General features: G+C 33.4%; 1 protein-coding gene across 2 annotated transcripts; it reads left to right on the forward strand.

The window, feature by feature from the left end:
• The first annotated feature begins 16785 nt into the window (after window positions 1-16785).
• On the forward strand, window positions 16786-243199 carry zfh2 (Zn finger homeodomain 2). Of its 2 annotated transcripts, XM_089633337.1 has the most exons (6): window positions 16786-17234; window positions 102752-105620; window positions 111765-114751; window positions 117469-120619; window positions 201814-201872; window positions 236945-237069. In XM_089633337.1, the coding sequence occupies exons 2-6, from the start codon at window positions 102785-102787 to the stop codon at window positions 236945-236947; spliced, it is 9036 nt and encodes a 3011-aa protein (XP_089489463.1). In that variant the 5' UTR covers window positions 16786-17234; window positions 102752-102784; the 3' UTR covers window positions 236948-237069. The 2 variants fall into 2 exon arrangements, with proteins under 2 accessions (XP_089489463.1, XP_089489462.1); XM_089633336.1 differs by lacking the exon at window positions 201814-201872 and having other exon boundaries at window positions 236945-243199.
• Window positions 243200-274200: the final 31001 nt, after the last annotated feature.

Raw genomic sequence — 274200 nt, forward strand, 5'->3', positions numbered from 1 at the left:
AAGTTCTGCGAGTATTTTTAATTATTGTGACAGCAGCTGTTTCGACTTCAATTCATCAGACGAACGCCGAAAATGCATTTACAATAATAAAAATAAAACTAGCAGAACTAAATAATGAAATTATAAAATTTACATTATTAATTATTAGATTTACTTTAAATAATGTTTATTGTATTGAATCTTCGTTGGCTCTATTTACAGTCCTTGTATAGTATTATCTTCTCTCACTGTGAAACTGTGATAAGTAGGCTTATAGTATACTGTACTTGTACTTGTACCTTTTATTTTAATAATTGTTTATGAATATCAATTATCTTTTAATTAAACTTTCTTCTGACATTTTTGGATTTTTTCAGTGTACATTATGACACATCGAATAAACGACAGTTACTTTAAAATTAAGATATTTTTTAATGGAATTTTCTTAAATGTGAATACCGCACAAGGTTCCCAATTGCTTTCAACCATCTAGAGCCAGTGAGACTATGGTATACCCAATTGGGTATGTTGTGAGGCTAAAGGTAGTGAGGAGGGGAAGGATATGATAAAGAGGATGGTGGGAAAGTACCTGGCTATTTATTCAGATCTGGTCATCTAACACGAATAAAGCCATTTCAAGCAACGTTCCAATTCTTAATGGTGGTCTTACACCAAGGCGATATATTAATTTATATGAATAAATTGTGAAAAAAAAACAATTAATTAAATAAAATTTACTTGCGTACGTCGGGATTTGAACCCGCGACCTTCGGCTTGCTAGTCGAGAGCCTTACCCTTCAACCACGTAGGCCGTCAAAATTTACCTGTTATATTATTGTTATGCATTACATTTATGAAAAGCAAGAAAATAAACCAAAAAAACCTTTGGTAATATCTTCATCGCAGTTCTGTTAAATCTGAAAACATTTAGTTGTTTAACGAAATACTTCAATCTACCTTGATTCACATGTTATCTTTGATCTTTGGGGTGTTATCTCTAATTATTTTATCTGACGCCATCATTTTGCCTTCGTTTATCCCCTTTTACGTTCCTTTGTTAATTCCCACCTGTGTTGAGTTAATGGATAAGTACAAGGCATTAAGTACATGGGTAATTCGAGCAAGTGTAATTATATTAATTACATTTCCTAAGACAATGTTGTATTGTTAGCGGGTAATTACAGGATGTGTTTATTCACGGATGCTCCGAGGCATGGCCTAATGGCGTGCGTGTCATTGTTAAAGAAATGTATCACTTGTTCGCGTCCGTGTAATGAAATTAATATAAATACACCCATTTGCTCGTGTAATTGACGTGTATGATCATTACGTTTCACTACTAAATTTCATTTTAATTTACGCGACAGCTCGAAACAACAAAGCTCACATTCAATTATCTGTTATTAGACGCTACGATTCTCAGTGACTGCTTCTTGGGAAACATACGCGTCGCTTAAGATTACCATTCTTTTCTAATCTGGCGGTAAAATATTTACAGAGTGCTTTTACTAGTTTAATGACGATTTGATGATTAAAGGCTGTCATAACGTGGTTATTTGGGGATTCATCCTCGTACAAGCAAATTTCTTATCTTCTCAACAGTGAATTCGTACATACACAAAAAAGATTTTAGCGGGTTTGATATCTGAGTAGCGCAATTTTTTTCCATAAATTAGTATCATGTGACCAACGTCATATCTGTATATATAGTATATTGTCAATTAAAAAAACAGATGAGATAAGAAACATCGACAAATAAATACATTGTAATATTAGGTAGATGCAAAAGTATTTTTTTTCTTACGAAAAAAAGTAATAATATAAAATTAATAAAAATAAAGTTTGATCAGCACTTCTGATATTGACGACAAATAAAAATGGTTTATTGTAAAGAGTATTGAGATAAGTAGCGAAATATTGAAAAAATATTAAATCTTTTTTTCACCTATTTTATTTTTGACCGTTATCGGTCAGCGTATTATGGCCATTTTCGTGCTGGTACAATTATTCCAGAAACTATTGTTTTTTAACACAACATTTGGGGAAAGGGTTGTTAAATTTTATTAAAATAATATTGATTTTTCCATCTTCGTTGCTATGTCGTATTTCACAGCAGACATAAATCACAATATTTTGTTTATTACCAGCAGGCATTATTACATAGGTTTTTATAGATTAATTTACTATTCATTTTGGGGAATATCTTACTTAAATTGTGTTTCCCCATTTACAGTTATCAGACAGGTGTCTGTTGCTATTATTATCATATTCATGGTAACAGGGGATATTTTTATTGATATTTGCATTGCGTTAGACTTCAAAAGATACATATTTTATTTGCAGTAAAAATTGTGTTATAGATATATTAGTGAGTTTATTAACTTCACATGCCTAGATTATAATCTTAATAACCACAAGAAAGACATTCTAAATAACAAATAAGATAAGAAGATTTTTACTTACCTCTCAAAGCATATTTTTTCACAATTTTTATTGAGAAATAAAATCATAATTATCCTGAAGCACGCGTGAATGACATTGATAAATGAATAAATTTCTCACAAGCATAAGTCAAACCAGCATAGAGGTATAATACTATTATTAATTAGCACCACACCTTGTAACTTGGCGATATAATGAATACCCGCACCCATCTGACAACACTTCCCCATCAAGCAGCCACTTGCAATAATTCGCTTGAACCGACAACCAGCTACTTGTCTCCTGTCTACTTGTTTCAAGCTTTAAACACAGAGGAGCCCAATCGAGACAATTTCCCGGTGTCGCCGGGTAATCCTGGTAGTCGGTGCTGCGCCGTTAACTCTGGGGGAAGCGAGTCACAAAGGGAGCCAACAGGTGGCGGTAGTGTCTACCAATTAACTTTGCAATTAAGCCTTCGCCTCTCCTTAATTACTAAAGCGTAGCACTTCCGGGAAACTGAGCGCTACGGTGGCTACGAAACGCGCTACAGTGAAATCGTGAAGACGTGTTTTGAGATTTTACGGTTTGGACAAATAACTTCTCTTTCATATTCGAATTACGGAAATTATGTTTACATCAAAAAATAATATCAACTCTGGTCTTTAGCGATCGAATTTTTCCAAAAGATCGGAAAAAACCAATCATTAGGTCAAAGTCACAACGTTTTTTGTTCTTTGAAAACAAAAACATTGTGGCCCTGCCCCAATGTTTCATGTTTGCACAAACATTCGGTTCAATGTTTGTGGTATTATTTTCTCTGAAGACCCGCTTGATTTTTAAATTCGCAATGAATATATCTTATTTTTTTATCAAAGGCGAGTTTAGTATTAAAAATGCAAAAACACCGCTTATTACCGTTTTACACGTTTTGAAATAATAATTGCAATATAATTTTATATCAAAAGTGTTAAGTGAAGTTGAATTGATTTTTAACAACCGTCATAAATTTCGAAGTGTTTGTTTTATTTCTCACGAGGGATTTTTTGTGAATATCGCACAAGAGTCCCAACTGGTCCTGACTATTAGAAGTCAGTCGGACTATGGCGTCGCCATTCGGGGTATGTTGTGAGGCCGAAGAAAGTGAGGAACAGAAGGAGAAGGGGGAGAGAAAGGACGTGAAAAAGTTTTTTCAATTTTTTTAAATTTAGTGTTGGGTTTTCATTATAATGATTTTTTTTACCATCTTCAGACTTGTCAGTCACCAGACAACAACCTGAAGACGGTCATGATAGACCAAAACCCATAACGACCAAAAATAAAAATAAATGGATAAAAGTTTAAAATCATTCCAATATATCATGGGAAATAGTTGTTGGACACTGATTAATTAAATACTTACTCGAATTTATCTATTGATTATTTTTGTTACAATTACTTACTTTTTAATAATTAACTAATATTTTTAAACAGCAAAAATAATTATTGAAGACAATATTAGCGATTCCTTAACTAAAATCTGAAACGGAAAAATCAGAAAAAGATACGGTCACATCTAGGACTCGAACCCAGGACCCTTGCTTTGCCGGGGCACCGCTCTACCAACTGAGCTAATGGGACCCTGGTTCCTTTGGTCATATTCAATTGTATCATAACAGCTATAATTGGCTTCAATAATTAAATATTACAATTTGAGGTATAACTCAGTAAGTTATTCCAAAAAATAAATAGTAAAATTAATGATTTCTCAAACTTTTATGTTCGATTTTATGTTTGTTTATGAAAAATATCTAATATTTTTAATGAATTAATTAAAGAAAATATGTATTTTTCACCACCCTGTCTTTCTGGAGGTTTTCACCGTAGCCTGCTGCTAATTTAAGTATCGTATTACAAACGGGGTTTGCGCTTAATTTCTATTAGCCTGGAAGGTGGGAGGCAAATTTATCAGAGATTCGCCGGTCTCATTTAATTAAGGCAGGGCGTTAAGGCGGATTTATCATCACCTGGCCTGTTTACTCCTTCGCTGTGTACTCACCCCTGTAGCTAGTAGCTAGTAGCTAGTACCTACCTCTCCTCGGCAGTTGTTGATCAACTCGCTGGTGGATTTCTAATTGAAATTAAGCGATCTTATGAAAGCAATTCTTGTAGCTTTTAATTGAACACATTTGTGAATTACCTTTATTTTGTTTGCATTGTTTTCCGGTAAACTAAATAAATGCTCTTTTGTTAATATGTACTGTAATTTCCCAATACATTTCTCAATAAATATTCGAATTTGTTAGGTCAATAAGGTAATGATAAATTGAAATACACATTTAACCATTGTAAGAGGATCTGAAATACACGCTGAAGAGATAATATAATATATTATAGTTGTTTCTTTTGTAGTTTTAGTACACGGATAAAGGTCAAATTTTCCTTTACACGGAGAAATCTAACTGATGTAAAATATTGCTACTTTTTAAAAAATCTTGTCAAATTGGACTGCTGTACCTACTTAAACGAATGACTTGACAGGTTTCCTAACAAACTGTCGATAAAACACGAATATAATGTTGGGATGTATGAACACGTGTTCATAAAAATTATAATATTGTAATAATTTCATTATATTTATCAGGAAAAGGACATCTGCATGAACACGTGTTCTGAAATATTCTGAATTGACTATTTGAACTACTACTGAATATTTTATTAGGAAATGGATTGCAATTGCGTTTTTAATAGGATTCCTAAAATCAGCCATACTTCGTATTTAGAAATTATTTCTTGAACAGACACTGTCGACCTATATTGGGCCTAGGGTTCAGACTATCTTTGTTAATTGAATACCTACTTCAATTATCTTTTATTTTGGTACAACATTTCTAGAAACTTTTTGTTCAGTGGAAAGCTAATATAGTTTTATTTTAATTAATAAAAAAAACAAAAACATTTTGTTTTATTTAATTTATACGTCAAACCACAAAGTGCTGTACCAAAAGACCAGAAAGCTTTCTACCAAAATATATTTTTATTTTATTTAACTGTGGGTATTCTGAATTAATCGTGTTTTTTTTGTTACAGGTAAGAAGATAAACCGCACACCTACTTGAATTACTGCCAAACCAACAATCAGTCTAGGTAAGTACTTACTACATATACATACCTACAAATGACGTAATACGGACAGATAGCTTTTCAATGAACAAATATATTTTTTGTTTGCATTTTAACTCCCATAAGCATTGCCCTTTTGCGACATTTACTACAGAAGACGAACTCTTCGCGTGTTATGCGTAATTACCGATTTAGATTTTCTATTAAACATTAAATTATTTTTGAATCAGATAATTAATATAAGTAAGACAAAACCATGAAAAAAATAAATATCACATTTATTTTACGCTTGATTCAAAGCAAGATTCACATCCAAATCATAAGGTATATATCTAATGACATACAAAACAAAGAACTCGACCAGCCATGCGTATTTGAACTTTTAGATTCCCGCCAAAGAGAACTGACCTTTAGTCGAGGGTGATTTTTTCGCAAACAGTTTCTTCTATCTATCGCTAGATGTCAGAGAGGGAGGAAGAAAGTTTGCATCTTGGCTCTGGGGTGGCATGTGTGATAGGGTGGGAAAAGATTGGACACGTGTGTGTGGAAAAATGGTTCGTGTCCAAGATAAAAAATACTTCGGTTACTCGACGCCCACGGCAGCACTTTCCGGGAAACTTATTGCGAAATTTCCTTTGATTTCCTCATAAATATTTTAGTTTATAACAAAGAGCTTGGAATGTAGGAATTACAGTATTACCTACACATTTTAACCGCGTGCTTGTGTTGAGCTTTTTCACTTATTTTATAGGCGCTTTCAGGCATTATATTAAAGACTTTATAACTGTTATAAGAATATCGTAAAATAAATATCAAAAAAGAAAATCTATTATGAAAGACATCCAAAATAAACACTGTGAACGTTCATAAGAACAATATTCTTACATTTGTTTACCTACTACTATGACCTATTTGTAACGTGTAGGTATTTATTTACTTGTCGTATTTTATATAAGTACATAGTTATCTATGTCTAGTATAATCCTTATATATGTATTATTTTTTAAAACATTTATTATAAATCATTCGCGTGTTTTCGTAATTTAAGTTGAATTTTTTTATGTTTTCTCCTAATTTTATTTCTTCTGGTAGTTTGTCAAATATTTTCATTGCACCGTACATCAACGAATTTTGTTTCGTGTTTTTTTCAGGAGAGTCTTATTTCATTTTTTATTTTCTTCTCATGTGTGTTTACGCTGCAGATTTTCAAATATTCTCAGAAATTCAATTGATTAAATATAGAGTATCGAAGTAAATAACTTGTTTAAATGACAAGATATTTAACTTCTTCGACATTTCCTTGATTTTCTTACATATATCTTTACTATAATTATCGTAGCTTTATAATGTGGTATTGTCATTTGTTTCATTAATCTATCGTTGGCTAAGAATAGAGTGCTATAACATTAATTATCATATGGTGCAATGATTGCGTTGTGAACATTTTCCTAGAAACTTCTGAATCTCCTTATTCTTCCCAACAGCGATAAATCTTTTTTTGCGTGTTAAAAGTGTGGAAAAAATCAGTTTGGAGTCTAATATGAGTCGTAAATATTTAAATTAAAATAAATCTTTCAAAGTAAAATTCACCGTCTATCAATTTTTTTTTTCTCGATGTCACTCGTTTTCCAACATTCGGAAATTTTGTTTTATTTATGTCCAATTTTAGTTTATTTTTTCTTCAGCCATATTAATATGTTGTTTAGGTTTTCATTTGATTGATTAATTATGACTTCATAATCTTCTCCTGTTATGTATATCAACTCGTCACCTGCCAGTAATCTAATTATATGTATATATTTATTAATACATTTATTATAGCTTTATTGAATATTATAAATAGTACAGATCCACACAGAAATAGTTTTAGGTGAACAGTGATAAATATTGTTTATTTTTTAAAAATCAGCTATACAATGCTATGATGCCAAAGCAAGGATGTACTAAAAGATTTGTGGTATTTCTGGAATATTTAGAAATATAAAGCACACTCATTGCTTGTAACTATGGATGTACAACAAAACCCAACCAAGATCTTATTGGTGATATATTGAAAACAATAAAATGGTTGCCCGAAAGTCAATCAGAAAAAATTAAAGTACCTACCTATTCAAAACATCTTTCTAATCCTTTGGATAGAAGCAGTGGCTGTCTTTAGCTAAATAAAATATATTCACACAACACATCAAAAAATCGGCATTCAATAACCAGTTTTTTCTCCAAGTAGGTACAAAATACGCCATGCATATTCAATATTTACTTTACCGGATTTAACAAATCTTCTTTATTATTTGCATTTATTACAGAAAGGGCAGTTCTAATGGGTATACCAAAACCCACAATGAATAGCATTCAACGCTCAGCAAACAAACAAAAAAGCACTTCCACAGTTGACCGATTCACTTGTTAGCACAAAGCGAAAATGCATCCCGTCCGAAAATTCTCCAAGGGTGGTCTATTTTTTCAGGGGCTGTAGAACCTGTTGAGTGCCAGAACGCCGCTTATATAGATCTAAAATTTGAAAAAACGCTATATTACACATTGAAACGGAAGAAGAAATGGGATGGTTTTAAAGTGATCGCAAAAAAAAACGGGACCGGTACAAAATACTAACAGGTTATTCTTTATATTGGTAGACTTTTATAATATGTAATTGTGTTTGCGCTTCCTTCTCCTTATTGAAACAATGCTTTCTTATCTATCATAATTGTGGCTAACTGATCGATTCAATTCAATGTAGTGCCGAAAAAATCTATGTAAAGCAAGGAGAGGTAGTGCAATCATTGAGGTAAGTAGGTATATATCTTAATGGGTGTGACGTCCCAAAGTAAGAACATATTTATTTTTCTCAGCTAAGAAAATCTAACGCACAGTGGTGAATAATACAATGTACGATAGATACGACTATGATTTTAGATTTTCATCACCAAAAGTATTATCGTGATCATTTTTTAGGTATTATGCTGTGTTACAATTCCTCATTCTTTAGCCAATGTTTCGAACAGTATCACGGTTTCTGCCCTGATCTGCGATCTGTCCCGATGAAAACATGCCCTGATGTTGATGAAGCCCTGAAGTTAACAGTATAACGCTATCCAAAAAGTTGGATAAAAGGGGAGTAAGCGCAACACGGCATAATAACCCAAAAATTAAACACGATAAAATATATTGATAACCCATTGATAGTTTATTTTGTGATTTTTTTTTACCTCTTCAACGTATCTTTAAGGATACTATAAAAAAATTTGGGAGATTATACGGTTTTTTTTTAAATATAATAAAACATTACGTGATAGCACATTCAATTTTAACAATCATCAATTTTGCAAAAAAAAACAAGTAAATTATTACGAAAATAGAATTAGCTGGCTCGCGGCGAAAATTCATCTTAGTTTAACGCCATTTAGAATCGGTTCAAAAACTTTTTAAACAAATCCAGATTTAAAATGACCATTTAGTTATAAAAACATATTTTGTGACAGGGACACTTTTTTACTATAAAACAATCAGTTCTAATCTACTTTATTTAGGTACGTTCTGTTTCAATTATTCTTAATTCCTTAAAAAAATCACATAAACAAAACTAATTGAAAACTTGTCACACGGGCGAGATATAAAAATTACGAAATGCTTAAATTCGACATTTTAATGTATCACTATTTTCATAGATAACGTGTGGGATTGGCCAGCGAATTATTACTTTACGTCCGTATGAATATATTAATATAATGGACTAATTCTTTAATAAATTACTCACACTTCCCAATTGTTAATCAGCCACAAATCCATTTAACTTACGTCATCCTCCATTTTAGATTTAACCTCTTGCGCTGGGTTGTATTTGACCACACAGGTGGTTTGATATATTATTGGGCAGGTACCTGAGTGATTGAATATCTGGTGGCTACTTTTATTTCATTTGTCAAAGATAGGTGCCTACCTACATGCTTGTATTATAATAATATTTCTAATGAATAAATTTGTAGGTAGGTAGGTACATTTATGATGTGTTATTACCACTGAAGATATGTTTTTCGATGGATTAATACAACTTATCTTGTACTGCAGATAAGCAGGTAGTAGGTAGGTGCCTGAGTTGGTACTTTCCCTCTATTTTTTTATATAAAAAATGTACGTGTGTAGGTACTAACTATGGTTCAAGTATTTATATATCTAGCAGCTATGACAACATACAGGGGTGTGTCTTCCACGTAGACACACTGCCTTACCTTACTCGCATTAAAAAATTCCGTACGAATCTGTTGAAAACACTTTCGATATACATATTTTATTCATCTCATATTCAAGTGTAATGAACAAAATTAAAAATATAATTGTTAATGAATAAAAATTAAAAGTCATAAATGAGGTAAACAATGATTAATTCTTACGTCTAATTTTTTCCTTAACAATTCTAAAAACATCCGGGTTCTGATTGTATTTACTGATCAAGGAATATAGGCAATCAAGAAGAGACATAGGTAGAGAGATACCTTTACAAAGAAATCTAAATAAAGCTTTGATTAAATATACCTTCCCAATAAATGAATTTGTCGAAATATTCAAAAGATTTGGAGGAATGTGTTTGAATGTTTCGTTTTGTGAGTATCTTCGTAGAAATGAAATTTAAATTCGGTACAGCAGAGTTGCCAATCATCAATGCCAATTGTTAATGGTCGTTTGCTACGTTATTGATACTTAACTATGTCTGTAATAGAATTGTGGACACTGACACAAGCAATGAAGAACGAAGTAAGTAATTACATAGAAGCTTTTGTACCTACTCTAGTATTGAACTCACTGTAATTAGAGAACAGGTGATAAATCAAATCAAAAGTATGAAACATTTCAGCCTAGGCAAAGAGGAAAAGAAATGCGACAAATAAAGAATTGGTAGAAGGAAAACCTGGGAAATATTCATGAGTGGTTTTACCGCAATGTATCCCTTTAGAGTATTTTTTCTGTTACTGATGTTTTGATATCATTAACACGTATTGTAAAACCTTCAATTAGATCCAAACGCAATGAAGAAGATTAATCCTTAACTGAGCTTTTCACCAGCTTGAATTTCTTTTTTATAAATAGGTGCATAGATAAATGATGAGGTACATAAATAAATAGGTGCTTAGGTAAATCGGTAGGGACCTAAATAAAACATTATAAAGCGCTTTATAGATTATACCTATTTAATAAATTCCAGTGGATCGCAGCCTCTCGGTTAAGTCACCCAAAGCCGTATCATTTCATTGAGAAGAATCCGCGCGTGGGTGACAAAAGATGACATAACTTATTCAAATTATAGAGACCCAATGTTAATGGCGGAGATTTATTGTAATTGTTACGTTTTATACGTTTAATTCGTGACGCGAAGTGTCATTAATAAACATGGCTGCGAGATTACGAGAATGACGGCCATTGGACTCGGAGATCATTGCGAGAAATGACACTATCTCACTATTTATGAAATGCGAATGGCGAAAATAGTCATCACACTACTTGACTCGGGCAAATTTACACTATCAAAACGTTTGAAAGAATTTCATGAGGAATTATAAGTCTAACTTATTATAATTTTTTTTTTATAAATTTGATAGTTTGCTAATAAACTGATATCCCAATAAGTACAATCGCTTTAATGGTGTAACAGATAGGTAGGTAATGTATTTGATGTAAGGAACTAAAACACATTTACCACACTTGTGGAGGGTGCATCACTCCGTGATTCTTGCACATTTGTGTCTTTCTTCTGGTAGTACCTATTCGACAAAACCTGACTAAAGTAGGCGACTGATTCACTTAATCATGCTGAATTTTTTAAAGATATTTTCTGTTATTATCATTCATAAACGAATGATCGTTGCCGAAGCTATAGCGCAATATCTGTTAATACGTATCATAAAACTAAACAACAATAATAAAACACCAAACTTGATACAGACAATTATGAATGAAAAATCCAGATCATAAAATTTATCAGTACGAATCGAACACAATGTAAACTTTAATTTTTAAACAGGTTCTTTACAGTAGGTACTATCAAATTAGTTAGTTGGCACCTTCTTATTGTAAATAGCAATATAAGCTGTCATTCAACAGATTTTACAAATCAACATTATAGATTATAGAGGATTGGAAAATTAACTCAAAACAATACATAAAAATAAATTTATATCCATGTAGTCCAATATTAACTAACCCATAAAATCCCGAACAAAACACCAAGACTAGGAAATCTGCAGGTAGGTAGATAAAATGCATTAAGTTCGCAATTTACACACTGGAGAATCTATTTTATTTAAGTAACAGTAATTCGATAGCGGGAATGCACTTAAAATAATCATTTATTTACGATAATTGACAAAATTAAAATAATCCCGTTCTATAAAATGCTTGAATAGCGAGAAATCTTGTATTCTTGTTGAGACAGGACTATTCCATACGTTTTATATTTGATTACTATTATATTCCTATATAGGCTCAAGGTGGCTGAATTCTTTGCGAATATATTGTCTTGAGGGTTGTTGTAGTTAGCTAAATTTAAAAAAAAAGTTTTTATTTATTTATTTCATAGAAAAATTTACATTGGATGATAAATTTCGAATGTTATTTCAACCGCCATGCCAGGGATGTAAGGATGCCCCTGTGTTATAGCGGGTGTAGTTTACAGATTGAAGATTTTCATAATATGCATACAAGTTGGTAAATTATACATTCAGATTTTGTTAATATTTTGTGACACAAATAATCAATTAATAATTAATTAAACGTTGATATTATATTTCATATGAATTACGTTAATTGAGGAATGTGAGAGATGTGTGGATAGAGATTGGGGGTGAAAGTGTAGAATGTATGGGTGTTGTAATTGAAATGTATTGCAGATGTAAGGATCCGTAGAGTTATATGTGTTTTGAAAGTATAACCCGTATCTAACCGTTTACAATTATTTTTTGCGAATGATATTTACTACCGGCCTGCAGAAAGCTTGTTTTCCTCTTTACAGAGCACAGTTCAAAAATGGTATTTTTATACCTTAAATGACCAATTAAAAATATTACTACCCATATGGAAGGTAGGTTGGTCCCTAAATTAAACTAATTTCTGTTAAAAATGCGCAATTCGGAAACAAAATCATTTCCCGTTACTGTTGGGGCATAGGGTCCACAGAGGCTGTAAAATTGTGTTAATCCCAAGTAAAGAAGGAGAAAAATGCCATATTTAAAAAAATCATCTTTTTCAATACCGCACCTACCTACGTGCTGCTCCCAACCGACTGGAATCAGTGAGATTGTGGAATCTGCTATTGGGGTACGTATATTGTTAGACTGGTCGTAGTGGATAGAGGAAGGAGATGGGGCAGAAGAAGTTTGGTGAACAGTACCTGGTTATTCAGATCTGCACGAAGAAAAATTAATGACAAAAAATATTCCTAATGTATTAAGAATCTCTTCAAATTTTTGGTAAGCCGGTCAAAAACGGAATTGCATGCCCTTAACGAATGAGATAAAAATAATCCTTTAGTAAAATACGAATATATTTTCACGATGACGATTTCGCATTTCGTCATTATGTATCTAGGCAAATGCAAATGCATAAACACGTAGGTATACCGATATATTAGGAATTTACGAAAGCATATCAGGAAACGGCCTGCTATCCCGTTTTTTACCGGATTACGAATAAATTGAAGAGATTTTTCTGTTGTTAACCGGATTACCAATATTAGGGGGAGGTCCTACAGTACCGGCCGGCCTCTAGTACCAGCCAGTTACAATTTCCGAGATTCTACAACAGATGGCTCTGAGACAGTTCATGCAATACACGCAGTATGGTATCACATAAAGATGCCCCGCTCGGCGGCGACAAGTTTCAACTAGCTTCGTGTCAGTGTTAAGATATCTGTTGGGAGGAGCGGACGTTCGCCGCACGATTAAAGTTCGGTGTGTTATTTCTATAGTTTTGAGGACGACTTCTAAAGAAGTCAAACTTGGTAGGTATTGAGTGTTTATATAGCTATTATAAAATGCATTTAAAATAAATCTTTATTCGCACAGTGTCACGCTATGTCGAAATAATATTTTACTCCGTTCCCTGCAGTACCGGCCACAAAATTGTCCTCCAGTACTGGCCACCATTTAAATTAATGTTTGTGTGATTAATTTTGCTTTTAGGTACACAAAGATGCCAGAACAGGAAGATATTAGTCAGACGAAGAAGAAAAAGGGGACCTGGGATCCTAACAATTTGCGAAAAGCCGTGGAAAAGGTGCTGAGTAAATGAATATGCTGGAACAGAAAAATGCAGATAAAATGTGTGCTGAATCAGTTAGGCGAGGCAAGCGTTTGCTTTCAGGAAAAGATGTTGCCAAATATAATACAAAAAACAAAAAAAATGTCAACAGTCTCCCAATACACCAACTCAAGAAGATACAGTCTGCCCATTGTGTCTAGAGTCTCATGACGAAGACTGGATACAATGCGGAAATTGTAGGATCTGGATACACGAGGCCTGCGCCAACGTTTCAGAGACATCAGCTATATATATTTGCGATTATTGTGTTGGATAAATATAATGTTTCATTTTTTTGCTAATATTTTTTATGTTTAGCGATTATTACCTTGGATAAATGTTGAATTTTTAGCTGGCCGGTACTGGAGGCCAATTTTTTAAATGTCGTTTTTTCATGTTCTTACAATTTTATTAATAAAGTTGACTGTTTCTAAATATATCGATATTTTATTATTTCTATTTATAGTAAAAGAGTTCCTTTACACATTTTACTAGGTATTTTGCACATAAGCGAAAGGATTTTTATTTCATTACAAATAATCCTTAAGGTGACGGTACTAGAGGACCTCCCCCTAATTATTATTATTATATTATTTGAAGAGATTCATAATAAATTAGTTAAGGTCATTTTTCTCCGTGTGATTTTTCACTAGTATTATTTGATTAATTGAAACAACACAAACTTATCAAATAAAAAAATTTTAGGGATTTAAAACTGCGACCTCTGAATTCGTAGCTAAGAGTCTTACCCCTTAACCACGGAGGGCATCCTCCCATTGTTTTATATTTTTTTGTTTAGATATACCTAAGTATTAAATTTATTAGTTGGTAGGTACCTACTACGTATGCATGGTAAGTATTCTGTGAACTTAAAACTACGCACAGTAACTACGTAGATAAATAGCAGTGGCGTACATTGTTATTTTACAAAGGGTTAGCTGTATATCGTTTATTCTTTTTCAAATTTATTTTGCATTTAATATTTGAAAATAGTCATTGTATGATCATCTTCCGCAGATTGTTGTAGACAACTGTATAATTAAAGGTATATATTCCTCACCGATTTGTACATAGAAGCATTTTTTTATTATGTACTTCCTTTTTACGATAAGTTTTTCTTTAAGTAAGAACATTTTTTCCAGCATTTAAGAAATGTACCTACGCCACTGGTAAAAATATATAATATTATGGTTTCCATGGACATCTAGTGCTGGCACAAATTAACAAATTTTGTGCAGTCCAAAATAGAAACAACTAATGATCGTACCAATGTCGTTTTGCAGTGGTAGCCCAAAAATCTACAACAGCAACACCCCCTACTGCACAAATGAGCTTTTACGTCTAAAGCAGCTTCCCAAGTGATTTAAAATAAAAACAAGCTTGGTAGGAAAGCAAGCTCCGAGGGAGAGCAGCGGAGGAAACACCGAAATGAAGCTATTACCTAGCCCTAGCAACATGTTCCCCAATCCAAAATACAAAAAAGCGCTTCCCCCGAATTAGCATAGCCAGCGCGGGCCCCGTGGTCCGCGGCCCGCGGTCCCGCTGGAACCCGGCTTTTTAATGCGGGGCCCGGGTTCGGCTTCTGCCCGCGGCCTGCAATAAATATCCCGCCTTGTCAACGGCGATAAATCTTAAATCTGCGGCCTGTCTAGACTGGACTGTCTCAATATTTTAATTTCTAGCTATCGTGATTGAGTCGGGCAACCTAGGTAGGTACCACTGTAACTGCTGATAGGTCGTGTTATTAATCTTATCTGACAGTTGTCATACGTTGGCTGCCCTTTAAACGCAAACAGTAAATGAATAGGTACTTTATGTAATTATCAATATTAAGATACACAAATCGGCTTCTCTGATATCTATCTGTTGGTAGGTAGGTACCTACAACCAACCTGTTTTTTTCATACCGGCAGGTACCTATTTAAGTGCATTTTTTAATGACCAGTTTCAAATTGATTCGTTTTTATGAAATCATTTTTCAGTTTTTAATATATTTCTTGCTGAATTATATTTACACCAACTTCAATTGAATCAGTACAAAAAGCATGAGTATGAAATCTAACCTAACCCAAAACTGCATAATTTTGTCCACAATGTTAAAGGGGTATTTTCTCGTGCTTTTGTTGATTTTTTTTCTAAATTTATGATTCCGATTATCAAAAGCTTTCATTTTGGTTCTTTACGGCATTCTATTACTTTTCAAAAAAACATCGCTGTGATTTAAAAAAAAACTTATTGTGCTGTATTTAATCCTTCCATGGTATTATTAAATGAGAATCTTAATAGATTTGTGATTTAAGTGGTTAGTTAGATTATTTCTTAATTAGAAACACATTTCCCAATTATGATTAAAGAAATTAGTGAGTGTGACGTAGGAAGGATGAAACCTGTTGGCTGTAGAACAATGAAAATGATAGGATCGCTGCGTGGCCACTTCTTGCGGGGATTCCTTCGGGCGCGAAAGTCAGCACATTCGCAGTTCGCAGTTCGCAGTTCCCGATCGGCCGCTACGAATTCGCCGCAAGAAACCGAGCGAACTTGGAGCGAGTTATTCACCCGCGCTTTATTTTTTGAACTTAGAATCCCACCGGCCAGACGCTCTGCCGCCTCCGCCTCCCCCTGCACCCCTTCTTCCTCCCGCTCATTACAATACGGAGCGACATTTCTACTCTCCTCTCAGCCCCCACCCCCCGCCAACACCGTCACCCGTCCTTATTATTTATACAAAAGATGTATAAGATGATTTTTTTGTCTCACTCTCCCACTCCGAGGCTCGCATTAATAACTGCCGCCCCCTCCGCCACGCCGAGACCACGGCCTCACACATCCAAGTCTACTGTCCCTCTCTGACCTTCTCTCCACCGTATCTGTCCGTCTCTCGACTGTGGCTCCGCCTCGTTTCAACAGTGGAGGGGCGTTCCCCCGACCCCCCATCCCCCCCGCCCCGCACATTGATTGCCTCCAAGAGGGGCGCCAGTTTCAAGCCGATCACCGGCCGAACAACACCTCGTTGCGCGTAGATAAAAAGCGCTTACGCGACGTAACATCTTCGCACTGAAAAAAAACAGTTAAAATTTAATTAGTTTTAATTAATTATATCCGCCGATAATAATTTATTGATGTTTGTTCATTTGACTTTTGATTGATTCTGTGAAGTGTTTTTCATTTGATAGAAACTGAAGTGTTCCTTGTTGTAAACATACCCCCACTCTCGTCCTTCGTGTTGATTTTGAGAAGAGTGAACATTGTTTTTCTGGAGTGGTGTTATATGTTACGATTGTTTATAATTACGCACTTGTAAAGTTGAGTGACGTTGTTCTGTTGTTAGAGCACTCGAGTTGTCGTTGTTGAGTGTTGATTGTGATATTTTGACTTCGCCGGCATTCGAGCCAGGGACTCATGCTATGCCTTGTCTCACACCGAGTCTAATGGGCCAATGCTAACAGGTCAGCCTTATCCTTTTTACATCAAAATAATATGATTCAGTGTTAATTAGGTACTTGCTTCGTTAATTAGGTTCTGATTCTGGGATAAATTCAAACCAAAATCGTTCCAATTCAAAAAAATAATTATAATTATCATAAAAACTCAATAACAAACATTAGAATACGTGTCTACATTCCCAAATAGATTCGATAAGACAACCGACAGTAATTAAAAACTTGTAAAGAAATTCTAATTTTCACACTGCAAAATTTTCCACTTAGAAAAGCAAATCTAACTGGGAGTAAGAACAATTGAAATAAGACGAGTCCATACGAGTTTTTTTTCATATTTCACTTCAATCAGTTTAAATGTTCCGCGCAACGAAGTCTTGTATGTTTTGATTATTGATTTCCACATATTAAATGCTAATCAGTAATTTCCTTAATCTTTTAAATTTTTGAAATTTGTCATGAATTTTAAATTACAATTTTGTTTACTTAATTGAACATAAAACCACACTGAAATTTGAAGAAATATATTATCTACCAATTGATTATACACTTTTAATATCACCTTGACATTTTTTTTTTTTTTTTTAATTTTATTATTTAATAAATGTTTACAAGTAGATACTTCAGTTTTTTTTGGCATTTTCAATACCATACACAAAGTAAGTAAATGATAATGCAGATAACAAAATGTATTTTCAAATACTGAACTTACCGCTTACCTATTACTAAATTATTGGAAACCACCAATCCAAGTAAAGTAATAACATTTTTTTTAAATGTAAATAAAATCTAATTTATAGATCGTCATTTTTCGTACAATTAGAAAGACTGCCGTCGGCAAAAACAGTGCTAAATCCGTGCGAAAACGAATTAAAAACCGTTTTAAATATTCTCTTTGAACAAGTTTTAGTGTATTTTATAATCTTCTTCGGTCTTCATGCATTTTTCTAATCGTAGTCCGTCCGGGCAGGTGGAGGATGTGCCCCTGAAGGGCCTGCCTAGGTACTGACCTAACTAAACAATATAGGGTCTATAGGGCCTCTCTCGGACATAGGGTCCATTCATGTGGCTACCTTTGTAACATCTGCCGCCCGAACAAATGAATTTTTGCACACCTTTTGTAAAGGCAGATTAGAACTTTTAATTATTAGATTGAGCTTTTTCTATTCACTTTTAATTTGAATGATGCATCTATTTGAAGCTCCTATGAAGGTAATAATCCTATTTCAAAATATATATCTCGGTAATATCGTCAAAATTTATATAAATTCTAGAAAGGTTACCTACCAATAATTAAATCGATTAACTTTCACAAAAAAAAAAAAATTTCACCTTAAAAAAATTCAAGTACCTACCTACTTACCTAGGTGCCTTATCGTCCATAACTACAGTTTTTAGACTTTTGTATTGTAAAAATTCCCCAACGAATTGTTCCTTCTTCAATTCCATATATTTAATAAGTTTTTATAACAAGATAAGGTTCGCGAAATTATCGTTTTCTCTTCAGTGAAATTGAATATTTTTTAAATTAATACATGGCGATGCTAACATGAATTCTGAAGTGCTTATCAATTATCAATAATAACTAATTTGACATTTGATTCATTTCTTACATATCATCAATAATTTTAATAGAATATCAACGATTCCCACGGTATCGAAAGCATCCTGATATAATTGTAAATACACCTATCAATTTTAACCAATAAATTAATCATTATCATGAGCAATAGATAACGTATTTAAAATATAATTATATCAGACTGTTTTTTTCTTTGCCCTTGGAAAATAAAAGTAAGTAATAAAGTAAAATGTGATGTTTTTTTTGTCTGTAAAATACACATAAGTACCAACTTCTAATCTAAATAAATAAAACTAAAATAAACGTGAAAACTTGAAATATTCTCCATCGCCGCATAACCTATTTATCTACCTATTTTGTGAACTTTTTTTACGTAAGTTGTTTTCCAAGTGAACTTTTACTTATAAAATATAAATGCAGTTTACTAAGTATAAATAATATTCAGTTATATTTTTTACAAGATGGTAAATTGCACCTAGAATTCATAGTATGGAATTCTTATTTTTCTCGAGCTTTTATCAGTATGTACCTTTCTCCCTCTGCAGTTCTGACGCAGTAAATTTATGGCGTATCGAGTGACTTTGGACCCACAGAACCAGTTCGTTCGTTCTGAAACTATTTCCTATTATTTGTCTTGCATTCCAGTTGTTGCAATGAACCAAATTATTTTACAACACAAACATTACTTTGAAATAGGAGCATTATATTTATTATGATTCATAAACCTCATCTTACTAAATACCTAACTAATTAATTATCCCGCATAAGTTCCGATCGTTTCAGAAATATCAATTACCTACCTTCCTGCTTAGCAAATATATAACTTTAATCAAATGTACTTTACCTTGGCCTTCGATTGTCAGTTTTTACCACCTTTAAGTAGGTCGACATATCAAACATAATATTTGTTTATACTTAAGAAAATTACCTCCTCGTACCTAAGCTAGCTAAGTGTCAAATAAATATTTGTTCTTTGTACTTTCGTTCGTAATACATCTAATCATGACACGAATCAAACGAAACATTAAAGTCTTGTTACCAGTTATCCACCTACTTTCCTTCACGCGCAGCGTCAACATCGGAGCATCCAGTTTGCGCTAAACGGGTACATAGTAAGCTTCTTGGGTACCTAGTAAGCTACCTGAGTACCTACTTACTCGTTGCCATCCATCACGGGGCCTATCAAGCCGTACTGGAGGTCTGGGGACCCTCTCTGCAGGGGTCCTGGGTCTTCAGAGGTCCATGTATACCTCCGTACTATTATACCTCTCGTCGAACACTAGAATAAGAAACTTTTTTAACCTCTAGACTCAGCTTGGGACGAAAACATATGTTTTGAGATTCACAATTTGTGCATACAAATGAAATCCGTATTGGTACATTTTATTGAAAACCGGTAAGCTTGCTTAAGTAAGAAAAAATGGAACAAATTCTTTATTTTAAATAAACTAAATTTACTTCCACTGACGACCGGTTTCGGAAGAACCCTTCCTTTGCAGGAAAAACTACAAAAGTTATACCTATTGCCAGATATAGAAAGAATTTGCGATTGAAATTAGCATTTGTACAATTGTTTTTAGTTTTTTTTTGTGGTTTTATTGAAAATTCCCACGATTTCAATAAAAAGGAGAAAACAAAATACCTTTAGCTTTAATTAAATACAATAATAAATTAAATATAAATACCTATAATCATGTTCTCTTTATCAAAGACATTACTTATATTTGTGATGTTTTTTTCTTTACTTAGCATAAAATGCTACTTACGTCCATGATCCATATAGGGTAAACATTTTTCTTAAATCCTAAGGAGTTATCGTTAGGTAGCTTTACCTAAAAACATAATTGTTGCAAATAAGTACAAAGTAAACATTATTTGTTCCTTTTCATATTTTAAAACGCGGTGAAAGAAAAACAATGGGCTTGCCTTAAATTTTATGAAAAATATAAAAGTATGAATTGTGAACAATACTCTTAACTCGTACCACACTATTTCTTAATAGTACCTACCTACCTACTTAGAGAGTAGAAACAATTATGTTTTAAATGTAATGGTTTAAATAATTTATTTTCATTATGTACCTACATATATCTTCAATTATTGAAGTGAAATAATTTTCTTTGTAATAAAAATGATCCAGATCTCTCAGAATCAAAGGTTCTTCCATCAGAACGCAAAATATTCACTAACCTTTAGTACTGAAACACGTAGATAATTTTTATTAAAATAGTTATTTTCACAAAGATAATTATTTTAATTTAATTATTTATTTATTACGTCGTGCGAACATCACAAAGATAATCAATTACAAGGTTGTCAACACCGGCACAAAGATAGTGAGCCCACTTGTTACAATGCGTGCACTGTTTTATACTCGCTTCGCTATTTTCTTTACATAGGTAATATGCAAAACCAGTCATCAGATATGATAGTTACGGGTACGATACGGAAATACAGAAATATAGAACACAACTCTGTTAAAAGGAGCAGCCGATATCGAATGTTATGTCATAATATTACAAAAAAACTTACTTTTACCTGAGAATCACTCAAAAACTCTAGCAAAAAAAAAGAAACTATATATAAAAACGTAACTGACTTTATAAATATTTTTGACGCAGCAATTGCAGAGATGTTTAGTTGACGGAAATATACCATAGCCGACTAGGAGTAAGCGACATACTCGCCTACATAATCTGTATAGGCGTAGATACGAATTATTAGGCAAGTTTACCCTGTTATTGTAAGGCAGTGTTTTTAATAATGTAATTCGATAACACAAAGTATTACGTATTTACTGAAATAAAATAAAGAAACAAGATAAAATAATTACACCTGTTCTGCCCACGCGTAGAAGTTCAACGTTTTCAAAATAATTTAGTAAGGAAATTTTTCGTCCTTTGCCTTCACAAGGACTTTAGAAATGAAGGCTTCTACATAGTAATCTAATATTTCTACCTAAAGTGTCAAACTAAATATCTATAAGGTTGTATCATATCATAACAGCCTTACATTTTATGCATTATGGGTTTGAGAGTAGAGTTTCTCAAAGTGGTGCTGGCCCTTGGGGGTCGGGGGTAGTGGCATTTTCAAAACTTTGGGCTCAAAGAGCAAACTATGAACATTTGTTACTTTTTGTCAATAAATAATCACATTTTTCGAAAACAAATTGATACTGCAACCCTGAGTTTCAAGTTAGCAACATTAGCGCAAATGTAAACACAACCCATATTTAGATTACAGAAAATTAGTTTGTATATGGGCCTATATTATTGTATATTGTTCGTAATTACAGAAAGCGTGGTGAGCTTCTAGGCATGATATTTTCTACTCTGAACTAAGAAAAAAATTGCTTTTTTTGGAAAAGAATAGAAATGTTTAAAGTGTTGAAATGGAGAATGGCACAAATGTTGTTGAGAAACACTGATTTATACACTTATTTGAATTTAATCTCATGTAGAATTTCGCATGCTTTCCTGCTGTTACACTGGAATTGTAACTCTGTGCATATTGGTGTATCATGTTCGGCCCACACTAGATAATATATGGTGGAGAAAAGGGTGAGCGAACGGGGAACCGAAGTGAAAATGCTCTTACAAGCTTTCTGGCGCCTGTGATTCGACATTTTTAGGATTTCAAACATAGGTATCAACATTTTAATCAAATTCACTTCTCAAGACTTATTATTTGATTTTTATAACAATAATTTTAGAATAACACTGATTCTATACTATATTGGTAAACAACTATTTCATTCAACAGTTCTGAAAAAGTTTCATTAGTAATATTTTCGCCTTGTTGATTTTGTGCATGTGACCTATCCTAACCTAACCTAAACTAACAAAAAAAATCTTCCAAATGACACTTCATTCTTACTTCTTTCGCATTAATAGATGTTATTTTGACTTTGAACAAGTTTCGACCCAAGAATTTTATCAATTTTATCGTGCCATGTCTTTAGCCATCCCCGACTCCTAGCTTATTCACTTACGATTAATATTGTTACAACATATATAAATCATTTAACCAATGGAAAATAAAATAATCAAGAAAATCGTCACAATTTTAATTTATTTTTGATAAAAATTAATCGATATTTTATTATAATTTTTCAAAAAAATATCTTCATAATATTTCTGCCAAGTATCCAAGACGTTTATAGACGTATACCATCCCTTATACGAGCACACGAGCTTTCCGACAATAACAAAACCAACAACTGACAAAATAAACTAGACGCAAGTTTTATGACCTCTCAAACTCTGACCCCGGTTTTTTCTATCCGCGCAGGCCAATGCCCATATACTAGAGAAGTATTGCCTTTTTGCGCCAAAGTTTTTTTTTCGCAAAGTGTGGCCGTTTTTTTGGCGCAAGTTTTTTTCGACCACCTGTCTGTCGGCCCAGCGATATCTTGGATTATCTCCTATCGAAAGCCTAACCGATGTGTAAGGTTTGTTAATTGAGTTTAACTTAATGTCTGAAAGGAGCTATTAACTTATTTTAAAATCATGACATACAACTTTTCGGGTGTGTAAAAAACAATGGTCTTTGCTAATTAAAATGGTCAATTTTTTTTACGTTTCACATTGCTGGTGATCAATTTGCCTACGAAGTGATAAGTACCTCCTGAGTAGTACCATTAATTAATGAAACTTTGGGAGATAATATTTATATTATATGACGTTATTTTCCTCATGATTAAAATTGTTTGATAATGGTAGCGTGTTAGCGAAAATTGTATTTACGATAAGATTATCAAGTAAAATTAACTACAACTAATTTAGTTTTAATTATTTTGGGAATAAAACATGATTAAAAAATCAAGTATTATTTAAAAAAATTCTTGATCCGTTATCATTTCAGTGTGTTTGTAAGGGGTTATTTTTCATTATTACATAACCGAATGAAATATGCAGTAACTAGGAAAACCATAAAGAAAACTCGCCTTCTGATTGTGGCAAAGAAAAACAAACAATAGACTTCATCATCAAAATTCATTAATTTTCTCATTATTATCGTAATTGAAAATCTTTCAATTGCATTTCAAAATTAATACTATAGGTAATTGTTTTTACCCGACAAAATATGTTAAACTTATCAGCACACAATAGGAGCATTTGCAATAAAAGTGTTTTAATCTCAGGAGGGCAGTAAATATACATAAACTATTTAATTAAAATCGTTTATTATGGAGTATTTCCGTTTATTCAGATTATCAAACTCACTGCTACGTAACAGTCGTGACAATTTTCCAATTAAAATAATCATATCGGCAAGATAACGCAAAAAGTAATTACTGTTAGTCATAATACTATCGACCTAAATTTGTATACCTATCTTGGTACCTTACGTAGCTTCTAACTGTCCTCAAAAGGTTTAGGAAACATGCAAGTGATAGTATTTGCTGTTTTCTCTGCTGACTTTCAATACTTAGCAGGAATAAAATAAGTCATCTTAATTTAACTACCATGCTTTTCCGTGCTCATTTTGAATACCAACATATTAATCAAATGAGTCATCAGAATATAGGTAGCAACTATCCTAAGGCTTAACAAACATCCAAGTGATGTTATGTGCTGTTTTCTCTGCTTATTTAAAATACCTATTTAGTAATCCAAACGATCCATCAGAACATAGCTACTATCCTTTCAAGGCTGAACAAACATCCGAGTGATATTATTAACTGTTTTCTCTGCTTATTTTGACTATGAATATCTACTTAGTAATCCAAATGTGTCGTCGAAATATAGTTATTATCCTTGCAAGGCTTAACAAACATCCAAGTGATAATATTTGCTGTTTTCTCTGCTCATTTTGAATACATTGCAATCGAAATGAGTCATCAGCGTATCCCTGAGTAGGAATACACATTTAATCCTAAATCCTATAAACATTGTTTATATTTCCAGGTTGAACAAATATAATTTTCGTTTTATGATCGGTGCCCAGGTGTTCCTAACTCGTATTACTTGGGTGCAATGGTTCACCTATTCCTCTCGTTGATGGTTCCTCTCCCGCTAAGTTGTTTGTTATATAGTGTTGTATTTTATTCTCTCCGTTGGATAACGAACCGGATACCAGATCAATTTAAACATTTTCACCTCGAAATATTCCTAATAAGTAAGGTAATGTTTACCTAACTCATGTCTAAAATGTTAAAAATCTGTACTTCAATATTCATTGTCATCATCGTGTAGATTTCCAAATTATTTTGAAAATTAATTTGATATCTGAAAACTATGTCGGTTGTCAGGCGGTTGTAATTGAAATAGGTAATAAAACAGTTCGAACATTATACGTTAAAATAAATTAAAATACATATCGAACCAAAGACATACATTTTTACTGTTTTTGTGTGGGTAAAATAAAGATTTATTTTTACGGAAAGAGAAACAATTTTTTTTTCAATAACGAAGCTTAAGTAACTAGTACTAACAGACATCGTGTTTTTACTAAATCTCATCGGTAAATACAAGTATGTTATGCTAGACTTTTTACTGTTTCAAACATTTTTTAAAAAATGTGGCAAGTGAGAAACACTCTTATGTTTCCAGTAAATTAGTTCATGTATGATAAAAATAGACCTTAAAAAGTTTCTTCGAATACTACCTCAAAACCGACAAGACTACAACCCAGGGCGCCAGATGAAGTTTGAGGTATCAAGCAATCAAGTCAGTGCCGAGCCGTAACAGACCAACGACAGTTGGTAAATGGCAGTGATCGTTGTTGATACTCGTTGTTACTGCTGATTTGTATGTTGTTTTACCGCAAGCATATAAATAAAAGGAGTGATTAAACTATTTTGAACAATGAAGCATAGTTAGCACAGATCTCTACTCTAGTTGGCCATGTATTTTCTCTACGAATGCGTTAAATCTTCGAACTGGAAACAACTGTGTTCTTTACATTAATAGAAAAAGAAAATAATTTGCGTGTATTTAGAAATTAAATCTTATTTCTTGGCTTTTACTATTGTTTTCCGAGTAATTATAACACTTTCTCAGCACACACGAAGGCATTTTGGCACTTTTTAAGGCAATTTACTTAGACGTAGCTCACGATCTTATGCGACGCGTGAAGTTTTAGTAATAAAACTACGAAATCAAAAGTACTACAATTGACGCACTTTTTGCTTGCAACTTCGAGATTTCTAAAGCGTGCCTATATATATATATTGTAAAGTAATTGCATTTTTTATTGCTTTTGTTTTCTTAGTATAAAGTTTTATGTTAACGGAAAAATAAACAATTTTTGTTTTCAATGACAAAGCTTATTTGAAACTAGTACTTACTGGCATCGTGTTTTTAATAATTTTTATAGGTTAATTAAAAATTATCTATGCTTTAATTTTTTTATTAGTGTGACTCATCTATATTTTTTTATATGTTCTTGATTTACTGACAATACAAAAATCCGTTAGAAAATTTAATAATTAACAATTTTACATGCAACACTTTAATTCGAAGATAAATTTTCACACTGATAAAAGTAGGAATAGTATGTACCTTCCAATAATATTATCTCTATGCAATCTTCTTATCAAACCGTCAAAATTTAACAACCATCAATGTTTATTTGATTTCCCAACAGTTTTCTCAACTAATCGTATACTCCGTCTTCAAATATTCTATTTATAAATTGCAAAAATATTAGTCAGGTAACTACCATTATCTCTTGAAGTACTACCTACTAATCTGCCTATCTATCAAGCAAAATAAAATGATATTTTTAACCGTGTTAAGCCATGTTTAGCACTCATAGAGGCGCCAAAACAAACTGTCGAAATCCGTTAAAGTTTCGGGTTCATTCAAGGCTGTCAATTTATCAGACCCGCGACGTAATTGATAATGAGAAATATTCAAATTGGTACGAATGCATACCTATATGGTCTATGAAAATGAGACAAAAAGCTTACATTTTGTCTATTTAAGGAATTACATAAAACTGAAAAAATCTCCTTTCGTCTGGTATATTTTTATTGTAAGTGTATAAAAAATGCAAAATTTTATTTAGGTTTCATTGTTCACTTGATTTCTATAAAAATAAGATTTTTTTATTAAAAACCAATTTTTATTACAAGTTGCAACTCATTCTAGGTATTTCTGTAAGTAGTTTTGTTTTTACAAGTTAAATAGCTTTCTATGTATTTAGTATGAAAAAATGTTAGCATTCCTTTCCCGGATATATGGTTGATTCACAATTGCAATTCCGATTACGATCACTATTCAAAAGTCAAATGAATAATTATTGAATTTAAATTTGAATATTCATCATCGGCGAGGCTTTGTGCATTATGTTTTGAGTGTTGCATTGTTGTGAATACAGTTTTTAGCGAATATTGCAACTGCCAAAAATGGCAACACGAGTACATTCATAGTGGAATATTATGTTTAGCTAGCACCTGTTTCCCAATAACCATGACCATATACAATTTAATCCCTTTATATTAAAAATTTTAAGGAAAAAAAACTGAGTGGCTTCATAAAGACAACTAAAATGCAACGTTTTTGCAGTCACAACTTGTTACACCATGTTAAGGGTGATTGACATTTCCAAAACTGTTAGGTTAAGTTAGGTTGCAATTACACATTACCCATAGATAAAAATTTAACAATTTTATACACATTTTTTAAATTACGTAATTATTTTCTAACCAATTAACCAACAAGGTAAGGTAATTAAGTAAATAAACTAATAATAAACTACTAATAATAATTGAAGGTTTTCATCAGAACAACCATGTATCTGTAAGAATTTTCTTAGCCATCAAAATTATATATTCAATAGTTCCAGTTCAATTTGTATTATAGGTATATTTATTAATCGCTACTTGCAAATTTTCAATCAAATATGCCTACCTATCATGTTAGTATTATCAAATTATGAAATGCTTAACATTTAATAATTCACCTCACAGATAGGCATGATTAAAATTTACGCAAATTAATGTTTTGGTAATTATTATTTTATACAGGATGCCGTCACTCCACAATCGAACCTCGATGTAATTATAATGCTATGACGATATTTAAATCACGGGACCGGACATCCAAATTATAAGGAGTTTTACAATCCACCATTAAATTTAATAATCATTCACTGTAAAAATGAATATTTAAAAAAATTCATCCACTTTTTAATAAAAATATATACATAAGAAAGGTTAGTCATATAACTAAACAATTGTACGATTCCCAATCATATATATTATTGTATTTTGCTAGGAGGAGGTAAAGAAAGTTAGGAACGCAAAGAGGTGTCCTAATATTTCCAATATTTCCATCCGCTGCACAACCACTTTCATGTTTTATTTATTGAACCTGTACCTGTATGAATAAACAGATATCATGTTAATGCATTTAATTTGCAATTTGCAGGATTTTCAACCCGCGACCTCTTGGTTACGAGTCAAGGCCATTACCATTCAACCAAGTATCTCTTATCTCTTACGCGTTTCCCACAGCTCTGCCCACGAGGACGAGGTGTTAATAACAAATTATTTAGTTTGTTTTAATTGCTGGACCTTCACGAAGGCTGTAAAGTCGGACTGGACCCGCTTCAGTTTTTACAAGGCTTGTTTAATCCCAAATTAATGTCCCACATTAGTAACCCAGCAAGAGAAATCTTCGTTCAGCTAATGACGCCCTCGCTATCGAAAAAATGTCCACATTAATTGCTTCTTATCAATATAACACGACCCTTTTCTTTCAGATCAGAAATACTTTATTTTATTTCAGTTTTATGTGTTTACAGGTTTAAAGCATTGACCATATTTTAAGGAGGGTTTGAATGAATTTCTGGTCGGTGAATATTTTATTAAGGTTATCCTTTTGTAAATTCGGCTAATTTTCAATTTGTAATCTAAACATCGCACCCATCAAGTATTGGTATGTCTGTAAAATAAGATCAAATACGAAAGTGTATCTAATGGTCTGCCAATAGTCCCAGTGTTGTTTTTCTCGTGGTGTTTTGAGCTCTAAACAAATGCACTTCGTTATGACATTAAAAATAGAAAGTGCATTGAGGTACTCAATAATAAACATTGACGCTAAGTTTTCCTTATTAGAATTAATGTATCCAAAAGGTACCTATGTTTTTATATTTCGAATGATAATATATTAATATTTATTCTTATTCAGACAACTTGTATTGCAAACATGGCCATGTTCACGCTAGAATTAGTTAATAGAGATTCAAAGCACGATATGACTTGCCATATTTTTTGCGTTATGCAATAATTCATTATCATCTGAAAGATTTGATGGGAGGCGCTTTTTATGGCTGTTTCTGAATAAACATCGATTTCAACGAAGCGATTATTTTGAACAATCTGGAAATTTTAGCAAAATAGTTAAGATTTTAATCAAACGTTAACTATCATATTTTATTGCACGTTTAGTGTATCTCAAGTGTGTTTTGGATAGTATGTAGTAAGACCGTCGATTTATTGTTGTAACATTTATGATATATTATAATCATATTATAATTCAATATCTTTAATTACTTGTATTTATTATATTAATTACAAAATTAATTTCATTGAATAACTTCTTCCATAAAAATTAAAATATTAAAAACTTATATTTTCATATTTTAATATTTTCTTTGAATTGAATTTTGCTAACGAAACTGCTTCAAGAATGTTAGTGGCGCAATACCATGGATTCTGGCGCGCCAGTACTACAACCGAATTTACCTTACAACAAATTTTCAATTTAGGCACATTGCGTGCAATTTGTATGCATAGTTGGCGACAGGCATGGAACACGAAACAACGAATGTATTTAAATGACTTACTTATCACGTTACTACGGGTTAACAGCCTCCACCTGACAAAATTAATGAATTTAAATTTGAAGCTACTGCGACTTGACGAATATCTAAAATAAACATTAAATGCTCGATACAAATTATTGATAAACCAATTATTGTCTTGCTTACCAAATTTCTCCTATTAATCAGATTCGTGTTTCGTCTTATCTACTTTTCAGACTCGTGACTTTATACTTAGTATGTATTTGAATCCTTCAACTGTACTAAGTCTTCATATGGTGTCCCAGACTTCTTCTTCCATACACTTGCGTGTCATATCTACTCTCGACGTTCCTTCTCTTTCCATCTGCTCTACATGTCCAAACCATCCGAGTTCCCTTTATTAGGCCTTCGGCCTTGCAATGTTTTTGGTACTCCGCATTCGTAATACGGCTGCATATTATCATTCTCAATTTGGGAGGCGGGTATAGGAACAACAACACCTCTTTCAAATGTCACCTCAAGTAATTCGATGTGGCTGGTGACTTGGTAGGGGTGCCTGGGTTCATGTGGTGAGGTTTGTCCAGGTCCTGGCGGCGGATGCGTCTGCCCACCGACTGCGTGGCAGGCAGGATCAGGAGACTAGAAAGAGCAGGACTCTCTCGAAACATCGCTTTGCACCGCAGTGGGAGAGATGGATTTTTACGTCCGTCACCCCTGTACACAATGACCCCTCCAGATTAGTACCCATCCCTCCTACCTTTTTCCTTCCCAGAACTTCATCTCCTTCATTTACTAAAACTTCCCTAAACACAGCATCCCCAAAGATGTAAAAGGCCCTGGAAGGAATTATTTTCATCAGTGCTTCCTGTATGGAGCTAATTAAAAAAAAATACTAAGCACGGGAGATCCCAGTGATGATATTATTACTCTATTTGTTACAGAAAGGAAGATAATAAAACAATTATTATTATTATTATGAAATCCACAGAAAAGATTTTATGCTATAGCTTAAATTTTGATTAATATAAAATGTTTCAATGTGGTTGCGTTAGAATGACAAAATGGAATTGTTAAATGATCTTTGGCATTTGTACATTCGTCTATTAATTTTATCCAGTGTACAGACGATTTAATTGGCTTAACTAAATAATATTATTATAATGGAGGCATTTATTACGTATGGAGCTGTATGTTCTAAAGCTTTGATTAGAAGCTGTTCCCTACAAAATTATAAACATGGGATATAAAAAATTACATTGATAAGCACTATCAAAAACGGCCGTCAATCCATCCATCACCCGCAAAAGGTAGTACAACCAATGAACCAATATTACTAATCAATTATCGGCACTCCAAAATAAAGTACGTACTTAGAAGTTCCATGATTTTGTCATTAATACTCGTAACATTCTATGTGGTGCGTCAAGTATGGACACGGACAGTCGCTGTTGACACTGGCAATTCACAGCCAAATAAGAATTACTACCGTAATGAAGTCCAGGCCAAGAACATTGCACGAGAAGTATAATTTGTTTGTAGAAGCAATTAACGGTATGGTTATATTAATTGTTTAAACTGATGGAAAATTTCGTAACGAGACGAAACTAGGATTCGTGAAACATACATGCTGTTTTTATGATATTTGAGCAGTGCTTAAAAAATTCATAAAAACATAATATTCAATTTAAAACTAATATTGACAAAATGAAGTTTTGCTACATTTGTTTAAATTAATTTTCACCATCTAACTTGAATTACGTAGGTACCTTCTATATTTTTTTCAAATGATTTTTTCATGCTCCCTACCTTAAATTATAATAAAAATTACTGTTGTAAACGGGTTCGACATAAGGTGTTAAGTGGCGCCAAGGGATTTTGCATCAGTTGGCGTGACATTGTTTTCAATATCTCTGTGGTTATCGGATGACTTCAGAATCAAGCCGGAGCGTTTATGTCTGTTTTTATTTATGCTTAAAAATCGATCTATTAATACTTTATTGTGCGATTAGTTATATTATTTAAAAACCCATTTGACCAGAAGCGACGTTATTATATAAATGAATAAATACGTGAACTTATTTATTCCCTTAAATTCTTCATTACCCTAGTAAAATTCTTGTTAAATATCTGGATAATATAATTAAGACTGAATTTCAAGGTTAGATTCATTAAAGATCTGCAATCGAGGCTTACTAGGTTTACCCTTTGACGCGACAAACATCTGTGTGTTTATGGAGTCAATTATAATAACCTGCGACACGTCTGGACATCTTTTAAGAAATTTTTGATTTATTCGAGAGGAATCTCATTATTGATGTAATTTCATATTTTCCACAAATTAAATAAACGAGGCAGAATGATAATTCTGAAACAAGGAGGGTAAAAATACCTTGTTTACAAGAATCAAGGTCTTGAATCTTTTCACTATTATTTGTGAAACAGATTACATTACAATAAATGTGAGCATAATGTATTTTAAATCGTGTCATACTTTGAAACTTCCGAATGATTACTTTTGAAGGTGAGTTATAACTTATAATTTGTGTACAAAAGTTTTTAACAACAATTATAACAAATGTTTTTTTTTGCACAAACTTAAAATAGTGTATTTGATAAGTTCTTCTTCATTTGATACATTTTAATTGAACTATGCAAACAAAAAAGGTTTCTATGAAAAAAAAATTGTTATTGGAACTACCTACAAGTTGAGCACACGCGAAAATATAAGTTCTTAGGTATATTTTTTGTGATTCTTTCTGTTAATTTATGAGAATTATAATCAAATATGCTAATTACGCCATTAATTCAAGACCACCATTTTAAATTGGATATTAAGATTAATTAATCTAAAATATTTGCTAATTAATGAAATTAATTTTCACATTAGTAATCATAATTATAGTTAAAATATAAATTTTCTCTGATAAACACTTAAACATTAATTAATACAAACTAAGGAAAAAGCATGAATTTCAAGTTATTCTAATTCTTTCTTGGTCTACCATTTGATTGCGTACTGTTCAAGAAAATAAAATCTGTCTTAGAAAGAAAAACATTTGAAATAATCTATTTACATTTTGTCATCGTACATTGTTTATGGTGACAAAAACACAACTCTTTTTTGTTTTGGTTCCAAATTTAAATTTCATTGTCAGTTTACTCCAGTTTTGAATTTCAGGGGTGGCACTTTTTCAGTTTGATTGTTCTAAATTAGAATCTTTATTACCGTAGAAAATTAGTACAAAATGTGATAAAAAGAAGTATTGTATGCATCGAATCGGCCCGGACCCGTTTCGGTGATCATTATCGGTTCTGAGCACCACTTTAAGTGCAAGTCCAGTTTTCTAACAAGGTGTTAGGGTCATTTGGTGGTATCTCCATTTTAAGGTCCGTGTCTTAATGTCCGCCTCACGCCCGGACAAATTATTTAATTTACGACCCATCTACGAGGTGTCGTTCTCTCGGTTCGCTTCAGAATAAATCTTTTTTCTTCTAATTTATTTAACTCCTCGAGACTTTTACGATCATTAGGACAGAGAAAATAAATAAATTTGAATAAAATAAAGCGTGAAAAAAATCAATGCGTACTTTATTAATCCATTCAACAAGCTTACTGGCATAATGGGGCATATTTTATTTGCTTTAGTGCATGCCTTGTATTTTCTGTTTATTCATTTAATTCATCTCAGAAAGAATCGAATGATGGCTTAAAATATTTTAACAGGTTAAGTGACCAGGAATGAATAACCAGATTCCTCTCAGCCTTCCTTTTTCTTATTTCTTTCTCCTCCTCCACTTTTCATCAGCCTCACAACATTCTTTAATTGGGAAGTCACATTTCAATGACTCCGACCAGCTGTTAGAACAATCCGTTAAGGAACATGAAAAAACCACAAAAAACCTCACTAATTACAAAACCCGAACCCAAAAATGCATTTTAAAATGCTTTTTTTGCACAGAAAATTGAAAACGTAAGTTGGACGCAATATGTAGAACACGTAGAAAAATTACTATTATTTATTTAAACAAGAAGTGTTTATTAGATTTGCTTCCCTCATTGTTACTGCGAGTCGACGGCCTACAGCACACCGCACACGGCACACAGCATCCAGCATCCCATCTCCAGAGTTGCAGAGTTCATCTCACAATGGTCGCCCGAGGCGTCCCGATGCTATCTCCGTTCGCCGCCACCATCTTTTGTTTGCGCGCGCATTTCAGATTTGAATTTCAAAAATAGAACCCGATTTCAATCTTAACAGATTTACGTCACACGATTTTAATAATGCTTGACGTAAGTGATATTGATACTGAGATTGTTATTACAGTTGTGAGTTCCTTAGAGTTTGTAATGAGGATATCATATACTTAAGTAGGTTATGCCAGACCTTTCCTGACTCCTTCTTCTCCCCTTATCCTCCTTTTTTGCACAAAATAGTACAATATATATGTAATAGCAGAATGTCACTTGGCTGAAATATATATATGCATTCTAAATGTGCTTATTTGGCTTGGGTGCAATAATTTTGCATTGCAGATTTGGTTGTATTACTTTTGTTTTAAATCATCTTGCCACATTTAGGGTTAAATTTTCGTAGTTGCCTTCGGTGTAGGTATATTCAATAAAATACATATTTGACTTTGCATAATGTGACCTCGTCCCAACACGCGACCAAACCTAAGAGTTGAGCACAATTCAAAATTTGAATATGACCGATTTTTTTCGACCAATATTGCTTAATCTTTGAATAATACCGAGAAGGAATCAAAATATGTACACAGAAATATGCATAGGTACCTTAGCACTTAATAATTTCAAGGGTTAAATCTATAAAAAGGGGTGAACGAACGTAAAATGATTTTATTACGTCTCAGAAATCTATTAAGCACTGCATGACAAGTCACGTGTTGTTGTAAAGGGTTTATTCATTTTATTATTTGTGAAATTTTTAGTTTTTCCCAAGTGATATTTGTAGTTTATGTGATGTGATTGCATAATCCTGTTTTTCAGCTATTTTGTTAAACACGAATGTCCTCTGAAATGCGATTCATACTTGTGTTAAACGGGATATCCTAATATGTAAGAAGCTTCTGTCAATTAACAAAACTGTTGATAAAGTGATTACCCAATTAGTCCATTAATGCGGTAATTAGTGTAATTGGCGGTACACCTCTTTTAATACCGGAAGATGCCATTCAAATAAGCATTCCTTCACGTGAGGAATTTTTAGTTAAATATTAAAATATTCAAGTTCATTGGGTGTAACGTCGTTGGTGTAAGTTATACACGAATTCAAGACGTACGCAGTAGAATCCACTACTGTATATTTAATTATCGTAATTGTAGTAAATGATCTATCCTTTAAGCGTGCCATTGAAGAGGGTCCTAAAATATTACTCTATCTTCTTCAACCCTTCTTTATGATTTACTTTTAATGTAGATATTAACATACTCGGGTTAATGTCACTTTATATGGGACCTAAACAAACTATCATTTTATTAAGTCAACGATATAGCTACCCTCGTTTGAGCATCTTGTGTTATTTACGTATGAATATGTCACGTGCGAGATGTAGAACCTCTTTTGCATATTGACAGAAAAGAAATTACGTCATTACCTCCCTATTATATTGAGCTAAAATAACATGAGCGTATATTAAAATATATTGTTTTTCCATTCACAGTCCCACAATTTCTAAAATATCATCTTACACCGAGAGTTCTTGTCCCATAAGGAATATTACGTATTATTTAGATGCATTTTGGAGAGAAATAAGTGACATAAATGCAGTTCGTATGCAAGTAACCTCCTGGTAGATTATTTTTGAAAGGATCGTGCTATGCAGAATAACATCGTTAACGATTGCAATGTTTTAAAGTGGAAATTGTTTATCTTTATGCAATATCGGAAGACGATTAGTTTGTAGTGTTAATTTGACGTTTAAATTCATTTATTTTTGCACAATCATTTCCAATGGAATCACCCCATTACCTCGAATTCATTATATGTTAAATATACCTGCAAAACCTTCAATTATTATTGATACATACTCATTATGATCATTATCTACAATTATTTATTTGCACTATTCGCGGAATTCCAATTAATAAACGCTGAAGAGAGAATAAATCATTGATTTTATCTTCTGCCAGTCAAAACGCAAGCGAATAATGACAAATCTGATGATTTATACATCTGAAGAAAAAAACAAATATGATCTTCCCTGGATAGTTCAAATGTTCAAGAAACGATTTAATTATATTATGCTGTAAATAATGTGTGTGCTTATATCCAAAATTGCCTTACCCGCAAATTCAAAATTCCTACATATTTATTGATGAACTCGCTTTACGGCCATTCTCGTTAACTTTGGTTACTATAAGATGCAAATACCTTCGCTATTCAGCTTCCGACATCACGAGATTTCCCAATACTGCGCATTCGAAGCCCCCCATCACAATATGGTCCAATCCTTTGACCGCCGTGAAGCCGACTGCTCAATAGTCCCAAAGCTCACGTTCCCAGCTCGTACTGCAATAACATAAAGCTGGGTAGGTACCTAATAACCGCATCCAAATTTTCCGTGTTAGATGTGAATAATTTAACATATATCTAGTATTGTTTATAAGGCACGCTGCCGCTTGTGAGGGATTTGCTCCAGACGGGAGATAAAGGAGTCGTGAGGCCTTTTGTTGCGCGGAACAAAAGTTCTAAGGACGTGCATTTCGGAGTTTTTTCAGTAGAAAGCGGGTAAGCCACAAGCCCTGCATTGAGTATGCAAGGGAAACCTTACACCTACAAATTATGATTCTAATTCAGTAACCCAGGTAAGCACTGCTTATATTATGACTTTCATAAAAGAATCATGAACGATTAGGTAGGGTCGTGTCAAAAAGTGTGTTTAATCTATTTTTCACGAATTTTGTCAACACTATTGAGTGAATAATCTATTTTTCATCAGAGATTCACTTCCCTATTTTCATAAAGCCCGAGAACTAGTTTCAAAATATTAGCTGCTTCAGATATTATTATCTACAATATTATTACTATTGTAGATACCTTACAAGCAGATGATATTAAGCTTTATATTTAAGATTGTTTATTAACAGAATCTGTCCCCCGGATAAGTGTTTCAATTGCATCGCCACACAATGCAAAGGATTAAGTATTATGTATCCACCGATTAAAATTCCTTGGCATTGCGTTCCAAGTCACAAACACTGTGGCCCTAAATTAATCACCTCAATATTTCACCCTCAATTTTCCATTCAGTCTTCGAGAGCAATCTTTCATTTGCAAAGAGAAGATATCCATCGGCCCCAGCCCACCCACGTATTACTCTTCTCGCTATCTGTTCCCCTGATACATTTCACATTTTTCAAAGAGAATATTTGCTTTGATAAGCTATTTTCAAGAATTCAATATTTATTCCGAATACTTAGCAAGCTTAAAGATTTTAAAATTTAAATAATTTTTAATTTATTCGAAAAATAAAGAGTCAAACGGATTACTCTATAAGCCCACACATCAGTATTACAACCACTTCACACATTTAGTTCTTTGTTTGGGTCACGCTATTTAGCAAGACATTTGTCGCCTCATAGATGTGAAACTGTCATGTAAAATTGCCCTAAACCACAGAGCAAAAATAACAATTCATTTACTTGTCGCATTTTATAGGCGAGGCGTTTGAGAAGTTCTCTTTTATGAAGTGCTGTCAAGGGAGGCGTTTGGTTTGTCTGTGTGAATTGTGACACAAAATGGACATGAACTCATTGTGAATTGTCAGTCATGGAGATTTGGAGTCAAGTGAGAAGATTCATGGGGCACACCGTGTGAACTGAGTCAACTATCGCCGTGAATGAGATGAACTGAAGGAACGACAAAATAGAATTCTTTGCATTCCAATAAGATTAGAATGCGTTTGTTATCCTTGGCTCTCATGAAATTTGCTACGGTCTGTACGGTTGGTGTGAAATACGTACTATTTATCTAAGTGTTTTTGATACTACAACAAGGTACTTTAATAAAACTTTTTATTTCAGAAATTTTACTAGAGTAGGTAATAAATTGCCACTGAAAACTGCAAGTGAATTCCATTGACTCAGCAATGCATAAAATTAATTGCGCAAAAAGCTCCCTCGCTAAATTCATCACAAACGAAAAACAAAAGAATTTCAAGAACAGGTTGTAATTTTAGGTTAGTATTAAAATTGACATGAAAACAAAAAATATAGGTCTAAATACTTTGATAATTTTTCGTTTTTTTATGATGTTTACTTGGAAGTTTGGACTTAAAGAGCGAAAATGAAGTTTTTAAAAGAGCTAATCGTATCTTTACCGAAAAAACGTACCATGCTTGCGTTCGCGTGCTAATCGTATGAAAATATTGCGATACCAATCTGAAATTCACTTGGTATTACAGTTCCGTTTTGTTTATCAGGCCCTTTAAAATCTCCAACCGCTTTATTAGGTGTTGGAATCTGTTAGCACCAGCGATAAATACGTCAAGATTAGCTTCCCGGAATTTAAAGCAAATTTTCCCGCTAAACTGGAAACTCAGTTAATTGAGTAGGCAAACAACCCTCTGCTTATAAATTTATGCACAGCTCAAACGGAAAGGAGCTTTGATATTGTAATCTCGAATTAATTCATAACTAAATACTTCCCAGTTTTATAAAATGGTAGGTTTTTAAGGCTTTGATTTGAAGAGATGAGATTTTTGGTGGCGATATTTACTAGGTATCTAATGTACAAAACATATCACCATCATCGCCTGCCTACCCAGAACTTGATTAAGGTCTACCCAAGTAGCTTCCAATTAAAATCTCAGCTACTTTTGGCAATGTGTTCCATCGAACCTGTTCCTGTTTATAGTGTTGATTATGCAGCTTTTATGTTAATAATAAGCAATTTTTCGTCCTATAATAACTGAGTGAGAATTATATATTCATCCTCCAATTCTCATTAGCTTATTCAGTTAGGTACTTTGGTTATTTTTGTTTTTGTCAACCATTAAAATGTTAGTTAAGGAGATATCTTGCATGTATCTTCCGTACATATTTTAATCAAACCTTTTAGATATGCATAATATCGTATCTCCGCACCAAAAACACTTAGATTGGAACTTGTTGAATCATAATGAAATTATACTTACGTACAAACAAATTTTTAATACATTTTAATTCACGTCTCGACCTCCCAGATTCTGTGAAATAAATGTCTGAAAAGTCTGTTTAAAAATATCGCATTTTTATTTTCATTTTAACTCCCTCGGATAATGATGTTCCGCGATCATTTTTCAATCAACACTGCCAGAGAGACCAAGGCCAGATGAAATTGTTGATTAATCATTATATATTAGTATGGTTATAGTCGGTTGGATGGTGGTAAGAGGAAGTTGACGATTGGGCCAACACCGCCACGACGGGATCATCGACATCTCTCGAACCTCACCAATTAGTGCATCTCGACCGCAGAGGGAAAAAAGAACAGACAGCGTAATTATTTTAGTCATGATTACTTTACAATATAATTCGACATATTACATAATTACAGTAGCCAACAGCTCCGGCTGGCGATATGATAATATGCGGAGAGCCCTTGACGACCAGAAACGTGGACAAAGTCTAGTAAATCGACCCCGTTTCTGCGTGGAATGACAATTTCTCTAATAATTCGAAATAAGCCTTTTTAAATTTTGAAAAACTTCACATAAGATTTAAACATCGATTTGAAACTTTAAACAAATAATAAAATATGGTGTGATCCCTTGTTTTTCCTAATAAAAAATATGTTGCAAAGCTTCATTACTCATGGTGGAAAGAACGTTACGAGAAAAAAAAATCAAACTAGAAAAATCGGAATCCTATACCAAAAGTGCGAGTTGATTTTTCACAGCCTGCGTAAAACTACAGAATAAATAACACAAGAAATGCCTTGTCATCCGAAAATCTGGCCATTCTTTGCTTAAATTTCATATACAGAACTGTATTTCATTACCAATATGATTTTCAAATGCGATGGCGATATATGATATCAGACAAGTATAAGAGAAACAGAACTCATGTAATATGGGCTAGAACCAAAAAGTCAACGGCGACAACGATTTCCAATAAAATCTTCGTGGATTTCTAGTCTTATTTTTGTATTGCTTTCATAATTATATGTTAAAATAATATCTTGCTGCTTGTTATTTTGACCAGCCATCACGGTAAACAATTGCATAGACACACCTTGAAGCGAATCCGGCCCTGTGTTCAGTAATAATCTGTTCTCCAGTACGATCCACAGTAATGATGAACACTGCGGTCCAGTCCCGTCCGCCGCGAGAATTAAGATGAAGGATGCGGGGTGATGTGATTTCAACAGGAGCGCTCATCTCGGAATAGTGCGTCATCTCGAATTTAAAATAATTGGATCGATTGCAGGAACTCGGGAATTAGTGGTGATATTTTAATTGGTGAAGAAAATAGCAGAGCTTTTCATTTCCCTAGATTAGTTTTAATCTATTTATGACTTTTTTATACACCGACAAAAATGAGTACTGCGTTTTGATCAAGATACTTTTAAAAATGTGACAGCATGACCATTTCTTAAAAAAATATTAGTCATTCAGAATATATCTAAACATGTGTGAAATGTCTAATCACATAATAAATGTAGATATACACGAAGAAAAATTAGTATTTGCTGATTTATCCAAAATATTGGAAATCCGGTTACAAACGGGACTGCAGGCCGCTTCCTGATAAAAATTTAGTAAATTCGTAATAATATCGGAACACGTGTTCGTGCACTTGCATTTGTCTTAATTATATATAATGACGAAATGTGAAAATGATAGCATTTTTATGTCATTGGTAATTTACTAATAGTTTATAAGGAACATGTCAATTCATACGTTAATGGCCTGCAATCCTGTTTCTAACCGGAAAACTAACAACTTGAAGAGAACCTTAATAAATTAACAATATGTTTTTTTGTAAGTTTTCTCCATGTAGATTTTTGAAGTTTACTCGATTTCTTGATAGCTATAGCAATAGTAACTTTTTTATGATGCCTTTACTAACGCTTTTTTGAATGGACGTGAGGTCGAAATTTCCTCATAGCACTACCTACACGAAATATTATTTGTAATGACATGTTATTGTAATCTCAGCATTCTCACACTAGATATTTGTCATTAATCACAAGTCTCTTAGAGTGTTATAACAATGGTTGTTTTATTATCCGTAAAATTGTTTGTCTCAGGGCTTAACAATTTAACGTGTATCCAACTAACATAAACTTCACGTGCGACAATACAAATTGACGCGATTTTTTAAAACTTCGGTTAGACAACTAAATGACAATTACAAGCACTTAATCGGTCTAATGTGGACGTACGTAGACCGCTAAACGTGATTCGAGTAATGACAAAACTAACAACCAAAAAATCTCGAATTGACGAAACAATGTAAATTTGTTTTGGTGACATATTCGAAGTGTCGCTTTGAACACAACAGAATAACACAACAATGGTGACCTTTCATTACAAAGTCATTAGGAACATCTAGTTAGCTATAAAATAAATATTTGAACAATTATAATCGTAGCCAACACCGCTCAACATTAGTGTTGGAGTCTTTTGTTTGACGGAGTTCTCGGGACATAAATCATTCCATGTTTATTTGCCTTGCCGAGTAATTAATGGCCCTAATAATAGCAGACAAAATAATGACATCGATTAAAAGTAAACAATGGTTTCAGCTCTTCCGGGAGAAGTACCTAAATTATAGTATACAGATTGTTATTATTTAAAGTTGAGATAATTGTCTTCGACTATTAAAAATAATCAAAAGCTTCGCTTGAGCTTTAATGAAATGCTGAATCAGTTCAGTTTGTTCCAATATCTGATACATAAAAGCAATCATTGACAAATATTGACTAACTTAGTACTAATGTGAAATTGCAGTTTTCGATCATTGTCACTACCTCTCTAATAGGAATAGTGGTTATCAATGAACAACCTCTTTAAAATATGATAATAACAAGCCATTTCTTAATTAAATATTAAGAAATTCAGAATATATCGGAACACGTGTTCATGCAGGTGTGCTTTTTTGCCACGTTATCACGTGTTCCGACATCCTCATAACACATTCGTGTTTAGTGATAATTAGCTAGGTCTGACAATTCATTCGTTAAAGGCCTGCAGTCCCGATTTTACCAGGAATACGACAAATTTGACCAGATTTTTAATAAATTGGTATTATTTTAAATCAGTAAGTTTTCTCCATGCATGTCAAATGTCCGTATCATGGATTTGATTTAATAGCTGTATTATATCACTCAACGGCCACCAGGATTGTTATTTCCTTCTTGTGATTGGTTGGAGCTCTGGCCTCAGACGTGAGGCGGATGTGTTTAATAACTTCTCCTTTATTTCAGCCTCCGTGACTCAGAGACTTCGCAGCATCTATTGATCCATTCATAACTCGGAAATCATCTCCGATACATTAACACCGCCGACATTCCGCGCATTGACGAAACCGTTGCAATAGTCACTTACCTTGCGACGAAATTGAACTAACAGGTACCTAGTAAACAGGTACCTAGTAAATAGTTATCTAATAAATGTCAGAAATTCAAATAATTATCTACTAATTCCGGCAGATCTAAAAAAAACTGATAATTCGTCGTAACCGAGTTATCTAAAAGGTGCAATATGATTTTGCTGTTAAAAATCAAAAATAATTTATGATTAAATCCCCATCTCCTTTCCTTTCCCGCTCCCTTCTACTCACAACGTACCACAATCGTAGATTCCATTTCCCACTGGTTCTGGGCATTTGCGAGTTGCACCCGCACGAAGAAAAATGATCCCGTTAAAAACAATGAACAATGAAACTTCCTGATAAAATTTTTAAAATGGGTTCTTTTCCTCATGGATATGTCAATATCAATATAAATATTCGTGTAACCACGTGTTCCGCTGTCCTCATAAACCATTCGCTTTTGACTGATACCTTTTAGGAACTCATTCAATTCATTTAGTTATTAGTCTGCAGTCCCATTTTTAACCGGAAAATGAATAATATTATTACAATGTAAAGGCTGCCGCATATTAATTATTAATGGATGAAAATATAATATGTCCTTTTAAAATGAGGTTCCCGTCGTAGTTTCTTCTATTACTTATCACTTATCTGATTCAGTAATAATTTAGTCAGATCTGAAAATGAACTGTGTGTAAACTATTTAATGACCCACAACACCAACAGTGTATTACCTACTTAATTTGAGCAATATTCTTGTCACGGGTTCGCTAGAAATAAAATTCTTTGTATGTCATTTAATTGTCCAACTGAAATATTATAATCATTTCCGTAGCCGGGTTTCGTAATTACCGCGGGGTAATTATCATTTATGTTTGAAAAAGTAATTTATGAGTACCCAGGATGTGACATAATCTGTTTGTGTAGTTTTTTTCTAACAACTAAGTACATAATAATTCGAAACGATATTATTTATTCAAAACTCCTAAAAATATAATCGTTGGTAAAATTTTATTTAAAATACGGGATTATGTTTACTTTTATATTACAGGTAAATATCGAAAATAACACCTTGATATGATTAATTCACCTCTTTCATTTGAGCTTCAAAAGTTTTTTTTTCTATCTTGAATACTGTCATTATTTTTACTTGTACGCTGTTATGATATGTCATATTTTAATTGTTTTTTATGTGTTTACGTTTGGGCGCTTCTTTTGGCTACCTTTGTATAGGAATAATGTATCTGTGTATAGGAATAATTTATCCGTGTATAGGAATAATCAATGAAAATAGGTCGGCTTTTTGATGATTGTATAGAAAATGACGTCAATCTGTGCTGCCAGATTACGCGCATAATTATCCTCGAAAAATAATTACCGATTCACTTTGAATGGTATGAAATTAACGTGTCCGCGTTTTTGAACACCGTCCGCGGATTCACCGTTTAAACGCCCCGGCCGGAATTCGGTAGTCAAATGTAATTATAAAATGTATAAGAGCCGACATTATTAATTTTGGATCTGGCAACTAACGACAGGGGTGGAGTGTGCTTTGCATACGGGAGTCATAAACTAAAAATAATTAAAATACTAATTAATAACAGAAAGCGTTGATTTTAGATTGATTATTTGGATGCCAATTATCTTTGACGAATCATGACGTTTATTGAACAATTACCCATAAAACTAATCATTGATCTGGTTAATGCAATCAATATAACAGTAGATAGTACTGGGTCAGGTTTTCGCTGCGAACACGTTGGCATATATCAATCTAAAAATGGTCTTCTTTGGATCACAGTGTGCTGCAAGTAGCGGTTTGAATTCTCGCTTGGATTCATCTTATCTCCCATTTGAAGGCATCCCGCGTAGCCGTCTGTAATTTATAACTTCTGGTGGATGTCAATTGTCAGCGTATAAGCTTCATCGGATGATGACAAGATTGCATTAAAGTGCAGTCACCCCGTGGAGGTGTTCCTCGACCGGTCGAGCTACAAATTATCATTAAAGTAAAATTAAAACTTCATTAATACGGAGTGTGGACATTAATTCAGTTTTGAACGTCATGTCGCCGATCAATAACACGTAACAAAATGGGTGTAGCCAGGAAAGGAGACGAAGAAATAGTACACCCTAAAAAGGAAATCAAGGCCATTAACCATAACGAATGGACGCACCGAGATGATGGCATTTTTTTAAGGCAAACTCTTTTTATCCTAACCACCCAATTCTCTCAAAATAATTACAAAAATGTGTAAATCCAAATTTTTTTTTAAAAGAAAATATATTTTTTCTGGCTTCTTATTGTAACAAAGAGAAGAAAATTTTGCTTTGAAAATTTATAATTTTTCTCACTTTTATTAAAAAAATTATGTTTTAAATAATTGTATAAAAAAAAGACAAAACATGAAAAATAATAAACCAAAAATATGGCTTAGTTTTTACTAATTTACAAATAATAATGTCACACTACACTGTAATGAGGCATCATATTTTGCCCGACAACACGTCAGTATGTCAATTATCTCACAAAATAAAGAAGTCAACATTTATTGAAATGTCTAAATCAACTATTACATAAAAAAATAAAAAATATTTATAACAACTCATAAAAAAGTGACACACCTTGTCAAATCAAACGATATAATTTCCTCATACCATAACCCAATGAAACCTGTCTTCTAAGTATCCTGAATCGTACTTCTTTCTCGTTTAAGAGGGTCACTCCCAGTTTGTGCAACTTGATACTGACTCAAAACCAAATCGGTAGTCTCGACTGCTTACTGTTCGGGAGGTCTTTGTTTTGACCAGTTCCTTGGGATTTATGCAACGAGTCAATTTTCAAAACTTTTATCCTCAATTTGACACCAAAGACAGGTAAAACCACGCAAACTAGTTCCAATAAAATATATTTTGTTATTATATAATAATAATGAGCGTAAGGTACAGTTCAGCTGTATGTCTGGTGCAACTTTATTTGCAGACAAATTTGAATAAAACAAACAATTTTATATTTATTTTTTTACATTCGCTCCACACGGAAGACCCTGGGGAAAAAAATACCTGAGAGTTTATTTCATCTTTGGGGATGCTGTGTGGAGGGTCTTTTTAGGGAAAGGAAAAAAATAAAGTTCTTTTGCAAGGCGATGGGTCGAGAGAGAGTCCGGCTGGAGAGGTCAAAAGTTCTCCCTCAACCAGTCTCTCCCGATTCGACTCGCCACGCAGTAGGTGGGCAAACGCATCCGCCGCTAAGACAAACCTCAACCTATGAACCTGGGCACCCCTGCTAAGTCACCAAACGTGTCGAACCACTTTGGGTGACCTATGGCAGGGGTGTTGGTTATCCAGTAAATGGTTCCTAAATTTAAAATTAGTTGACCTTATGCATTTAAGCTTTTGGTTGTAATAATAACTTAGGATGGTCTAATCCTATTTTTATAAGGTGTGCGTAAATTCATTGATTTCATTCTCAAGATGCAGTCAATGCAAGCATTTAATTACTTTCATTATTCTAATAAATAACCTGCCTTACGATGTTGGCCTAACAGCAAAATAAAGCAGGTATCTTATTAACTTATCATAAGATTGAAGGTGCCTTAGAAGCCATTTTATACACCAGCATTAGCCATTATTCTTTGTCACGTACTTCTGCTCATTTCCTCGTCATTCTACTTATAACAGTAATACAGCACGCGAGCACATCTCACGTATAACGATAAAATATGTTCATAACGCCAAAAGGTGCTAACAATTTGGCGTTGATCACTTTGGACACGAAAAAAACAGTTTGTCCGAAATAAATTGCCGGTCAGATTCAAAACATCTCTGTCATCTCATACACACGGCTACCGTCTTACTCTTCGTGTTGCATCATCATCATTTTAGTTTGAGATAATTCTTGGACTATGCCACCTGCGGTGAGTAACCTGCTCCTCCCAACGCTAGCCGGCAGAATTGCTTCTAGTTTTACTAGCGGCATACCAACGCGCGTCTTCTGCTGCTCGTACATCAACTGACCACAATGCTAAATAAAAGATATCGTCGGAATAAAACCCCCATTTTTATTTTTCTATTAATCAACTTTTAAAATTGCTCAAGAATCATTTGTGAGAGATTCATCAAACCTAACTATCAGCGTCCTTTCTTATTTTATTTTTTTACCTATTTTTATGTCACAAAAAACCCTGTCAATATGTTTTTGTTACGGCGGGAATAGAAACCCCAACTTCCTCCCCCAACAACTAACAACTAACCCCAACATGATTTAAGTATAAAACAAAGAGAATATTGTATAAAACAAATTGATTCACGAAGAATGCAAGGCTGATATAAGCGTAATGAGTTAAAAGGGACGTTACTAAGGGACACCCGAGGAAGAGATTGCACGATCAAGTAAACCAAATACTTAAGAGAATAGCAGAAGGGTATGTATGAGACGATGATGAATTTGAATGAATCAAGGAATGTGTTCAAAAACCGGGTTGTTTGGTGGTCTATCCCCTTTGCTTGTGTAAATGGCACGACGGTTAGTTGGTTAGTTGTTTAGATTATTTTCAAAAGGGATTCACAAATAATTCGGGGAAAGTGAAATAATTCGATATTTTATTGTTAGTAAATTATTCCAGATTCACCTCATATAGATATATTTACAAACCTAAATAAAATAGACTGTATAACAAAAACTAATAAAACCAGACAAAAAAATTCGACTACACAATGTATGAATACTACAATTGAACTAACGACAGCTGTAGCGTGACTATCTTAAAGTTCTCATACATTACGAAGATACTACGGTATATTTGATTGATTCAGACCACACCTTGTATTTCTATGCTATACCTAACATCCAGTAGTCACATTATCCCATTAATGTTGCCTCTTAAGAAAACGTTTTTTTACAATATTACTCGGTAGCCGTCAAGTCGCACAAAAGACAGTGTGAATCAAATTGCGATTAATGAAGGGGTTTATTCTATTTGGTAAAGACCTTACAAAGTAATGCCATGTGTTGAGTTTCGACAAACAAAAGCGCAATTTTTAATTGATCGAAGAACAATACCAGAAATTTTTTATTACACTCTTAAAAATACAAAAAAAATCTTAATAAAACATTATGATGGTTAAAAAAAATATTTGTTACCACCGCTACGACTTACATTATTTTATTCGACAAAATACATAATTATAAAGGCGCGACCAATGCAAAGCAATACTCTGTTGACCCTGCAATAAATTATCTTTCGGAATTCTGATTAAGTTGTGTACTTACCTTCAGTGTGGTTAGATTTTTTAGTTTCATTGGAACCAAATCTCTTTGAATTCATTCACACCACGCTGGCCTGATGCAGTCATTGAAATTGAATGTCTAATCATACATGTATCTCCTTTATAGGAATTTAAACCAATCCCACTATTAACATTTACTTGTAAGTCTATGTCTAGTTGCAAGTGCATCAACTTATGATTGTTTTTTCTCATTGCAGGTAAGATGCCTTTAGAAAAAATGCATAGCATTAAGGGGTCAGCTTAATGAAATGAAAAAAGCCGCCAACAAACGCTAAGACTGTTATTAACGTATGTCAACATTTTTTTAAAACTCTAATACAATATCATTATATTGTATCGTTAAGACATGCATCGAGCTTTTGTTGAAATTCTAAGAAACACGTGTTTTTAAGATTTATTTTTAATAATTATATGTAAACATGCAAGATATTTATGCTTTTAAATAGTTCGATAAATGTTTCCACTAAACTAATCTCATTTACGTCCAAGTATGTATTTTCTTTTGTACAGTACATCATTATCTTTACTTCTGGTATTGTTATTTTTCAACTTTTGCATTCCAACTCGTGGTCAGTTGTTTCTTTTTAACAATTTACCTTCACCTCGTTCTGAATTTCTTTCATAAAATTCCAGTCGAAGCCAGAAAAAGTTCAAGGGTAGAAGTTTTTACTTCAAGATGCGAATAATTAATTGACACTATATTTAGTCACTTTCATAGCGTCTCCTAGTTGGATTACCATGATCCTATCTTCCCAATTATTTTATTTATCTCGTGAATAGGAAGAATACAACAGAATTAACGAATTATGTTTATTTTTATAAAACTGCTTAGTAATGCAAACTTCCAGCTTTTAAAGCAATTTTAAAGAAGCACGTAGTTCATCTCACGTTTGTATTATTACAATGTTTTTTTTTTAATTCCCCTCATTTTCCCTGGCATTTCACACGTCGCGTCGTGGACTTGTGAAATTTCGAAACGAAAAATAATTTATGTTCCACAATTATTATTATTAGGTTCCTACCATCCACTGTGGGTTCGTTCACTCTGCAAATTGTTATGAAAAAAACGCAGCCAATAAAAGATTAAAATAAGAAATCGTGTCCAATGATATGGAACGTTCACCGAAGAGTGTAGCACGATTTTTTATATGAGCATACAATATTCACTGTAGGCATTATTTAAAAGGTACAAAAAATCTTTTGTCATTAAAGTTGTTCAATTAACTTATTTTGAAATAAGTTGTATCTCCTACGTACACAACATGATACATTTTTCGATTGGTTTCGCTCACATTTAAATGATTATTCTCATTATGCTTCGTTCCGTTTCTCAAAGCGAGTTTTTGCGACCACGCGCAAAATTCATCTAATTTTGATTGTGTGTTGATGGTATTACATTAGAAAACTTAAACAAAATAATATATTGACTACACCTACCTCGTATAAGTAAAAATATACTTCTTCATCACATTCCTTATAATGCTTTCATTATGCTATGCTACCCAGTTCAAATTTTCTTTGTAAATTATTTAGCAAATACGTGTTGTCACTTTAGAAAATATTAGTATAAAGGTCCGTCTACACGCTCAATCTTACTTGCAAAAACTCCAATTTGCACAAGCGAGTGTGAACGTTAAAACGGTAAAACTGTCTAATGCCCAAATGGCTTGCATACACTACAAATGATTGTTTTTTGCACAAACTGATTCCGCGTGCAAGTCGCTGCGTGTTGACGGACCATAATGAAATCAAAAGGCGAAACATCTGTCACGCTTAAAATAAAGGTTTAATTTTTCATTTCAACTACAGCGCCCTTGAGGGTGATTTCTCATAAAAACGGCGCTATATAAATTAGCCAAATATTATTATTATTAACTGACCTGAATCATTTTCTTTCCTCTCTTTACCAATTCCGCATATTTTTGTATTTCCTTAATTTTAGTTTTTAAATTGCTATTATATTTTATCATTTTTACTTAAAATTAGTGCCGGTTGGCAAAAATTTCCGGTCTTAAGAAAGCTCAGTACTTTAATACTGATTAATGCACCTGCTTAAAGCTTTAATAAACAGTCGAAAATTTACGATCTCACATCAATTTGTGCGTTTTCGTGTCAACCTGTACCACGCATTTCTGTTTTTCTCTTTGTAATAATTACATCTGTTCTTATTACCGTGGAATATGTCACATTTGCAGGGTGCGATTAAAAAACCATCATCCGGGCGCTTTGGGCCTGACGAGTACGCGCCCGAGCGTGCTGTTTGCTCGTTTAATTACCCCCGGTTTAGTAATTAGTACGGGCCAGTCAGTATTCATGAATACCGGGGCAGCTAGAACAAACATTGGGGAAACGTGACGGGGTTTGTTCCGCGTTAATTCCTAAGTAAATATAGGATTCGAATCGCTTATTAACGTTGTCCCATCGATGGTTTTTATCTTTCACTTCGCGTCTGGTATTGGATTTAACAAAAATTACATGAGAAAAATTGTCAAATTCATCACTTCTCTCTATAGAAATTATAGCATTAATTAAATAATTAAATAAGTCTATCTCTATCTATGAAACTTAGTTATAAATCAAAAGTAATTGAGTCTAAGTGATCAATGCATAAATTAAGTTGTTAAGCGCCCTTGAGGTGATTTTTTCACGAAAACGGCGCTATATAAATAATCCAATCATTTTGCAAACGACTAATAAAAAGCAAAATTAAGCCAAATTGAGGCTCAATGATTTAGATGCAAAGCATTATTTTTATTAATTCTATCTCTTTCAAACGGAGAAAACTTGCTTATATAAAATATTGCTAATTTATTAAAAAATCTCTTCAAATTATTAGTAATCCTGTTAAAACGGGATTGCAGGCCCCAAACGAATGAATTGATGTTGGTTTCATCTTAAACTTTTAGTAAAAAAGTGTTCACATAAATCATTATGTCTTCGCAATTCGTCATTATTCATATATTAACAGGGTTTGCCCTTGCAGGTCATGAACATTTTACTGGAAAACGGCTTACTGTTTAATTATTAACAGGATTTTAATAAATTAGCATTACTCATTTTTCTCCCTGCACTTAATAAAAAAATACTAAAATACTTCAATTTCAAAATTTCAATAATATACTCTCATGCTTTTACTCGTATATTACTGAAAGAATTTATATTCAATTACTTAGGTATAGTGTCCCCACATAGGCAGCGCCTATTCTGGTTCCCATTTCCTACAACTGTTATTTAAACCAATGGTTACCAACCAATTGTTGTGACTTTGTGTGTTACTTTTTTCCCTAGTTTTCATTTAAATCGACTTCCAACAAGAATTTTTGATTTAACTTTTTATTATTTTTCAAAGCTTTAACCATTAAACCGCTTAGTTAGAAGATAAGCACGAATTATTTAAAAAAAAATAAATGCATCTGATAATGAGTAAGTAAGAATACTTAAATTTATATCTGAAAAAAATATAACTACACTGAGAAAAATAGTCTGGTTAATAATGTGATACGAATTTCCTGATATAATATTGGTCATTCAGAATATATCTTGAACACGTGTTCTTTTTCTAATAAATATAATAAAGGAATGCGACAATATCAGTATGTCAATATAAACATCAGTATTTGTACAAACACTCCTGTCCTCCTAAAACATTCGCTTTTAACTGACACTGTGTTAGGAACTATGTTAATTTAATCGTTAAAGACCTGCAGTCCCGTTTTTAACAGGAAAACGAATAATTTTTCCAGATTTTTAATAAATTAACAGTATTTTAAATTGGTAAATAATGTATCCCCTCCACTGCTTCTCTTCAAATATTTATTATGAACAAATTAAATCACAAAATGCAATCATTTTTTAACATGCCCATTTCCAGAGGGCGCCATGTCGACGGATACATCAATAATCATGTCATATGTAATTAATATGAATGGGCATTATTCAATACGCAACGTTGAGTTGGCCTGACGTGAGATTACCTTATAAGACAAAGAATTTATAGGCCTTTTGAATAAGGACAAATTAATAATATTGTAACATTAATATTTGCCATGGAACAGAATGCCAGCCTCAATGCCCTGAGTTGATAGACATTATTTCTGACTGTTAATATTAAAATGTAAAAAAAACGATTTTCGGTTAGCTGTGCGTCCTGCATAACCCTTGTTCAATAAAATCAAATTTGCTTTGAATTAAAGTGTCGTTTAGAATATTGAAACTGATTTTTTTTTGCTGTTTGTTTTTGGGGTGTTATGTCGTGTTGCGCTAACTCCTTCTTTAGCCGACGTTTCGGACAGCGTTGCAGTGTCCATCACATCTTCGGATCTACCGGATCTGCCCTGATGATGGACACTGCAACGCTGTCCGAAACGTCGGCTAAAGAAGGAGTTAGCGCAACACGGCATAACACCCCAAAAACAAACAACAAAAATGCTTTTGGCCGTGAGAATCTAAAAACTTACCATTGGAACTGATTGTTGAATTAATTGATTGTGTAAAGAATTCAGACAAATCATAAATAATTTACGTATTTATCAACATGTTAATATCTACATTATTTGTGACATGATTTCAATTACTAGGTTAAAACATTAAGTAATGTAAGGAATTATTTAATGAAAGTTCAGATTGTAACAAAAAATCCAAACCTTCCTCTCCCCTATCACCTTCCTAACCCCACCCCTTTAATCTTGCAATATATCATATAATTCGGGATGTCGTACCCACCGTTCCGGAAAATTTTCCTATTTATGTGGTACGTACATCAAAAATACAGCCATTTTTCCCACATATCTATTCCAATAAAATCAAAAGTTTTTATGACTTTTAATACAAATTAATTTTATTATTGCAATATTTAAATCTTTTCGTACAATCATTCCTAATTTAAGTAAATTTTTTTTGAATTTCGAACAATTTAAAATACGTTTTCGTGACTTTTAATGCAAATTAACTTTACTATTTCGATATTTAAATCTCTTCGTACAATCATTCCTAATTTAAATTTCCTAATTAAAATAATTTTTCCGTCACACCCGACAAGTTTCATCTTTATATCGAGAGTCATTTAATATGAAAATATTTCATTAAAAAAAGACATAAACTGGACGAAAAACAGTTCGTTGCTTTATTATTTGTCGTTAGAATTACTACAGTCACGACTAAGCGTTTAGTCGTTAACATTTAGTAAACTGTTACCTACTGGAATAAACATTTTCCGAGATAATTAATGTAACGTAGATATGTAGCCATTAACAAGATATCTACATGTTAGATTTGTTGGTTAATGTTCAAAAACATGTTTTCTCTCAATACTAAAGAAGTGTATTGATTTTTCATATTAGAACTTATACTAACAAGAATTTCATTAGTAAAGCTATCGGTCTAAAGTTTTCACGCTAGGTTATGTTAATATGCAGAGTAAACTGCTCTTATAACTAGATTTTTGATTCCAAGAACGTCCTAGTAAAAAGAAATTACTGAGATATCTTGAAATAAATCTAGTTGCACAAAAATTTGATAATTGTAAATTAATATCCAATCGTATTACTAATTATTTTATGTATAAATCACATGTCAGCATTTTCTTAAAACATTCTTTCCTTTTCATATGGTAAGGACGGAACGTGCTTTTTCTTATTATGTATTTTTCCACTTATTAAATTATGATAAAACATGGAATTTCAAGTTTTTACTGCACTAATTATGTAGAATCCCTTGATAATGTGTTTTCAGAAACTAATCGGCGTGATTCTTGGTTTGTCCTTAGCGACGATAATTATTTTTGCCGTATAAGGGGTAAAAAAACCCCTCGACTATCCAATGGGAACTCGTCAATATTTCGCACCAATCTCGGCGTGTTCCATTTCCGAAAACACGCCGCTCGCAATTTTTATTTCTCAATCGGTGTTGCCAGCTCTGATGTATAGAGGAGCTCAGAATAGGAACAGAACAAGTCCCATAAACCATACGTTAGAAACAAAAACATTTCTAACTGATATCCATCTTCGTATCAGGTTTTATCATCAACATCAGGTGTTGGCACCTCGTTATGAAGTTAAGCTACTAGCAACTTCCCAACCTTTCACCCCTACATCTCCATCCCCTACAACTCTCGCAATAGTTGGGACTCTTGTACGGTAGGTATCCAGATACAAAAAAAACTATGTATATGATCGATATTTGATCAAATATATTACTCGTAAAGTAGATACTACCTGCACAAATAATAATTTTCCGGCTAAATAAAAGACGTTGTTTCTTTTTATATCTTACGTTTATCGATGCGAAATTAAATAAACCGAAAAAATTGGGTTATTTTTTTGTTTGTATTGATTGTTATTTATAATATGACTTGTGCCGCTGTTCTCTCAACCCTTCATATTAAAGATCCGTTGGATGGAAATAGAGAAAAAAAGCCTCCAAGACGAAACAATGTCCCAGCGCGCATGCCTCCTGCGCATTCCAGCCGAGGAATTCCTATTCTCCGGATTGCCCGAGGAATCCACCCCTGCGCCCCATTGTGTCCAAGTCGCACCTCGCTAGAGGCCGGACTGGGAAAGGTGGACAGGGATGTAGTCTGTTACTAGTTAAATCAAAATTATAAAATTTCAAATATTAAATAAAAAATATGTAACGAGAACAAGAGAAGTCAACCACACAACACCAAATGGGCTAAGGGTTTTAAAATAACTTCAGGCTTCTATATGGATAAGGGCCGCCAAGGTTCATTATATCTGAAAAAAATATTATATAGGCCTATGTCCAAAGTATGATGCTTGATGATGAAGACGAATGAGAATCGAATCCTCAATGGACATTTAACCACAAAATCTTGATTGATATTATTGAATATGCTTCTGTCATTTTATATTATATCGAAGGGCAAGTTTTGTAAAGACGTAACGTCGTAATATATTTATTGTAGAACTTTAATGAATTTTATCGAAATTGAATGATGCCAGTTTTTCTGTATGCACACAAGACATGGACATTAAAAACAATCTCAATTAATTTGACCAAAGCCTCAGAAATGAGACAAGATTAAACTAAAAGCCCTCTGGTCATTTGAAAAGCGTTCGGAAGCGTTCGTGAATCTTCGGCAATTCTCGTGCATCACCTCCCGTCGTGCTGAGCCGTCTCCTTATCGGGCCAACAGCGGCGTTAATTACGGCACCTACCCAGCAATTAAATTCGCGTCCACCTGGCTAAAGCTTCTCGGATTCAAACAAAGAATTCTAGGCGAAATCACAAAACAACCACGCAACCTAGAATCAATGCCATTGGATACTAAAATAGACCTAAATAACTCAAATTCATTAACTATTCTACACACATACATAGGTTTTCCACGTGCTCTAAGAAAATACTTGCTTAACTTAACGTAACCTTAAATAATCGATGTATTATTAAAATAAACTCGCATTTTTACTTACATATCCGACTCATATTAATTTCTACACGTATTTGTAGTTTGCTCTGTAGCTGAACATCTGTATTTTGTTCCGGTCGATTGTCTTTCAACTCTGCCCTGAGGCAACTAAAAATGAAAAGAACTGAATCAAAACCGACAAGTAAAATTAAGACATTGCGTATAAATGTACAGAACATAAATTAATCATGAAAAATTATGACCTATCGAAATATACACCTTTTATTAGGTGCCAAAATACCGATGTTTTTATCATTAGAGTTAAAGATCGATGATAACACGTTGAGAACCGAGATTTCGATGGCCTATTCGTGTGTTAAGTAAATGAACACTATGATGAAGTGTATTTTTATTACCTGGACAGGAAACTTGTAGATTAATGAATGCAAATATTCTTTTTACAAGTGATCGTAAATCTGCCGTACCTAAAAATATTTATGTCGAGATCTCACTGAAAAGATATAATAATTAATAGGTACCCCCGCTTATCTTCGGGTATTAAAAAACCACTTAACACAATGAATGTGGAATTGTCTTTTTTATTGTTTTTATTTATATATCAATGGTAACCATCTCGATTATTAATTCAGATGTTTAATGGTGAATTTCAGCGTTCATTGAACTTCCAAAATCAAAATTTTGTATTTTTTAATGCTTAAAAAATATCTTTTAAATGGAACATTGGCCACATAAATAAATGCTGTTATCTCATCACGACAACATTTAATATAATGCGTGGTATCACCAAAAGCCATCAGTGCTTTAATTATTAATTAATGTTATCTACAACGTTATGATGATAATTTTAATTAGGTAACTACATCTTTCTATAAATTAGTGCAATAAATAATGTTAATCCTGCATTATTAGATGATTATTATCGGATTAAAGCCATCAAGTCACTATCAGTGTAGCATTGTGATAATTTGCAATTTGTTACCATCATAAAAGTGCATCAGACCTCGTTGAATCTACTTTGTACTTTTGGCATAATGGAAATTTTTGCGATTTATTACAATTACATAATACAATTAATGAATTTAAGCAATAAATTTCATAAAAATGGTAATAAATTACTTTGTTTAACCACTATTTTAAATTTAAATTATATCATAAAGTAGTATATTTATATAAATAAAAATAAATAAAAATAAAAATTATTTATTGTTTTTGTGTTTAATTCGTAGAACTCCATTTATTTATCTTTTTAAATTTAATTAAAATCAAATATAATAATATAATTATTCAGTTCTGCAAGTATTTTTTGGTTTTTTTTATTGTTACAACTGTTTCGGTTTTCAAGTCCATTTTCAAACTGTGGTTTATCCACGTTTAGACGACTTATTAATATGATTTTATTTTACCCCCTCCCAACTTTAAACTGATTTATTACCGGTTAAATTAATTTACTGATAAAAATAATTGTGAAAATAGATTTCATATTCTGTGGGGGTATTTTGAAGTCTGTTTTCCTAAATACTTGCAGAACTTAATAATTATATTATTAAATTAAAAAAAAATAAAAATAAATAAATAACAATATAATAGCATACTTTGTATCCTGAAGGAACCTTTGTTTCTGAAACATGTTGATATGTGTTGTTATAATAGTGGTTAGTACAAACTCATTTATTATCAGATTATACTAATAAATCTATTCAAAAATACATAAAAATTAAAAAAAGGTTACGGTTACAAATACATACTGGGAATCAAACCTAGTCTTGCCGGAACAACTATCAACCAACTAACCAACCAATTTCCCCGTTGGTTGAGTAGTTGTTCCGGTGAAACAGAGATCCTGGGTTCGGTTCCTTATTGAGACGGTTACCTTTTGACTAATTCTTTTTTTTTCTATGTCGTCGTTCTTAATGATATAATACATTGATGATTATAACCTTCAATAGTCATTCCAAAAAAACTTTAATTATTATTGTTAATTTAAAATAGTGCTGCAAAGTATGTTTAAATCATTGAAGAAATAAAAAATTGTGTACCTACAGAACTTTTGGTGTATGATTGGTTATTATCATCTACTTTTTGTTTTAGTTTCATTGCATAGTGAATGCAACATTACCGGCCTGCGGTCAGACTCGCTGAGAATACGATCGCGCTAGACGAGGCAGTGTTTGGACAAGTTGTAGCGGGGTGGACAGTTCGTAGAACGAAAAGGGGAAGATTTGGCGATAGTAGGGGAGGACATTCCTGCAGTGGCGTGCATAAAAACTTCTGTATAGCATCAAAGCATACAAAGCGAATGAATTTTTTCCAGTACAACTTAATAACGTTCATATTAAGACTCAATAGTCATCAATGTCATAGTAAAGAGAAGATTTTTGAGATCCTCAAAATAAATCAATATTGATTGATATTACATCTATTTCTTGAAAATCATATTTAATTACATATACATAGGCATAGAGGTACGTAAATTTTCATTAATGCTGATTGTTTATAAGCTTCTGAACGATGTTTTATTAATACTAGACATCTTGGTTGAATGAGGACAATTTCAAGCGTGGCCGCTAATACAAGCTTATGATTTTCTCGGATGCAGAACTAACTTACCATTGCTCTTGCCCCTGGAAAGACTAACTTAACTGCCCGGCAGGAAATGCGTATATTTTCCACATGTTCTAGAACTAGTTTAAGCATATATCCTTTAATTTTGACCATACATACCTATATCCTGCTTGTAATCTTATATATTCAATGTTAACTCTGTTTGTTGTTATTTTTGATCGCTTTGGCAATGCTTTTGATATAAACTATTTTTGCAAAATAATATAATATTAAGAATGAAAGAAATTAAACGATGATATTTACACATTTCGTTAATTTCACGTTGCTCCGTTAAATGATTAAATCATCTAATATAATAATCATTTTTGTGATAAAAGATCCAGCGCGTTCCATGTAATATTTTTTCATGAAATTTGTAACCTATTTGTCTTTTTAAAAATAAATCAACCTAAGCAATTAATGCGTTCGTTCAAAACATTTTTATAAGGTACTATTGCAGTTCTATATGTCAAAATATCAGTTAGATCACCATGTCCGCCACTGGAAGTGGAACCACTTGTGGGGCATAAGTTAAGATAGTGACACAATAGGCTCTTAATTGTAACATCAGGGGATGAAGTCACCCCAGGGGAGATCACTGGAAGAGGTGTCATCAAATTAAGGGATGGGGAGTATTATCACACGCGTGGGAAGCAAGAGAAATAAAGATGTGGTTGATTTGGCGAATAAACTGGCTGATTTTATCAAAAATGATATCAATAACTATTGACGTAAATCACGTGAGAGCTTATACTTAATACGTGTATTTTCAGTAATACATTGTTAATTTCAGAACGTGACCGTTGATTTACATTGTATTAATACATATAATTTTTCATAAACATGATTTCGGAACTAAAATTTTCATTGCGTTTCATGTTTTATGTATTAATTGTGAGTTATATTAGCGTCGAGACTTGTAAAATGACTTTATTAACATCGTGCATTTAGTTGTTACATTGTACTACTGTGTTATGAGTTCAGCTTTATTTCATAAAAACCACGTTTATGAATGAAAAATGTAAAAGTCATTTCCATCCGACCGGAATTGAACACGTAATCTCATGATCGGAAAGCGAGCACTATACGTCTGGTCTGTCGAGGCTATCAAAGAGTACCTAAAACAAAACAATCCAAGCAAAGCCATCATCATATTCCAGTTGCATATTCACCGATGCATGTAACTGCATCACAATGATCCGACGACGTCTCTCGTTGCATTCATTTCGCAGTATGCAAATCATCACTGCAATTTTCCTATTAATAATTTGAAACGATCAACCGCTTTGTGTAGCTGATATGGGATGCATTGGATGTTTTCATTACCGGCTATACTTACATTTAAATATGATTGTTGTTAATAAGAGATTTTGATTTGTGGCCACTGTCATGTTTAGGTGCACCATCTGTGTCAATTCTTAGTACAACACTATCTAAAAAAACATTATGCAATCTGAATTCTTATCTGAACAACTCACAAAATAGGTACAACATTTATTTAGGTAGTGTACCTTTTTCCAAAATTCAAAAGATACGTGCTACTAAGCCAAGGTCAAATACATGCAGAGAGTAAAATAATTAATCAATTGGATTATTAAAATATTTATACCTTTTTAAATTTAGTTATAAATGACTCATTGCATTATTATTAGATCCCTATCAAAGGTCTTAAGAGAAAATATTAATTACAAAAATATTAATCACTTTGGATTATTCAATAAATTCATAAATGTTGGTATAATAAAGTTCTTATCTTCGTGATATGACGTTATTTGTATTTTTATCAGATTCTATTTAATCTTAGGCCTAACGAACAAGTTTTTTTATAGTTTATGGTTGTAGCAGAATAAGCTTCTTTCTATCAAGATTGCTTGAAAAAAAGAGAGCCGGCAAACATACCTATTATTAGCACAAGTGTCAATTCGATTTTGTGTAACATAATAATAGTTCACTAGTTTTTAACATCATTCAATATTAAATATTTTCAATATTAAATATTTTCAATATTAAATATTTTCAATATTATATATTTTCAATATTATATATTTTCAATATTTTATTTTCAATATTATGTTTTCAATATTATCTATATATTTTCAATATTATCTATATATTTTCAATATTATCTATATATTTTCAATATTAAATATTTTCAACATTATATATTTTCAATATTATATATTTTCAATATTATATATTTTCAATATTATCTATTTTCAATATTATATATGTTCACTATTATACATAATCAATCATTATTACTATCAATATTAAATTTGAACAAATTAAGGTTAAATCTCTTTGGTGACGTTTAAACTGTTTCTAATGACAACTATTTTATTTGAATCTAATGATGTATTTTGCAGCCCCGTAATGAAAACTACTTTTAATACATGGTAATTATAAAACACTTTTTTTATTATTTCACGGATTTAAACCTGTGGTTCTGAAGTTGAAATATAAAACCTTTCCTATAAATTCTTGTTCTTCGTATCAATTAGCTCTTACACCATATATAGTAAAACTCTTACATTAATTACCACTGGCTCGATTTCATAAAACCAGATTAAAACGTGCTAGTAGACCTTAAAATGTTGCTTTTATTTATCTTTCCATCGGGTCGTAAAGACCATAGTTGATAAATTTCTACTATTTATTTTAAAATATGAATTATATGAACTGATTATATTTTAAGTAACAGTACTTTTTTCAATAAAACATGAAATGAGTTTACTTACGCCGGGTTTTTGTGCTTACCGTGCGTTGATGTTTTTGTATGAAAGTTTTCGCTTTGTTCAAAAACGATAATGTTGCAATTATTATTTTTATCTCGGTGCAAAATGATTTTTTGAGGAAAATGTGTATTTCTGTCCTCGTCGGACACGTGCATGCGAGTGGGGAGTGAGCGAGCAAGTGTGACAGATAAAGGTGCAAGCAAGTTGAAATTGCGAGCGTGCCTTAGCAACTTGATTTAAGTCCCCTCAATTGGTCCTAATGAATGTATTTATTTCACTTGGCCTTAATTCGCTACGCCGCCAATCTACTATGTACCGACTGATGTTGGCAGTACACACTATGGAGTACACATCACACACGTACATGCATACCTACACCCTGAAGGTAGTAGTGCCACGACAGTATGGTAGGCACCTCGTACGAATTATGATATTACGGTGTCGGTAATGCTATGTCTTGAATACGCCGTTTCAATTTACAATTCGAATATTTAACAATAAATTTCTTGATGAAATAATACACTTGCCCGCTCACGATAATTTATAGTTTCGCCATCTACGACTTTAATGAGAGAAACTTGCAGATTGTGGGTACTGAAAACATTTATTTACTACCTATTAAATTTCTTAATTTTATTTTTAATTTAAATAAATACCTTTCTATTTTGAAATAACTAATTCACGTAGGTGGAAATATCACCAAGGAAAGATATTCTAGAAAATTGGACAAACTTCATACCAAAACTGCAAGATTCTAAGCTCTGGGCCAGATTTCACCGGTTCAAACTGCGGTGAATTGCAAAACAATGTTTTTACATTTAAATAAAAAGGAAATTTGCCTAGAAATAGATAATAACTATAAATCAAAAACCTTAAAAATATATTTTTTCTTCATATATCGCTCCTTTTAAACTGTTAATGCATTTAAAATTATAGACAATGAGACAATAATACTAGTACTAGATACCTACTCATATTTTGTTAAATTATCTGAAATAATATTTCACTTGTTTTACCCACACCAAATATCAAAATCTTAAAAATAAATTAATCTTGCATTTAATTTTTTATAATCTTCCTCCAGCTTAGTGTGCAATAATAATTTTCAATTTCCATTTTATCTGTAATTAGAAAGGCAATGAGGAAATCCTTCAAGGCAATTAAAAGATTACGTTTCCAGCAACAGTAAGAAGGTTTGTAAAATATGTCATAAAATATGTACAAATATTTATATACTGCTTATCTTCAATTACCATTTTAAAATTAATTCCTTAGTAAAATTAAATTTGTAGATCATAATATTATTATTGCGCATTTCGTGCTAATCCGTGTGTTTGATTATGTAAATGGTGGCATTAGTATGAAGTCTGAATACAGGTACAGATGATCTGAATCACATCAACCAGTAAACCCGAACGTCTAATGCACATGATTCATTTGCATACTGCTAGAGAGTATTTTATTGCGCTTGATATAAGCTTGTGATTATTCAATGAAATCACGCTGATACACTTAATAACACGAAATACGTTGATATCTACACAATCGGTAGATTGAATTGAAGTAATGTAATTTTTTAAATGAAATATTATCTACATCTATAACTTTTTAACTAACGTATCTACCTCATTTTCATTAATTTTTTATTAATCGTTCCTTAATTCATTCATTGTTTACATTGCTATCGCAAAACCAACTACAAACTTAAAAAATATTTTTTCGTTTCTTACTTTAGATTTACATAAAAATTGCCATAAGCTGTCCACAAAAATAAACACTATCGCTAGACACAAGCATATTTATTTTTAACCGCACTGATCCTAATTTGAATTCTTATTAAAATGATTAAATAAATATTTTGATATTCTCTAATGTCTGATAATCTCTTTTTTTATTAAAACCAGTAATCTAAATTTATCTTTTCTGTCGTGATGCTTTCTAAAGGCCATCTTTTAAACACGTGTCCAATTGGATACACGAAAACGTCTAACAATCCACTGATTTTCTTATGCAAATTTAAATAAAAAAAGTTTAATCCATCCATCTTGTGGATCCAGTAAATCACCCAGAGCGTTAAGTATCCTACGCATTTAAATATGGCCGCAATCAAAGCACAGAATGGGGCATTAAAACCGATAGCACATTATCAAAATCAAATTAAAGCATCGATCCTCGTTCTCTTAGCCCCGGGTCTCTAAGAGTCTGTAACAATCGGGAAAGGTAGGGCAACTGGTCCATTCTTTCATGAAGCCCCGACAGATTTATAGTACAAGATGAATCCCCTTGCGATCGTGAAATGAGACATTCATACATAAATATCAAACTATTTTGTCGTTTATGTAAAGCTGCAAGATTTACTCGGCGATAAATTCTGGAATTATTTCCGTTGGCTTTTGTTATTTTTAAATGTTAGTTCAAGTGTATGAAGTATTTCAAACATGATCATAAACAAAGCACGAAGTATTTGGAAACTCAAAAAATATACGAACCTACTTAAGTTTTTAATAAAAAATATTTGAATTATTATCACTATTTTATAGAGGTTGAAAGTGCTGTGTTTCTGCTACAGGAATTTTAAAAAAGGGTGCTCTGAAGGATTAGCGTCATTAATTCGTTCAGCACCGGTGAATAGCCGAGAGATACGCCAAGCGCGTGTCCAACATTTGTATATGGTTGACATTTGCTTCATGAGAACGAGTCGGGTGTTTGCTCAACAGAGAAGTTTGCAAGCTTTTATGCTTCCTTCCTTCCACATTATGATATTTGTGAGACCTGGACTCATTCCTTCTTCTCTTTAAAATAACTCTTCTCCAAATAACAACTGCAAAGATTACACGATGTACCTCACAGCATGCAATTTGGAAAATTCTGATGAAATAAAATTGTTACGAAGACTCTAATAGATTTAGCAAGCACAAAGTGCTTAGCACCAAATCAAAACCAAAAGACCATTTCAAATATTACATGATTTTGACATGTCAGATCTTCCGTCAGTTACAATTAATTTAATTGAATTACAAGTGACGCCCGGCTTCTAAGGCCTCCTTCCTACGGGGTTCGGGATCGCTGGCTGTGTTCCAAGTCCCAAGCGGACTGGTCTGATCCGAATCGCCTAGGGGAGTAATTAATCCAGCGAGCCCCGATCGGGCACTTGTACCTCCTGCCGCAGCTTGGCCCGTCACGATTGCGGCCGATAATGGCGCTGGACTTAATTGCAGGTATTGTCATGGCATTTTCCATACGATCCGTCTCGCGGCTCAGAGGATTGGCGTAGTACTTCGGTACTTGGAAGTTTGTACCTTACCAGGGGTGCGCAGTCCAATGAAACTGAAACACTATAAGAAAGACAAAGGAATGTAAATTCTATTAATTTTACCTATGTAAATATGGCGATCATTTATGGGAAAATTACACTATTATTTAGGGTATGGACAATTTCAGAACCTTCACGGAAAGCGCATCCACAAAATTTAACTGCATAACACTCGTACAGACGTTGGAACATATAAAATATTGTGTATAAAATGTACCTATATGTACATATTTGTGCCCGTGTTGTACTTTGCTTTCTTGCATATTTTTTTCAGCTGTCAGTTTTTACGATGTTTTCAATAAACAAAATAAATTGAATGAAAATAATATATGTATAATGTCCCTCCCCAAAGTATTGGTTTCCTTTGTAAAAAGAAGAAATATTTCAACAGATAAAATAAAGTGAGTATTAAAAACTTTGCGAAATTAGATGAACAATTTACTTCCGATTCAACGTGTTTTATATGAATTCCAAGGAAAATGAGTTGATAACAAGGTTCGGATAAGTCAGCATCTCTAAATGGCCTTACCACAGTTTGATAACGACTTTGAACGATGAAACAGCTGTCACACTGCTATTTAATTCAGGAACTCAATTATTAATAGCTACTTATTTTTTAATTCTTTGAGATTTAGAAATAATTTGATCTATCTAGATTAATCTGAACAAATTATTGTACGATACTAGAACGCAACTACTTATTATTTGTCATTCAATAAAACGATTTTAACGGATACCATTCAATAAATATACAAAGATAAAGTATTGTGCTTTGTTATTGTTAAATTTTGTATTACTTTTACTCTTTCGCACTAAGAATCCTGCAGAACAATTCCATTTATCTTAATTATCAACTACTCGTATTGACATTAACAACTTGTCGTAACAACCGCGTGATTTTCAGAAGGAAAAATTCAGTTTGTATACGTCGCTCGTGATGCATATCGATAATTAACCTAATTAATGTCTACTTATTCAATTACTTTAATAACATGCCGTTTTGTATTCACTTCTCCGGTTTAATTAAATGACAGGGGTATATACCAACTTGTAAAACAGAGAATGGTGCTCGTGCATGCATATCGAAACCAATGCAGTTTGCTGCACCGCGCACCGAGCCACATTTGTAAAGCTAATTGCATGTTTTAATGTACGCACTTTAAAAAAAAAACACATATACTTACTAAATAAAACATGTCCTTATAGGTAAATGAGAAAATATTTTTTCTTAACTTTACCAGCACCTCTGAATTACTATGATATAAATATTTTAATAAAGACAAATGATTGTTTAATTTATATTTAATCATTGAAGACAATATTAAAAAGTATTGTGAAACCGAAATTACAGTAAAATATTCTGTCGCATTTAGGAATTGATCCCAGGACACAGTTCATACTTCAGAGCTACCTACATTAGAGTCATTCTCTTAACGCATATTTTTTCTACTGTCTTTCAACGCATGTCCTTGGCAAGGAAGAGGACACGGGTTCAATTCTATTGAGGTTGACAAATTGAGGTTTTGCTCATCAAAATTACTATTATTATTTCATATATTTCTATCGATAGCCACGATTCCCACACTATTGTATCAATCGATTGGGCACGTTTATCAATTCATTATTTCGAGATCTCAGAATCCCCAGGAGACTAGCAATGATTATTAATCATTAATTTCCAGTCAGAATAGCATTATAATAAGTTTGATAAATGTCGCAGGGGTGGTGCAACCTCTTCTCCACCCAGGGGGGTTTGATACGGCCAGTTAACCCTAAAACGCACATGAAAAAATCTATTCAATCTAATGCCATTTAGGTCTGAGTTTCTGAAGCCCGTTCTAAGTGGCCTTACCGAATTTTTTTGCTAGTTCTTCTCCCAAAAGGAGATCGTCTCATTTTTCATCGCAGCATTAGCCATCTAACTTACACACGTAACAAAAAATGCGTTGTGTTCCTTTGAATAATTCATCTACCTGCCAAAGACAAGTCATTTATTGTCCACAAAACAAACTAAGGTTTTGCTTATTTAGATAACGCCGGCCAAAAATAACACGAGGAAAAAAGCTTGCAGGTGTCCCGGGGGATGTCTAACGTGAATCTTACCTTTTTTCAAAAACTGTTTGGGTCCCTTGTATTAATTATTCTTCGTCATTAGAGAGCTAAATTCCGAGAATTTGTATTCTTTTGAATACCTTAATAGCGTGTTTTGTGTTCTCTGTCCCATTTGTTGCTAATGTCGAATTTATTCGTTTTTGTCGTCGTCCCTAACAGCCGCGGTTAATATGCCACAAAAAATGGCTTTGACGATCTTATGAATGTCAATGCGGATCGTAAAACAATGTTTTTTTTGCTACTGATACTGGAAATATTTTAGAGTGGAGTATATTCATTAGTATATTAGACAAAATATCAAAATTTTAATATATACTTCGACTCGTAATATGAAATAATAAACTAAGCACCTTACTAAATAAAAAAGGCTTTGATGAACCTCATTCCGAATTTAAAAACACTATCACCTGTCGGAATTTGCGGACAAGTTCAAACCCCCTTTATTTACACTTCTGATTTTGGTTTAGCCACCCTGGGTGTCCGAGCTTTCCCCTTACTCCATCTGCCCTACATTCGCCGTAAAGCCTGCCTAGGGTAGGCAGCTACAGCAGCTAGTAACTACCCTATGCCCTCCCCCCTACAGGCCCTTTACTTTCATCCCCTATCCCCTGCTGACCTACCCTCATATCGTCCATTGACTGACCGGACACGGTAGCCAATTGCCTTTAGGTAAAGGAAAAGGTTCGCTATGGGTTTACAATTGTGGTGGTATTGTTGTTCAATATCAACATTGCGTATAGAAACACGTATGAGAAGCTTCATTCATATATAACTACAATTGAATTGAGCTTCTTTCCACACGATTTTTATGGGGCCAATAAACTAGTAAACTGTTTTGTATTTTGTGGCTTATTTACAACAGTAAACCATTGATACCTTCCGATACTGTTTTTTTATGAAATGATCATGAAGCCCTATAAAGGAATAATCTTAGAAATTATTAACCTTCCGGTTTTTAATTACTTATGAATATAAATATTATGTTATTAAGGAACTCAAACTAATTTTTCTTTTCTCTATTTCCAGGTAAACATCACTATCGACATCTTAAAAAGCCTCGACACTTGGATGAATTATGCGAAATGTCAAACAACATACAAGCCACTAAATAGGTATGTTTGCAAGATATAAGTATACAAATCAGACTTCTAAAAGCTCTCATCAAGAATATTATGAAACATTTTACCGCCAGATGTAACCTAACAACTTTTTTTTCAATAAATAGGTATATTTAAAATCACTATCCTTGTCGTTTTTCCGAAAATATTATAACAAATTATTGCACAAGGTTGATCGTGAGATCAAAATGGTATAAAATATGAGATCGCTGGCTACCGGGAGCTCAGAAGGGAGCAGGTAAAATATTTCCGACATTCCGTGACATTGTGTCGTCCGGCGTCCCAACACGAAGGTATCGTGTATCAAAGGGGGGAGATTGGGCCAGCGTGTGGTCAATAAAGATTTTTATTGTGTATGTGTAAATATATATATATACGAGTAAATATATATCACTAAACTAAATTTCTATTTCTCACTTTGTTTTGCTTAAGTTGATTACATGTAAACATTTGAAAAGTGATCGTCCACAATTAAGCCTAAATAATTATTCTCTTTTTCCCTATTTCATAATAAAAATATTTTCTATTCATTTAACATTGGTATAAAATAAAGCAGTTTCATTTGATTGCGACCGTTTTTTTTTAATTGACCCCAAACAGAAAAAATAATTTGCCTCGGCGCCTATATCATCTTTGGGAATGCTCTGTAAAGGGTATTTTTAATAAACGGAAGAATAAGGAGTTCTGACAAGGAAAAGGGTATGAGGGGTTGGTAGGAATCTAGGGATCTGTGTGTCCAGGAGTGACGAATTATCTTTCCCTCCCGCTACGGTGCTAGGCGATGGGTCAAGAGAGACCAGTTGGACATGTCAAAGGGAGGGTTTCTCAAAGCCAACTTCTCCCGATCCGGTACGCCACGCAGCTGTTGGACAGGCGCATCCTAAACACGCCTTACCCGAACTTGCGGTGACCTATGACAGAGGTGTTAGTTATCCAATAAATGGTTTTTGGTGCGGTGGTACCCAAACCCGCCTCCCAAATTGAAAAGTAAAAAAAAAAAAAAATTGCTTGGAAAAGTACCTGCTTTGTTAATTTATGTTAACTGAGTTAAAATTGGTACTTAAATGAGTTTATTGCATTCATTTATTTAAATCTTTTTTTATACTTAAGTAGTTTTCCTAAGAATATTTTAATTGAATGTAAAAATAATTTCTCTTTATAATATCGAAAAATATTGTACGAAAGTCGTTCGATTTGATAAAAAAGGGTGTAGGTAATGTTTAAATAAAAGTTGTCCGATGTGACATAAAAAGTGTTAAATTTTTATTTAAAATAAACTTTGTATCATCTTGCCCGACTATCCCCACAGGTGGTCGGTTCGTAGCTTTGTTGAGGCGCGACCGTTAAATTACACCTAAACAACACACACGGGACACGAATTACCCATCAAAACAAATCACGCTATCGTTCCATCCCTGTCTATTCCGCATAATCGGAGCGGTGAGGCAATGTTTCTAAATGCATCTTCAATTTGTATTTTGACCGCGCGTTTAGCGTGGACATCGATAATTTTTTTGGATGCATTTTCTAAGTAGCAGCAGATCTCATAATTTATAATTTTATGAGTGTAAAAAATGGATGCGGTGATGTTTTTTTAAATTTTATTTTTCATAACACGTTGATTTATTTATAAGTCTGACGGTTTTTATTTTATTCTCGGAATAAACTTAAAAATGCACACCTTCTTATTTTAACGGGTTTGAAAGTAAATATAAATTAATTAGTCATTTATATTTAGATGTTTGGGTCGCCCAGCAACAATCTTGATTAATGATGATGTTTTTAAAGATAAAAATTTCAGAAAAATGAATATAAGTTTCATCATCATTGCTCAGATACTAACAATCCTACGGTACACGGTATCCATTAACTCTTAGCATAAACATGAAACTGGCGAGACTACGTAACATTTAGAGTCGATTTTGTTGTATAACTTTTTTGATTTCAGCTTTCGTTTTCGAGTAAATCGAGTCCGAAGTTTTGAGGTCAAATTTGAAAAATTCGGTCGCTATCAGCTGCTTAATGTATTTTTAAATGAATCGAAGAGTAGACCCGATTACAAAAGTTTCTTAACTCTTAGTTGCCAAAAAAAAAAGTTTTAAAAAATCATAATTTTGAGACCGAATAAATATTTTTTTATTGTTTCTCTACATAATGTAGATTCCACAGTTTCCCGCTCGTACTGTGAGTTTCCGGACACCGTGTATAATATTAATACATAGGTAGGTATATTTTTTGTCGGTTAAATTTATAATGACATATAGCCGAGTAATTTGATATATATGAACTTCATGTTGGGTTATTTTCTATTAGAAAGCCTCCAAACGGTAAATAGGCACCTTTTTCAAAATTAACAACTTGGTGAATGAAGAATTTGAAAGCTTTTCAGCTTCAACACCCGCGTTTTGTGGGTGGGTCCTTAACCCGCCCACATCCTCTTTTTTTATTATCATCGTAAAAAGGATGTAAAATCATATTCCAAATTTTAACATGCAAAAAAATATACGAGTGTGAACATAGAGAGGCGTTCAAAAAATATACATCCATTTTATACATAACACAAAGGTGAATAGGGGAGGAGAAGAAAAACGGTAGGATTAAAATTTACGAAAAAAAAACTTCGTAGCAAATATCCAAATTTTTTGCAATTTTTACTTATATCGACTGTTGCTTACCTCCAATATCATGGAAATTATGTACCTCATCACAAAATTAGTGTATTTTCTACTTCTACCATTCTCTTAACGATTTACGATTTTTTTTAATACAAAATCTATTCAGAAAAAGTTTTTTAATTACACCCACCATCTGTGATCGAGATATTTTAGTGGCATACTTGTCCCAGCATACATACCTCAATAATATACCTATGACATTTTGTTTACACTAGATTTCAGTAAATTTAGTATGTTTTTTTTAAGGTTACTTAACAAAACTTCCCAAAAATTATGAATCACTTTTCCTGTTGCACAGTTTTAGAGTATTTCTTTATTTTTAAAAAATTCTGCGAATAGCACGCCATATCTGTACGTGCTTTGGATATCGTTCGAAATTAGAATTGATTTTTAAAAATTCAGCCCTCTCCAGTTTCTACGGGGAGTAAAATCCCTCGATGCTTTTTATTCCCGTCGTTATGCGAATACGGTGATGGCTTCATCCCAACACGTATAATACTATCCATACAAGTGCATTGGCAATAAAACATACACTTTAAGTAAAAAGGTTCGAATCCTTCAATACAAAATAACATACAAATACAGTATTTTTTGCTACATGCCTAACGACTAAACGCATTTTTTTCTTGCGGTAAGCCAGCTAAGCGAGGGTTGCCTGTATAAGGGGAGGATTTCCCCTACATAAATTTTCCTACGCCTTAGGAAAAAATCTTGATTTTTCAATAAGTAAGTGTTTTATACATCACGTTCTGTAGACTTTTTACCGCTATTTTTTTATAGAATTATCTACCTACGTAGGTATAACTTCTCAACGGTGTATGATTTTTAATGCGTTCAAGTAGTATCAGTATCTACCTAATAATTTATTTTTTTTTAAATTGGTAATCTTCAGCTGCCAGGTTGACGTTATATTGTGGTCTGTTGCTGTAATCCCCGTCGCAGTGTTGCCAGATTGCGGCCTGAATTTATTGCGCTCCGCACGATACCGATTCTTTTAGGCATGGCAACTTTTTCAGTATGGTAACCAAAGGCAATTTGAGATAAGTCCGAAGAAAATGATGTCGCCAACTTGTTTTTATTCAGGTTCTTGCTTACGAAGATAAATACTAATTACCTACGTACCTTCTTTTCTTACACTGGTGTTTGAATTCAGAGTTATTTTGTTATTTTATTTCTAATTATATACGAGTACGTAGTTACTATCGCGCTATTAGATAATTATTTTTTTGTCTGATTAATGAATTAAAATCTTTTTTCTATCGAAAACACTACAGATTGGCGTCATCCCTTCTTTTTTTAGATTAATTACTCTCCCAAATCTGCATAGTTTATGGTGAAAATTACATTTTGAGTTGAAAATCGTTTGGTTCACCCACTTGACCAAGAGTTCATTTTTTTTAAATCATTTCACTGATAAATTGGTCCCAATCGGTGAAATTCGATTAGAACCCAGAAGGTAGGTGTAATGGTCAATCTAGATTTAGCGACCTATTATACTCCTACTTTTGTGTGTGGCAAGTGCGATTACAAATATTCAATTAGATATTCATTTACTTGACAAATCTATCCTCATCGAAGGAAAGTACCCATCCAACCGCGGAATGTATGTCCGATTGTATGAATGTGTGTAAGTTGCAGGGGATTAAATCGTATTGCCGTGTGCGGCGAAATTAAACATGGCGACCTCGGATCGAAGCGCTTGAATGTGTTTCCCGCATGATTTATAAACTTTTGTTCTTGGCAAATGCAAATGGCGTGGGTGCCCAGGACATGTGTGGTACCTACCAACGATTCAATGTGCTTAAAAGTAGTGTGTATAAGTGCGCCGTGTTATTATTATTGAGAATAAATAAGGGAGAAATGAACGCAGATCGTTCGGCCGCTCATTTGCCGTCTCCAGGCGCGGGAAAATGAATTATTGCCGATGTCAAATCACCGCCGTGAAGCGATAATTCTGTCTTTGTTAGCGCTCGCGTGTTTGTGGAACGACTCGACGCGTCTTTTTATAAATGTTAAGCTTTAATTTATCATCTAACTACCATGCAAATGCTGCAAACTATTGAATAAGTGATTGACGTAGGTTGGGACGCCTTTTCTCGCTGTCCATCTGTCATCTCTCGTCTTATGCAAAGAATGCAGCAATGTGCAATAAATTCTTAGATACATTCTTTTTATGTTACCAGCATTAATTTATTTATACCTCCCTGTAGGAAATTTAGATAAATATTGTGAACGAATTTCAATTTCAACTCATCAAGTTATATTAGAACTATGTTGTGGGCGTGTCCATGTACCCGATGTAAGGTCACTTTTACCTTACTTTAATCGAACGTTTTCAGATATTAAATTTATTTCAAGAACAATGGTGTATTTTCATAAACTATGATTACAGTTAAAAATGTGTGAAAGATTTAAAGCTAATGTTCGTGATTCTTATAGTAAAATTTCTTTCAAAATTATTGTTTTTTAAAATCACACCGGTTTAAACTACAACGTTAATATTACGTAGAAACCGCTACTGGCTAGTAAAACGGATTTCACCAACGTCACTCGGCGTTGGTGTCGTCGAATTCACGAATAAAAACGAACATGTCGTTTTTATGGCAAATCGAAAATGACACCTTTTTATTCGTCAACATAAAAATAAATATCTTCACTATCGTAATTAAATTTTTTTCGTTCGAAAAAAGAAAGCGAAAATACCCTTTAATCGGTAAATCAATTTACATATGTCTTCACTTTTAATGTGATACCGCATAAGAACTCAATAAGTCCAATGCACGTGGATCTATTGCATCCTTCGGGGAATGTTGTAAGGATGAAGAAAAATATGGGAAATAGAAGATATAGGACGGGAGATACCTATAATAAAGTTAGTGGGTTTGCCACTCAATGTAAAGAATGTTTTAGTATTTTTTTGTAAATTAAATAATTATTGTGTTTCTGGATTGCATCCACTTTTCTAGACTGTTTGTTTTCTCTGAATTCCTCAAATAACAGCTCATTAGTGTGTCTTACAATACGTTCCAACCACCTCAAAAATCCACTGTTTTGGAATGTAAAACGTGTAAACACATGTAAAGCCGTGTACACAGGTCAAACAATTAAATCGGGTGAATTCATAAAACCATTTCACCACCTGTAAGCTTTATCACGGCCCAAACAAATGATAATAATAAAACCGGCAGAACAATGACAACATTGTTCACCGTTTTCAAGATGGTGGACTGTCAAATAAAATGAACAAAACGTCTTTCATTTAATAGTATCAGAAATGAAATACTTGCACGTTTTTTTAATTGGCCTAAAAAATGTTAATATTTTTCTACTGAAGGTTGTTTTTTTATCAAAAATTAAACAAATTATAATATATATGTAAAACGCCGGTTTTATTATACTATTTTGTCTGTGTGATTTTTTTTTTATAGGAATTCTTTGTTTTTGAAATTTCACTGTGAAGTTTTCAAATTTACAATGATTATAACGATTTTAGCTGGAACGTTTTTTTTGGAAATTTGTAATCTTGAACAAATTGCTTCATTTATAAGACCAAATAGATATCATAATATTTAATTCTAGTTTAAATCCGTAATTCGGTATTTTGATTTGATTTTGATATGTAATGTTACACACCAGCGTTTTAACAGTATGTAATATTATGTATTGTAGTATGTTCAAACGTCAATAAAAACTCATTTTTATTGTTAATAAAAATAACTTATTTTCACTCAAACAATTTTCACATTTTAAAAGAGTTTCTCCGATTGTGAAAATTCGAAAAAAAACTTGAAAGAACCTTCCTAAACCGATTTATTTATTTCGTGTAAGTGGCTCATTGTGCACACGACACGGTTCTTATTAACGATTTCTAATTTATCTAGTTGTATTCATTAATTGACATTATTGGAAATATGACGGCATGTACGATTATTAATATTACGATTATTATTAACGGGCAGACATCGGTGGGTAATTGGTGGCCATTACGAAGTTGTGATTGGTCCAGTACTGTAAATTAAACAATTAGAATTGACAGATCTATTGTCGCCTATTAAAACACAAGGTCTGCATTTGAATTATTAGTGTTTTTTAATATCTGGGTGTGGAATTAAGTCTTACATGTGTTCCCTACTACCTGCTCTTCAGAAAAATCTGTAAACATTTACACATAAGAATCAGTTTTTATTGTATCTTTGGTAATCATGCTACCCAGGACAGTATCAATTCAATTCAACAGTCATGAAAAGTCTAAACAAAATTATGTTAAATAGGTTAGGTTTATAAAAAAATTTTATATCAATCACTTTTTCATATATTAATTGATATAAAGTCCTGAGTTGACTTGGTGCCGTATTTTTCACCGTCGTGTGTGGACGGTATAATAGTGTAAAACATTTTTTTAATTTGGGTTTTTTTTTCAAACAGCTATTTCTTATGAAGGTGTTAACTATATTCAGCCACATCTTACTTATTTGCACAGCAGCATATGGTAACACCTTGTTATACCTATTACTCAATATTTTTTCTGAAACAGCAAAAACTCCTAAGCGGTGAGTTAAATTTACATATGTTTTTCTGTCTGTATTTTCAGGGTAAATGAAGAAAAATTACTATTTATTTATTTATGCATTTTAGGAAAAGTTGACAGCAAATCTTTAATTATACAATGATACAATAATAATATAGTTAATTATGCCAATTATGAACTTTCCACTTATGAATAGTTAATGGTAAGGTGTACAATGTCATAGAGATGTTCACTTAAATTACTTTCTTGTTTAGTTAGAAAATATTAAAATAAAGGATGGTGGGGGGGAGGAGGGGGAAATATAGGATAAGGATTAAGGACGGGAATATATAGGAATTGAACTTCTAGTTTGAGTTTTGTTGATTATTGAGTTTTTGTTTTATGTCGCGTAAAGTCGAGTTAAAAATGTCAATATGGTAATAATTTAAGTTAAATGAATGTGTGGATGTGTAGATAAATAAGTTTTGTTTTATATTGATCTTACAATGAGGGAGATTAAAAGTAAGCGACTGTCTACTGTTGCGATTGGGAACATGGAATAATAGGCGTTGAAGAAGATCAGGACTATCGATTAAATTGTGTGCAATTTTAAATAACATTACCGAATCTGCTATATTCCTTCGGAAAGTTAACGTCTGCATATTGAAGAACTTTGCAGAGTCTTCATTACTAATATGAGATCGAAAAGAGCGGAAATTAAGGTACCTTAAAAATCTATTTTGAACACTTTCAATTCTATTTTTTTTTTTTTTTTCAATTCTTCTACTTTTTCTTTTTTTATCAATTCTATTGCTAATTTATCTGTTAAAATTGTTATTAATTCCGGTTAAAAACGGGATTGCAGGCCTTACGAATGAATTAACGGGTTTTATTAATTTTACTATTCGTAATTCCCTGTTATATTCGTACATAATAAGTTAAAACAAAAACACTTGTTGTGTGCTGTAGCAATAGTTGCTGGTTCTGGCTTAATTCCCTGTTAGTCGACCGGGGCTCGCCGGCGCTGATAAAGTCCGCATCTGCACGAATCGGCGTCCATTTACCGAGACCGTAAATTAAATAGACGTATTTCATTGCTGCCATCGTAGAATTATTATCGACATGAATTTCACGAATACGCTCCCAGCGAAAACCGCGGAATAGCCACCCAGCCATTTTTGCCATTATTATATTAGATGCTGTGTCGATATAACAATGCTAGTGAATCATCTAGTTCGCTAAATATACTTTTGGTACCTACCTGTTGAGTAATAATTTACCTCAGAATTAATTTAATAACTATACCTACCTTTATTTTTTTTAAATTTATTTATTTATTTATGCCCAAATGGGCTTTTACAAAAGTACTTAACAAGTGATACAGTTGTGTTACATAGTTTACAATAAATTATGATTTTTGATTAAATTAAGGTAAATCCAAATTAATAGTGTGGATTACGGAAAGCTTAATATGTATTAAGGAACATATACATATAAAAACAAAAGTGTATTCACTACGGAGTTGTGAATTCATACATCTCAGTAAAATGATTAAAAAGATTTCGTTTTATAACTAATACGGAATCTTTAAGCATGTCTACAATATTCCCAAATTTATTGCCAAAATGATGTAGTCTATTTATAGGTGTATGAGCTTCATAGTTGGTTTTAAAATTGTCACAGAAAAATGTAGCACTTTGCCTCGTATTTCTAGTCGGTACGTAAAAATTTATTTAATTGCTTAATGTGATGGCATGCCGTTTCCTTATAAAATATTAGTCCATTCAGAATATATCGGAACACGTATCCATGCTGTTGCGCTTTTCCTGATAAATATAATGCGACAATATTAGAATTTTTATGAATGACATCCCTCATAACACATTTGTGTTTTATTATTTGTTAGAAAAGCTGTTAATTCATTCGTCAAAGGCCTGCAGTCCTATTTTTAACAGGGATACGAATAATTAGACAATTTTTGTAAATTATTAAGTTTTCTCCGTGTTTCACACCCAGTTTTATAAACACAAACATAAGAACTTTTTATTTAATCCAGAAAAATTCTTTATAAATTCCTGCACGTCACTGGAGAATTCGTAAATACTTTTGTTTAATCATTCTTGATTTTGTAATCTACATAAGTATCTACAGCCTGCAGAATGTAGATTTACATGATGGTTGTCAACTTCCGATAGGAGAGTACACCGAACAATCATTTTTCAAGCTTTATAAAAATATTTATCATTATCATATTCTATTTTATTAAATTGTATGGTGAGACTCCCGTTAAATAAGTGATCTTGTTTATGGAATCTTTTACATCCGTTCAATCTAGTTTTATGAACATTATCCCTAACTAAAAGACTATGCATCTCTGACTAGATTCGATGCGTTGATTACAAAATCTTGATTGATTTTTCTGTGGGGCATTAATTAATTCCACATTTGACTTTCAAATTCGGCAATTCATCACAATGACCTCGAAAATAATTCCACCCGAAACATTTCAGATTCCATCTTTTGGTAAGATATTTTAATTAAATTTCGTACTCATTGTGAATACATTTGCATATTAAGTTATTAGCAATTATTTGTCGCCTCAGTTGATTGGAACATTGAAATCGATAAACGACACTCTATTTATAATTAACCTTATAACGTATTTACTTAATTTATTACACATCAATCTTAAAGGAAATCGTAATGAATTTTCAACGAAATTGATAATTGTTAAAAATTTAAAACTACATAAAAATAATTAGGTTCAAAATGTTTTTTCACTGAGATTAAGCAATGCTTATGAAATAAACTAAACCTAAAGCTAAAGTTAATTTTTGAAGGATATTATACTAATTCTAAGTGACATATAACGAAGATAATTACAAAACGTTTAACTAAAAAACAAATGCAGCATCTGATTCTCCAATTAACCGTGCTCTTCATTGATTCAATTATATTTGTCTAAATTCTAACATCGATATTTTTTTGGATTCACTGCCCAAATTTAAAAGTGGCATCATGTCAATAATATTATAAACCGTTCAACGTGCATACATAATATACACACATACTCACACATACATACATTAATTACTGAACATAAAATATTTAATATCTGTAACTTGTTTCAATACCGTAACCAATGTATTGTTTATTTCTAAAATATAAAACAAATACATTCATAAACCCATATATCGCGTAAACAAAAACATGAAGTAATACATAGATATATTAATAGTGTTTTCTCAAAATATTGCTTGAATTATTATGATGCATTACGTATTATTTAATGATGACATCATAATGATCAAAAGTAATCACAAATTTTCATTCAAAAACCCACTAGTATTTACACTTGAGAAAAGATTAATCACTGTTGATACATTATTCAGGCAAACGTATTTACGAGTTTAATTTATATCGTTAGATTGTTCGTCAGATTAAAGCGATATTCAATCTTTCGTTCTTGAGGTACTTGAGTTCGATAGTGGTACGTAGGACTGGATCAAATGTCCGATTACGTGAAAACGTTTCCCACACTAAATCGATTAAACACATAAATTATCGACTTGAACAATTCATCTCGGGCATCGCATTAATCTTCCACGGATACCATAAATTAATATGGGTTCATGTTCGTCTTGTAAGAGCAAGGAACACGGGTCACTTTGTTATGTATGAACATCGAATCAAGCCACACATCTATTTAGTTATTGATAAATTAGGAACTAAATAGAAAATACAATATTATTTTGCAAATTTTCGCAACATAAAAAGCTTCATGGTGAAGATTGGCACCTACACGGAGAAAACTGTACATGTTAAAAAAGTGATAGCATGCCGATAAAGTTTACTAAACCTCTTAGAAAACAATGAATGAGAAAGTAAACAAAGTACTTCATCAAAACGGTTGAACAATAATTCAAATTTATGTTCGGTTAGAAACGAAAATCTACTCGAATATCGGAGACTTTGAGGTAGAACTAGATATCTTGATTTATTTGGACCAATACTACAATACTAAAATACCGTATAATATAAATATCATTTATATATATATGTAAAAATCATCATTTATACACGTGTTGTGCCTTTTCAATCAATTCTGTATGATCAAGAACATCCAAAGATACTCATACCAAAAACGTATTGACAGTCTTGTTAAACTTACCAAGAAAGATTACCATATCCTTAGTAAATATCTCCATGAAAATTTCATCCATAAACATGCTTAATGGATATTCTGATATGAACATCGGAAACGATTAATTTCTCGCAGAATCATAACTATGAGAACTTGACATGTTCGTATTTATTGCAAGAATGAAGAAGTGGAAGTCAGAAGACGTAGTAAATATCCTTTTCAACCATGTATTGCGAAATGTGAATTCAAATTAGGAGTTGAAACAATCGAGCACGTAACGGCTATTGTTTAAAACCTTCTGTTGGAGTTTCGAATATTTACGATTTGTACAAAGTATATATTATAGTTATTATATAAACACAGACTTTTAGAAACCGATTTTATTAACTACTTAACAAGTGACATCTTACGAATAAATATCAAAAATTACTACCTACTGTCAATGGAGTTAGCATTTCACAAACCTTGACACATAAAAATATACACGATGAAATGTATTTATTTATTTAGCTAGATACACATTTGTTTTTTTTTTAAGTTCACCGAATCGTTATTTTCCAAATTTAAAAGATCTCGGAACGTTCAACCTGCGCCAATCTGGAACACAAAAGATGCCAATCTTTCGTTTGCCGTTTGTATTACAGCCAATTCCGTGTTTCTTTAATAAACAGTCACTATCGGAAAGTCCCGAAATTAATTTGAATTTCGTGACTAATAAAATAACGCTTTATGAATGTGATAATTACGAAATAATTAAACCACACAGCACCTGAAAACATGTAAGAATAAAGTGCAAATCGTGCTAAATATCGCCGGCAAGGTGTTTTTAATTGTTATTGATTCCATTTAAAAGTTAATTTCATTGGTCGCTTTGCGAGCTGAACAAATCTCGACGGCAGAAATTAGTTAGTTTGTTTGAGTTTTCAATCGGCGTGTTTGCACAAACCTCCCCGACGGGCAGTAATTAGCACATCGTAATTATTGCAAAACAAAATCATGCGCCGACTTTGCATTTCTGATTTGTGTTTAGCGAACTTATTGAGAATGCGTGTAAAAAAAACGATATTCAAGATTTTAAATTAAAGTGAATCGAACTTAATATCTAGTTTTTTTAACGTGAATACCGCACAAGTGTACCAACTGCTCAGAATTGTTCGGAACCAGTGGGATTATAGCATCCCCATAGTATAGGCAGGCACTTATACTAGATTTTCTTGGTGGGTAGGTACCTAAACTAGACAAATAATAAATATGACCAGCACCGGTTAAAATATTTAACATTCATCAATATAATCACTAAGGACTATTATTCTTCGAAGAGTCCGTTTTCTGACATTCAAATGATTTGGTTGGTAGGTATATTCCTTAAACGTTTTTCTCAAAAGCATTTTGGGTCGTGAATTATAAGGTCTCGCCCAGTTTTTCACTAATCAATATTATAACAGAAATCAGACGATAATTTAGGCCTTATTGATCATGGAACATCAATCTCTCAACTGCCTGTTTATAAAGTGGGCCCACTGGCCCTCAAACTTCTGCCAATAACATTATTATTTTTACGTTTTCACACTTGTTTAAATTTCTTTCCGGTTCTTCTTTGTAAACTTTCAAATCACATATATACAAATGATAAGATGTGTCTCAGTGTCACGAAAGTTAACTCAGCTTTTTCTGTCAATTTCTAGACTAACGCTACTGTTTTCAGATTGTAACATCATTTCTATTATGAGCTACGGAGCTTTGAAACGTCCAATAAACAGTCACAACACTAATGCTTAGTATAATTATCTATTCTATGAGAATCTTTAGTCAATTTATGTAACGAAAAATCGATTCAACATTGTGTTCCATAGAAAACCCGGTTCTTACTAATTTATTTTACAGATACATTTTTTTTTAAATATTCAGATGGGATCCCACCTGGAAAAGCTTCTGTATTGTTTATTACATGTTTTTCATTTGTTAAATACGAAAATATATCTTTTTAAACACTAAAGTGTTTTGAATCTCGGGGACAGTGGGAAAATTACTGCAAAGAAATTAGTAAGATATTAAAATAAAATATATTCTTGTTTTGTTGGTGTTACAAATTTTGAACTAATTGACAAGCATCAATCACTGAGATCCCAAAGTTGTAGGTCTGCCGCGCAGGGGACGTTCAATAATTTGTACGCCGGATTTTAATTACAGGCCCGAGGCGCTTTAATTTTTGTTTCTCCTCCATACTTTATTGGAACGGTGGGCATTAATTTATTATTATTTTCATTTTTTGGGAATTATATCCACGATCTTTATATCCCCTGTGATTACAGCCCCGAGCCTTGACCTTCCACATCGCGTGTCAGACCTTATAAAAAATAATTCGGTTATTTTTTCACAATCATTTTGCGGGGCAATTAACCAATATTGCACCGCGTTTAGAACGATCAGCCTCACCTTTAGAAATACCCAAATGATTCCATTTATCTCCCTTGTTTACAAAACAGATTTGACACTATCACGCACCTTTAAAGTGATTACGAACCTATGATCGTGTTCTTTGAAGAAATTCTGTAAATTAAAATAAATGAATAATATTTATTTTTAAATCACAGTAAAAAAGACATCACCAATATTATTATTAGAATCTGGCAACATTTTAATTAAAATGATTACTGTGACACATCACCGGTATTTCCGTGTTAATTTTCTTCGTCCGGTCAAAAAAAAACTCCACCACAAAAATCGTCTTCGCGATATTCGCCATCCATAATAACATCATGAATCCCAGCTTCATTCTACATCAAGTAGAAACATCGTAACGTCTCGCATACCACGGCACTTCAAGTCGCCCACGATAGGAATTTTACACTATAGCATTTACAGCATATTCACGGAGGAATGATTAAACCCGAGTCTCCCATTATCTCGTACGAAATTATTTTAATAGTACACATTACACATCTTAGAAGATAATTAGGTTTTCCTTCAAAACTGAACAGTCGCCCGTTGATTCGACGGAAAGGTCTGGATTTTTTCAACGGATCCTTTAATCCTTGGGCGATTCGATTCTCAATCTGTTTTTTTTTTCAGACTTATTACTGACACGGCATCACCTTTATGGATGACTATTATGTAGCATTAAATAATTAACTTTCAATCGCAATCAGCTTTTTAATTTGACTTCCACGAATGAGTGCATATCGTGTCATCGTATCACGCGAACCACTTTTTTGGTAAAAAGTCCCCTAACTGTATACTTTTATTAATATATAAGTATATAGCGATCCATCTATTTGGTATTCGTGACAAACCGTTTCACGCGTTTCAAACTACATATTAATGTTCCTCACAATTACTTCGCTATTTGTACTTATTTTAAAGTCTACATTGCCTTACTATTCTAATGACGATTGCACAAACCAGATAAATAAACACAACTAAACAGATCATAAATTTGATACATTAAGTAGCCTGTAATGTCATCGTGGTTTATGTAGGAAGATATTCAATAGATTAAAGACCACCTGTCACACTCGGAGAATTGTTAACTTGTAATAATATTATTATTTATTAGAATGATAACATTAATAAACTTTCTGCAAATAACTGCTCAGTCCATAAATTTGAATTTCTTACGAAAACAGAACCAGGGATACTGTTACTGTTCAAATCGCTCAATACACGGTATCCGGAAATTCGTATTACAAACGGGAAACTGGATAAGTACATCACATAGACCAAAAAAATTTCAATTTTTTTGTACCATCATTTCACACATTTATTTTTATTTCACATCATTTTTGGACTAAGTTTTAAAAAACTTTTTCAGTCGCATCTAAGCTTCGACGCATTTTACAAGACATTAAACAGGTGATATAAACCCCCTAGCAACGATTTTTTTTTCAAATTAACCGAAAATTTACCCTAAAACGAAAGCTCAAATCAAAAGTTATTCAATGAAATCGAATCCAAACGTGATATAGATTCATCACATTCCCACTTGTACTACGAGTTTCCGGATTCGGTGTAAAAATAATTTAAAGGTTTTTTTTTCTTGGCGCCTTTGCTGTATACCTCGACAGATAGTGGCGCCAACATGATGTTTCAAAAAATTCTGAACTCTCACTGTGACCACAATAATAATTGCTATTATACTCTTAAGATTTTTTCCCCCAATTATCTCACATCCTGCTATATCCTTCCCATATTGTGGGTTCGTTAGACCATTTATTTATTAATTTCCGAAATTTAAAAAAGGATTTTAGCAATCAAATAATTATTTTCAACGCGGTAAAAAGTATTTGTCGGCTGCTTTGGGGATGTAAGAATAAGTTTTGAGAAATTGGGTAGGTACCTACCGGCAATTATTTACTTTATTTTACTTTTGTAGATATTTTTTGTCAGTACTTAGTTAGGTAGGTACCTACCGTTCTTATGATATATTTTTACACACTTAACTTGAAAAAATAGAACTCCGACTTAGTTAAGTATGTCGATCTCTACAGATTCTATGGATTCTCTATTATAAACAGCTCAAATAATAGAATTGTCGTCTCTCCAGAATGTTAAAATTTTCAACTGTAATAATAGGGTATTTCCACAGTTTATTTTATAAATTCATAAAAAAAATGCGGAAATGAAAGCATATTAGTTGCCGAATACATTTTCTATGATAATTTAAAATGTACCATTTTCGGTCGCCAAAACGACATGTTCGTTTTTATTCTTGAATTCGCCGTCGTTGACGTCACGCCGGGTGACGTTGGTGACAGCCCTTTTACCAGCCAGTGGCGTTATCTACGTCATAATGACGTTGTGGCCAATTGTAACCGTTTCTGAATGTGCGGGTTTTTGATCTGTTAAATCGCTTTATAAATAGTTTGAGAAAATACTTCATTGGAACTGGTAGAAAAAGAACACTTCTTGCTAAATTTTTTTTCATCATAGTTTAATTATTGTTATGAAACTAAATAAATAACAATCCATGTTTGCATTTGTGGCCAAAAAAAACTTAACTTAAGTAAAATAGATTAACTTTTACAATGCTTTTTTTCAGTGGATTTCACTTCCAATCAAACATGTTGATTAATGAGGGAAGTTCATCATTCGACACCCCATTTAAACAAGACTAACCACTGCAATGTATCGTGTTATTGCCGTAAAGACAATAAATTCCGGCTATTCGGGGCATAAACGCCATAACAACTGATATAAACGATAAACGGTATAAAAATGCAGAGACAACCGTGTCAGCTGCTTGATAATGTGGTCTCTTCATAGAACTTAAACACGCTAACTTCGCTTTTTTACTCGAAAAATAAATATATTATTAATTAATTGCATTCAGGGGACGAAATTTTATAGCTTATTATTTTTTTATGTTATTTTTATAATAAGCAAGTGAAATTATTGTCGTTTAGGTCGCTTTATGGAATTTTATGATTAGAAATTTAAAAATACTACGTGACACCTCATTAAAGCTTTCCTGTTTGTACCGTGTATTTCTGAACAGTGGAACCATAGAATAAAGGAGAATTGAGAGGACCCAATCCTTTTTCGCACTATTATAAGTAACACACTACAAGGACTTTATTTGATTAACTAAACGAAGCTACATTTATGTAAAAACTACTCTAGACCCTTGAGTGTCCTTGACAGCAAGATTTAGTTTTATATTTATATTTATGTGGATGATGGATTAGTATTTATACAATATTTAAGAGTAATGAAATTTCAGCAGAAAACAAACGAAAACTTATAACAAAATCACATTGATAGTTGGAATATTATGGTACGAAAACAAAAGAATCAGTACAATAAATTTATTGGGAAACATAAATATAATCATAATTCGCCCGTGTTGGAGGAGGGACAAGGATCTATTACACAAAATAAAAAATTCTTCAAGTGAGCTGTGAAAATCCTAACAGATGAAAAACAAGAGCTCAATAAATTTCTTCCTTATAGATTTAAATGGATACCAGATTAGATTTAAAGGATTTAGCACATTTTGGTTCTAGCTCATTTAGCACGCATTCTGTCTCTCTTATACTTGCCAGACTAGTTAATCGCCAGTCTATTTGAGTTTCGTAATGAAGGTGAATCGCAGTTCTGCAGATGAATTTTATGGAAAGAATAATCAGACTTTTGGATCTTAAGTTCTTATTTATTCTATGAGTGGAAATATATCGTTTCCCATGGACAGGCGAATTGCGTGCTCAAGCACTGCCTAAAAACGATCCGTTCTTTGCTGCCTACACCTGTGAACGGGTTTTCCACTCTTGTTCACCGAGTTTCTCGTTAATGCACAAAGCGATGCAATAATACTCGTATGTCCCCATAATGTGTTATTAGTTATTACGTACACATTTTTACCAAACGGCAAAAGCTTTGTGGGACTCCAGAGGAATAAATAGCACGATCAGGTGAATCAAATACTGAGTGAGTCTACGTAATACATGAGTCAGGTCATATTAAGAATCAAACAGGTCAGTATGTATGACACGGTGTACAAATGTGATTGAAGCGATGAGCGTGTGACAAGACAGATTTTTGCGGACCACAGTGTAATTGTTAGTTAATTATTGATATAATTAAGTATAAACAATGATGAATTAACGAATTTTCATAATTATATGTTTTAACCTTGCAAATAGTTTATATTTACAGTTCATGAAAAAAAATACATTGTGTTAGGTTGTTAACACGGTAGAGAAAAAAAATTGCTTCAATTTTTAATTTCTTAATGTGATATTCGACACGAACACAGGCACCTCGTTAGTGTTATTTTTTAATCTCCCTTTATAAGATGAAATTATTTTTATTATTTATTTTATAGCCGTGCCTCGGATAATCCGTAACCCCTTAACCCCTCTCCGAGCGATAATTAAGTTTAATTCGAGCTAACTGCGGCCGTGCAGCAATGTGTTTACAGAGCATGCTCGTTACCTCCGCTCCCGCCAACAGTTTTCCTTACCGCTGCATACAAACCGCGCTCCGCAGCATCCCATACAATTTGTTGTTAATATTTGATCTTTCATTTGGATTCCCACGTGAAAGTAATGATGGGGCAGACTAAATATTAAGGCTTTTAATGTTATTTATTAAAGTGGAGACCTACCTGCTGATTCAACAAAAATATTTTCCATAAATAAAATAGTACCCCACCTAGTATGTAATATTTTGAGCAAAAAAAATTTTAATTGCCATTTTCAAAACTAGAACTGATTTGTTAAGAATTCAAATTATCCCATCATTATCAGTTTTTTACCTCCAATTAGTCCAATTTGATTTCCAACGCTCCCGAAGCTATAACGCCGAACGATGGGAAACTACCGAATCCGCATACATGTGTGATAATAGTGAAACTCATTTCGACGGGATATTCGTGCGCTGTAGGGTCTCTATGACTATCCCGTAATTTTTCGCAAGTCTGCGCAAGTATCACAAATATTTTTCAATAATGAAGACTTACACGGAGAGAACTTACTGATATGAAATATTGAAAGCTTTTTGAATATCTGGTCAAATTATTCGTATTCCTGTTCCAAACGGGACTGCAGGTCTTTAACGAATAAATTGAAAAATTTCCTAAAAACTAATGAACACGTGTTCATAATTATTATAATATTTGCTCATTTCGTCGATATATATTTTAGCATGTTGGGAAATGGGGTACCATCAATTTTTTAACAGGATTTTAATTGGCATATTACATAAAAGTGACAAATCTCCCATAAACACAAACCTGGCTTTATTATGGTGGTACAGCTTATGTATAAATTTAGGTGAAATAATTACTATGCTTCTGTAAATTATGTAACATGATTTTTTAATAAATATTAAAAAAATAAAAGTTAAAAAGTGTTAATTTTTCTCCGTGTTAAAAAATTAACTAATAATATCAAGTTTTTTTCTTGAGTAGATCGACACACTTATCTTCGCATCAAATGGGCTTCTGCGGTTTTTTAATGTAAAATAATAATTACAATAAATCTTTGGATTGTTTTAAAAATAGTTAACGTACTGCGGAGATAAGCATGTCATATTGTAGCATTGTAATTTTTATTTTCATTTCATATTTTCGTAAAATTCTAACGATATTTTATGAAAGAAGTTAAGAAAACTCTAGTAAAGTCCTTATTTTCTGAAAAAAAGTTATTTCTAACAATCTGCATAATATGAAATAAATATTTTTAATGAAACCATTCATGTATTTAGACAAAAAGCATAAATAAAACTTGTCACCCAAAAAACTCAATGTCAAGAAAAGATTATTGAAGCGTTATTTTTTATCTTATTTAGTTGCCCGCCATCACTGTTAACTTATACTAAAAAAAAATTATAAAGTTTCTTACTCTATTTGATATTGTTCATAATTAAGTGTCTAATTAACAGCAACCCTGACTTTGTTAACCGTTCAACAAACAATGCTTAATCTTAATTAAATCGCCAGAGAATGAGTCCACTAGCTCTCGTCGGCTTTATTATTAACAGGTGCGCAAAAAACAATAAGAAAGAAAACCGGCGAATGGGACCGGGTCTTTGATTTGAGGCGGCCTCGGCACCTTACGATTTCGATGATTATCGAACATTGCTGAGTCGGGCTTTACTTTTTCGTTTCGATTTTTCTCCCGTTTCTTAATAATTAAAAATAATCGAAAATTAAGACTCGATTCTCAGTAGTTTGACTGACACTAAAGTAGCGAAATTATTACTTAGATTTTTTTGATAATAAAAAATTTATTCACAGAAATTGTCCTGAATTTTTTAAATAAACATTTTAAACAGTTATTAAGAGTAGTAAAATTGTAAATTATGATTTTAAAAAGCTGCTCAAAAGGTAAAAAGATCTAAGAAAGTAGCTTTAAAATAATACTGCTCAGAAACTGGTGCAAAAAGTGAATTCCGTATTTACATAAATTAATACCATCAAATTCCACTAATTAACAATGAAAAACGGTGATTTTATGACCTTTGTTCGAGGTCGAGGAGCTTAAGTTTTTGTGGAACTTAAATCAAACAAAAATATGTTTAATCTTTTTTCTGTCCTCAAATTAAACACGATTTAAATAAATTAAAATGTATTTAGACTCAATGTTATGACGTATATTTAGATATATAGGTGTGACAAAAAAATCATAATAAATTTGCGTCATCAAAAGGATTAAAATATATATTTATTTAACACAATTAAAGTTAATGCATCACTTCTCATTCCTGCAGTTTTATTTTCTGTTACAACAAATCTTGAAACGTTCGTATTAAGTTACCTACGATAATTACACAAAACTGTCCCTTTGTCGTTTTGCGGCAAGTACTTAAATGCAAATATATCGTAAATCTGCGGCAACTTCACCAGGACTTGCAGAATTACGTGCCTTGTCAACGTCACCTCCTCCGTATGTTCACCGCTAAGATGCGTACCGCACGCTCGCGTAGATAAAGAAAAATAAAATTCTTAAATGTATTCAAAAATAAAAACGCACCTTCAAATAACTCTTATCCCTTTTAAACATTGAAGCATTAATCAATTCCTTTAATCACTAATATTAAAAATCGAGTAATCAAATACTTTTTTGTACCTCTCCGGAAATATATCGCATGCTCGCGTAAAAAATAAATCAATTTATGTAAAAGTCTTCTTTTGTTGACATTTTTTTTTATTTTACGTACATTTGTTTATTTTTCTCTACCGGTCTCGAAACGATCGTGTCATAAACTTTTCTTTTTTGGGTTAAAATTTAATATTATTATTATATTAAGTTTACATATATGTATTTTTTTAAACTATATAATTGTAAAGCTGCACATCTTGATACAGAAATGCCCTAGTGAGATGTGCAGGGTATGTTTTTTTATGTTAAAAACTGTTTTTTTGAATAAATAAATAAATAAATAAAAATTTAGAAATAACAACGCACCTTCGAGTAACTATTGTTTCTTTTAAACACTGAAACATCAATCGATTTATTGCGTTTAAAAATCGATTGAAATTAAACACTTTTTTGTCTGTCTCCAGGTACCATTGCAAAAAATCAAACCATGAAATCAGTGATTTAACAACATGACTTATAATTATATTCTAGTATTTGCGTGTTTTTCGCATATCAAATTAAAATAAATTGTTTTTGTATGTTTTTTTATTTGGATTAAAATATGATTGTGACGTTCAAAACAATTTAATTTATAATAGCGTGACATGAATAGGTTGCATGTCCTCTAATTTAAATCTTAATTTACTCTAAGGTTGAGGTGGTTGAAACTCTCGTCATATTCGACGAGCATCATGTTGTCGAACAGCGTTATTTTTAATATGCATCACTTGAATTTGTCATCTAAATGCCGAATGTCGGTACGTTTCAGCTTAAGAACAACAATTGAGATCAGACGAGAGTTTGAAAAATGCAACCTAAAATAATTTTTCAAAAGTTTTTTTAATGTGAATACCGCCCAAGATTCCAAAATGCTTACAACCGTCTGAAGCGAATGAGGGTATGGCACCGCCAAATGGGGTATATTGTGAGGCAAAAGGTAGTAGGGAGGTGGAGGAGATGAAAAAGAGAAATGTGAGGGCGTTCCTTGCTATTCAGATCTGGTCACCAAATACGGTTGAAGGCATTTCAAGCTACGTTTCAATTCTGACTGGTGGTCTTACACCAGGGCGATACTTAAAGTATCTTCCATTCTGAAAAGTGCCGCAAATATATTACATATTATTTTTAAATAATGAATCATAAAATTACAAATTCAGCAAAATAAAATTTACTTGCGCACACCGGGATTTAAACCCGCGACCTAAGATTGCTAGTCGAGAGCCTTACCCCTTGACCACGCAGACCGCAGTTAACTAATTTAGTAAGGTTAGATAAGGCTTCATTTGGTGTAATCGTGCAGTATGAACGCACCTTTACAATCACGCCCATTCGCCGGAGTAAATGAGTAAAGATACTCGCGCCAATTATTTACGTTGAGATTTTCTCACGCTATACGAGCTGTACGATCGCTTCCTCCTTTAATCCGCCAACAAAACAAAGCCACCTAATCAAAAAGTTCATACCATCTTCCGCAAGCTTTTTGATTGGCCTATTGATGCTTCGGTGTTTTTATCGAGTTAGGGCATAACTGATTTATTTGTGTGCAGTTTGGAATGCTATGTATTTAGAAATGCCGGTGCACCAATCCAGATAATGTAGATATTAAGCTCGTATGTGTATATTTACTTAAGTCACTGATAACACATGAGTACCTACTTAAAAACACATTATTTAGCATACCTACATACAAAATCTATACACAGATGTGACATGTGATACAGTAAATAAAATTCTTTTGCATAAAATGATAAGAAAGTTAACCCTACAATGCTTTCCACCGTATCAAAATATGCGAAATATGAAATCAATGGCCTATTTCTACAGTGATACGTCTCAAAAACCACTGATTCCTAATAATATAAAGTAGGGCGCTCACTGATCCAATGCGAAGCGTTAGGTGACTAACTCTTACATTTTATAAAAAAAATAATGTTTTTAATACGTGTTTTTGATAAAATGGGCCTTACAACGTAGATAAGAGAAATTAAACTTATTCACAAAGGTAAAGACAGTATTACCTGGGGGATTTTTTTCTTTAATTTCGCGTTTTTAAGAATCCATTTCTCCCCCGGCGCGTGCGCATTTCGCCCATCAATCTCAATTATTCCCCGGAATTAAGACGTTATTATTCCCGACAATCAAACCTTTCCGTTAAACGGCTTGTTTGTTTTCATTATGGGATCGCTTGATGCGTACATTAGTTAATAAATGACAGGCGGGCACGCGAGCCGCGGCGAACCGCTAATCCCGACGGAATAATGCTAGGCGTTTTCCTCGTTTACGACCACTTATTTCAGGATGCAATGATAAAGAATGTATCAGCGGAGTCAAAAAGTGAACCCAGCCGATGGAATTGGGCACATTTTTTTCTCCCCACAGTAGGCCCTGAGGAAAATAATCTCCCTCAGAGCATATATCACGATTGGGAATACTGTGTCGAGGAAATAAAGCAGTGGACTTGGATCTTAAAGAGACCCATATTGTAAGAGGAAGGAAACACAGCTATCAATGATGCTAGTTGCTCGGAGCATCTACCTTTGAAACACCAGTAGAACAAGGACAAAATTCCCACCGACGACTCTTAAAGATTGCAATCCATTAGATAAGATAGGAGAATCCGTCAAACGGACCAAGTAAATAGTTTTAACAGATATTTTGGGCTCCAAACCGAAGGTGGCTGCCGAATCTGTCATTTGCACTTGCGATTTGTATACGGTTATTTGTTGTACGTTAATTAATTATCAATGATTTTAGTCCGAAGATTCCAATAATTTCAGTTTTCGCATAGAAGAATTCATTCCAACACTATGAATTCTGTCCCATCCTTCCAAAACAATTAAATACATAAATTTTATAAAAGATTCCAAAAAATTATTATGCGGGTGTAAGCAATTTTAATTTTTATCAAATTTTAAAATTTGATTAATTTCAATTATATTGAATCACAAAGACCATGCCTGTGTTTTCCATGTCAATGGTTTGCAAAGATTTCCCTAACAACTGGCCCTTTTAATGAAAAATACAATCAATTTAATAGTCATTATATTCCTCGATGTATTTTGAAACAAATTAAATGGATATCAAATTTTCCTAACGGATTTCAAGTTAAAATTTTCTATATTATCAAAGTTTACGATTACGATTTTGTTACGCGTTTCACAAACGATCAAACACCAGAAATCTTAGAAATAATAATATTTCAAACAATATAATCATATAATTAACCTCTTCTTGACATTTTTAATACTTCCTTGGATCATAAATAATCAGCAATTACATATATAATCATTACTTGAAAAGATCATGCAAGTCCCTTATTAAGAAAGGTAGTAATATTTAGTATTTAGTAATTAGTAGTATAAAGTATAATGTTTATGTTACTCAATGATGATGCAGCATTCAAGCAGATTTGATTTAGTACTGAATTAGTTGTGAATTAATGACTTATGAAGCACATGAGTCAACTTACAAAACGACACAGTGGCTTACCTTCGCGACCGCATATTTAAATTATATTTGTCACATATTGAATAAGATTTTGTAATTCGAGCATTGGGCTTCGAAATTCCTCATTCACTGATTTGTCCCGACAAATAATTCGGTTGGTATTTTCGTGGTTACGTTTTAATTAAAGCTGGTTGATATATTTATCAACCTCGATGTTATTTGATACGTTCGTTGCTTCGAAACACCGAAGGAAGATTTACTGTTGAAATTTAAGGTTAAGATCCCTTGCCCTTGATTGGAAGAACAGCGATGTTCGCTTGTTTCAAATTAATTATTATAAAGTCTGTCCACTTAATTCTGCACGCACAATAAAATAAAATATATATTATGCCAGGGCTTAACTCAAATGTGAAATAATCTTAAGCATTTATGTTCCTACGTCAACGTGAATTATATTTTTAAAACATTTAAAAAAAAATTAAGTACGAAATTCATTAAACAAATAGGTACTGATTTGAAATAGACTTTTTGCCAGACTTTCGTCATCGCAACATGCACGGATTTAAATATTTTTTTATATACTCTTTCATTGTATGTTCTTTACGCAATGTACAAAGATCACTAAGCGTGATTATTTTTTTTAAATAATTTGCAAAAAATTAAAAATTAATAATACATGTTCTATTTTTTTAATCTTCGGCAGATACACCTTTTCAACGGGTGTACTCAAATTAAACTGAATTCTGTCGGCAGCTTTGAAAGAATATACCAGATACAAGATATGTCCCAAAGACAAATTTTATCACATATTCTGAGAAATAAAGAAACAAAATTAAAGGACTTAGTATAAGTTTTCATAGGATCGAACGAAGTATAGTCTTTTGTATGTTTATTTTAATGTTTGCAAAGTAAATTTTAACGTTATTATTTGAAATAGTTTTGTTAATTAATAAATATATGTGCATAATATCACTTTTGCATTTAGACGATTTTGACAACCGGTTTCGGTGCAATCTTTAAATAGACGTAATTAAGTTCGATAGGTCAATAAACGTAGCAAAGGTATGTCATCGTAGACGGAGAAAACTTACTGATATTAAATATTGTTAATTTATTAAAAATCTGGTCACATTATTTGTTTTCTTGTTAAAAACGGGATTAGAGGCAAATAACGAATGATTTGACAAATTTCATAACAAACTATCAATAAAACACGAATATGTTATGAGTAAGTCCCGGGAATTCGAAACACGTGTTCCTGAAATATTATTTCTCGTCAATTACATATTATTTATTCGACAAAGGTACCTGCGTCAACACGTGTTCATATATGTTTTGAATGACTAGTGTTATATTTGGAAATGGTCATGCAGTTGCATTTTTAACAGTGTCTTGATTTAAAAAGCCGTAATCATTTTTCTACATTTAAGTTGAAGCAATATTTCAATTCAATAAAAATTGAACATTAAAAATCCAAATATATTCGTATTGAATTTATTTTTAACCAAGAAAAAAAAAATTCATTCGAGTTTTTCCAATTTTCAACCAAAAAAACATAGCACATTCATAATTATTTATCATTCTACTATTAATCGTAACATTATAAAGTAAAATAAACATTCACAATATAACAACGATCCACTCACATCAATGTTTACCTAAAACCATCTGAACAAACTAACATAATGTCGTATCGTAGTTCCTACCAATATCACTCGAAATGGATTTAATCTGTAAGTGTAATACATACAATGAATTACATTGTGGAGGATATCATGGGACGTAGATATAAATCTTTAGACAGACAATTCGTCGAGTGTTTGAGATACGGTCTTATTGGGTTAATCTACGAATTTAAATCATATGCTTTTAATTGATAGGTGACGTTATCAGGAATCTGTAATTGTTTGTAAGGAGATCTTTGAATAATATGACTGTTTTATCATTCAATAATATACTTCGATCTTACTTATATCTTTAAAATGTACGAACAGCTACAATTTTTGGTTGGTGTGAGTTGATGGAGATTCTCTAACATTTATCTAGAAAAGGTTCTTCCAGAAAAAGTAAGACAACTTTTCGATAGCATTTTTTTATTGTTGACCGTCACCAGTTTCAGCCTATCAAACTACAGATCAATTAATTATTTATTTATGTATTCGTAAGAAACAAAGAACTTATGCATGGAATAATACGATAAAAAAACACATAAGTTAATTGAAGTTAAGTCAAAAAAGTTTCTTCTGCTTAAGTTGCTTAAAGATGTAGTTTTATTGTATCTTAACTTAATTTAGGTAAGGGGAGAGGAAGAGGAATATATAATAAGGATAGGAGATGCTCCTGATATATATCACTTTCAAGTATTAATTTACGTGTGCGTTACTTCGATGCGATATTTCTGAAGGTTATTTCTAAAAATGTATATATTATGAAAGTTTCCGTTATATTGCGCACATATACGTGGAATTAAGGATTTTTTTCTAATGTATGTTCTACGTGTGGGCAAATGAAATAAAATGGTTTGTCGTGTTGATCTTAACGGAATATATTTTTTTATTAAATTGGTAAACACTTGCAAGCCCAGACTACTATTCAGAATTTTAGATAATAACATTTGATCAAAAATTAAACGCAAAATATTAAGGTAGTTTATGTTAAATTTAAAGAATTCTGTCTAAGTTTAATTGATAATTTATGTGTTTAATTTTTTTTAATTCTTTCAATCCTTTCGATATGGGCTCCGTAGAAAGGAGTAAAGATCGGTATTTGTTCGAGAAAGAATTTCGATGTTTAATCAACTTAAGTCAAATAAAATTGAACGTTTTTGGGCAAAAAGACAGGCCCATAACGTTCTTCTAATATCTTTGCCCATAACTCATAACACAATACTGATTTATATATTCTGCGGTATTGACAGTATTGAGAATTACCCTTGCTTCCTACCCAGACTTGAAGGGATTGATATTATAAATAAGTCATTTTCCATGTTTCTCCTGTACATAGATAATCTAAGTCTGAGAATAGTGATACTTGGGTACAATGTGTTACCTATAAACTAATGCGTGTCCTGTATCATTCAAACACTAAACAAATAAAGACATTATTACTTCCAGGTGTTTAAATAAATACTTTCTTAAGGGAACCATGTTAAATTTTTTTATCTTCCGATGAAACCACATTGTCATAAAGAGTTCTTTGTATTACCTCACCAAATGTTCCATTTCATCAATCGATCAAATCATTAGATTATCGAAGCAAATAATAACCTACTTACATAACATTAATGTATGTGACGATTCATGCATCATAATAATTGCGATATTGATTTAATTGCTGCGTTTTTTTCAACTAATTTTCGTAAGATTTGATTTCAAATGAACGATTTTGAACGATTCGTTCGTGAAAGCTACGCGAGTTCGTGTTTAGCTCAAACCTTTTTAAACACATCAACATGGAGAAAAATGAATATTGATGATTCATAAAAAAAACTCTTCAAATTATTGTATTGGCATTCCTGTTAAAAAAAGAACTGCAGGCCAGTATTGGAACATGTGTTCGTGCACCTGCGTTTTTCTTAATAATATATAATGACGAAATGCGGAAACGTTAGGATTTTTACGAACACGTGTTCCGACATCGTGACGAAACATTTTACTAAAAGTTGATAAGGATACCTATCAATTCATTCGTTAATGGCCTACAATCTTGTTTTTAACCTGATTACAAATAATTTGAAGAGATTCTTAATAAATTAACAATATTTTTTTAAGTAAGTTTTTGAATTTGAATTTACCTTCTGTTTTCGATAGTGATTGATGCTTGAAACTTAGCCACTTTCCTATATCTTATCGAGTTTAAACTCGGCAGATAGATTCGTTGTCAATTTAGTAATTGTTTTTGGCTATTCTTTTCAGTTAGACTAACTTTTCAAAAAGCTGATGTATTGTCTATCATATGGTTTATAAAAAAAGTTAACATAATTACAATGTATATTTTATCTCATGGCAACAACAGTCTCGTTCAAAACCAGAATAATAATTAACGACATTGAAAAATCGAAATAGAAAAAGTCAATCAATTCTCATTTGCGTCATCGGATGTTTTTTTGTAATCAGCTGATTATCAACGCACGATCGTCAAACACACGGAATTAAATTAAAATGGCACAATGTCTGTGGGCATCATTGTCAACCAATCAATGAGTAGTATTGTCTATTATTGTCGATGCCGGGCTCATTGTCGATGGTCGATTTATTGTTACACGCCGGTGTGTGACGTCACGCCCTTTCAGTCGATGACAATTTTTTCGGATGTAGCTAATCACACGAAACAAGTGATCGCGATTGTGAGAACTTTGTTCAGAGTTCAATCTATAGGCAGATGCACTGAAACAGAAAATAAATTCAAATTTCGAATTAAAACAACTTTATACGTATTTTTATAACATTTCTCTAGGCATAACATGAATGCTCGAAGATTAGAACTAGGTTATTTTGACCAATCGATCACCTCGACGTTTGGACCAGAAACAGTTAAATAAATACAAAACGTTGCTTAAAATAGTTTTAGCCATGTTTGGTGACCAGATTTAAATAGCCAGTTACTTACCAAACTTCCTCTCCTCCATATACTTTGCCACACAACATACCACAAAAACTATGAATACTTACTTACCTTTGAACATGTGATGACGATTTATAGTTTGTTCTTCTGATAGTGATGTACAAAAATAGTGTTATTTTTATATTTTCAATCCTAATATTATCGATTTTATCTGATTCATATCTAAAATCACACATTCCGAAACGGTTCCAACCAGTGGCGGCCGGTGGTCAAAATATGTGGGGGTTCACCGGATTACAACATTAAGTCATAAAATAAATTAAATAAAGGTACATACCTATTTATAAAGAAGTTCTATTCTCTGTTCATTTTGTTTAGCAAAGACCTCTATCAATGCTTAACACTGATAGTGCGTTCAGTCTGTCCTGGCTCAACGTGTTAAAAGATTTTATTCTTTTTAACGTTGAGAAACATCTTTAGCTTTCAACTGAGGTCATTCCAAAGGTCACGAATGGTGCACAAAAGTTTTAGTAATTTCACAGTCTCGGGAAAGTTTTCTAATAAACAAGTACTATAAAAAAGTTGTAAAATTGATAAAGCGCCGTTAGCTTTTGAAAAATCGTCGCGGGCGTAAATTGCACAGAGTTTACCTTTTAGGTACTGAACTTTATTTAGGAAGTCATACGTTTTAAGCGTCACATTGAAATCATGTTCTGGGAAATTTGACCTGTATCGATTTTTATTAAATAGCTCATTATGGTGTTTACCTTAGGCACGGTAGCCTGAATCCAATTGCATTCTGATGTCAACTTTTCCTAAAACCTTTAAGCTCAAAACTTTTTGTAAATGTAAATGATAAGAATTATGTTTTTTGATTTTTTCAGAAAGGTGAGTTACATCAGTAACACCGCTGATTGTCCAAACTGAATCAACATCGTAAATTAAACACGTAAAACAAAATAAACTATTCAATTGATCACATGCACAGAGCTACAAGCTTTGTTATACATTGTTTTGTTAAATGATCGAATAAATTTCTTCGATCCAGATTTGCACTCTTATTTTATTATCAGTTCAGGTTTTAGGTGGACCGGCATTTTTTATTATCACTTTGTTTTCAAAACTCGACCTATTATTCTTAATGTATTCCATATTCAAACTCATTCTTAATTTATACGTTGAACAAACACAAAAGTAATCATAAATTAGTATAACATGCAATTGATATGCCTTATTAATAATTGATATACAAGATCGATATAACCTGCAATTAAACTTCAAAACTTTCTCAGAGTAAGAAAAGTTTTAAATTCAAGAGACAATGCCTGGCAACGGCGAGTACTGACTGAACTGATAATAAGTAATCTGACCATCACTCATCTCTTAATGACAAGTTTTATCCTGTATGCTTGTATCGAAGAAGCGTAACATTCGCTGAAAAATAGCAGATGGTAAATTGAAACAACGATATCGACAATAATATCAAACATACGCGTTTTAGTTTAACTTTCTACTGAATAAACCGTTCCTTCTGATGTGGTGGTAAAACTCCGAACGCCGTTCTTGATATGGTATTATTTGCAAAGAATAGTATGTAATGGTATGGACCCACGCTTTCGACTGTTCCACAGAATATGCGACAAAGCAGTTAAATTTTGGATCGCAATCGAAAACGAACTGCTACGAACATAGGCACAAGTCAAAGTCGGTCTGCAAGTTAAGCGCGCTTAATAAGTAGGTACCTTTTGAATGAGATATTATAACCGAACCGAGTTTCGTATTGTGATTAGCCATGTCGGAAATCTTGTTGGTTGTTGGTTGTTCGGCGCTCGGGAGCACATATTAGCTGGCCGCCACTGGTTCCAACTAGCTACAACGTCATTACAACGTCGTAGGCATTGATGGCTGGTTAGACGGCTGCCACCGACGTTAGCCGTTGTGACGTCAGCAACGCCATATTCACGAACAGACAACAACATTTAGTTTTGAATGGCACATTTTAAAACGCTACAAAATTTTTTTTCGTTAAAATATAAGTGCCTTCATTATCGCAATTGTTTTCCAATTAATTTTTTGGAGAATTAAAAAAAAAAACAGTAAAAATTTCATATTGGGGATACTACTCACTCCGGGAACTTAAGAGCAGATAACATTAAAAAATGAAAATCTGTTTAAAAAAACCTTAGTAATTGGCCTCATTTTTGTATATTATTCTACTCTCTTAATTGGAAACTTGTCTTTTTGGCTATAACATTAACATGTTATATAAAATATGAACTTTTACGACTTACATTCAATTTTGTAATAATTATTGGCAAATATGTGACTGAATTTGTCAAATCAAAGGGCTTCATCTTTTATCCCTCGATCTAATGGATGATTACTGATTTTTTTTTATTTTCGAGCAAAGCAATCAACACACCTTTGATTGTGAGTCATAGATTGTTTCTGTGTTTAAATTACAAACAGATTAAAAATACCGACAAAACCAATCGAACTCATGGGCAATGGGTGCAACGAATAGAGATAATTAGTATACTACAGTCAGCATAAAAAATATATGAACGTTGAAAAAAGATTAAGGTTTTCTTCAATTCTTATAGGTACACAAATAAATTATATTTGATCCCACAAAGCTTATGCCACAAGTAATATTTCATTCGTTATCTAACGTAACCTAACTGACAGCAAACCGTCAAAAATGTTGTTAATTTTCTCGAGCTTAACCTTCCTGAAAATATTGGAAGTAGTTACCTACCAGCCATGTTTCCCTGTCTCAAAATCAAGTCACAATCAATATTCAAGTATTCTTGAAGCCAATTGTTAATACCTATATTTCACGTAATAATATGTTTTGTTCCATGTACCTACTTCCACGCACACAGACGCACTTGATAATTAACGAACACATACGAATACCAATATATGTACATACCTCAGTCGACTATGAATGAAACATGTAGGTGTAACAGTTTACTTCCTGTGATCTGTGATCCATGTGAACAAGTCGACATGTGCTTGATTCAACGTGAGATACAATGCGTGAGCAGATCAGATCAAATGTAGTTCGTAAATTCAACAATGATCTAAAAAGCTCTTATCATTTCTATACTACCCAAATATAATTCCTTACAAATGATTCGATTTTTTTTACAAATAACTAAATCAACCACTTTTATAATTTTCAAAATTATCCTTGTAATAACGTAACAGATTTAAGCTTATTGAACTATGTTTGGGAGCTTTTTACATGGTGCCTCAAACTGACCGCAGTCTTAATTAAGTTCTGACTCAAATATTGATAATTTGTTCGAAGAAGTTTTTGCCGGTAATTATTTTACTTATTTAATTTTACTACTATTTAGGCATCACTGAAACAGGTACCTTACCCACAAACTCAAACTAATGTAAAGATTGACATACTTATCCCAACAGTCGGGGGATCGCTAGCTAAATCTTTTATCGGTTAACAAACCGAAATACATATATATATATATAAATGTAAATTCGATATAGATGCTATTACAAAATAATGTACCTGCGTACAATGCTCTTACAAACGATTTATTTTGTTGATACTGATCTAAACAACTGTGACGCAATAAATTTACATCTAGATAGGTACCTACTCACCTTACGGAATTGATGGGAAACGTGTAAATTAATGTCGAAATTCGGACAAAACATTCTACGGGAAAAAATCACTACAGATGAGAACGTTTGCTAATAAACAACCAATTGATTTAGAAACCTACTGATAAAATCAAAATCAACAGAAAGAAACACAGCATAATAATATATTTATGTTTGTAAATTTTGTAATGCTTAACACTTATCTACTACACGGAGAAAAATGAGTAAGTATTGCTAATTTATTAAGAATTTTTAAGTAAATTCGTAATATATCGGAAAATTTATTTATGCATCTACATTTGCCTTGATAATATAAAATGACGAAATACGAAAATATTGGGATTTTTATGAACACGTGTTCCGACAACGTGATAATAAATTCGTTTTTTTTACTAAAAGTTTATTAGGAAACCTACCAATTCATTCGATAAGGATCTGCAATCCCGTTTTTAACCAAATCACAAAGAACTGTGCAAACATGTGGTCATCTAATGCCCGCTGCATTCATTCCCCGGCGGGATTGTTGAGGTCCACATGGTGATGCAGACCTAGATGTCCCTCTCTGACCCACCCACCATACGAAAGAAGAACAACAAATTTTGAAAAGATTCTTAATAAATTAGCAATATTCGATAATAGTCATTTTTCTCCGTGTAAACTTGTCAATCTAGATACTGAATTTTTTCATCCAATCAATCCGCAATGTCATTACTTCATCCTTAGATAGGTAGGTACTTGCCTAAACAGAATTTGTTTGTGTAGTGTTTTTTTACCATTGATTCCAATCTTGCGTAGATATTCTGTATCAATTGCAGGTAAATAAAATATAGCTGCGATTTCGAAAACGCCTGTTTCTTTAATGCATTTTCTACGTGCCGCAAAAAAAGTGTTTAAGGCACATTAAGTAATAAACATAATTTGTTTTCTCCCGACGTCGCCATCGTTGTTAGAGTTGTTATTAAAATCGTTATTATTATTTAAGTTATTATTAAAAACTGTTTTTATTGCTAGGCCCGCGCTAAGTGAAGCGTGAAACGAGATTTTTTTCGTATTGGACTGAAATGTTGGACCATCTCTCGTGGGGCTATAAATTCAGCGGTGAACCAGTCATCAAGCATGTGAATAACTGATTGGAGAATATTAAATAATTTTTAAAAAATACCTCAAAATTACCGCACGAGCAACATATAACACGCTTTTTCTGAGCTGGTACATATATAAGTCATTTTGGATATTACCAGTAGCTGAGTTCGTTTGTATCAAATTGGTAGGTTTTCAACAAATATTCGACAAATAATATGGATTTATCACCTTCGACACGTGTGGCAACCGAATAATATGAAGATGTGTGAAGTCAACATAACGAAACGCTTCTATCCGCAGTCTCTGTTATAGTCCACTGCACAAATAATGACCAAAAATTTGACTGCCAAAAAAAGTGTGTCGCAGACTAGAAATAAGGACCAAAGCAAACACTGCACATATTTGAGTGAACCTTTTTGAAGAATGATACTTTTTGACGATGTGGTTATAAATTGGCAGCTCGTTTTGGTATCGAGATCCAGCACTACTGGTTAGGTTTATTTGGACGGAAAATTTCAATAACCGGTTGAGACTTGGTCAAACAATAGCAACACTTATTTATATTATAAAATATACATGTGGGTATATGTTTAGTGTACTTGTGTTAGTGATGTGTGGGCGAGATTTTCGTATTGAAGTATAAAAACATATCATTGATGATGTATTGGTGGATAGAAACATTGAAAATCAATCACTAATTAACAACTGATTCAAAGAATGATGAATAATGCAGGTTAATCTATTGTTGTCGATGAAAATCCCGTTGCAATGAGACATCTTTTTTGTAGAGAGAATGAACCTTACCTCAAAATAATCTTAATTTCTTAAAAACGTTAAAAAAATCACAAGCAAGAAATCACCGTATGATTCATGTTTATTCATGCATTCCAGGTAGCAAAAAAAACAAAAAATTATCGTCGAGGCTGTGACATTAATTCAGAGACTTAATAATAATAAGTTAGGGATGTCGAGTGACACAAAACAGTTCCCAATCGGATGACGATCTGTTATGATCGTCATTTCTGTTTTAATTAAGATAATCAGCCACTCAAGATGGATGCGGGTCCAAAAACACCAATACCCGGCTACTTGGGTAGCATATTTGTGACAAATTTTGAACGATCGGTAGGGGTGTGAGGAACGATGATCGATATAATCTTCATTAAAGAGATTCATAATATAAAAAATACTGTAATATCGGATGAGTTTAATAATTCAAATAATGATTACCATCTTAGGATGGATAAAACATTTTTCTAAAAAAAAAACGTAGTCAAACTTGTCGACCAAAAAGGTATAAAAAAGTTGCTTTTATCTACGTTTTATGAGATCATAATAAGTAGGTTGCTATTTATAATTTTTTTAAAAGAAACGATAACTCCGGAAGCTAGGTTGTAAAATTGGAAAGTTATATTACGCATGCGTATTGTGTATTTTATACTGGTCGACCGGTGAATATAAAACATTAATGACACTAAGGATGAGCGTAAACATAAAATTGGGTGATAATTATTATTCTTTCTCAATCGAAGCTAAATAATAATTTATAATGCCTAACAACCACTACAATAAATTAAGTACCTACCTAAATGAACTAATGTTATTAGGAAAATAGTAGTTATTTGGTGGTAGGTATAATCCGTCTTTTAAGATCAGTTAAAAACATACAATATTTATTTTTCAAACGTAGTTTTTTCAAAGCACAAAAAATGGATTCCTAATCCCCCTAAAAAGAAATCTCATTCTTATCCTCGCTAACTGCATCTTACGCAATAACGATTTTGAAAAATGCCTTTTTAAACAATAAACAAAGAGAGACAGGGAACATCATCTGCCCCAACTCGAGACATGATTAACCCTTTAAAAAAATACAAACAAAAAACTTCACCCTAGAAATTACAACAACAAAAAATCCACCAAATGATCTATCTAATGGCGAATGCATTTAAGTAAAGACTTCGCCATTATCGAGTAAAATGATTAATTTAACTTTGTATAGTTTGCTGATTTCATTGTACCATCTTTCTGTTAGTTGTTCGACCCTCTTGTTTTTCATTTTCGCTTTCGGCGTCTCCTCATTGTGTTCCACCGGTTCAGTATGAATTAGTTACGGGAAGGGGATTATACCCCGGGCCATAAATCCCGTGACGTGTCACACGAAATTATGGTTTATGTCCTAAAGAAGTCGCGAAATAGGCCGGAAAACCATTCATTATTATTAATGGGATAATATTATTTTCTTCCACCGTAGCACAAGACGCAGGTAGACCAGGGGGACTTGGATCGAAGTTTTGGGAGTTCGTTAATATCTATAATTTTATCTTACTTAACTGGACACGTAGGTACTTGAACTGGTTCATTCTGATAATACTACGATGTGTAAGTAAGCAGTGATCACGATGTTTCCGTGTATAATTGCGAAGCTTGTATTATAATTTCTCATGTGTACTTTTGTTGTTGTTTCAGGGAGGGATGTGATGCCGGCCGGCCCCAGGCGTCATGCCCAGCCCGGTGCTGCCAGGACAGGGTCAGGGACAGGGACAGGGACTAGGTCAGGGTCACGGCCAGGAGCAGGGTCAGCAGGGTCACACACTGGGTCCAGCGCAGGGACAGGCCGGGGGACCCGAGCCCACTAGCGCCCCCGGCGGCGCGCGTAAGAGAAAACGGAAGCGGGACGATCCACAAAACTCCTACGCCTACGAAGAAGAAGACATGAGTCCTGAGGAAGAGGCCGCCGCCTCGCCCCCGCGCGCGCTGCACCCTCCGCACGCACCGCACCCCGCGCTCGCCCCACACCCTGCGCACACCACCCATCCCGCCCACACGCCCCGCCACACGCCAGACAACTGCAGCCTGTCTTCGGACGTCGAGCAGTTTGATGGCAAGATCGTCTACAATCCAGATGGCTCCGCCTACATCATTGAGGAGTCCGAGCTTTCGGATGAGGAAGCGAGCCTGCCAAGGCTGCTGGGAGACGGGTGCATCGTGGATGGGCGGGGAGTTCCGGCGGACGTGCCGCGGGAGTTCCCGCAGATCGCCAGCGCCGTGTACGTGTCCCGCCAGCAGCTGTACGGCGCACTCTGCGCCATGGGTGCACCGCCCGCCCGCGTGCCCGAACCACCCGCCGTGCACACATACCGAGTATTCAGTTTTCGAGACAAGACGCGACCTGCCCAACTGCGCGACCACTATCGCGCTCGCGACTGCCTCAGTGTGCCCGTTAAACCAATCCTCATGTGTTTTGTGTGTAAACTGAGTTTCGGATATGCAAAATCGTTCATCGCGCACGCGCAGACTGATCATGGACTAACGCTGCTCGACAGTGAAAAAGACGTCCTCGCGCGCAAAAATTCATCAGCGATCATCCAGTGTGTGGGTAAGGAGAAGGAGCCCCTCGTGTCCTTCTTGGAACCATCGGGAGCAGCTTCACCTCCCTCCTCTTCTCACCCGCTGCAGGGGTCCGCTGACGTAACGGAAGTTCCTAATTCTTTAATGAATAAACAGACAGACTCTAACGCTAGTGATAGTAATAATGATAGTTTACTCGACAATGGTTCCTGTGAAAGACAAGATATGGACGGTGGAAGGAGTGTAAGCGGAGGCCCCAATAACGTCTGGGGAGATCCGCCGATGTCCCTTATCACGGTGCAGAATCCTCAAGCGATCAATGCCTCCGTCCAGTCGCGAGGAGGATCTCCAAACTCCCCAGGAACACCTGCTCCCTCTTCCCTTGCATCCCTCTCCTCCCTCCCAGCACCTCCAGCCTTCCTCTCGGGAACTACTATTGGCGTGTGTCCCGAACACTTGCAAGGGAGACCGTCCGCCGCAGACTGCCCCAAGTGCGAACTGATCCTCGCGTCCAGTAGGATGGGTGGACCGCTCGCCGGTATGCATAGTCGAAACTCCTGCAAGACTCTCAAGTGTCCCAAATGTAACTGGCATTACAAATATCAGGAAACGCTTGAAATCCACATGAAAGAAAAACACCCCGAGGCTGAAACGAGCTGTATTTACTGCATCGCGGGGCAGCCTCATCCACGACTTGCTCGGGGAGAAACATACACTTGCGGATACAAACCTTACCGCTGCGAAGTATGCAACTATTCTACAACAACCAAAGGAAATCTTAGCATTCATATGCAGTCAGATAAGCATTTGAATAATATGCAAGAACTACAAAATGGTGGTGGAGGCGGAGGTGGTGGGGGTGGTGAACCTCTCGCTCCTCAACCTCCTCCCCATACACCTCCTGGTCCACACAAACCCCCGCCTCCACCACACCACTCTCCAGTCACCTCACATAAGCCGAAGCCCACCTTCCGCTGTGATGTGTGTAATTATGAAACGAATGTGGCGCGAAACTTGCGAATCCACATGACATCTGAGAAACATACGCACAACATGCTGGTTCTGCAACAGAATGTTAAACATATGCAGACACTGTCTGCTCTACAACACCAACATCAGCATGGTCAGCAGCAACTCGAAGGTCTCCTTCATTTCCATCCCGGACTTCTGCCAGCAGACAAACCTTTACCTAATGCTGAAGCTGCTTTGGCCGATATGGCTTACAATCAAGCACTTATGATTCAACTTATGACAGGAGGTCCCCTACCTGGCCATGGCCCTCCAGACCTTGCGCCACATTTGGATCTTGGTCTCAATCCTGACACGATGGAACCTCCACCTGAACCTGCAGATCCTGATCCGGATCGAATTTATTCCTGCTGCGTATGCAACTGCTTCTCCACAGACTCTTTGGAAGCTTTGGCCCAACATCTTGCCCAGGACAGGACAAAGGTGCGTGAGCAAGAAATCCTCGCTCTTGTTGCCGGTCACTACGTGTGCAAACTTTGTACTTACAAGACCAACCTGAAAGCTAACTTCCAATTACATTGCAAGACCGATAAGCATCTCCAACGCTTACAGCACGTGAACCACGTCAAAGAAGGTGGACCCCGGAACGAATGGAAGCTCAAATATGCTTCCGCTGCCGGAGGAGTTCAAGTGAGATGCAACGCGTGTGACTACTACACCAATTCAGCGCACAAGTTGCAACTACACGCCGCGGGCTCTCGCCACGAGGCGGGCGCTTTGTTGCTCAGGTTATTGCGCTCTGCGCCCCCAGGCACGCGAGCACGTTGCGCGCTATGTGGATTCGTGGCACGAGCCCGCCTGCCCCTCCTGCAGCACGCTCGTTCTCTCAACCATCTTCAAATGGAGCAGATCCATCAACTTCAGCGCCGCTCCGAGGGCAAGGACATGCCAGCCGACATCGGGGAAGTCTTCCAACTGATGCCGAACCCCGACCAGTCCTTTGGAGAATCTGAAACAGGTCAGTTAATATGATACCTTTATTATTAGGTAGGTATATACAATTTGTGGTCACCTGTTTCGTTCCTAATATTTAAAGGATGCAAAAAGTATATAAACTTAATTTGGTTGGCAGAGATACCGTATGCGTATGTTTGAAATTCAATGAGAAACCAGTTTATAGCGCTTTACCTTACTTCCTTAATATTAAACTAAAGCACTTTTCCACCCTCGGCTACCATATGGTACTTCCACCCAAAACAAAACAATTATGTGCCCACAAGGCTCGGAGCTTGTTCCTTTCAAATTTGATAGTTCATGTAGGTACCTACTTTTCGCCGCATCATAATTATGAAACAAAAATGAACTAAATTTACGACAGACAAAAAAAGCTCATGAATTCTGATCGACGGTGTAAGCTTTTTTGAGTGATGAAATAAAAAGCCATCTGTTGTCGTGTAAAAAAATTTTAATCAGTTAATTTAGTTTTTAACATTCAACACGTAAATGGAGCGGTTAAAATGATGTTACCTAACCTTTCAAATAATGATGATGATGATCAAAAAATATGGTTTAGGAACTATTGTTCAACGTCTGGTATTGTACCAAACTTTCTCCCAGCTATAGTCAGTCTATGTTATTGATGTCGTAGATAGGTAGGCACGTACAATCTTTGTTTTTGTTATTGTTTCGTGTTTTCACCACAAGTTATTAAAATCCATTTCTTTTGGAATCAACCTTTTGAAATGCTTTTTTTTCTCCAATGTCGACAAAATTGATTTGCCTAAATAATGTTTACCGTCTTTATAATGATCGTTATGACATAGTATACTTCAATTGGTGTTGTAAATCAAATGGCACGTGGACAATTACCATTGGCAAATATTCGATAGCTGTTTTTTAGCAATGAAAAAAAAAGGGTGTCGCACATTTTTAAAGTGACTGATTTAAAAATTTATGAAACTCCTGGCAAAGGAATGTATTAAAACTCAAAGTTCACGTGAACATGTCTTCTGTGAACTAAGTCACATATTCCTTCAAAATGCGTTTCTTTTATATTTAGGTAACGATAGCAACAAAATCATGGATGCCAATCTACTTCAGAATTTATTGTGTCACATTTTAAACAACGTTACGTATTATTTGCCACTACAATAACTACGCTCCAACGATAGATAAAAAATATATATTAATAAATCTAACCAGACCGTCTGCTTTTGAGGACTTTGCACTCAATCAAAGATTTGTCTGGCAGATCGTAATAAGATTCATATTAAATTGACCTCTATCGCCATCACTCTCGTAGGAAATCAGAGTCTTTTTTCAATTAACACAGCACCAAAATAATTCAAAGGTACACCACGTACAGATCTGACAAAATAGAATATCGAAATATTTTTTTTCTAAATCGACCAATTTAACATTTTTCAATTTGATAAAAAAAATTGCAATATATTTTGGCGGCAATGATAAATACTATGGATATCAGACGTGCATCTATAGTTAAACCATAGATAAGTACCTAATTATAATAAAATTGGCACTGGGTAGGTAACGGAAGCAACATATAAATCTACGTAGGCGGGTACCAACCTACCTACAAGATATTCTATCAAAATAACTGATTCATTCTAATTATTTTCAATTCGTTCCTTCCACACCGACGTGTTCCGAAGTTCTTTATTTGAAATTCCATATAAAATATACATTACTACCTAATAACCGCTTTTTTACAGAACACGAGTTGTTCAAACACACAATTTAAAAGTATATACCTAGGTCTACTAAAAAAAGTATGATTTTTAATGTCGCTCTTTACACAAAATCATTAAAAGACTTGTCATTAAAAATGTTTGAAATCTGCGAAAAGTTGTTGAATATTGTTGATGCTTCATCTAATTAGTGATAAAGTTTGGCTCGCACTCACGGACACATAGCCATTTCAACAAACGTCTCAATATTGCAAATAATAATTATTTCCAATTAAATTCAAACTCAAGCGTCTAATACAGGTTTTTAATAACGCGCCTTTTGCGTCGCTCGCCCACCATTGGCCGGCCGCGGTCCCGCCCCCCGGCGTGTGAGCGAGACGCCGCCGTACGGGGGAATGAGCCGCCCTACATTAACAAGGACAATGTACTGGAAATCTGCATATCGGAAAGAGACAACATATCGTAGTGGGGGAGACATTGGCCGGTGACACGTTGGAGGATATATTTTATGACCTTTTTTATTCATTTATCGAATTGCGTGATTTTAAATTTTAATTAGATTTAATAACCAAATGAAATGTTGAGCCATTATTTAGAAAACATAAGTATATCTACTGCATACAAATACAATAATAAAATAGTTACGCTTAATGAATATAGTTAGAGTTGGTAGGTACCTAGGTACCTACAAATTGAAAGTTAGGTAGGTAAGATACCTACAAATGTTATTTCTTTTATTGTTCAAAATATTAAAAAATTGGAGCATTATTCGTCATTTCGCAAAAAAAATCACCTGCGGCGCTTAGTTCTAGAATGCTTTCCTATAACTATATGATACTTACAAAGGTACTTTTTTTAAATGTATGCGTTTCATAAAAGCATTTACTTTTGCTGCCTATCTACACATCTACAATATCTAACATTGAATATGTGACAATTAAGACAACACAAAAATATATATTTATCTGCATAGGTACCTACCTACTGGTTGTTGTTACATCTAACAGGTACCTACACCATTCCTATTAAACTACCTATACACCTACATCATTAAGATTTATAAAAATATGTATTTTAGATTAAAATTCTCAGAGTGCCAATTTTTTCAGAATCTTTTGAAAGCTGTTCTTATACCTTGATTTTTTTGAATATTCGGTGAAAATAGATAGGTACTTATAAATAATACCTACTCTTTAAAATCACTGCGCATCACTAGTCAACTCACCCTAATTTATATCAAAGAAGATTGCTATATTTAGGTAGGTACGCCATCTACCTAAGTAGTGTGTGTTAGGCGTGGTACAGGGTGGTCAAATTTAAAAAGCATTTTATGAATAATGAATCTTAGAGCCGGTTCTTCAAATGAGTTGGTAGGTAGTTACCTAACAACTTCTTCTCTACATTTTATTCTCCTGGCGCCCTCTCTTTCTTTCTATTCAAATGTATCCCTCTTTTACCCACAGGTATGTGTAGTGTACCTAGCTCCATGACATTGTTCTTAAGACCAATACTGGACAGTAGTTGAAAGATTCCCAATCTTTTTCTAATAATATTGATGAATTGAATTTTTGACAAAAGTGCAAAATATCAAAATGATGAAATATTGAGGGTAAAGTATTTAAGAAAGCTTAATATATTTTTATATTTTTATATTGAATATAAGAACTAACATGTTAGGTACCTACCTACTTAATCAACGTTCGACTTAACATCGACGTGATGATTAAATTCGTCAACCTTTCCCACTAATGAGAATTTTCGTTATCGTCGTTAGAACAACAAAACATATTTAACTCATATTTATAAAAATCTACCGAAAATCGGTTAATTTTTCTCGCGGCCCCCTTTGATTCCACTTCAGAATCAAAGTGGATTAAAGAGATTTATAAAAAATTAAAAGAAAATTTTTAAACTAAATAATCAGTTTCTAATTCTGACTCGAATCTTTTGTTGGCACCTCTGGCTGTTCTATCGATGTAGATGTGCAACCAATTGATTAGGAATGTCCTTAAAATAATACTATTGTACCAGAAATGCATTATTTTAAATACATATTTGATTCCTATACCTAAATATACACCGATAAAACACCGAAGGCCGAAAAGTTAATATTTAAAACAATAGGTACTACAAATAAATTAATTTGATACCTAGGAGTAGGTACTGAGGTGGGAAGGTACTTACTTCACTTCGTTTTAATAAAAAAAAATGTTGAAATAGATTTTAAAAATACTACTTTAATTTTATTCAAAAACCTTTTTTCACCTGTTGAAACAAATATTATTTTTAAATTAAAATAATGTTTAAAAATATTTTAAACGCCTGGAGGGCTTATACACATTACGTAGTAGATACCTACATCTTGTCTGATAAATTACAATGAGAAATTATAACAAAAATGAACAAGATTTAACAACACACAGGAAACACATAATATAACATTGAAATGGGTAATCTGCCAATTAATAGCTATAAAATTAACGTTAATATTAATAAAAATAAAAATGTATAAAATTGTTGTTGACAATAATTTATGAACATTATTTTAAATTTTTCTTCATTCATATATATACTTGTTTCATTCATTGTTTTCATATATGTATTATGTACATGCCACGTTTTTGTACAAAAGTGTTTACATGATTTTAGACTACCAGACAAGGAACATCCCCGCAATAGGTTTATGGGTTTACACCGCTTAAATATTATGACCAAGTCTGTGTTCCAATCGTTATATTGGGTAATGCCAACCGTAGTTGAGATTTAGGTACCTACTTTCCTACGTATTTGTTTAGGTAGGTAGGTACCCACGTGTAGATTAATTAAATGGAATTCTAACATGAATTAACTGTTTCAATATTAGAAAATTTTGATAATGTTTTTAAAATAGTCATATTTATTAGGTAGGTAAAGTAATTTTAAATTAGAAACAGGAGAACACCAATCATCCGCTCGCATAAAACTTTGACAATCTTTGAAGCAGTTCCCAAAAATAATGGAATCTGAAATCTCCCTTTTGTACGGTCCGATGTATTGAATATTGAATGTAACATTTTGCTCTTTGTTTGACTTAGTTACCTACTTACTTCCATTCGGGACAAAAATTGGGACCTCATTGTAACAGTTTGTCTTGACTGACGTTTCACTTCACAAACACTATTTTTTTGTTTATTTAAAGAATAACATTCTAAATAGCAAATGGCGGCATACATGATCGATAAAATCAGAGAAAAAATGTACCAGGTATCTACGTGATATTATAGTATCTTGATTTGAATTGTGAATAACCCATTTTTTGTTGCAAACCGATATTTTAACCGTTAAAAACTGATTAGATGATCAAATATCGTTACGTTCTTGCCTACCTATGTGACTTCATTATTAGATATGCAAGAACTTAATACACACTCGAGTCAATTCAAATAAATAAATAGGTGCCTATCAGTGGCATGCAAAGTCAGTTTTCTTTCCTATCGAACCGTTTGTTTTGTTCCGTAAATCGACAAATATAAAAAAAAATCCTCTACCTCTATCGCTTACGTCTGTGATGCTTTATTTACGTTACTTTAATTTTTGACTGGAACTTTCAATAGTGTCTGTGCAACAAGGATTGCGTTTGTTTACTGTTATTCCACACAGCAAATAAGTACGTAGATACTTGTTAATAAAAATGTGAATCAATGAATTAACTCATCACTCAGTAAATTTAAAAAAAAGAGAGAAAAAAGAGAAACCTAATATAATATCCTTATTCTACCCTACCCTACTTAAAATATCCTTATCGCACCGATAAAGAGTTAAGTTATGAGAACTGACAATAATTTGTCGACAAGATATAATTTACTTCAGTTCGTTTAGAAAGCTTCAACCGTCAATACCCGAGTAAAACACGTGGTGAATTATCATTGTAAGCCCCATGCGGTTCGCATTTTCCTTATTTGGATCACATACGGCCAAATTTTGGTACTTTTTCGCTTAGAACAACAAGATCTCTTTGTACCTGGATTTATTATTTGTATTCTTTTTGTAAAGATTCCTTCGCACGATGTTTGGTCAAACGGTAAGTACCCACCTATGCGCATCTTTCTCTGCGCTTTGTTTTTTCATGAATGCATCTCGGTTTCTCTTCGAATTTCCTACAATGAGCGCCAAAATATAATGCGGGATGAAGAAGAATCGAAAAAATAATTTATTTTTCGAATGTATTATTATTTTAGATGCATTTTGTAAAGGAACGTGTTTTGTTGGCGTCGTGCGTTTCACGCATTTAGATTCATCGTACTTTTTGTTGTGATATTTTTCATTCATTCCCATTTATTCGAATGGAACCCAGTATATCTAACTGACTTCGTACATTTTCTGTAAAACTTTTTTATAGATTAAAAATATTTTTTATTTCTCATTCTTATATCTGCGACCGTTTCACTAATAAATGTTTGTTTTATTTGTTACAGATAACAAAGAGCCAATTGACCAGAAACCAGAGCTTAGCCAGGAGCAGCAGATGCTGAAGTTCTTGGAGCAACAACAGCACCTCCACCAACAAATGCAGCACCAAATGCACCAACAGCAAGCAATGCAGCAGATGCAGCAGCAACAACAGCAGCAACAGCAGCAAAGTCAGCAACAGGAGGAGAACAATGCGGAACAACATACTTGTCCATTCTGCAATTTCAACAGTGATTCCGAACTCCGGCTCCAAGCCCACATAGTGGCTCAACATGGAGCTCCTACTCCGACACCACCAGCATTCTTGTGCCCACTGTGTCAAGATGGGTTCAGAGACCGCCCAGCTCTCGAGAGGCACGTCATGCAGATCCATTCAGTCAACTCAGAGGGCCTGCAGCGACTTCTTATGCTTGTAGACCAAAGCCATTGGCTCAACAGCGCCAGGCTCGTCAGCCCAGATTCCGTCGCTAGCAGCAAAGACTCCGGACCAAAAAACGATTCGGCTAATCTCGAAGAAGATAGGGAGATCATGTCTCCCCAAAGTGAAGAAAATTCTGAGTATGAAACTGAGCGCTGTACCACCTGCCTTAAGAATTTCAGAAACATAGACGAGCTCTGCATTCACCAGAATGAAACTGGCCATCTCGAGCTGAAGCAGACGCCTCAAGGGCCCGGTTATCTGTGCTGGAAAAAGGGGTGCAATCAATATTTCAATAATGCTCAAGCATTGCAAATGCATTTCAAAGAAATTCACGCCAAAAACTCGATCTCAAATATGTCAGTATCCGAAAAACATGTCTACAAATACAGATGTAATCAATGCAGTCTTGCATTCAAAACAATGGAGAAATTACAACTACATTCTCAGTATCATATGATTCGTGACGCTACCAAGTGCGTACTGTGTGGTCGCAGCTTCCGGTCTATATCAGCCCTTCACAAGCATGTCGAGACTTCTCACTCAGAATTAACTGATGAAGAGATCGCGGCCTTCAAGCAGAGTCTCATGAATAATCCCCTCCTTTTGGCTGGACTTCAGGGTCAGGTGCTCGATAGTTCCACCAACGACTTACTCAAGAAGGAGTCACTCAAGCTCACCGAGGAAGAGCTCATGGAACTCGAAGAAAACAAAGATCTGAATAACATAAGTAACGAAGATGGAAATCAGGTCGACGGAGAAAACTCTGACGATTCCATTGTATACAAAGATCAACAGTTCTTAGAGGATTATCTTAATTCTCAAGCTATGGCTGAAGATTCTTATAATGATCCAAATAGAAAATATAAATGTCACCGATGCAAGGTCGCTTTCACGAGGCAATCTTATTTGACATCTCATAATAAAACACTCCTACATAGAAAGGGTGAAAAACTAACCTATCCCATGGAAAAGTATCTCGATCCAAATAGACCATTCAAATGTGACGTTTGCAAAGAGTCTTTTACTCAGAAAAATATTCTACTTGTTCATTACAACAGCGTGAGTCATTTGCACAAATTGAAGCGGGCAATGCAAGAACAGCAGAATAATAACAATGTGCCTCCGAGCTCTCCCGGGGTGGGAGGAACGGGTCTCAACACCTCCAACCTCGCCCTCACTCCCAAGAGCACTTCTAGTGAGGAGGATGATAAAAAGCGCTACAAGTGTAATATCTGCAAGGTCGCATACACTCAGGGAAGCACTCTGGATATACACATGAGATCTGTGTTGCATCAAACCCGCGCTAGCAAGCTGCAAGATCTCGCGATTAGCGGCCAAATAGATCTTTCCAAACCGCTCATTGAACAACCCGACGCCCCTAAACAAGACCCGGCAAAAATCTTTCAAGACATGTTGTCGCCAAAAAATACATCCCCTTCGTCTAGCAGCAGCGGAGGGGCGCGCGGGGGGTCCCCGGCGGGGCCCGGGCCCCCCTCCCCCGGGGCGCAAGGCGTGGCCTGTAACAGATGCCACGCGCTATTCCCGACACAGGATCAGTTGAGTGCGCACCAGGCGCTGTACTGTCTGCTAGGGCCGGCAACCGCAGCATTGGCCGCAGCAGGATTAGCGCACCTAGAGCAACAAGACACGGCCGACGACATGGTCGCCAAGACTAACAACCCGCCTAAGAAGACGGACTCGCAGATTTACAAGCATCTGCTGGAGAGCTTCGGCTTCGACCTCGTCATGCAATACAACGAAAATCATCAACGCCGCCAGCTCAAACTCCAGCGGGAGAACGAGGAGAAAGAAAACATGCGAGCTCCCTCCCCGCCCGCACCTCCCGCCCCACCAGAGCCTGTCATTCCGCTGGAAGAGGAGAAGCCGCAGCTAGAGCTGCCCGAAGTGGCCAAGTCCACTTGCCAGCACTGCAACAAGGAGTTCTCCAGCGTGTGGGTGCTCAAGACGCATTGCGAAGAAGTGCATAAAGATAAAGTGCCGTTAGAGTTTCTAGAACAGTTCGCGGAGCAGTTCAAAAGTGAATACGAAAAGAAAACAGTGGTAGTGACAGCCGCGACGTCCTCCACCGTGACATCCAGTCCCCGCGTGACCTCTCCCAGCGGCGGGGAGGTGACCGCCACGGCCGCCATCCCCACCCCCGCCGTGCAGCAGTCCTTACCGCAACAGCAGCAGCAGCAACAACCGCAGGCTCCCCCGCCCGCGCCCACCCCTACCCCGCAGGAGACTCGCGAGGAAGAGCGGGCTGCCGAGGGAGCCATGCAGCTGGCACAGCACATGAGCGAGGTGCAGGCCGCCCTGGGGGTGATGCAACTCCAGCAGCAATTAGGCCAGCTGCACCCCATGGTGGCGCAGATGCTCTCCATGGGACTGCCCCTGGGTCTTAACATGAGCGCCCTGGCTGCCCTGAACCTGCAGCCCCCGCTGGTGCCTATGATGATGCCTCCACCGCCCTTTGACCAGATGTCCATGAACCAACAGTACTCCCCGCAAGACGGCCCCCAGGCCGCGATGCTCAAGCAGCAGCACGCCATGATGCAGCATCAACAAGTGGTAAGTTAACTCGAACGGACCATCTTTTCTCTAACTTCATACATCGCAATCTGTAAACATCTTTCCCGTTGTCATAAAACATAAAACGCCATTTCACCTCAATACTAACACACTCATATCATAAGTCAATGTCTATTACTTACAGAAAAAATATTTATAAAATTCATTCAATTAATTCACAAATTATATTTTGACTTCATGTCTGCAATGCCTGCCTGATTACCTTATTTTTTAAACTTTTATATTGCAACAATCCTTTACATTATCTGAATACAATCACATAAATAATAGTATAATCTCTCTAAACCTTTAAAATCTTATTTACGATGAAATTTCAAAATAAACTAGCATTCCTTCCTACCAGCAATTAAATGCACATAATTTAATGAATCATTGTTATTAACCTTAATAAAACTTACGATAATAATTAATTTCTTCGAACTTTGCTATTGGTAAATTATTTATATTAGGTTGTGAATAAATATTTAAAAAAAATATCATTAATATTTACGATAAATCATAAAATAGTTCGGATATTCCTAACTGTTACCTACACGATTTGCAGAAAATAATTATAAGTAACAAATCATTATCATAAGTTAATTATGTAGGTACCTACGTCGTTGCTGATCTGAGTTCAAATCCTTGTGACGTGATTTTTTTCAAAGCCATTGCTCGAAATTAAAGCGACTAACGATTTTAGTAAACGTAGAACAGTAATTACGTGGACCTATAATTTGGCTAAATTATAAACATGAAAGTCGTTCTTTGATCCCACACATTTGCATAAGTCCATATCGTTTCGTCCAATTATTGTAATAATAATGTAAGCAACCCATTTTTTCCTGCATACCTCAGATTAATTCGAAAGATTCGGAAAACCATTAAGAAGGGCCGGTAATTTATACATTCTGTGATTTATGGAAGTCGGAATGTCGTGCATCGCTCTTTATGAATTTCCCTTTGATTGAATGTGAACACGTATTATTTCCTTTTTTCAACTTTGATATCTACAAATTACTCGTTCATTATTTTCATACATCAAAATATAATCGTTTATACAAGCTTATCACATAAATTACAATAACATGAAGGCTATTAATGCTTGAGTGATTTTAATTTCGTTCTTGTATACGAACGCAAAATTTTAAGCAATATGGATTTTAAAAGAACTGTAGTACAGGGAAGTTTAGTTTTTTGCAGCTGTCGCGATTTTTGACAAATATGGTTTGTCTGACAAATTCCTCAGTATTAATCTCTAATTACGTCACATTAACCGTCATTTTTCTGAGTTTGGGGTCCGGTCCAACATCCCCCCAGTTTCGCAAATGCCGATACGTTGCAACGCAATTTGCTACATTAATTATTATCATGCTCTGCAATTCTATTTGCCCGCACAGTTACCCTAAATTCTAAGCGACCCTAAATTTTTACCTGGACAATATCAAAGCACAATGATCTACCTACCCTTCTATCTTCTATGTGTGAGTCGGAGTCGTCCTTTGAAGGCTCATAATACACTAAGCGATTTTTTGTATGCAACCAGTTTGTCAAGAAGATAATTTTATAGCATCTTGCAGGCCTTGTTGTTTCCATACATCTCTTAAGCTACGCGCACTTTTTTAGTAGACAACATTTTGCATTTACTTTTTAACACTAACACATTAATTTTAATTAATTTAACCAAACTATAACACTATGTGTATCGCAACTTATGTTTGTTTTCTTGCTTTTCCGGGCTGATGTTACCTATTTCAATAGTTAATTCCACATTTCGTGAAATTTCTCAAACTAACTCAACTCAACTCAAACCTGCGTTACGAGTGCAAAACAACATTACACATTGTTAATATTACTTGAAATAATATCAGGCATTCTACTAAAATATTAGCATGTGTCCATGCTGTTGTCGATATATTGGCAAGGTTCATCACCTATGTTCAGGAGATCGAGCCACTTAATCGAGATCGAGCATTCCATAAAATCGATCTTTTCAATTTGGGATTTGGGAATGCCAGGTGAAGATCCACACTCTGGAGCCTCCACCGGATTGCATTGTTCATTCCGTTGTTTGTTCAGTAACCATTCTTGTTACTCGCTCCATTGTCATGATGCGCCATAATAGATGAGCGTGAGTGAAAGGGACGGAGAGATAAAACTTTTGTTCCAAAAGGATGAATTTTATATTCGGAGAACTAGGAATTATTATTGCGTTTTTTTACACGTTACCTGAGTTTTGTGTTCGTCAACAGGACTTATTGTTAGGGGATTTGGCCGGGACGCTTCGTTAGTGAAGGTTTAAATTAGTTGTTTAAAACTTCCATTATTCATTTTCGTAAATCATGCACAGATATTTTGCATGTTTCCGTTAATCAATTTCCCAAATTTAAAAAGATTTTTTTACAAATGATTTCTCCGAAATGTTATGCGAATGTAACTACGAGTACATACCCACCTATATACAACTACAATACTTTTTTTTTTAATTTTCAATGTTTTACACAAAACAAAATATTTGTTAAATGATAAACGTACTTTGTAATAAACCAAATGAATTGTACTTGAACTGTCGCCTACCGGGTTTCACTCAGCTCAGGCTTCGTCTGGGCTAATATTATTTTTTAATTATTATCAACCAGTGGTGTTACAAAGCGTGTTAATCACACCCCCAACTTTTTTCTTCATTCGACAAAATATTTATTCTTTTTTTTTCCTAGGCAAACGCAGCCGCTGCAAACCAGAAACGTGCACGAACCCGTATCACAGATGACCAGCTGAAGATTCTTCGCGCACACTTTGACATCAACAACTCCCCAAGCGAGGACGCCATCCACGAGATGGCCGGACAATCTGGCCTGCCGCCCAAGGTTATCAAGCACTGGTTCAGAAATACCCTTTTCAAGGAGCGCCAAAGAAACAAAGACTCGCCGTATAACTTCAACAATCCACCTTCTACGACACTCAATCTTGAAGAGTACGAAAAAACTGGTGAGACTAAAACAACTCCTTTAAACTCTTCTGCTAGTTCTGATGAGGGAAAACCACCACCAGAAAAGAGGGCTAAACCATCACCGGCACCGACACCACCAAATCCATTTCTTCAACAAGAAGCAGTAAAGCTTGAACCGATCGAAGATCTTCATTCAGAAGAAATAAACCGTTACAACTCATATGATAACAAACATCAGGAAGATAAGATGTATAATTTTCCGATGGGGCTCCCACCTCAAAGTCCCGTATCTAGTCTAGCAGGATCTGATCATCATCATCCGCAGAACATGTCTCGTCCTAGCACCCCAAATCATATGTCGCTCAGCTCCATCATTCAATCTCAACTAGAATCTATACCAGCCTCAGCGATTCCACAAGTTCCTCAACTTTCCGGAAATAACCATCCATCAATGCTCCCGCCAAAACTGACACCACAAAATTTCGCTTCCCCAAACAATTTGCCCCCGAATGTCTTACCCATGACCCCAAACAGAAGTTTAAGCCCTGGTCGAGGTTTAAATGAATTTGGACTTTCCGGGGGCAATTCCAATGGGTCAAACAGTTCCGGTGGGTCATCCGGTAAACGCGCCAATCGAACCAGATTCACCGACTACCAAATTAAAGTTCTTCAAGAGTTTTTTGAGAACAATGCATATCCAAAAGATGATGATCTAGAATACCTTTCCAAATTATTGGGGTTAAGTCCGAGAGTGATCGTAGTGTGGTTTCAGAATGCTAGGCAGAAGGCTAGAAAGGTTTATGAAAACCAACCAGCTGTAGAACAACCACTGCCTGGAATACCTGATGAGGCCGGAGCAAATCGTTTTCAAAGAACTCCGGGATTGAATTACCAATGCAAAAAATGTCAACTCGTATTTCAACGATATTACGAACTCATAAGACATCAAAAGACACACTGTTTTAAGGAAGAAGATGCTAAGCGCTCAGCTCAAGCCCAAGCGGCAGCAGCTCAGGTCGCAGCTACTTTAAGTAGTGAAGATTCCAACTCGAGTACTACCACCGTAGAGCAACACCACCCGTCTCAACAGATGTCACAACATCGAGAGAGCCTACCTCCTCAGCACCACAGTGTGCCAGCTAGCCCAATTATGGCAATGCCGCAACAACCCATCACACCCACGCCATCCAGTTCTAATTACCCTTTATCGCCCGTTACTACTCCTACACCAAGTGAAAGAGGAGTGGAACGCGAACGCGAACGAGAAAGAGAGCAAAAGGAAGGCACATTTCAATGTGACAAATGTAATTTAGTATTTCCTCGCTTTGAGTTATGGCGAGAGCATCAGTTGGTGCATATCATGAATCCTAACTTATTTCCATCGTATCCACCGGATTCCCCTTTTGGGATTCTCCAGCAACACGCGCAATTGCAACAGTTAAATGCTTCACTCGGCGGGAATGATCCCAGCGGAGTGCCGCATCCTCTGATGTCAATGCTCAATAATCAAATGAATAAAAGAAAATTCGATGATTTTGAAGTAGAAATAGATTCTGGAGATCAACCCAAAGATAAAAGATTGCGTACCACCATTTTGCCTGAACAACTAGATTATTTATATCAAAAATATCAAGTCGAATCCAACCCTTCCCGAAAAATGTTGGAAAATATTGCCAGAGAAGTCGGTTTGAAGAAGAGAGTAGTGCAAGTCTGGTTTCAGAATACAAGGGCCAGAGAGAGAAAGGGTCAATTCAGGGCGCACGCTCAAGTCATAAATAAGCGTTGCCCATTCTGTCCCGCCTTATTCAAAGTGAAGAGCGCTTTGGAAAGCCACTTGACAACCAAGCACGCGGACCAATGTGCTCGTGGAGAAATAAACATAGACGCATTGCCGGACGAGGAGCTCAGTATGGAGTCTTCTCCAAGCTTTGGATCGCAGCAAGGGGACAAACCAGGAAATTTTTCGCAAGGGGGGGCAAATATGATGCCCCCCTTATTTCCACCCTTTCATCCCGATATGGAGAAATTTATTAAACAATACAATGAAGAATCCATGAAGCGCTACATTACTGAACTCCAAGCGCATGCCGTCAATCAACAGAATGGCGTAGAAACTGAAAAGCCCAGCGGCAGGCCCGAAGGAGAGATCCCCCTGGACCTGAGTAAGCCTGTGGATCTGTCAAGACCAATGAAAGTAAACATGGATCATGAACGAGGAGGCTGTGAACCGGGACCTCTCACGGATTTAAGCGAGAGGTCGCTATGTGACGAACGCTCCGACAGCATGTCAGAGACAACCGAATTTTACGATGACGAAAGCAACCCAACGTCGCCTAGTTCAACGCAAAGTAACAATCGCAATAACTCGTCAGGAAACTGCAGCAAACGTTATCGAACGCAGATGTCCTCATTGCAAGTAAAAATAATGAAATCACTCTTCGGAGATTACAAAACACCAACGATGGCCGAGTGTGAGATGCTAGGGAGAGAGATCGGGCTACCAAAGCGAGTGGTGCAGGTATGGTTCCAGAACGCGCGCGCCAAGGAGAAGAAATACAAGCTGGCGCTGCAGAAGCCTGGTGAATCCGAAAGTCGCGGCCCAGAAGAGTGCAAACACTGCCAGTTCAAGTACAGCCACAAGTACTCCGTTCAAGATCACGTGTTCACGAAGGGACACATCGCGGCTGTGCGTGCGTCTCTAGAGGGCAGCTGCGCGCGAGGAGATGGGGGTAACAACGGTGCGCGTGAAGAAGGTGGCTTAGCTCTGCTGATGGCCGCTCGCCTAGGCGGCCTGGCAGGGCTGGGCAGCGACGAGGAGCTATTGAGGCGGCTGTGCGCACCCGCGCCGGCCCCCTCGCCGGCGCCCCCATCGGGCCCCCGCCCGCTGCTACCTGCACTGCCCGGCTACCCCCCCAACGGTGAGTGCCCCATCTAGCCGCTCTCCGGCCATTCTGTGATCTATGTTTATAGTAATTGTAACGTAAACCTCGCTTCCGTAATTGATGTTGTATAGCTTGTCTTGTTGTATATTGCTTTTTGTGCTATGTGTGAGCGTGTGGACACTGGAAGAAAAAGCTCCCGAGCGCTAAAAGAAACTTTATCTCTGTTATGTATTTCAAAATGTAAATTCAAATTGTGGACTGTATTCATTGTCATTTTATCTTTTTGTATAATTTCTGACGAGTGTCAAACGAGACTTTATTGTATTTATTTGTATGTGACGTTTTATTTGCATTTTATATTAGATTATATATTTTTTTCTTAAGTTTGTACATAATATTTTAAAATTATTATACGTGTGAAATACAAAGACATTTTATCAAAATTATTTATGTTCTGTTTTGTTTATTTTTCTTTATTTTCTCCCAGTGTGCGCGTCGCCGGCGCCGATTAGTTGCTAGGCCCGCCTTGGTTAGGTCTGCCACTCTAACGATGAATACAATAATATCTTATACATAAATATTAATGCAAAGTGTAATATACACAAACATCCTACTAGTTTCATAATAATGTAAATATTAGTTTATATTTTAAAATAATTTAGACAAACGCTTGGATATCTTTGCCAAATTACTATGTAGTATAAAAGTAAATGTTGAAAGTATTAACAATCCTTAGTAGTTGATCAACACACAGGATTGTAACACATGGACTGTTGGTAGTTAGCTCATTTGAACCCTGCACCCCTTGGATGTCTCCCCATCCCCTGTCTGTCACCTACCGTGTGATACTTGTACCGACCAGCCTAGCCACCGACTGAACCAGTTTTACTTCGAACCAGAACCCGTCACTTCCTAACGAACAAGTACCCACAAAAAACACCAGGTACCTAATCTTGCGCAGAATTGGATATAAGTTCTCACGTATCTCCGAAGGTACCTATTCGCTCTACAAAACATTACCTTTTGGGTAACTCGTGATGCGTATCGATATAATTAAAATTTGATTTTACAATAATATCGTTGAGTTCTTTGTGCCAATGTATTCAGTATTGTCACGATCTGTCCCACTGCGTGACAAACTTGCAAAAGAGCTACCTAAACATGTTTATGTCTAATTAAAAATGTATACAATATGACCTCCGTTATTTTTTTAAAAATAAATTTACCAGATTTCTTTTCCGTTTTCCTACTATTACTTATAAGACAACAATTTGTCCATAATGAAAGTTGCTTACAACTACCTGCATATTTTAAATGCGTATCTGTAGAACTGTTTTCGCAATGTTTTTCGATTCCTAAAACACGTAAATTCAATTATATATTTCTCAAAAGAAACTGGCTCATTAGTAATTTTACACTCCATTAAACTTATTCTACAAAACCATCATTTAAACAATTAGATATTTCCAATAATTTCCATTGCGTAGCAACTGTTTTTCTATGTTGTTTGAAACGTGTAAATTTAACTATTTCATAGCTATACCTACAAGGAAAATCGGTTAGGAAGTTTTTGTCTTTAAATTTATTTGATTTTAAAATTTAGTTTGTAATTTTATGGGCATTCTTGAACTAAATATAGCTTATATTATTGAATGCAGACTGTTACAGTACCTAATCGTTAGAATCTCATTCCTTGTCTCCTTTAAGAGCTCTTGTAAACAGAGTGTAGAGGGGTGAGTCTATAGGAAACGCAAGGGGATATTCGAAGGCTGCCGAGGGTATAAATGAGCAATTATTCAAATGAAACCTCCATTGTCTCCAATCCGGTATCCGACCGAGACCCTTAGAATCTCAGTTGACCATCGGAATATTTATCACTATTCTCACACATGTTCAAAGTTGATATCAATAAAGAAGCCGGTTTCTCGGTATTGTTTTCACCCCTCACAGAGAGGATTCCTATTCTTGTATCAAAAACCGTTAAGAACGAGTAGACATAATAAATACAACCAAATCGTATGATCGAAATCAAAGATATATGTTGAGTCATTAGACTGCATTTTATACATATTTTATCCATTCTGTATTGCGAGCATTTATAAAATATATGTAATTTTACTTGTTTTATTAATACATAATTGAGGATTGTAGATTCCAAATAAACCGTCACATGACTGAATATAATAATGTTAAGCAATATATTATACATGTTTTTATTAAGAGTACGTATGGAAGTTACTAATTATCAGAATGCCTTAATAACAATAATATGTTTAGCAGGTATTATACGAAGTTACATAGTATTACAATGTTTAATAATTCAAGGTACCTTTTCGGATCAACAGTTAAAATTATAATAGCTAAATACAAAACTTTTTTTTTCTTCTAATAAATGTTATAAATAGATTCACAAAATGATTTTCAAGTGTCACAAGTTCTTTTATCCTTATTTGATTTTGACAAAATAATAATATAAAGCCGAGTCTCAAAATCAAAAAATATTTAGCAATTTGTTTCCCTGATACTTTTAAGGTTCTCTGCATATTACGTATGCATATTATAGATTCACAGAAAGCGTGCCAGCTATGCAATATGCAAATATTTATGTACAAATTTAAGTTATATTCAAAGACTTTTTTATTCATATTAGTTAAACCCTAAAAGGGCACGCGTTTCTCGCCCAAATAGTGCATTTGATATTCAAATATACTATTTATATACCCAATATTGTTACTGCACTCAAATTATAATAAGAAAGGAAACAGTTGTGACATTACGATTTCCTTGTACGAAATCAGTACCTCTTTTGTCGTTCTACAACAGCTTGCTTTCGTAATACGCTTAGATGAAATTTAAATTTTAAATGAGGCTTGCTTTTAGATCTAAGCGTGTTAAAGAAACTAAATTGTTTATATCTCAGAAAAATCTCGAAAAATGATAGTAATAAATTTTTATTTTTAAATAGTTTAATATTTAAGGACACAAAAAATATATGAAAATAATAAACATTATCAGTATCTCGCCTTGTATTGTACGAGTATCTCTCACTACCGTTAAGCTTTGTGATTCCTATAAAAATGGTTGCTAGTGTCATTGTTAAGAAATCAGGTTAAAACAATTTGATCGAATATTTAATTTATGTACAGTAAATTGTGATTGTATACGTAGCGAAATAAATGTATCAGCTTCGACCCCCTCACCAAGGGATGGAAGTGATCTGTAGAGTTACTTGAACAAAATGTTGTTAAGTCATTTAATTAGTATAAGTAGAAATTTAGTATGATAAGTAATAATTTTAATATTTAGGCATCATTTATTTTACCTAACTGTCGATTGTTGAAATAAATATTATATTTATATTTAAAAATTATTATTTCTTTTATTTTTTGTTTACCCTATTATTTCTTTGTGTTTTTATTATTTTCAGTTGTAACATGTTTTACATACACAATTATACACATACACACAACTACAAATACTTATTCTTACTGAATAAGTTGAAACATACCTATTTAAAGATCCGTTTGACCAACTTCTGCAAGTTAAAATTTTGGCATCTTTTCTTAGACACGTAAAGGTGAAACATTCCAATTTTTTTTACCTCTCACATATTTGAGACGATCGCTAATTTGGTACCTGCATTTAATTACTTCATCGCATACCTACAAGAAGTGAGACATTAAGACTAAACGCTGGGAAAACCAATAGCTGGCAATAAACAGAATAGGATGTTAGAACAATCCGGTCTCCACCGGATTCTGAGAAAGGTTTGATATATAATATTATCGACAACAATTCAAAATAGCATTGCTAAGCACCTTACTGTGGGTAATCCACAAAAGGTCAATATTCAGTGGTTGAGAAATGCATACCAACATACCAACCTAATTACGGCAAAGATAAATATTATTTTATTTTAACGAAAATAAATCACTTTGTATACCTACAACAACTATATTTAATCGAAATAATCGACGTGTTTCAAAATAGTAAGGATAAACGTGTTATGAAAATTATTAAATATAATCAAATACAAATAGGTACAGACTAATAAGAACCCACCTACATAAGACGTTTATCCTGACAAAGAAACAGTTTTTTTCGATTAGTTTCGGAATGTGTTGATTAAATAGTGGTGCATACAAAGTAATTTATTTTCATTAAATTAAAATGACACCACAAAGTGAATTTGCAATTATTGAAAAAGAAATTTATTAATTCCTTCAATATTTTTTATATTTCTCTGTGGCACCATTTTAATAAATGTTAGTAAATAAAATAAAACCATTATTATCTTTGTTTCAACAACTATTTTAATAAAATACATTTATTTACATTTTTCAGAATCAAAGTTTCCTTCGTAAACAAATGTAATAATTATTTTTAATGATAATCTAATGTTTAAGAGAAGAGGTTATATTTTATGCATAGCAATCAGAAGGCTGCGGGTTCAATTCCCGTCGGCGGCATTTATTTTTTCTCGGAAGATATTTTCAATTTATATAGGTGTTTCAGGCTAATAAAAATCCCTTAAAAATAAAAAAATTAAATATTCTCATTTAATTAAAACGCTGCCACAAAGTGAATTTACAATCAATTATTGAAGAAGCGATATTTGCCTTCAGTTAATCTTTGTAACTTTTATTATATATAAATATCAACAAGTTTCGAAACAAATGGTTCTTCCATCTGGACACCCATCTTCCATGTGAGTACCTACCTGTGCATATTTCTGTTTATTTTCGTATTTGAATTAACATAATTTGTTGTTATAACGCAATACACCGAGTAAAAAAACAATAGATTTGAAGTAAATTTTTTTAAAATAAAATTAGTAAACACTCGACACAACATTAATTTGTTACCTTTTTTCATGTGTTCTATGATTTTATAATACATTTTATATTTTGTTCATATTTTTAATGAGTTGTTTATTATAAATTAATTAATGTTGATTAATATTATTACATCCCTTTCAACCCATAGGACTAAAATTTGACTTACATTTTGTATTTTAGTCGACGCGCTAAGCAAGAAAGAGCACACTGTTCTTTTTTTATTTCTGCCGCAAATATTTGAAAAAAAGGTGTTTTGATGAAGGTAAGAAATAATAAAACTGTGATTGTAATTTCGATTTTTGTTCTCTCTAAATAAGTTTTTTTTATGGTAGTAGTCTGCATGCTATACAATAATATCCATGGTGAGTAGAGATTTTTCAGCCCTGTCAATAGGCAATGGACTATAGACGGTACTATCCATTATTTCATTAACCACATTAGATTACTATAATGGCAGATGGGTTCGTTAGCGACTAACTGTACAATACATTTGTCACGTAATCGAGTTCATAGCCCTGCCACAACGGCGTGACTGTATTACAAAGATTTATACAGTTCTTGGATCGTACAACTGTTGAGGATGCTACGAGGTGATAGATGAGAATAATTTATTTTTTTGCTTTAGAATTAGTACGACTCGTATATCTTTATAAAATAAAGAAGATTAATTCAAGAAATGCCATGTGGGTGTGTTTCGTGATCTAAATATATGGCCAATCGGGCCTTGAATTTCCAATACATCACTGTGTTTCAGCATGATTACAATGTATCTTGAATGAGTGTAAGCGAGACAGATCGCATGCTAAATGGTCAAGAACCAAAAATTACTAAGTCAATAGTATATTCTAATATAAGTTCTTGCAGCAATAATAATACTTCGATATGGTATATATTTAAACAGCTAGCGTAATTTAATGTTGAATCTAATGCAATTTAACGTCATCCAACTGATTAACCATCACACCGTTTCTATTTCTTTCGTAGTGGGTAGAGAACACGTTAGTGGGAACTTGCGCATACTCCTTGCTTCTACCACATTCGTATATCACCCCATACATTAGGTACATTCTATAATGTTGGTTCAATCCTTGACTAGCGTATGATTTGATAATAGTTGTGTAATTTCTTCCCAACTTCGTCTTATGTCTTCTCGCAAATCAGTTTCCCTTAACACTGCTTCCATAACAGATACATAAAAAAATAACCAACGATAATAATATAAATAATCTAAGCGTTTCTTATTGTGGTGCATTAAATCTTTATTGATTACTCGGATTTCCTCAGCAAAATTCATTCATACAAGATTATATCATCATCAACACTTCATATCCACTGCACAGTGTACGTCGAACATAATCCTTTATGATTACTTCATCATTGGTACAGTTATACATCTTTCGGTGTTCCCTGTAATTAGATTATAATAATTGTGAGAAACTACCATAAAACTTGGAATGCTGGCGTGTAATTTTATTTCGATTAGAGAAAATGCGAAGGAGACATAATTATTAAACTGCTTCCCATATGTTCATTTCATACACATGATTATCACTTTGTCTTTTTTGGTGCATATAATTTTTTATTTGAACCACTGTGTAATTTCGTGTCTCTTGCTGTAAATAATGTATATACCTCATACATGCCTAATTACCAACAGTTTCAATGGTGGAACGTGTATTGTTAGTACTTGCTTGCTTCTTGAACGACACCACCGTTTCACTTAGCCCATTTAATGTCAATCAAAATGTCAGAACAGAATTTTGTGAACATGCATCGCCCCTACTAAGAAATCAACATCACATAATTTTATAATGTAGTTAAAAGTAATTGCCACTCGACTTTACCAGAGGTTTAATGCTCGATTTTTTTCAAAACAGTTGAAAAATGTAATTAGAAAAAACAACCTAGTTTTTTATTTTCCAAATATTGATTGTAAAAAAAGTTTTCTAGCTCATGATTGTGACAACTTTTCAAGCCAAAACAGTTCCATTCCCCTAACATATCAGCAAAACATGTAAGACTTTACGTAATATCGTATGTGTTTTCCATCAATATAACAGATGAGTATAATAGTATTGTATTTGAAAATGTATGAAATACTTCATTGACAATATTGGGTACAAATGAATCAAGCCGCGATACAATGGAATAACAATCATGATCGTTCAGTAAATGAATGTTTCCAAATGATTTGATGTGTAATTATATTATGGGAATAATGTGCCCGCACAACAGTACATCGATGCCTAGATACTTATTTGATGCCTATTATTATTTAAAATCAAAGCACCTACCTAACCATTTATTTAACTACCTCACTATTTGCTTATTTACTGAGTAGGTACCCACGTTTATCGATACTGGAAATAAAACAGATTTTTAATTTAAAAATTTGGTGTTGAAAATACTCTGAAATATAAGTATATTTTTGTAAGTGAACAGCAATTTCGATTTTAATTTGTAAGTGCATATTATGTTATCTTTAGCAATATGATAAAAAATACAAATTCATTTCAATAATTTCCAAATTGGCCAAAAACCGCTATTAGAAATATTTTTTAATGCATGAACAAGTTGTTGAAAATTTTTTCCTCCAAGTCAATTAATTATTCTTCCTGATCCACATACTATGCAAACCGACTTGCTTTGTTCTCATCAAATGCCAAAAATAATGCTTAAAAAGGTAAAATATAGCTAAGTAGAGGAAAAAATAATCGGGCATAAAATAAAATTTTCAAAGGAGATTTTATAAATGAAAATCGATAAAACTTGTACAAAAATAACAGTTTATTGCGAAAGGTGTGCAAAAATACAAAAAAAATGTAATGATGTTTATAATAAAATAAAAATTGCAAGCATTATAATAATCGTGTTTCTAAAATAATGCATGTAATTTAGAATGGGATATTTAATTATTTTAACCCGCGACTTCTACTAGTCTGCTAGACAACAACCTTAGTAACTAACTTCACAGAAGTCGTAGATGTAATACGTTATCATACCTACTTCCAATCAACAGCAAAGTTTAATTATGACGCTGGTGTTCTGCCTACATGTGCACTAACTATCAAATCTATTTACGTAATATGTACCCAATTTAAATTTGAAAATTTAATTTTGTTTTCAATTTATACTCAATTACGCGATTGAATTTGCAATTTTAATTTGTGTTGTGATTACCAAATGTATTTACCACAATTAGGTTTTTTTTAAACCTTTTTGACTATTATATTAATATTTCGTGTGAACATTCACAAGCTATTCCGCTAGTTTTTGTGCGTTCGTTGATATTAAATTATTTAATAAAACATTAACAAAAAAACGTGCAATCGTTACTTTCACATTTGACCAACAATAATTAGCATTAATCTATTATATCGACACTAAAAGCGAATTCAAATAATTTATTATGTGGTTTCCACGTAATTAATAGTTTACCGGTGATTAAAATAGCAGAATTAATTAAGTCATTATTGAAATGTTTGAATAACAAAATTGAATGTCGACGCAACTTTCCATAAACCTAATCTATGTTTTTATAACATCCCCTTTCCGGTGTGACGTGTTACGGAAATGATAGTGGAAATTAATAAAATCAATAGTCATATCAACTCAAAATTATTAATCACTCGTAAATATAGAACTGTAAATGGCAATTTATTTTTTTGTCAATAAGAATATGACCTTAATGTGGTCGAGTTATTCAAATCGTAAGGTTCCTGATTTTTGATCTAATTACAGGTGTTCTTGAAAATTATTTAAGGTACCTACGTAGTTGGTGCACTATCAAAACAACGAGTGTTTATTTTTTTATAATGAAGTCCTTGGACGTGCGACATTAATATTTATCACCGATACATTTTTTAATAAATAATTACTACCTACGCGGAACTAAATTAATATATTACTCTAGGTATTTTCCTGTAGACAGAAACGCTCTGATTCAATCACACGCCCGAATATTTAGAATACGAGAAAATTAAACGTAGTTCAATTTTACTGTACGTGCTGATTTGAATAATCATTATTTAGTTTAAACAATTCGCTCACATTCTTGAATTCTTATGTTCGTTTTGCATAATATCTTAAGGCGATGCACCACGTCGTGAAATATTTTAAATTGAACCGCTATCAATAATAACCCTTACGTAGATGGCGATAAAGTTTAAATTCCCGCTTAACACCATCCGCCTGTTTTGATTTATGCAAGAAAAAAACATGGCCAAAAAGTGCCTTTTATTTTATTTTGTGGATGTTCAGGCATAAATATTTAATTTTTTTTCGATCATTTTATAAATAACTTAATTTGCCACATTATACAATAAAATCATAACCGACAATGGGTTCGTAAGTAGGAGATTTTGAACTTTAAAGCAGTTTTCATAGGCCTTTATATTATTTTTTTCTGGGCTTATTAAAAGACTTATCTAAAAAATACTCGATTATTTCAGAGAAGACCAAGATGTATTCTATTCGCAATATTTAATTAAAGCATCTGAAACATTTCTAGGCAACCAAATTTTCAAACCAAAAACACATGATTTTGCATTACTACGTATGGCATCGCCTTAACTAAACACTCCAGCTTTGTGCGTTAGATATAGGATGGAACACTTCAAAGTTTCATCTAACTTTTTCACATCACTTCTACCCAGTTACTATTTTAGTATTTATTTATTTATTTCACGCCTATTAAGGCTTTTACATACATATATATAAAAAATATTTACTAAATTATACACGAAAATAGTGCAGGAAACGACTATTTAAAACAATTGCAGAAAAATAAATATAAAGTCAAAATATCACTGAACTTGATCTACACAGCATGCAGGCACAAAACATAAAAAATCCAATATATTTTTTTCTGTTTCAGTTGACAAAATTATTATGTGTTAGTCAAATCAAATTAAATACCTTTATTAAAATACTCCACTACTTGATAAAAAAACTTCTATAGGGTATGCTTATATATTGAAATTGATGTACTAAATATATCAACAACATCGTAGTGTTTGTTTCCTAGCTGTTGAATCCGTCGCATAGGAGTGTGATATTCAGACGTTGATATAGAATTGCTACAATAATATGGTAGGTACTGTCTTGTAACCGACCTAGTATTGTATTTAAATTAATTAATCACGTTATAGGTATCTCTGTATAACATAAATACACCTTTTCTTTTAATTATTCTTGTTTATCGTTTGGTGACCTTTCCCATTGGAGGCTGGCTAAGACACTGTCATCAGCCCCGCGGAACAATTCACTTGTCACAAAAAAAAATTAAAATTAAAAAAAACCACTACGTAAGTTTCGAAGTCATGAGATGCGGAATCCTCTTCTATGTATTCCATCAATATTCTAGGAATACCAATGGGTAATCTCTTGAGATTATCATTTATCACCCCTCACAATTTCGATTTAAGTATCGTTTAGGACTGAATAAAATTGTTTCACTAATTATTTTCACTTTTGACGAGACCACAATAATTAAATGTTATTTAATTTTTTTTATAGATAACTAGTAAATGTAACTAAATGATTTGATTGATTTAGTTAAATTTTATCCCTTTGGGCCATCAGTGTAAGAACTCGCAGGGAGACGAATTTAGTTACCAACAAAAGGAAAAAAGCATTGCTTAGTAAGTTCTTCTGATCGCTATGATATGAGCTTTCTTTTTGACAAGCGTTTTCGAAAACCAATTCCTATTGGGTACTTCTGCATCTTTGGGGTAATTTTTCATATAAGTACATCAAGTCTAGACACACTACGTGGATGCATTGTCCTCTTTCATCTTTAAAAGTTAGTAGATACGTCTTGCAACACTTCTTGCAGCAGTCAATTATTTAGAAAGTCTTATAATACGTCTCTTAGTCGGTTCTTTATTGAAGAAAGTCAGGCCTACCCGGCGAGTTATGTAGGTACTCGTACCCTTTATTAAATTAATATCTCGTAATCTGCGTCGTGAGACAATGGCCGCAACGTGTCGGTTGTTTCCTGCTGGCGAAAGGTCGCGGGTTCGAGTCCCTAACAAGAATCAAAGAAAAACAGTGGCTGGTGCTAAAGGTCAGCATCTTTGTCGCGAGATGTATTTCTTCTAGTGTTCTGTTAAATATATTACGGCAAAGTGGCGTTTAGCACGTAGAGCCTGACAATAGAATAGAAAAGCAAGCTTACATACCTCAGTGGAAACAATGAATTTAGATTGCCATTCCGAGAATATATTTTTACAGTTTGGAATTTCAAGTGGTTATCAAAAACATTGTTTCTATAGGTAAACCAAAATATCAAAACCCGTTTCATATTTCAAGCCTCCTAAAAATATCCATGTGAAGCAAAGATAATTTACCTTTGTCGGAATTACTTACGAAACAGCAATCGTTTTATGAATTTAAAAAAAAATATTGACAAAATAAAAAATATTTTACAAAATTGTACAAAATCTGTGGTTTATTTTCAATATTATGTACAGTCTATCAATAAATTTCTAACTACTTTCAAATCATTATTTTAATTTTAATTTATTATTTTTATTTTAAAGCATTCATTTCTATATTGATTATTTTATTTGAGGCGACATTTCAAGATGAGGAGAGAAATATACAGAGCCTCCGTTAGAACCTCTTATTCAGGTACATGTGTCGTTTATGAAAAAGAGGGTGAGTTAACAACGGAACTCTCAGCGGTATGCCTATTTGTAGGTACTTAACAATTAACTATTCTCCAATCAATTGCAACATGATTATATTTATACTAATATTAATAGTTGCATTTAATATTTGAAATAGGAACAGATACGAAAACAAGAACATTAGCATTAAGATATCGTTCGAAACTCAAACAGTTTTCCAGCACCTCGGTTAGGTATGGTGGCAGCGGCAGTTGCCTCGTTGCGGCGAGCTGTTGAACCCGTCTGACCTCCGCCGCGAGTTGCATTGAATTATCCTCACTATCCCCACTAAACATTAGCTTGTGCCAACATCATTTTCCAACTATGAAATTATGACAGAGTGAGACCACATCAGTGTGGCCACTGGCGTAGCGACCTCGCGGGCAACATGGGTAGTCGCTTGGAAATCTGAAAGAGGCCTATTTTGTGAGGATATGTAGTTTCGTAGGTCCTGATAGAATAGTGATTAGAATTAATCGCAAAATTATAATATGTGGCCAAACTCCGTTTGATTTACATTCAAATGCATAACTGTTTTTCTTGTGTTTAGATTTTAAGACGGTACCAAGGAAATAGGTTTGCAAAAAATAAGCTACCTTATTAAGTATTTTACCTTCGATGTAGTGGAACGAACATATTGTAAAATCATAAAATATTATAGTGACCTTTTTCATAGCTGGCATTTTTTGCAATATAAATCATAACTCGTATTGAAAAGTGAGCAAGTCTCTATTCACGGTTGTCTAAGAATCACTTCAATAATTTTTTTTATCAATCTTATTTATTTTTATCTTATTAAGCGCCATTTTCGTTCAATAACACGCGTGGTGTGTCAAGCTGACTAATTTGCTATGAACTATAAAATGATCTTTAATATTACTAAAAAAATTATGAATTTATGATTTCTCCTGCACTTTCTTTTTCGTTTACTGGTTTAACTTTGAACCCGACAATACCTAGTTACGCCAATGCTTAGCGCCGTAGCGAGTGTGGAACAACACCAGTTCTTACCAAAGCAAGAGTAGTACAGAACGATCTTCATTATTATAAATTTGAATAACAGTGCTAAGTGGTGATTTGACGGAGATAACGGAGTTAGATACTACGTTTGTTATTCCGTCTTATTATTAGGTACGTACTAGAAAAACGTCATGTCAAAACATCGTTTTGGTGGGCATAATATGTTGACGTTTACCCAAGAAGCTTTTTACACAGAAAAAATAAAATTATGTGAAATTGATTTACATTTCTTATCCCATTTATTTATTCTACAGATTAAAGACCGTAAATCATAAAAATGTAAAAGCAGATGAATTTAAATGTTTGATTAATTGTTGCGAATAGAACACATCTCGATTCTTGATCTTTAAAATATTCGAGCTTTTTTTTACGAGTCTTTCTACTAGTCCGAAAAAAAATTTAGAACTCTATAAAAATAAAAAATTCTCCTTTTTAGATTATGGTATTAGTTATATAGAAAATCATCGTGAAACATTTAAATATTTGTGTCTGAACTTGGCAAAACAAAATAAAACACACTTTTGGCGATGTTTTTTCTTGAATGAATCAAAACAAGCGACTGGTTTTAAGAGCCATCTGCATAAGGAGTGTTATAGTTAATTTTTCGTTATGTTTTATTTTTAATTTAACCGATTTTAAATGTTACGCAACTTGATGTATTAACGAAAATTTTATCCTCATTGGAAGATACTTTCGGTATCGACCTGGAAAGAGAGACAATCAGTCAGAGAAGAAGCGTTACTTTAAACGACTTTAACTAGATTTACTCACCAGATCTGAAAATTTCGGAACTTCCCAAACGATATCTCTCTCCTTCCATCTACTTCAGCCTCACACTATTCAGCAAAGTGAATAATAGTTTCATGTCCATAGCTCCAATGAATCCGGGATATCGGTACTCTAGTGCGATATCAATATTGATTAAATCTACGTACGGCATGAAAAAAACAATAATTACTTTGTAAGATTTCGTTTTTAAATAGTGTTTTACAACACTTGCGATGGGTAGGTACAAATCCTTTTTTAGTCTTGAAATAGAAAATGGGTTCAACATTTTTCGTTCTGACTATTGTCGCTAGTACTTGTTTAAATCTGGAAGACTTTAGAAGCTTGAATTATTCAAATTTTTTTGTTGATAAAAACAAAATTGAGCTTCGTTCGAATCGGGGGAAAATATTCCGCTTCAAGATCAGCCCGACCGCTCGTCGAAGTCTCCGGAATTGATTATTTTAATGTGATCACAAGCTAAATTATTCTCCGGACCAAAACAATAGCCAACATGTCCGTTTGCCCATGGAAAATAATATGCATCCGGCATATACAGGGTGCAACAAGACGTAACCGACAGACAAGTAGCTATTACTGAGCGTTTTTGCAGTAAAAAATGTAGAATATGTTTTTATATGTTTTTTTCTTCACAAAACAAACAAAATAATCTTATTCCTATTACAATGTCACTACTTGTCACATAGATTTTACACAAGGCCCACTTGTACCACGTAGTACACATAACACAGTGATTCAGACAAATGGGCAGTGAGGGACGGGGGAGTGGGTGAACGGTTATTCGGCTGAGTGGCCAATAGCGACATATGACAAAAAAATCATTTTAAAAAATATGAAAATGTCACCGTAGACCAAATAAATGCCATTTACATTTTTACTCCAAATACGGTACATCGGGTACGTCTTATTAGAGTCTGGAAAACAAGAAAATGCAGAAAATCATTTTGGTGGGAGGCTGGGTTAATCGAAAAAAAAAACTGCAATCACCATTGTTGATTAAGTTCAGCAAAGCTCCAACTTAATCGACAATAGCACGAAGGGTCAAGCACATTATTTGGTATGCTCTTCCTCCTGTATATATGTGGATATAGACGCCTAGACGAACGGTAACCCTTATCAAAATAAATTTGAATGCATTTAAAAATCAGTCGGTGACAGAGCGGGATAAATCATTCATTACTTTTTTGCATCTCGGGCACGACGACAGAGGCCGTCTTATATTATAAAGTTATAAATAAGCAATACGGAGGCGCTGCGGTTACGATCGTTATTCCGAGTTAACAGCATTCAAATGGAGACAGGCCTACTGGAGAAGGTTAAGTTCATTGCACTTGGAATTGTTGATTACTCGGCAGGCTGTAAGTTATAATTTAACTACCTCCTACAACCTGGCAGAATCAGAATAACTGAGATATGCCGGCTTTGTTATAATTCGACGAACACAACCCAACGAACATGTTGATGGATAAATAATTTATACACCAAATTTGAAACGAGACATGAAAAAATAAAATCTCACATACGTCGTTCAATCTTGAAAAACACTTTCCCTTGCTTACACACATGTTGTGTATCCATTTTACAGTCGAAAATATCAATCTCAAACAGTCGGCTCTGGCACATGATTTGGTCTGAAATTTTCGAGATACTACAGTCATTTTCAGTTAGTCACGTTAGTTCTATGATGATCTTTAGAGCTTGTAAGTATTCTCATGACTCAAAATTTCAATCTCAAAATGAAGAAGCAACGTTACTGGCAACAAATTTTTAAACGAGCTAAAATCTCTTGCAAATCCGGGTATTAGCTAATTGTGATAGATAAAATGCACCCATTTAATTAATTCAACAATTTCATGGCTGGATGATGGTATGCAGACTATTTAGAAAAGGTACAAATGCGCTCAAGGCATTTAAAAATCAGTTGACAGTTGTCATATTATATTTGAGAACAGACATTAAAAAAGTCTGCCATTCTCTCTGAGGATTGGTCATATTTATAATTTGTATTTTATACATCAACCTGTTTCCGCATATCGATAATTAGATATGTACCTGTCGATCGTATGACTTTTTTCAGCGTAATTCTATTATCGGCTAATTTATTTTTTCAAGGACCTGTTAAACTTTTATTAGAAAAAATTAATCATAAACCAACATTCATAAAACTGTTTTGTTAATTTTGCCAATTATTTCGCCTTAGATTCAACATTTTTGTTCTTACGGAACAAATAATATGGAATCATAGAATAAAGAAGAACACACAAAAAATGCAATGTTGGCGTGTTTCGTGATTCTGACCGACTGACAGTCTGAAAGTATGATCATTCTTTGCTTAAATTTCACATTATGCCGAATTGCGTTTCACCATCATTATGAAATTTAAATGGGATGGCGATATACGAAATCATAACACCATTAATAATAAAATCTCAGTAGAACACGAGATCGAAGGTAAAATCATTTTTTTGGATTTAACAATCGGTAAAAATAATAATAAACATACCTTCGAAATATTTAGAAAACCAACATTTACCGACGCAACAATAAATGCAAACTCAACTCACCCTTGGTCCCATAAATTATCAGCTTGCCATTCAATGGTACTGAGATTAATTAAAATTCCCTTAGAAGATAAAGCATATCAAAAAGAAAAAGAAACAATCAAAACAATCGCGGTTAATAACGGCTACGAGGCAAATAACATCGACAAAAGTATAAGAAAGAAAAAAATATAAAAATAAAATCAATTCAATATATCCGGTACATAATAATAAGTTAGATAAATTTGCATGTTTAGAATTTTTCGGTCTAATATCTTTGAAAATAGCGAAAGAAATTAAAAAAATGTGGTCTAAATATTGCTTTTAAAACTAATAATAATATAGGAACTAACCTCAAAAACTCTAAAAGTAAAATCCCTAAACTTAAAAATAGCGGCATTTATGAATTAAAATGCGACCATATAAACTGTGATGCCGTTTATATTGGACAGACTGGGAGAGCCTTTTCAACTAGATTCAAAGAACATAATATGCGTTGCTATAAAAATCATAAAATTGATTCAAAATTCGCAGCTCACCTCTTGGAGAAAAACCACGTCCCGCTTGACAACAACGAGCCTAAACCTTTACACATAGAAAGAAGGGGTTCTAGATTAAATTTACTAAAACAATTAGAGATAAATAAAAGAACTAATGATCCAAACATAACCCTAATTAATAATCAAACAAAAATGATCAATTCTCCCCTGCTTAATATTTTCAAAAAACCTATTAAATATAATTCCTTAACATAATCACCCACGTACCAACAATTAAAAAAAACCCTTAGGACATTAATTCTAACAGGTGTATAAACACTGCTGCATTTCCAAATATTTTGGTTATTCCAATTCTATTGAATCATTTTTGAACATTATAGAAATTTAAATGGGTGGGGATAAATAAAATCATATAAATAAGTCGTCGCCGTGTGGACATATCCACAGTTTGATAATGGCCTCAAAAGCCGAAAGAGCTGTCACATTAAAAATTGTAAAAATTACAGAAATACTTCCAGAACTTAATAAATATTATAACATTATTAAATTTGATTTATTTTAAATATATTTAAAAAAATCAAAAGATAAAGTTATTTTTTAAGATAACCGAATATTGAATACTGAACGTCCTACAAAAATGATTTCAGTGTAACATAATATTATATTACATAGGTAGAAACTGGCTTATTAACCAATAATCCTTTTCATCCGGTATAGGATAGATTCCACTTTCTCGGTACACACTCCTTACTTCATTCACATTCATACATGCTCTCGTACATAATATTCTGTTACTCTGACTCTTGACACTACCCGAATCAGGTAAGTATTTGATTTACTTGATCATGCCATGTCTTCCTGGATCGTTATAAAACAACAAGGTAGATTTCAAGAAAAGGGTATTTCTCTTACCCGCAACAGTAAATGATGTGTTTTACCCGACAATAATCGCATTAAAATGACTCAAGTTATTAACTTTTAATCGGGTTTCGCTCATTACTTCAACGGTACCGACATTATAATCATTAAAAAGGTCAGCCTGAGGCAACATAGCCTCACAATAATAATTAGCTGTTGAATAAGACAAATTACGAATATCCTTACAGTCACGCATACAAATGCAAGCTGCATTAATATTGTAATGTGCATTATGCAGTCTGGAACCGAGACGCTTATCTGAATGCATTTAGTTTTCCTGAACATACCACATCTACCTACCTATCTTCGTTTAGGCTTATTGAGTTGTAAAGTCATTTGGTGCTTAAAGTACGATATAATAATCAAATCCATCTTTTAAATGTTTTAATGTGAATACATCACAAGAGTGCCAACTACTTCTGACTGTCTGGACAGAGATTGAGACTATGGCGTCCCCAATTATTGGGGTATGTCATGACGCTAAAGGTAATGGGGAAAGTAAGGAAGTAGGTTGAGAAGTATCTACCTGGATATTGAGATTTGGTCACCAAACATATCAAGCAACATTTCATAATCGAATGGTTGTCTTTTAACAGGGCGTCGCTGATCTTCATTTTCATGATCATCAGTATCTTCTATTCTGGAACGTGCCGCAAATTTACTAGATATTATTTTTAAGGCATTTATTGTAAAGCAACACAAAATAATCAAATCAATTTTAATTCTTAATAATGTTTCAAAATTAATTTCTATGTTCCGACGACAATATTTTAAATTATTAAATACACTATTAGCGAAAGATCTGAAAAAGATACGGTCACATCGAGGACTTGAACCATGTTTGACAATATTTTAAATTAAGTTTTTAACTTTATGTAAGTACTTAATAAGTTTCATTTAGCCCAATAGCCCAATAGTCCAACACTCAATCTCACCTAAACTCGCCTGATATCATAGATCTCCATTCAATTTGAATTTCGTAAACACAATTTTGTATTAGAATTTTATGTCTCGATTAAGCAAAAATTTGTATCACGAAACACGTCCCACAAGGCACTTCTTGTGTTTATATTTATTAGATACTTCATTTTTTAAATTTTATCATAAAGATTTCAAAAACGGTCCGATACGAAAAAAAGAATACAAAAGAGTTATTAAAGTTTTTAGACACAATAAAATAAACCTGGGTTTATAATTTAGTTAAAAAAAAAATATCTATGCCCAAAAAAAAATTAAATTCAGTGTTCTAAATTATTATGGTACCTAAGTATGTTTTTTGACATAATATATTATTCTTACAGAAGCATCGCCAAATGGTTCCATTTCTTTGACAATCATTTATACCTGGAAACCTTACAAAAGTTTTCGAATGTTACATTTTAAATGTGAAATAATTAAACCCCTATTCTTTCACTACCCCGACATTTGATCTCCGCTCATTTTGCCACAGTTTCATTGTAATGCTCACGTTCTTCCCCCATCAGAAGTCGATGTTATCGGATACTTGCATGGGGATAACAATAATAATTATTATTGTAGAATCATTAAAAGCTTGATTCCGTGAGTTTCTTTCTATGCCATATTTTGTTAAACAATCTCACGCGGAGATCGTTTGAATAATGTTTTGTAACAAATCTGAAATGAAAGTAAGTATGATATTTATCTCGTGCATAAATGAGAAATCAGCTATTATAGGTATCAATTTATTTTAAATTTATCAGTTTCGTGTAATTAGGCCGGCCTCGTTGGGTAGAAAGTGTTTTAGGAAGGATGGAAGATTACCAAAATGGCTAATTTTAATAAGTCTTCAGGATGATGGAAATTTAGGAGACCTAGATATAGGTGATTGGGTAATGTTTTTTTAAGTAGGTATAACTTACATTCCCCGGATTCGAATAACCTGTCAATATTTAAAAATAAACTGCTACTACAAATATAATTAATGTTGCTTTTGCAATGATTGCGGAATTGAAACCACGTCGCGTCGCTTGAATGGAAGCAAGACGCATTTGCCCACTTAGTCACCACAGAGGCGGCCAGGATCCTTTAAGGATTATAGCGGCAATGACGATGATGATGATAAATTAAATATTGAACGCGTTTCCTACTGCCTAATTTATGTGATCATTTTTTCAAGGTTATGCTTAGGTTGTAAAATTATGTAAAAAAAGGTATAATGTGTAGAAAGTCGTGTTTAGTGACATAATATCTAACAAGATAGTTGAGAAAATCACCAAAATTGTAATCTTTTAAAATTTATAAAATTATATATATATTTTTAAATAACAAAACGATTACGTTATCGCAACAAAACACGATTTTAATCAATGAAGAATACAATAATAATTCTCACTAAAACATGAAAAGCAACAGTCGCAGCTGGGATAAACACCAATGCTTTAGTTTTACCAGAACCTAGAGAGCGTCTCGGATATTATACCCAACTACCGATCCGATTTTATTTTCCATCTTTCACTGAAAGTTAACAAGTAGTTTTGTGAACAGTAGACCACGCGTTAAAAAAAAGATTTCCTCTGATTTTAAATCAAAACCGAAATTTCCTCTGAAATCATAAAATTTGTCAGTCGGTACATAAATACCTACCTACTTAAATTTATTTATTTATTTATTTATTTATTGGCTCGCCAACAGAATACATCACATAATTTTAACAGTAATTTACATTTATACATGGTTATAATGATGTTTCTAATAATAGGTGAGCACAAAATTCATCTCAATATTATTTGTGTAATAGTGATTGGTTAGTTACAGTAATAATAAATTTAATTACAAGAGTGTATATAAAAACAAGGAGGATCGAAATCAATTATTAGGAAGAAACTTATATACTTATTAATATATTATACATATATATATATACATGCATACATCTAAATACACATACATACATATATACACACATACATAGATGCGTACATACACATTTAAATACAAACACACTCATAAGTGTGTACACTGTACGCATATTGTAATTAATAATAATTAAAAATAATCTGAACCATTAAAATGGCCACCATCTTGAACCGGAACCGGAAGGTCACAAAAAAATATTTACAAACAGATAAAACAAAGCTTAGTCCACAATGCGGTTTATAAGATTTAATAAGTTGTGCCTTGTAAATTAAAAAAAAAAAATAATTAAAAAAAAAAAAATCGTATTTTCTCCTTCATAAGACACAATCAAACTAAATGAAAAAATTCACCAGAAGACTTGGTAATACTCCGTACAGTTAAATCCAGGACTGGAATAAGCCAGAACACTTTATTGAACCCGACCCATCTTAATATCTCTTAATCCGTTGAATAAACGAATCCATTATTTTGAAAGGCCGAACTACCCTTTTGTTTATTTTGCCAACAAAGAGCTTAAAATACACTTTGGAATTGGAACTAATCCGGGCCAAACAAATTAAATAAATGAAATCTTCTGAAAAGTTATACCTGGACGGTACCTGGTCTCAAAAAGGCAAATAAAAATTTAAAATACTTTAAATTAGTGTTTTGATTTGTTGAATAATCAAAAAATATATTTTCTATCTTTAATTAGGATTTTGATGTGTTGAAACAGCGATCACCATTTTTTTAAATAATTAACTTCAAAACAATAATTATCACACTGAAGCCACAATCATATTAGTTATATTTTGCGTGTATTTCAATTCTCTAAATATACCATCATATCCTAATACAAAGATTTTTAATGGTTCAGAAGATATATCGGAGATGTGAAGTATATGTATTATATTGGTTTCTAATCGAGATATTTGTAGCTGAATAGTTAAACAAAAATTATCAAATCGTTTTAATAATAATAACACAGCATTTATGTAGCGCAGTTTAGTGTCATTTCACTTCAAGTGCGCTTTACTATAACAAACTTAAAAACGGTAATTTGGTATTAATGTTCATGTTCTTAAAATTATTATTATATTGCACCTTACCCAATACAGATCTAATAATATAAAGTTTATACAAAACAAAAAATAACAATAACAGCACGACAGGACAAAACAAGAAAAAGTATTTTTACTTTCTTTTTTTTTAAATTTAGGAACCTGAATAAATACTGAAAAAACTGTGAATCTTAGCGTCAGATTTCATCTCAATCTACCAGGAGCACAGCTCTCTTAGGGTTAACCATCACAGATCCAAAGCATCAAGTAATCGGTTTTGAAGCATCTATAATAATTACACCTGGCTTTTAACCGTCTAATTGCCGCAGCACATATTCCCACAGAAATGCCTCCGCAACACTGTACAGTGCACTGCATACAGTGTGCACTGTAGACAGAACTGTGAGAGTGGCAATTACAGCAATACATCAAAACGTTTAGCGCAGTAAAAAGCAACCTGTGTATCCACGACTTTGGACGGTAGGATTACCTCACATTAAGGAAATTAAACGCTCTAGAAACGTCCATCAACTGAATAATTAGATGTATTCATACAAAACCTTAAGACAGCTTTCATATATTCAGAATTTGTTGGGTGTATATTCAATTATTTGGCCCGTGTTAAGTGTTGACGCACGCGATATTAGAAGGCAAGTGATTAGTAAACGAAATGTTTTTTTTCTACTCACTATTTAAATTCATGGATATACTGGGTATTTTATTTTTTTTTTATCGAAAGCTAAAATAAACAAAAACAATCACATTGTTTCAACAACCCATCTAATGAGCATCTTTAGTTCGAAATTCAGCAATTGTCATATAAGTATTATGATTTCTCTCTAATATGGGTAGGCACTGCATTAGGCTTATCAATACAATATAGTTGAAATAATATATAAAAAATTTAAAAGATACTTATGAATTCTTTGTAAAAATTTATGTTTATTGAATTACACAATACTTTGTTTCTTTCGCTCTTTCAAAAAATGGAATGAAACGAAGATATTAATCAATAAATAGTAGATACATAAATATGCTTTGAACTAGTTTCGTCTTTGACATGCAGGTAACCGTGTAGTTTACGTATCCTTATTCTTACGTATTTTATTGTTTAAGCATAATGACGTACCTGAGAAGGATCCTCTTTATTTATTCAGTGACAGGATCTTATTTGGGGACCCTCGTTAATAAGAATTTATATTATTATCGTTGTTACAATTCCAAAGACACCTGGAATGTTTCTCTGGAAGGAATCGTTCAGCCTCTATGGAATTAGACAAACAATGGTGTTTTTTCATCCCACCGAATCTGGGCCTGTGATCTATGGATGATGTTTAGTTTGTGTAGGCATCAGGCACTGGGCTGGGGTACTTATCCGGACAAACACAAAGAAACGTCGAACGCGAGAGAACCGTATACTTTTGTTGCACTTGTGATCATTATTTGGGATGCTGTTTCATTAAATTGAGCAAAATTGTTGAAAGGTACTCGTTTTAAAACTTTACACTCGTGCTACTTACCTTTACTGAAATGAAACATAATTTTATCTCATTTGACTTATTAATAAATTAAATCGGGTGCAAATAAACGGCATCGTAACTTATATGTTATTAAACAAATATTTCAACACCCCTTACATAATTGTAAAAATGTCTTTGATTGTTGTAAACTGTGCGTAATAAATCTAGAAATTCGAGACAAGAATAGCTGTGCAAATTTCACGACGTCTGTATATTTTCTGAAACAAAACAACTTCTCAATACCATAATAAAACCTTCACCTCTCACATCACCTCCCTTATCCCCACTTCCTTCAGCCCCTCAATATAGTCCCACGGGCTTCAGGCAGTTGTGATTTAAAAAAAATTAAGTACGAATTTTTAATGCAGAGCACAAAAACGCCATTTAAAAAAAAAAATGTGAAGACTTTTTTAAACCACAATGCATTTCAAGTGGGTAAAGCTACACCAATTCAATTTATCTTTAACACGACTCTTTCATGTTACAATGCAAATCAATATAAAAATTAACGATTCATCTTCAATACGCGAGCATTCCGCACCGATAAAACCGTAATTACGCTTACCTTACCGGTAATTAGTCCAGCAACGTGTTCCGATGATGGACCAAATTGCATCGAAATGCTTTACACGGGTTGGCTTGCAAAACCGCAGAATATGGAAGGCAGTCCTGAAATACACTATAGTCCGGCAGTGGCGGTTCGTCATCTATCGTATTGGGAGTTCAATCAGATTTCAGCCAGATTACAATATCAATTAAACCAGAAAATATTACTACAAAACACTGTAATTTTTATTTCCAAATTCGAAAATTCACTAAAATCTGAATTTGGTGTTTTTTTTAAATTGTACTGCAACTGCGATTAACGACATAGAGGCAATACACAATTTGGCCACCTCGATTCTTAGGTCACGTGACATCAAATCACGCTTAGGTGCACCGCACGCGGATGGGTACAATATGAAAAACTTTTTCATTCTTACAGCTAGTGCCACTTGCTGTTTCTGGTTTTTTTCATCTATGGTTTTCACCATTGAAGTAATAATCATGTATTGTTTCATAGTGCTTTCAAACAAACGAAGTATTGAATTCCTTAAGTCTAAACTTAAACTTTAGGGTGCATAGTTTACACACGCGCTGTGCAAACGGGATCTCTACAGAGCATCGGACCATTTTTTTTGTATGAACTATCTCTTAGCACAGAAAGTCCATAAGTTCTGAATTGATTTAGCACCATCGATATTCGAAGTAGGGTGGATTTTTAAAACAAAATTATAATGGCGTGCAGTTTAAAATCTGATAATTATACTTTTTTTTTGTGTAGTAATATATATTTTTATTGAAGCTCTCTGCACAAACGTTCTTCAGAGAAAACCGCTACTGAACCGTGGTATGGTTCAAGTAATCGAAGGCGTGGGAACCTGTGCACTTTAATTATTGTGGATCTCTTCTTTCAATAACGATTTCCTCTGGATACTATCTATCCATTTGAAAGTGTTCAGTAATCTTTGATACATAAATTATTTGTACTTAGGTTTAATAGACGACCTCTGTAGCTTAGTGCTATACACAATACACAAGAATTTGAGTTAGAAGATTGCGGTTTCGATTCTCGCAAAACATAAACTTGTGTTTTGAATACTGGTATATTATTATTTAACAAAGCACAACCAGTCTGGAGGATTTTAATGTTATTTTAAGTGCTATGAAAAAAATATGTCGTAAAGAATTATTATAACTAATGTAGTCCAAATTGTAACCAAGTAAGCACCCTTTAAGCTTTGCTACCTGATTTCGCCCGAAAAGTTAAAATTTATGAACGAACGGCATGTTTTCCTTATTTTTGTCAATTAAATGGAATTTCAAAGCTATGTAGCTGTAGCTCGTGATGGAAACTATGTTCAAAACCAAAAAACATTGAAATTCAAGTTAAATACAACTTTGTTAACTTCATATCGTCAAATCTCATCGTTCTAATGATCTTTTCTGCTTTGTGCAATCAAACAAATTCTGATTTTTTACGAATAAAAGTTTTGTGGAATATGGTTGACAATATTATAATCCGCACAAGAATCCCAACCGCTTCTAACCGTCTGAAACCAGTGAGACTATGGCATTCCCAATTAGGGTATGTTGTGTTATTAGAGTATGTTATGAGGGTATGTAGTATGGTATGAAGGTAGTACGGAAGGAAAGGAGACGGGGAAGAGGAAGGTGGGAGAGTACGTGGCTATTCAGGCCACCATGCACAGCTAAAGACATCTCAAACAACGTTTCCATTCTCAATAGTTGTCTTACACCGGAGCGATACTGAGAGTATCTTCCACTATGGAACGTTCCACTATATATTATATATTATGTTGAATGAATAAATTATGAAATAACACAAACAAAATTTACTTGCGCACTCCGGGATTTGAACCCGCGATTGTTAGTCGAGAGCCTTACCCTTCGACCAAGGAGGCCGTCATAATTTCAAAATTCTTTAAACTTTTTTTGAAGGAAGAATTTGTCCATAATATTTATAAAACCCAACTCACACGGTGACCGGATAAATCATCAAAATGATAATTCATCACATCTTTAAAAAGTTATGTAAAGTCATGGAAAGTGATGAAACAAACAATTTATTAACTGGGTTAAGTAGGTTAGGTTAAGTTAGGTTTAATATTTTTTTCATCGTTTCTAATGACTTTATATCACTTTTTAAAGGTGTGTTGAATTGTTACTGTGTTAAGTTATCATGGAACCAACTCACACACCTCTAAATAAAAAAAAATAAACCTTAGCTGTCCCATTACTTAATGTTTACAAAAAAATATTTAACCCACATACTCTGAACGCATAACAAATTAAATTAAAGTTTACATCATAATGTCCTAAATCATGTCCAAAATAATGGCATAATTAACCCCCGAATGGCGGTCATATCTTTAGGGGTGGTAGGTAGGCTTGTCCAAAGCGACCGCCACCGTTCACCATAGACCACGTCGGGAATACTAAAGGCCTCATTTGTTCTCCACCGTTCCTCGGACCGTGGGATAATCGGCAGGCCGGACGCTAATCGCTGGAAATTTGTATAAATTAAACGTTGCATTTTTCCGCCGGCGCTCGCAGGGTTAAGAGTGCCGTTTAGCCGAGGTCTACGCTATTAAAAATTACCTGCATTCGTTTAAAATATCCATGAGTTATCTGTTTTAAATATTCAGTTGACTGAATTTTTTTTTAAATACATTAATATACAGGGTGTATCGGCACTAACCCGACAAACTTTAACCAGCTATTCCTTAGAACATTTGGAATAAAAAATGTTATGGGCACTTACACTGTCCGGTAGCATTTTTTTTCAATTAAAAACAAACAAAAAAAAATTTCCACACTACATCACTGTCATTGGCATTGCGTTTCGTGTTCAACAGCTGTTATAAGCAAGTATGTCAAAAAGCGTCTTCGCTCTTTCGCACACACTAAATAATAATAGTTAAAAATGAGACGAATGGTGCCGTGCCATTTGATTGTAAAAGTGCTCCAATATAGGTACACACGTGCATTATTCAACGGAATTCGAATAAAATATTTGCCAGATGGGTTTTCAAACTTTGACAAAGGATAAAACAGTGGTGACATGTGGTGAAAATATGAATAATAATTTTTTTATTAAAAAAAAAACGTTACCGGACAGCAAAGTGCACATAAGATTTTTTACTCCAAATATGTTAAGGAATGGCTGGTTAAAGTTTGTCGGGTACGTGCCGATACACCCTGTATATATTAGAAAGCTCAAAAGACATTTTCATCACTATCATTTAGTTAAAAAAATAACTTACTTTGTCAAATAAATAAATATTTCAAATTTATTTTTCGGAATAACTTTATTGAGTAAAACCTCAAATTGTAATATTTAAATATTGAAGACAATATTAGTGATTTCTAAACGAAAATCTGAAACAGAAAAATCAGAAAAGGAAACGGTCACATCTGGGACACATCGAGTCCCAGATGTGACCGTTTCCTTTTCTGATTTTTCTGTTTCAGATTTTCGTTTAGAAATCACTAATATTGTCTTCAATATTTAAATATTTCAAAGCTCATGGTGGAAATGATATTGTGTGTAACGTTGGTATTTGGCTAGTAAAACTTCAATGGTTAAATAACCTCTTACCTCACCATTCAAGAGTTTTAACAGAATTAAAATATTATATTACAAAGATAGAAAACGATTGGGTGAAATTTTTGAGGGAGGTGTATGTGAACCATCGTATTATATTACGGGGTAATTACTACACCTAGGTAACTCCAAAATCCGATTCTTCGATTTACATACCAAACCATTCCTCTGTGTCTTCGTCTGTGAAAGTCACCATCATAAAATACCAGATTATGGAGTTACCTAGTTGTAGTAATCACGCCACGGTATTTTACAAGTATTGTATTGTATAAAAAAATTCTCACACCTGTTACTAAGCAGTATATACCTATTAAATACAAATTTATTTTTAGTAATATTATGTACAGGTAAAAATGCAAAAAATCGATTGAATTTGCTTGATATCTGAACACTAAACAAAACCTGATTATTTCTCACTTAAGTTTGTTTTATCTTGTTTATTTTCATGCTTTATAACACGCAATAGGAGGTAGCTTTGAATCATAATTATTTAATTAAAGTGCTTCTTACAGTTTTCATTTTAATGGGTATTATAATTATTCAACGTATTCACAATGGACCTTGTATTAATTTATGTTTGCAACATTTTGTATATATATTTTGCAACAGGTCATTCAGATAAAAAATCCACAATGACATTCATGACTGCATCCTTTACCGAGAATTTCGTCTTGATTGCCTGTTTTTGTATTCCACGAAATGCTAGCCGCTTACCAGGATAATTAATTAATTAATAATGACACTAATTTATTTATTTTTTTGAATAATTTACCGACAGTCACTTGACAAAAAAAAAATATTTTTCGTATACTTCATTCTAATCACTTCCCGGTTTTAATCAAGTTTTAACATTATTACTTTATGATATCACTTTCCTTATTTCAATAATGGTTCATGACTAATATTTTTTATTGCAATTTTTTGACAATTAACTAGATATTAGCTCTATAGTTTATGGTGAAAATAGCATTACGTGCTGAAAATATCTGCGTTGATGTACAATATAACCAGTGTAAAACTGGGTAAATTTCGTAAACCAAGAGCTTACATTTTGAGAGTTTTTGCGGCAACAGAAAAACAGATTTCTGCTTTGTTGTTCAAATTTATTTAGTACATAAATCAAATAACGTTTTTAACGTCCATAAGGTAGTCACCGACTATCAGTAGCAGTAATGTTTTAATAATAATTATTGTAAAATAAATATCATAAATAACTTTAAGAAAATTTTCTGAAATTATGGAAAGTAGGATATAATTTATTTAAATGTTTATTTATAGAAATAAAAAACATATACGAGTACATGTTGCAAATATGTGTAGGTACTGGCGTAATTTTATTCGCTGACTTCTTGTGACGTGCGTTCTTATAATTTTTTTTCGGTGAAACATTTAAACCTGTTGAGACTGTCCACTATCCAGACACAATATGTATAGGGGACATGTAAATTTCAGAATATATCAGGGATTCGACTGCCGATTGTTCTAGAAGGAAGCTAATTAGCATTAGCGTATGTCATTTGGCGGTCAACATAAATTATAACCTTTAAAGCAATGTCTATACTTCACAGGAAGAAGGAGAAAAATAACAATTTTAACAATTACATATTTATTGTTTATTAATTTAGAATTTTGACAACCTTCATCATGAAGGCTAAAGCGCGTATCTACTCTTTGAACTGCACTAGTACCAGTTTCAATGTCATTAATTGTTTATTATTTTCTTACTTTTTGTCATAGTGTTTTTTATGTTTGCTGAATAACTTTTCTTTTTAGGTTTTTTTATGTTAACAAAACAAAAAGATTTAGTGAAATTTACAGATCCGTGAAAATCCCGGGATATGATCGTTATTGTAGGATTGTAATTGCACGTTAGCTAAAAAGCGCACACCTTGAAAAATTACAAATTTTTCCTTCACTAACTTATTAAGATTAACCCTAAGAAGTTTAAACAAAATAAATATATATTTCACAAATAGTATTTATTACTGAAATCATTTTCTGGTAAAAATGTTATATTATTATAAGTCACTACTTAAGTAGTAAGTACCAACTAAAAAAAGCTCTGAACAAATTTATAGAAAGAAATCTAGTTAAAAATATCGTGTTGTAGGTATAGGTCCTTAATAGATGTATCGAACGACTATTACGAAATTTAAAAATGACATTTAAATTCAACCAAATCCGAATTATAAGATTCATTGAAACAGGGTTACTACACACAACGGAAATTAGTATTTTTGATGAATTTTCACAAAGGTGGGTAACATACCAATAATTTAACAAGTTAAATGTGTAATTAAAAATCCAAAATATAAATATGGTGTAATCTACAATAACATCTCCAAAGTTCCCTAGATAGATACTGTATGCTTTGACAAGATGTTTTTTGTAAATTTACTAAAATTGGAATTTTTTTCTAGACAGCAAAAAAAATCTCTAGTGTAATTGGTAACACCCTGGGGGTGAAAAAATACAAGATAAAAGCAATATTTAGAATAAAGTTTCCCCTGATGATAGCCAACTTTAGATAGTTATTAAAGCTCTTTGATTTTATACATGTTTCGCAAACCTCACCGAAACAAATTTAGTTTTTTAGTGGCTTAATGAAATTAAAATCTCTGATTCATTTTTTCACTGGAATTATTTTGGAGCCGTCCTCATGCATTATTTATAAATACGAGGGGAAAACCATCAAAGTCAGATTTTCCAGAAAAAATTATAAAACGGAAAAAAATAGTGGTTGTTTTGAAGACAATGATTTGAGAGTCGCATAAAATTATGCAGATCGCCCGGTGCGGTGTTCGGCCCCAAACCGCGATGTGATATTGGGCGAGACTATGTAAATGCTCATTCAAATAAGGCCTCATCAACTGTCAATCAACAAATCTAACGATTACTTAACTGGGACGCAGATCAACGATGAATAAATGCCAGAAAACATTAAGATTTGTCCTCTTGGTTCTACATTTCCCAAACCTTATGTGTTTTTTTAGATTACCCCTATAGAGGTAGCACTGAGGAAAAAATCCCTTAATGCTTATTTCATCTTAAGGGACGCTGTGTGGAGAGTTTTATTAAAAAAAGAAAGGAGAGGACAATCTGTGAAGGAAAAAGTCATGAGGGGTGGATAGGAATTCGGGAAACAGTGTATACAGGAGTGAATGTATGAAGACATCTCTCCCACATGGCAGGACGATGTGTCGAGATAGTACTGCTGGAGTGGTCAAAAGGTCTTCCAGAAGATCGGTCTAGTGGATATTATATCTGAAAATGCTGTCGTTGTTGTCAAGTTGAGTTCTTATAGCACTCCTTCACGAAGTAGAATAATTCATAAAAGCTTAACTTTAAACGGGAAATCTGTGTACCTGCTGTCCGAAGAAGCAAAATCCCTTGACAGCATTTTTAGTCATCTTAACTACCTATTGCTCTCGTTTCATTTCCATCAAAAGCTATGCAGTTTTAAAATAATGATTTGACTACAGAAAATACGTTGCATACACGGAGAAAAAAAGATTACCTATTACTAACTTATTGAAAATTATTGGGAATTCGGTTAAAAACGGGATTGCAGGCTTTTAACGAATGAATTGACTGGTTTCCTAACAAACTTTCAGTAAAACACGAATGTGTTGTCGCGACGTCAGAATACGTCTTCATATAAATTCTAATATTTTCACATCAAAAGCTATGCAGTTTTAAAATAATGATTTGACTACAGAAAATACGTTGCATACACGGAGAAAAAAAGATTACCTATTACTAACTTATTAAAAATTATTGGGAATTCGGTTAAAAACGGGATTGTAGGCTTTTAACGAATGAATTAACAGGTTTCCTGGTATACTTTTAGTAAGCTTTGAATATACCATCACCATTTCGGAAAATGTGTTCGGATTGTGATTATGTATTAAAGCATTATATTATCTTCTAATAAAATGCTACTTAGTTACCTAGTACCTACTTATATTTAACAAAAAATAGATCAATGTAACCGAACCTCTGATTCGTCCTCTTTTTAAGCAAGGTTTGAAAAATTTCTGCGCAATAAACAGCATGTGCAGGTTCCTGAAAAATAAGCAACCTACTGAATAATTGTTCAAAAATGTTTTTTGTAATGAGAACAGATGAAATATCTGACATCATTTGTATATTCTGTCGATAGTTAATTGAATATTATAACCATTACACCATGTGTCTTCTACTTAAACTAACCAAACCAAACAATTCATGTTGAAATTTAGGCACCGCTTTTTATTCTTTTTAATAAATAACCTTAACAAAGTAGGTTTTTTGTAAATAATTTCTTAGTACCTACTTTATTGGAAATGTACTGTATCTTTGTTATGAAAAGTTTGAGTTGTGATTTTTTCTTTGTAAAATGTTGGAATTTATATAATTTTACACAGATCAAAAGAAAAAGCGGCATGCTCCTGAAACGTGACGTCTTCAATTCTACTTACATAATAATGCACAATCCTATTATTCAAATCATTAGTTCTAGATTTATCCACAACCAAGGTTATTTGTAAGTCTTATCGAAAACAGAATATTATCCGATAGGTGCTCTATTCCTAGCAAATTTAATAATATTACTTGTTATGTTCTTCCGATTCCGAATTTGAATTTATAAACCTTCAAATAATTTTCTCTGACGACCACCTTAGAAGCTCGTTGACAGTGAACACAAAATGGCTGTTTAAATTTATGAAAAAGTATTCTTAAATTGAATTTGAAATTCGAATATGGCCTGGAGATGGGACACCATTTATTACGATACATTTACGGATTTATTCTAAAATCGATATATTTTCGATTCTCATTATACCTTTTTACAGCTTTTATTAAAAAGTGGGTCGCTGAAATGGGTAAAAGATTTATAACCTCTTCCTCTTTTTCTCTCTCTTATCAAAAGTTGAACATCATCAGGCAATCATCAACTTGTATACTGTAGTCCTAAACAATTCAGCAAAACTGCTACGAACCAGTCACGTAGATATTTAAGCCATGAATAGCAGCGTATTTGTCTTCGGGGTTTTTAAAAATTAATCATCCCTTTGATTATCAATTGCGTTATCTAAAATGTTAAATTATTCGTAATATGACCAAGATACCTAATACATTAGAGTTTGTAAACACGGAGAAAAATGGAAAATGCTAATTTATTAAGATTCTCTTCAAGTTATTGGTAATCCGGCTAAAAAAAGAATTATAGCCTTTAACGAACTAATTAATAGGTTTGCTGTTAAACTTTTAGTAAATTGCGAATATATTATCACGATGTCGGAACACGTGTTCATGAAAATCAGAATATTCAATCATGATATATTTACAAGGCGCACGTGTCCTGACATCGGAAAATAAAGCAAATGGACATGTTGCGGTATTGGAAAACATTTGCCTTGAACACGTGTTCGACATCATGATAATATATTTGATATTTACTTGAAGTTTATCAGAAAACCCGTTTATTTATTTGATAATGCCTGCATTCCCGTTTTTAATCCGAAAACCAATAATTTATTTATATTATTAATAAATTAACTTTACTCATTTTTCAATAGAAAAATTTCTCAATTTTATGCAATTCACTAAAGGTCTTCAGGAATATTTATATCAGATATCTCCGAAACATAATGAATAAGTTCACTTTATTCCTGTATTACGTGTAAATTGATTGCCGTACATCGTGAGAAACCAAAGATATTTTTCTCCGTCATTATTATGTACGGTTTCAAAAAAACCCGTCTCATTTCCTATTCAAGTGGCTCCAACACAATCCAAACAGATTCATCAATCATTTCTGACCGCATAGAGCCTACCAATATAAGCGTATATACGTAATATACGAGTATCCCATTTCTTTGTCCGAAGAAAACGGGAGAAAAAAGACATAGGTATCAGCCGGTATAAATTATGGCTCCGCCCTTACGTATTCGTCGCATAATTTGGCCGTAGCCGGTTTATACATTTTATACCTGGTGGAATTAGTCGAGTGAGCCCGAACGTAGAGCAGGCAAGCCTCTACGTGAGCCGCATGACAATGGCCCACTGAAGATGGCCCACGCTCTACGCTGCGAGCTCTACGCCGTAGCGGTAGCGGTGGACGGGCGATTTTCACTGTTTGAATTTTTAATTCTGCCGTCATTACGACGCTGCCTAATTCAACGAGAAAAATAAGAAAAACGTGAATAATGTAGTCTTTCGTTAGCCATGCATATTCATTCGAACGAACATCCAAGACTAACAAGGCAAAACAGTTTTCTGAATACAATATTTTATAAATTTGACGCGATACCTTGCAAAAATATTTATTGCGGCTCTTTATGAACAAATGGTATTAATCGTTATTATTGATTAATAAAAGTTAAAGATAAAAGTAGGAACGATATCAACAGAATCACCATATTCATGGAGAAGGTGTTAATTATATAACTGAGAGAACCTTATATCGAGAAGTGCCAAGTTCGTTTGAAGTGTATGCGTTTTAGTTATGTCTTATTAATTCTAATGAAAATGAATGTACTTTTGTTGATATCATAGTACGTTTTTTCTTAAATATATACAGACCTGTCACATGTCACAGAACAATATTTAAAGCATGTTTTTGTTTTCTTGAATAACTCTACATGTTGAAGAGGATTTCCAATCTAACTAACTAAAAAGAAAACTGTAGAAGTTGGTATGATGGAAAAGTTTCGAGATTCGTGTCTACTAGAATCCCCGTACGGGGATGAATGAGCGGAGGGGGGAATAAGAATTGGTTCCACCCGACTGAGAGACTGTCACGAAGCGTCGATGATATGAATTTTTAAACATGGAAGCGTTTGGGCTTAGGCGGGAAACCCCGCCCACCCCCTTTCCCTACCCACTCCACCCCATCCACCCATCCCTCTAACAACCCAACGCGAGAGACTTACTACCTTCCTTATAATTTCCTACCATTTTTCTAGTTTAATAAGTGAGTGCTCCACCTTTTACTTCGAGCTGTTTTATGAAAAATTAATCCACGTTCATAGTTCAAACTAACATAAATGACTGAGTTATTATACTTCAGAATTATCCAGCAATTTTATTTTTCTTCGATTAACTTATACTCTATCAATATACTTTACGAAAACAAACAGGATTTCCAACTAAACTTAGATATCTAATAAAAGAGGTTATCCACAAAAAAATATTATATGAGAATGAAACCAATATGTTTCAATAATAAATTTAAAACACCATTTAATTCAATCTTTTCCTTTTCACATAACATAACTAAAATAAAAGTTAGTAGTACTTAATTTACGCAATGTTTGGGTATGGGTGTTCTATGTAAGTATGCCCATAATATGCCCCTTGGGATCAATATAATTAATACGTAAGACGGAAAATATAAATATTTGAAATTTTTTTATACTGGCAAATATTCTCGGATTACGAATAACCCGGCAATATTTTTAAAAAAATCTCCTACTTCTACCACTGTAAGCGGAAAATGTTGTGATGGAGGACTTAGCCAGCCGATGAATGGAACTCACGACGCCTAGGTAGGAACGCGATGCCATCATAGACACTGACTGGTCAATTGCTCTAGATTTTCGGTTTTAGATACCCAAACAGAAAAATCTTGTGTAGATCAAATGTTTAATGTTAAAGTTTAACATCACAATATATGGATACTTAATACTACATGACACGTAAGACAATTAAAATACTTTCCTTAAGCATTTATTGGTTGAGACTTATTCATGTTCGCAATACTCGTGTTCTATTCTAGTTTGTTTAAATTTCGTTTATTCGGCTACCCATCCAAGGGAAAACAATGCAAATTACTTTTCCCTGCCTGATCGATCACTTCAGCTCGGCCTGAGTGGGGTGAGTTAAAACGTAATAACAAAGCCTTGGCAGACGTCACATGCACACCCCATCCCTCCCGCGCCACCCCCACCCTACCCCTCCACACAACCCATACATCTCCCACACTGCTCTCGGCTGCTGCTTACATACAGTCCCAAGCGTCACGTATGACTTTACCTCGGCTGAATACGGAAAATAAGGCAGTAAAATTTATTCCCCGGCGAGTTGACGTTCAATCATTGACATCGGGTTGGTTTTTCTACCCCCTTTACTATTTTTCCTTTCCAGAAGAGGGCGGGCTCCCCCCCCAATGTACCTACCACCCACCACCATCTACCTACTACCCCTGTGGATGAGTTTGCGGACTGAATACTAAGAAGCGAAGAAAAATTACCGCGATATAACATCCCGTCTAGTTTGGTGGGCGCGCTGGCGCTCAATCATGCCTCTGATGAATGTCTTCTTTTTGTATTTTTAATGGCCGAATCTGGTATTCAGCACGGAGAAGGGGAGAAATACTTTACATGGAAAATTATTCACAATATTCGCGTAAATTATCACTTGAAAACATTTAAATGTGGACACCAATCATTATTCCCATACATCAAGTAGTTTAGGGATCTGAAAATTACGGGTTTTATGATATTGCTTATTTTTACTCAAATTTCGATATTTTTATGAGACAAATGCGACTATCGCCATTTTGGTGAGAATAACGTGGGCAAAAACGAATTTCGAAAACGATTTTATTGTACTTACAGACAAGAAAGTAACATCATACATTATAAATATCTCTGCCTGTTTTGACAAGCTTGAAATACGTTTGAAAAAACAGCGTTTTGTAGCAAAACTCGAAAAAAATTATATGACATTTAATATTGCTTAAAATTAACACCGCTCTTCCAAAAAACACCAGAACACAGTCAAAACGAAATTTTCAGGTCTCTCTCTTAGTAATTTTTCACAGGCTTTATGTATTTTTCGTCTTTTATAAATCTGATTCTTAAATGTATGGTATATTTTAGGATTATTTCATATTCCGCATTTCAATTCTTCAGATATATTTTGAGGAAGTAATGATATGAAACATTAAAGTAATCTAAGTGTGATCAAGGTTAAATAGCTTTTACCCCTATGATATGGATATGGATATTTACTCCGAAAAGCATGCGTCATAACTTCCCACATCCTTCGATGTTATATTAACAAAAATAGGATCCCATTTTTTTCTAATATCCTCTGCCGCCTTAATCTTCTCACATCCTTAGGTAAATCTAACACAGCAAGCATCCCCATAATAGTGTTTGGAATGGCCATTAAGGATTATATCACCGATCGTTTCATCCCCCTGGAACCCCCTGTAACTCCCACCCCTCGCCTCCCCCTGTTTCTAGCTAGGAGAACCATCCTTTTTATACATTTCTTTTTCCATTTTTTATCCCCTGCGCTATCAGGCGGTCGTCTGTCTTTAGTCAGGCTTATCTGTGTTTCAGGGTCATTTGATGCGTGCTAGTGGAAATTATTAACAAACTGCACACAGTTTGACTGTTATCTAGTAGAAGAGGGATTGACTTGAGTAAATATTTACACGCGTAGCGTAGGTATAATTCCAAGACATCGATGCGGTATATATTATATTTTGTGTATTTTAGATTTGACGATTCCAACTTTTGTGTGCAAAGCGATAGATAATTTGTTATTGATGACGCTTTAAGGAGAATTGGAGACCTTGAATATAAATCATTTCAGTTCTTCATCTTTATAGTTCTTTAGAAACCAAAGATAACGAATTGAAAAAATGTAGTCTGTATTTGATATCTTACCCAAACGTTTCTTGAAAAGAATTAATCATTCAAATATCATCCAAAATGAAAACATACACACAGCTTATCTATCTCGTTTTAAGTGACCTAATAAAATTTCAGACGTTTGGTTGAAAGGCATAAACCTTCCTTCATCCGAGTAAATTTCATTTCTAATTAATCTAGGTTAACGTGTAGTAACCCATTTACTGAAGCTTATCATATATTGTGTAAATTTCTTTGTGGTATTATTAATTCAATATGAAAACATTGCTTAGCCTTGTGAATAGGTAATACATTGCAATCACGTAAAACAAACCCCACCAACACCGAGGCAATCCCACAGCCAACCAGAGGAAGGTACGGGGAGCATATAATCTACAACGTGTACGTATGTATACGGAGGTGTTTGCTCACGTACACCTAGATGCAAGCTAGCCTGTGTCTTAACACAATCAACCAGGCGTGTCTGTGTTGAGTAATCTACGTTATGTGGGCCAGTGTTGGTATACAGCCTTCTCTCGGAGCGCCGCGGTGCCTGTGTCGGTTGCGGACGCCGGTCTTGGTGTACTGGCTTCGGTATTAGCGGCGTTTATTGGCTCGTTAGAGTGATTAGCTCGGTGCGAGGAGGGGAAGCTGAAACGCGCGCAGCCTCCGAAAGGACACGCCCAACTAAGGGATGATTTAAATCTGGAAATGAACCGCACCCCTTTTTGTATTCAACGCCGTATCATGAGAGCTAACTAATATAGCTAATAATTTATGTTTTCACAGCATTTTTAACACTTAGAAATTGTAACCTCTAAAATCAAGACGAACCCCATAGATATTTGATGAATCAATCGATTATTTATACATAACATACAAAAAACATCAATTTTTAAAACTTAATCGAAGCACATTAGTTAGTTAAAAGAATATCCACATTTTACTACCGCATAAAATAAAATTTATTGTAATAAAAATGGTACACAGGTACATTTACGTAAGTCCTAGTTTTAACTGGTTTTCATACAAGCTTAACGTAATGGTAAAATGGCCATTAAACAAAATCAATGCTACAAAAAATCTAAAATCTGTTATGCGACATCAAGTCCCGAAATAGTTCGAAGAAACAACTTGAAAAATAAATATCTTAACAATGACTTGTTATTGCATTCCCTCGTCTTGTATTTTGACGTAATTTATTTCCCCCTCGCATGCAACCTGCCCCACCCCCAATCCGCCACCCAATCCAACCCCCACCTAGCCCGAGGTTAGGTTTTCCATAAGCCCGCGCAATTTCAATTCAAAGCCCGTCTCGGGATGCTCTCGAAAGCGCTTAGTTACGTAACAACCTTTGGGCGAGTAGTGATAAGGCGAGCCTTCCTTACGGTAGGAATAAGATTTGTATGCGAAATAGGATGCATGCAACTACCTGGGCTTACTCCCCCTACTACCTCCCTTTCCACCCACCTCCTGCTGGCAGTGCTATCCGAGTACTCCAATGTCTTGTTTAAAGAGGTTGAATACTATCAGTGTGCAGTTAGGACCCGTGTGAAAAAGGAAGCGATACTTTACACTAACTTCACAATGCGTAACTTTTTAGATTTGTAAAAAATATTTGTATACGAGCTCAAATGAAGAAGAGATAAAAAAATTTGATAAATTTTTATTGATCGTGTTCAAAATGGAAAGATTATTACACAAAAGTATAAGTATTCTCCGATACACAAAAAAAATCGTAAATCATGCAATTGTGTGATATTCGGTATTTCACGTTAAAAAAATGTAAAATAATAAAAATTGTATGTGAATAATAAAACACTATCAGCCTCACTAAAAAAACGTTGTGTAAATATTACGCGGAGTGTAACAGTAAAAAAAACAGAGTGTCAGAACAGTAAAAACTTTATTTATTACCACCATGGCGTTTGTTTGGTTAAAACGGTAATTACTAAGACAGCGAAAGTATTAAAAATAAACTAGCTTTTTGCCCCTAGCAGAACAAATTCGTAGATTTTATAGTAATAGTATGTTGTAGTTCTGTCACAAGATGCTTTTTAAGTTTGTTGTTTTAAAAGCTTTACGATATTGCATTAAATAATCTATTCATAAAGAGGATATCGTTGATATAAGGAGAATAAAATATGATATACTTAACAAATTAAAAAAAAAAAACATTAAAATTGTCAATTTCATCTATGATGCTTACTTACTGACGCCAATTATGCTAAGCATTATAGTATTTTACTTTATTTTTTTGACAGCAATTGTTTTATAGCGCAAACGATGTTTGACGTGCTGAAAATAATTACATTTTCTAAAGAATTCGACTCACCTATTATTACTTCGGTAAAGTATTAATGCATGTATTCGGCTAATGGCCTCTGCCAACACGGTGGTGACTACAGCCTACCAGCGCCAAGCGCCACTCCGTAGTGAGCGCTGGGCCCAATCTCACTCAAGACCATGCCCTACATAATTATTCTGAATTGCTTTTTTTAATTTATTTTTAGATTTACTAATATTTCTTAAAAATTTCGTATTCACCTAATTACTGTTTGTATGTAGCTATCTTATATCTTTAAAAAAATATATATGCATATTCGTTATATTCACATATCTATTATGCAATCGATATGTGACGTGTGGTATTGCACTTATCTCCCCATAACCTGGAATAATAATAATTATATCTATTAATTCATGATATCTTTATGAAACGGGGTTCTACAGCAACATTTTAAGTTTTTTTCTACACGATTTGATTTTATACGAATAAACTCGTATTTTCACTCAGCATTCCTATAATTATAATATGCTCATGTCTCAACAATCAATTAAACAACCTAGTGAACTTTTTCCGATATTCCGATATGCATAATTTAAACTTCGTGTCACAAAATCAATATAGTTCTTGCAGAAATTGTTATTTCTTTTAAATTATGCTTAATTCACTGCAATATTTGTAAGATTATCTATTACAAGCTTCAAAAACCGCTCTAAGATCCTAAGTATCCCATGATTTAGAATAACCCGATAAATTGTGTGTGTTTTTAATACCCCCGGTCTACAGGGGGTCCACGGGCAGCTAACTGGTCATACCAGCTGTCCAATAAAACCTGTGTTATGAGCCTCCTAACGACCTCTCAATGGCATTCTTTCCGCCGCGGCCAAGTGCCCGGACCTCGCACTGCCTCCGCCTTCCCGGGCCTTCGCGAAGGCATTTGAATTCCAATTGAGCAATAAAACTCACACCTTCCGTTTGCTGTTCTCCCGGTAATTTATACGCGCGGATTTTACTGTGATTCGCTGTCTAACGCAATTAAACAAAGCTCTGAATCGGCGATTTGTTGCGGATGTAGTAAATTTTACAACTCAGTTCTTTGCAAATTAATTTAGATGTAGCATTTCGCTTCGATTGATGTCTTACGTTCAGAAATACTTTTTATTTATTTCCACCAATCATAATATAAAGTAAGTCATTTTTCATTGATTTCTGATGTACTAAATACTGAAATTTATCAGTCAGGGATCTCAGGTGTCATGAAATTTGCACAGTCTGGATTCTAGGTCATGATTTTTTAAATAATCAAAAAGGCCAGATGTATTTACGATTGTTCCATATTTCTTTAAATGATTGCGATAGTTGGGCGAAACCGGGTAGTAAAGAAAGTCTTAAATATGTGGCGTTTGAATACGAAAGAACATTATTAACTCTTGGGAAAATTTCGTTTAATTTGTAATGTATTTCTTCGTACGTGAATTAGACTTATCGAACCACCTCGCAATTTGGCGCTCCCGTTTGTGATTTCCTCCAAATTTCGCCAAATGATCTGTGAATATTTATATTATTTATTCCAGTTTGATTTATCCGCCGCACCGCCGGCAGATTTATCCCGCTCAACACTTTCTTCGATTTATTCCAAGTGCAAAATACAAACAGTCGGTTAGTTAAACCCAATCATAGATGAAGCCGAGCGAACGGGGCTCCTGATTACCCCTTCCTTGCCCTCCCCGTGGGGTGAATCCTCACCCCACTCCAGCAATACCCCACACCTCCCTCATATCGCCTTTGATCAATAAACGGACTGATGGCACAAAGAAGCGAAATTTGAATTTCGAAAAAGGGAATTTCCAGATTCTCCCGCGCTTCCGTGTAGATAGGTACCTACCATAGACGAATAAAGTAGAAAGAAGTTAGGTACCTACCACGTATGAAGTAGGCACCTCCTTGTAGCGTAGACGTATAAAGTTGGAATATGTGGGTACTTCTAACTACTCGTACTCTGGATTTCTTTTCCCGCGTCTTTCATCTTGCAAATTGGCGGGCGAACATATTTATGTTAACGGCTGAAAAATTATCCAACCTGGAGGGAGTTTTTCGTGATTGAAAGACCAGGTACACAAATATGGCGCCTCGGGCTGTTTTGTAAGATTAAGTTTATTTGGAAGGTGATTACAGAGACGTGTGCGCTTCAATGTCAAATCATTACAAATGTGTTCCGCACGGATGAAGCGAAGAAATATTGCGTTCACCTACTCAAAACACACAAAAAGTCAGTTCCTACATTAAAACAGATTTTTGATTACGATAAATTGCCACACTCATCTTAAAATCATGTTTTTAACTATTCTAATTTACAAAGGGTAAAAAACTGAAAAAAACATACAGAACGAAAACATGCTTTAGATGTTGAAACACACTTCCAATAAATTCTTTGCCAACTTTCATGTTTTATTTCTCACTACAGTATTACCATAACTTCAAAATTTACATTAAATTTTAAATTGTTATTGTATTAAAATAAAAACATGAAACTACGTTTCACTTCTTTACACCAATATTCCATTATTGTACTGTATCTTTAAAATTTAAATTATAACTTACTTTATGTGGTTGCTTTTAATTTATAAAGAATATTTCTATTCCTATTTTATTAGTAAATTTTAATTACATTACACCAAACACGGGCGGTGCCTTAGTGGGTTCCGTTTACGTACTTTTGTTTTATTTTTTATAAGTACGACGTACGTATATTTATTTTTCAATATTTGTACTTACATTATAAACTTATTAAAACCAGTGGGGCTTTACTATAGAAACAATTTTTTTTTCATATATATCATAACACAGGCATTAGCCTAGTATGGTAGTTTTTTTTTTTTTTTTTTTTTATTTTTTTTTTTTATTGGTTTTCAAGTTACAATCCCGTTAAACTTCAATAAAGCAGTTTGTCAACAGGATGTTAATGATCAATTACATACATACACACATAATATTAATACTATAACTATACAATTAACACACATAAATTAATATAAACTATCTCTATTTAGTAACCATTGTTTCAGTATATATCTTAATCTATTTGTGGAATCGCAATTTTTTATATTAATGGGTAACATGTTAAGCATTTTTGGCACGTTAAATTCTAGGGTTCGCCGTCCGTATTTATTGAAAAGTTGAAAATTTTAATCTTTAAAAATCTATAAAATAAACGAAAATAAAATTAAAAAATTACAGGATGTACAAAAAATACATTTCAACATTTAAATATATATCTATTCATATTTTGAGTAAAAAAACAAATTCTGGTCGGTAAGTGCAGTATTTCATACATCATCAACAGTTAAATACAAACGAATCTGAATTACGTTAATATTCAATTAGTTGAAAAAATTAGTAAAATAAACGTTTTTCCCGAATCTCAGAAAACGCTAGCAGTAAGTAAGAAAAAGTAAAAGAATTATTTCGTATTAACGAATAAAGTTTCCCAATTTTCTGGACGACCGGGGAATGTTGTTTTCTTATGGGAGCCGACTTCCGAACGGGAAACTCCACATGAGATTCATTTAGAGCTAAACTTTGTCGAGCGAAGGCTCCAAATGACGTAAAATTATTGCGGATCGTTAAACTGGGTGTTCTTGAATAACTACAGGGTATTTACGTGGGGAAATAAATTTGCTTCTTCGAGTTATTACTGATCATTAATTTGATAAAATGGAATAAAATACAAAAATACCAAATAAAATCCTAGTAGTATAACGTTATATTTTTAGGTAACATATAGTGTTTTTTTATAAGCATAATAAAAGCATCTACAGCTCTTGAGCTCCTCAAGTTTAATAAAATAATGTCAGCATAATTGAAATTGGAGTTTGAATGCTTTTTTTAAATATTATTCTTACAAATTTTCAAAATTTATGGAGTAAGATTTTTAGAAAGTCATGTTGAAATTTCTATTCATCATAGGTCATAATGGAAATTATGTCTTAGAAATACTTAAATTAATAAATAGAATAAAATTTCATGGCGGTAGAGTTCACCGTTTGACAGTATTACCGAGACGAACAAACTATATTTCTGCTTTTCAGATTTGATCAGATTTTAATGTGAGCCCAACACTCCAAAACCAGCGAGACTATGAGATGCCCAATTTGGATATTTGTGAAGGGAGTAGAGGGGATGGAAGGAAATATGGTAGGGGAAGGTTAGAAAGTACCTGACTCTTCAGATGTGGTCATAATACACGGCTACAGTCTTTCCAATGGTTTCATTTTTTAGTTGCTTTCCAAATGAATCAAAGATAAACCATAATAAGAATGGTAATTAATAACGTAAATGTAAACGGTTATTATTGTTTTAAATTTAGTAGCATAATTATTATAATATTAAAAGTCAATATTTCTAAATTCCGCTGGTGTTTATTTTGTCCCTCGCTTCTCCCGAATAAATAATGTAAAAAAGACAAATAGGCCTGATAAGATTCCGAACATCGGTTTCTAATAATAATAAAACAGCTTTTCTGGGAAGTTTAAATTAAATAAAGCCTGTCAGGTATAGCTGCGATAAACCTATGTAAATATATAAGGAATCTGAAACCTTGAAACGAATATCTTAGGGAGATCGACCTAAATTAACCAACCCCTAATTTTAACATGTTTTAATGTTTCGTATTTAAAAACGCTTTATTGCAGTTTTTGATGTGTTTAATTTACTCAGATTTTAATTACAATCCTGTTAAAAAATGGGATAGCAGGCCGTTTCTTATTAAACTTTTAGTACATTCATAATATATCGGAACACGTGTTCATGCACCTGCGTTTGTCCTGTTAATATACAGTGAAGAAATGTGAAAATATTAGAATTTATATGAAGACGTGTTCTGACGTCGCGACAACACATTCGTGTTTTACTGAAAGTTTGTTAGGAAACCAGTCAATTCATTCGTTAAAGATCTGCAATCTCGTTTTTAACCATGTTACGAATAATTTGAAGAGATTTTTAGTAAATTGGCAATGTTTTATATTGGTAGATATACCAATGAAATAGTTTATTTTCCATATGTACAAATGGACACTCACCCACAAAATATTAGTTTACGTCGGGCATGCACGCTTACCCACAACGTATTAGCTTACGTCCGGCATGCAGACTCACCTAAAACATATTAGCTTACGTCGGGCATGCACACTTACCCACAGCGTATTAGCTTACGTCCGGCATGCAGACTCACCCACAACATATTAGCTTACGTCGGGCATGCAGACTCACCCTCCACATATTAGCTTACGTCGGGCATGCAGACTCACCCACAACATATTAGCTTACGTCGGGCATGCAGACTCACCCTCCACATATTAGCTTACGTCGGGCATGCAGACTCACCCACAACATATTAGCTTACGTCGGGCATGCAGACTCACCCTCCACATATTAGCTTATACGTCGGGCATGCAGACTCACCCTCCATATATTAGCTTACGTCGGGCATGCACACTCACCCACAACATTTATATCAGTTTTTCCTATTAGTAAGTAAAACAAACTTAAAGCTACTATATTGAAAAAGGACAGTGTCAGTCACATAAAACCAGAAAACTGAATGAAATATAATTCCAAAATGAGCATAAATCTTGTATGATTATATTTAAAAAATATAAGATTCTGGTAATGCTGAAATTATTGCTTTTCAATTCCATTAGATTGTTTTAACAAAATGATAATACGCCTATTCGGGGACCGCGAAATAGAAATTGGCGTTTTTTTGTTTCGCGTTCGATTTCCAACCGCTCCTCGGCGCGCGCGCATTGTCTGGCGGGAAACAATAACAATGGCGGACAGGGACGAGATGTCACATTAATCAACCGACGGCCCGCCATATCTCAAACCAGCGAGGAAGGAAAAAGACAGAGCAGCAAGCAACCAGCTCCATCTGTCGCCTTCATATTTTACATAATGTCCCCTGCCCGAGTAAAAACACCCGCGCCACTTACACAAATGCACCAGAGAACGCAGCGCAACCACCCGTAGTCCGTAATACCAAGAGGAAGAGATCTACTCCACAGCTCCACAGCTCCACAGCTCCATAGCCCAGAGCGTCGCGCGTCGCATCGCCCGAAAGAGAGCGTTGCGCTTCTCCACATATCCACATGTTGGCGAGAACGAATAAACTTATATACTTATATCTGCAAATTCTCTGGATGTAGTTCGATAATGCCGGCCGTCTGGCTGAGGCATCTATCTACCATTTATTGTTATGTTATTACATTGACGATTATCTTTCGTTTCGCCTCTATATCTTATTATTTATTTATTCGCCGTTTTATTCCGTTGGTTCTTTTTGGTCGGTGTTTGCGCGCTACGACATTGTTTTATTTTGAATACGTTTAATATACATCGGATCGTGGATTTGTATTTTTTTATCGTCCTCCATTTATAATTTAATAGTCTGTTGTTGAAGGTTGGCCAGCCGAGGCCCAGCATTCAGCTTACAGCATCCCGCGTCCGGTGGGAGAGAGAAACGTGATAATGTTCTTCTGTCAATACACCCAATAAGAAGATCGAACTCCTACTTATTGTCCCGCGCGTTCCTACTCTAACCAGCCAACCAACCAACAAACCAACCAACCTGGCAACCTCGATTCCTTACAGCCTTCTACCTCCTGCCCTCAACCTTCTGATTATACCTTATATTATTTATTTACACTGTAAGCCCGTACGGGCTTTTACAAACACACGATATACATAATAATTTAGTGGAACAGTAATCATCAAGTAAAAATTGTCACTTCAATTAAGTAGAACCAATGAATTAGAAGAATACTATAATGCTAACATTTGTTATTATTATTAAGGTACGTTATTATAGCCTTCTTTCAGTGCAGTTTGTGCAGTTGAACAAATCTACTATCTCTGCGAAAGTATTGCTAGTTGCATGCAATCTAGATACGAGCAAATATCTAAATGACTCAGTGTTGATATTGTTGTTGCAATTAAAAATAATTTTCGATCGAGTAGTTCTAGTTGGTAAGTGGAAGTTTATTAGGCTGAGTAAATCATAATACCATGAACAATTATTTCTTTCATATTTGGCAAGATGCGTTCGTACTTATACACAAATATACTGCACGTACCGTATTGTTCAAATATTATAATTATTTCATTTAAACACTACGTAGTACTTACCTATACTTACCACATTCGTTTTTAATCCTCTACAACTCTACGTAAAAAAAATGTTATGTTTTATACCGGACAAGAGTCCCAGCTAACCTCAACCGTCTGGCGTCAGTGATACTAAGGCATCGCCAATAGGGTTATGTTGTCAGGCTGAAGATAGTGAGAGGTGAAAGAGATAAGGAATAGGAACGTGGGAAGTACTTGGCTATTCGTGTCTGGTCACCAAACACGACCAAAGCCATTTCAAGCAACAGCGCGATTGACATTATCTTCCATTAGTTTAAATGTGTCTCCCTTACCTAATTTATATTGGTATAAATAATAATAATATATTAATAATACTATTATTGATCTAATTATTTCAAAATTCATACATACTATAATTTGGCAAAATAATGCATAAAATGGAGAATTGGAAAAAAAAATTGCCTCTCCGCTGCCAGAAAAAAGGAAGCTCAACATTGTATGAGAAAATAATAACAACACAGATATGATACACGAGAGTCAGCAAGACACCGAAAAGGCTTTCATTTATTTTTTATAAACATTCTTATTAATCTTTCGGCAGGGACACACTTGTTAGGATGTTTTTGTTTTTATTTTTAGCTAAACATCGTGACCAAACGATTCGACTACTCTTTCTTGTGCAGGGCTGAATAAATTCTAATAATCCAGATTTCTTGGCAATTACTGACTTAACGACAGGTAGATAAAAGTGGAAAAAATAGATGTTAAATGTTTATATCAAGATTTGCTTGCCGAAACGCTCTACCAAAGTCTCAGCTCGAAGAGGAGTGGGACCCTTGCAGTAACGGCGTACAAAATTCTTAATAATTTAAAAGATAGCCCATACCTTCTAGAATGCTATAAGTTGTTCGTACCGAACAACTACAGCCAGGGACAGCACCATGTATCCCACGTGGCAGAACGGACGTACTGGCTCGGCATAGCATGACACGAGGTATGGCGCTGTCAAACAACGCCTCCAAGACTATCGATATTTTTAATAGTAGCCTTGAAGAATTCAAGATGCATGTCAATGCCAAAAACCACTATTTACAACTTGTTATTTCTATTATTTTTTCTTTCATTGTTTCGTATCATCTATATGTAGTTAATTTTATATGTGTATATTGTAAATGGACACATAGTCTGTAATACACAATAAAAATGAAAAAATAAAAAAAATAAAAAATAAATAAAAAAATAAGTTGCGTACTACAAAACTCTTGTTCTAAAGCTTGAAATTGTAGGGTTGAAGATATTTATTTATTTATTTATTAAAAGCCCTAATGGGCTTTTACACACTACAAAGTTTAATAGTTGAGTATCACAGTTATTATAAATTCTACAAAATTTAAACAATAAAGGAAACATAATACAATGAAAAAAGAAAAAATGTTACAACAAAAGCATATAATAAAATAAGATACATTAGTAAAAATGATAAGAAGTCTCACATAAATAGATATTCAAAATAAAAAATATATATTGCGGAAATTATAGATGTCTATTTGTGTCTCGATATATAAAAGAATTGAAATAAACAATATTTATATTGATTTTTTTTTAAGACGAAATATATCTCCCAGATCAGAATATTTATTTCCGAGACTGTGAAGTCTTGGAATCGGGGAATTTTGATAAGACAGTGTCCTGGTGTTTTAAAAATAAAAGGGTAGTAAATTTCGGCAAGATCTTTTGGGTATGTGGATGCTGATTAATTGGAGTAACTCAGGACAGTCAATTCTGTAATGAAGTATTTTATGTAGGTAATACTATTAAATCTATGTTTATTCTTCTTTCAGAAAGTTTTAATAGGGACAATTTATCTAGTAAGTAGTTATAATCAATGTTTATAATTATGATTCTAAGAGAATTTTGAATAATGGTCAAGAACACTTTTTAATATGTATTATTTTTTTGCTGACCAGCCCTTAATATTGAAGAGTTACGGAGGTCACATCTGCACCTCAAGGACTGTCGGGTATTATAAATAAATATTACGGAGACAGTTTTACAGCCTGGGCTTTTGATTAAAAATTTACATCTCAAATTCAGGAATCGAATTAAAGCTCCTTTGTAGAACACGGTTGGAAGCGATAAAGGGTGAAACGAAATGTTTACGACATAATTTACAAGTTTATTTGTTTAAAAGGTTTATTTTAATACGTATTCGAATCGTTATTTTCATAATTCTGTGGTATTTATGATGCTTTACAGGCTCAGGTCAGGCTTTGGCTTAAACGTTTTAACGCACACACGTAAAATACGAATTGTAAAGGCTTATTTTCAACAACGGTTTGAGAGAACACATAAATAATTTTAAAAGCCATGAAGCCTTCCTCTTGCTGCTTTAGATACCGTATTTGAAATCGCTTTAAGAAAATTCAGCAATTTTCTTTAAATTTTATTTATGTCATTTTAAAGAAACGGTTCTGAATACATAGTTGTCTTTCACTCACGATACTTGTGACGGTTTATTTCACAGAATTTGAACGATTCATCAAATTTCAAAGTTAATATTCAAGTCCTGTTCCAGCTCTTTTATTATCTAAGTAATATGAAATAATCATCAGATGATAAAATAATAACAGACTTGAATAGAATTATCACAGAATTTTAAAATTTTTATGTTGATATTTTATGAACTGTTTAAATTCTGTGAAACAATCATTCTTTAGTATATCTACAATTCAGAATTGATATTGTCTTATGATTAAGTTAAATAATAATATTGTGTAATGATTGAGGTCCACTACAATTACATTATTTTAATGTAAATAAAATATTTTGTTCAATTTAGTTCTTTTAAATTAATAAAAAAATGTTAACTTTTCTAACGTTGTGCTAATTACTGAAACATTTAGGTTTTAATTCAAACAGTTGACGTCAGCATTAAATTAAATTAGGATTATTAAAAGCCCAATATCCTAACTGTCTCACTTCTCAGTGTTACGGGTCGAGGGGTTTCTCATCTAAAATTAATTGAATTTCTCACATTCCCTTTCGTTTTGTGGTTTGACAGTTTTAATTACGCTTTTTTAAGGTGTTTTTTACCTCGCGCCTCGTCACAGCAGGTAACATCATATTATGTTTGTACCTGCTTCTTAAAACCCTGCTCGATCCTTATAAATTCCACAGCCCTTGCTTGGAAAGCAAATCTACCACTGCTTTACTAAATTAAAAAAAAGCATATCTCAACTTCTACAGATTTCAAAAAAAATGTTTTACTAATAAACACGTTTTAAATTTTACACAACTGCTAAACAGCCGTTTACCACAGGTAGAAAAATTGACGTTTCTCAGGTGCGTAGAACAGTGTTAAAACATATTTATTATTAAGGAATTACTATTAAGCAAGTAATTGATTTAATTAAAATTATTCTCAGATAGAAAGAAGACTTGCTTCCGACATGACTTTTATTTTCAAAATTATAAATGGAATTACAGCCACACCGGAATTACTGAGCCTAAAATTTTCAACATACAAACAAGAACGATTAAAAATTATTTTTAATTGCAATAACAATATAAGAACCGAGTCCTTTAAATAATCGCTTGTACCTAGTTGGCAATTCTTTCGCAGAAGTTGTAGATGTGTTCATCTACATGGAATATAGTAACAAGAAGGCTATAATACCATCCATCAATAATAATAATTATAATTAAGGCTAGCATAATACCATTATTAGTACTATGTCATTTTAATAGCAAATTTTACTTCATGATTACTTTTCCACTAAATTATTAAGTATTTCACATGCTTAAAAGCCCATATGGGCGTACAATATAATAAATAAATTTTTAAAAGAAAATTACATTTTATAAATCCACTATGTTAATAAGCAGGTAGAAGTTTATTAGTAATTCAGTACCTAGATCCTGCAAAATCTTAGGAGATTCGATTGTTTCTTAAACGTCAATATCATATAATGTATGTTATTAATTCATTAAACTTTAGAATTTGCTCCTTGATTCTAAGGAACTTCAGTAAAAAGTATATTTTCATAGATCAAAAAACGCTGATTCTGAATATTTAAGTTTTATTGTAACAGATTTCTCTTAGAATGTATGAATCGTCATTTAAAAATGAATATAAAACCACAACACGACTGAATCTATTGATTCTGACTACGAAACACATTTCGTTTTGATTGTGTACGTCGATTGAACGAATAATTAAAATCTAAAGCCACTTTTGTTTATATTTAAAAGATTTCATTGCTTTTTTTCACAGTTTTGACAGAATTGAAACATTGTTTACACGCCTGTAATTATTAATATTTAAGACAAATAATGACTGTGATATGTTAGTTTTAAAACGCCAAATTTAAGCTAGTGTCAAAATTAGCTGAACTTCATCATTACAAAATAATATTTTCATGGTAATCTGCCTACATAATATGTGTATGCTCTTATCATCGTTCATTATAGTAATTCAAAAATAATAGGCACCACAAAGGAAAGATTCTAGAAACTATCATATGGTTTATATGAGGAAAATATGCAGTTGACACAAGATTTAATATTTTTTAAAGTACGATAGAGGTTAAATTAAATTATCGTACCTTCGTCAAAATAATCCCCTTAACAAATTGCAGTTGACCTACACGATAAACATGCATTAATTGTGTATTAGGTGCAAATACGACGAATTTTAGCACTTTGGTACAATACAATAACAGTAGTGTTATTTTAGGATGTATATTATGCAGGATGCAAGCGGCCAAAACAGGAACTAACGATCGAACGTAGGTAAGATATACTTTTTCTAGACAGATAAATATAATATTCAAAGACTTCAATAGGTATATGACATATTATATGAAAGTTGGTGCTTCTGTAAGTAGGTTGTTATTACAATTATTTTCCCAAGTCCTTCTTGGTTATTTAACAGATTAGAAACCAACTTATATTTTAGAAATGTCTAGTCACAAATCATGCTTCCCCATTGAAATATAATACGCTATTAAATGATTTCCAAAATGGCATCATTTCACTTCCGCCTCCGAAATAATTTCCCTCCGCTTTCAATCTTCCGTCCGCCATTTTAAAGACACTGCGTCGGAAATTGAAGTCAATCACTTGCTGAAATCTATACAGCCGAACAATACGCCATCTCGGCGCATTCCGTTGACTTAAAAGAACTTTTAAAACATATTCGGGGGGTGGGGGATCCACCACCCTCAAATACTGCCTAATGTAACTAGGCACCGTGAACAACCCCGTATGTGAACAGTGTATTAATCTTTGAAAAATTCGCATTTGACAGATAATCGATATGAGTTGTTCAGAGTTTTCTCGAGAAACACACGGGCGGGATTACATTAGGTACGCGAATTTTCTTTGAAGCTTATTTTTTATTTAATTTTTTTTCTGTTCCCGTACATACATTTTAGATTATTACAGTTTCCATTGATAATAATCAGAAATTGTCAATAATCCTCCTCTAACAAGTCCTCTATTAATTTAGATAATTTATTTTTGAGCTCAACTAAAAATAAATTTTTGCTAGATTTATTTTATAAAATTTTCACTGATTTGTATTTCCATATAAAATTCGAAATGATTTAGTTGATAATCCGGTATTGCTAGAATTGATAAGCTTCCGGATTCCACAAAGTAATACTAGAAGCCAGGATTTATTTCAGTGCAGAAACTCTCTAACTGCCATATGTATTCCTCTCTGCCCAGAATATTAATGGAAGAAAACAATTATATCAAGTCAGTGGACATCTTCAATTTATCTTTAAACAAACATTAAAAACTTTTTAATGAAGCAATTCAGTTATGCACACAAAATTATTTATGTTTCATAATATTCACGTGTAAAAGACCCGAAAAGGGCGTTAATTAATTAATAAATAAATAAAACATATTCAGGGGTATCTACTGTTTTTACGTTAATTTATCCACACAGTTTGGTTTACATAATTCAAATAACATACCGTCGCTATAAATTTGGTATTAAAAAAATGTTAAATAAGCAAAATTTACTAGCGATTATTTTTTCTATTTATGTGATATTTCCTTACATGACTATTTAATCTTTACCTAGTACATAATAAAAAAATCAAAAAAATGGTCATGTTTTTATAATGTCACTCTTAGTAAGGGTTTGTACCGTTGAATTAAATTGGATTAGAGTATAAATGAAAGAAAATCTTTATTTTAATGAGGAAATGAATTGAATACACAAGAACCTACCTATCCCATTGAATTTATTTCAAACTTCACTTAGAAGAACTTAGACTATCTTATCTTAAGCGTATTCACATGCCGTGTGTGTCTCAAAATTGCTTTAAAAAAGTCATTCGAAAATGAAATTACGCTCAGGCGATCAAAGCGATCGGCGGAGGGAGCTCTCTCCCCACACATACACACATACTTGAAGCTTATTTCAAATTGAAATTAGAACTTCCCTTCCCGCGCAGCGGCCATCTTGTTCCTTTTGACATTTCTCTCGGAGCGAATGGAAATTCGAATAATAAGGTTATTTCGGAACACATATAATGTGTTGTAGGTCTTCAAGAAATTTTGCTTATTTTAAATAGACGTATAATTCTTATTTACATACGATGTACAAGTACATGCCTGTCAATTATTCATGATTTGAAATGCGTACTTTATAAAATTTCCATTCATTTTTGTTGGGTAATTAAGTAATACATAATCCCAAAGCTTACCGTATAAATTTACATAATATTTATAAACCTTACCTTAGCCAGATGGATTAATAATAACCGCGAAACATAATCAATCCACATGAAGTCAAATTAAAAAAGACTTCCCTTTCGAAGAAATTTAATATCGCAGAACTCATATCATATGGTAATATTGATTTGCAAAATAACAGGAAAATAGTTAGGAAAGTTAGAAAAGAAGTTTTAATTTTTTAAATTTGTAATCTTTAATGCTGTAACTGCTTTGTTTGTAACTTTATTTCCACATAATATTATATTTTTTTTTACTGGCATATAATTAACCACTGTACGTACTTAGGTACTTTATTAAATAAATAAAATAAGTATGAAAATTGCCATTCTATTATTTTTGTTATAAGTAGGTACTTCGTTTCTTTTATGTGATGTTTGCGGTACCTACACAGGTTGAGAAAAAATATTGAAAGCATGTAAAAAACGTGATTGCAAACCATTTCTCAATACAATATTAGTCTACTCAGAATATATCTGAACACGTGTTCATGCAGGTGTCTTTTTCCCTTAACGATAAGGACGAAAATTTCCGACATTAGATTTTTAGAACAAAAGTCCTAATAACATATTCGTGTTTTATCGACACTTTATTATGATACCTGTCAATTCATTCTTTAAAGGCCTGCAATCCCATTTTTAACAGGAATTCGAATAAATTGAACAGATTAAAAAAATCTGCAGTATTTTATATCAGTAAGTTTTCTCTGTGTGGTCATGAAAACTCATTGCACACATTATCTACGAAACCAAACAAATCAGTAAAATTCTTTGATTTTTAAGCTATTACACTTTACTTTGAATGTTTCAAACTCTTCTCCTGATAAATGTCAATTGCGCTTATCACACGCTTTATATAATATATCGACACATAAATGTATATATTATTGTACTTTCGCCGTGTTTCGTGACTAGATCTGAATAGCCAGGTTCTTCCTCACCATCTCCATCCCCTCCTCACTACTTTCAGCCTCACAACATACCCCAATTGTGGATGCCATAGTCTCACTGGCTACAGACGATTGGGAGCAGTTAGGACTCTTGTGCCGTATCGCATAAAAAAAATTATTTTGTTTTTCATTCTTTAGAGGTCGTATTGACTTCTGCTGGCAGCGATTCACGTAGGTGGAAAAGGTGCTTACATATCTCGAAAAAGCGAAAATAAAGACGCTTCTTCCTATTCACAAAAAGAGAAAAGAATCGAGCGTCATATTAAATATGTTATTTTACATTTATATTAACTCGCATTCCAAGCGACGCATTCGTACGCGGTCCGTATCGAACAATACGTCAGAATGTGAGCAATGAACCATAACCCGCGGTTGAACAACTGAATTTCAAATGCGCATATATGAAAGCCCGTAAGAATTTCTACATCCACTAAAGATTTCGCCGAGATGTTTTGTATAAGGGAGGGGGTTAGTGGGGACGCAGGTTGTGTTAGGGGTAGGAGGGGTGGGAGGGGATAGAAAGGGGGAGTTAAGGCACCACGTTTTTTAATATTTCAATTTCCCTGTGCTTTTTTGAAGTCGTTTCTGGATGGATAAAACCTGTGGGTGGCTCGCGGGGCAGCGAAGGAAAACAAACTTTTCAATTCGGGTTAAACTTCACACTGGAATTTGTATTGCAGTAACATATGGGAATAATTTTAATACGCTCATTCTCGGTAAACTTAATAATGTTTTTCTATTTCCTTAAAGATCAAAATGATTACCACAAGTTACTCCATGCTCATAATAATGGTTTATTTGTGTTTTTTTTGACCGATTAGTGACATGGAAAAACCCAGATATTATTCTGTAAATTGTGTAAATTAAAGAAAACTGACAATTTTCTGATTTATGCAGTATTTTCTTTCTGAAATTTCTACAAAAATAATACTAATAAAACAGAAAAATCCATGTAACAATATAAAAAATACAGCGCGATTGACCCCTTAATTGAAAGTTAAAGAGTTAATAATGACAGTAAAATTAGTTTTTCGATATCTCCAAAATGATGTAGTTATGTATCAAAGTGAACTTGGGTAAAACATATCTAATAGTGTCTGATTACGTCACATGAGACACGATTCAATACGATTCAAAATTCGAATAACAGTGTTGCAGTACCACCATGTACCATGTACCATGTAACATGATGTTAATTATGACGGTCTCCGTGGTCAAAGGGTAAGGCTCTCGACTAGTAAGCTGGAGGTCAAGGGTTCAAATCAAATTTAAAAACAAATATAAAAGTTTTTCGGCCGCAAATACCAAAATTTTGGCTGTATATAACTTTAAAACTATTAATTGTTTTCAAAAATATCAATTCTCAGCACGCTCTAATTAGTATATGCATTTAATACATTTGTATTACACATCAAATTTCGTTCTACGAGACAACCCTTTTATAATAATGTGGCTAGTAATAATATATTTTTGAATACATCCATTTGAATTTCACTTTTGTTAAATTTTGACTTGTTATCGATGACAATGCGTTCTATCAATTTTTGGTGGCAATCACGTAACCGCACATGGACATACGAATATCACTGAAATCGAATGACGTTACAGCTGTTAAAATATGAAATAATTGTCGGCCCTGCCGATCGGCATTTGACGAGGTTGATGAGTTGTTGACTCCAGATCCTGGATAGGAAGGTTCAATCCCCAGTCAAACCAAAACAGAAATCATAATAAATTAAGTTCAAATAGACGAATCATAGTAAAAAGCTTTTTACGGGTTGTTTTTAAAAAATAACTGCTTTCCAACACAACCTTATCTGTTTACATATTTTTTTAATAACGGTAAGGTTAAGTTCAGTTGAATGCATAACAGAATGACCTGCAGATTTCCAGACACAATTAAATCAATCGACGCGATCGCACGACGGAGAAATAAATCTCAGCTTCGATACACAAACCAAGTTGTCTCTCCTCCCATTTCGAGATACAGCCTCGGCTAATGGAGAGCGGATCATCTCATTCGACACCATTTTTCAACATAACTGCAAGTAATAGTTCAATATTATATGGATTCATATTTGTAGCATCTCTGCCCAGTCATGGTTCGTGAATTTATCATTAATAAAGGACCCATAAAGTTTTATTGAGCAGGTAAACCTTCTTAGGGAAAGGTCGCCCCAAATGACGTGACGCTAAGGTTAATGATATGTCACAAACACGGGGGTAATGAATGGTCTTTTGAATTTATATAGTTTGAGAACGTATTTTATGAGTTCAGAATCTAATGAGGCTATTCAATTCAATGAAGGAAATATATAATGTAGTTTATTCTGATAGAAGTAATCAATAATTGCAAGAATGTAGTTGTGAACTAAAATATTTGTCTGACGTAAGGTGAGAATAAGAAAATTTAATCAAGCATACTATTTTCGGCTGTGTGTCTGTGATTTTAACTTTATGATTTCGGATTTGCTTTGATTGAAGTGTCAAAATATGATCTGCAGTGTGAAGAATTCAGACAAACGATAAAGTAACTAACTACATATAACATTAAATTTGAACAGAAAAATATTTTCATCGTCAATTTCAAAATTGTATAGTTATTTGGTATAAAATATTTTTATCGTATAGTTGAATGTGTATTTCATTTTTTTTAATTTCTTAGGGATAATCTTGATAAATTAAGTCAGATTTCGTGATTTTTGAAGGGTCTACGCTTTTAGTTAACAAGCAATTATCAATCCTCCAGTTGTAATATTCCGTGTATTTTCGCGGGTCTTCGGTAGTAATTAACCTTCATACATACATATGTAACAATACAATAAATGTAATGTTCGTAATAGAACAGAACTTTTACATGCTTACTTTCCATACATTTTGTTACTATTTTGAAATTTATCACATCATTTTATGAACTCTTACCTGGAATGCTACTGAATTTGAACATCGTATGAAGAAATTTTCGTGGATATTATTTTTAACTAATAATTTTTCATTACAAAATTACAGCGCATGATTTATTAAAGTTTTCTTTTAATTTTGTACAGAAATGTCTCAACTGCAAAAAATAAATGATTTTCACCGCCATACCATATTATTACAGTAGTATTTTTATACATATCTTACATTCATTTATACTTTTATTTATATTTGCCGATTTAATCGAGTCACCGATATTTTAAAGTAAGTACCTAAAATGATAAAAATCTTATAATTTCCCCCGTATATGACGACGAGCAGCGCCATGTTTCCCGCAATCCGAGACAGCGCACGGGAGCGGCCGGCGAATGGGAAATTTTCCCGTCTTTTTATTCCCAACAATGGAAAATATAATGGAAAAACGTGGAATGATTTACTTCTACATACATTCTTACGTAATGTACTTAACCGGCTCAAAGAGCGCGGGACTTCTCTGCAGGGACGGGAATAGGGGAGGGGGGGGGGGTGAGCCAGCCATACTCGGTTAGAAATTAAACAGCAAAGAAACGGGGCTTTGTGGAGCTTTCAAAAGGGCTTTGGTTAATTTGATCATTGCAACGGAAAGTACAACTGCGTTGAATAAAATACTTCAAACTTTCGATTCAATAAGGAATTTAACAGTCAGGAAAGCTTTTAAAGGGAGTGTCAGATAGATTAGAATAAAAAATAGCTAAAATAATAATATAAAAGTAAAATAATTAAATAGTTTAATATAAAGTAAAATAATACTTTGATTTATCATACAAATCAATCTACTCTGCAATAAAATGTATTTCCTTAGATGAACTTGTTTGTTATTATTTATCTTTAGCACGCAAAGGAAAATTTATTGCACTTATGAAGACAAGATTTAAAAATTTTAAATAGTGTTATGAATACTGTCCAGATTAACTTCATCAAAATATAAAAATTTTTACAAATCGTCTTTCGCTTTATTTATGTTTGTCACTATCTGAAGCCCCCGGCTTTGCCCGGGCATTACACAAAGTTTTTCGCAATAAGATATAAACTATTATTTTGAAGTTCAAGTGTGCAAAATTTCATTAATCTCTAAATATATTTTTTTATGAATTCTTTATAAAATTGGAACTCTTGCGCGGTTTCACATAAAAAAGACATCAAATGCCTTATATGTTTATAAACACTAATGCCATCCATACCGTTAATAGATATTTTATTGAAATGTCGGCCATTGTATGTATCAGCACTTCCCTTTAATCGTTTCCTCAAAAGGACTTGTCCTCATGTTGCACTACCATATAATTTTTCTAACTACATCAAAACCTGTCGCATTTGATTAGAAGGCTACAATTCAATAAATGAAATGCTCCATTATAAAAGCGAATTATGAAATTATACTGGACATTTTATAGTCTCTTGCCATTTGTTCAAAGACAAAACATAATTTTATATCAATTTATGCATAGTTTATTGGCTAAATTATAAATTTTCAATCAAAGGCTGTTTGATAGAAGTGATGTCTAAACGGAAAATGGAAGTTGATTATCAATCTTCGAAATAGGGGAATCAAAATGCATTACAAAATCAAATTGGTTCAAATACTCGTAAGCGTAAGCTTAAAGAATAATTAATGCTAAAATTAATCGAAAAGCAATAAAATCATATATGAATTCAAATAATATTTGAATTCATATATGATGTATCTATATATATATATTAGTCGAAAATATGTTTATTCTGTAGCGGGCGTTATTTTAGTATTTCTGTCTGTATTTATCTATCTATATTCTCTTTGTATTTATCATTCTATATTCTGTTTGTATTTATCTATATATATTCTGTTTTTTTATCTCTTCACATTCTGTTTGTATTTATCTATCGTTTGTCACCTCGCAACATCATTCCCAACATAAGATCATGATAAAAATACGCTCTAGAGTCATGAAATTGCCTATATTTATACAATTTTAGTTGCGGGCGTCAGGCAAGTGTTTCTGTCTGTATTTATCCATCTATATTATTTTTGTATTTATCTATCTATATTCTGATAGCATTTATCAATCCATATTAATTTACAGCATTAGCCGTACAGTTCGTAAAAATTACGCTCTAGATCCATGAAATTGAGAATCTAAAAAATAAAAATATATTTTTCCATATTTTCCGAATAAAGACGTGTTGAAACTGTGAATTCGGGCGAAGCCGGGTAGTACCAAGCCACTCTTGCTGTATAAATCAGAACGCGGTGGGTATTATGCAACGATTCAAGTTACATGTTCAGTAATGACATTACGTGTGGATATCTTTAAGTACCGTGTGGTTCGAAAGTTCATTTGGCAGACACTATAATTACATTTAAACGTGAGATGAAACCTTAGAAAGGGGTGTGCGATTACCCAAGGCTTAAGTCACCTTGACACGGATTTCCGTACCATAAAACACCACTAAACGACGCGAAACCCTTATTTGCATAATATATTATTACGTCAAACTTCGGTGTGGAAGATATTCAAACAATTTTATTATTTACGGACCATGTCAATTTATTGTACCAAAATATTATAGTTTTTTTTTTACCATTAATGAAATATTTTTACTGTAAATGGTTGGCCGTTTGGATGTGTTATTTATTTTGTAAGGTTGTTTATTTTTCTCAATTTACAACTCAGTCCAAAATAATTCTAAAATAGTCACGTGGGGTAACCGTGGTAAGAGTTTATTCCTCAATTATGTAGCACTTTGGGTCGCCTTGAAGCAGGTCGTACTGGAGGTTTGGGTGATTGCGTACACTTACAAAAAAACGATTTTAAGCATTTATGTACGTAGGTAGGTAAATACTACATACCCTGTTTAATTTTTACAGTGAAATATTCCGCGCTTATAAGTATGTAAGAAAGTATTCTAATGGGTCATTTTCCACCCGAGAGCAGATTGAAAGCAATATGCGTAAGCTTCCCTCGGTTATGTGTCAAGTGAACGCAACCGACATGCTTTTCAACTATTTTATATATCTTTTATTTATTTATGAAGCGTATTTGAAGTTAATAGTTGAAGTAGATATTTTGAGATACGTAAATTATCTGATAATATTATTACTCCAGCGTCTGGACGGTGTAGGCCCTGTGATTGGTCAAATTCAAATTGTGTTTAAATAAGACTTTAAAGATTAAGACACCATTTCATACTGAAATAGAATCGCCACATGTAATACGATATTTCTTAAAAAATATCGTTTCTGCTTATACAATTTTTGGATAATATCGAAGAAAATATGTCTTAGAAAGTTCATAATCCATTGGATTAATTACATTACAGTGAAAATTATCCACAATTACGTGATTACGTTTGACGTTTGACGAAAAAAGCAAGCGTTAATTCAATATGGCCGATACCCGAATACGCATCGCGGCTAGGTGGCCGACAGAGCGCCCCTCTGGCGGTGAAGAAACGAATCAAATGACTGGCGCGTATATTTAAATATGCAAAATTACTTGAACATCAAGTGTTTAATAATAAGATTTCTTCTGGAAGTTTAGTTCTACTTTGCAATGGCATTTTTCATTATTATTTATAATTTTTTTTTGCTTATTAATTACATCTGATTTTATATTGACATGTTTTCTAATTTCTAAAATTTCTAAATTATTTATTTGCGATGCTTTAATCCTGAGTGAAGTATTTTAAGACCTGAATTTTTATCGAAAGTGTGATTCAAAAGATGATTTGCAAACTCATATTCACTATTTCCATTTAGAACCCTGAGATGTTTTTTAGTTCTGACTTCAAAGTTTCTATTGGTTCTACCTTTGTAAAATAAATTACAATCCAGCCCAATTGAGTTTATAAACTCCTGATTTTTTTGTTTGATTTTCGCAATCTATATTATTAAGAATATATTTATTCATTCTGTTATTAGTGTAAAACGCCGGTTGAATAGTACCAGGAATGTTTATATACATATATAATTTTAGAAGTGTCGTTATCCACAAACAGAATTCTACGCCATTGTTTATTTATATCTTAAGAACTAGGGTAAAAATACCGTTTGAAGATAATATGTTTAATTATTTTATTTAGTATTTCAACTATCAATTTATTAGAATAACCGTTATTAAATGTTATTTGTCTTATGAATATATTGTTTTATGGTTATAAGCAAAAAAAAATTTCAGGTCTTAAAATACTTCACACAGGATATAAAGCATCACAAATAAATAATTTCCAAATTTTAGAAATAAGAGAACATGTTTATAAAAGTAGATGTAATTAACAAGAATTTTTTTTTATAAACTCTCTTTTAAATATTTTCCCACTTAACTGGTCTTTCATATTGTAATTCCTAATTCTTATAAACCCAGCCTACTCTTACCCCTCCCCCCTCCTTCCACTTCTTTTTTCCAATTGTAATCTATATTTAATTTTTGACTTCGGTGTATACTTCGTTCATGAAACATGTATTGGTTGTATATAATAAAGTGAAGTTAAAAAAGTTATTTGTTTTTTAATAAAATAAAGTTTAATCGGATAACATTATTTTATCTATTTCCATTGTATATCAATGCATACGTACATAATAAAATGTAAACATTATATTTATTTATTAATTGGACAATTTTCATGGCGCCGCTTTTGTGAGATATCACCTCAGGGGCGCTATATTGTAATAATCTACCTTTATATATAGATCTTTACTCTCCTGATGAAGGTGTATATATAATCTAACTTTAAACTTTATTAGATACAGTAACAGTTTTAGGAAAAGAATTACCACCAGTTGGAGTAAAATTCACACCTTTTAATTAAACCGACTGCTAATCACATTGCACAATTACCCTCCTTTTATCCATAAACACGGGTACAATTAATCAATATGTAATAATGTATTATTTCAGTCAACTTTGTTGTAACTATCTTTAATTGTTGTGACAAACTATACGATATTGATTCAACTTATAGACATTGACGGTTGTAACACATATTTAAGCACTGCAAGTCTCCTATGAGTAAATTATATTAGGTACCATAACAGTTAATATCAGTTGTAGACATGTAGTCAATAATAGTGTTTCATTTGAAATAATCCATCACAAATACGTAAAATTTCATTTATTCAAACAACTGTCATTCTTATTATGCCTAAATTGAGCATGTTATTATTCATTAACTCCTTCCTGTTCCGTGTTTTAACAATATATACTCACCCTCTCTCTGTGAATGACCTAATATCTATCTATTAAATGTAACTGTTGTTAATATCACTTAAACTGGGCGCAGCCCAAGCAAGTGCCGCCCGCAGGGCCTAGCAGCAAAAACCCGCGGAGCGGGTTTTTAACTGCTAGTCATTTATAATATTAAACACGTAATTGGTATAAAACATCCAGGAATATCCTTTTAATACGAAAATCGTTACCTTTAAAATTGTGTACGGTTACCCCACGTGACTCTATGTAAATAGATACAAAATATTTTACGAGCATAATGGTATATTTTCCTATTTTTTCATATTTAACAACTTATCTGCTTGATACCAGAAGTACCTACTTATTCGATATAAAAATATTTGGATAGCTAGGTTTACAGTCTACTTTTCGCGAGTCATAAAATCGCGTTCGTCGTGACTTCGCTTCGGGGGCTTTCACAATAATGGCAAACGTATGACCATAAAATATTAAATGATCAACTTTTTTTAAGAATACCGTCTTTAAAAAAATTGTACGGTCATAAAGACTTAGAAAATAATATGACTAGTAAATAATAAATAGTAAACAGATCGCACTTTGTCTTGAGAACGAAAATGATTTTTTAAGTTTGCGAAATTTGGTGGGGTTGGGCTTAATTTTTTATGATACAAAATTTTCGAGTTTACGAAAATCATTGGAAATCTGTAACAAATAATAAGGTGGCATATAGCCCAACAGTTAGGTTAGGTTAAGAAAATTGAGTCATTAGATTAGGGTAAGTATCTATTTTAAATTTAGGCCTTACTAATAATTTTTTTTTAAATTTTACACAACTGATTATTTAGGGTTGTACATTACTTGCACAAATACGTTTTTTTAGTAAGGGTGTTATTTTTGGTAATTATCTGATTATAATTATTATTAAGAGTGATTCTAAGATAGGCCCTTGCGGTACTCCAGTGTTTAAAGCTGGAATTAAAAAATCGATGTTTTTTACTGTGCTTTATATCGCGTTCTACAGGCTAAAAAACCTATAACGTAATATGTACTTATTTTTAAAGTTTATCAAACAAAATTTATGGATCGGTTGCGAATTGGAAACCCCTGCTAACAAAGGATTGACGCCGAGGGTCTTCGTTAATATTGTTATGGAAGAAGTAGGAAACTAACTAGCGAAATATTTAACAAAAAGAAAGCACCTCAAAAGCGCAAACCAACTTGATAATAGTACTTCACCTCGTCACGATCTGTGATAGGTACTATCCATGGCTTCTCAAACTATCTTACAACTTATACATTATGTTCAATGTCTTCGGAACACGTTGTTTTATTGCCACTCTCGGTGGTAATGTTACTATGGACACATTTAGTATCGCTTTGCAAATTAGTAGGAAGTAGATACTTAGTAAATTAACCTACTAATTATTTATGACGGTTTATCGTTTCAGATGTTATTTCATATGTTTAAGTTTTAAATTGCAATTTTTAAGCGCGTTAAAAATAGATTAGAGATTTAATGCAGCAAAAGAATGGTTGCACTTGCATTAATATTGTCGTTGTATTTTAGAAGTTCCTTCTGTAGGAACTTCTGAAGATCGTATTAAAAATACTAAAAAATATTAATATTATGTGTTTTACCAGATTTCTTTAGTTCATAAATGGAGTAAATACCTAAAATATTTTTATATTTTTACCAGATAATTACTTAATATTCCTAACAAAATATTCCGTGATTTTTCACGGCTTTATTTAGCTAGTACTTACTAAAGATACAAAACTTATATTTTTCAATTCCCTCTCTAACTTAATCATTGAGACGACATGGTGTGGAAGTACTTTGATCTTGAAATTATCTCCAATCAATTATTGCGTATATTTTATAGCTTGACTTAAAATTACCAAAAAAAAACCCGAAATCTTAGGGAGATGAACTCAAGTATTTTATTTTATATAAGATGTCATTGCTTTCCGCTAGTCACGTACGTAAAACAATAGAATTCTCTTTTTAAATTCGTGTATTTTATATCTCCTTACATAAGGTAAGATATTCAGCCAACAGTTCTATTCTAAATCTTAATTAATTCATACCACTTGGTAATTGTTTGAAGTTCCTGTAGAAACACAAAACAACCCTCCAAAATTAGCTTCGTGCATTGCAGAAAGCGGATTTTTCGGAAGAATACTCATTTTTCATTCTTGAATATCAAAAGCAATGACAGATCATCAGATTCGCATTCATCAAGCAATTGATAGAAAACCTAACTTCACCTAACCCAATACCTCATTTGTCTTATTAGATCAATAATAAACTATAGACACAATGATTTTCTCGCTAAACCGTTTTCTTGGCACATTTCTTAATATATATTAAATATATACTAAATGGAGAACCTATCCCACTTCCATATTTAATCCAGATCATATTGGAATTATGCCACTAAAGTAATGTGTAGGTATAATCAACCTTTTCTCGTGCTTTGGACTAAAACTCTTTAGTTCTAGTGACGGCTTATTTATATCGGTTTCTTATTCAGTCCAGACATAAGAATTAGCTCGGTCGTTTGTTGATATGCCTCCATCCGTTTTAACAGCAACATCTCCCCACAACAGATCAGCTAATACAGAATCTCTATGTCCCATTATCTCAGACTTGGTAGTACCACCGCACAATCTTTCTTCGTTGTTTGCGATTATTTTAGCGTCCATAATAATTTGAAGTTCACAGCCCGGAGGTGTAAAATGGTTGACCCGGGCGTCACGCCGGTGACCCTACTTGGTGCCCGCTATCTACCTCTGCCTTTACCTCTCTACCACCGTGCCTCTATACCTATACCTCTCAACTCTGTTACCATCCTTTTTCTTCGGCTTTTTCTCGCAGCTCTTTCTCCTACCAGCCCTAAGACAATCGCCAGGGACGGCGCACTGTCGTAATATATTTTTTATCTATCGCTGGAATTTCATGGTTTTGCTACCATCAACTTCACCTAACATCCTTTTCTGCCGTAGCATCACTTCCAATATCGTTCGGGTCTCATATCATGGCACATCATCTAAGCCACGCACATACGTATAAAATATGATCTGTCTCGTGTGCAATATCTGTATGGTATTGTATGGCAAGCGATATGGTGATGGAGACAACTTCCAAATATTGCTTTGAGAGTATAGCATCCTGTGACACAACCATCAATTTGTTTTACCGCACCAATATCCCAACTTCCCGGAGTCAGGAATACAAGGTATCCCACATTTAAGGAATGCGGTTGGAAGAGGAAGTGGCAATTGGAATGGGAAACATGTGAGGAAGAGCATAGTGGTGAAGTATCGAGATAATTAAACAGACCAACAAACATGGCTAAAACCATTATCATCGCTATTTGATTTGTAATTTTTTACTGGGAAACGACCTATCACTAAAATATGCAAACGAAGATTACTTTTTTTAATAAACATTACATTTTTAAGCTGTTCTAAATTATTCATGGAGACATATTGATTTTGGATTTGAACAGAAATTTCATAAATCCATGTAATTTTTATTAACCAACCCTGCAAAGCACATAGGTACATACTTATCAACATAAATAATATGATATTCTCTTTACGTTAACTGAATTTATTTTATTAAAATTTTTAATTATTTTATTAAAAATTATTATTTATATATTTTGTTAAAAATTTTCAGAACTAGTTTCCGGTTTGTTCGTCCGCCACTGAATATCACACCTCTCGGCTGTTCGTTCCCCTTGTCCTTAAGGCGGTTTGTTCCATCTTTAAGTCCCCTCTCTTTCTGCACGCCTTCTAGATTGTTCTCGCTCCGGGCTAGAACCGACCTACACCATCACACCCACCCATACATCACAAACCCTAACCCACAATCTCTACTGAATCCTCATCTCAGATCATCGAGTTTCAAATCACCCTCGATCTTGTGCTTTTACTCGAGAAGTGATGGAGCGAAGTTTTATATCTCAGAGGTGGTGATTTGAATAATCCAATCTGATTAAAGATTTGCTTATAAAATCTAAATGTCGTAAAGATATATTCTGATTTATGTTCGTATTAAAAATGTATCAACACAACACGTGCACATAATCAAAGCCGTTACATAAATTATTTAACGACTGTCTCTTAGTATTTCAGGTTTTCGGTGTTGGAGAACTTGTAATGAATAATTAGCGAAACAAAGCGAAACGTTGTTTGTTGTTTTTTTTATGGCAATTCTGCCAGATAACAGAGACAGCGTTGAAGCCTATATAATTGTGTTCCTTCCGAAGATAATATTCAAGCAGATTTATGATTCCATGTAACACAGGATCGTTGAACTTGCCTTAGGCTCAATTTTAATGGTCTCGTGTACTGCATAGAATATTGTATAGGAACCTGTACGAAATAATAATAAATACTTTACGAAATACTTTAGTCAAATTTTTCTTGTTTTTATCGATAATACTCAAGAATTAAGAATGAGACCGTTAATAGGACAGGGAGCCTACTTCATATTTTTTTTAAATATTGAACGGTGTAAAGACAGGAGAACTACATCGCCACCCGCGTTGTGAGGCAGGTTAAAGTAGGGGATATATGAAGGGATGTAATTTTTTTAGTCTTGATAAGGCCTGGAAAGGCCTATAAGAAGGAAGAAAACAGATAGCGGTAACTCGCTCCAAATTCGAGCCGCCTTACACGAAGACGCGTCGGAGAAACGACACTTCTCAAGAAGTCCTACATTGCGTCCGTGCATTTGAGATGAAAATCGGTCTGTTAACAACGGATTGTCAATTAGATGGACCGCTCTCTTTTTAACAGAAGGTTTATCGTGTATTTTGGGGCTTCCACCCAAATTAAATAGTTGGACTTTCTCGAGATTTAGAGAGTAGCTGGTCACTAATAAAGAATCTGTTAGTCCTGTACAAGAAGCCATAAGTACATCAATTGACCATAGCACACAATATATTTTCTCGTGAAATTAATAATAATTACAATAATTCGACAGAAATCATTATAATATGTTGATGTTCAACTTTATAATGTTCCAAATTTCACTAGATACCCAACGCTAATGATTAGCTCATAAAATGAAAAAAAAATATATATAATCGTTTGTATTCCGTCAAATAATAAGTTATATTTTCTTTTCTCCATTTAAAAACCGCATTTAATTACGCTTCTGCCAAATGACATAAAATATATTGTAAGGTATACACCAATGGAATTTAATAAAATCTTTAGTTCGCGTATTTAAATACCTATAACGTTAAAATACTTAATCTGTTCCAACGAGCGATTTCCTGTAATTTTCTAATTCGCTAATAAGAATGTTAACAGTTTGATTATTTGAATGCGGTCCGTCAGTCTCTCGGGTCGTGACTCTGATGCAAAATTACCGCCGCTAGTCTCGGATCGCTGCCGAGAAGTAATCACGCAACAACTCTCATTAAACCGCTGTAATTAGATTAATTTACACCTAATTTTCTCCTAGGCCCTTTGCATCAATCAGCCCTATGCACCTTTGTACAAGGTTATAGAGGCGTAGACCTTGGAATACACAAGGATAGAAATTAATTAACTCAGCGTAGCATAGTACTGTTTTAATTCGACCATTTGACATTTCATCTGCCGGTAAATTACGTTCTTGTTCCGGTTTAACATGTGGCCATGTTCGATACAATATTTTTTTATCCCGCATTTATAAAAAATACGAAATATGTTGCAAAATAATTACGGTTTATAATTGAGTAGGTAGGTATTTAAATAGGTACTTACTTACAAATCTTTGGATTTCAGTGGAAATTTTGGTTTTGATAATTATCTCATAGAATATTATAGTACTAAATAGGTACTTAAGCGCTTTTCTGAATACTTCACAGTTCTTATCAGTGACAATTTTGAAAATGATACTTAAATTTAAAGCAAAATCGAGTTCATGGGATAAAAATTACGGTCCCGAATTCAATTAGAATTTTTGATGTCTTTTTCTTCTTTTCCAGTCCTATTTGATGTGATAAACCATTTCAAGCCGTAAACTCTCATCTGTAATCGTAAATATTTTGTAGTTAATTTATTTATTTCAGTTATTCAATATTTAAATTCATTGGATTGTTAAAAGAAGTCTTCTATCTAGATGCCACCACTTGAAACATAATTTATATTGAGTAGTAGTTTTATGTTTATACAAAAAAATATTATCGAATCGGTATACTTTTTGATCTCCAAAAACAAATGTACCTATATATTGAGTTCTGAGTACTCTCTTCATCTGTGACTCAAAATTATCCCAGCGTTCTGAATACAATTCAAAGTGTCCAACGTTATTCAAATAAGTTTAATTTAATAAGCGTAATGCTTGATATGGATTGAAATAATTCCTGATGGATGAGATTTTGATTCCACTCTATTGTGATACTAAGCGGTCTTCAATTGGAAAACATGATCCTATCAGAGAGCATATTGTTCTGCCAACGACCTAAAACGGAGCATATCAGATCATGTTTGGGCTCTGTGGTTCTCTAACTTCAAATAAAAACTGTTCTTTATACAGATAACTAAAAATAATAAAGTTACAATATTTCAAGATAATCAAGCTTTCGGCCTGAACATTTTTTTGTTATTTGGGGTAATTCAAATGTTTTTAATTTAAACACTGTTTTTAGCAATCTTTTCCGACCACACGGAGAAAAATAGTATTGCTGATTTATTAAGAATATCTTAAAATTATTGAATTGCTAACCCGATAAAAACAGGATTCCATGCCGTTTCAGGATAATATTTTAGTAAATTCGTAATAATATGTAATGACGAAATGAAAAACATGTGAGGTTTTTTTATCATCGTGACAATACACTGGTATTTAACTGAAAGTTTATCTGGAAACTTTTTTTTTGGTAAACTAATGTTTAAGACAAGATTTTTTTATGCATAGCACAAAGGGTAACAATTATTTTACAAGCAATAATTATTCGCCTGAAACACTCATCCACATTGAAAAATCTCCCGATAAAAGATACATGACGCCAACGGGACTCGAACCCGTGTCCCTTCGATTTCCGGACGACAGCTCTGACCACTGAGCTATGGCGGCTTATCTCTTATCCGCGAAATAATTCAATATATACTAGTGTTTCATTCAACAATTACTGCTTGTTACATTTTTTTGTTGGCGTCATGTATCTTTTATCAGGAGATTTTTCAAAGTGGATGAGTGTTTCAGGCGAATAATTATTGCTTGTAAAATAATTGGAAACTTATCAATTCATTTATTAAGGTTCTGCAGTCCCTCTATTAATCGGATTACGTAAAATTAGAAGAGATTTTTTAATAAAATAGCAATATTTGTCAGTATTTTTCTACGTACCATCAATTTTAATATATCAATTTGGCGTTTTTGTTTTATGATAGTTTTCTAGATATTGCATAGTTCCACAGGTCGTTATGGAAAGGACATTGCTGTTTAATAATCTTTGCTTTGATAGATCATGTAAATTTATGACACGAAAACTCATCGATCGAGAATTTTTTCTATTTCAGAAAACTGATTTTTGCAAAGTTAATATTCTAAAATTCCAATAGCACTTCCTTATACTCGTCATGCTGTACCTTAATACACATTTCCATAATAAATTTTGAATGATTTTAAAATGCTTGCCAATCAAACATATATAAGTTTATTTTTTTATATGCGTTGTTGGTAGTCTATTTAACTACGCCGATGTTGAGCTTTTATGATCTGGAAAGCTCAATTCAAAAATATCACTGCAGCAAGAATTCAAAATAAATTCCAAAGAGTTATTATTTCGTATCCCAAAGTTTGGGAGCTTAGAGCAAATATATTATAGGTCCGGATAAAGTTTTGATTTCATATCCAGATTCCCCCGTGGACCGGGTATTATCTCAAATCTTCATCGATCTGAGACACTGCCATCAGATATTATTGAATGATAAAATAATGCGGGAGGGAAGAGCATCTTCGGCAAGGATGGACGATGAAATGCGAATGAAACAAATTTATAACAATACACCAACTAGAAACCGTATACCATTGAAAAATTATGATTATGTAGTTATTGAATAAAATACTAATTACTACGGCAGGCGTAACTAAAAAGTTTTTCTTCGTTTGATATCCAATCCAAAATTTTAAAATGATATGTATTCTGTTACCTTACACCGTGATCCACGCTTTTAGAAGGTCCTCAGAAAAAATATATTTTCCCTATTGCAATCGTCTACTTAAATATATTCCTCTTACGAATAAACGTTAGTTAAATTTTACACAACTATTTGAGGCGATGTCATATGTAGTAATGCAAAATCATGTGTTTTTGGTTTGAAAATTTGGTCGCCTGGAAATGTTTCAGATGCTTCAATTAAATACTGCCGGTAGAATACATCTTGACCTTTGAAATAATCGAGTATTTTTTATATAAGTATTTTTATAAGCCTAGAAAAAAAGAATGTATAGGCCTATGAAAACTGCTTTAAAGTTCAAAATCTCCTACTTACGAACCCATTTTCGGTTATGATTTTATTTTATAATTTGGAAAATTAAGTTACATATTTATAAAATGATCGGAAAAAAATAAATATTTATGCCTGAACATCCACAAAATAAAGTAAAAGGCACTTTTTGGCCATATTTTTTTCTTGCATAAATCAAAACAGGCGGATTGTGTTAAGCGGGAATTTAAACCTTATCGCCATATACGTAAGGGTTGTTATTGATAGTGGCTCAATTTAAAATATTACACGACGTAGTGCATCGCCTTAAGATACTTTAACTGTTGTTTATCATGTGTGAAAAATGTAAAACACATTTATTATATTATCTGAATGTACTGACATTACTTTGGAGAGATTGAGGTGGGTGTTCGATGCTTTATAAATCTGTACTGGCACAAATTTCTTGCTTCATCAGCATTTATACATCTTTCTATCGATATTTTTTTTCTTTTTTTACAACTGAGTCGTCTTACTAAGGCGATTAATTGTGGAATGTTGAGAGGAGTGAAGTCCCGACTTTTATATTTATATTCCTTGCCTCAAAAAAAATAGTAACTACGCAACTTCACTATATGTTAAAACAATTGTTTACACTATTTTATGTAGATAGCCATATTATACACAGTTAAAAATCGATTGCAAATGAAATCTTCTTCAAAAGAAAAACATCACAGATGCTGACAAATTACTATTCGTTTTCTACCGAGTGAACGAATTAATTTAAAAATTTGTTTTCTTCTCCGACCTGTGTGAATCAAAAGATGGAGTGTAAAATTCTATTCTTCGATATTGACCATGGGACGTCCGCATTGATTGACACTGCTAGATTTGTATCGAGAGATAAATCTTGTCCAAATGACAACAATCCGAGTTACCACACCTCATAAAAACGGACACATGTACTGCACAACATCATTTAAAGAACTCGGTGATATTTGTTATCTTTTTACTCGAGAGTGTGTTTTGCCTGTGCCTTTGATAAGATCTAAATTGTTTAAAGCGATGAAAATATCCGTGACTATTGTCGGAATGAAATTGTGTGAAGTCGCTGAAGGAATGTGAATTGCAATAATATAGTATGGTATGTACCTATATACGGAGATACAATCTACTGAAAGTGGTTTTTTAAAACATAACAAATTTATGAAGAAGATTATTCGAATGCTTTGAATTTCTTTCACGATCAAAGATTAATGTATACACTTTTTATGCTTCAGCGTATTATAACGAGATCATTACAATAAAATTCATCCCTATTATTGTTAGATGTACGAGTATCTATGTGTTAAGATTTCATTCTGAACACTTTCCGAAGCCGAGCAAATGATGTCTACTTTTTTATGCATTGGTTTCATTCGCTCTAATTTTGATTGATTGGTTGATCCATATCATTTAATTTAATTAATTTGAATATAATCTGAATAATCTAAAACCAAACGCGCTCTTACAGGAATTCAATACAACGATATGTGATCTTTGGATATGATACTCTACTGAACAATGTATCTAGTATGCGTATTTAAGATATAATATTATTTAATTACAATTTGTAACTATAATTATGTGTTATTTAATTTGAATAAAATCTAGTGTGGAATGTGTATTGAAGAATCTGTTCATGTTATATTTCTATCCGGAATTAACCACAGTACTTTATATTACCATTTAGAAAAAATAAGTGTGTCAACTATTTTTATGTTTGAAATCATGCTTCCTTGAAAATGAGAGCTTTATTTACAGTTAGATATTTTAACATAAAGGATTCACGCAAAAATATTCACAACACCTAATCAAAAAAGTGTTTTCACAAGGCCACTCTACAAAACAAGTTATACAAATGCAACGATATTTCTACTAAGTTGTGTAGATTTGCTATTCATTTTTGCTAGTTATATGCTGATTTTTTCAAAAAAAATGTAATCCTCATAGGGAAGCCGCCAGCTTCCATGTTTTTTCTGGCATTGTTAAGAGGGAATAGTTCTTTTTCAGGTTCTTGTTTCGGCAGTAATTATTTCACCTATTGTAGTGAATTCAGTCCGCCATTACCGATATATTGTTGCTGCTTGAATAGCGGTTCCTATGGGACGACCGTGTCAAATCTCCAAAGACGATAGGAAGTCGGTATAATAAACAATAAATGTACAGGTTGACCCAAAACCCTCCAAACACTATTATTATTTAACTACCTAAGATAAGAAAAAGTTTTCTGTTTTCTTATCATATTTGGTGGCCTTCGTCACTAGTTTTAGAAACGTGTATTATGAATAAGTAGATATATTCTTGCGTAATATCATATTAATATTTGCGATATCTCCGCCTCATAAGTATTACCTACCCAATAAAATAGAATTACGTTTTTTGTAAAACCTGAAATATGCGGATTATGCCTTCGCTTGATCACCTTTATCGAAAGCTTTTGCTCTTATTGAATTAATAAAAATAGTAAAATCTTAACGAACTTACGTTTCCAGAGTCATAATGAAAATGACACTGTGAGATATCTGAGAGATCTTTGCTATAAAGCAGAGAATGTACCTATTATAAAATAGGTACATTTTGTCATGGCTTTGATGTATTTTGTAAAATCATTAGGCAGGTGTCGTTTTTTCTGATTAGAATATTACTTTTATTAGGTGCGTATTACACAGAAAAATTTAAAGAACGTTAGTTGTATAAAATAATGGTGTAAGCATTTTCGGATCCCCCGTCACTTCTACCTGGCCGTTGCATTGTCTTTGTTAAACACATTTCGTACCTGCGTGGCATTGTTCCTACAACATCCACAGGCATAACCCAACAATGAATATTGCACGATTGTCAAACGCAGAGTCGGGCGAATGGCGAATTGTCGATTAGCCATTTCTCGATGTGTCACAGTTATCAATCACGATCGAAGCTCGGCAAAAGCTCGAAGCTCGCAGCCCGCACCTGGAGCAGACTTGACATTACACGACATACCTATGTTGTTTGATGTTTAAAGCTCAGTCAAATCGCAGGTAATGATGCCGTATGTCATAAGTAATTGCGCGCGAAGGATTTATGGCGGGAATTGCCGCCGCGGCCATTTTGACGACTCGCCGGAAGCCATGGCGTGAAATATTAAATAATGGACCAGTTTAAAGCGCGCGATATTGGAAATGAACACTTCAGCATTCGTTTTTCTTATGCATTCACAAGAAAAAAATGCCAACATCTTAAAATCTCACAATAAAATGCAAAACTCGAAGATCAATTATTAATTTGTATTTGTGTGTATACATGTGCAATACCCTTTTTTATACCGTATTTAATGTATTGAAATATCAATGCTACCAAGTTTTTGATGTTATCTCTGTAAACGGCTGCACAACCCAAGTAACAAAGATTATATTAAACTTAGTTTTTTACTCAATCATTACTTTGAAAGCATATATAGGTGGAACTTTTTTAATCATACTTTACGACAATGTAAATCTCGCAGAATGTAGACGGGCATTGTAATATTTAACTGTTGTATAAAACGGCCGCGTGTTACGAAGGATATTAAAAACGTCCCACCTTGTGCAAGTAGGTACTTGCGGCCATTTTTATGAAAGATAATTCTGCAACAGTGTTGCCCTCCATTGTGCATGCGGTGCAACAATGCATTTGCGAAGATGGAATCGATTGAGGGCAGTGTTTTCTTATTTAAATATCGACTCAAGTAAATCATTCGAAGAATCAATTATGATTTTGAATTTCTTTTCGATTTTGGTGTTCTTGAGACAGGCTTAAACTTCCTGCATTTAAGCATTTCGATGATAGATTTGTTGTAACCTCTCCATCTTTCTCAAAAATGAACGTAAAGATCCCATTTCGATTGAGCTTTTATTGGCAGGTAAATAGTTCTTAACAAATTTGCGAATGAAGAGATTATAAACATTCAACTACTTAGTACCAGTACCATTCCCATGTTTAGTATCCTAGGACCAATATAAATGCTTTTTTAATTCATGTAGGAATTTTAATGAATGTGCATAATTTGGAAGTAGAAATTAACCCACTTTCTGATCTGAAACTCGGCAGACAAACTCGTTGTCGATGACAATCCATTCTTTCAACTTTCGGTGGCAATCACGCATTTCTCTGAAATCGGATGAGATAACAGCAGTAAATAAACGAATTAAATGTCGGTCCTACCCAATCGCGATTCAGCGCAGTTTTTAGCGCTGCTTACTGTAGTCCCTGTTCAATCCTCAGTCAAAGCAAAATAATCTTTCAAATTGCCTTTTTTAAGTACAAGAAGATTTGGGAAAGAAAAATTTATTAGGGTTGGGTAAGAATCTTCAGGTCAGTATGTTCAGGAGTAACGGACGTTTGAATTCATCCCTCCCACTGCGGTGCAAGGCGATGTTTTCTGCTGGAGGGGTAAAAATATCTCCCTCAACCAGTCTTCAATCCCCCCTGACAATCCTCACCTCATGAACCCGGGCACTCCTGCTAAGTCACCAAACGAACCTTTTGGGTTGACGTATGGCAGAGGTTTTTGCTATTCAATGAATAGTTCCCGGGGCGGCGGTACCCATGCCAACCTCTCAAATTGAAAAGGGATGACGCAACTTGGACAAAAATTGAAAATAGATATATTATGGTAAAAAAAATGTTTTTACGGGTAGATTTTTTGTAAATAATGTTATATCCTATGCGAGAAGATACCTACGTTTATATAATTTGATTTCTAATTTCAGAGTACTTATAGACTTTAAATTCTTGTCATTATTGGCTCAAGTTGATTTTAATAATGCTGTACTCAATTTCAACGGTTTTCATAACTACTTATATTTGCAACATCCATTTAATTTGCACAAAAGGCTTGTTCCCATAGTCAACAAATATTTTTTTATTTTTTGCAGTCGCATAACGGAATTAATTATGAATATCTTTCCCTTATCTCACAACGGTCAAGAAACATTCCCTGGTTAGTAAAGGAGAGGTTTCAGGCTCGGGGGTTGTTTGACCTCCCTTACCATAAATAACACAGGACAGGGGAACAAATACTTCACGCGAATATTTACCCCAGCCCTGTTTGTTTAGGGTTCCTACCCCAATGGCGATTTTTCAATATTTATTTTATATAAAAAAAATCGTAGGTGTTTTCGCGACCCTTTGCTCAGGTATCTTCATAAATACACAAAGATCGTGGTATTTATTTACGATTTCGGTGTGTTATTTGATATTTTTACTACGGAAACCTTAAATTCTTTCGCTGTGAAACACGAATAGTTTTTTTAGTGATTTTAGTTAATTACCTTCACATATTTACAAAGTAAATAACAAAACGTTTTAACACGTGAAGACCTGCATATGGACCACCCTGAATGACCTTCATTAATATTCACTTGTTAGGAAAACCTCAAATCTTCTAATAAATAATGCCTGCACCTTAGTTATTCAACTAAGAAATACAATATTCCCTTGATCAATTTATTATGCTGGTAATAGTGGTGCTCCTTTTTTACAAATATTTTTCAGAAACAAAAAAAAACAACTATCTTGGAGTACACGTGATTAAACATCCATTGTTTCTCATATAAATAGGAAAAATTTAAAACAGCTTTTTAATCAAATATTTCAAAGCTCTTGATGAAAAAGACGAAAAAATAAAAATGGAAAAAGTTGCGTAGGCGTAAAAAATAAAAATAAAACAAATCACCAAAGCAAATTTCATGACTCCACAGCTTACAGACAACCAACAACGGCCATTTAAAATTTCCGTGGGTCATCATGAAAATTAACGTTACCAATTGTAAATAGTTACGTAGACTTAAAAAATCTAGAAAAATGTTTGCAAATATCATCACGCTACAATCATCCTTTTAAATGAGAAGTACCCCCACATATAACATAATATGACAACAAATTTCCTGCTTTATGGGTACAGAACTATACATACAAGGTGTATTCGGATGTACCCGAAAGACTTAAACCCGCCGTTCTCTGGCATATTTGGTTTAAAAAAGGTATACATACATCTATTTACCGCCGGTGACATATTTTTCAATTAATATAAAACCTTTTTTTTCATCATACGTCGCTACTGGGTACAACCTAGGGCACCACGTGACACGCATTCTAGTAGCACCGTTATAAGACGAAGCGCTTATCATGTGTAACGTTGCGACCGTGTAGCAGTGTAATCAATGGCGACATGTAATAGATGTTTGTTGTTGTTGAGGTTTTTAATTGACAAAAAATGAAAGCATAACAGCGATATTTAAATTTATTACTTCAGATGTGCTATGGAATCGTTGGTTAAAGTCTTTCAGGTAAGTGCTGATACACCCTGTAAACGTACCATTAAATTAGTATCAATAGTAGGTTCCTATTTAAACCACCCTTTGGAGTCTGCGATATAAAGGGGCGGTCAGCTAGTAGTGAGGCAAGGTCATTATATCATTTGTTACGCTCCTGGTTTTAGAAGAAAAAATTCCGAAATCCCTTTTTCTGACGGGGCAAAGGGGCCGCTGGACCCTGTTCCCATTGTCCGCGTAAATTGGCTTGTTTCAGAAACTGTTTAAGAGAAATCGTAACGTGTTCCTCTCGTACGAATCTCACGCATAACGGCATAAGAAAATCCTGTAATTATTTTTGAATCCTTAACAGCAGCTGGTCGGCTGAAGATGTTCGTTGTAGGTAATATATTTAATGCATAATATTTCGCGTTGTGAAGGTTTTTGTGTTTTTTCCTTGATGTGAAATTGTTAATTGACATTTGTTATTGAACGGGATAGCATATTTCATTGATCTGAAATGTTGTGTTTTATACCTACGTTTGATTTGAAATTAAGATATGTTTTTGGAAACGTAACTTCGAATTAGGAATGTATACATTATACAATGTAGTTTACCTGCATTAATTTAATGTATGGCAACATACCTACCGGTTACATCACGATCTTGCGAATTACGACGAAACCGGTGTATTTTCAGTAACGTCTTGGTGAAAGACCACAATTCAGATAATAAATTCGGAATTCCGAACTCCGAAATTCAATTGATTGAAAAGGCTTTAGGCGTGCTTTGGGATCAGATCTGACCAGTTAGGTTTTTTCCAGACCTTCCTCTTCTACATCTCTCCTCCTCTAAGCTTTCATTCAGCCTTATAACATACCCCAATCAGGGGTGCCATAGTCCCACTGGCTCCGGATAGTTGGGGTATTCACATTTAAAAACATTTTTATATATGTCCTGATGAAAGCATCGTTCGACCGAAACCGGTTAGCGTGTTGTTATTTATTAAAGCGATGTACATCAAATTATGGCGTTTCATTTAAAACTTCAAATATTCAGTTACGATAAGAAGAAATAAACAGTGACCAAATAATATCCCGAAGAACTTGGAGATATTTTACATAATATTTATTTAGATATTCAATCCTTTTTAGTTGCGGAAGTGCCTAAATATAATGTAAGTGTTTGTAAACTGAGTCCTGTATGTTGCCTTTATGTCATACCACACACGTTGCTCAGGTGTTCTGCGATTCTAACACGTGAACGTTGATTTGTGAAACAAAACGCTGAAATTTACAAAGAATACCTGACGCCTTTGACTCTCTCAAACAATGGAGGGATTCTTACAAATTATAAAAAATAGGGGAAGCTTTATATTAGACAGTGTCGAAGAGCAAATGTAAATTCTAGGACCCACTGACAGATTTCGGTGCTAATAGCTATTCTCTCTGGGGTGGTCATATAATAATAAAAAAAGAGATAACGGAGTATTTGGAAACTTACCTACCTGTAATAAATAAATAATTCGATGCTAAAAACATAGGTAAGTGTATATGGTAAGTATAATGTACGTAGGTACTGCGTTTCTTCACATCAAGTTCAATTCAATACTGGATAATACTATTATGTACGTAGGGTAGGTACCTACTTTATTCATTGCTCATTAAAAGGCATGTTTATTTGGAATTCGTCCTACTTTGTATGATCAAGTTGGTTTAAATTATTCCGCATAAAAGCTTCACTCAGATCAGAAGTAGTTACCTAATTACATATTTTTGAAGTCGGATTAAAAGTACAATCTCCACACACCTACATGCGAATTTAATCTTGTAGCAATGCAATTTTACCTTATTTTTCACATTAAAACTGATTTTAAGTTCGCTTTATACTCTGTCAAAACCAAAGAAGGCCATTATTTCGCTTCGGTTTTATGTAAACAATGGAGCAGACCTAAATTTCACCTTAATCATTGTGATGAGGTCTTTTTGTAGGGAATTTCAAGGTAGAAAAATGTATATTTTTACACTGTATCTTTTGTCAGGGGAGAAAAAATTAAAAGAATGGCTCCGTGGGGATGAATGGATATTATCCCGCTTATGACTAGGACTTTTAGGCAGGCCATTGTGCCCCAGGGGTGGAGGAATCATTCATTATGCTCTCCGGTCGGGTGGTGGAGGTGTGCGCTGCACTGATCTTAATGCTTAATGCTTTATACTTCATACGGACATCTGAATTTCTTTACACTCCCGGAGACCGATAACTCAACGTCACCGTGTTTGGACACGATTCATAACTTTTTTCAATTATGCTGTTATTGATGATAATGCTTGGTTCCACGGGTATCGGGGAATCGAGAAATTTTTCCGAAAACACCGAGAAACTTAATGTTTTTCGTTTATCGCTAGTTTTACTAAGAGCGATACGTGGCATTTTTCATTATCACACGAAATAATGATGGCTTAGTGCACAAACATGAAGGACTGTTTTACTTACTTTAACGTTTTGTTTGACTGTTTAAACATTAATTAATTAATTATATTTTTATTGTACGTATAACTATTACTGACAAAAAGTTCATGTAAGGTGGGTATGGGATCCGCTGCCCCGGGAACCATTTATTGGATAACCACTAACTCTGCCATCGGTTCGCCACACCGTGTGGTTCGCTACGTTTGGTGACTTAGCAGGAGTGCTCGGGTTCATAAGGGTGAGTTTTGTCTAAGTCTGGACTGCTGATGTTTTTGCCCACCTAGTGCGTTACGGGCCGATCGAGTGAGGCCTTTTGATCTCACCGGCCGGACTATCTGGACTCATCGCCTTGCACCGCAGTTGAATGAATGGATTTACACATTCGTCATGGACACACTGACCCCCAGATTCCTACCCACCCCTCATACTCTTTTCCTTACCAGGACTTCCTCTCCTTCCTTTCCTTAAAAATACCCTCTTCACAGCATCCTTTAAGATGATATAAGCCCTGAGAGAAATAATATTCCTCTGGGCCTCCTGTGTGGAGTTAAACCATCTATTTTAAAAATAAGATTAATTCCGTGAGTCTACCTCTTTTGTTAACATCCTATTAAAAATCACAATTAGGCAATAATGCTTTTGAAATATACAACTTTTAAGCGTTACTCGAAAACCCGATTTTTTAAAGTAAAAAGCCATTTCGGCATTATTAGTAGAAGTATAAGTTTACATAAAATTGATTCTTAATTATTACAAAAATCATAAAATTTTCGGCGATTGTCAAAGATTTTATGGGGTTATTCGAATGGAATTGGTACTTGGCACGGAAAGTGTACATTTTTGTGGATTACAGAAATATTAAATTGGAACAAATTTTAATGAACGTCCCAGATGTCTACCTCGTATATGGCAACGAAAGCTAGCCCCGATCATTCTATTAAATAGGCTGTATTAATTTACAATATTTATGGCATTGCCAATAGATTTTACGGCATAACGAAGCCATTAGTTTTTAAAATGACATTTAGGTTATTGAGAGCGCACGCGGATTCGATTTTGTATTGCCATAAATTAAAAATTTAAAAAGTGAACTAATAATGCCGCCATGTCGTGATTTTCTCCCCCTATGTCTGTTTGATCGAAAGGTTCTCAAACAAAGTTCATAGAGCAGCTTTTAAAATAAATACTACATTATCATCCCCACTAACACCGATAACACTTTAAAAATAAAGAGTGTGACATGATCAAAGATTTTCACTAATAGTAAGTATAACCTACGTTTTTAATATGGTAAGTTGACCTAAGTTTCAGATAACCATAATATTAAACATTTGTCATTGACAATTCCAAGGTCGAAATGGGTAAATTTCGTGAAACCATGGCGTACAGATTTTCACTTTTTCAGTTATTACCACAGATGTTAATACAAATAGTTTAGGGTGGAAATGTTAAACTTTGAGAAGCCCATGTTTTCCATGGTCCACACAATGGAAATCATTCCACAGATTTTTAGAAGCGCGTGGTAAGGGATTATAAAATTTATTAGATTTATTGACAGCACATTAATTTTTTGGCTGTATCGAATATCAAAAATGAAAATTGCAAATAAAAGAAAAATGTGTGGACATTATTGGCAGGCCGTTATTTGTACAACATTAAAAAAAACGTAGCCGCATTGTTAGCAGTTTTACAAATATATTTTTTTGAATATTCATATTATATCAAATCGATTAACCCTTTGAATGCATGGAGTGATTTGTGTACTTTTGTTAAACAACTCAACTATTTCCTCGTGCCTGAGATATACGGGTTAAAATATAAAATGAACGGTTAACGATGTGATTTCAGAAGCCATAAATCGTAAGTATTTAATTTTATCGCACGTACCTTGTACATATATATTTATTGAAAAGCATTTAGTTCCTTTTTTATTACTTGTGTTTTTAATGTTCGGTTTTTTTTAACGTTCATGAACCAATACGGAGTTCCATTAAAAACAAGCAACGTTAAAATCTTAACTGTATCAGTAACGCTTGTTTACTGACTTCAAAATTGCTTTTAGAAACCACCTACAATGAAATTACAATAAAATTGTTAGATGGATAGGGTTTCTTCTATAAATGTACAAATCGCTTAAAATAGGAAATTAGTTGTGCCTATTTGTATAGAATTACCTATTACACAAAAGGGAAAACATTTTTTTACTGAAAAAATTAAGCAAATATCTTTTTGAATTGGATTTTTCCCTTAATTTCAGTGTTCGAATCAACACCCCTCCAATATCCACACGAGATCTTCGTAGATTATTCGCGAAAGGTTAGTGACACATTCAATACAAAGTATCATGTAGATATCGGTCTGTATCGAGCTTTCTTTGAGTTGCTAATCGAACACTGAAATATTCCTGCTAGAATTAGACTACAAGAAGATTCCACTAATTTAAAAAACCGAATCAAATACCTTTAAAATTAACCAATCAAAAAGAGAACCAAATAATAAAAATATACCATAAACAAAAGAACGTAATTCACGATGACTTTCCTAATATTTTTCCGGTTAGTGTTTCACCATACTCTCTATAACTATTCACTATAGTAAATAAATATTTGCAATGGGTAGAAAACACGGCTAAGTTATTCGATATGTGGTTAGCCACTATTCATAGGAATAATATACTCGGAACCAAAATAATACCTTTTCCTATGAATAGTGTTTATTGAGTATAGTAAAATACCCCATAGATTAATTTGTGGTCCTTACAAAAAACAAAGAATTTGTTTTGTTTATCGTTATGTTTAACAAAATAAATTACTTATACACTTAACGTTCTTAAGTTACAGATATTCTCGGGTTCACATACTGGTTGGGAGTTGGTAATAGTTAAAAAAATAATTACATAATATGTATTAGTTGCACCCGTCATTTTTTGTAATTATGCAAACCACCCCATGATTTCCATTCAATATTGTTTACACATGCAGAGCGTGTGACGTAGATAAGAAATCACCCCTAGCAATCAAAAAACTTCAAAAATAATCAACTGAAAAAACTCAATTCATATGCAAATGTGGCTTATGTCTAATTACACACAGTTTAAGCGTTGCCAAAATGTATTCCTCCCTTTGCATCACAACTGGTGTTGCTAACAATTAAATCGCACCACAAACTCGATCATTAAAGAAAAAAAACAGCGAAAACAACCCCCCGTTAGCGCTAAGAAAAAAACGCAGAAAAAACCTTATTAAAAAAAGCAATCAAAACATCCTCTGTTACGTCAACAGGGTGGCCACCATTAATTTTGCATGACAATTAATGCAGTATCCACTCGATTTTTTTTGGTCCTGTAATATATACAAGTATTCATAGCAGTTTTTTATGCCTCCCCTAACCACCCTGTTTTTTCTTTCAGTGCTTTGAGTCAGCTAACCCCCAATTACTTGCGATTTTAGGCCGCTTAATTTTCCTTTCGCAATTAAAGAAAGTTTTACGGTCCTGACGACAAAAACATTTTTGTAATTCTTTTGACTACTTGCAAAAGAGTTATTCAAATAATTCATTAGTTTCAGAAAATACAAACAGAAATTTATTGGTTGTTTTAGAATTTTTTTTTCCTTTTTACCTATGTACGTAATTTAAATTAAATTTAAGGATAAATTTTCACAACTGCTTTATGCCATCTAACCGATTTTTTTTAAATATTAGGGTGGGATGGATTAAAATAGGTTTAGAGAAAATTATATTTTTACGATAGGTTTAAAATAGGTGGCTTTTAAAACTTAATTTTCAAAAAACGCTGTGTGATAATATACTAAGGAAAATATTATTTTTGTATAAACCATGATAAATCAGTTTTGCGTAAATATCCATAAATCATTCGTTAATTATTTTATTATTAAATAAAACATAAAATATTATTAGAGTATTTTTAAATAAAACTAGTTTCTCTATTTTTGAGCCATTAAAACCGTTCATTAAATAATTTCAGTCATTTATTATAATCTATAAATCAGAAACAATTCAAAAACCATTTCAATTCCTTTTGATCGCTCGCTTCTTTCAAATAGCATCGTTATTTCATCTACTTACATTCAGTTCCGTATCTATGGCTGATTCATTATTCGTCTATTGTTTGTGTTTCCACCCCAATGTTGCCAGTTGCCACCCCAACGAAAAACCGAAGGCTAAAAGGCATTTTAAAATCGGATATTATAATTAATGTTGGTTCCGTAGCTTGCCTTGAATTTAAAGAACAAAAGGCCTTTTTTATAATATCGTGATAGGTGGAACTAAATGTTTAGCCCAGTTTTATGCTTCATTGTACATTTAATGTAAATACAGACTCGAAACATTCCCGAATAGTTGCTACAGAATTATGGCGTAATTTGCAATTATTATTATTCTGACTTAGAATTCGGTACGCACTAAAAATTTCATTGGAAATTAGTGGCCGCCCTTTGATTCGCGTAACGTTAAGTAAATTAAATGGGTTGCTTTATTTAAATTTTATGCATGTTTTTATTATTATTCATTTAATTATTAATTTCACATGTGATTGATTTCATACGTTGATATGGAAAGCATTATTATCTGTCTATAGTTCACAACAACAAAATTACTACAAATATCGCAGGCGTAAATATCAAAAAAGAAACAAATGGCAGACAACACGTAACTGAAATCAGTTTTCAGAAGAAAAAAATAACACTCTCAAACAATACATTTCGAGCCGAAACTATTTTTAGCTCGCATTCTCATTTCTGTTGTGAGTTATAGAGCATTGAGGTCCGAAAAAGGTTTATGAAATAGACAAGCCATGTTTTTCCAAAATTTACAAATCTTAAGAAAAAAATCGTAAAAAGAGCGTCGAATTTAGTGCTGAAAAAGCTTGTTTTAAAAAATATACGAAAGGTTTATTTCGAAGCCCTGTAACCTAAAAACATATACCAAAATAAATTATGTGACAATTTCGCCAGTGTTGCAATGATATTGATTCAAACAATGCGTTCTGCGATATGAAACAATGCGTCTTTCCGCATTGTCTCCGTCCGCCGGGTAGGGGGAATAAATGCGTTTTTTCACGGATATCTCGGTAACGCGTTTTTTTAATGCGTTTTTTTATCCAACCAAAGGGGTAGCGATTACCCCAGGGGTGGCGGACCCAATAAAGCAAAAGTGCACCCTCCACCCGGCTGCAGTATTAGAGTGGAGGCAGTAACCCCCAGCACGCGGAAGACCGTGCGCGACTCGGATATCTGGATGCATTGTTGTGCAATGCGCAGATAACATTTCTTAAGCTTTGAATAAACATGGAATTTATATTGAACATCGATTGCGAATTCGCTGTACTTTATTCTTTCAGATGTTTGGAGATTGTAAGTATCTCTTACTTTTTAATAATTAAGGCATACATTTTTTTATAAAATAAATTTGATAATATTTCTTTTAAATGCTAAACTTCTCTTTTTAAATATATGAACTTAAAAGCGCTTAACAAATCTAGAAGATATATTTCAAAGCATTAAAATTTTATGCAAAATACTTGATTGTATTCAAACACTGTCTTGTCTGTCTTGATAAACCATAAAGAAAATAAAAATACAAAAATTTGCACAAGAGTGCCAAAAGAAACTTATATTATACGTACTATATAATTTAGGTATGTGGGTTCCCAATTTGAACTTTTTTATATTTTTGATACAAAATTTCCGAAGAGTTAAATTTTTAATAGATTTTTAAGATATCTCGTAAACATAAAGTATCTACTTATATGTACCTACTCTAGCTCTAACAAAATATAATGCGTCTTATATGTACGTTTCTGAATTCTTTAATTACACTTATGTATAATATAAAATTAAATTCTCTCAAGAAATTTGTCCTAATATTTTTTTTCTTATTATCTTACACAGTCTTACAAATTTTCCTTTCTTTCCATATTGTACTATGACTGTCAACGACTCTCATTTATGTTAATGGCACTTGAGCTTTTCATTCTAATTAAATAAATAAATGTGATGAGAATGAACTGGATTTATATTGTTTGGATTTTGGTTAAATTATTCTATTCCTTTGTAAAACTGAGATTCATATCTACAGTAATAACATTTATTCTTATCGATTAATAAATCATTGCAATAATGACATCGATTCGTATTATTTTAATGTGTTTTCCTAGGATAGATAAATCCCGGTGCCATATAGAATGAGATACTGTCAATGAACCAAAACAGTTTTTTTATGTTAAACTTTAATTTATTTTCCCTCGTAAAGCTTATAATCTATTTTTTAATCGCGTCACGCAATTCAAGGAAGATTGCCGGAGTTGTAGAATAAGTAATGATAGTGGACCAAGGAAGGAAAAAAATGGGGGAAGCCTTAATGTTTTTTAGGCATGAGGATAATAAAATGGCTTTGGGGTGAGATGAGGAATTATGGCAATCCGGGAGGTCGGGACATTACGCGTTTCAGATATTTCAATATTAAAGGCCTTTATTGGTTGCTTGGGATGAGCGCCTGCTCTCAAAACACGATTTTCCAGCGCGACAGGCACAGTATTTCACTCATGTAGATACTAATGTTCTTCATAAAATTGAAAAGTTAAAAAAAATGTTTGAATTAGCATAGAAATGAGCAAAAGAATGTTGTGCAGCTGTGGAACATAAACATATTTTTTAAATTATTATTGGTAGTGCTGTATTTGTTTTCTGTTGTGCACTATTACATTATTAAAAAACATACAAATTTCAGCTGTCGATTGATAGGTACGTGCTGTGATTTGAAAATATATTTCTGCTTATGCGTAAAATTATTCAATTTCAATGAACTTTAATTTTCAAAATTCGATCTGAAAAGTATAAATCATGTCATTCAAGCGATAGAGTAGTAGATACATAAATAATTTTATCAATTAATAGTTCATTATTTGAAAGGTGTATTTTTTTTTTAAATTTTTGTCAGATATCTTCATTTTACTAACATTCAAAAAGTAACTTTCTTCCTTTGAAAGATAATGATCCTTGAATCTGTTTACAAAAAACATTGAAAAATTGTTTCGAATAATTAATGTTTAGCTTTAAACAAATTTATGAAAATTAACCAATAAATTAGAATGCTATAGCATAACACAATGCTAGCATAGGCTAATAAAATAACGGAATAGGTTGGCTTTTCGGTACCTAATTTAGATTCTACATCATTTCAATTCGATTTTTCAGAAGATAGAGTAGTAGATACATAAATAATTTTATCAATTAATAGTTCATTATTTGAAAGGTGTATTTTTTTTTAAAATTTTTGTCAGATATCGTCATTTTACTAACATTCAAAAAGTAACTTTCTTCCTTTGAAAGATAATGATCCTTGAATCTGTTTACAAAAAACATTGAAAAATTGTTTCGAATAATTAATGTTTAGCTTTAAACAAATTTATGAAAATTAACCAATAAATTAGAATGCTATAGCATAACACAATGCTAGCATAGGCTAATAAAATAACGGAATAGGTTGGCTTTTCGGTACCTAATTTAGATTCTACATCATTTCAATTCGATTTTTCAGAAGATAGAGTAGTAGATACATAAATAATTTTATCAATTAATAGTTCATTATTTGAAAGGTGTATTTTTTCTTTAAATTTTTGTCAGATATCGTCATTTTACTAACATTCAAAAAGTAACTTTCTTCCTTTGAAAGATAATGATCCTTGAATCTGTTTACAAAAAACATTGAAAAATTGTTTCGAATAATTAATGTTTAGCTTTAAACAAATTTATAAAAATTAACCAATAAATTAGAATGCTATAGCATAACACAATGCTAGCATAGGCTAATAAAATAACGGAATAGGTTGGCTTTTGGGTACCTAATTTAGATTCTACATCATTTCAATTCGATTTTTCAGAAACACACCGAACACGACTGCTCAAAGTAGTTATATTTCGTTATGTCACCAAACCACGCAATTATTCGATACATCACAGTGCTATCGATATCGCCCCTCGAAATGAGAACCTCACTCCATCATCCCCCTTCCTAATGAGAATACAACAGATCTTCACCGGTAAACTTAATAATCGCGTCTCCACGGCTTATATTTTCCATTACAGCCTCGCATTACGTTTTCATGAAAATCTACTATGCAATCACTTCCCATTGTGTCGGGAAAAAGTATAAAACCATCTTACCCCCCTTCCTGTTCTTAGTCTTGTTTCTTGACAGTGGAGTCTCCCTTCCCAACAATGGCGTAGTAGGTACATACGTTAGGCGTTCAAAATACTGGAAATCATATCAAATCTATCCTATTTACGGAAGAATTTATATTCAATATTACATTTTATATCTATTTTAAATTTGTTTTTTTTTTTAAATAATCATTTAAAAAAACCATCATCTTTTGAGTAGTTTTTTTTACTCAATATTTTTTGTGTTTTATTTTATATATGATAAATCACGGGATATTAAAATAATGATGAAATATAATATATCGATATCTATTAGTAACTGAAAAGCGTAGACACTTGCAAAATCTTGAAATCCGACTTTACTTGTGAAGACTTAAGAAATTTTAGCAAAATCAACAGAAACACATGTCAAATATTCAATTGATACAGGCAGGTACTTTATCGGTTTATAGCTTTAAATTTGTTCTAATTTTGAAAATGACACTTAAATTCATTGCAAATCTGGATTCAAACACAAAACAGGGTTCATTGGACCAGTGTTACAGACAGACACACAAGTGATATTAGTATTTTTGAATCTCATGTTAGTTATGCACTTTATACATGTTATAACACATAGGTATGGCTCTGTTTTCAAATCTGAAAACTTAATATCTTTGACGTAATATTATGTGATATTTATTTATTCGGGAAGCTACCAAGGTGGAATAACGTAACAGAATTATACTCCTAACTATTATAACTAGAATTACGCTAAATTACATGTACCGATCACACAAGTTCGAAGCTCATCTCCCCCGACTAAAAATCAATCAATGACTTCTTCTGAATCATCAATGATGGCTCTTACGGTGTGTAGGAATTAATATTTAATTTACGTAATTTTCATAATATTTTTATAGAATCATTCTTATTTTCATGTCAGTCAATTTACTAGTTTATGTTAAGTGGTGTTCTCTAATTCCCATCCCGAACTGCTAAATATTTAAGGTACTACTTTACCCCACGCTACTGAAACTCCCTTATTTCGCAGGAACAATAACTCCCCATATTTTCCTTATTCCCACTTCTGGTAGATGCGTCGGCATCTTATATAATATTTAATGTTAGTCATAAGCAGGAATAATTGCGCCCACAATGTTTCCTGCACGAGTCTTGTTGGAATTATTTATTCTGATGGGAATCTCTTGTGGACTCCTGTTCTCCTAGTATCTTGGTAATTCATTTAGTAATGCATAATTGGATATAAACGTATATTATTGGTGATGCATGTCTTATTACTATTGCTATCATAGACTTATTTGGCAATGTATGTTTGCAGCAGCATTTTGCTCGAATATTGGTTGAAATATTGTTTAAGCGCGTTTTTTTACCATATCACGGTTGCTTCACTTAGGACGGGTTGTTTCGGAGAATTTGAACAATTCATCAAATTTCAACGTTCATTTTCGGGTTCTGTGAAAGACTTATTCAAGTTCTGTTTTTATATCATTGTAGGCTAGTTGCTTGACAAAACTGAAATAAAAACAGAACTTGAAAAAATCTTTCACAGAACTTGAAAATGAACGTTGAAATTTGATGAATTGTTCAGATTTTCCGAAACAACCCGTCCTTAGTGAGTTAAATTTCCCTAAAAACCTTTATTTATCTTTGATAATCAGTATAGTAAAAATTTATTCCGCCAATACAGATAATTTCGGTTTTATACCGAGACTGTGTTGATTTCTAATATTTGCAGTTATGCTATTTCATCAATAATTCAAAGGTTCAAATCGAAAAATAATTTTAAAACTCAGTAGAAAATTAGTAATGCTTGCAGAAAGCAATTAAGAAGTAATTATTTACAAATCACTTAAATACTCTTCCTACATCTCGACTCGGAGAAAACGAATAAAATAAAATACTAATGTAATCTTTTTCGATTTTATTATAAACTAATTGAATGTTTTCGCATGGGCGTTTTTCATTAGGAAAAATCAATTATAAATTTCAGTCATTTTCAACGCACGGAATCTTCTGAATTTAAATTTCGATTACTCCGCGCTCTGAAAATGGAATTAGGAACATCAAAGCGTCTCTTTAATGTGGGATGGTGAGGCGCTCCTATTTTCGAAGACGGAGAAAAAACGCAATTATATGCAAAAAGAGCTCGCGCCTCAACCCCCGTCTTCCCTATTGATTTACGCTCTCACAAAGGTGTGCAATAATTTAAAGGAGAAAAAATGCTCCGGATGGGGGAGGTCGGGCGAAACGACGCCCTTATTTTTTCGATAATCTTTTTCTCCCCTCTTTACTCCCTTTAATTTGCAAGGAAATTTTTATTTATATAGTTTGGACGTAATAAGGAAGGTTTTCGCAATTTTGATTGTTTAAGGATACCTTTATAAGACGCCTTAGGATTCGGTTTAGATAATTTTATTTATTTTTTCTCTCTTTCTTATCTAAGTGATGGGGAGTAAGATGATGCACAAATAAGAATTTCAGCTTGGGGGAGGAAGGGAGAAGGGAGTCTGCCACCCCAGCTACGTGTTTCAGACTCATAATAAATTGGAAGGGTATAATTTTTCCTTTTTAAAAAAACTTTTTGATTAGATAAAATAACGAAGGAAGAATCATGGGGTGCAGGGGAACAAAAGGATTTTATATCGCGTCAGAAATATAAGTAGATTGATTTTCGCATTCTATTAAAAAACCTTTACATTGAATGAATTACCTACATTATTATTTTAACAAAACAAAGTGAATATTATGTTATCTCGTATTATGAATATTAGATATCATAACAGAAGTAAATTGTTACAAAAACTCCCTGGATTTCGTTATTCTGGCCCTGAAAAATATTTATGGTTCAAATGCTTGCATGTCCTACTCGGTTCCGCTGGATACTCAAATTGAACAGTTATTCTGGCCCTGACAAATATTCATGGTTCAAATGCTTGCAAGTCCTGCTAGGTTCCACTGGATACTCAAGTTATTCTGGCACTGACAAATATTTATGGTTCAAATGCTTGCATGTCCTACTCGGTTCCGCTGGATACTCAAATTGAACAGTTATTCTGGCACTGACAAATATTCATGGTTCAAATGCTTGCAAGTCCTGCTAGGTTCCACTGGATACTCAAGTTATTCTGGCACTGACAAATATTTATGATTCAAATGCTTGCATGTCCTACTCGATTCTGCTGGATACTCAAGTTTTTCTGGTCCTTACAAATATTTATCGTTCAAATCCTTGCATGTCCTGTTCGGTCCCGTTGAATACTCAAGTTGAAGCTTTTGAGCAAGGAAATACGCATAACTTACATGAACTGGGATGAGTGCTCATTACGGCTCTGATATCTTTATAAACGGTTCCATGATAACCCACTACAGTGACAATACAATACAAGTTCAAAAATTTATTTAAAGCGATTAAAAAATACTAATATGTAAACCTAACCTACGTACCATATTTAAACTAGTTTTTGTTTCATCACTTTTTGTGACTCTATATCACTTTTTAAAGGTGTTGAATTGTCATGTCGATGAGTTATCCGGTCACCGCTATTAGTTTACATTTATCCTTACAACCGACTTCCACTGTAGATGTCTTTAAGTAACGTTATCTATTCGTATTTTATGCATATTGTTATCATTATCGAAGAATTCATAGTTATCAAAATTAATGAGAACCCCTTAAACAAAATATACACAATAAATTGAAACTCGTACAAAGTGAACCCAATGATCAATGATTCTAATAATTGTAACATATGGCCTCATTACGGCTGATTGAATCACAGTCTAAAAAGTCTCTAGCTGTATATTTACACAACAAAGCAAATGAAACCGTTATAACAAAATTGAAATAAAAATCGATGGTATCCTATTACGGGCTTTCAATTATTCACGGTCTTAGGTTTGTATGTGTTCGGGATAGACTATAAAATACACGGCGTTCGGAACTTCAGTCACTACACTTACCTTGGCAGGCAAATAATTCTTGCCAAAATTTAAACATAACCTAACACTTTTATCATTTTTTCCCCTTATTTATTGAGTTAAGTCATACTTCTCTACTTGTCTTAAAATATCGGCGTAATCATTTTTTCTCATTTTGCTTTGCCGTCGAAAGAGTTCACTATTTTTAATACTTTTATAACTTAAAAGTCATTAGAAATGAGTTCTAACTGAAATTTCTAAATAATAAATAAGAAAAAAATTTAGTACTTAAATGAAAAATGATCATAGAGTGGCCCAATAAAAATAGTACTTAAATGAAAAATAATCATAGAATGGCCTAAATTAAGCATAGAATATTTTGCATTCAGATGTGAGAAAAACATTGAGTAAAACTGACCTATGGTTTACCTGTTTGAGAAATTCTTTAAGTCTGTTATTTTCGACTCCAAAACAATGTAGCTCCATAACTTTATTATACACATCTATATACATTGGAAATGTTTTCTGAAGTGATCCCCTATATTTGAGCCAGAGTATGTTGTATATAAGTTATTGGTAATGCAATACATGTGTATGAGTATTACAATAGGAGTTTGGTTGTATGTTGGTAAATGTAATTTGGCAGAGCTTGAATAGATTTCATTGACACAAAATGTTTGCAGGATATCTAACTGCGCAAGTACTTAGTTAACGCAATGTTGTATCCGCCGATAATACAATAATATCAATCAATACTTATTGGGAGGACGACATGTGTATCGTTAGTTGCCTCGCAAAGCCCTTTCTATTTCCTTCAATGGCGTGCGAAATAAAAAAAATAAAAACAAAAACAAAGTATCCATCTTTTGACATCGAACGTTCTTGTTCGAAATTACATTTTTAATCAATTCTCAATAAATTCAAAAGTACCCATTTGAGATATAAAATTACACTATTACAACATTATATTATCGGTGTCAGAGCTAAGAAGAAATGCCTTTTCAAGTCATATTCTAGGTGGGGCTGCATTGAAAAATTTACCTCACCATAAATAAAATTATGCACTTGCATAGAAATATTATCTACAATCGGTCTATGTAATAGAAATGTAAAAGCCTATTAATTCGTAAATAAGTCATCCTTCCCAGAATAAGTTTCATTACGAATTGGGAATGATATAGGTATTATTTTAAACATTATTTTTTAAATAAAAAAAAGGATTTTACTTGAATTTAAAAAAAAAATGTCTTTAACAGATTTACATAATCTTATTACAATAAACATGATAAACATAGATTGTTTTAAACATTTAACATTAATATATTTGAGTCTTTGCGTAAAATGCCTCTTGAAACCTTCGAGGCCAATGTTGAAAACGTCAAGAGATATCATTTAGCTGCACCATACCTCTTACCATGCTATGCTGGGCCAGAACGTCCGTTCCACCATGTGAATATTATACTATAAAGAATACAAAACATGATGTTTTTGCTAAAACTGAGCATCTCTTGTAATAAATGAGATAGATAATAATAATATAATAAGTGAACCTGAAGTAAAACTAAAAGAGTTCGTTTTCCAATCATTTGTAATCTAGCATGTTAATAAAAATCCTAAAACGTTTGATGCTTTGCTACCCGCCTCTGCCATGCTGATTGGTATTTTTCCCTTTCCCTCAAGGGTTAAGGGTGTGTTTTTTGAAGGGGTTGCATCCTCTGGGACTTGTATTCTAGAAGGATACAAGGGCCTATGGTACACACGACACGACACAACACAAACACATACACAGAATATATTATCTACAGCGTACAGCCTGACAAATCAGCAGAAAGGATTTCTGTACAACTGTCCAAAGGCAAGCCAACGCATCGATCAATATTAAAAGAAACAAAAAGTTACAATGAAATCAAGATGTTACTATATTCATAGTTGTCGTTTGTTAGAGTTCAAATAAATAAATAATTATATTATTAAAAATAAGCAGTTAATTGTTCTGTAGGTTGGGTTGAGTCACGCTATGGCCAAACGTGTTTGGTTTGAAAATTAATAATCATAATAGTGTCCCATTATAATATTAGTAAGGTGTACCCATAAACTATCCATCATTATTTCCAACGAAATTAAAATATCATAAGAACTGTCCGCCTTCCATTCCGAGCACCGTACTTTCGATAATTGATATTGGTTTCATCGATCCGCGGTTGACGCATGCACCCCTGTTCCGATACGCACCCATCCCCTCCCACTGCTGCCACCCTCAACAAATTATGTCCTTTTTAATGCCACCCCTGTGACATGTAATAAAAATGACGTGACCCTTTAATAAGCATCCTACATTATATATGACCACCGCCTGGGAATACCCGCGATGGCTCGCCGGTAATTGTGTCGCCAGATAATTGAAGAAGTTCTGTTGGTACGGAGTCCGATGTGTGCCTCACAATGGTAATTTTACTTTGACATAGTAAACAAGGCGGTAATTGCACTGATTCATTATTTATTGTCAGCCTAAGTGGATGATAAATAGCCGCCCGAGAAATCGATGTAATGTTGTGTCATGTTGACAGTTTATTAAGGCATTTAACTTCACATTAGGAACCATGTCTCCTTCAAAACTCTACCTTCAACCAAAAGCCCTACCATTTTCATAAAGTAAACAATCACAATACTCCTTCCACAGGCTATCCTTCAAGCTTTCCCACCAATCAAATTTCAATACTTTCATATAGCAGCTCTATTCATTGATTATTTTAATCAATCCAGATTACAATCCATACTTGAACATTAAAATTTACTAAAGGTTTTGTAGTTCATATCAAACTATCTAAGAATTCGAATGTGGATCCTATCAGAAACATTGAAGTTATTGGTGCTGAATTAAATATCAAACATGCCAAATGGATTGGGTTGGGAGGAGCCGATGGAAACATAATAATTTCATTTGCCTCAATCCCTATAATAAATATCCACGGAAACACAAATCATCCTTTTTAACTCTATAAATTATTCAACTCGCTTCTTCATACCCGAAATGCCCGCCCATGCATCAATTAAAGATCCCCAAACAGCTATCCCATTAGACATGTAATATAAACCATTTCAATTTGTATAAGACAGTGGGCAGAACCGCGTGTCAAATTAAAACACTTCTCTAACGTTTAAATAAATAAATATTTTAATATCCAACACTATCTTTCATCGCGGCTGGCGGAGGTTTGAGTACCACGCCCATCCTATTTCTCAAAGTAAAAAGAAATGATAATTTATTAACATTCTAATATTTCATTTCTAGCGAAGTGAAAATGTTCAGCTCTGCTACTGGGGCGAGATATTCAGTTTGTTTAATTCAATATTTGATATAATAACACTTATATAAACGGGTTACCTAACAAAAGCAAGTATGCTCGTTTATACTATTAGAATATTTAATGTAGTAATAATTTAATTATGTCTTTTGGTACGAGTATAAAGGACTAAATAACTACGTCATAATGTATGCCTTTTTAAGTTTGTAGTTTCTTTAGAATCTAGTGACGTTATGTCTCCTATACCATTTTACAATGATTTTGTAACTACGGCCATAATATTAGGCTACTACTTAATTATTTTTAAATTATAAAAGCGAGATGATTTTTTAAAGTGATTTTTTCCTACACTTCTTCTTAAGGCGATGCACTACATCATTTAATCTTTTAAATTGAGCCGCTATCAATAACAACCCTTACGTAGATGGCGATAAGGTTTAAATTCCCGCTTAACACCATCCGCCTGTTTTGATTTATGCAAGAAAAAAAACATGGCCAAAAGTGCCTTTTATTTTATTTTGTGGATGTTCAGGCATAAATATTTAATTTTTTTTCGATCATTTTATAAATAACTTAATTTGCCACATTATACAATAAAATTATAACCGAAAATGGGTTCGTAAGTAGGAAATTTAGAACTTTAAAGCAGTTTTCATAGGCTTTTACATTTTTTTTCTGGGCTTATAAAAAGATTTATCTAAAAAATACTCGATTATTTCAGAAGCCAAGATGTATTTTACTCGCAGTATTTAATTAAGGCATCTGAAACATTTCTAGGCGACCAAATTTTCAAACCAAAAACACATGATTTTTAATTACTACGTATGGCATCGCCTTAAAGGCTGAAGTTTATGTAAATGTACTCTTGTAGGCGTATATCTATACATACCTACCAAATATACAAATTTGTAACTGTTTTTATCAAACTGTATAACATAATGTGTAATACTTGATTCCTGAGTGAGCTTTCTTTATACTACGTTAAATTACGCAATACTACATAAAAACTTTAATAATTACTATAATACCGTACCTTACAACTTCATGCTATACTTAGTATCTCCTAATACAATAAACGCCATAGATTCTGAAATCAATTTATAAAAAATCTTAAACACCGTGTTATTACTGCCATTTCGGTAGCCATTCTTGCGAGCTGTGAAGGGGTTAGCTTGAAGACTTCTGGTTTATTAATCGCCTTGTTAGCCCGTTAACCGCCCAACCTATTTGGATAATTACCCAAGAGTCTCACGCCCCTTGAAGGGTTGAAACACTTAATAAGACACTGCGTCTGCTGGGCGGAGTGAAGATACAATAATTAATTAAAGATGCATACCTTCAAATTATTAATTCACAAATCTTAAATATAAAGCCAGTAAGTATTTATCTGATTATCTGAAGTAGCAGAAACTCATGAATTATTCAAAGATTTAAAAAAAATTATAATTTTCAATTGAAGTAATTGAGTTTTTTTTATGTTCAATTTATCGATGAATAAGATGTCATGACATCATTTATTTTATCGATGATTGTTTAATATGAAAAACGTTTTCGAAAAAGTAGTTTCAAAACTCGGGAAAAGCCGGATAATACCTGACTGTTATCAATTACAAAACTAGACTCGTTGTGAGATAACTTTTATCAGTCTTACTGTAATGTTCGTCATTTGTCGAACATTTTCGATGTAATTCACAGAAAAATCCTATTTTTAAAGAACATTACAATATTAATCATATTTAAAATTGATTTTACAATAACTCTATTGGAACCAACTAATATAATGTTTATCAGACAGATTTTTTTTTAATACATTCTAAATTAATTTAACAGCATTTAAGAAACCAATCTAGTTTTACCCTTTTCTTCCCTTGGGGCATTTAAACTCGGCGTTGATTTAATTACCGACAAGGAAAGGGTTGGTTAACACCCCCGTCTCTTTAACAGTATGCAAATGTTGACTCGGCGCACCACCCAGCCACTAATAAAGCGACGGAACCGAAAGGGTTAGCTAGGAATCTCGGCAGTTAATGAAAGGGATATTATTACGCGGGGGTATTTAGCGAACAGATTTGGTTAACCCTATCGCAAGAGGGGGCGCTGTGAAAACAGAGGCAGTTAGTCAAGTCATGAACTCCTTTGAGGAATGGATTATCATCGAATAATGGAATAATAAGTGTTTTAATAATCTGTGTTGTTTGGAGTGAAATATAACACTTTTGGTGGAGTGGCCAAAGTGTATTCGCATTTCGAGGTTAGAGACAGTTTTAGAAAAAAAATGTGACCATTTCTAAACACATCATGTGATTTCTAGTTTATTTTTTATGTGACATTTCACAAAAGCGCCCCAGCCTGTATTTACACAAAAAAAAAGATTTTAAGAAACGACTCATCCTCATAAAGCCAACATCAGTGAAAGGGTGTTTTTATTAATCGAGTTTACGTACACGGGTAAAAAGGGAATCAATAATTCTAGCTCCTGCTTGCAGGCACCATTGAAATACCTATATAACAGACTCATCATGCAGTTTAGTTTATGTTATCAAAACGGTACTCAAATCAATGATCAAAAGTACCATTTTTTTCTTCAAAAGTCTGCTCAAAACACTCAAAATGACATTCCGCCAGTTGTTAAAATTTTCTACAGCGCCATTCAAGTGAGTTTCGGATGATAAAAGGTTCATTTTTTATAATTGAATTAAAGTGGGTTAAAACCTCTTATGTGTTATATATTGTAATGATTAATGTAACGTTTTTGTTATCCGATAAAATCTTTATTTGATCCATTAAAAGTCCAGAACTTTCCAAAACTAAAATCGTAAGTAATTAATAGCCGTAGATACAACTTGGCAAAAAAATAAAATCGTAAGCCGGGTATCAATTTTTCTTATTTTAATTTCTGTCGTTAAGAGATTTAAAGTGAGCCGTGAACGGAAATAAGTTAATTATCCAAGTGGTTTGGAAGCGGAGTTTGAGTTCCTAAGAGGGGGTTTTAAACCAATTAGCCATTATCCACCTGCGCCCCTAACTTTGGTCACTTCTGGTCCAAGTAATAATTATTATTACAACCATCCTGATTTAATTACTGAGTACTCTAACAAAATATCCTCGCTTCTTGAGGCAACTCAAGGAAATGACGGAATTTCATTTCATATTTTCCAACAGTAAAACTTTTAACGAGCTCTTTAAAAGTATAACTGTGACTTGGAAGGGTAATTTTTGTTTGATATACACTTTTCTTTTTAATACACTTTTTAGACATAAATCATATAAAAATACAAGAAAGCCTTGTTATTTCTTAGAATAACGTTGTTATGTATGCGGATGTTCTATGCTCCCAGTACTACACGTGTCTCTTTCACGAAAAAACTTTTTTTTAACAACGAAGTACATAAATAACATAAAATATTACGTTATTATTAATATTTTTATATTTAATTTATTTTCTCTCTCGAGAAGTAATTCAGTATTCCGTGGAATGAAAATGAATGATTTGGTTTATTTAATAACGAAATGTTCGGGGTATATGTACCTGCTCATTGAACCAAATAAATCCAACTAACGTAAAAAATAATTCTAAAAAATTTCTTATGGAAGTAATACCTGCACCTACACTCCTACAGTACGCTTCAAATAATATACGTACAAACATTTCTTGATATTGTTATTTTTGAAACTGACAATACGTTGTGGGATTCCATAATATTGACAAATTGAAATAATTTACAATTTTTTTCCACTTTTTTATTTATGTCTGAACGTGCTTTCTCACCAATCTTTTTCAATATATCATTATAAACATTGTAATTTTTCAATTCTTTTACCATACTTGTCACTAGACAGAAAAGAATTCTAATTTTTGTTTACTCATCAATTTTACATGAAATCTGTTAATCTTCATACCACAATTATGCTGAAATGTTAACGATGCTGATTGGTTAACGGTATGAGTTCTAGAACTAAATTCATTTTCGAATTCAAGTGGAAGAAACGTTGTTGACTTTGGTAAATCATTTTTTTTTCTTTTTTCTTCAGCCACACACATTTTCTAGTATTTTAAACGAAAAATATCGCGATGGAGTCCAACGTGAAAGATAAATTTTGACTTTAAACCAGATCATGCTCATTTATTCTTTGCAGCCCAATGTAGCTTGATACTTTCATTTCCTCCTTGGCTTTATTTTTATCTCTTTATCCTTTTAACCGTGGAGGTGCTAAAAGGAGGCGAGACTTTAAGGAACCTTAATCCCTTCGGAAAACGGGGAGAAACTTCCCTGTTTTTATAAAAATAAATGAGCGGACATCCATCCCCCTTAGCGCAGACCCCTGGATACAAAATACTTTTATTTTTTCACGTTTTGAAACTCATTTACACCCGACTCAGCCGCGCGTGACTCAATTTACGTTGTCGTTATGTGAATTAGAAGAAACTTCTAAAAAATGAACAGTTCGTTTTGGTTTGGCGCGGCTACAGAGGCTTTTCCGATACGTTACTTGTTACTGTAGCGAACAAGGTCGAGAAACTTAATTAAGGTGATTATTTACTAACTAACTAACTAACCATCACGCAGTTTTCCCGTAGGGGTAGGCAGAGAGGACAGACCGCCAAACAACTCGGTCATTGCACACACATCTTGCCACATTCACATTCATACATCGTTTCATAATACTCTTCTATTATTCTGACTCTTGGCATGGCCCTACTCGAGTATCTGATTCACTTGATCGTGCCAAGTCTCCTTCGGGCGTCCCCGATTTCTGCTACCTAAGGTGATCGCATAAAATATTAACGGTTATCCTAAACACCAACCTGATTTCATCCATCGAATTAAATATATGATAGTTAATACTTTCACGATTATATCAATTGTTTATTTTCATGTTATCATTGCTTCATTGAACAAATATGTTTGTATTTTTCATACATATAAAAAGAATTCTAAACTTTATCGTAGAAATTTGTTTTTTTTACTGAAACATCACAAAGACTGGAATGGTGAATCTGGGCCCATAAAATTTTAGCAATCTTTGCAGCCTGAAATTTCAACTTCTCTGTACAATGAAACGTTATTCATCATGATCTGTAGAGCTATGATATATCTGTCGAAATAAGACTAACGCAAAAAAATGTTTGTTACGTATTTTTAAAAGCAAAACGGTAGTTAAGCAATCTGGGTTACTTTTTTGGCCATTTTCGTAGTATATGGTCTATGGTGGGCTTAATCTGAATCATATACAGAAATCACACGACGTGAGTGAATGATAAAAGCATTGAATATGAAAAAGCCTTAGAAATTTCTTTTCAATAAAAATGAATTGGTCCAATTCAACGATTTTCTGTGGGAACTGGAAGTATTTTAGGTTGATGGATAAATTAGCGACAAAGGTTTTTTCATAGTATATAAAGCAATCCTTAATGGTTTAATTTAAAGCAATTGAAACTTGGCGGAACCAAATTATGTTAACCCTTGAATACCAACAACTTAAATCCTATTTTTTCCTTAAAAAATTTAAAATACTTTTCGTTTTATACATCCGCAAAATACGATTTTCGATATCATCACAAAAAAATTAATTACTAATAATTCTACATTCAATCGGTCGAGTCCTAAACGTCACGGGTTCAATACACTGCTTGCTAAGTCTTCTATTTCCGCTTATTATGATGGTAAAAGAATGTTTCAAATATTGTCAGATTATTCGTATTTTTATATTGTTTTGACTTTCTTTTAAATTTACAAAAGATATTTTGGTACTGTAATAGCACAAGTAACATCGAGTCTGTTATTGGTTGATCATTTTTAAAATTGTTGAAAAATAAAAACGTCTTTAATTACCCGTTCTGGAAAAGTCCACTGTTCTGAAGGGAGGCGATTTCCGGAACATGTTCCGCCAGAGGGTGACTTTCCAATGTAACCGGAAGGGGGTGATTTTGAGAAAGTCACGTGATCAAAATCTTAATGAGCCCTTTTCACTTGTCCGACCCCCGTTTCTCTGCGTCGTGTGACGCTTCAACACTTATAGTCGTGACACACATAATAAAGTCACGTTAGATTTTATAAGTAATATCTTTAATTGGAAGTTATCAATAAATCGTAAAACTTATTACTGTTATGAAGAAGTTTTGGTTTTTCATTATTTTTTAAATTGATTAATTGAAGTCCTCCTTGATTATTGTGAATATGAGCAATTTTTAGTGGTTTATAATTTTTAGTGGTTTTTTAAGTTGGTTTAACCTACCTACATTATACAATTCTACAAGTTGGTTAAACCTACCCACATTATAATTTTTTACAACTTGGTTAAACCTACCTACATTACACATTTTTACTAGTTGGTTAAACCTACCTACGTTATACTTTTTTACAAGTTGGTTAAACCTACTTTCATTATACTTTTTTTACAAGAATTGAATCATAATATTCGTATTTAAAGAAAAAATTTCACAGAGTACCTCGCAGACCGAAATATACTCACATGATAAGGCATATGATAAATCAAATGAAGTTGATCTTGCAACAATCTCACCAAAAGTGAGCACGGAACACGGAAAAAATTATTTTACTAATAATCTCTTCAAATTATCGGTAATCCGGTTAAAAACGCAGTTGCAGGCCGTTTCTTAATATATTTTAGTAAATTCCTATTATATCAGAACACGTGTTCATGCACCTGCATTTGCCTTAATGTGTTGCCTTGAACACGCGTTCTGACATCGTGATGATCGTTAAGGGCCTTCAATTCATAATAAATTAGTTACATTCAATTTTAGTATTTTTTCTCCGTGAAGGCCGTGAAGGCTGTGCTTGTCCTGCGGAATTACGATAGATTCATCCAAAAATATCCGGAAACCTCTTGTTTTTACACGTCCACTTTCTTCCAAAAACTTTTGCTTTCCAGCAGATTGTGAATTATTACTGTATTAGAATCGTACACAGACAATAAATTATATAAGTCAGAATGTGATTAAAAACGAATGTACATGAAGATTGGTTATCTAATATTGGAAGACAACACTTAATGTAACACAAAGAATCAATTAATTGAGTACTTACGGTTACCATAGATTATAAATAATACAGTGCCTACATATTTTATTTCTGCCCGAATCTATCATTTAATACTATTTTATCCGCACGATGAAACCAGGTTAGCTTAACGAGGAAAGCCGCTTGTCCGTCACGCAAGCAATTGCAGTCACATAATTATTAGTCACATTATCTGAGAGGATCTTCATCAAATTACAACAGGACATTCCTGACCGAATAATTGGAGCAAAGAGACTAATTTCCTTCAAAGTTAAATGTGCTTTTCCTCATTTTAAATTGAGAGCAAGGGCTTACCAAAACCTTTTAGAGATAAATAAATTTCTATCATATATATTTTTTTTTGTTTCACACTTGATCAACTTTAATTATTTTTAAATATTTATCGATCTCTGATGGTGTGGATTCTTTGTAAGCATTCATTCAAACATCTCAGAGCTTGGTACTTATATGGAAAACTTTTATTGTGCTTAGGGTTTATTGAGAGGTTAATTTACACTTAAACCTAAGATTTTATTTGTTTGATATCAATTATAAAATACGTAGTGATAGCCCTGCCAAAGGAACCTAGTGTCACTGCTCCAATTATTAACACATCCCTGAGTCCGCCATTGATGCTTTTAATTCCCGCCTAAATCATGTGACGTCACGTCCTTCGCCCACGTGACACGGAATGTCCTTACTGAAACATTACCAGAATGTTCTATAAGCCGCCAAACCAAAACAGCCTATGTCCAACATTGATGGTTTGGGATTATGGTTCGTACGGTATAGTATGTGGAATAGTTTAATGTCTTGTTGTCTTTCACTCATTCCGCTGGATGATTAGGGAGTGGGTTTGCTAGGCGACAATTGGTTAATTACAGCGATATTCTAATCACACGAGAAGTTTATGGCAACTCTATACTGCGTGCAGTGATACGTGTTTCACATTGCAAATAAATGCTTGTCTATCATACAGACAATTTAAATATGCACTAATTTTAACCAAAACGTAAAATTAATAATAAATAGTGATTGGTTCACTTAACGATGGACCAGTTATTTCAAAAAACTTGAAAATTAACTTTGCAATTTGAACAATTCATAAAATTTCAAAGTTGATTTTCAAGTTCTGTGAAGGCTCTTATTCAAGTTATATTATTATATCATTATTTACCAGCTTCTTCACAAAACTGAAACAATAACAAAACTTGAATTGAACTTTCACAGAACCAGAAAATCAAGTTTGAAGTTTTAAGAATTGTTCAAATTCTGTAAAACAACCGGTCTTAAGTAACCTGCAGTTTAATAAATGATCCTCATCCTGAAACAGTGTTTTAAGTTTGAAACACGTTTCACAGGAGCTTAAGTATGCAAAACAAAATCGTAATAAAACACTCCGCCGACTTCTAATTATATGAATCAAAGAGGAAAGTAATACTTGAGGCCTAAATCGCCGGCTAATCTTTTGCACCCCTAAAATCTCCATAAAAATCCATCAGAAAATCCACTGTTTAAACAATAAAAAGCCGCATTAAGAATTAAGGGCGCGTAATTAAATCGACACCCACCCTCGCGAATTACGGATGTTAATCTTTCTTTTTTCCGCCCGACGGATTTAATTGTTTGTTTTAATTAAAATCCGGTTTCCTTCCTCAAAGAATGAGATTACGGAATCAGCAGAAAATCTTGATTTTTCAGGTCTTTTAAGGTTTGTAAAAAAAGCAATCAGACAGTTTTTTCAGGCCTGAACGCCTTTATTTCGGTTTGCTGCTCCTTCCCTGATTTAGGGAGAGGATGGGAGGAAGTTTTACGTAGTAGAGTTTTTATTTGAAAGTCGAACCATTTCCCAATTATAATGAAAAATACTTATTAAATTAATGTCTGAACCGCTTACAGGATTGTTTCAACCCCGTCATCAAAATTGATTGCTTTTTGTTGGTCTAGTGAACAATGTTAAAAATTGTATTGAATAAATCGATGAATTGTTGTTAATTATCGTTGCTACGACCTGGAAATATTAAATACACAATGAACTTGTATTATCGTTTTCCATTATATGCCACTTCTTCAAACAACCGCGAAACCTTGAAACTAATATTTGTTTTGTACGTGTCTCCATTGTTACCGAAACCGTTCCATGGAAAAAATAATAACGAATCCATTTATGTGATATTCGGCAAGGTCCACCGAATCGTCGATATTCACAAACTGCTAAATTTGGGCATTTTTTGCTGCGAAATGTATTACGATGTTCTCCGCGTGCGAGAGAGGAAACGCGGGCACCACTTTGCATTATCAGCGTGACAGCGGCGTGATGTATAAACGTCAGAATTAACGAGCGATATGCCTACCTCATTTCGCTCAAAAAGAGCTCGGAATACGGCCACACATTACGCCGCCACATACGCACAAACACAGACACAAACGCTAACACAAACACACGCAGGGAGTATTATATATATATATCGGTGTGTAAAACATCCACGTCTTAAGTTATATTTCTTTCATCCCTCATTTCTGCAGCCCGCGGCAATCTCGAGCCACCCGCATCCACCCTCAATCCCGCTCGTGCTTTTTAACCACCCGCCACCCCGTTCTACTACCCCTCACTCCCTTGGATCGCTATTAAAATCCGTCAAGCGAGTAAGATAGCGAGGAAACTGGAAGAAAAAATGTACTGGGGGAGGCGGGTGTGGATAAACATTTCTTTCGCTTTTTAAATGGGAAACTCGACGCTGAGGCATTCTAATGGCTAAAAAATCGATAAGCATTATGTGCGGGTTTGAAATATCGCAAATCAACATAAATTTCAAGCGTTAAAAGAGTCTAATTGTAGCCTTACTATAAAACAATTAAATAATCAATATTTTTAAAACATTTTTCTTTTGATGTTTTCTCTTATCGAATAATTTGATCGAACATGGTTTTAAAGAATTAATAGCGGACAAGTAAATTTGAAATCGATTCATTAGGACTTAACAGACACACGCACTAAATAATTGCTTCGAATGGAAAAGTATGAAAACAAACAAGGGATAATTAAATAGATAGCAGATAACGTATAATTAAAAATGCACGCTAGTATCGGTAAATGCTTTCTGCACGCTTCTATGGCAAGCGCAAAATGGGACATAACTTGTAATTACTAGAAAATTCAAAACAATTTCATGCTAACACGAAAGCCCAAATCCATGAAATATTACTAAGGGACACGAAATTGGAAGAAAAAAACTCGGACGGGCGAATTTAAATTGAAAGAAGATATGCTTTAATAATTAAAGCTTCCTCCGCAGTCACGCAGTTGGAGGGTTCCGTTTCACCCCACTCTCCTCGATTTTATAAAATGTATTTTATGACGATATATTTTACTTGCAGTCGTGTGCAGATAGTATTGATCGGTGTTTATTTTAGGATGAGCGCTTTAAAATGCTGTGAAACTAAAAAATCTTACTTTTGGGGAAACGATTTTCAGCACAATTTCATCAATTAATTCCTTATTACTAGAACACTCTCGTCTTGCTGAAATATTTAAATATTTGGAACACTTCGTCTTTACTGTATTATTTCAATGTCTTTCATTATTTTAATCTTTTATTTGATCATAGCATATTCCTGAGCAAAGCACTATTACAAAATAAACTAGCTAATAAATACATGCATAACTTGCACTCAAGTGTTTCAAAGTATTTACATAAAACACAACCTTGAAAAGTTAGTATTCCATCGATTATCAATCGAACTTTGTGTTTTAAATTGATCAATGTCTGCAAGCATTCATTTTAAAACTCAATTTACAAGCGAAACAAAAAAAATCCCATTTGGCCACCGCGTGTTTATGTTGCTCGAGTATTTTCCCAACATACTTTTGCACTCGTAATGTCAAATTTGTGTCGGTCGGAGAAAGGGGGGGTGAGTGCACCACTAACCCCACCCCACCCTCCCAAATCTTACTCCCAGGGGAGGAAAACATCTGGAGGGTGGTGTGGTAAAACACGGCCCTGATGAAATCACAAACATTCAAAAGAAGCAAAAAATATATTTTAGTCTACAAGTAAGAATATTTCACAGTGAAAATGCATTGTTTGTATCTGCACTGTTTTTGCTTAAACAATCGTTCTGTGTGTTTGACGGATTAAATTGGTAGAAGGTAGAGTAAGGGAGAAGTTAAAAATTAACTACTTTGGAATAGATATTGAAGAAATATTGTTATTAGATATTAAATTCTGTGTACTTTATTATTCCTTGACAATTCTTTTAACCAAGCATTGTCCATGAACTTTCCGATTTGAACCGATTTTCAACATTCGTATTTAGAAATAGTTTTTTTCTTTCTTTTTTAACATGTTAAATTGTTTCCAAAAAAGCTATTTAAATTTGATTACCCAATCATTAGATCACCCTTTAAGATATTTGAATAGGAATATACAAACTAATATGATTATTTAAAATTATATTGATGTAGACCAGAATCACTTTGTAAGTATGAATTTTGACATATTTTTGTAAAAATAGTAAATTTCAAGTATTAAGGGTACAGCGTAAAGGTTATGTGCAAGATAAAAACAACGTAATATTTTACGATTCTCAGACAAATAATGTAACTCGCAGCGTGCAAACATGAGATTTCACCTTGCACCGCCGCGGGGAGGGCAGCAGAAGCCGCGGGGTAAAGCGGACTCGCAATTTAATTTTTTATGTATTTTCCCCCTTCGCGTGGGGTAAGGCATGTGATATTCGGGGGGAGATGTGCGGGGACGCGGGACTTGGGGTGGCTTCGCAATTTCGTTACGGTTTGTTGAGAGCATTTTTAATTAGGGGAGCGGATGATTACTTTTACGCCGAAACTCGCATTAAAAAGTGAAAAACGGTAGGCTTTATCGGCAATCGGGTGTAACTTATAAGAAGGAAGATCGTAATAACTTTTTTTCACTGGGTAATTGAACTTCGGAATCTTTTCGTAATAAAAATTGCCTGAGGGAGATTGAATTTTTAATTTACGACAGTGCTATATAAATGAACCCATTTATCAGGATTTAACCATTTATTTATAGGGTCATTTATTAAACGATTTTTTACTGATAAAATAACAGAATATTGTAATTATTTTCCATTAGTTCAATATTTTACACCTAAGTTGCCTCGCTTGTTAAACGAACGAGAAATAATGAAATTCTATACTGAAGGTGCGGGTAAAAATAATTATTTATAAGGGCATAAACTTTCTCCGCTCAACAATAAAAAGAATCATCTAAGAAGTGAACCTTATTTAACGCTAAAATGGCTGTTTTTTCTGGTCTGCCGATTCGTTGTAATAAGCCTCGGTGACTTATCACCATATATCTTGTCTGCACTGCAGACCTAGTCAACGTATGCTTAAAGAGTATTTATATTGTAAATATTTATCTATATGTGGTAAATAAACAAGGAACACGGGTATATTTATTTACGTCATAATGTTAATATTCAAGACCTACAAGCTCCCCGTCAAGGAAAACGCAAAAGCAATACCTAACTTCTTTATCCTGTACCACAGTTAAAAATTTCATTTCATTTGTAGAAAATGCAGCTCATCTTGCTGTGAATTTTTAGCAAATCCATTTTGCAGCTTTTAACTTCCACCTACCCGGGTGTAGTTTCTCGCCCCTCTCCCCCGAGGGAACATTAAACATTCAGAAGGCACCTGCGGTTTGAAATTTCTCGAGGAGGTCGCTAATGGAAGGAGACTAAGAGGACCTGTGGGGTGGTAAATGGGGGTGCTAATATAAAAGTTAAAGAAAAAATTACAAACACGTCACCCCCTACCGCCAAAGTGTTCGCCGTAAACTTTGCTATAAGTACTTCATTCTAATTTGAAATAGCGTGGTATTACTTAATTTTTCTTTCTCGGGGTTCTCAATTATTAATGTTTTAACGGTGTTTATACTACTCTTATTTAAATTACACACAATTGCGAAAATAAGTTATCTTTTGCAAATTGTCAATAAACGAAGAAGAAAAATTCTAAAATTTATTCAGTTGCCATCAAAGTCGTTTTTCATTTTTGATTAAAATTCTTCCTCACATGTTCGAAAGAAAAAATTCTCCCTTTCACCTTTTTTAAAAACTCGTGCTTGTTCTTACTGTGGAAACTTTAGGACACATATTACTTTCTTGTCTCTCTCATCTAATATTTTCAATCCAACAAACCTTGTTTAGATTTCCTCCCATTCCACCGCTTCTAAGTCGGAACTCCGCTCCAATTTTCCTTACTGTTAAAATATGCCCTTATAAATTTTCACAATAATCTTATTTTATTTTTCCTTTCTCTGTTGAAATTATGGCCAAGAACATCTCTGAACAGTGAAAACTATGCAAGAACATCGAGGAGAAAACAAACTACTCTAACGAAAGGTACTCATCGCAATATCTACGATATAAGTCAACGCTTTCCAATCATCACAATATCCAATATATCCATACGTTTTCCTCAAAGATGTTGAAAAATTTCGATTACAATAACCCGTGTTAATAATGTAAAATGTATTCCAAAGATACAAATAGCCCTAGGAGATGAATGCGACAAGATCTCATTACAACATGTTCAGTTAATGAACTGTCCTTGGGCCAGTTGATGCTTCAAGGATCCTGTCTTCAGTGTCAGGTCCTCTTTGCGTAATGAAGTGATTGTCAGTTGCTGACTGCAAATGAGGTGGTCCCAATGCCATGGCTACTCTGACATGGGAACTATTTGCTCCTGATTTTGAAAAGTTGCCCCTCTGAACGCATCTCATTCAACATGACTGCTGATGGCAGTGATCGATGGAAGCTAATTTTAAGTAGGTGAGTCTTTGAGGATTGCTGAAAACATAAAGAGGCATAAAAAGTTCTATCTAAAGCCACTTCAGTTTTTATCAAATCAATTTTGTTCTTGAGTACTTGAATTAATAAAGACTTCAGTACAGAAAGCTGATGGTCTCTGTCTAAAAAAAGTTTGTAACGACTAGTCCTTTTCTCCGTATAAAGGTTGTGCATCTATGCAAGAACCTTTTTAAGGTTGTCAGTAACCTTTTTAAGGTTTATCTTAAAGTCACAGATTATTTTAGTGTAAAATATGAAGTGTTTTCAATATTGATAAGAATTTAATAATCACTGTAAATCCGCATTACAGGTCTTAACTCCATATTTCTACATAATATAATATAGATTTCCCAAAATTGACAACATTATCATATTGACTCCTTGAATCGGCCTGAAGACTCCATGAAGAGCTTTGAAATTTTCAAGCAAATACTCGGTTAACGGCGTTAGGATACAAAATACTTAGCTATTGCAAAAACATGCGCATTCCTGCCGACACAAATGTACACGAATTATTGCAGGTGTGTTTATCGGATGCACGAACCAGTTGCTAGGCTTCTTAATCCGGGATTTGAACCCTGTTATATGTTATTATAACGCGACGAGAGCGACGCGCCGCGGCATGGCTTAATACTAATTTACATCTCATTAAGGAATCGGTTTGTGTTTTTCTGTACCTTGACATGTGTAACTTTATTCGCGGAAGGGTTTTGTTGTAATTAATAATGAGTAGGGAGAGCTTTATAGCATTTATAGTATTTCACTCTTTATCGGGCTGCTTCTGTGTTTTATTTCGCGTTTTTCATCAATTAATTCACGCCACCCATAATTAGATAACACATTATTTTATTTTATTTTAAAAATAGCAATACGCGTTTTAACAATTTAAAACTTTTATTAAATGAATAGATGTAAAGTGAATCAGTTAGATTTATTTTACGAGTTAAATTATAAAAGTCATGAAAATGCATTGAGATTTCAGAATCTAAATGACGAACACATTTATTATCACGTTTTATTTTTGGGATATTATGCCGTGTTGCGCTACCTCCTTCTTTAGCCAACGTTTCGGGCAGCATTGCAGTGTCTATCATCAGGGCAGATGTGTAGTGAATCATAACTTACATTTACTTCATATCCATACCTATTACTTAGGTACAAACATATTACTATTTTTTGTTAACTTTCTAATGATAATTATTATTTTGCATTGTTTCGCTCCTGTTTTCCATAATTCCATTATCGTGTATGTCGGAAGGTACTTATTTAGGCAAAAATTCTGACATGAAAGAAATTCCAAGCAAGTTGGCAAAATTATGATAAAAATTAGGGAAATTTATATTTCTGTACTCCCCCTTTAAGGACTAAAGAAACGGTGAGATAGAATATGGAAATATTCCACCGTGTCGCCCTTTTGATGGAAAGGCTCGCGAAGTTCGCACGACATTATTCAAATAGTGCCTCCATACAGCCTTTGGAATAATCCATATAGCAAACTCGTCCACCGAGTCAATCATTTGTTGTTGATGCTCGTTATGGTGAAACCCCCGATCGTTCCACTCATTACACCATCTACAGATCTGCTGTTCTGTGGATATCTCTGACGTCACTTAAAGCTGTTGTTCGACGTGCATGGTGTTATTAGTTTCCATTTGGGGTTTGGTTTAATAGTGGAAACTGCTGCTACTAAATGCAACACTGAGGCAGTTGTGGGGCAAATTATTTCTTAAGTTGCACGTGTTTCAGTATTTGGGCAGTGAATTTACATGCTTGAAATCATCAAAGGCATGAAACTGGCAGTGAAGGTTTAAAAAGCTACTAAAAACAGATGTACTCCGAACTTCTGCAACTCATAAACTTACGAATACCTACAATAACAACACGAAAAAATACACTATTCCACTGCAACACACATAAGCGCAATTACATAGCGAACTCCCTAATACAACGGTTTCACACTATGGGAAACCAATACTTAGGTGATTTCGATATATTTAATATTAACTTTGCGAATTTTGTGGATTACATAAAAAACTTATTTCAAGACTATTATGGAAGTTATATTTTTGTAAACCAGTCAAATCGCTGTATTTTCTAATTTATGTTCATGTTATTTTTGATTTTGTTTCTTGCATATATTATTTTTTAATGTAATTTTATTTTTATTATTTCTTTCTTATGTTTTAAAAACTGTCATTAAAATTGTACCACCTACACGTAAAAGCTCTCTGGGCGTTAAATAAATAAATAACAGCTTAACTCAACAATCATGTGTTCTACTTCTAAGGTGATTTTATAACCATAAACCCAATCTGTTTATATGCAATATTAATTCACTTCAATTTCGATTGTGAATCAATCACGTTACACCATCAAACGACTATTGGTACATCCTTTAATATACTCTTGAAAGCACATTTTATTCTGCTTACAATGTTAACAAATTAAAAAAATAATTCTGAGTATTATAATATTTTTTTCTGTAAAGCCACATTTTAATACGCGCTAAATAGTTTTGTACGTAAATGAGGGTTACTTTGTATCTAAATCATGTGAAAAATATAAAATACAATTTACGAATGCAATAACATTATCCACACTGACGTGACATACAAAATAATTATGCCGTCACGACGATCAATTACGCTGTCGATATAGGTAACAGATAATTTTCATTAGTCATATTAAACATGCGATAATAACATTTTGTACTTTTACGTCTAAAAACATTGTATTTAAGCCGTGAAGTATGTTTTACTAATGTTGACAACACTCAAACTAATTGACTCCCTTTTCGAAAAATCAATCGTCATATCAATCCACTTCGATTAAGTATTTGAAAAACAATATATCAACTGAATTGGCTTTCGTTTCGTGCGGCCTATTAAAATTTATATTTTAAAGCTTTGGTACCATTATTACATGCTTGAGAATCGTTTTTGGTATTAAATTCCACATACATTGTCAATTAGACATATTTTAAAGCTTTTCGAAACTAAAGTACATTTTTTACATAAATTGTTCGATTTTTTTACAAAAATAGATTTGCGTCTGTAATAATAAATTTAATAAGTCACAATTATTTGTAATTTTCTCAACTAACATACAGGTTTTCCAATAAGAGGTGTTATTTTGGATAGCCCGTTATTTCGGTAGATTTTACTTTTGAAGCTGTCATTTTTTGACATTTCACAATTATAAACTACGTTATTAACAAAAATGAAACGATACACGCTTCAACAACGCATTGAAATTATTAAAATTCACTTGAGTGAAACAAATGCAAATCATCTTGAGTGATGAGGCCCATTTCCACCTCGGTGGCTTCGTCAACAAGCAAAATTGTCGCATTTGGGGCTCGGAAACCCAAGAGTTATTGTTGAAAAGCCTCTTGATCCTCAACATGTGACTGTTTGGTGCGGTTTATGGTCCGGCGGAGTCATTGGTCTTTACTTTTTCGAAAATGAGGAGCAACAGTTACGGTGAATGGATTGCGCTACCGAGAGATGATTCATAATTTTTTATGGCTGGAATTGGATGGTATTGATCTAAACAACGTTTACTTTCAACAAGACGGCGCTACGTGACACACAAGCAACGAAACCATTGATCTTTTACGATTGAATATCAAAATAACAACTCTTATTGGAAAACCCTGTACAAGGATTATACCCCTTATTATTGTGGTCGTACTACTGTGTATTATCGTTGGGAACCGGGTTTTTAATATTTAATTTATTTTATTTTATTTATTAATCTTAAGTTAGCTCACATCTTCGTGTGTGCTAATAGTTTTATAAACATATAAATATGTACATTGTTTGGCAAACATAATCTTTCTTTAAATATTTCACTAAAGTCACAAAAAAAAGAAACATTAATAATTGAGATAGACATATTTTCTTAATTCATTTTTGAACTTATTAATATTTTCTATCACAGCAATTTCCTTCGGGATTTTGTTATAGAGTTGAACGGCCTGGTACATCAGAGATTTTTGGGTGCTTGTTTTTTTTCTTTGGCAATCTAATTTGCTTAGAATTTCTCGTCCCGTGTCCGTGTATCTCTATATCTTACCTTCACAATTTTTAAAAAGATAAAACTGTCAAAAATTAATTAATTTATTAAAGAAAAAAATCGGAACTGATCTGAATCATGTCAGAGAAGCTAAAAGACCAAAATTATTTTCTTTTAAAAATTAATAATAAAACTTATTCTGCATTTGAAATGTGTAAACGCTAACGTTTTTGACAGATCCAAATTTGAATAACGGTTTTTAAAGTTTACTTACGTCGCTCATTCGAATAGTAAAGTTCTTGTCGTCTCTAATTATTATTTTGATAGGCTATCCTGAAGCCAACATTTTATAAATACTTTCAGCTTCACAAATCCTACAATTATAATACATTGATCAATCATATATACATATTTATATTGTTACAATATACTATCAAATCACCCATCTAGTAACTCATCAAATACATATTTTTTCTTTCTTTTTCAAATATTTTATGTTTGTATGTGGTATTACTTTATATTTGTAATCACTCTATGTTTGCTTCACTCAAATGTAAATTTTTAACCTCGATACAGGCTTAGTCCTGGTGAGGTTAATTTTTACGAGAAAAGCGTGATTTATGTATAGTGAGATGCCATAAATAAATAAACAATATCGCATGATTTTAAGTCTGCGCTTAAAATCATGCTTTAAAATAATATTTATTTTGAAAAATTACAAATATTCACGTGCATTGACTCTGAAAAGACAATAAATATGCACTTAATTCTTGAGACAGAAAAGCAGTGCTATTTTCCACAAACTTAACTATCAAAATAGGATCGGTAGACAAAATGTAGAACAGTAAATTGATAATACCAATGAATTAAAGGTCGCTTTAGAAGCGCTCTTCGTTGATTGGTTTTCCATTAAGTTTCCTTAACGCCCATTTACTCCATAATCATTTCAGTGGCTTATTGATTGACACAAATTACATTTCAAGTAATTGATTATTCAATGAATGCCTCATTACGTAATGGCCGGCCTGTTTTCCTATTCTGTAGGGATGTGGAAATTTTATTTCATATTATCATTATCATCGTAATGGTTGCGTAAGGTATTTTCTTACAAATACAATGAAATTATGGGACTATTATCTTCGTTTCAGTTACGTAAAGCGTTATTATATTGTAATTAAGGCAGATTTGTCATTTATTACCTACGCAGGTATTTTTTATGTAATTTAAACAGTTTTTCATTGGGAGTGCTCATTATGCATGTATTTTGACGCTAGTAAAATACCGTATGTTAGTATACTAATGTAATGTTTTGTGATAAGTTGTAGATTGTCATTCAGAAATCAATCAAATTTATTAGAACGTCAATCTATTACTTAGTTATAAAAACATGTTCTTTTAATATATTCTTCGATGTATTTTTTCAAATTTAAGTGAATCAGAATATATAGGTGAATCAGAAGGCAATATTCTTCCCATTGAGGACTTACAAATACCAAACAAAATAATATTTCGTCATGTTATATTATTCGACAGCAAAGCTCCATATGTCATGATAGATTCTTTGACCAGAAAAAGACACAACCAAAAAATGACACAAACTTTTAGAACAACCGGGATACCCGAAAATCTACAACCTAAATCTAAACTGCTACTATAATGTATTAGTCTGTGTTGCTGATGTCAATTGCAATGTTATATGGGACAATTATCTTTGATTGCATCCGCCAAACTTGATGGATCGTTTTCCTCAATGTTTAAACCTGGGCTTCTGGAACATAAGACAAGCCCAGATTTGAGTATAGGATAAAAGGAACTCACCCATCGCAGTTGGGGCCACATTCTGCCAGATTCTGGATGCACTCAAAATAAGATTTACACTATATAAAATAATCCGCGGTCTCCAGTAATTCAAACATCCATTTGAGGTGTCAATTTACACCATCCGAGCACTGAGTTTTGAGTACAGATATAAAATACTGTTAATTTATTAAAATATCTCGTTAAATTATTCGTTTCCTGTTTGAAACGGGACTGCTGGCCTTTTAAGAATGAATTGAAGGAGTTCCTAATAAAGTATTAGTTAAAAATCGAATTTTTAATGAGGACGGCTCAACATTTGTTCATACCAATATTGATATTCATATTGACATACTGATATTATCTCTTTCCTTCTTGACATTTATTAGGAAAAAAAACGCGTTCGCCACATATCTTGAAATACTAACAGGATCATTTTTCTCAGTGAACATCATATTTGGGATCGGTTTTGTGATGTAACTTTTTTGATTTAAGCTCTCATTTTTGAATAAATTGAATCCGAAGTTAGAATTTTATACATAAAATTTGAAAAAATCGGTTTCTAGGGGTTAGTATAGCAGTTTAATATCAATGCGTTGATATTTAAACCAGGCTCCTAAAGTTTTTTAAACCTTTAGTTGAGAAAAAAAATTGACTCTATATGTAATGAAGATTCACCAGTTTTTGCCGCTCGTAATTCGATATATTTTTTATAACTTACAAAACTTGTACGAATATAAATTAAAATTATTATCCCAATACTTGCAATAATGTACACTTTTTATGTACTGCCAACTCAAGTAGTCACGTAGCAAGAGTACAAGTGTAAGACTCGCTAATCCTGACGGGTAGCTACTTACCGACTGTGAGCTTTGGCTCCCACCTCGAGTCCTCCCTCACCTCATTACTTACTAGCTGGCCGGTGTTTTACAACACCTCAGGTGATTCCTAAAGCGACATCGAGCACAGGCCTGGCGGCGGTGGTGTTAGGCCGCGGTGTCGGCTTACCTTCAACGCCGAGGGTTTGTGATTGACCCGGTATAAATTATAAACCGCTGGTAGCTAGATTGAAATATAAATTAATTTATTTGTGCACGAAAAATACCCATCACAATTAATTTTATTTTTTAATCACGAAAAATTGAAAGTAGTTTTACAATTAGTTATTTTACATCGTGTGATTATTAAAAATTCTCTTCCACTGGAAGTATTTTCTTGTAGATAAAAGACGAGAGTACCTACATTACATTGATACAGAGTATTATGTTCAGTTTAATAATATAAAAAAATAGTAAGTTCGAAATAAAGACACATTTGCACTTAGTAGGTATAAGCAGTAGGTACTTGCTTACATCGTAACCAAATAATGAATATAAAAATACATGATTAAATGTACATTTAAAAAGTATAACAAATTGAGGATATTTAGAATATTACGGGATTATTTATATTAAACTAGCTGACGTGTATCCGGCGGTGCGGAGGGTTATCTTTAGAAAATAGACATATACCATGGCAAATTGTTCTGTGGGCCTTTAATTATTTTTAATTTATTTTTATAAGATGTACAATTCCGTCATAAATTATTTTCATGTATTTCATGAGGTTTAGCCAGCGTTAGCAATGTAAGCGCCCGTAAATATTTTATTTGCTTGATTACAAAACGTCACTTTTACTTAAAACTTTTCTTTACTTTTTGTAAAAATAATATGCTTGTATTATATATATACCTAAACCTTCCGGAAAAAAATCTCTAAGCGATAGGGAAAACCCTATCAAAATCTGTCAGGTAGTTTAGAAGTACTAAGCGCACAAACAGACGCAGATAGCGGCTTTGTTTTATACTATTTAGAGATTGTGGATACAGTTTTTTTGTTAGTTGTTCTCAATAGGGCATAATCTATATTGCACTTCTTTTCTTATTTGTGTTGTTGGAAAATTTACTGAAAATTGCTTTGCAGTGATATTGAAATTCTTCATTGATTTAATAACTTGACACTATTCAATACTATGCTCCATGGCTTCAATCAATTCATATCTATCTATCCACTGTCTACCTATTTCTGCATCATGTACGCGCAGCAACTGTGACTGCATAAGATTAACATTGCGTTTGATATTGTCGACACATTTGTAGAGTTACCAGTTAATAGGTGGATTAGGAAATTAATATAGATTTGTTGTAAATCCTAAAGATCTGTTTGTTTGGATTTTGAATAACTATGACATTTTCTCTTTATGTTCAATTTCACAAACAACTTCAATTAAATGCATAACTAATATGTTAATTTTGTTTGTTGCAGTAGGGGGAAATGGCGCCGGAGCTGGTCTGGTAGTGGAGACAGGCTCCGGGGCCGCCCTACTCGACCTGCCGGGGACATCTCTGGAGCAGGTGCGCCACATCGCCGCAGATCCCGGCCTGTCAACCCTGCGCCTCCCCCGCGCACCGCCCGCGCCTCCTACTTCCAGAGACGTGGACCAAGAGATCTGTTTCATCTGCAAACATTGCAAAGTAGCCTTCGTCACCGACCACGCGCTCCTAGCTCACCAGAGGCAGACCTGCTACTCGGGAAGAGAACAAGAACGCGGCGTCATCAGAGTAGTACAAACAGTACTGGAATGTAAAACTTGCCCTGGAGGAGACAAATTCAAAACCCTTCAAGACTTCAGGAAACACACTGAAACTGATGGCCACATCATGAATATCAATGTAAACGCGCAAGTTGTTCAGAAGCCTATGGGCATCCCTCCTCCGGAATCGCCGCTGAGCCACGAAATGGAAGACGTTGTAAATCAGATAACTCTCCTCGCGGCCAGGGCAGCTCAAGAGTCACCTTCCGCAGGGAACAAAGACTCCAACGCCAACATCCAGAGGGAGTTCTGCGCTCCTGGACCCGCCAAACCCCGGTTCCCCCCTCCAGGGGAGCTGATGGCCCAGCAGGCCAGCGCGGGACACTAACAATTAACTTTCTTCGAATTCGTTCGAAACAGTTATCCGGGTCGGAAATTTTAATTCAACCCACTAGACAAGTCATGTAGTAATCTTTTAAATTCTCCTACTTACAAACATACACCATGCTATATGTTATGAATGCTTGATTTCTCATATTGTTATTTCGAACAAATTGATTTCATATTTCACTTTGCGGTGTAAATTTTCCGACCTGAGTTAAATGATGCGACTTACGGTAGAATAGGAGTTTTGGATTAGACGCGAATGTTTTTGCACAAAGTTGACTAGGAATCTCAGGAGTAATGCTGAATGAAATATATCATCGTTTATTCATATCTTTTGTATCATAATATGAAAATTTGAAATAGAAAAGTCGTTTGCATGGACAAGCATGTCACGCGCAAAGATGATTCCTTATATTTTGAAAATCATTAATTGTTAGTGAAAAGCAAATTTTGCAAATGTAAAATTTTGCGATGTCGTTATTGTTTGAAAAAGTATTCTTATACCTGAATATGTATTTATAAATCAATATGATTCCTTTATAGTTACTATTTTCCTCACCGGCATTATTTGTGTAAATAAAAGTCAAGCTTTTGAAAGAATGGACAAAGTAATGCATAACTATTAACTTAACTGTAACTTTTGATTCCTACTTCAAGTTGAAGCTATTTGGGTAGGTTTGTTTGGTCGGTTAAGTACCTACTCTGATAATCTGAGAAGTTAGACACGTACTCGTAGCGCTCTCTGTAGCTTAAGCAATGTACATAAATATAACTGGCAGACTAGGATTTAATGCGTAAAGTTTCTTGTGAATGATATATGTGTATGTAAATGTAGGTAGGTACATAGATTAAACGGGGGTGGATGACTGTTTTTATTTGTAAAATTCATTGTGTAGTTTATATGATAGATACATCGCCCTCTGAGAGTTCCTGGTTCGAAATTCCTATTTAAACACGTGAAAAGTCATGGGAAAGTGATTTATCGATAACGACTAAAGCTGGCTAGCCGCGGTGCGGCGGCTCCGCGGTTGCCCCTAGAAAATATTCGTATTTCGAGAGAAGATATTTACTCGATAGAAAAATTATTATCTCGCAGTAACATGTTCCTACTTCTTTTGCAAGAAGATCGTGATTATCTTCCGTTTTCATATTTTGAAAGAAGAGTTACTTATATCTTTTTCATTATTGAAGCAAAAAAATATGCCCTCGCTTATTTTTTATTAATTATTCAATCGCCGTCTGTATAATGGCGCACTAGCGTGAGAAATCTCAATATACAGTTGAGAATGATTTGGATTCTTTGTAAAGGCGATTCTAAAGAACGCTTTCGGGATATCTAGTCATCGTTCGAGAGACCAGCGGATGCTACACGGATATGACAAACAATGAGAAGGTAGCGGTGTTTACGTATATGACCAAAAAATATTAACATTTTTGAAAAAAAAAATCGATCGCGTGCCAGCGATTAATGATCGAGATATATAAATTGAATCGTTCGTTTTGTAAACGTTTTGAAATTGTTGATAACGTTCTAAATAAATAACCAATGAGGTCACGCCGCGTACTGGGGGGCGGCGTGACGGCGCTTGGCGCGCTCTCGCGCAGCACCCTGCAGCAGGCCTGGTGTACAGGTACAGGTGTACAGGTACAGGTGTACAAGTACAGCCCCTGGCCAGCCACCGGCAGCGGTACACGGCTCAAGAGCAGCGCGAGAGGTGCACGGCTCTCGTGCTCAGCCAGCCCGGGTGCTCAGTGACGCAGGGGCAGATACCTTCTTCTTAGCAGAACACGCGACACAGCTTGCACGGAATTATCCCTCCACTACACTCTGCCGTGGAGAATCTGATGATCATATCATGATGTTGTATGTCCTACAACGTTTTAACCTTATTCGCCAACATGGAGATGGAATATGGGCGGAGGACGACACGTGTGAGAGTTGCGAGAAGCTGAAGAGAAAGAGAAGAAATAATTCCATTGCTGTTTTGATTCATAAGTTGTATCTACCGCCACGGTTTGTAGCGCTGCTGTAGAGAGTGCGTCACGACTATACAAGTACCATCGACTCCCAGTAAAGCAAGTTCCTATCTTTATAGCATATAATACTATAATTAATAATAATACTATATAATGACTATGTAATACATATTTAATCAACTTACGATAGATATAATGTTACGATAAGAGTTCCTGGAGTACCCGATGCGATGTTAGATGTGTATTGTGTATACAAACATATTATAGCAGCGTTCGCGGTGCCAGTATTACGTTCAACTTATTGTTTGTTTCATTCGCTCTTATGAATTATTTATACGATCAACTTTTTATAGATATAAACAATATTTTTTGTAATACTTGTGAAATTTGACAGTTTACGTCAATTTTGTGTTGTTGATTCGACGGATGATAAAAGAATCAAAAGAGATTGCTCTGATGTTTTGTTCAATTGAATGTAACTTTTAAAAGCTCTATCTCGATGGATTGTTAAACATGACTTAGGATTAAAGTAATGAAACAACAAAGAAAATAACATATTTTCTAAAATAATGAAACCTATTCAATTATCAGCATTTGTTAGCGGAGACACTTTAGAAAGAATATTAATAAAATCAATCAATTAACGTATTCCCCAATGTGCACTTCGTAAAAAGCATCATCTCACTTCAACCGTCGAATTAGTACTAAAACATATAACGGACTTTGTCTGAGGTTTTCTTTTGTTTATAATTTATGTTTAAGTTGATGTGAATTTTATTTAATGTCAATAAATGAAATATTTTATACCTTAATACTTACTGGTCGTTCGCCAGAAAAATGAAAAAAATTGGTTCCTATTAATAACTACTATTGACATATTATTATAAAGTGAAAGAATATTACTACAGAATTTTAGGTATTTTAATGAAACACACCTAATAAGAATGTTTTAAGGAGTTAATGTGAGACACTAACAGCGGTCCCCTTCAATGGGGCCCCAATCTGTATTATTGTACGTAACGTAATGTAGGAGTAATTATAATTATTAAAACACGTAGACATAATGATTAATAAAATATCGTAGTTATATTCCAAAACGAACGAACTCGAAACTTGGGCCCTGTTCGCTCGGCCTACCTCGCAAACAAGTGAGTTTCTTTTGGAAATTTGTGTGATTCTTGGATTTTATTATTATTATCATTATTAATTATTATTAAATGAGTAATTTTACTTGCGTAAGTTAGTTCCCATGGGCTGCGCGACGTTCTAAACACGCACTCTAATATTGATTCACGTCATTTCTATTACAAAATCATGTTCTTTCTTCTACTTAGCATACGAGTTAAGCACATTCCTACTGAAAGAAAACCCCATAATTTAAAAATGATTTTAAAGATTTTTTTAAATGTTCCTATTTTTATGAATAATTGAATTACTATTTATCCTACAGTTACATAGTTTGAATATAATATGAAATAAAAAAAACATAGTAAGTGAAGTTGTGTTTGTTTTGAATCTGAAGTTAGAACGTGGATATAACGGCCGTGTAGCCTGCTGCAGTAAATAGAAAACAATTTTGTCATTGCAGTATAACCCGCCACAACTTGGCTGTTTCACATGAATCAAGAAAAACCTGTGAAAAACACTGAAATATGTTACTTGCGTAGTTATCTATAACTGAAGACTTTAGTCCACCTGAAACATTTTTACAATTTCAGTTTAATTGAACTTATAAAATCATGAACAAAGGGGTGATTTGATTTATCCATTGACCTTTCTCTTGATTCAGTTGATCCAGTCTTTATTACAACATTATTGCATCGCATATATACCTATATGTAGTCAGTGTATGTGTGTGTGTGAAGTCAAATTTCAGTGAACAACAACAGGAGTATATAAATATGATATCATTTTACGTGAAACGAAAAGAGTCGGTTTCCTATTAACTATTAAATTATCAAATATAAATCCTACTACAATATTTTCATTGAGTTTGATGCTTTATTAAATCAAATTTAACGTAGTTGAATAGCCAATAATAGAATATGTTATAATTCAATGTTTTAGTGAACTTTTCATAAGTCTGTTTAAAATGTGCCGATTCAAGGGCATGCCATTACATACTAGATACTAATACTAATTACCACAATAAGTCTTTAAATACCTGTATACCAACTACTTTAACAAGATGCAAACAAAAAACACTTTTTAACCGTTTAATTAAATTATTTTAAAAAATTTTCAACTTCATCAAAATAACACGCATAGAATCAAATGTTGACATAAAATGAAAAGTTTATACCATCATGGTTGGTTTGAATTAATGTTTGCAACACTGTTTTATCGAGTTTACTGGATTGAAAATGTTTACCTAATTTATTTGGAAATAAAGGGGAGGATAAACTTTCAAATCATTTCCTACATTATCATTAAAGATCCTGTACTCGGTCCATTCTCTTTCAATTTCAGAATGATTACGCAAAGTTAAACAATGCTTATTATTGAACTGTCTTGTTAAAATGTGGAACATTTATATGAATTACTGGCATGTTCCTAATCTGGTGACATAATATATCCGCATTTTTCTGTTTCGATATTTACAATTTGTTGTTGTTTGTGTTCTATGTTGCCATTTGTCGGAACTTTAATACTTATCTGGTGTAATGAAATAATTATGATTTGAGCGTTGTGGAAGAGGTCGTACGTCGCGAGACGTTGGCCAGGCCAGATGTGTGCAATGGCCAATAATAGTTCCTATGTAAATTTCATATCTCTATGATTCTGTGTTTGGCAATTTTCTATGAAGTTTCAATCACCAAGATTTATATATTAGCCAAACTGTTTTCAATCGATGATAATTTGTTGAAGATATTTTCTTAATAATTCGTGTTTTTAGTGAGGAACGCTTATGTAGAGTCGCACGAGGGACAATGGTTCAATCATTTAACACATTACCCTAAATCATTATGCAATCGTTTATTTACCTACTTGTAAGATTTTAACATTTTACTTAATTACTTACATTCATTTACATTGTAATTATTTTAATAATTTCTTTATATTAGATATAATAAATAATTTGTTATTTTATTTTTGTGAAATTAAATATTGTATTTTTAAATTTGAGCTTAATGGCCAACTGTCATTCGACTGAAATCTTTTGTAAATATTATTTCGCTAATTTTTCTTCATATCAATTTCAACGTTGTATATTTTTATAATGTACCAACTCATAGATTTATGGTTTACTTATAAACGTTTCAGATTTCTAACGTTATTTGTTTAGTATTTTAAATTGATTTGTTTTAAATTTGTTTGTATGCAATTTGTATATTGTATACGAATATCATCAAATGCAATATAGTTTGTAAACAGATATTATAGGATACAGATTTGTGTAAACAATCGATGATACTGACTGAACGTGGTAGCCTGTTGCCATTGTCAAAAATATAAGTTTAGTTCTTGAACGAAATGATTGAAATAATATATCAATGTCCCTCAGTGTCATCAGTTTGGCGAAAGTACCATCACTTTGCTGCTCACTTTCAACGGAACAAGAACATTGTTGAAAGATGACGATTTTAAATACTTCTACTACATTGTCAAGTGTAAATGGTGAAATAAACTCAATGCTAGTTTATCAGAAAAATACTAAATTGTTTCAATTGCATCAAATATTCCTACAAACCTTTCATCCCTTCCCTTCCTATCTCAATCACTTGGAGAATAAAATGGAGGATTTCTCGTCCTCCAATATGCTTCAGATCATATTGCTGCCATGAGCAGGCACTGATAAAATACTAAAAGGAGGTCAATTGGATGCAACACTGGTTTCCCATAAGATTTCTTCTATCCTATGACATGGCATCAAAAACTGGAGTTCAGAACAAGCCGCTGTAGCTTGCCTTTGATAGTGTATTGATAAAACTTTGAAAGTAACGAAGGTAAGTATTTAATAAATTTTATAAATTTTCCATCAAGACCACAAAAATGACCTTAGAATAAGCCAAAAGAAAACAAGCATTGAACAAAGATTTTTTTTTAACATTTGTTTTGTTTACACAATATTACTTTATTTTGTATTGTGCGTTTTTTGTGCATTTATAACATTAGATAATTCCTAATGTAAGCTAGCGCTTGTGTTTTAGGAATGCAGTGCTCGTTAATATAAGAACAAAAGAAAAAACTGTACTTACATTAATAACAAAATAAAGAAAGAAAAATATGAAAACAATAGAATAAGTATACAGAGATATATCTAATAATAATAATAATAATATAAATCACATTTTTAAAAATTTCAAAAAGAATTGGAATAATAAAAGTTATTGTGATATAAACACTTTTTGATATATTACATGTGCATGATGTAATATCTCAAAATAAATCCTGATTGCATTATATTTCATTGGTGTATGAGATATAATTAATCACAGTTTATATTAATACAAAATCAGCTAAAAATAGTATTTCTCACATTTCAACATATAATTGGAAATTTAATTTTAAGATGAGTGATCACCACTGCTTTATAAATAAATAATACCATCTATATCAATAAGTACACAAATAAAAAAATTTTTGACAAATAAAAATTAATAACTATAATTTTCAAAATATTTACAAGCGTACCATATCTTAGAATATGTTCTTCTTAAAATTAAAATAATTTCTTGGAAAAATCATTTCCACCACTTTAGTGGACTTAAAAATAGATATAATATCGCAAAGAGTGCATTACAAGAAGGAACACGTTTACAAAACACTAGATGCAAGCTAAAATTAATTTAGCTTAGTTCAAATTTAAAATTTTCAACAAAAATCAAATAAAACGCATATAATAGATCACTTCTTGGAAAGACAATGTTTGCACCGAGTAACTAATTATTCAAGAAGAGGTTCGCATTTTTTTTTTTGGCACAATATTTTTTTATATTTCATAGTTATTCAGCAATTTTAGCCTCACTGGGTGGCCTACCCATGCTGAGGCCTTCGAACATTGAAAATAGTACTAAAAATGTATGCAAAAAACACAGGTGAGGTGGCTCAAATATGTTGTTATTGTACCGAGGGATCCATAACAAAAACGGTTTTACTAAAAAACGTGGTGAAAATTTTATTTAATTGATAAATGACCGTGTATATGAAAACATTAGGTACTAATATAGAAACTAACATAAAATAGTGAATTGAAAGATATATACATTGTTTACACGGCCAAAGGGGGTTGTATGTCTGTTGTATAAACTTGAAAATTCTCAACAAATTTTGTAATATTTCTAAGGTATTTTTATTTCTTCTTTTTGAAAATGTTTTAAAAACAAATAGCATTTTAAGAAACAAGATAAAATAACCTTTTAGATATTTGTATTTTAATTCGACTTTGATATTTATAAATTGGAATATTTAAATATCAAACATGAAAAAGTTTAAAAAAAAACACAAACGTCGAAAAATTAAAAAAATGCGAAATTTCGAAAACACATTCCTTTGTCACCTCACTTTTAATCTTGTTTAACAAAAAATGAGACTTTGAATTCATTGTCAGTGCAATAAACGCGTTGATTTCTGTGATTTATAATTACCCACACATAAATAATACATTTACGTTATTAAAAAACATCACTTTCATAGAATGCTTATTGAATTCATGCGGTGACAGTCAATTTAAGAATAATTTGTCAAAAATGACCTAACTTTTTCATGACCGGAATTTCACCTGTCAATCTGCGGAAAATCCAACGTTGCCAGTTCTTTCGGAGCTCAGTTTTAAAGATATTTTTTATTAGTACCAACTTGAATCTAATTTTTCACGGTGCTTATACACCGTGTAACAAAAACACCGTTCAACGATTGTGAAGTTATTTTTTTTGTATGTGTGATAATGTTAAAGTGCAAAAGGGCAATTTAAGGAAACGGCGTATAGTTTAACACTCTATACAAAGTTAGGGAAACAAATAATGCGGAAGCAATGCGAGGAGAGACTCAGCTTGCAACAGACTGGAAACGCCTTATCAATTATATATTATAATTATGTATATCAATTTATCTCCAACCTAACTAATGAATAATGTTTAAAATTGTTAAGATGACCATTCATAGAACGATTATTTTTAAAATCCTTTTTATACTTCGAAAAAATAACCGTTACAATTCACCGGAAGTTTTAAATGGCACAATGACCACAATTATTTTCTGGCAGGTAATGTTAACCTTATTTTTTTACATTAACCCCACATGAGGCCAAGAAAAATAATTTCCCTCAGGACTTATGTCTTTTTTGGGGATGCTGTGTGGGGGCCTTTTTTAAGGAAAGGAAGGAGAAGAAGTTCTACGAAGGTAAAAGGTTTAAGGGTTGGGAAGGAATCTAGGGATCAACGTATCCAGGAGTGATGAACGTCAAAGGTTCTCTACAAACCAGCATCTCCCGATCTGGCCCGCCACGCAGCTAGTGGACACGCGCAACCTGAATACACCTCACCCGATGAAACCGGGCACCCCGGCTAAATCTTGGGGTGACTTATAGCAGAGGTGTTGGTTAACAATGAATGGTTCCCGGGGCGGCGGTACATATTATAACTTTTACCGATATATTACATTAAGTGCCTACGATGATGTTACATCTTTTATGGTCACACTTTTAAGCCAATTATTAGTCAAAGAATTCAATCTTTAATCTGTTTTATCTTGAAAGATATACGCAACATTGTTGATAAGAAAACCATTAAAATTGTGTACTATGCTTTGTGCCATTCAATTATCAGGTATGGCATACTAAGCTGGGGCGGTGTAGCCAAGACTATACTAGATCCGTTAGCCAAGGCACAAAAAGCTGTAATAAGAGTGATGGATAAAAAACCTTACATGTATCCATCGACACCCTTATTTAAGGAAACAAAATTACTAGACGTAAGACAGATTTATATACATGCACTCATAATGTACTATTCGAACAATCCCAAGCTTCATAGTCTTGTTGATCACAGTTACACAACAAGACTAAGATCAGAACAAAGGATGATAGTACCAAAAATGAACACATCGTTTTGACAACGTTTCCACGTATTTCTGGCTCCTAAGGTGTATAATGGGTTCAAGCAGCAATGCAGTAAGATTAAAACAGGCCCTCTTCAAAAGAAAATAACCGTATGGCTCATAGAATGTGGCAGAATGAAATCGGAAAGCTTCTTGAAAGAAATTATTGTCTGACTGAAGAAAGACCATTAAGTGAATTCATTCCGACTTTATCCATATATCGGAAATATATTTATTATTTTTGTTTTTGTATTACTATTTGTATAACGATATATGGACAACATTGTATAATTGTGTTAATATTTTATTTTATATGTTTTTTATATTTTTTCTAATGATTTCTTTTTATATTTTCTTATTTATTACCACAATAATCCGGGCATTTGCCTAGTTTGAGGTATTAATAAAAAATAAAAATAAATAAATAAATCTTTTTCGTAAGGTTTTAACATTTATGAAATTCATTTGTTTAGGAAGCACATGCAAGGAAGATCACACATTCTAATAATTCATTACAAGGATCATACAATAATTGAGAAATATTGTTCATTATGATACGTCTAGTGTATTGTCTTCTGTCGTGCCTGTCTTATGTATTTTCACCTTCAGAGCATATCTAACAAACAGTCGTCGTGTTATGAGTCACGTAGATTCCAACATTTACTTAGTCAAAGGCAGTATGTAAATTCTTTACGGTAATCAAAAATTCTTTACGGTAATCAAAAATATTAGTTCAGAGCCAAAAGGTCACAAAATGTTTACCTAATTTGGTGAACATTGATCCTTCATTTCCTTTCACTCCTATCAATCTGCATATTTGGCAATTTCAGAAAATAGGTAAAATAGTTTTGTGATAAATTGGTAGATCATGGCTTAATGTATGTAAAATTCAGTGCTTGTTTCTAGGTGCTTCACGAAGTCACTCTCAGGGAAGAATGAACTCTATTCTTTTTTAACGTTTTGTAGTCGACCTGGACGTGAGGTTTATGGCTGTGAAAACTTTTTGTATTAGATTTTTTGTTGTTTCAGTGCAAATTTAAGAGACGTGACATGTCGGCTTTGATATTCCTACCATCTAGGATTGTTTTCTATGTTGGTGATGAATCTCAAATACCTATGTACATATATATATATACAGGGTGTTAAAGTACGTACTTAACTTACTTTATTTAACCAGTGATTTTTAACATCGTTCGGAGTAAAAAATTTAAAAGACATTTTAATTTCCGGTAACATAAAATAAAAGAAATATTTGTGGTTATTAGACAGTTAAGATCGGGGTGAGGGGTTGGGTGCTTTCTAGACTGAGTGATCATTGATGAAATGTGAAAGAATTTGTTATTGTTTGTGAAAAAAATAAATGGCAAACAAAATATTAATCAGTCATCAACCTCACACGCACACATCGGCTGTAGAAGCACTATTTTTTTGTTGATGGAGTACCAGAATTAATAAATCGAATTAATTACACCTGACCCCAACTCCGCTGCATAGTGAATGTATCACCAATGTCGAAGATAAAAGATAATTATTTTACAAAAATCTTCCAAAGTAATTTTTTTTTTAAATCGAATTTAGTTCATAATCCAGTGGCAATATTCCAGATTCCAAACTATGAATATCCTTTAGACTCCACGTCACTGTGTAACATAAGCTTTATCTCCTTGTTAGGCGTTGTTTGGCGAATGTTATTAGATGTGTGTAGCCGTCAGTAAGGGAGGGGGGTAAGGCGGGGGCGGCTCGGAGTTTTCAAATCCCAACTGATGAAACGCAAACATCTCTTTGTGAGGAACGCAAATCTCTCGCAGCTCGCTACGCTCCCTCAACAGCAATATCAACATTAAAATTGTCTGAAATTCCGAGAGAAAGACTGCGGGTAAAACACAGTCTCCCGAAGCATATTTAAATTCCCTCCGCGCTCTTGTACCTGCGTAAAGTGTTTATTAAATATGTTTTTCTAACCAATTATTTATAAACCAATAAAACACTTTGGAAAGGGTTTTCACTATATATTTCACATTAATTCCACACAGAAGCGACACTAAATTAATATACAAGTCTCTGAATATTTTACCTGTCAGAGGATTATTGTTTTATAATATTGTAAGTCAACATCTTATATTGTCTGATTCCTTGTATAGGGAAAGAGTTTTCCATAAACATAATACAAGATTCACCCAAAATGAAGGACTGGTGGTCCCGAAATGTACCAATAAATACGGTGAAAGAACCCTAAACTTTATTGTACCCAGAATATTTAATAAACTACCAATGACAATTAAAAATATAAACGTTTTTACAGCCAAAGTCAAATATAATCTAAGGAAATGGCTATTAGATAATGAGGATTTATATTGATGCACTACTGAAGACCTTTTTTTCCTAATTGGAATTTACATTCTAGGGAAATGGACAATCGTTATAAATTTGTATTACCTTATGTATATTAAAACCATAGAAGTACTTGTTGATTATATTCATTTGTTCATATTAAATTCATTTGTGCTTGTGTTGTTATATGAGGCTTATGTTTATATTTATACAATTCTGTAATTTAACCAACTTATCATTTATTGTTGGTATATCATCAACATTATACATACCTACATACTGTTTACCATTGTACCATGTTATTGCAAAATTGTTGTCATTATGTACCTGCTGACAAACTACATAAGCAGTTTAGCAGGTTTAAATGTTAATAAATACATAAAATAAAATAAAATTATAATATGCAATGCATCTTCGCCCTTTTCTAGGAATTTTAAATATTTTAAAATTAACAAGCAAACAAATTGTTATTTTTGTCAGTCATTATTATTATTTTTACACTTGGCGTAAAATGCGTTGGAATATCGAAGAAATAACGTAACATGAGTATGCAATGCCAAGTTTATCAAAACTCGGCTTTAAGATATGTTTAAACTGATCCATATACTGTAAAGCTATCAATACCCCCCCATATATTTTATATTTCTGTCGGTGGTAGGAGGATATATGACTTCGATCTTTTAAATGTCAAAAAAACCTGCGCCCTAAAACTGCATCGTACAACTTGCAACCCCTTGTGTCAAAAATCAAACTAAATACAATCAACCACCCCTATCGAACTATCGACATTTTTGTGTAGAATGAGAGTGCACCAACCAATGCAAAATATTGATCCGATTTTTTTGCTAAAGGGGATTTAAAATTCATGTTTGAGAGACTGAAATAAGATAAATGTCTATATAATGTGTCAAGAATAAGGAATTTGAGTGAAAAATATTTTGACTTATAAAAAATATGTTCATGTAGATCAAAAAATATCGATTCTAAATATATAAATATATTTCTATGTTATTATTCTTAGAATTAGTTAAACGTTCTTGAAAAAGCATTCAATAGCAATAGACTGTATACTAGCCTGGGCCGCCACTGTATGGCGAAAAAAAATGACTTATTTCAATAAGCGCTACCGATAAAAAGTTGTCTAAGGTCTTTATAGTTAATAAAAAATAAAAAAAAAGTTATTGAATGTTATCATTTTTAGGTTCCATTTTGCGATCGAAAATTGATTAAAATACATTTTTTGTGAATTATTCCCAAGTGATAAGGTAATGAAAGAGTTATAATTAGAATTTTCACAATAATTTATTTAGTATTAAATGCTGTTTCAAAATTAAGAATTTAACTCATAAATATTACAGATATCGTATAGAAATAAACGTAATCAATTATTCCGGTATGAAATCACGCTTAGTTTCAATTTTTGGCATATTTTTTCTGGAGATTATGGTGGTAGTAATAAGGCCTTTCCTGTTCTTCTTGCCACACACTTTCGAAGATGATTCAGTTACAACCTTCACACAGCGTTCTACTGATTGTGTATGACAGGGGAATTTCTCAAATTTTATGAAAATGGAACTGATTTCTGAAGTTAGGTTAAGATCCTCCAGGTCTTGTTTTGTTACACCTTCTAAAATGGGAGGATATATGATCGGCGTATCATGCCAAGATATCATATCAATATAGCATTGTGTATTAAAATTCAATGTTGGTACTTTAAATGTTCGGAGCTCTGTCCGGGAAAACTCTCTGGCTTTCAACAAACGTCTTATCCCAAGTTCTTTGATGATAGGCGATTCATCGGTTATCATTGATAAGAGCAAATTTTCCGGATGAGCGTAGTAAGCATTTCGCTGTATTACGGGATAAATGATGGCTTTTAATTCATCCGGAAGATAGCGCGAATAGTTTATCATATTATAAATATGCCTCGCATCATCTTTGCACGACCCATGTAGTTTTATATGAAACCACATGGGAACATACATCCTCATGATAAATGTGGTTAATATGACCAGATTTTCTGATGGCGTTGCGCATCCAATATACAGTCGTAGGATACGACGCGTTGTAGTAAGCCATCGTGCATGTGACATCACTCCTGGGTTTCTCCTGGCAATATCAGGATGACAACGTCCGCTGGGAACTGTTTTGAAAATATCGAGCAAGTATTTTTGATCGGTGCTTAAATCAGCATGCAGGACATCGGTCGAGTACTCCACATCAATATTTAAAAAATATTGAACAGGCAAATTATGACAATTATGAAGACCTGAACCTACGGGGCCGGAAAAAGCACGAGGTCCAGTAGTTGTGCCATCCAATAATCAAATGGCGTAGAAGCAGCTCGTTGCAATGAAAAAGACAGATCAGCCACTATACTGGACGATTTAAGTGTCTCTCCATCGCTCGAATCTCACCACCAGTTGTTCCCGTGTTAACATTTGTACCATCACAACCAATTGCTTCTAAATGGTCAAGTGAAATGTTTTGACAAGCAAAGTATTCTATAATTGCTTTGGTTATATTAACGGCAGTGCCTGACCTAGGGGTGATATGGGTCAAGAAATGAGATCCTGGTTCCACGATTAACGACACGTGTTCTTCAAGTACCGTGCATTTATAATATTTCTGCCCTTTTTTTATATTAACCAAAGTCTTGTCCTTTCGACCATAAAAAATAATCTTACTTACTTTATCCCAAGTCTTTGATTTCATGAGTATAGATCTGGTACGCAGACGTGCGTGACACAGTCTATTTTTATCTATTACTTTATTAGTATTATCCTGCGTTATTATGTTGCAATCATTTAAGACGGCAGAAGCGATTGCTGCACCAGCTCGATCCGATATCCTGAACCTGTCAAAGATCTTGGAGAGAACTGTAAAAGATGGAGATTTGCTGGTCGTCGGAAAAGCAGTGGTATTAGTCTTAAGTAACCTACTTGATTTTGCGATCGGAGAAGATGATTTTGATGTTGAAGTGGAAGATAATGATACAGTGTCTACAAATTCTTTTTTTTCACACACCTGGTCTTTTATTTTAGTGAGATCTTTTCTCTTTCTCTTCATAGATTTTTTCATTTGTTTCGTAGTCGGTGTATCAACACTGCCGATGAACATTTTTCTCTCACCTCTTTGGTCTTCCAAAAACTGTTTTTCTTTAAGGGAAACTTTCCTTGCTTTCGAACAAGTACAATCTTTACACTTACAAGAACAAATATCGAACAGTAGGGAGCTTGTTTCCTTAAATTGAGATACTTTTTTTTGAAACAGGAACTGCGGTCGGGAACGTCGTGTTACTACAAAAATAATAGATTCTAGTTATATACAGTAAAGATACATACTTTATTAAAGAAGATTTCATAAATGCACATGATTAAACTGATCCAGAATACTTTATAATGAGACTGAAAAAAACTAATTTTTAGCATATTTTCTCCAACTTTAAAGGCAAAGTGGAGCCTTAAGATATTTTTTGATTTTTTTTAAAGTATATTATTTTGATGTTTTAGATACAAAGACAACTTTTTATAAATAGCGTCAAATGGAATTCTGAAGAAAAAAAAATCGGCCCACACTACGTATACGCTCCACGATTGGTCGAAAGAATTCTGACGTCACATGTGTCGTGACTTGTACGTACAACGGATCACCTATGGTGCATCTCTTTCTATTACATGAGAGATGGTCGGTTTAGATGAGAGAGGTGTATAGGCCAAAGGTTTATTTGGGTTTGTCAAATATATGTACGTATTTGATGTTATTATTAAATGAAATGGATTTCTAAAGATACATATTCGTATAGTGCTTTATAATAATATGCTGTTTATTGCATAACTTAGAAGTTTTTATTATTATACATGTCACATAGCATGTGATACACTTCAGGCCGCCGGCCGCCCAGAAAAGTCTCACAGTGAACTGGGCTGTTAACCGTTATTTTACTTTTGGTCTTTACTTTTCTGCGCGGTGGTCCTGAATTCGCGCGGGGAACGTCAGCAAGTAGCGACGGCAATACCGTACAAGTACCGTACCGGGCGGGAAAAGCAAATATTCTAACTTAAAATATTAATTTAAGTATGAAATCTTAATCAATTTTATTTTTTTTTAATTACATCAATTCTAATAGACGGCTAACATTGGTAAAAAAATTACTGGAATTCTTTGTTGAAGAATTAAAAAATTTTCCATACAATATGCTTAAGCGACGTGGTTTTCACAGTTCGAATGACGTCACACCACACCCCGCCTCTTACCGCTCGGATTCCGCTCGTTTTGTCGGGCTTAATAAAATTTAAACTTTGAGAATTAATTTAATAATGAAAACAAACTTTAAAAAAAAAAAAAATACCAGTATTTAAGTTTGAATGCGAACATTGATAAAAAAAATGGACTCAACTTCCTCATTGTTGGAGAAAATTCTGGAAAAAAGAATTATAAACATTAGATTCGAATATTACTAGCCCCTCGCGTTCGGGCGCTCTAATGGAACTTAAAATAAGGCAAACACACTGGGGTAGTTTTTTTGCAGTATGTTCACCAACACTCTGCGCTGTTTTCGTCAGTTCTTTAAAATTGAGAAGATCTGAGTTTTGATCACTGTGTTGTCAAAGAAAATATCTTTATTTATTTTTTGGAATGACTTTATTGAGTAAAACCTCAAATTGTAATATTTAATTATTGAAGACAATATTAGCGATTTCTAAACGAAAATCTGAAACAGAAAAATCAGAAAAGTATACGGTCACATCTAGGACTCGAATCCAGGATCCTTGCCCTGCCGGGGCACCGCTCTACCACTGAGCTAATGGGACCCTATCCGCTTCGGTCACTTTTAACTGTATCATACTTCGAATAAGAACTACCAACAATGTGTTCATCTAGACAGCGTCTTTTAGATAAACCAATCTTATTTTTTTATTTTGTTTTAACCATATGACCGTGTAACCGTATAACCGTGTGACCGTATCCTTTTCTGATTTTTCTGTTTCAGATTTTCGTTTAGAAATCGCTAATATTGTCTTCATTAAGAAAATATCTTTGTTTCAATTTTAGTTATGAAATAATTGATTGGCTGATTCAGTTTCAGAGACAGGTACTTTCAAGTCAAGAGCGATTTACAAGAAAACTTAGGAGATAATTACGGCTTTATTTTTTTTTAGTCGGCTAATTTGCTCGGAAAACTAAATATATTTTGAAAATTAAAAAAAAATCTTATGTGATTTTTATAAGAGTCAAAATTTAACAATCCTTTTTTTCATAAAAGTAGCAACTCTTTGCCACGAACACAAATCGGCTGTAAAAATTGATAGGGTAAATGATTGAGTTACAGGAGAACCACCGGGAGATTATAAGTCATCATAACTCTTTCTTAAAGTAAACTTCTTTATAATCCATATAGATGGTTTTCAATATTTTTTGTAATATTCTATTATTATAACTACTAAAATACGCCCAAGAAATTGAGTGCGACCAGTAAATCGACAAACATAAAAATACCTAGGTTTTTAAAAGGCTTTCGTAATTAGCATCTTGTTCAAATAAGTACATACCCCTAAAACACTTTACCCGGGGGTCAAATTTAAGGAATATTTTTTCCATCTCTTTGGCTAAGGTTTCGGGGGTGGCATGCTCGAATAATCTCATTGATAAATGGGAGGGGTAACTTTTTTAATCGAACTCCTCCATCCGCGATCGCCACTCTGGGAAATGAGTCATCGGCCATCAAATCTGGATCTACCCTTTAAAAAAAATTGTATCCCCCAATGATGGGCTAATGTGCAAGGGTTCAGTAAAAGATATTTAGCTGTCTATCCGATTAGTAGCCGGATAATATGATATCAAAAGCTGAACACTTCACTGCATTGTTTTAGAAAAAGTAAATCCGAAATAAATAATGTAATATATTACCGTGCAGTTCAATTCAACAACCTTCAAAGAATTTTGTCTGTCATTGCAGAAAATAATATTCTAAACAATAACTATATCAAAGATAAAAAAACTTCAATTTACAAAACACGCATTAAGCGCCCTCGACGTGGTGATTTTTTTTTACTAAACTGCGCTAAATTATAAAATTATTTATAATAGCATTTAATAAAAGCACTCGTATTTTATAAACATACCTGCCTAAATAATAGGTAAGACTCAAATAATTAAATATAATTTATTTTTTAAATCAGTCATGTCGTGTAAAAGTTACTTAATTAATTGTTAGAGATGATACCGTTGTTAGAAAAGATGTACTTCACATTTTGTAGGTTTTTGCTACAAAAAAACCATTGACAAATGAATACTGAATCTTATTTCTGACTCCGGGCCAGACAGGTATTACAATTACCTTAAATTTGTAATAAAATTAGCTGTGCGCGTCGGACACGATATATAAATCAAAACACAATACAACACTTAGCGGCCAGTTTGCGGACGCAATCTCACATTATAAAACTGCCGTAGATGCCAATTATCTGCACAAACAGATATTATATATTTATGAAAATGAAATACTTTGTATACGATATTATATTACTCTCCACTTATTCAAGTCTTTGGAATAAAAGGTCCATTGACTCGTGAGTCAGAACCCAAGTTTGACGAGAATACTACCTACTTATAGAATTCATTAACTAGGTATTAATTTTGAATTAACGGTACAAATCCCATTTACATACATGATAGTTATTGGCAGTCTAAGTACAATATAGGAAGAACAAAAAAAAATATAATATTAGATAAGTAAATAAGACAAAAGAAAAAAGAATACATGTTAGTAAAAAGATACTGAAAGGAATTCAGAGGAAACAAAAAGTAAAATGCTGTTATGCATTGACTAAAAATATGCACCGCTAAAATGTTTAATTAATACAGCTTTATATTTCAAAAGAGGCATATTAAATACATCAGCTAACATAGCATAAGAGTTACCAATGGGGTGTAATCTATTTATAACAGAATTGTAGCCTGAAACCGTAGTATAATTATCACAATAATACACACCAGAGAACCTTCATGTGAAAGTGAATCATCATTATATATTACAGAAGCAATAAAACTACTTATCAACTCTTATGTATTCTCACGTTTCGATTACTGCAACGGCATTTATGCCAGCCTACCAAAATACCAAATTTACAAACGACAATCAGTGTTTAATTCAGCAGCACAGCTCAGGTGATTCGAAACCTCGATGGGTTTCTGAATATTCGCACATTTCAGAACACCTTCGTAACCTTCACTGGCTCACGCGCCCTGAAAGAATCCAGTAAAAATTGTGCTGGATGGTGTTTAAATACATCATTGAAATAGCCCCACCCTACATCTCCGAACTATGCGTCCCGGAAAACATTGGTTTGAGGCATTCAACTCTTAGATCAGCAACATCATCAGCTGTAGGCAGACTGATGGAATCTAAGCGCAAGCCAAATACTAAGTTTGGTGATCGCGCTTTCGGAGCATCTGGGCCGAAGGCTGGGAATAAACTTACTCCGGAACTTAGATCCATAACAAGTCCAACAGAATTCAGATCTAAACTAAGAACCTACCTCTTTAAGCTATCATACCCTTAAATTAAATATACCATTTCTAAGAGAAAGTAAAATTACATCCAATTTTCCAATTGTGTCCTAAATCTTGTATCTAAATTTCGCTGAAGTGTTAATCTCAATTGACCTCCAGGTAAGTATGGTACTGTTTATTATCTCCAAATATTGTTAGTAGATCATTGTAGAAATGTATTATATATTTTTATAGTGCCCTTGAGGTGATTTTGCAAAAAAACGGCGCTATATAACTCATCCACATATTATTATTATCATATTTTTTTGTTTTACTGCCAGCCAGGCATTTACATAAGTATGTAACTATCTACCATTTTCGCATTAACTTAATAATATAAACCCGAATTAACCTGGTATGTCATGTACAACACTAAACTTACTAAAAAGCTATATGACGGAGCGTACACAGAGCGTCCAAATTAACAAGAGAAAAAGCAAACCTCTCCTAATCAACCATGGAGTACCACAAGGAAGCGTACTAGGTCCGATATTATTTTTAATATACATTAATGATATCTGTAACCTAGAAACAAGAGGAAAAATCATTAGTTTTGCTGATGACACAGTAATTTTATTTAAAGAAAAAGATTGGATAAATACCTACAAAGAAGCTGAACACGGACTTGGTCTCCTGCAAAACTGGCTTAAAAGAAACTCCCTGACGCTTAATGTCAATAAAACAAAATATCTGACATTTTCTAAAACAGCCAGAGGGCAGCCGTCAGAGGACCTTAATCTCAAATTACATTCATGCCAAGGAATTTATCAAAAAAATCAAGGCTTATCATGCCTCTGTCCCACTATAGCACACTCCAAAAGCATCAAATATCTTGGAATTGAAATTGATGATAATCTCCGTTGGAACTCACATATAGATGTAATTACAAAAAAACTAACCAGGTACATATACTTCTTTAGAAACATTCGCAATATCCTCAATATAAACGATATTAAAAAAGTATACTATGCTTTGTGTCAATCACAAATAGAGTACGGAATAACTGGATGGGGGTCTGCCTTGAGCACTCACACAGAGCGGCTCAATATAGCACAAAAAGGAGTATTAAAGACTATACTGAAAGTTCCGCTTAGAACTCCGACAGAAGAAATATTCAAAAACTTCAATGTTTACAATGTACAGAAACTATATTCAAAAAATATTTTATTTAAACTGAAAAAAAACATATCCGAATACTCCACTGCCCAACATAAATACACAACCAGGGCAAAAAGCGAAAATATCCTGATTACTCCCAGTTTAAACACATCCTTTGGACAGAGAAATAATAAATTCCATGCTATAAAATTGTTCAATGCTCTACCAAATGAAACCAAAAAAATAAACGAAATGAGTATATTTAAAACAAAAGTCAAAACATGGCTTAGAGATCAAAGTAACAATCAACTTACAAACATTATGAAGACAATGTAAAGACAATTCAAAACTAAATACAAAAATTTAAGAAAAACTACAGGCCGCCTCAGAACAGGAAACCCTAGTGAGGAGGACTGTGAAAAAAATACAAAAAATATACTTATATTATACTTTAAACCTACATAATGTACAAATTTTGCTATTGATATTAATAAAAAATAAAAAACCTTATAACTTTGTTGTCAAATCATACACCAAACCTCCATACAAACCACAAACCGTTAAAATATAAAACTTCCACTAAGTACTTAAATAAATTTTATGTAAAGGTGATCGAGTTTAGTAAAAAAACTTGTTGGAAAAATATATTTTGTGAGGTGGCGGAACATTTTGTACTGCATCTTATATGAGGTGCTCTACACTAATTTAGCTGGGTACACACTACACACTATCTTTTTTTCGCTCTTAGAATTTTCATTATATTTCAGTTGTCGCAAATTCGTAAAATCAGCGTTGACTACGTTTTTCAAAAAAATTTTTTTTGCAAAATTGACTTACATCACTACACGCTTGTCATAAAAAGGATAATAATGAGAATAATAATTATATACATATAGAATAAAAAATAATAAAGAATGCTTTATGAAACCAGAAACAAAATTTGTCACTCCGTCAATATTGTGAATGATATTTAGGCCGGGTTATTTCACAGAATTTGAACAATTCATCAAGTTATAAAGTTGATTTTCAAGTTCTGTGAAGGTTCTATCCAAGTTCTGTTACTTTTTCAGTTTTGTGAAGCATGAATAGAAACTTAAAATCAACTTTGAAAATTGATGAATTGTTCAAATTCTATGAAACAACCCGTCCTTAATGTTTTCTTTTTAGTAATTTAAAATTAGAAGGAAAAAGGATGATATACAAAATCAAAATTATTATTATTTTTTTTTAATTTTTATCATCACTTCAATATAAAATTTTACGTAAGAACGCCACAACATACGTAAATAAAATAACCAGGTGGTTTATTTTCATGTTCGCTGTTTCTTAACCATTATTTAAAACTTCTGAAGTAAATTCGTAATTATTACATTACCTTTATACCCACGTACAGCATTTAAAAAAAAGTATTTTCCTATTTTAGCAGGCTCTTTTAAAATGTTAACAACTCGAATTACATAAAACTTGTTCCGGGAAAGCGATAAAAATATATTTAATGTACTAATTTGTACTGGAGTCTGTATGAGGATCTCGACTATGGTTATGGTGGTACCATAACGGGCTTAACGCGATATGCCAGTGTGTGGATATGGGAAATGAACGCTGACAACTTAACACGATTGCAAAAATGCATTTAAAAAATAACGAGTAAGAATTCTTTAATAGCACTTCTTACTTTGAAGTGGAGTGAGTAGGTAGTGTAACTATAATGATGATGAAAGAACTTTGCATTGCGGAGGTTTAGGATCACAGGGGCCTATCTACGAAAATATGGTTTTGAGATAAACGCAAATGAAGATTGGAACGCTCTTACGCCCAACTGTATGCCTAACTGTAATGCCCATCTGTGTCTCTCAAACGGCTGTGTGTACTAGATAGAGTTTCGTGTCACCGATAAATATGACTACGGCAAAACCAACCTTATCTCAAAACACCAGTTTTTTTAGTTAGTCCCCTGTGATCGTAAGCCCACGATTGGTTGGTATGAAAGAGATCGTTTTTTCATATCAAGGAAGCATTACTGACAATTTCATAACCTTAAGAAAATTTGAATGCCGCACTGAGATCACAGGACCCCCAAGGTATGTTATAGAAGAAAGATATGTGGAAGATAAAGGTTTGAAAGTACCTGGATGTTTAGATCTAGTCACTAATCACGACTAGACAATTACAGAAACGGACGAAAAAACAAAAAAAACACAGCTGAAAATTAATATTGCTACCTAATTTTTTTACGTCTATTAAAAAAGAAATAAAAATCCTTTTCTCATCTACGATAGGTAAGATTATTGCCCTAAAATATTCAAAAACTTATTTTTGCCTATTGCACGGAGAAATTTATTAAAAACCTCTTAAATTATTTGTAATTTTATTTAAAACGGGACTGCAAGCCGCTTCCTGATAAAGTGTTAGTAAATTCGTAATAACATCGGAGCACGTGTTCATGCACCTGCGTTTGTATTAATAACATATCATGACATAATGCAAAAATGTTGGGATTTTTATGAACATGTGCTCGTAAAGAGTTTATAAAGTTTTCTTCGTGTGTGCATTTTATTTGAGAAAAACAACTTATTTGAAATAGAGCAAAAAAGTTTTTTTTTCGTGAATATTTTTGAACACTTATCACACTCAACCCTCAACAGCATCCTCGACAAAAGCATGTAATGTGTAGGTATACTCTCCACTGATCGATTCGACATTTCCCAGGTGATAATTTATAAAATAATGACCGATTACCGGCGAGTATAATTTAACGCTCGCGGAGATGATCGTGCAATTGTCGAGAGGTCACCCGATAATTAAGTATTAACTTATTATCCACCGCCGGTGCTCAGTGCAATATTGTTCTGCAGTTATGGATGCACTTCTGACGGATGATTGCATTCTTGCGCACCTTGTGGATGTCTTCATATCGAATTAGACCCGATCATTCACTGCTCCCAACGTTTATGTTTGATTAAACTATGAGGCAACTGATAACGTTACTCCATGAGAGTTTGGTCTTCCACAAGAAGACTAATCTGAAGCATTCAATCATGTCTAGTTAACTACGTAAGTGGTGCAAAGCTACAACTCTGAACTCAACAAAGACTTAATAATGTGAAGATTTTTAAGTGAGGCTGACTCCATATTTAAAAGGGCAAATATTTTTTTAAGACACTTTATTGCATTATTATATATTACTACTCCCACCAACCATTGCAAAATCTCGGTAAATACTGAATTTCCAATTTTTAAAACGATATTTAAATTAATTTTGTGCAAAAGTAAAATGTTTAATTTCAAAAATGGCACTTTAATACAAAGCAATTCCGAGTCCATTGAACCAGAGTTACACAGACAGGTACACAACAGAAATTAGTATTTTTGACGATGATGACATTGTGATCCATTTTGGACCAGCATTATTACAAGATATTAGTTCAAAATGCTAATCGATTTGAACCCATAAGGTAGGCGACACATTACGCTGTACGCATCATGTCTTGGTCTATTTAAGCACATCGCTCGCCATACACTACCAATGGGAATTTATGGCGAGCGATATGATGAAATAGGCCAAGCCACGAAAGTAGTTCTGAGTAGTAAAGCGTGTTCTATCACAAATCTGCTTAAATCAGAAGAAAATGGGAAACCAACCAAATGGCTTCCATAGGAGCGTTTGCCTCTGTTTATCCGGGATTGTTTTATTTTATTTTATATATATTTTTTTATTTTTTTATTTTTTTAATTTATTCAATAATATTGTTATTGGGTTTATAAAGACAGTATATTGTTAAACAAGTTCTGCTGTGTAATTATTATTACGCGTGACAGCTGTTTCGCCCTCTGAAGGCATTATCAAACTGTCTGAACTCCTTCAGAGGGCGTAACAGCTGTCACGCGTAATAATAATTACACAGCAGAACTTGTTTAAAAATAAACTGTTTTTATAAACCCAATAACAACATTATTGAACATATAAAAAATAAAAAAAATTAAATGGAGTTCTACAAATTAAACTTAATAACAATAAATAAAAAAATTATTTATTTTTACTAACCATAGTTCAGAAATATTAATATTTCAAATTCAAAGTTGTATAATATCATAAAAATAATATTTTAAATAAAAATTATTCCACTTTAAATAAAATTATATTGTTGTTAATTTATCTTAAGATTGAACAGTTACTTTTAGATATATTTATTCGTTTTTCCATTACAATTATCAGTCTTTACTTTATATGTGTAATTTAATGAATTTATAATTGTATAATACTGCACGTGACGTTTTTTTATAAATGTTTTGTTCGTGTATATAAGTTCATTTTCTATTTTGTAGATTTTAAGGTACATGTTAAATAAGTACAATTTTCTAATTTTCAATTAGTTAATTTCTTGGTATAGTTTTTTCATGGGTTATAAATTGAAAGTTGATGAATCAAACATCGTTTCTTTTAATTTGATGACCTCACAAGAGTTCCAGTTGCATGGAAAAAACTATGACACCTTGTTTTCTTATCTTCATTTTCCCAATTCTTCCCATCTCCAATTGGTAACCTCACAACAACTGTCCCTAAAAAAGAGATTTCATACACCCACAAACTCCGAGCAAGACTCTTACGAGGTGGGTTACTGGTACGTTAAGCAAAAAAAAATTAAATGGGGAAAGTTGAGAGTTGAAAGGTAAAAGGAGAAGGGAATATTTTAATAAACCGTTGTAAAATAAAATAAATTATTAGACTTAAAATATCAAATAATTTATCTTTTTGCCCGTAGAAATGAACTTGTGTAAATCACAAAACACTTCAACAATGTAAGGAATAAAATTTCCAATGATTGCTTGTAAAACCGCTAACCGCTCATTGGCATTTGATTGGAACAACAAATCGGGAACTTTTGTTTTGATTTATCATTAATCCATCAACATTAATGATTTATAGGCATTACCTCGGGATGACCTCAATGGCGGCCATTAATAAAGACGTTTCTTTGAAACAATACTAAATTATCTTTATTCTGACAGCCCATCTTTCTGTTATAATACGTAAAATTGGGGTTTCATGCGTACAGAGCTGAATCGGAATTAAAATTTCTCATTATAAGAATTAATCATCGTTTCAATAGATGGCGAAGGAGAGGTCGATTTTTAATGTTATTTTTTTATTTAAATGGCAAATTTCCTAATATGGATAGTTAGAGTCGCGTTCAGACTTAGAAATGTAATGTTAAATAAAGAGGTGTGTAATTTTAGTTAAGGTTTGATAGAAAAGAGGATATTTTTAAAACTAAATTTATCCAAAGTAAGCACTTCTAGACTACCGAATGTACATACAATTGTTAGAGCTTAGCACGAAAATTTTAAAAATGTAAAGGAAACGGAGTAATATCCTACTCACATTCGAATAATTGAGATTTTTTATTTGAAGTGTTAGCTGAACAAAGTGTCGTTTTCATTCCGATCCATCATTCTTTTATAGGTTCCTTCGAAAACAAGTATGATCATAAATTATTACAAAACTTTTAACTTAAAAAACAGTTCAATATTTAATAAGAGATGAAAAATATAAATATGAAATATTACTATTTTAATATAACTTATGGGATTTTGAATACATTTCGAAACATATGCGCGGTTAGAATTACTAAAAAAAACGAGCTAGTAAATAAATACTTTTCTGGCATAAAAATAAATATATATATATTATGTCATTTCTGCCTCAAGGTCAATTTTCAGAAGCAATGTCACGAGTAGAGCATCCAAAACTTAGACATACCTGTATGCTCGGGTCTGGGTCGTGGTTTGTTGATATAATCGCGTTATGTCATATACATAGGCTTCAATAAGTTAAACACATCAACTATGTAGTAAGTACACTGGTTCTTAGAGAAATCCACCGCTTGTGCTTACATCTACCGCAACTACACATTATAAGGTAATATAACTTATGGATACATTAAGCAGGTGGATAACATCTAAAGCAATAATTACCTTGTAAGATAATTACAAGAATCATTCATTTCAAAGGATGAGTTGTCCTGCGCTCACCGCAACGTGTTTTAGCGCCCGGGGCGCATCTCCGCATCTCTAGTCCGCCCCTGCTTGCCTCCTAACTGCTTTTAACCGGCACACCTTAACCGTTCACATAACATATTATATGTAGATGTGTAATGTTAGAACGACCGCTAATTGTTCGTTATTATCGCCCGTATTTATTGAACCAAGACCGAATTATTTAGACCAAAATTTTAGGCTACAAACAAAGAAATCTATTTTAACAATGGATAATATGGTCGCTTGACGTATTAAAATTACCAGGAGGGTCCTCCACAAACTATAAAATGAAATAATTACTCTATGGCAGAAGAGTCTGCTTGTATTAAATATCAAAAGATATCGAATTTGTAAGACTTTTTCTGTGTGAAATTGCTGTTAGTTCTGAGCTTTAGCTTCTAAAAACTACCCTAGAGAGAGAAAGAGGGTGACTGATGTGGAAGTTCTTCATCAAATTGAATAAAATTTCCATAAAAATAATCGAAAGGAATGTAAAAAAGTAAGTTTTAATATCTCAGCCACATTATCAATGGCGAAAAATACAATATTACTCAAATAATCAATAGGAAGAATGGTGAGAATTCGTGACATCGATACTTGAATAAAAATGTACAAGACTGGTACGAGTGAGGTTCATTTCAGGCTGCAGTTTACATGATTAAGTTTTCCCTGGTGATATCCAACTTCCGATAGGAGTTGGTGTAAAACTGAAGTATAATAAGACCAAAGAACTTTTTTTCCGAATTTAAATAAAAGTATACATGCAGACCAGCGTGGACCATCTTGTTAAAACCATGTAAATGTGTTTTCATTCGAATTGAGTAAATTTACCCGGTAAATAAATACTTTAATTTGAAAGGCTGATTGATTAATTTCCTTAGATTTTCAAAAAAAAAATTAATCGATTATTAAAAAAAGCAATCTTCAACGAGATAAAAATTACGATCGCAAAATAATAACCGCATGACTTATCGAAATAATAACCGGGTAGGTTCCATATAATTTTACGAAATTATAAGGCTTTGCAGTAATATCACGTCTTCAAAGAAAGTGCAATTAAAAACTATTTTTTCGTGATGAGGCCATAATAATTTTGGTCGAATTACTGATTCGAATTAAATCTCTAAGTCGTTTTACGAGTTTCGACTATAAAATAAATGTTTCGTTGGACTGATCGACAGGCCAAATTTTCAATTTCCGCCGTAATTAATATGTAAAAGTGAATATATTTTATAACACTGTATTTTTTTATAATAGCGCATAAGACTCCCAACACGCTGCAGCTTGCGGAAAATACTTTACAGCTAGACAAATTCACTAAAAGTATATTCATTTTTGCGGGGCGTGTACAATTTGCAATTGCGCATGTTCTAAGTAGATTATCGCTCTTTCCCGGATGTTCTCAAATATATACCATACTTGAATAGTCCCAACTGCTCCCAAACGTCTGGAGCCAGTGGGTATGTTATGAAGCTGAAGGTAGTGGTGAGGGGATTGATACGCGAAAGTGGGAGGTGGGAAAGTACCTGGCTATTTAGATCTGGTCACCAAACAAAGCTAAAGCCTGAATGGTGGGCGATACTGAGAGTATCTTCCATACTGGAACGTGCCACAAATATACTGTACAAATGTTACACGAATAAATTGTGAAATAACACAAATTATTCCAATACAAATTACTTGCGCACGCCGGGATTTGAACCCGCAACCAAAGGATTGCTAATCGAGGGCTTTTCTCCCTGACCTCGGAGGCGGTCATATTTTGATTGGTTTCCTAGTTAATTTTTAATCCTATTTGTGACGCTTTACACTCCCTAGTCGAGATTTAACTTCCAATCCAGTCAGAGTGAGTGATCTTGTTTTAATCAAAACACCGAGTCTATAATTAAAGTCTCTCCAAATGTTTCCATAAAGCCATTATGTCATGTTTTTTGTGACAAAACCCAGTCGAGTGTTTGTATGGCCAGCGGCTAATTCAGATGAATACAAAATCAGATTCGAAATCATTTGATTACAGAGCAATTAAGATATAATTCTTTATGACTTCCCACAAATTCTCAGAGCGGCTTTCTGCGGTTCTGTTTACGAAATTAATTACAAAGCTACAAAGTCTCAATCGGTATTGAATCGGTAATTAATTATTCGATATCGATCGTGCTACACGTTTTAATTCTAGGGATTGGAATCTAAGCTGAACGAGAAATTTATTTTTACGCTCTAATGGACAGTCAAAACAAATGGTCGATGATAATTAATTGTATTTTTATTGAGAAATTATATTTCGTTAGAAGATATTATCTTTGCAACAGATATTTTTTTATTAATCTTCATTTGATTCACATTTATTGCAATTATTTCAGCGTGAAACAGCAATAAATCATAATTACCCAAATATCAACTAATTATGAACTACATTTTATTGTAGTTGAAAGCTTAAAATATTAATTTTTAAAAACATGTTAGGCGACGTTAAAGTCTAATTTTAATCAATTTATGTTTATAACCGGCTAGTGGTAGAATCGTTCGAAGCATCAACTTCTTACAATTGAGAAATGAGTATTGATTGCTAATTTATTGAGAATCTCTTCAAAATATTGGTAATCTGGTTAAAATCGGGATTACACGCCCTTAACGAATGAATTAATATGTTTCCTGATAAACTTTTAGTCAAATACGAATATATTATCACGATGTCGGAACACGTGTTAGTAAAAATCCTTATATTTAACGGCGTGATAATACCGTTTTAACCAGATTACAAATAATTTAAAGAGATTTTTAATAAATCAGTACACTTTTTTTTTCTGGGAAGGTTTTGCGGGTTCAATCCTCTCCTCCATCATTTTACAAGCAATATTTTCCGCTTATAATGATAACAGCTGTAATAATTCAAGCGAATTCAAATGTGTAAATTTGATGCCGTAAAACTAGGACATCATTTAATATATTGTAACGTCCTAAAACAATAGACTAACTTATATTATAACGATAATGGGTTATTTTGATAAAGTTTCTTTAGAACTGTGTGGCAGATTTAATGTTTATTTTTTGATTGCGATTATCGTACTGAAAATATGTTAATTATTTTTTTTTTTGGTAAACTAATGTTTAAGACAAGATTTTTTATGCATAGCACAAAGGGTAACAATTATTTTTATAAGCAATAATTATTAGCCTAAAGTCATGTATCTTTTATCAGGAGATTTTTCAATGTGGATGAGTGTTTCAGGCTAATAATTATTGCTTATGAAAATATGTTATTTTAATATTTTTGTTTGTAATTATTGATTTTAAAAAAATCTAAAAGTGTACATTGCGAAAGGGTTCAAAGTTTCTACAACGTCATCATGCCATAGAAACCGCCACTGACTCTTCAGACGGCTGTTACCAACGTCGCCTGGAGTGACGTCAACCCCGCCGAATTCATGTCTTTTAGCCGGGAAATCATAAATGGTACATTTGTGTAGCATGGTATAATCATGCATAATCAGGCATACGTGGTCGAGGAGTGAGACTCTCGACCAACAATCTGAAAGTCGCGGGTTCTAATCCCGGCGTGCGCAACTAAATTTTATTTGACGAATTTGTGTTATTCACAATTAAAAATACTTACGGCACGTTCCAGAGTGGAAGATATCAGATCAGTATCGCCATGGTATAAGTCCACCATTCAGAATTGAAACGCTGCTTGAAATGGCTTTAGCTATGTCCCCCCCCCCTCCCCCCCAACTACCTTCTGCCTCAAAACATACAGGACTGGGAGTAGTTGTGACTCTTGTGCGGTATTCTTATTAAAAAAAACTATTAGCATGAAAGAAAACCAAACCTCACAACTAGACCCGCTAGGATGTCCCAAATTGTCCCGGCATACTGCCATCAGAGTGTATGGGATATATCGGAAATTGGAGGTATTATAACTATTCTACAGCATATGGATAAATTAAGACAGGTACCTGCGAGTACATCTCTTTACGCTCCGTGTATTACATTTAGGTCTATTTTAAAAATAAATCATTACTTTTTATATCTTCTGTTCATATAAGATCTTTGAAGAAATTTTAACATGAAACACAACAATTTTAGTAAAAATCTCCAATGAATCAACATATTTATGATTCCCTTACCAGAGGCCGCTTTCCCTAAGAGTTGACCGTAGTGAAAATTACAAAAACTCGGGATACACTTACAAAGGCATAATTTGATGCATTGCCCGCGGCGGGTGGAGCGCCCGCTTGCCATAGTGTACGTAGATCAATTGAACTGGAATCTTAATGCCGTATAATCATTAGCATCAAGCTGTCAGTCACTGAACAGACAAACAGATACAAGTGGTTTTGGGCGTATCTGGGATGTCCGAAGTAAGCTCAATATTTCCTTACTTCGGGTGAAATTGATAAAAATTCCCCAAATTTCGAAATTCTTTCTTGAACTGATTATCAAATTTGGTTGGCCTGCCTAGGTGTCACATTAAAGTATATACTACCTTGCTGAGGGTATAATTGATGAAATTTCTTAGAGAATTGTAGTTTAAGAGAGAGTTAGCACTTACAATGCCTTTCTCATATAAAATAAAGTTGGTTGTTTCGGGTGAAAAAATTTAACAAGCAGTAATTGTTGAATGAAACACTAGTATATATTGAATTATTTCGCGGATAAGTTATAAGCTGCCATAGCTCAGTGGTCAGAGCTGTCGACCGGAAATCGAAAGGACACGGGTTCAAGTCCCGTTGGCGTCATGTATCTTTTATCAGGAGATTTTTCAATGTGGATGAGTGTTTCAGGCAAATAATTATTGCTTATAAAATAATTATTGTCATGATGTTTAATTTATGGCCTACTGCATATAAGTTTTCTATTTTTTTTCAAATTTTGAATCATATTAGTTTTCATCATTACGCTTGACAGCTGTTTCGCCTTTTAAGGCATTAGAATTAGTGTGATTGTAGGAGTCGATGCAAAGTATTTGTTCCTTTACGAAGTGCGAATTGATCAAACATTTTAAAATTTGGAAATTCTTTGTTGAACAACGAATTAATTACGTTAATGTCTTTGCTGGGGTGAAATTAATCCAACTTTTTTATTATTTAGAGACGCTCTCTTAAACAGATTATAAATTATACATAGTCTCGTCTAAGGTAGAAAATTGGATAAGTCTTAAAATGTAAATTTGCTGCTTTTCCATTCGGTATATGGTTCATACTTCTAGATATTTTCCGTTCGGTGACGTCAGTGAACTACAACGCGAAATTGTGCTCTGCCAGATCAGAAATTATTATTCTACGGTTAAAACTTGCTCGTAAATCAGAACTGCGGAACAATACCTGTCTGTTCTGTACGAAACGTATGTAATTTTTGCACATTTTTTAAGAAATATGTATCTACTTTTTGTGATTATTTTTAACAAGCATTCGTTGACGCACATTTAAATAAAAGTTTAATATCTTGTTAATACTTCTAAGAATGTGAAAAATGTGCTCTGCTAACTCTACAAAATCGCTTTTATAAGAGCAAAATAAATTGAAACTTATAAGAAAATAAAAACTGTAAAGGGATTCTTAGGAACAGATTTGGGAATATATTCGGTTTATGGGTGAAATTCCTAAAAATTAAAACTAGTTATTTTTATACTAACTTTGGGCCGGGGAATCCGAATCTGGAAGAATTAGGTGGCGGCAAGCAATATTAACTGAATTACACGACTTTAAAATTTCGACGCACAAACAATTTGACTGGCCATTTTGAACGCTTTCTGACAATAAAACTAGTTATCTTTATACATCTTTATACTAACTTTGGGCCGGGGAATCCGAATCCGAAAGAATTAGGTTGGGGCAAGCAATATAAACTGAAATACATGACTTAAAAATTTTAGATGCAAACAATATATAACGCAATGGTCGATGCGTTTTTTGACAATAAATCCATAGAAAAATAACCAAAGATATATAAAATTAAGTGTTGCTAGTAAGCAATAATATCAATAACGTAAAATAACATGTTTATAATTTCAGTAATATTTCTTATTCAAACAGTTAGATTTAGGTTTATTATCACGAAAGGTGAGTTTTTATGTCGGGGGAGACGAAAAAATATGCATTTAATATTTTAATTTTGCTAACATTATTTCAATTACGTAAGTATTTCAGTTTTCAAGTAGTTTAGCGGCTACGCTAGGTTTGTGTAACATGGTTTGTGATACAAAAGTGAATAAAATGTATCTGAATACTTTACGTAAATGAAATAATGTTAGCAAAATTAAAATATAAAATGCATATTTTTTCGTCTCCCCCGACATAAAAACTTACCTTTCGTGATAATAAACCTAAATCTAACTGTTTGAATATGAAATATTACTGAAATTATAAACATGTTATTTTACGTTATTGATATTATTGCTTACTAGCAACACTTAATTTTATATATCTTTGGTTATTTTTCTATGGATTTATTGTCAAAAAAACGCATCGACCATTGCGTTATATATTGTTTGCATCTAAAATTTTTAAGTCATGTATTTCAGTTTATATTGCTTGCCTCAACCTAATTCTTTCGGATTCGGATTCCCCGGCCCAAAGTTAGTATAAAGATGTATAAAGATAACTAGTTTTATTGTCAGAAAGCGTTCAAAATGGCCAGTTAAATTGTTTGTGCGTCGAAATTTTAAAGTCGTGTAATTCAGTTAATATTGCTTGCCGCCACCTAATTCTTCCAGATTCGGATTCCCCGGCCCAAAGTTAGTATAAAAATAACTAGTTTTAATTTTTAGGAATTTCACCCATAAACCGAAGCTTACCCCAGATTTGCAGTCTCCAAAAGTATTATAAAAGGAAACAAAAAATATGATTTAAAAAAAAAATTATTAGTTTTTTGCACAGAAAAGCGTATTGTTCTGTGCGATCTGTGCCGATGTCAGAAAAGCAATGCTATACAAATCTAACAGCATTTGTTTTCGGTTAAAATAAATGTATTTACATTTAGAATAAGGTGACGATTATGATACTGCATTTCTGCAGAAAGTACTTTTTTACATTAGCTCCACACATCGGTTCTGAGAAAAATAATTACCCTCGGGGCCTATGTCATCTTATGGAATGCTGCGTAAGGGAACAAGAGGAAGTTCTGGAAAGGAAAAAAGGAATGAAGGGTTGGTAAGAATCTTAGGGTCAGTGTGTCCTTCTCTCCGAGGGCGATTCAATAGCTAAGTCCCCAAATGAAGCGAACCATTTGGGGTGACCGATGACAGAGGTGTTGGCTTTCCACTAAATCGTTCCCGGGGCAGAAGTACCCATATCCACCTCCTAAATTGAATAACTGAACAATAACATAATATTTTCGTAATGAGAGGCTTACCTGCTACTATTTTTTCCAATATTAAGGACCGAAAGCGATTTGAAAGTACACATGCAGGAGAGTATTTCTTTCTTATTTTAGTTCATCCGCTCACGGGACAACTGAAAACAAACCAGTTGGCAACTTAAGTTGCTATCCTGTGTATTTCAATGGCGGTCCGCACACGGCGCAACCAGTTTTCAACGGCGACGCAACCAGTCACTCGCAAATCGCCTGCGCGTTTCAGTTGCCCATAGATATGTCAGTTTTCAAGAAATTTGTGATTAATTAATACCCCAAGAACTGTCACATTACGATATGACTGAGCAGGAATTAATTAAACTGGTTCAGAAGGTTGAAAAATTCCCGTGTATTTAGAACTACAAAATATCTGACTATGCAAGAAAAGAAAAATAACAATTGCGGCTCTAATATCACTCTAATCTGAAGAAATTTTTAACGCAATATGATAGTGACAGATGACAGCTGAAATATTCTTCTTCATTATTTTCGATTCTATGGTTAAACAAGCTTAAATCATTTGTAAAATCAAAAGCTTGAATTTCGCCGTGAGAGAAGCTCGACAGCCAGTTTGCAACCGACTATTTCCAACAAGTTTCATCGTAGTTTCAGTTGCCCCGTGAGCGGATGGACTTAATTTTGAAATAACCTCTAAAATAGATGCAAGTTGTTCTTGTATATTTATTTATTTATATAATTTGTACATTTATTTATAACAATTACAGGTAATAAAGCCTAAGACGTTATAATTGTACCATTTATGCAGTGTATATGCAATGCCAAAAATCTCGCAAATGCGCTATAAGACACAAAAAATAAATCTATTTTTTTATCTACCTATTATCTATGAGTTTAAATAATTAATATGTTGCAATGTTACGTACGTAAAAAAAGTGCATTGATTAATTCTTTCGTGAAACAAAATCAGCACATAATTGGTGAGCGTTTTTGCGGCTAGGCGGTAATATAGAAATAAATTTGTAATTTTTAGTTCAGAATTAGGCAGGTACCAGCAGTGGAATTAAACTTAAAATCATTGGCAATACTCAGTTTGAATAAAATTATTCTTATCTTTGATTTTTACGATCTTGAAGACAGATTTATTGTTCAGGCTTAGAATTAAGCAGTAAATAAATTTAAATTTAATTTTTATCTGTTCTCGTTCATTGAATATTCGTACGAGTATAATAAGCGCAATAAATTGTAGTTGAAGATTTTTGATATTCGTAATATGTTATTATCTAGAGATTAAGCCGTTAGGATGTTTGAACACAATATTACGATAAATTTACGTAAAAGAATACCCAATTATATTCTAATGAGAGAAAGTTGATCGTGTTATTGAAATTATCATTATTTTTTTGAGGTAAGTTCTTTAAAGAATGCATTTCTATTCACAGAAGAAGTATCCAATCTGATAAAATTATATGCTTAGTTTTATAACTTACTAGTGCAACGCCCGGAAAAATCACGGGATATTATAATTTTGATGCTGGAAGTATTTACAAAAAAAAAATCATTGCCTTTCAAAAGAAGAAATATATCTATCAAATGTTAGTACACAAAGAAATATGATTATTGCTTATTTATTTAAAACGGGACAGCAAGATATTTCCTAATAAAATATTTGTACTTTCCGAATATATCGGAAAACGAGTTCATGCACCTGCGTTTGCCTTGTTAATATATAATGACAAAATGCAAAAATATAATAATTTTTGTGATTACGTGTTCCGACTTCGCGTTAATACACTAAAATTCATCATGAAAGCTATCAATTCATTCGCTAAGGGCTTACTTTCCCTTTTTAATAGGATTACGAATAATTTTGAAAGGATTAAAATCAATTAACTATACTTTTACATCAGTGAGTTTTCTATGTGTAAACAAACATTTACTTTACGTGTAAAATTACAACATCTATCCAATGATATTTTAAAATACAAGACACGTTAAATTCATACTTATCGAACAAAAAAATGCAGAACTGCCATCGTTATATAATTTTGTTAAAGATCAGCTTTCAAAGAATATTTAAGTAAGTATATGAACGAACCGCTTAAATATGTCCCCTGGACTTAGTTAAGTAAAACCACGCGCGTTGTCTCAGTAACGTAGCTTCACTCTATTAGAATCTGTCAAGCATTTTAACAAAACAAAAACAAATTTTGAAAAAAAAAAAATTATTATTAATTCAGAAAATAATTTTGGTACCTACAGGATGCGCCAGAAAAACTTACTTATTTGAAAAAATTCCCGACCGTTGAGTTGGGCAAGTAGAGGGGCGGGAGGGGGCGCATCTGGAGGAAGACGTCCCCAAGTTTGTTTCCCATTTTCGTCAGTTGCCATTATGCTGTGGTCTAGAGAGCAGCGGGCATGAATTTGCTGCGACAACATTTCCCCAACCGCCTCATCTCTCTCCGAGACGATCTCCCATGACCGGCGCGCTCTCCGGATTTGACTCCATGTGATTTTTTTTATGGGGTTATTTGAAATCCCTTGTTTATGTCGATCGACCACGGACCATAAATCACCTGAAGAACAACATTCCTGATGCTATTGCCAATATTCCGATTGATATGCTGAGAAGAGTGGACGAAAACTTCAAAAAACGACTTAACCAGTGTATGCGCGATGAGGGTCGCCATTTAAAAGATGTAATTTTTAAGACAGTATGAAAAAAAACTTGGTACATTGCATTTTCAAATAAAAAAAGAATTACAACAATAACTACAGTGATTTTGTTTTTATTGAACTTTCAAATAAGTAAGTTTTTCTGGCGCACCCTGTACTTTATCGCTTATCGGATATGACAAGTAGCTTCAATTTTATAAATTGGGAGTTCTTTGAACTTAAATAATGTTATGCATTACGCAGAAATACTTCACATCTACATCACTTACTTACCCATGCACCAAAAACCGAAATTAATATTTTTAATTAAAAAATCAGATTTTCAAACCAAATAAAAAATAATAATAATGAAAAATTATGTATTGTGATGGAGTCATACAGAATAAATAATTTAACAAGATAGGTTGTATAAGGGTAAGTTCTCATTGAATATTCAACTAACATCAAATCAGTTTACGACTTGAATTTCAAAATGAAAAATCCGCTTTTTTACTGAACAGTTGCAAAATGTGAAACAAACAAATAGTATTTTTCTATTTTTGTGGCTTAGAGATTTTAATTTCATGTACTTCATGAAAGT

The sequence above is a fragment of the Hesperophylax consimilis genome, chromosome 7 (assembly GCF_061612785.1).
Source record: "Hesperophylax consimilis isolate HC1 chromosome 7, BYU_Hcon_1.0, whole genome shotgun sequence".
Taxonomy (NCBI): domain Eukaryota; kingdom Metazoa; phylum Arthropoda; class Insecta; order Trichoptera; family Limnephilidae; genus Hesperophylax; species Hesperophylax consimilis.

What these genes read in the sequence shown, in the direction of transcription:
- zfh2 (XM_089633336.1), top strand. Translation starts at nt 102,785, where the DNA reads ATGCCCAGCCCGGTGCTGCCAGGACAGGGTCAGGGACAGGGACAGGGA. An exon ending in CTTTGGAGAATCTGAAACAG is followed by an intron (nt 105,621 to 111,764) that starts GTCAGTTAATAT and finishes TATTTGTTACAG; the next exon opens with ATAACAAAGAGCCAATTGAC. An exon ending in GCCCGGCTACCCCCCCAACG is followed by an intron (nt 120,620 to 236,944) that starts GTGAGTGCCCCA and finishes TGTTTGTTGCAG; the next exon opens with TAGGGGGAAATGGCGCCGGA.